Source organism: Malaclemys terrapin, chromosome 1 (assembly GCF_027887155.1).
Source record: "Malaclemys terrapin pileata isolate rMalTer1 chromosome 1, rMalTer1.hap1, whole genome shotgun sequence".
Lineage (NCBI taxonomy): Eukaryota > Metazoa > Chordata > Testudines > Emydidae > Malaclemys > Malaclemys terrapin.
In genome coordinates, this window is record NC_071505.1 from 30,888,960 (window position 1) to 31,143,817 (window position 254,858).

At 42.7% G+C, this 254,858-nt stretch overlaps 1 protein-coding gene, 1 long non-coding RNA gene and 1 pseudogene across 5 annotated transcripts; 1 reads left to right on the forward strand and 2 right to left on the reverse strand.

The window, feature by feature from the left end:
- Positions 1 to 2,066: 2,066 nt before the first annotated feature.
- On the reverse strand, positions 2,067 to 26,588 carry LOC128830413 (uncharacterized). 2 transcript variants are annotated; one of them, XR_008443577.1, is made up of 4 exons: positions 26,199 to 26,588; positions 11,093 to 11,997; positions 6,621 to 6,729; positions 2,067 to 2,217 (listed from the first exon to the last, which is right to left on the reverse strand). It is a non-coding gene; the product is annotated as an uncharacterized LOC128830413 (long non-coding RNA). The 2 variants fall into 2 exon arrangements; XR_008443576.1 differs by lacking the exon at positions 2,067 to 2,217 and adding an exon at positions 4,846 to 6,146.
- On the reverse strand, positions 20,253 to 20,410 carry LOC128830716 (U4 spliceosomal RNA; annotated as a pseudogene).
- A 240-nt stretch (positions 26,589 to 26,828) lies between the features above and the next one.
- Positions 26,829 to 137,814, forward strand: GRAMD4 (GRAM domain containing 4). Of its 3 annotated transcripts, none has more exons than XM_054019531.1 (19): positions 26,829 to 27,055; positions 64,853 to 65,063; positions 75,190 to 75,310; positions 103,553 to 103,673; positions 112,228 to 112,289; positions 114,862 to 114,994; positions 115,792 to 115,817; positions 117,267 to 117,358; positions 119,063 to 119,154; positions 121,481 to 121,529; positions 122,427 to 122,498; positions 124,577 to 124,620; positions 124,724 to 124,833; positions 127,453 to 127,607; positions 131,614 to 131,761; positions 132,275 to 132,368; positions 133,520 to 133,604; positions 135,322 to 135,390; positions 136,754 to 137,814. In XM_054019531.1, exons 1-19 carry the CDS (start codon positions 27,027 to 27,029, stop codon positions 136,853 to 136,855), a joined length of 1,815 nt encoding a protein of 604 aa, XP_053875506.1. In that variant the 5' UTR covers positions 26,829 to 27,026; the 3' UTR covers positions 136,856 to 137,814. The 3 variants fall into 3 exon arrangements, with proteins under 3 accessions (XP_053875506.1, XP_053875515.1, XP_053875523.1); XM_054019540.1 differs by lacking the exon at positions 26,829 to 27,055 and adding an exon at positions 27,301 to 27,320; XM_054019548.1 differs by lacking the exon at positions 26,829 to 27,055 and adding an exon at positions 27,335 to 27,463.
- The last annotated feature ends 117,044 nt before the right edge of the window (positions 137,815 to 254,858 follow it).

Sequence of the window (254,858 nt, forward strand, 5' to 3'; positions counted from 1 at the left end):
TGGGGCAGCGGGGGGAAGAAACCTAGAATCTTGCCAGAGCTCAAGAGCCAGATCTGCTGTGAAATAGCAAAAAGCTGGAAGAGCAGTGTGGGTACTGCTGTGCAAATTAGCAAGGCAAAAAGAAGGAAATGCTACAAGAACAAAAGAATCTGTTGGGAAGATTGTTATAAATTCAGATTACTAAATTGTAGGTTCTTAAAATGCTGCTTTCTCCCTTAATTACACTAGCCCTAGGAGCCCAGGAAATGTAATCATCACCCAGTTAGTGTACAAGATGATGTTCGCTCTCCCCTTAGCTATTATTTCTATTTTAAGTAGTGTTTGGATATTTGGAACTCTTTTCCACTATGTAGCAGCTGTTATAGAACTTGTCTCCCATTTTGTTGGATAAATCATCATGCTAATGTCAACAGACAAGCTATTCACATTGATGTAACTACCATTCACTTTTTAAAAAAAGCTTTCATATTAGGGAGTTTTCATGTACTGTAGTCAACAGTCACCATCTCCAGAACTTTCATAGTCCCATCTCTCCCATTTTCTAATTATCAAAGATATTGCTAATTGTAATGATTAATAATTACAATCAGTAATATGTGTGTGTACTGTAGTACTTTTCATACCAAAGAATTCCAAAGTGCTTCTATAGCTACAGTATACACAGTACCACCGAAATGTGCCACATCTGGGTTGGCGGGCTGCAGCCAGGCAGAAAGCAATGTGGGTGGAAGTTTGGGTCAAAGACAGTCAGGCAAATTAGTATTGTTAATACATATAAGGGCTTCGTCTCTGAGGACCCAAACTTGCACCATTGAGAGCAGGGTTGGGCCCTTTTCCCTGCCCCACTTAATCCTGTAATGAAAATATAGTGCTAAATTCTACCCCTCAGTTACACTAGGTGTTATGGGGCACGTTCACCGCTAGAGCACCCCTTCATGCTAGGGCACAGTATTGCAGGTGTTCCCTCACTCTAGCCCATCTTGTCCAGCCTCATTTCTCACCCCTCTGCAGCTTCCTTGGCCTATCGCTCTAGCCAGACCACCTCTTGGTCCAGTCCCCTTCCAGCGTTAATAGAAAAGTTAAAAAAAAAAAAAAAAAAAAAAAAAAAAAAAGGGGCTAATGGCCTCTATGCCAGCTCAGCTCCCATCTGGGACTCATTCCTGGTTTCTTAGCCTTATTACCCTTAAGGGGCAGCCTAACCCACCATAGTGGAGTAAATCATTGCTAAGGGTGCGTTTTTAGCTGAAATAATGTAGGCCAAAAGACCTAACTCCAAGTCACAGTTTATGCCCTCTCATTCTGTGCAAGTAAACAAGTGACCACAAGGGTACGGGTACACTGCAAGTTGGATGGGACTTGAAGGCGGGTATGCAATATTTTGTAACCTTGTTTATAGGCACTTAGACCACACTGTGATGTAGGAATTATTAAGAAATGAGTCAGGCAAATTGTTAATATTAATGATTGGAAGCTTAATTACGGACACCTGGAATGACACATATGGATAATGAGAAGGTATCAACCTTGTTATGGGTCATGGGAAATCTGCATTAAAGTAGATATCTAGTGATGATTTAAATGTTAATGTTAACTATTTCATTCCTCCTGTAAGAAAAGAGAGGGAAGATAATCCTAGATCTGAACATTTTACTTTGATTTACAACCCATTTTGTTACCAAGAGTGGGTGGCGCTGGGAGATTACACCACGTTCCCCCCTCCCCCTCCAAATCAAGAATGAGCCAAACCAAACCAAGCAGGGTATCTGAGCTCCACCAAGGGGAAGCCAAATCCAAGAAAACCCCAGAGCCATATTCAAGCTCCACCAATCTCAAGGAACTCAGTGGAGTTGAGGGTATGCATATTTATATTTTGAGTAACTGTACAATGTACTGCAAGTGATGTCACATTTTGTAATTTATGGGTGGAACTTATTTTGTGGACAGAGCTTGCTGGAATAGTCCCACTGTTTCCCCCTTAGTTCAAGCCTTGATGGAGACATTAGTAAAACAAAGACACATGGATTAACTCAGTGATTTAGTCACAGTGCAAAGCCCTACTACTCAACGATAGTAGTTCTTGTCCAGGGCAGCAGGAACTGGGACCAGAGGTAATATGATCAGCCCATAAGAAGGGGCTTCCAAACTCTCCAGCTAGCTCAAGGAAGGAACCATGTTCAGCTCTCCTCTGCTGGAAGGACTGGCAATGTGATCTGAAGACTTGAGAGAGAGGAGGAAACAAAAGGAGAGAAATAAAGAGAACCATGGGCCTTAGAGAACTCCGTGGGTGTGACAGAAACAAACACAGGGGAGTCCAATATCAACGATTGAAAATAAACTTTAAATCTTTTAATCTATAAATTAAAAAACAACAAAACATGTAAATATACGTCAGGAATAATGACATAAAAACATCATATATAACTAGAAAAATCCATCCCATAAGTAAGTCTACAAAACACCATACATGTAAGTGAAATATGAAAGATTAATTCCCATCTACAGTATTAGGAACAGTCCAAAATTCCAGCAGTAGGTGATTTTATGAGTTTTCTATCATTCCATTCTTCTATGAAACATTTATTCTTGAAATTAAAGACTGGTAATTTCCCATGTACTCCAGGCCAAGCTGAACCTCAATTCTGCAGCACAGCTTCATGTATTCTGAAGCACTCTGCAGAGACAGAGTGATAACTAATAGCACATTCATTTAAATTAACATTGAGTTTTTCTTTGTATTGCATGTGAGAATGAATAATTCAGTCAGTACTGCACCCCTGGGTTATTTTCATATTACCTTCATTTATTTTTATGCAGTCCTCACATTTTCAGGTTTCAATCTGGTGCAGATGTTTTACTGACAATGTACAAATGCCTCATAACTGGTATGGGGTGTGTGTGGGGGGAATGGTGGGGAGGCTTTGGCAGTTGGGTAGGTGCTGCCTGGGGCTTTTATAGTCAGTTCCCATTTTGAAGGCTATCTTCACAACTATGAGGGCTAGAAACACTGCATTTTAAACGAAAGCTTAGATCCTGGAACACAATTCTGCAGCACAGGTATATGCTTCAGAAAATCCCATGATCACAGAATTGTGGAATACATAGCGCAACTTTGAATACTAACTTTGCAAACCAACAATTCTGATTCTTTTTTTTGGATTATTTTCCATTGCCTCTGATTTTCCAATCCACTGGTCATTAGAGACAACAGAAAAACTTCCATTTACTTCAATAGGCATTGGAGAAGATCATTAGATGACTGGCTCCACAGAAAGCCCCCAAACAGTCCGAAGCACAAAAATATCTTTTACACTGTGTAGGATGCTAGAAATTGGGTGAGGAAGAAACCCAGTAGCAGGAAACCCAAAATGGTGGGTTACAGAAGGAGATTTTATTAGTGCTCATCTTACTTTGGATTTAAATGTGTAGCACCTTTCATCTCAAAGCATTTTTCAAATATGTGTGAAATAGGGACAGCTGCTGGATAACATGAGGAACTGAGTGACAAAATGAGTTGCCCATAGTCACTCAAACTCAGTGGCAGAGCTGTAAACAGAACCTAGGAATCCTGATTCCCAGTCTCCTGCTTTAACCAAAGGATAACAGCCTGCACTCCTGAACTGAAGGCTGGACACAGTATGCCCAATGAGTTTCCCGGTTGTTTCTTTTTGTGTTCTTCCCCATGCTTATATGCTGTTTCTGTCACATCACAAAGGTCTTTGCACAAATCTGCTCATTACTACCTATGATGGCTGACTAAATCTCATTCAGGGCCCTGCTCAGACCCATTTAATTGCAGGGAGACCACTCCCATAAAATTATTCAGTCTCCCTGAACCCATGATTACAATTAAAATTGTGGGAGGTAAGTAGGCAGCAACTAAGGGGTGCTGTGATAGTCTGTGAGGAGCAGCAGCAGCAACAGAACCTAGTACAAACAGCTGGGTCCTTGAAGACCGGGAAAGTGGCCACTCAATCCAAACATCCCATTTTTCCTGCCCTCATATCTCAGCAAGAAATGTGAACCAGGGGGGAGGGATAGCTCAGTGGTTTGAGCATTGGCCTGCTAAACCCAGGGTTGTGAGTTCAATCCTTGAGGGGGTCACTTAGGGATTTGGGGCAAAAATCAGTACTTGGTCCTGCTAGTGAAAGCAGGGGGCTGGACTCTATGACCTTTCAAGGTCCCTTCCAGTTCTAGGAGATAGGATATCTCCATTAATAAATAAATAAATAAAAAACAGCCGGCAATGCCAAAACATCCAGTTTGGGTCACAGGAGGGTCAGGCATAGGCACCGACTCCGTGGGTGCTCCAGGGCTGAAGCACCCACGGGGAAAAATTGGTGGGTGCTCTGCACCCACTGGCAGCTCCCCACCCCAGCTCACCTCCGTTCCGCCTCCTCCCCTGAACATGCCGCTGCATCCTGCTTCTCCCCCCTCCCTTCCAGCGCTTGGTGCCGTGAAACAGCTGTTTCGCACAGCAAGCCTGGGAGAGACAAGGGGGGGCCAGGGGAGGGATCCAATAGAGGCAGGGGGACGGAGTTGGGGTGGGGACGCAGGGGCAGGCCGGGAGTGGGAGGGGGCGTGAGCACCCACTAGTGCTGAAAAATTGGCACCTGTGGGGTCAAGGGTTGAGTTCTCCACTGAGGCAGAGCTTCTTCATTCACTCCTCACTGTTTGGATGTACAGCGAAGAGCAGGGCTTGAAATTTTCCTGTGCATCTACCTACTATTAGCCAGGGTGGATTGTTTAAATAGCTAGATTTTCTCTCTCTTTTTTTTTTTAACAAGCATAACACAATATTGTCAACATAGATTTTTAATCAACACTGATTTTATTCTGTACATATTCTACATGATATACTCCCTTTATATTATTTTAGCTATGTCTCATCCCTTCTGTTTGTAAGGTGGGCCAGTTGTATAGCTGAAGGACAGAGAGGCTACTGTCCTCACCATGAAATATTAACACTGCTTTCTCAGTGCCCTTGTGACCAGAGTCCTAGGGGGGCCACACTGAGTCTGCTCAGTTAGGGCAAACTGCAAAAAATGGGGCAGACAATCCCCCAAACTGGTGGCTATTCTAATACATAGATTCACCAAGCTAGCAGCAAAACAGCTTCTACAATACTTTACTGGTTACCCAGAAGCCAGAAATACAGTTCCCTTAAAGCAACCCAGCCTTGAGCTCCCACCCAGACAGCCAAGTCAAGTATGCTAAGGAATACTGAAAATATTATTCATCATATAAAAAGTTCTACCAATCCCAAAGGATTGGACATATTACCCACCAGGTTAATGAATATTTCAGATCTTACCCAAATACATACTTATTTCTTATAAACTAAATTCTTATTCAATTCTTATTAACTAAACTAACATTTCTTAAAAAAGAAAAGAGAGAGTATTGGTTAAAAGATCATTATACATACAGGTCTGAATAGAGTTCTTAGGTCAGTTTCATAGTAGAGAAAGTGAGCTTTAGAGTTGTAAAGAGTCCTTTCCAGAATTAGTTCACTAGCTTATAGTTCAATGTCCAATATCCGAGCGATCCAGAATGGAACTGGACATCTCAGTCTTGCAACTCAAACTTCCCCTGATGAAGCTTAAGCAGATCTGAGATGAAAGGATCATGGCCCAGGATTTCATGATATAGATCACTGGCAGGCCATGATAGTCTCTTGACAGTGTGCAGTCCTTGGGTGAACAATAGGCAATTATCCTAGCTTTGAAGTAACCTCCTGTTTCCTAAGCATCACCGGTAATTAGCTACATGGATTAACATAAGGCAATTGTCTATCTCCTGCCATTTACAGGTAGTTTATTACATACTTCAAAGAGAAATGAAGACCGTGATATCACTACATTCAAAGTTCATTTAAATGTGAACAGCCTTTTTGATCTCTGAATTAACAGAATACAGTGATAGAACAGGAACCGTTTGGTTACATTGTCAATCTCTAACAATTTATATGTAAACACACAAAACCACAAACATTATCTACTAATATGTCTCTAAAGGTTGAATCCGGGTCAATTAGTCTGCTAGTTGTGTAACCCTTTCTGGCCCTCTTCTCAGGGCTCTAAGAAAGTAATCAAACAGCTGAACTTCAATGACAAAGTTTACATCTCCATTGCTCATCTTCCCTGCCACTGTCAGACAAGTACAGAGTAGAATTTTAATATATTGAAATCAGTCCTTTAGACAAAATCTTAAATCAAAGTCCTCTTCTGTTAGTTTTAAATTGCAGACCCCTGGTACATTTTGAAAAGATTATGAAATAAACCAGTGTCCTGGTCAATATTTCCTCTCCCGATGAACAGGTTCTAATGCCTAACCCAAGGCTGTGAGCTGTAGTTGGGTAATAATGGCTGTGCTATTTGTCTAAACATTTGTTGACATTCTGCCATCTATTTCTCTGCTTTGTAGAACACTGCGAGATGCTTGAAAAGTATATTATAATATCAAACTCTATTCTATCTCTTCCTCTGATAACTGATCTTATTGAGAGTTACAAGACTTGCTGAAGTCTGAGGTAAGTTTCCCAAGGCCCATTGCAAACATTTCTAATCTAGAGATGAGAGCTGGAATTTTTTGCACAGATACTCAAACTCATGTGAACTTACCCTAGTTCCAAGGGTCATATGGCTGAACCACAATCCACAGAAGTCTCGTTGGCAAACATGGGCTGAAGCTGTTCACAAAACATCAGAAAAGAGTCACCAGCAGACACTCCTGCCAAAGAACATGATAGTTGTAATAGAACTTATTTCTCTGGTGGGCCTTGGGATCAGATCCCCTTTCTTCCACATTCCTGTGTTTTCTTTTCCCTTCTCTGACTGCTCTCGATGGTGTGATGTGCACACCACTACAAGGACCAATCTACGTGACAAAAACAAGTTTCAAAGTGACTCCAGTACAATACAGTTGTCCCCTGACCCAGATACAGCATTTTAATTTGTAGCATAGCCAAGACCTAACTGAATCATATAACTAGAATTCAGTTAAATCCCACATGTACATTACAAATCTTATGTTCTTTTACTGGGTCAAGGGACAAATATGTTGTAACCTAGTCTCCTGACTTCGATGTTTTTGTATTGTAAATGGATCCTTAAGAGACCTCCATTGCAGGCAAGCCTGCTCAAGCCCTTTGCTCCTGCTCTGTCTCCAGATTCATCCCCAACCTGCTGTTGTATAATCTCAACACTACTCCGTCTTTGCTGCAAAAATTCTTTCTCTACACCTACCTATTGCTGGGGCTCTTTAGTGAGGAGGCAGGCCTCCCTCTGAGATTGACAGGGAGGGACCACAACCCGCCACCTGCTCAACAGATCTAGGAAGGCCAAGCCCCACCTGCAGGAAGCAGAGGAGTGGTACAAGAAGAGGAAGTATAAAAAGTCAGCTGGCAGCTCAGATGGACTGGAGCTGCCAAGAGAGACAGATGCATCCTGCTGGATGCCTGAAGAGGACCCTGGCCTTACTGAGGACTGGTTAGCACTCCCAGGACCGCCAGAGACGCCAAGGAGCTGCTTCGACTGCCTCATGGCTGACTGAGACCCCGACAAGCTGCTGTGGCTGCTGTTGGCCACCGACCTTGGGGAGATGGAGGACAACAACGAAGAGGTACCGAACCCCAGGGATGTAGGAAGTAGTCCAGGGAAATTAGACGACAGTCTCGTTGAATGTTGGCCTGATACAAGATCAGTGTGTTGTGGGCAGATCCCCCACTGACCCAATGGCGGAACACTTGGCCACTGTTAAGGCTCTTGGCTGGGATGTGGTGGAGTCGGGTGGGCCTGCGGTGGCAGCCTCTCCACTTTAGGCCAAGAGGCCCATGTTAGTGTACCTTCCGCTGAGCCATGACACTAGACTGTGCTGGTGCTCACCCCTGCTTGAGCCCCATAGACTGTGTTGGTGCTCACACCCTGCCTGAGGGCCTGGGGCTTCCAGATGTTGTTGCTCTGCCCTGGTTACAGGCCAGAGCCCTGTAGACTATTTGCTACCCCGCCCTGACTGAGCTTTATTGCTCTGCCTGGCCTCAGGCCCTGAACACTAGGAGCAGCTAATTCCCCTTTTTAGATCACCCTCACAGGTGTGTGCCAGTGAGGAGGTGTGGCCTTCCTCAGAGATTGAAAGGGAGGGATGGCCATGCACTCTTACAGGCTCCAACCAGAACTTGGCTTGTGAGCTGAATTCTGCGGAGGGCAGAAGAGACTGATGAGAATGGGGCTGAAAGTGCATATTAAAGGGGACAGAGAGCAAACACAAGAGAGAAGAGGAACAAGAGGTATATGTACACACACACACAACTATAGTACAGAAAAACAAACCTCAAATCAGGTAAGTATTTGATTAGTAAGTTTTTGTTCACCCTCTGTCTTTGGGAGGGGAGGAGACATGGCCCTTCACTCCATGCCTGTCAGACTTTTTGGTCGTTGGGCCCGACTTGTCTCATTATGTACAAATTTATACAGAATGGCCAAGCTGTGCTTAGAAATACAACATGGTTGAAATGAACCACATTGCATCAAAGTATATCAAAAGTTGCCAGTATTTTCTGGTGGAGCAGACACCCGGCTGCACCATGTCGGGTTTGCTTGACCACTTTCAGATGGTAGCAGCCTCCAGCGCCCCATTTATATGAGAGATCCTAATGGCTACAATTCCTCATTACAGTAGATCCTAAGGGCCAAATCTTTTGACCAAAATAAGGGCCCTGGAAGAAACCAGTGTTAGTCCCCTATGCAGGGTTAGGGCAGAATGTGGGGAGCCAGCATAACGGTACCCAACCTGCCCTTGATGGAGCTATGCCACCTGGGGGTCCTTCCACTTTCGGATGCGTTGGAGCAGTATCAGGACCACAGGGACTAGCTTTCTTGCATGTAACATCTTGATGGGTGTAAGAGGACCGTCATTCCAGTCTTTGTATTGTGACCGACTCATAGACTCATAGACTTTAAGGTCAGAAGGGACCATTATGATCATCTAGTCTGACCTCCCGCATGATGCAGGCCACAAAAGCTGACCCACCCACTCCTGGAATAATTCTTTCCCTTGACTCAGCTGTTGAAGTCCCCAAATCATGATTTAAAGACTTCAAGTCGCAGAGAATCCTCCAGCAAGCGACCCCTGCCCAGCAAGCGACCCCTGCCCCATGCTGCGGAGGAAGGCGGAAAACCTCCAGGGCCTCTGCCTGTCTCACAATGGCCCAATTAGTTTTGATAGCCCTTCTTGATGGGTGGGTGGGGGAGACCACTCCTCCTGCCTGGATTCTGAAGTTCAGAGCAGCCATTTTTACAGTTATAAAGTAAAACTTTCATATTGCCTTATAGCATGGGATCCAGACATTACAATAAGATTAATGTATGCAGCAACTTAGAAGCGTTTTATAGAGACGAAACACTAAACACATCCTTACAAGTTTAATACTTATCTTGAACAATACTAATATACTGGTGAGCTGGTCTGGTTTCCAGCTATGAATATCAGTGCTCAGCTGACTCCTACAGCCTTGGCAAGAGCTGGCACCTGGTCTACAAGTGTCACACATGTTTGAAAAATTCATGTGGAACAGAGGAGTTTGATGTTTAAAATCCTGTGCTGGCCCTCAAAATGTTGGACATGCTTAGATCCTGTGAAACCTGGTTACTCAAACAGCTTATTTTTCACTTTTTGTGGTCCTCTTTCTCAGTAGTAGCTTGGGGGGGAAAAATCATCCACTTTTCTTTTTTGTTTGGAAACTCGGAGATATTTCTTCTCAAGGGGAAGGCATTTTTCCAAGAAAATAAATAACAGTGTGCCTTCCCCTGTTCTTGGATTGGCTTCTTGACATAAAATATCACAATCATGGTCCAGAAGAATGTTTCACATTTTTTAATGTGCTCTTTACATATTTATTAATCTTTATTCCCACCTCTGCCTCAGGTTCAAAGCTAACACAGTGCTCCTGAAAGATGCCAGATTGTCTACCACCCAGGTAGAGCATGGGAAACACACTGCCCCATTAACTTGTTTAACCCCTCTCCTGGATATTGTGGGTGGGATCTTACTCATTCCAGTCATAGCTCAGACATCAGTTTTTAAACTAAACTCTATTTGCTTAATTGTTACTTCACCTTTTCAATTCCTACCCTGTCCTTGTTTTTCTGATGTGTCCTCTCTAACACCCTAGATCATCATTTCTCTAGGACAGGGACTGTCTTCTTTGTAATTTGTCTGTACAGTGCCTAACACAATGGGACCCTAACCTTTGATGAGGATTCCTAGGTGTTAGCATTATTTATTTTATGCTTATAATGGCTGAAAGGGCTACCAGTGACACTATAAGCGTTTCCGGCAGCTGCCCAAGGCACACCAGAGACAGATGGAAGCCTATACTGGTATGATACAAAGTCAACAGCACCCGGACTAGCTGAAAATTTCCCATTGAAACAGTTTGACTGAAAATTGGGTTATAGATTAAATAAAATTGTTTGTTTATTTTTGCAAAAATTCTCTGGTTTCCATGTATGGCAGTGTATGCACACACCGACTCCTGTAGGGGTGGGTAGTAGGTGTGCTGACACCACAGTTACTGTCTACCGGACTGTCTTGGGCCTCAGCACGATGAGATCCAAGGGTCAGAGTCAAAGCAGCATCTCTTGGGTTCTGGGCTGCATGGCCTAATGCCCAGAGTCAAGACCACAGCCCTTGCATGCAGGGCAGCATCAATATGCAACTCTCAGGTACAGGGCAGTATGGCTAGTGGCCAGCATCACTATAGCAGCCCTCAGGTATGGGGCAGTGTGGCCTAGTGGCCACTGTCAATATAGCAGCCCTCAGGTATAGGGCAGTGTGGCCTAGTAGTCAGTCAATACATTAGCCCTCGAGTGCAGGACTGTGTAGCCTAGTGGCCAGATCCAGCGGACCAACAACAGAAGGGGTGATGGCTGGGGTAGGGGGACCCAGGTACACCTGATTCCACTGGGTCCCAACCTAGGGCTCTAACAGTATCAGAGTGATCTGCCAATGGGTCAGTGGGGAATCCAACTGCAACATGCTGACTTTAAAATGGTGGGAGATACCATTCACTCACTCTTTCTGGGTCACTGCCTACCGGACTTCCTGAAGCTGCAGTCCATAAGGCATCAGGGTCTCTGGGCTCCTCGGCACAGGTAACTCCCTGGGACTCCAATGGCAACAGATCTCCGGTCCAGGTCTCGGGATCTCTGGCTCCCGCAGGCAAGGGCTCTAACGGCTCCTGGGCTGGAGCCTCCATCAAGCATCCTTCCTCCTTGGTGTTCTGCCCAGACCGAGCTGGGCTGCTCTCCTTTATACTAGTGCAGCATCTGGAGCATGCTCAGTGTGGTCTGAGGGACAGAACTTCCTCTGTCCATAATGTGGGATTAACCCTTCCCTGCCCAGTGTGGGGTATGCACACCCCATCACACCATATTAAAAAATAAAACATCTGAAAACTTTTCAGTCTTTAGCTGCTGCCACAAGGTCTGTTGGGAATTGTAGTTTGGTTGACTTATGCCCTCATTCTCCTCTTTGGGCTGATATCCCCAGCCAGACTACATTTCCCATAACACACCATAGCCAGGGATTCCCATGGTGCATCGCAACGGCTCACCAAAAGAGGAAACCATGGTGCATCATAGAAGATGTAGTCCAGCTAGAGAGCCTTCTAGCCCATAGGAACGGGGACATGACGCATGCAAACTATAACTCCCATGAGGCACCAAGGCAGAATTTCTGAATAGAAATGTTTGGTTTTCAGCTGAAAAATTCTGGTTTGCAATTTTGTTGTTGATGAAAATGACTTTTTAAAGTTCTCATCAAAATCTTCTGCGGAGTAAAAACCATTTCCCAACCAGTTCTAAAGAGCAGGTTGGCTGCTACTGCCCTCCACATCTAGGACAACCAGCAGGTCGGTAAAAGGTGTCAGATGTGTCCAGCTCTGTGCCAATTGTCATTTGCTTCAAAGTGAAGAAAATCCTTCACGTGCTTTTGGCTCTCCTGGTAAGAGGGAAAGCAAAGTGGGGAAGGAAACAAGTTGAAGAAATCTGTCTCTTGTTTGTTTGTTTGTTTGTTTTAAATAAAACATAAATCACTATAATATCTAGGTACCAATGGGGTCTAAAATGGGATGAGGAGTCAACCCAGAAAAGCCTATTTCTATCTACATCTTCCCTAAGTCCCGTAAATCCTGGCTGCAGCTCTGTCTGGAGAGAGCTATCTTAAGGGCTGAGATGGTGTTTCAGTGTCTCTGCCCTTTCCATTCTTGGTCTCACTGATGTGATTAGAACAGTGGTTCCCAAACTTTAACAGCCCGTGAACCCCTTTCACTAAATTGTGAAATCTCGTGAACCCCCTCCTAAAAATGAATATTTTCCGGGATTTAAGTTTAAATTTCCTCAGTGTGATGGATGCCCCAACTGCCGGGCCCCGGAATCTATGAACCTCTGAAAAATATTTTTAATTGAAACTTTTTTTAACATACACAGAAAAACCAGAAACCAAAAATGTTTCTGTAAAATGTTTTTTTGGCTTTTGTTTTAAAAAAAAATGTTTTTTAATAAAAATAAATTCATTTTTGGTTTTCAAAAATCAGAAAATGTTTCATGAAAACATGAAAAATGGACCATTTTTCCGTTTCAGTTTTTTGTAAAATTTTCTTGAGGAATTTTAAAAAATGTGAAAAAAATTCAAAACTTTCTGTGAAAAATGCTTAGTATTTTTCACCCACCTCTAGTTTCGGGTGAGGTTGTGGCTGGTGGTAACAAGGAGAGCTGTGGTTCTGGATTTAGATGAGATTTGGCAAATTCCTGGGGCTCGGGCTGCCGGCTCCCCCGCTGACGGGGGCGGGGCTCGGGCTGCCAGCCCCAACTGCCCGGCCCCGCTCTCCCTGGGGCTCAGGCTGCTAGTCCCGCACGGAGCACTGGGGTTCAGGCTGCCGGCTCCCCCGCTGACCGCTGGGACTCAGGCTGCCGGCCCCAATTGCCTGGCCCTGCTCTCCCTGGGGCTTGGATTGCCAGTCCCGCACGGAGCACTGGGGTTCGGGCTGCCGGCTCCCCCGCTGACCGCTGGGACTCAGGCTGCCGGCCCCAACTGCCTGGTTCCGCTTTCCCTGGGGCTCGGGCTGACGGCTCCTCTATTGACGGGGGCAGGGCTCGGGCTGCCGGCCCCAACTGCCTGGCCCCACTCTCCCTGGGGCTCGGGCTGCCGGCTCCTCTGCTGACGGGGGCAGGACTTGGGCTGCTGGCCCCAACTGCCCAGCCCCGCTCTCCCTGGGGCTCGGGGTGTCTGCCCTGTAACCAGGTCCCACCTGCTGTCTCCAATGCCCGGGGTCCTCTGTCCGCCATTAGTGAAATTTTTCTGGCGAACCCCCTGTAACGTTCTGCGAACCCCAGTTTGGGAACCACTGGATTAGAACAAGGTGCCAGCTAGTACCAACTGTGATAGGAAGGGAGTTTATTGGTTCATTTGGACTATGAGCTCCAACACTTTTCACATATGGAGCCAAACAGTTGTCAGCTTTTCAATTCCTATCAGGCTGGACCAGATTCAAAGCAGTGACCTCGAGCTGTTCAGCTCCATAGCCCATTCTAAATCTACAGTTGATCTCCAATCGTAATATATTAATGAACCTAACAAGTTATATTGGCATAATTATTACTTTGTTTTTCTGAGTTTTTGATAAGAAAAAAAATGGGCACATTTGGGAAAAACATGAGATCTTAGCCTTCAAACTTTATTAGAGTTTGAATGCTCCTGATATTTGTTAAATTTTTGACAAGCTATTTTAGTCCTTGCTAGAGTAAATAAAAGCCATTTGGACACTGTCATTTACTCAGCTCTTTACATCCAAATTGTTTTGTTAGTTCTGTTCAATTAATTCTCCTTTCTTTAATTCCTCTTGCAGAATCAAATCAAGCAAATCTGGCTTTAATCCTACATGTCAAGGAACTTAAATTGAAATTTGCTGCTACTCTTTGTGTTACCATCTCCCAAGCACAAAGAAGGGCTGCAAATTACAGTATGTTCCCATGGAAAGAAAATAAAAGCTTGTCGTAATGGGCTCTTTCATCTGTTCAGAAAGATTTATAAAAGCACAGACAAAACGTTTGTAAAATGCAGTTTAGAAATGGTCAGACCGCCATCAAGTGACAAGGCTATGATTGGAATACTGTAGTACTGCAAACTTCAATCCATTCCTTCTTATGATACATGGTATTCTTTCTTAAAGGCACTCAATTTTTGGAATTCTCTAACCCCAACAGGTACCGTTAGGACTCACATTAAAGGAATTCCAGAAAAGAAATGGACACTTTGAGATTACTTGGATCTCAAGTGTATCTCAGGGTATAAATGTGTTCCAATACTGATGATTCATTGTGATGCACGAGGGGATGCTTGCTCACATGCAAAAACTGATTGCCACATTTCAAACCAGAAGGAATTATTTTCTCTGTCATATATTGTTAGAGACAGTAGTGGTGATGTTATATTTGCCTTCTTTTGGCACACTGAATAGGGACCATTTATTAGGACAAGATGAGCTTATCCCAAATGACTAATTTCCTGCAAAAGAGCATGGGGATTGGTAGATACCAATCCTTCTCATCTTCTCTTTCTAGGCCTCCTTTTTAACAGACCATAATTAAAAAAATAATAATCTAGTAGGGAGAATCCACTGTATTTGAAATATGGCATTTTTCACAAAGTGATCATTTAATCACTGATAGCTAAATTCTATGTTTGGGTAAATGAATGCAGTTCCTATTGATTCTAACCCTATGTATTTGACCGTGAGAAGATTAGAAAATTACCTGCCCTAGAGTTAAATATATGCGAGTGTTACATAGGCTGGCAACAACTAAGGATTTCTGAGTTGCTGCCAGCCTGTATAATACTTTCACAAATCCTATGTAACCTATAAGAAACCAATTTTATGACTTATTATAGCCAGAGGTGTTTGTCCCCTACCACATGATTGTGCTTATACTTGTGTACGTTTTCCTATCTCAGTATTTGTTTGCAGATATGTAAACATACATATCTTAAATACCAGAATAGTTATATTTGTGAGGCCCATAAAAACAATGTTTCATGTTCCTTCTGCCAGAGCTGCAAACTATTCTCAGGGCTATGGTGACATCCTAGCAAATGCACAAGCAAAGATATTTGAGTGTCATACGGTGCTGCATAGAGGATGTATAATTTGAATTTTTAAACAAGAGAAAGTAAAGTTCAGTCCCACTTATAACACATGGAGAAATAAATGTTTGGCTAATAGAAGAGCACACTATTGGTAGAAGAAAAGCTTTTCTCAGTAGGCTAAATACTGTTGTCTTTATGATGGCTATTGAAAATAATTAATGTTTAACTTAGACTGAGCCGCAGGGGTCTGATTTTTCAGAGATGGTGGACTCACCTTAAACTTCAGCTGGAGTTTGGAATGTCCAGCACCTTTGAAAACCGAGCTGTATTCTTTGAAAATTTTGTTATTATAAAGAAGAGCATTTAAAAAAAAGTCCTTTTAAAAATTATATTTAGCTGCACATTAATAAGAACACTATCAGTGTCGATTTTGGAAGCTCATTATCATGCACAGCTTGACTAAAGGCTAATACATGCTAAAAAGAAGAATTAATGTTTTCCACAGTGTGATGTTACACCCCATATTCTTCTTAGAAATACTGTTATGAATATGACATAACTAAGATATACTTTATGCAAGATGGCTCATGTAAGGTATCATTGGAAAGGTTATAATTTACTGAATGTGATTATCCAATTTATATTGCATGCATCATTTCTGTATCTAAAGTTAGGAATATTGACCATGTATCTGCATTTCAAATGTGCTACTTTGGGTGACACCCACAACTAGCCCTTCAGGTACAACAATGGAAAAGCCAGACAGGGCTGATGGTCCAGCAGTAAAGACAACGGACTGTGAAAGAGCTTCGTCTTCCTGTGGACCCTCCAAACAGCCTGCAAGTAATGGCTGCCACAGCCCTGCAGAGACATGTGACTGAGCCACCTGGTACTGGACCCCCGCCCCCCTTGAATGCCAGCGTTTTTTCCACTGGAAGACAAAGGTTTCCCACCATACACAAAAGCTATATAAGGCAGGGGAGTGACATCATTGTGGTTCTCCTCTGCCTTCCGACCCAAAGAGACACTGGGAAACACCTGGAAGCAAGATCTGAACTGGGGGAAGAAGAGTTGAGCCCAGTCTGGAAGGTTGTCTAGCTGGTGAATAATAATTCCTGAAGTTTCAAGCTGCAGGCCAATGCAGCTGGCTTTCAAGAATCTCTCTAATCTGCCTGAAACAACTTTTAGGGTGAGAAATTACTATTTGTAGCCAATTTCTTTAGTGAATCAAACTTAGTTTGCGTGGGATTTTTTGCTTAGTAATCTGCTTTGTTCTGTTTGCTAACCCTTTAACCATTTAAAGTCTGTCTTTTATAGTTAATAAATTTGTTTTGTTATTAAACCCATTTTGTGCAATTTCTAATGGGGAGGGCAAGAAGGAGTGCATATCTCTCGTCACGTTGAGGAAGACGGTAAATTTTTATGAGCTTGTGCTGTGCAGATTTTTCTATACAGAGCAAGACAATATACCTTTGGGTTTGTACTCCAAGGGAGGTAGGTGCCTGAGTGCTGGGGCAAGCCCCTTAAGCTGAGTCTTCCCAGAGTTGATCTTAGTGTCTGTGTCTTTCTGTAGCTGGGTGTGGCCCTGCCTGTATGTGCACTAGAGGAGGCTTAAGAGCTTGGTTTTGCAAGACATATTAAAGGAGGCCCATGCTGGCAGAACAGGTGGGCTTAGTGGTATCTCAACACATCAGGTGGCACCTTGAAGGGGGGCAACCTGTCACACACAGATCAATACACATAAAATGTTTTAAGAGTACTTCTAGTATGATACATAGCAGAAGCTTGAAATCAACACTCAGTTAGTTCTCCCCAAAGGAGATCCCAGGCTTCAAGATGTATGGTATTATATTACACTTGGAGAACCCTCACTACTCAGGCCAGTCCTGAAGCATTCAAAGCAAAGATGGATTTACATTAAGGGGAGTCCCTAACCCATACTTCACAAAGCACACAGACCCTGAGTTATGGTCCAAACTCACTCCAGTTTGGTGTTATTAGTAAATTAAATTATCACAACAGAACCTGCTACTCTACATTTCACCATTTCTGGGATTGCTCTCCTTTGTCCTAGATCCCTTTACCTATGGGGAGGCTCCTAACCCATTTATATCCTGGCAGGAGCTAACTAGATTCACCTGCTAACCTGTCAGTAGTAATTACCCTAAATCTTAATGCAGGGTTTAGCACCTGCCCATAAGGTGATTTAGCAGAGGAGTCCTGCATTCTCAGACAGGTCTTACAGTCTGCCAACCTCTTTTAGGGAGATGACCTCAAACAGAGCTGCAGCAATCTAGCTTTGTGAAAAAAAGAAAACAAAGCATCCCAGTAGCTCAGCAACCGTATAATAGTGCCCAAGCCTGTATAAATCTTCTTTAGCATTTACAAAACCTACAGAGATGCCAATCTGAAGGATGAAAATGGATGTGAATAGGTAACCAGCTTCTGGAATAATATCTACAACATCATACATATTAACAAGTTATTCTCTCACTTATTACATAATACCCAGTTCTACTGTTATTAAATATCAGAGAATTGAAAAATAGGCACGTTTCCTGCTAAAGTATCAACACCAAGGCTCTTATAAATCACACTATATTTTTAACTGTTTACAGTCATTGGGGAAAGTAAAAGAATATACTCCAACTCCCTTTCTTATGTTTGTTCAGCACCTCGTACAACCTGGTTTCTCGGTGCTACCAATAGTACAAATAAGTGGTATAGGTCCCCTAAGCTTATTATCATTATACCTTTTATATGAACTATTAATTATGTCTTTTCGTAATGGAAGGACGACTGAAGTCCAATGTTATATTTTACATTGGTGATGAAAAAATATATTGTCAGCCTTGTCCAAATATATAGGGGAAAAAAGGCACAACCCAGAACTTGCAACTCATGAGGCATAGGAGGGGAGATTAAGGCAGCTTTAAGTTACCTGGGGGCCTGATTCAGCCAGCTCTTCAGGCTCCCTTATAGGAATTTCCACAACACAGGAGTTGTGGTGCTATCCCTGACATGTCCCTTCTGGCCCCAGCCAAGGCTTGGTAGGGGGCCCTTGGAAGATATTCTTATGGCTGTCTTCCACAGTGCTTGTGCCAGGGCAATCTTCCTCCAGCCAAACTGAGGCTTTTAGTGCCCTTTTATGCTGCTCTGGCCTCATCCGAAATACTTACTGTGGTCACACCAGTTGGACTGGGTGAAATATGCATGGATCTAAAAACCTCCTGTAATAGAGCCTTCATAGCTAAAGCCCCATGACATTCTTTTTAATTTGTATAATTTTTCAGTTTTATTTTAATTAGGCTTTATTTTGTTTTATTGTTGGAGGCCCAAAGTGTCAGGTCCTGCCACAGGGTGTTCATGTGGGAGGCCCAGGGGGTGGGGTGTTTGATCCTGACTCCAGGGATGTGTGTGGGAGGCCTGGGGGCATTGCAGAGTGAGCTCAATGCACAGGGGTGGCTTCTGTCCCACGGGGCTGGTCTGGGCTCCCCACTCTGGGCATTGTGACCTGCCACATGGGGTTGCAGCACCACTCACGCAGATTTGGCCTGGAAGCCCTGTCATGATAGAGAAGCAGCCAGGCCAAAGCTAAGCAATGCTGCAATTCCGTGCACCAGGTCACAACACCCAGAGTGTGGAGCCGGGCCCAGACCCCATAGGACAGGAGCAGCCAATGTGGGGTAAGTTTTTTTGTTTTTGTTTTTAAGTTTATGGGTTGTTTTCATTTTATTTCACACTTGCGAAAAACTCAGGGCTCTATTTACAGCTATCTGTTACCAAACCAGATAGAAGAATAAGGGCAAAGATCACACCTATACTGCCACTAAGGCAGCCTAGAGAAGTTGCAATGATTGTAGTGCCCACAATAGAGCTAATGCATTGTTGTAATGGAGAGTTCAGTTCTCTGTAATCGTGGAAAGCATAGCATAGAAAGACTTTTACACTGTCTTAATGTCATGTGGGTACATGTGACACATGCACACACAATCAAATAAGATGCCAATTGGGCAATAAATACCATGAACCGCTTATTCTATGCAGGGAATTCTTATTGATATAAAAGGGTGTTCCCTTTGAAGATTGTACACCAGTAATAAACAGTAATAAATCATGAGAGAAATTTCTTTTAAATGAATAACTTTAAAATCAGGTTTTATTTTTCAGGTTACCTTACCCAAAACTATACAGCCCTCTCTACATTTCAGAAGACTCGGGAAAGATTAGCAGAGTGTGTGCTATTAACAAAAAGGTCTGGAATAAGTGAAGGCTTCTTTATCATTACTGTAAACTGTGGCTGCCTCAGAGCATAAAATTTAAACTCAGGCATTCTGGGCTGAAGTAGAAAAGAAGTAAATGGGTACAAACTCAAAATTATTACATACTCTGCCAGAAACTACGTGGAAGAGATTGGTAGAGATCATGAGATTTCATTCAGTATTACAACTGAGCTTTGAAAAAGTAATGATAATTTTAATGTATACGTTGTTAATAATACTTGGCACTTACATATCAACTTTCACGCAAATATCTCCAAGTACTTTAAAAAGGAGAATAAATATTATAACAACCCATTTTACAGATGGGGAAACTAAGAGACAGTGGACTTAAGTGGCCTTCCTCATGTCACACAGCATGTCAGTAATAACAGGAATAGAATGCAAGACTATTGACTCCCATAACCTGCTCTTACCACTAAATCACACTGCCCCCAGTTTGGGTGAAATATTGGTATTTAAGGTTATCTCAGAACTACAGTATTTAAAGGGATGTTGTCAATATGTTGAGTTCCCTCATGCTACTTCTTACTTTACTGTTCAGTTATTCTTATAATACCTATTATAAATGCTAACGTGTAATCAAAATCAAAGGAATCTTCATAATGCCAATGCTCAATGTTATTAAGTAGCTATATAGCCTTAGGTGAGGGGTCTGACCATTGGAACTACATCAGCTAAATTGATGAGCAAGAGTGTAGATTGCCAAATTAACATGCATGCATATTTTATTTATTTGTACTGCAGTAGTCCCTAGGAGCTCCAGTCATTGTCCAGGACTCCATTGTGATAGATGCCATACAGACACAAAACAAAAATTCCCTGTCCCAAACTGTTTACAGTCTAAGTTGGAATGCATGCCTGAGCTCTGAACCTGAGACAGTCTCCGTCACTGCAACCACTATGCTAGAGATCAAAGTTTTCAACTAGCAATAATCACGCCTCGGGTTAACCTCATTGGCTATGATACTGGTTATGAGCAGGTGGAAAAATATGTGATGCAAGAGGGGTGATGGTAGTTCCTGACTGACTTCTAATTGGTGGCTAGAAACTAGGAGCAGACTACCAATAACTGAGTTCACCTTGAAAATTACTGCAATTTAGGCTCAAACTAGGACTTTCTTAGTTCAAAAGCAGCAGCTCTAACATGTGAGTTAAGAGCAACCAACTGTCCTTGACTGAGCCAGTGAGAGCTCTATCATCTACAACTTGCTTTTGTGTATCTGACAGTACTATGTCTCATTTTAAACACAGTTAATCACTCCCACCTCTGCCACTTGTTCTCATGACTATGCTCTTCACATCGGCTCCTTCATCATATCCATTGGAGATTGCATTTCCCCCTTCATTCCCACGCTCTGTTGATGTATCCTAGTATTGTGTTCTTCATCCCCATCTCCTCTTTCTCTGTACTCACTCCTGGGTGAGCTCATTCATGCCATGGGTTCAGCTACCACCTCTACACTAATGACTCCTAAATCTATCTCCTCACGCTGACTTCTCTCCCTCATTGATTATGCTCATTTAATAATAAGAGTAATAGTCAGCAGAGGGCCTGAATATGCACATAATCTTTTTTTTTTAAGGAGCAGGGGGAGATAAGGTGGCTGCTGCATTTCTTCCTGTATTTTCAATATGCAGTAAAGACCTATTTTAATGCTTATAATATAGGGTTACCATATGTCCAAATTTTCCCGGACATGTCCGGCTTTTTGGGCCTCAAATCCCCGTCCGGGAGGAAATCCCAAAAAGCCGGACATGTCTGGGAAAATAGGGAGGGAGGGCCCAACGGTGCTCGGCCGGGGGCCAGAGCCGCTGGGGCCGGCGGTGCTTGGCTGGGGGCTGGGGCCGGCGGTGCTTGGCCGGGTGCCAGGGCCAGGCCGGCGGTGCTCAGCCGGGGCTGGGGCTGGGCCGGCGGTGCTCGGCCGGGGCTGGCGGTGCAGGGCTGGGGGCCGGCGGCTGGGCCGGGGCCAGCGGTGCTCGGCTGGGGCCAGCGGTGCAGGGCCGGGGGCCAGGGGCTGGGACCGGGGCCGGCAGTGCTGGGCCAGGGGCAGGGGCTGGCGGTGCGGGGCAGGTGGTGCTTGGCCGGGGCCGGCGGTGCTCAGCCAGGGGCCGGCGGTGCGGGGCTGGGGCTGGGGCTGGCGGTGCTCGGATCTTCCACTGCCTCTCCAGCATCTCCACTTAGATGTCCTATCACCCCTCAAACTCAACACGTTGGCAACTAACCTCGTCTTCTCCTCCTTTCTGTCTTTGTAGGTAACTCTCCATTCCCTTCAGCCAAGCTTGTAACATTATGTTGATATGAACTCCCCCACTCCACCTTCATGGATAGCCTTTTACTTGCCTAACTTTATTTCAGAGTAATAAACAACATTTATAAAATCTGTCTTCTCTATGGCTAAGCCTTTTTTTCAACTTCAAAATAGCTTCAGCTCCTGCAACTTCTTCCTCTATGGCCTCCCTGCATCTCATTTCACCCCATTCCAGTGACAAAATGCTGCTAAAGCCTTCCTCTTCCCTTCTCTGGCTTCCTCTCACCTTCCATGTCAAATACAATATTCTTGGGACTCAATATAACACCCTTCATTTCTGTACTCAGTTCCTCTTAATCTTCCTCCCAATGCCTACTGGATGTTCCTCCCAAGCCTCCACCTTACTGACATCTTTGTATCTTTTTCTCACTCTCATCTTTATATCTTCTTCCCTGCAAACCCTTATGCTTGAACCACCCTCTGCTAACTCCAAATGACCTCCTTCCTCAACATACATTTCTTTCACTAGGTCTTTTGGTGTGATCCTCTGCATCATTTTGAGACTGACCTTCCAACTTATGTATCATATTTCTGAAATGTCATGTCTCATTTCAATGTTAAGCTCTTTGTGATAGTTATATTGTAGCTTTTATGTTTGTACAAGGATAAGCAAACTGCCAATGCTCAATAAATAACAGCAGCATAATGTATTTATTACAAGGAACACTTGCAAATTTGTTATAGATTTAGATAAACTTTTTAACATGTAGTGCCAGAGGTATTTAGGAAGATAAAATATTCAACCCTGACAGATCATATCTTAAAGAGGGTCTGTGAAATGACATGATAAGGGTGATGATTAACACTCACCACAAAGGAAAATGTTGAGTTGCTGTAGGAGGCATATAAATTGTCCCACTCTCTTTCTGACTCAGGTAAGCTGCCAAAAAGTGGAGGTGGATACTGTGGGATGGAACTGTTTTGACTCCAGCCAATTGCTCGTGTTTTTTTGTTTGTTTGTTTGTTTTTTTAAAAGGAGAAGACAGTTAAATTGTTAATCAGATTTTTTATTATTAAAGATCCAAACCTAACACTTGGCTTTAGCCCTCAGTGCACACTGAGTTAAAGGACACTGTCTACTGTAGCTTTCCGGCAGCACACATCTGCCCCTCAGCACCCCCACCCCCAAATGATACATATGGTTCCACAATCACATCTTCCTATTTTTTTCCCTCACAAGCTGCTGTATGGAAACCAGGGAAACTGACTAGCTAAGGTCCCAGTCCTGCAATTACCTCCATAGAGGCAGACCTTGCACCCTCACGGAGTTCTTTACAGGATCTGAGCCTCAATGACTGAAGAGGGGAAACACTAACAATGACTACAAAACATGCTGCCTAATGTACAAAAAAAGCAAACCAGGGACGGGGGCAAGAGAAACATACTTCCCCCCTCTTACTTATTTCAGTCCCAGTACTCTTCGGTGTTACTTGTAACAATAGTAGCTCAAATAAATTTGTTAGTCTCTAAGGTGCCACAAGTACTCCTGTTCTTTTTGCGGATACAGACTAACATGGCTGCTACTCTGAAAATAGCAGCTAAAAGTGTTCGAACAGCAGTGTGATTTTTGTTAAGTTGACGGTATCCTGTTCATCTAAAGGGTTAAAGAATTCAACCCAAAAGAAACCAGTGACAAAAGAAAACAAACAATCAGAAGTTGCGAGACAATGCTCATAGTCATGGGTGTGGCGGGTCCAGAGTAGTCCTCTGGCACTTCTGAGGGATGCAGGATAGTCCCCTTTCTTCCCTACAGCATTCCCTACTGTAGGCTCAAAATACTACTTTCAGAAGTCCACGACTGAATCTTCAGAACGTTCAGTCTAGTCGGTGTTCTCTATTCCTCCCTCTACCTGATACTTACCTATACGAGAGTTTCTGACAGCGCAGGGAGCAGAGTGCTTGAGAATATGACGAAGTGTGGATCAGGAGATGCAATAGGACTGGATTAGCAATGTGAGTCAGCACCCATGCAAAAGCTGGGAAATGGAAGATCTGGAGTGGATTAATGTGGGTGTGTAAACCAGGGGAAAGGGTGGAGTGGGGTGAGGAAGGGCAAGAAAGCAAGGGATGAACAGAGTGGCAAATTGTGACATGGAATTAGGGAACAAAGAGGGAAAAACTGTGGCATGTGAAGTGGGATGAATGAGGGCAGAGAGCAAAGGGGAATGTAAAAGAGAGGGATAGATAGAGGGAGAAAAGAAGGAAGTGGGAGGACACAGTAAGGGGGCTAGAGAACGAGGGAGCAGGCACAAGAGGGCAAATGTGAAGAGAAGGGGGAGTTTGTGGTAACAGACCTACAATCAGGGCCGGCTCTAACTTTTTTGCTGCCCACCCCTGAGTCCCCCCGCTGAGCACCGCGCCACCCCCCTAGCGCCGAGCCCCGTGCCGCCCCCCCGCCGAGCGCCGCGCCGCCGGAGTGCCCCACCCCCACGGAATGCCGCGCCGCGCTCCCCCCGCCACCCCTTACCAGGTGCCGCCCTAAGCATGTGCTTGGGTGCCTGGTGCCTGCCCTGCCTACAATTAGGTGGGATGGAAGAAGAGAGAAACAATGGATGAGAAGCAAGAGAGAGGAGATGGGAGAAAAAGAAAGAAAGGTAAGAAGCTGAGGAAATGGAAGAGAGAATGGGCTGGAGTAAAAACATATCCTGCCAGAACAGCACTTTTGACAGTCACAGAGAGGAGGCACTGCTACTACAAGGAGGGCTGATTCCCGCACCAGGAAGTGCAGGAGATGAAAAAAAGAGATGGAGAATAATCTCCTGATCTCAAATAGGACATAAAAGAAGAGACCAAAGGGAAGAAGAACGATTAATGTCCCTGTTTTATTGGCTTCAAAATGCTTTCATGCTGCCTCCCTTTTTTCTTCCCCGTTACAGTCCAAACAGTGCCAATACATGTCAGGAAAGTGCCCCTGGACCTCATTATGGCTAAAGCAGCCTTTGTCCCAGTGCCCCCTTATGTTCCTAGGCGCTATTAAAATATTTCAACATCGGAGTTCCTGCTCCTCCAAAATTATCACAACACCATTGCAAAATAGTTCAGGAGAGGATTAAGAAACAAACAAGGATAGAATTTAGAGAAAAGTTAAATAACTAGAAAAACTTACCAGTATGTAAGGAAAAATTAAATTGCTGCTGGTAAATAAACTGTCATTCCCTTGCACGTCAAATACTATGAACAAAGAAGGGTGTAGGATGTGCATTCATGTTAATAAATTCTTACTGTAATTAGCATGCATTCAGTGAAATATTTAAATAAAAAAAAAAACAAGGAAAAGAACAGGCTGTAATAAAACGGATACTGAGGAATTGGAGTAAAACCCCAGGAAGACAAAACAAGGTTCCCAGACCAGTTTGAGAAACCAGAATTTTATTAGTAGTAACAGGAGCAGCATGTGAGGCTGAATGAAACCATATCTGTAAATGTGATATGTAATTGCACAAACTCCCTCCTTGGTTTGATTTTCCACCGGCTGACTCAGCCACTGCACAGATTGACTCCCCCACCTTTTGATTCATAAATTCTTGATAGTGTAAAAATAAAAAGTTAGAGTCAAAAGCATCATGTGAGCAAAAGGGCACAAGATGACGTGAAACACCATAACGTTGGAGGACAAGGAACATGCAATGAATCATCACCAAGTGAACAAAAATCCAAACCAAAACACCCAACAACAACAACAAGCACTACCCTCAAAGGAGATTGCAAAAATATAAGAGTCAAGATCATTCCCTGCAGGAGTCTGGAGGATACAACACATAAGAAGCTAAATCCTGTCTCCATTCTACCAGAGACACAGAATGAGGTATATCAATGCATCACAAAGAGTGTATGACATATGGTTTAAATTGCACAAGTGCCCAATTATGTATTCCTTGTGTACCCAAAGTCAAAAGAAGCTTTTGATGTACAAGGAATGTGGTATAATAGAGCCTTAAGTAGTATAACTGTCTATAGTCTACAGTCTACAAAAAAGATAATTAATATACAGCACAATATGCAGCAAATAATGCATGATAAAATGTAATGTATAAGAAAGGTATGTAATGTTTACTAAATAACTACTATACATAAATATGTAGATATAAAGTGTGTAAATTATATATAATGTATAAGAAAGGTATGTAATGTTTACTAAATAACTACAAAAAGCAACAGAGGGTCCTGTGGCACCTTTAAGACTAACAGAAGTATTGGGAGCATAAGCTTCGGTGGGTAAGAACCTCACTTCTTCAGACGTCTTGCAACCCTCTGTTGCTTTTTACAGATTCAGACTAACACGGCTACCCCTCTGATAAATAACTACAGTACATATATACCTATAATGTAGATATAACATGTGTATGATCTGAATGACTTTCCTCCCACCCTCTTTATGTCCTGGTCTTCTGAGAGCCAAACATTTATGTATGCGAGTAACTTCACTAACATGAATAGCACCATTGCTACCAATGGGACTACTCACCTGATCCATGCTTGCAGGATCAGAGCCTTAGATTGCGGGGCCCGTTGCAGGGACCTCCAACCTTACACAGCATGTCCTTAACTCTCAGGCTGTAGGCAGTCCTGCCCAGCTGATGGCAAGGGAGCTATTCACGCGCGCGAAGCACAATGCGGGGAAGGGGGATCCGCGGGACCCTGCGTGTTGGTAAAGCCCCGAGCACAACGGGACCCGCACTTCGCTGGCGGCTTTCCGGCTGCTATAATAAAAATGGCTCGTGAGACGGACATGGCGAGCCGCGGCCCAGAGCGGCTGGAGGGACCCCCGTGCCGAGGCACCTAGCAGATGGCAGCCCAGCCCGCCAGGCTGGACTCCCTCGCGGGCGATCCCCGGGCGCAGGCTCGGCGCAGCAGCAGGTGCACCGGGGAAGGGGGGAGGGTGACCGGTTTCTCTCAACAGCCCTAAAGGGCTAAACGCTGCCTGGCCCCCCAGCCCCCCTGAGACCCCGCCGGGCGGCTGCGCCCACACCTGCCGCCCCCCGGTGTAGCGTGAGCGAGCGGGCCGGGGGGGCTCCCCGGCGGTGCCCCCGCAGCACCGCCCCTCGCAGCGCTGACGCGAGAGGGCGGGGCGCGGCTGCGCAGGGCGCGGGGCAGGGCTGGCGGCGGCGGCGCGGGCCCGGCGGAGGCAGGGAACAGACGACGGGCAGCGCGTCTCCCCGCCAGCGGCTGGGTGTGGGGCTGAGTGGCCCGCCCGGCCCAGCAGCAGCAGCAGCGGCGGGATCCCTCCGCGTCGGGTGACCCCTGGGCTCGGCGGGGAGCCGGACAGAGCCGCGCCGCCCGCCCGCCCGCGTGAATGAGAGTGTGCACCGAGTGCCGGGCAGGGTGAGTCCGCAGCGCCCGGGAGAGGGATGGCGGAGACCGGCCTGTGGGAGACCCTTTTTCCTCCCCTTGAGGGAAACGCCCCCTTTTCGCCAGATCCAGGGGGCTGCCCCTTCCTCGCCAGTGCTGCGAGTTCCCTGCTCCCTCCTGGGCATAAGGAGACACCCACTCTCCGCCCCCAAAATCCAGTCCGAGGGGCAGAGAGCTGCTGCCTTCCCATCCGTGGGGCCATTGCCTCTCTGCAGCCCTTTGTCTGGCATATGGCGGGGTGAGGAGCAGCTTCCCAGCCCCAGAGAGACCTTGTGGAAGGGGCTGGCTCCTTTCTGTGTGACCCGCCTTGCTTTGGCCTGTGGGAGCAGCGCCCTGTGCAGATGCCCATGTCATTTGTGTAGTGCTTTCAGGCTGTGAAGGGTTAAGTATATTGTGTAGGGTTGTTGTGTCCTCTTGGATGTGAGTGGGGGAGGGAGCGGCTATGTTGTGCTTCACAATTTGCATGCAATTGTGTATTCGTGTATGTTTCACTATTGGGGCTATGTATGGGGGGGTAGGTTGTTCGCTACTGGGGGTTATGTGGAGGGGGATTGTTGTGTTTCACTGTTAGGTGTGACATCAGCATCCTGAGTATTGGTGGGTGTGTTGTGTCTTACCCCATGGAAGCAGAACCCTTTTTGTGTATTTGCTGGTGAAAGCAGCACTGTGTAAGTATGTATGTTGTTGCCCGTCTCAGGTGAGAGCAGGAAGGTGTCTGGTCAGTTTATTTGCAGTGTGGTTAGAAATGGGAGCCTTGGGGCTTGTTTTTGTTTCACTTGCTTGCTCTGTGACCTCTGGCAACTATGCTCTCTGGGCTTATGTTTCTCACTGTGTAAAATAGTGATTCTCTCAATCTACCTTTTGGGCCTGGTTGTTGCCTTTTTTTATGCTTCAGAGGGTCCTGTGGCACCTTTGAGACTAACAGAAGTACTGGGAGCATAAGCTTTCGTGGGTCAGAACCTCACTTCTTCAGATGCTTCTTTTTTATGCTTGTTTTTCATATTGCTTTGGAGGTTCGTCCCGCTCTTCCCAATGCAAGTTGTTATGAAAATTATTCCTGGCCCTTCTCATGTTGGAGTGTATTTGGCTTTAAATTCCTTTCAAGGAGTTAGGTAAATCAAGGTTTACAAAAACGGAAAAATCTAATGAACTAGTTTATTTTTGTTTCCCTTGATATTTCAATAGCTATGAAGTAAGACTTAATAGTGTTGTGTAAGTACACTATGCAGGACACTAATAATCTCCATAAAGATCAGATGCTGGGGGAGATGAAGATACTTCAGATGCTCCTTAAGCACATAGGGATACTCTTACACTAGGAACCTCCCCTGCAAGATGCATTCACTTTTGTAGTGAGGATTGGGGTTGATGGTAAAGTGACCCTGGCAGACCTACCCCTTTTTCTGATCCTGAGACTTTTCTCTGATATGCAAGTGGAAGCTGGTCCTTCGCACTGTAATGCATTCTTTGGGATGGCTGGTAGAGTCTCTCCTGAAGCAGAAGTGAAGGACAGGAGTGACCTGCACACTACTGCCCTGCATATATCACCAGTGTCTCGTATAAAGAACCTAATCAGGTCTCATACAAACTGACTAAATTTTCATTTGAAAATAAACACCTAATGGAGTAAGACCTACTGCAAGGCATTGTCTAGTTACTTCATTAGGTAGGGATTGAATGTCTGTCTTTAGTTTGAATAAGCATGCTTAAATGCAATATCAGCAATGTATTATCTGAAATGCATTGATCTTAGCAATAAGGCCTATCCACAAATTACTGACAATGTGGAGCAGGAGGCAGAGGAAGAATGAAGGAATGATCGCAGCAAATAATTGTCTAGGGTTTTCCTCTTTCAAAGAGACCGTAAAGGGAGGGGGATGGATTGAAGGCTACAGGCTCATCTCTAGTTCCATTGATAGACAAACGTCTGGTGTTATACAGGCTAAACTGTGTGCCAGTAAGCTTATTGAAGAAATGGTCTTCTGGTGGATAAGCCCATGAATATTTTGGTAGATTCCTCTCTCCAGCCTTTGCTGAGTCCTTTTGTAGGTAAGGAGTAAGTGATTTCTCTAAAAAATTTTGCGAAGTGTTATCAAGAGTCAATTGAATTACTGAAGCTGTAAACGCTTCTATACTAATCCATTTTAGATTGAGTAAACTTGAGTTTTAAGCATGTGTGTGGTGAGGGGGATGGATGGGAAAGATTGATTGCATTAGACCTTAGCTTTCATATCTGGGTGGGGGGTGGTGGAGATGAGCATGTTTACTAAACTAAAGAATCTAGTTACAGTACTTTAGAATATCAGATACTCTAGAGCTTCTGCAGACTCTGCCTTAGAGCTTTTATCTATGGATGTTAAACAAGTATTTAACTCCTCTCTTTAAAATGGTAGAGGTCTGTACAGCAAACCAGACTCTCTTGAGCACCTCCATGTGTCTGTCTGCAGTTACTAAAAACGCAGGAAAGTGATATCCTTGTGAAAGTGCATTGGCTCCCAGAAACACACTTCTATGGAAATCTTTTTAAAGCTTAAAGCAGTTTTAAACTTATGAGATTGAGTGTTTTAGAACTATGTTGTTAGTAACACAAGCAATTATGCAAACTAACTAAAAATCTGATTTACATTTCAGCACTTCCTTATGCTGCCTGTTTATGGAGGAGGGAGGGAAGTGTGTGCAATACATTTAATGTGGATAGGGAAGATGAACTAGAAAATCTAGTTCACTTTCAGGTTCTCATGCCCTAACACAGTGGCACATTAGGCCCTGCGCCATGCTGTCAGACCCTATGAACCTAGTTCCTTTCAGGATTCTGGCCATTGGTTGTAAAGTTGGCAAAAATATCCTTAAATCCAAACACATTTGTTTAAGTGGAAAACAGCTTTTGTTTTTCTTTCACCCTGGCTCCTGTAGGTACATCAGTGATCAGACCCCATAGTGACTGATGGGGCTTTTGGGGATGGAGTGGAAGGGGTCTCCTGCAGCGTTGTTCCTATCTGGCTCTACAGATATATCCTATAGAGCTAGTTGCCTCAGGTAGCACAGCAACCAGTTTCTGTGGAGTCCCATTCCCCTTTGTGCTCCTCCCCCTCCCCTGCCCGCCTGCAAGGTTTTTGGATTGTTATGGGGGAATCAGGTGAAGACAGCAGATTCCTACTGGAATTGTGCTGTCAGGGTAGAGGTAATTGGAGGAGCAGCAGGAAGAGATGCCTGGAGGTTACTTTGTTAGATTGTAGGATTAGTAGGCCGTGCCTTTTTCTTTCTTTCCCTGTGATCTCTTCTCAAACCTCCGCTAGGTGATGGTAGGAGGTCCTAGGCACTGAGTCCAGCTTCAGTTTTCCAGCTTCTCTGTCCTGCTTCACTTGCTTTTTTTCCCCACGGGAAAGGTTAAGCTAGCCCTTTATTAGGTATAAAATGGTCTCTGTCATTTCAAGCAGAACATTGATATTTAACACAAGGTATTCAAACATACTAAGGCAGAGACTAAAGTGTGCATAAAATAACTTGTAGCACATTTTTCAATATACAAATCTCACAGGATGACCTTGAAGCAATTACTTCATAGCTTAGCGTATGACGAATACTGCAAACATTTCAGACATTCTTATCTTAGGCAGTTCCCGTATTATTTCAAGAATGCTGGCAGTGTTGTTGTAGCGGTGTGGGTCCTAGGATGTGGAGACAAGGTGGGTGAGGTAATATCTTCTTTTGGACCAACTCTTGTTGGTGAACGTGACAAGCTTTTGAGCATACACAGAACTCTTCTCCAAGTAAGTTTGTGTTTACATACATATAAATATTTTTTAATCTCCATCTCTTCCCCCCCCCCTTTTTTTTTTTTTTTTTAATTTTTAAATGAATATACTGCCTTGAAAAGTTCTGGTCTACTTGACCTCTGGAGACTGAACTTCGTGCACAGAATACATACATTTCTTTGAGGTGCCAGGCCTAGTGGCTTCAAACTTGGCTAGGAGGAGCCACTTTTAGAAGGTGAGTTGTTCAGTCTCCAAACCTATTCAGCTGGCTTCCTCTGCTGGGACTGCAAAACCTGTGATTCCACTTCTGGTGGTGAACTATCAACCAGGAAATGGACTCAGACTCGCACTGCATTTCATGTAGGCTACCAAAAAGCCATCCGTTTGTAATGACTTTAGGTCACTATCAAACTACACTGAATTACACTTGGTGATTGAGATGAAAGGATCCATATTACATGACTGTGCAGTTCCAATAATCTCTTATTGGAATAACTTCTGTTGGTGAAAGAGAAAAGCTTTTGAACTAAACAGAGCCCTTCAGATCTGGGAAAGGTACTTGTCTACACTACCCAGTTTTGTCAGCAAAAGGCAGCTTTTGTTGATAAAACAGTGGATGTGTGCACGCTATAATGCTCCTCCCGCCGACAAAATAAAACCACCTTGATGAGAGACATAGAGCTTTTTGGGGCAAAGTTAGATTGACAAAGCATCACTGTAGATGCTGCGTTTGTTACATCGCTGTAACTGCTCCCCAGGAGTATCCCACGAGGCCCACCATGACCGCTCTGCTCACTCTTTTGAATCCGCTGCCTTGCATCCAGCTACACTGTCATGCGCCCCTCCGCTTTCAAAGCCCCAGAAAGTTTTGAAACTGCTCAGCATTGAGAGCTTACATAGCTACCACCCAGCTGAGCATGCTGCCTGGACTACAGGGGAGGGGGTGGATCGCCTTGGTCTGTGGGGAGAGGAGGCTGAGAGCGAGCTTGGAGGGAATCACAGAATCAAAACATTAACAAGTAATTCTGCTCTCCCTGCCACTAGGACCTCAGCGGCAGGCAGGCAGGGCAGGCGGCTGCTGCTGCTGTGGGGGGCAGAGGAGAGACTGCTGTGCTGTGCAGAGCTGGAGAGAGAGGCAGGGGCTGATGTCGGGGTGTCCCCCACCACCTGCTGGTGTACTGGTCTCTGCTGAGCTGGGGTGGGGAATGGGGGAGACCAGTTGTCTGAGTACCAGCTTCTGCCTCAGGATTGGTTGCTTCTGGCAGCTGTCTGAACTTAGAGACTGAGTGCTGACACACAGTTCCCCAACACACTCTCTCACATACACACTTCCCCCTCTCCCCCCAGTCTCTCTCACTCCCTCAACACACGCACACACACACACTCTCTCTCTCTCACACACCCCCGTCACACACATTTGCCTCCACACACGTACACACTTCTTTGGGCTTCTTGTGTTGGTGCTCAGCAATGTCAGTTTGGTCAGATTACCAAGTGCTACTTTAAAAAGTGATTTAAAATGTCTTACTTCTCGGCCACACACAGCAGTAATTACAAGGTTCAGAGCATGGTGCAAACAAACAGTGTCGGGCTCAGCACACAAACTGCCCCTGTGAGGCATTGCAAACCCTTCCCAAAGCACCCTGCAGTCAATTGCACAGTGGGATAGCTACCCACAGTGCACTGCTCTGTGTTGATGGAAGAGCTGCTATTGTGGATGGGCTTCACTGACAGAAGGAGCATAGTCTGGGCATGCAACAGCAGTTTAATTACAGCGGTGGCTGTATGTCGGTGTAACTTGCGTTGAAAAAAACTCTGTAGTGTAGGCAAGGCCAGAGTGTCACCGCTAAATGCAAGGTAGAACAGATTGTTTAGCATTAATAGGTAACATATATTATACGAGACCATTCAAGGTGAAGTGGCCAGCTAACACCAATTTAGTCGGTTACAGATTGTTGTAATAAACTACAAATCCAGTCTTTTTATTAAGACACTGATTTTTAGTGTTTAACAAAGTTATGAATATAACCTCCCAGGCTCATCTTTTGAAGATGTTGTGTAGCTTTCCTTTGAGGATGAGGACTGAGAGGTCAGATATGGATTGATCATTTTGTAAAAAGTGTTCACCCAGAGGTGATATGGTGTTTTTAGAGTGACAAGGTGGGTGAAGTAATATCCATTACCTCTCCCACCTTGTCTCTCTAACATCCTGGGACCAACACAGCTGTAACAACACTGCATACAGCAGTGGTGTTTTTGTCTTTTATTATTTTACTGTCTGAGTTCATTTGAGAATGTAGTGATTGTCTGGTTTCACCTATATAGTTGTTATTGGGGCAGTAGTCATATGTGTTAACTACTTAAGCTAAAGAATCCGTTCCACCTTGCATTTAGCTGTGACACTCTGAAAGCTCAAAAGCTTGTTTCTTTCACCAACAGCAGTTGGTCCAATAAAAGATATTACCTCATCTGCCTTTTCTCTTTAATATCCTGGGAACAACATGCTACAACAACACTGCAAACAGTTCCAATAACTAAATCGCTTTTTCAGTGAAATTACTCTGTTCAAGCAGATATAAATCATAGCTTCCAAGACTTTTCTCTGCTGCTGTTTTGTGTTTATGAATTTGGAACACCATTTAGGAATGTTGGACGACTTGCCAAGGTCACTCATGACTTGCTGAAATTTTCTTTAAAGCTAGTTTGCTGGTCAGGATCCCCCACGTTTATCAAGCCTAGCAATGATGCCAACAGTAACTGAACCTTCCTAAAGCAGTAGCTACAGCATAAGGACCTGATTCTGCATGCAGAAAGCTTGCAGGTCTCCCATATGGGCTTGGAGAATGTCTGAAAGTTAACAGGTTCAAATGGCTGTTCCAAAGCTTTCATGACTGTGTTCTGTGCCACTATCTTCTTTTCCTTCCATTGTAAACGACTATTTCACTCACTTCCAGTACCAGCCCATATTCTGTAAACAGTCTCTAAGATTGCATTCTGACTAGAGCTCATTGGAAATCCTTCAACAAAATGTTTTTTCATTAAAAATGCCAATTCATCAAAATCAAAACTTATTGCAAAAAAGTGTTGGTTTTGATGAATTTCACATTTCAGATTTTTTTTAAAAGCTTCAGAATTGGCAAAATGTTCCATTTTGACATTTTTGAAACAAAGTTCTGTGTTTTTGGTTCAAAATGATTATGCGTTTTGAAATTTAATGTATATATTAAAATAACCCACCAAAATCAAAACAGAACACTTTGACCTGAACTAATTATATTTTATTTTTGGTTGGTAGAAATTTTTGAGATTAACTTTTATGTGGATTGGGGGAAATAATTCAAAATCTAAAATTTTCCTGGGATGGAAAGATGGCTTCTTGTTCAGCTCTAGTTATGATTGTGTTGTTGGAAGTTACTTTCACTTTACTCCCCTAATGTTAACTGACAAGAGGTGTTAGATCCCTGATGTTACCACTGAATTATAGAATCATAGAACTGGACAGGACCTGGAGAGGTCATCTAGTTCATTCCCTGCACTCAAGACAGGACTAAGTATTATCTAGACCATCCCTGACAGGTTTGTCCAATCTGCTCTTAAAAATCCCCAATGATGAAGATTCCTCAAACTCCCTAGGCAATCTATTCTAGTGCTTAACTACTCTGACAGTTGGACATTAGGAAAAACTTTCTAACCTATACCTCCCTTGCTGCAATTTAAGCCCATTGCTTCTTGTCCTATCCTCAGAGGTTAAGAAAAACAATTTTTCTCCCTTCTCCTTGTAACAACCTTTTATGTACTTGAAAAATGTTATCATGTCCCTTCTCAGTCTTCTCTTCTCCAGACTAAACAAACCCAATTTTTTTTCAATCTTCCCTCATAGGTCATGTTTTCTAGACCTTTAGTCATTTTTGTTGCTCTTTTCTGGACTTTCTCCAATTTGTCCACATCTTTCCTGAAATGTGGTGCCCAGAACTGGACACAATACTCCAGTTGAGGCCTAATCAGCTTGGAGTAGAGCAGAAGAATTACTTCTCATGTCTTGCTCACAATACTCCTGATAGTACATCCCAGAATGATGTTTGCTTTTTTTGCAACAGCCTTACACTGTTGACTCACATTTAGTTTGTCGTGTCTCCCCCCCCCCCCCCGATCTCTTTCCGCAGTCCTCCTTCCTAGGCAGTCATTTCCCTTTTTGTATGTGTGCAACTGATTGTTCCTTCCTAAGTGGAGTACTTTGCATTTGTCCTTATTGAATTTCATCCTATTTACTTCAGACCATTTCTCCAGTTTGTCCAGATCATTTTGAATTTTAATCCTGTCCTCCAAAGCACTTGCAGCCCCTCCCAATGTATTCTCTATGCCATTATCTAAATCCTTGATGAAGATATTGAACAGAACTGGACCCAGAACCGATCCCTGCAGGACCCCACTCATTATGCCCTTCCAGCATGATTGTAAACCACTGATAACTACTGTATATACTCGTTCATAAGCCGAATATTTTTGGTAAAAAAGTGATGCATCAAAGAGCGGGGATCGGCTTATAAATGGGTCTACACCAAAATTTGATGATTTTAAACTCTATGGAATCATTGCACTGAATATCTAAAACATTGTTGTTTTGTTTACATGGAGTGTTTGCAGGTATGGAGCCCCTCAGCTCCCTGTGGCCGCGGTTGGCTGTTCCCAGCCAACGGAGCTGTGGGAAGTGGCGACCACTGGGAGCTGAGGGGCTCTGTGCCTGTGAATCCTCCAGGTAAACAAAATGTCCAGGCCCGCTAGCAGCTTACTCTAACGGGCCAGGAGCCAAAGTTTGCCAATCCCTGAAATATAGGGTCGGCTTATACAGTTTTTGCTATTTTTACCTATCCATCTTGGAGAGGTTGGCTTATAAATGAAGGGGCTAATGAATGAGTATATACGGTCTCTGGGAACGATTTTCCAACCAGTTATGCACCCACCTTATCTTAGCTCCATCTAGGTTGTATTTCCCTAGTTTGTTTGAGAAGGTCATATGAGACAGTATCAAAAGCTTTACTAAAGTCAAGATATACCACATGTACTGCTTTCTCCCCCCCCCCCCCCCCCCCCCCCCCCCCCAGGCTTGTTACACTGTCAAAGTAAGCTATCAGGTTGGTTTGACACAATTTGTTCTGTTGTTGCTGACTGTTATCACCTTATTATCTTCTAGGTGTTTGCAAATTGATTGCTTAATTATTTGCTCCATTATCTTTCTGGGTACAGAAGTTAAGCTGACTGGTTTGTAATTCCCCAGGTTGTCCTTATTTCTATTTTTATAGATGGGCACTATATTTGCCCTTTTCCAGTCTTCTGTCTTCCATGACTTTTCAAAGATAATTGCTAATGACTCAAATATCTTCTCAGTCAGCTCCTTGAGTATTTTAGGATGCATTTCATCAGGCCCTGGTGATTTGACTTGTTGTTTTCCTTTTAGACTCTGATCCTACCTCATTTTCACTGGCATTCACTATGTTAGACGTCCAAACTCCACCAACCTTTTTCGTGAAAACCGAAACAAATAAGTCATTAAGCACCTCTGCCATTTCCACATTTTCTGTTCTTTATAATAGTACTAGGCAAACTTGTTGAAACTGAAGTCTGGCGTACTGGCCTGTAATTGCCGTGATCACCTCTGGAGCCCTTTTTAAAAATTGGCATCACATTAGCTGTCGTCCAGTCATTTGGTACAGAAGCTGATTTAAATGACAGGTTACAGATTACAGTTAGTAGTTCTGCAATTTCATATTTGAGTTCCTTCAAAACTCTTGGGTGAATACCATCTGGTCCTGGTATAAAATTTACAGTTTAATTTATCCATTTGTTCCAAAACCTTCTCTAATGACACCTCAATCTGGGACAGTTCCTCAGATTTGTCACCTAAAAAAAAAAGGCTCAGGTTTGGGACTCGCCATCGCATCCTCATCTGTGAAGGCCGATGCAAAGAATTCATTAAGGGCTTGTCTACACTGGCAGTGCTGCGACTTTCTCGCTCAGGGGTGTGAAAAAACACCCGCCTGAGTGCTGCAAGTTACAGCGCTGTAAAGTGCCAGTGTAGACAGTGCATCAGTGCTGGTAGCTATTCCCCTCATGGAGGTAGTTTTGTGACTACACAAGCCATGTTAAGGACAGACATTTAAATAGTTTTATTTAACTAAAACAACGACGTTATGTATTCTGGATTTTTTCTTCAACAGCAAACATAATATTTTAACAAAACAAGCATATTTCAAGTTTTTTAAAATCAGGTTTGTTTTTGTTAAAATTGTTTTTTAAGTAAAATAGTTAAATGAAATATTAAAAAAAAATTAAATTGACTATGTCAGCCAGGTCAACATGAGAAACTTAAAATATTGGCTTCTGCAGCTAACTCAGTTGTCTTCACCTTTATTTTCCTGTTCATAATTTGGAAAAGAAAAACAAGTTTTCTGGCTTTTTCAGGTCCCAAACGATATCTCAATTTGGAATGAATTAGTCCAAAGGAAGAAAATAATCTTTCTACACCGGCAGAGAAGGAGCAAACAACACTTCTTTATTTACTTTCTCCATACCAGTCATGATTTTATAGACCTCTATCATATCCCCCCTTGGTCGTCTCTTTTCCAAGCTGAAAAGTCTTATTAATCTCTCCTTATATGGCAGCTGTTCCATACTCCTAATAATTGTTGTTGCCCTTTTCTGAACCTTTACCAATTCTAATTTTTTTTTTTTTTTTTTTGAGATGGGGTGACCACATCTGCACACAGTATTCAAGATGTGGGCTTACCATGGATTTATATAGAGGCAATATGATATTTTCTGTCATATTATCTATCACTTTCTTAATGATTCCCAATAGTCTATTAGCTTTTTGACTGCGGCTGCAAACTGAGTGGATGTTTTCAGAAAACTATCCATAATGATTCCAAAATCTTTCTTGACTGGTAACAGCTAATTTAGACCCCATCATTTTATATACATAGTTGGGATGTTTTCTAATGTGCATTGCTTTGCATTTATCAACATTGAATCTCATGTGCCATTTTGTTGCCCAGTGACCAGGGTGTATAAAAATCAATGATTAAAAAAAATAAATATTTAAATCTGTTTTTGATAAAATGCTTTTTGAGGAAAAAAAAACCTATCTAAAGATACTTTTAATTAAGATACATTATAGCTCAAAGATATCTCATCGTGGAATAGGGATTATAAATTTTAATTCTATAGTATGAGACAATATATTCATGTAATGTTTAAAGTTTTTTAAATGAATTCCAATAGTCCATGGATTAGGGACCCAATTTTATGGGATTCCAGGGGCTTCTGTATAGATTATTTAGGTTAATCTTTCTATCTACCCAGTGGGACTCAGTGCTCAGTCTAGAAGATACCATCAGAGATGCTTAGTTTTGCAGTTCTCAAAGTAAATTAATAGGCAGGAGGTTTAAAACAAATGAAAGCAAGTATTTCTTCACACAATGCACAGTCAACCTGTGGAACTCCTTGCCAGAGGATGTTGTGAAGGCCAAGACTATAACAGGATTCCAAAAAGAACTAGATAGGTCCATCAATGGCTCTTAGTCAGGATGGGCAGGGATGTTGTACCTAGCCTCCATTTTCCAGAATCTGGGAATGAGCAACAGGGGATGGATCACTTAAGGATTACCTGTTCTGTTCATTCCCTCTGATGCAACTTGGCATTGGCCACTGCCGGAAGACAGGATACTGGGCTAGATGGACCTTTGGTCTGACTCAGTATGGCCGTTCTTATGTTCTTGTATAATATAGCCTCCTGGTTAGCAAAAAGTGTCAAGTTTAATTTAAAGATATGTTTAGTAGCAAATCAACTGTTTTAGTGGTTGCCTATCAATGAGGATAATCCTTTCTTTAGGAAAATGTCTAAAGTATAAATGCAAAAGTAGTTTTAAAATCAATTATTTAAATCAAGGTTTCTGCTTGCTGATTTAAATCACTGATTTTAATGTTGATTAAATTCAGTGTAGGCCTTCCTAAGCCGAATGCAGATATAAGTGATATTTGTTAGATATAGCTGTAATGTAAGTCCACCTCTCTCTCTGGTAACTTAACCCTTATTTTGTAGAGGTGCTTAGTTTTTATTTTAACTCCATCTTGTTTTGTTAAATTCTTCACTACTTTTATTTTAACTCCATCTTGTTTTGTTAAATTCTTCACAAGTGTATCTTAGTACAGTTTTTGACGGTATGGTGAGAGAGATGCTATGTCTAGCTTCACTGGATAAGCACAGTAATGGATGTAATTGTCATGTTACTTGGTGGAGAAATAGTGAGTTGTATTAATTTGATCAGTGGAACAAGTGAACTGAAGTGCCCCTAGACTAAATAATCTATAATAGCTGTTTCCTTGGGCTATTGAAGTCTGTAATGACATGGCTAAAGACAGTAATGAGGTCAACACTGGGCTTCAAAATTGAGATAAATAGAGTGAAGTTCAAGTGCGGTTCCCCTCACTCTCTGCTTTTTATGTCTGTGGACTGTAGCGGAGCCTTCACAATATTATTTATACAGACAGATGAGCTAGTAATATTGGCATTGGTATAAAGAGTGCTAAATCCTTGTAGTGCAAATGCAGCTTCACTACTGGTAGAACTTTGTTCCCTTCTCTTTCCTCTCTTTCCACCCAAGTCTCATTAAACACTTGTTTCCCTAAGTTTTTTCTTTATAGGGCTGTTGCTAAGAATTTTTATGGGTGAGGGATTGAATGGTGAAGCATCACCTTATCCTCACAACTATCCTCAATCTCTATTCCTCCTCCTCTGTTATTCTACTCTCACATCTAGCTTTTTTTGTATGATCTCTTTCATGAATAACTCCAGACTCTGCTTCTGTTCCTGGTTTTTCCTGGCCAGCACCATGAAATTGTCATGATGGAAAGTTTCACTGATACCCACAAGCAGCAGCAGTGAACCTGACAGTCATGTAAACTTTCTTCTGCCTCTCTGTAGCAGTGCTATGATCCATAAAGGATGTGCTGGAGTTGTGGGCAGACTTGAGAACAGCAGTGGTTTATAACATTTGCTTCATGTTTAGGATGTTCTCTACTATGATAAGAGCTAGAAACTCAATTTAAAAAAATGAAAACTAAAATATATAGACATTTATGGGTAATGCCCTGGAGAAGCTTTCCACTCTCCTCTGACAGGTGGATTTTTCCAGTCATGTGAGAGAATATAGCTACAGCATGTGAAAAAAGCATTTCAGTGTTGGATATAAGCAGGCTACTTGCTAACTGTGTCAGAAATGAGAAGCCTTTTCAGTATATTAGGGTTTGCCATCAAAATACTAAAAATCCAAAAAACAAACCTGATTTTATCCAAATCTGCCAAAGTATTAACTTTTATTATTAAAAATTGCTGGATGTTGCAAGGTGTACTTTAAAGATTTAGAGAAGTTCCTTGCCCTGAAGAGCTTAAACTGAGGGTGGGAGTGGGGATGGGGAATACAAGAAAAACAAACACCACAGCAATTCAGATAAAGGCGATTGAGGTGAAATTATTAGTGAAAAGAAAAGAGGAAGGATTCCTGAAAGTTGGTTTTAAGGTGGCTTTTGGCAGAGGTCGTAGGGGCTTGGAAGTTCTTATATAGAGGTGGTAGTAAATAAGTTATGAAAGTGGCTTCTTATTTTTTTTTTTTTTTTTGGTGAGCGAGCAGTAAGGTATGAAGATCTATGTATGTGAAAGAGCAGAAAAGTAGATCAGAAATGTATGTGAACAAAGTTAGATAAAGTCTTCAAGGGAAGGGCAGACTTGTTTGACACTTACATCACTTCTGTTTGTTCTGCATCTTCATATGCATATGGTGTGCATAATTAGGGTGACCAAATAGCAACTGTGGAAAAAACGGGATGGGGTGGGGGGGTAATAGGCACCTATATAAGAAAAGGCTAAAAAAAACAAACAAATAAATACGGGACTGTCCCTTTAAAAATGGGACATCTGGTCACCCTATGCATAATACATATATACAAAAAATAGTTGCACAACATGAGAGAAAGGGCAATATTTATCTTAGAGAACACAGCCATGCACTCCATGCTAGTCTTATGCATACAATTAGTGACTAAGTGCCGGTAGTTTCCAGCTGCTAAGATTCTTATCAGCCCTGTAATATATGACTGTGTCAGACTTGTGTTAGGACCTCATATTATTACTTGCCATTTATACAGTGCCTGTAAAAATCATTCTCTCAATATCCCTTTCAGGTATGAGGTTATTTTTACTTATATTTTGAATTTATTATTTAAAAAACAAAATAAAAGCAAAACCAGGTTTTGAAGGCTGAAAGTTGGCATTTGAGTTTACAATGAGGGATACACAACCTGTGTATACAAGTCTTCAGCTAAGCCAAAGATCATTTGAAGCTTGAAGTATCTAGATTAGAACTTCTGTTTATGTGGCAGAAACAAATGCTAGAGTCTGTTTTCCTCCTAGAAGACGATGTGGTGGGTGAAAGAGCTTCCTTCCTCTATCTCCAGCCCTTGTCTTCTGGAGGGAGGCCCTCTGCCCCATACCACTGTTGCTGCTACAGGGACAGTTAGGTGACTACAGCTTTGTATGTCCTACTGCTAATTCTGTTAGGGTGGTTTTGGATACTGATCTTCAAATCCAAGGTCTGATTGGTCTGGAGCCTATTTTTATTATAGAGTCAAGCCATATACCAACTCTGACTGAATGTATAATTAGGACCCTACCATTGGGAGCGATAAGCATTAATGGAATTTGTTTAACTGCCTCCTTGCTTAATGTGACTCGTACAGCTGTATTTAAAAACTGTTTTTAGTCTTTATGCCAGTCTTCTTAACCGTAATTTATAACTCTGCATTTCTACAGTACCGTTCATTCAAGGACTTCAGAGTACTTTTTATACATTAATTTGCAATGCCTGTCCCCCTTGAGGGACATGTGGGATTGCTTCATACAACCACCTCTGGAGTGAAACATAGCAGCTTGACAGCAGTGCTACTCAACAGTTTGGGTCAGGAAATGAAGAATATCATATCCAACAAATTACAGATAGGCTGAATGAGTTGCCTCTTAGGAAAATTACAGACTTCTGTAGTTTCTTTCGTAATTACAGGTTGTCAGGACCTTGGTGTCTCATCCCAAGTGAGATTCAGGAGCACAGTGTTCCTTAACACCGTGTTGGGGTGCTGATTTATTAGTGACTTGGAGATAAAAGCGCCATTATCTAATCACCAACATCACCTCCAAGATATAGGTGACTTAGCACAGCCCCACTTTGCTTCTGAGACCTGAAAGGATCACAGCGCAGAGTTTTATGATTACAGCCACCCTATTTTACATAGATCTAGTAGGGACTTCCTGGGTCATGGAATCCGGCCACCTGCTATTTCAGGTAACACTATCATATAATATTGTTCATAAATTTATCAACCTCCATCTTAAAATTGGGTAGGTTGTTTTCCCACTACTCCTGTTGGGGAAGCTGTTCCAGAACTTCACTCCTCTGATGGTTAGAAAACTTCTAATTTCCATCCTAAATTTATTCATAGCCAGTTTATACCCATTTGTTCTTCTGCCCGCATTGTTTCTTTATCTTACATCAGTGAGGGAGAAGAGTTATTTATTTATAAAGAGCAATCATATGCTCTTGGCTTGTTTAGCCTAGCAAAATGAAGGCTAAGCTCTTTTAGGGCTTGTCTACATTACTTGCTGGATCGATAGATAGCGACCACCAAGCGCTCTCCCCTCTACTCCGATACTCCACTGGAGCAAGAAGCACAGGCGGAGTCGACGGGGAGCGTCAGCCGTCAACTTACCGCAGTGAAGACACTGCGGTAAGTAGATCTAAGTACGTCGACTTCAGCTACCTTATTCAGGTAGCTGAAGTTGTGTAACTTAGATCAATTTCCCCCCCAACCTCCCTGCCTCCTCCATGTAGACCAGGCCTTAGTCTCTTCTCCTAAGGTAGGCTGTGCATTCCCCGATAATTCTACTAGCTCATCTCTGCACGTGTTCCAGTTTGAATTAATCTTTTTTTGAACATGGGTGACCAGAATTGCATGTAATATTCTAGATGAGGCATTAATACTTCCCTATCTATACTGGAAATACCTGACATGATGCATCCTAGGATCACATTTGCTTTTTTTATGGCCGTATTACATTGGCGAGAAAAGAGGGCAACCTTTTTTAATGTTGTTTAAGTCCCCTTTTTACTTTATATATTGTATTTTTTATATACTGTACATTATTATTTTTGATTTTTTTTTTTTACTTTTTATGATCGGGAATTAATTTTATTGTCAAAACATTTAAAATATTATACATAGTTAAACTTACAAAGTTTTTGCTTTGTTTTTTTAAAATCTAGTACACATGCTGCTAATAGTGGCTGAAATATTTGCTTATGCAATAAATAGATGCAGTGCTTTTGTTGAAATGCTTGGCCTGGAAACCTCAAATTTAAACCTTTCCAATACCATTGCTAAACTGCTGGATTGCGATCTTTGACAATAAAGCTACATGTACAATAAACTATACATTCCTGCTCCAGATGAATGGATGTCACGGCACCACTAATGTTGGGATTCCCTTGGAGGCCTTTTCCACTCAGCTTATTCAGAACACCTTGTCCAGATCTGGGAGAACAGTTTATTCAGTTCTCTGGGATCCAAAAAACTCAGTTTGACTCCAGATTGTATCACTTAGGTATCTTTATTTGGAAAACAGCAAAGCTACGCTGAGTTGATCAGACTCAAGCGTAGGGAGTGGGTCGGTATAGGCATGCCACACATTCAAAGTTTCACTGAAAACCTCTTCCTTTATCAACATTTACACATTACATTGTGTTTACTGTATTACATCACACTTTTTTGGATCGGCTTGGTTACTTTTCAGGAACCAATCCCTGTGCAGCATGTTCTGTCCATGCTCAACCTCCTCTCTATATTCCTAACTGATTTTTGTCCATAGTTATCTTGTTTGTAGCAAGTAAATGGTTCCCTGGGTGTTGTCCCTCTTATCCTATCTGGCTCAGACTTTGTTTTTTTAGTCTACTGACCTATTTACTTATCTTATTTAGCATAGATTTGTTTTCAGCCTAGTGACCTGTTTACCTTCCTAATTCTATCATCGAAGAAATGAGGCCTCCCTCCATGTGTTAATTACTCACTACCGGCCAGGCCTCAGCTACAATAGTCATTGACTTGTCTACACTGGCACTTTACAGCGTTGCAACTTTCTTGTTCAGGGGTGTGAAAAAACACCCCCCAGAGCGCAGCAAATTTCAGTGTTGTAAAGCGCCAGTATAGGCAGTGCACTAGCGCTGGGAGCCACCCCTCTGCCGCGACTACACAAGCCACGTTAAAGTGCTGTTGCAGCAGTGCTTCAACGTTGCCAGTGTAGACTAGCCCTAATACACCTAGTGTTTTTTCCCTCTGTTTCCAATTGATGAAACCCCTGCTAATAGCAGTTTTTCTGTGGGAGTCACTGATAACCTGGGCATAAGCTTCCGTGGGTAAAAACCTCACTTCTTCGGATGAGAAGTGAGGTTTTTACCCACGAAAGCTTATGCCCAAATAAATCTGTTAATCTTTAAGGTGCCACCAGACTCCTTGTTGTTTTTGTAGATACAGACTAACACGGCTACCCCCGATACCGATAACCTGTTGAATTCCTGTTGCTGAAGAGCTTTTCTTCCTTCCATGCTGAAACCAGAAGCGTCAGATCCAAATTGGTGTCAGGAAAATTGAGCTATACTGTTTTTCTTTTGGTAAACGTCTTTACAATGGAAATGAGTCATTGCTTTAGAAAATCCAGCTTCCTTCTTGGGGTGGGGATATTCATTTCTGGCTGTTGCCTGTCTTTAATTTTTTTTGGTGAACTTTGTCCATCTAGCAATTTCTTAAAAAATCTACATTAGGATTTGCATCCCCTTGGAGGTACCCTATCTCTGCCTCTTGCCCATGTGAACATCTTTGTTCATGTCTGTTGTAATAGGGCAGTGCCCAGGAGCCCTGACCAATATTTGGGGCTCCATATTGCTTGGTGCTATGCAAACATGAAAAACGGTTTTCTGCTCCACAGAGTTTACTGTTAAAACTAGCAGCCTGCAGAGGGTGGGGGAGAAGGAAATTATTCAACATAGACTTGCTACTTTTGTAATTATATAAATATTGACTTCCTTAGCTGCTCTTCCCCCTCCCCCCCGCAGCTGTCACTCAGGATAGCCCTCCTACCTTAGTCAATGGCATAAATATCTTGCCTCTAAACCTCCTACATCACACATACTGTTATACACCAATGACCCAGGTTCATTTAAGGCATAAACCATTATCTGTGGCTTATTGCTTTAATAGTGGCTCTACTGTTTACATTCCCTCTTATGCCTGTTTTTCAGGATAACTGTGAATGCTTGAAGTAAAACAGATGTAATTTTTATCTTGCTGGTTAAGAAAAAAGCTGCACTGAGGGCTAAACTTTCATATGATGGCTGTGATTTAGTTGCGTTTTAATAGGAGTGTTGTAAGAATGGCCATATTGGATCAGACCAACGTCAATCTAGCCCAGTATCTTGTCTTCCGACAGTGTCTGGAGCCAGATGCTTCAGAGCGAATGAACAGACTAGGGCAATTATCAAGTGAGCCATCCCCTGTCATCCAGTCCCAACTTCTGGCAGTGAGAGGTTTAGGGACACCCAGAGCAACGGGGTTGTGTCCCTGACCATCTTGACTAATAGCCATTGATGGACCTATCCTCCATGAGCTTATCTAATTGTTTTTGGCCTTCACAACATTCCTTAGCAATGAGTATCACAGGTTGACTTTGCTTTATGTGAAGTACTTCCTTATGTGTGTTTTAAATGTGCTGCTTATTAATTTCATTGAGTGACCACTGGTTCTTGTGTAATGTGAAAGGAGAAATAACACTTCCTTATTTCCTTTCTCCACATCATTCATCATTTTATCTAGCTCTATCATATTCCCCTTTATCTCTTTTTTCTAAGATGGACAGTCCCCTTTTTTTTGTAGTCTCTCCTCATATGGAAGCTGTTCCATACCTGTAAACATTTTTCTTGCCCTTCTAAGCCCTTTTTTGTCATGGGGTGCCCAGAATTGCATGCCGTATTCAAGGTATGGGCACACCATGTATTTATATACTAACATTATGATACTTTCTATCTTATTATCTTTTCCTTTCCTAATGGTTCCTAACATTTTTATTTTTTTTGACTGCTGCTGCACTTGAGGGGATGTTTCAATGAACTGTCCAAATGACTCCAAGATCTTCCTTAAGCAGTAACAACTAATTTAGACCCCATGATTTTGTATGTGTAGTTGGGATTATATTGTCTATTTTGCATTACTTTGTATTTATCAATATTGAATTTCTTCTGCCATTTTGTTTCCCAGTCGCCCAGTTTTGTGAGATCCCTTTAACTCTTTGCAGTCAGCTCTGGGCTTAACAATCTTGAGTAATTTTGTATCATCTGTGAACTTTGCCACCTCAATGTTCACCCTCTTTTCCAGATCGGATGACAAGCTTTCTAATCATGTCAAAGCTACTCCAAATACTAACAGACATTTGTGCAGGTATAAATGTTCACAAAACAATTTTGTTTTTGTTTTTTGTTGTTTGGGGGAAGAAAAGGAAAAACACAGTAAAACTTGCAGTAACTTATTAATTAAAATGTCTTTCCTTACTGAAAGGGACACTGTCCTTCTGTTGGGATCCAAAACCCAATTCTCTTCAGCCTCCCTAGACTATTTTCTCTTTAATTGTTTGCATCCTCTATGTCCTAAATATAGCACAAGGAAGACAGTGACAGTAGCATGTGTGCCCTTGCGAGGCAGGTTAGCATTGCCATAGCCCCTTCACTTGTACATAGAGTTCGGTCCCTACCCCTTCCCAACCATAGTCAATGTTTATCTGGTTGGACTTTAAGATGTTTGGAGCAGGGACTGTGTCTTCCTATGATTCTGTTCTCTTTTGATTCTTTGTACTGGTACCAAGAACCCTCTGTTCAGAATGGGCTTTTGGACACTACCATAGTTTGCATATAAACAAAAATAACCTACCTTCTAGTACATGCAAATGTTCTTCAAAGCAGCACTTGCAGTAGTAAGTGAATCCTCATGAAATTCCTCCATTGTTACAGTGAGTTATTAGGAGATCTGACACATTGTTGGGCAGTGGAGCTGTAGCAAAAAAGCAAATCTGGACTATGAGGCACTCTCCTGCAATTTTGAAAATCCCACCGTTTATAGGCTGGCTACAGCTATTGGTTTAGTTGTATAGTGGTCAGTACACCTTTCTGTAATTAGAAAAACCAAAACCAACAACTTTAACCACTTTTAAGAGTAAAAGAGAGTGTATGTGAGCTTCCAGTAAGTGCATGGGTGTTGTCATGCTGAGGCATGTTAATTAGTGACTACTAAAATGAGTGTAAAATGCTTTGTTCTCAGGAATTTTAACTAAAACTCTGGCTACACTGGCCTTTACAGCGCTGCAACTTTCTCGTTCAGGGGTGTGAAAAAATACCCCCCTGAGTGCAGCAAGTTACAGCGCTGTAAAGCGCCAGTGTAAACAGTGCCCCATGCTCCCAGCGCTGTAAACTAATCCCCTCGGGGAGGTGGAGTACCTGCAGCGCTGGGAGAGCTCTCTCCCACTGCTGGTGCGTGACCACATTAGCACTTCAAAGCCGCGGCAGCGCTTTGGAGTTTTGAGTGTATCCATGCCCTAAATTGGAGAAACTCATTCAGTTTGAAAGTGAACTTCAGTCACAAGTTCGTAAACTGCTAATTACAATACAAAAGTGTTTATTAAAAAAGAAATCTTAAGGTTGTAACAAACACTACTGTAAGTGAAATATTGATACTAGGTAGAATGTAGCCACTGTTTGAAAAATGACTTTTCCCTCACGGTTAAAACCTCCATATAAATGTTGTTTTAAGTGCAACTTAATAAAACCGAAAAATCACATGGATACAAGGGAAAAATAATCCCAAAGGGTTCAGTAGGAACTCTGTCTCACTAGTGATCAGACAGAGGGATCAGAGATCTGTAAAAAAGGCAACTGATGAAGCTGAGGAAAAGGTTGTGTTTTCATCTTCAAGTGGAAAAATTGCTGTTCCTTAATTGCTTGTGTTATTGTAGTGTAGGTATTTTTCTCAAGTACTCAAGGGTCTTGTAATGTATTGGGTTCTAACCTCTGTATTTGCATGAACAAGGGGGGAAGTGTGTATCTGTCAATATGCTATTGAAAAATTGGTGTAATCCGATAAAGTGGAATGGCTAGCACTTCAGCTTGATATCTCGCCTGTTTAAAACCAAAGCTCAACTCTGACAGTTGATTAGGCTTTCAAATGCTTTTTAACAGATTGTCCCGTTAAATATTTCAAGATATCTGTGATATTTCAGGGGTTGAGTACATGAATGCAATGGACAAATAAATTACAATTTGGAAGAAGTTTCTTCATGTTTTGTTTTACTTAAGTAGGAGTTCTCAACCTTTTTCTTTCTGAGGCCCCCTCCCCCCAACATACTATAAAAACTCCACAGCCCACCTTTGTCGTCACAACTAGTTTTCTGCATATAAAAGCCAGAGGCCTTGTTAGAGGGTAGCAAGCAGGGCACTTGCCTGAGGCTCCATACCACAGGGGGTCCCCGCAAAGCGAAGTTCAGCTTCTGCCTCAAGTGGTGGGGCTCAGGGCCCCGGACTTCAGCCCCATGTGGTGGTGCTTTGGTTTTCTGCCCTGGGCCTCAGCAAGTCTAACACTGGCCCTGCTTGGTGGATCCCCTGAAACCTGCTCGTGCCCCCCCAGGGGGCCCCGGACTTCTGGTTAAGAACTACTGAGTTAAAGCAACAATAACAAAGAAACCAATAAAACCACTGCTTGTCTATTTCCACTGCTCTCTGGAGTGTGTGGATTTTTTTTTTTTTTTTAATGGAGATCTCCTATCTCCTAGAACTGGAAGGGACCTTGAAAGGTCATCAAGTCCAGCCCCCTGCCTTCACTAGCAGGACCAAGTACTGATTTTGCCCCAGATCCCTAAGTGGCCCCCTCAAGGATTGAACTCTCAACCCTGGGTTTAGCAGGCCAATGCTCAAACCACTGAGCTACTCCCTCCTCCGAATGTCAATTTCTGAATATACAAGATGTTAATATTTCCGCTCTTTGGGGAATTTCTTCTATAGGGAGTGCAAACACTGGGTTTTGATTTGTGAAGTTGCTCTTATGATCCTGCCATGGGGATGGAGTTGTCATCTTCTGTTCCTCTTTGCTGAAGTGGCACAAGATTTAGAACATCCCAATATCGGTGGTAGGAGAGTGATCTGTTGGCGGCAAGGGGCATCTATGCAGAGACACCTTATCCATCTACATATATTAAGCTCTCAGAATGGATATAGCTAAAATGTTTTTCTGTGGCTTCTGATTTGCCTGCATTGCATTATTTTCTTTCTTGACTGTTTAGGCAGATGAAGCATGTTTATAAATAAAAACTACTTTGACCTTTGGACCTTGTATGAACTGAAGTGTCAGCATAGCAAAAATACATCCTTTAATTCTGACTACTATAACTTTGGCCCTGCTCCCAGTTTTAGAGGCATATATATCAACCACCCTTTAGCGTGCTTGAAAACTGGTTGATCTGGTTATGGTTAGGCTCAAGAGTGGATTAATTGTTTTCTGTTGTGGTGTGGTTTATATATTTCTTAAACTTTTTGTATGAATTTAATAGACTTCTGAGGTAGGATTTATGTAGTCTCAAAAAATTGCCAGATTATTCACCAGCAATTGAATTCCCTTAATTTGTTGCAACATTTCAGATATCTGACAGTTTACATAACACTAATGATGCTTTTGTTTCCTTTTGTGGGGCAGGAAAACGTTTTATTTAAAATTGGGTTTGAAGGATTACATTTTTCAGTGTCAGTAAACGTCGATTTCACTGTACACACCAATGAACACTTTTTTTTTTTCAATTGACGATGATGATGGAAATATACAGATAGGCAAAGTAAGAAAATGCTTGACTTAAGATTTTACTTAAGGATACTTATCTGTATATTTTGATGTGGTGTTTTTCATAGATGCCAAGGCCAGAAGGGACCATTGTGATCACCTAGTCTGATCTCTTGTATAACACAGGCCATAGAACTCCCCCAAAATAGTTCCTAGAGCATATCTTTAGAAAAACATCCAATAATGATTTAAAAATTGTCAATGATGGAGAATCCACCATGACCCTTGCTAAACTGTCACACTGGTTAATTACTCTCATAATTAACACCTCATTTCCAGTCTGAATTTTTCTAGCTGCATTTTCCAGTGATTGGATTGTGTCATACCTTTCTCTGCTTGATTAAAGAGCCCATTATAAAATGTGTTCCCCATATGCATGCTTATACACTATAATCAAGTAACCCTTTAATCTTCTTTTTAAGCTGAATCAATAGAGCTCTTTGAGTCTATCACTGTAAGGCATGTTTTCTAATCTTTTAATCATTCTCATAACTCTTCTCTGAATCCTCTTCAACTTATCAACATCCTTCCTCAACTGTTTGCATAAAAACTGGACAGAGTATTCCAGCAGCAGTCACACTAGTGCCAAATATTAGAGGTAAAAAACCCCTCTCTGCTCCTGCTTGAGATTCTCCCGTTCATGCATCTTAGGATCACATTAGCTCTTTTGGCCACAATGGGAGCTCATGTTCAGCTGATTATGTACCATGATCTACCCAGATCTTTTGAGAGTCTCTGCTTCCCAGGATAAAGTCCCCCCCCCCCCCAATCTTGTAACTATGGCCTACATTCTTTGTTCCTAGATTTAGCCATATTAAAATGCATATTGCTCATGCACAGTTTGCCAAACAATCCTGATTGCTCTGAATCACTGACCTGTGTTCTTCATTGTTTACCACGCCCTTCAATTTTTGTCATCTGCAGACTTTCAGTGATGAATTTGTTTTCTTCCAGGTCACTGATAAAAATGTTAAATAACATAGGGACAAAGAACTGATCGCTGCAGATCGCCATTGGAAACAAACCTGCTTGATGATGATTCCCTGTTTACAATTAGATTTTGAGACCTATCTGTTAGCTAGTTCTTAATCTGTTTAATGTGTGCCATGTTCATGTTGACAATTGGTGTTTTAGTGGTTATAAAGCCTTAACTTTTTGAATCTCAGTGTCGGTCATTAATTAACTGGGAGGGGGAGGGGGTCCAGACAATATTTCCCACAACTGTGAAAATAAGTTGATAAAAATTGGAAAAAATACTTAACATCCATAATTTTGTTAACTGACTTTAAAATCTATTAGAAATATAAAAGACGCATGTAAAAATAAACATCAATATTATCCACTGGAATTATTTTTAAAAACTGAATTCTGCCACACCTACTTAAAATAGAGCATGTCAGAAGCAGAGTGGATCAAGGAGTATGAGATGGGTATAGTACTGTGTTCACTTATCATCTGAAGTGGTGCTCCTCAAATGGCAAATAGCCATATTTCTAAACTTGTTTAAAATTGAAAGCCCAACCTAAATAACCTATGAGACTTATCTCCAAACACCCCATCCCTCCAAAGCCAGTCTTGTACGTGTGTATTAAAGCACCACTGCTAGTGGCAATGTGTCCTGGAAAGAAATGATATCCAGGGAGATGGTGATGCCTGATGCTACACTCTATTATTGGGGGAAGGTTGCTTCCAGACATAGCTGCGTCAGAGTTCATTTCAGAGGGGTGTGAGTGAGAGAATGAATATAAAGGGGGAAGGGAGCTTGGATTTTTCCATCTGACCCTGTTTGCTTTAGAACTTGCTCTAGGATATGGAATATTTGAGCTTTCTAGTTGTTTCAATCTCAAAGGGAAAATACGTTCAGCTGATCCTGCAGCAATGTTTAGAAGTGTCTTTTAAAAACACATTAGCCCTATATATTTGTAATTTGGCCAGTTTTATTTTCATTTTCTTGAAACTTTGCACACAAATTGTCAAGCTAGATACAAACTTGTTTTCCTAAATAGAATTTAAATTAGGGCTGTCAATTAATTGCAGTTAAATCAAGCAATTAACTCAAAACAAATTAACTTGATTAAAAAAATCATGATTAATAACAGTTTTAATCACACTGTTAAACAATAATAGAATACCAGTTTAAATTTATTATAAATATTTTTGGATGTCTTCCAACATTTTCAAATATGTTGATTTCAGTTTTTTAAGCTCACAATACTTTAAACCTAGGGCCTATTATTGCACTATGCTGCCTCCTCTGCTATATTTGGTGACACTTGCCAAGGACCAATCTTCTGGACCAAAAAAAAACAATGCCCTGACTAACTCCAAACAAAATACTCTCTCTGCTGCTGCCCGCTCCTGTTAAAAAATATAAAAATTGAAGGGATTCTCTCTCTTGCTAAGATGGAAGTGAGGATTTTGATGGGGGGAAGGAAAGAGATGCATAAAATTTGGACAGCAAACTCAAATGAACTGAAAATTGCCTTCCTGAACAGCGAGGGCACGCTGCACAACTAGCAGAGGACTGTATGGCTTCAGACTCTGAGATCCCTTTGAGATTGAGATGGACTGCTTAAATAATCAGTGAGGTCCAGAAAAGTGTGTGCATCAGGTGGCCCTTCAGCGCACGATGACTCAAACTTGCTTCTGTGTTATGGGAAAACTTGTGCTAGAAGTGCTAAGCATACATACATGCATAAAAGAAAATCTTGCTGCATTCCTGGAGATGATGGGGATGATCCATCTCTCCCAGAGAGGCAGCACTTAGAATTACAAGAATATCTAATATGAGTGATTGAGACAAGATTTTTCTTACCACATATAAGTACAATGTAAAGGGGCAAAACTGTTTAATGCCCCCTCCCATATCCCTGACTAGCCACATGGGCTAGGAGAGAGGATTTTGCTATTTTGAAAAAGAAATTTTGTGCGCCGCCTTTGCAGCAAAACTCCATCATTTTGATGGGAAATGGTTATATTTTTGGGATCAAATATCAGCAGCTAGATGACACTACTATGACGCTGCTCACAGCGAGGACTGTGATACAGAAGGAACTAAAGAGGACTGAAATGGGACTTGCTGTGTATGATACTTAACTCCCTTGGCCTCCTTTGACTTGCTCACAACTGGGGAAATCCTTGTTCTGTGTATCTTGCAACACAGCATTCTTTGACACAAGGTGTCCTTGTTACAGGTTGCTGGTGTGAACCTGTCTAAATGCTCTGTAGGGCTTCACTTACCAATTGGTGTGGTAAGAAAGTAGAACACTACATCCCCTCCTATCCCTGCCCCCTCATTGCAGGAGCATCTTCAATAGTTACACAAGTATTATTTCAGAGTAGCAGCCATGTTAGTCTCTAAGGTGCCACAAGTACTCCTGTTCTTTTTACAAGTATTATTTTCTCCATCCAAATTTCCCCCTTCCCCCAAAATGGACACTGTTACATCATTGGCTCCTTGAAGAATGGATATACTGTCCACCCTTGTCCTCCTTGCACAATGCTCTTGATTTACTGAAAGTGTTGGTTAACTATGAAGTTATACAATAGAAATGTTTCTTTTCTTGGATTATACTGACCTAGACCATATGTTTGTAAGCCAATGATACTATTAGCCAGGATTATAGATGGTAATAGCCTGTATGATGATGATCTATGTTCTTGGAGGTCTCTTTGACCTGTGTACCAGAAATGTATGCATCTTCATTTTTTCTTTTCTCATTAAAAAGAAACTGAAAGAAAGTGGCTAGAAGTGATACATAAACTAGTTAAGGTACTTGCTGAGAAATTGAAACTGCAGCAGATAAAGTGCCCATCATAGGCATATCTAGGCAACAAATTCTGTCATACTTTAAGCTGTGCTTTTATTTAATTAAATATGATAAATAACATGTCTCTTCAATTACTGTTTGGATAACATTTTCATGTTTTTTATAGTTGAGCTTATTTTTGATGTTTAAAAGAATCTCATTCAAACTGCAGAACAATGCAGTTACAGGGTAACAGCAAATGTTCTGTTCATAGTTACTACTGTCCTTGAAATGTGTGATCTTCTTGTGAAAGATCGTCTCTGATGGCAAAAGATATTCATGCAACAAACATCTACTTAATAGAGCTGTTTGGGGAAAATTTCAATGGAAAATTGTGTGTGTGGTGGGGTAGGGAAAGAATCTTCCTAAAATATTTCCCCATTCAGTTAGTGTAGAAATGCTAGTTGTTAATGAATGCAGGGCTCTGTCTTCACTGCACGACACAGTGGATTTGATTTAAATCGTGATTTAAATCAGTAGTCAGGAAGACTCTATTTAATCATGGATTGGACATAAACATAAGAATGGCTCTACTGGGTCAGACCATAGGTCCGTCTAGCCCAGTATCCTGTCTTCCAACAGTGGCCAGTGCCAGGTGCCCCAGAGGGAATGAACAGAACAGGTAATCCTCAAGTGATCCATCCCCTGTTGCTCATTCCCAGTTTCTGGCAAAATTTCTACATAAAAGTGCATTCTTGTTGGTTGTTATAACCTTAATACATATTCGTCACAACTCAGAGATAGATGTACCTTCAAAAATTGAAACCTACACACCATACATTTTTAAAGTAATTTATTTTGAAAACTTTTCAGATTAGTTTTACAGCTATATCAGAAAATGAATGATTGTTTGGTTATTTCATTTACCAATGTTCACCTCCCAATGGTGTCATAAATATCTCTAATTCAACAGGTTAATCATTAATATTGGAGGATTTCCTTTCCATGCTGTATTAAGAGGAGAACATCACCACTCAGACATTTAAATTGCTTTTTAACTACAACAACAACGTTATGTAGTCTGGATTTTTTTCTTCAACAGCAAACATATAATATTTTAACAAAACAAACATATGAATAAACATTCAATTTTTTTAAAATCAGGTTTGTTTTTGTTAAAATTGTTAACTAAATAGTTAAATGAAATATATGTATTTTTTAAAACAAATTAAATAGACTATGTCCTCAAGGTGAACATGAGAAACTTAAAATATTGGCTTCTGCGGCTAACTCAGTTGTCTTAACCTTCAATTTCCTGTTTGTTCATAATCCGGAAAAGAAAAACAAGCTTTCCTGCTTTGTCAGGTCCCAAACACTTTCTCAATTCGGAATGAATTAGTCCAAAGGAAGAACATATTCTTTCTACACCGGCAGAAGAAGCTACTGCTGTTAAAAGTGAGATTGTCACTTCAACAGTCTCTGAATCCAAGTGCCTAAGTGACTTCCACCAGTTCACTGGTGTGAATTTCTTTAAAACATCATCCGCAAACGTATATTTCTTGAATGGTTCATCCTTAGCTCTGAAGTTTATTATAGTTGGCATTATAGAGGGATGATTGCTGGATGTCCTTGTCATAGCCAACTCCTCTTCTTCAGCAGTTAAGGTTTGAGCCTGGTACTCAGTATTGAGAATATTTGCAAGAAAATGAGCTGGAGATAGTGCTTGTCCCATTGGGTTTTTTTTAATGCTTGTAATTTAACTCTGTCCTTGCATAGTTCTCTTTTTAAGATCTCACTTAGTTCCTTCCAAATTTCAACAGCATCAGCAATAAAACAGCGATTTCCCTGCATATTGTTCAAGGCTACAGAAATAGGCTTCAAGGTACTCCGCATGTGTTCAACATTTCTCTTAAGCCCAATGTTAATTTTTAAAACAAATTAAATAGACTGTCAGCAAGATCAACATGAGAAACTTAAAATATTGGCTTCTGCAGCTAACTCAGTTGTCTTAACCGCTGTGACTGTGCCATCTATTTTTTCACTATTTTGTTCACAAACTGTCATCAGATTAGGCCAGTTCTTGATATAGTACTCAAAATAGTCCACTAGTGAGTTCCATTGCACGTCTTGTTGGAGAGTTAGCTTGGTTCCTCCCACTTTTTTCAGAGCAGCTACTGCAAAATGGTTTTTACGGAAGTACTTTGCAATTTCAACATTAGCCTTTATTTCTGGAACACTGAAGTCTTTGGCTAGGAGGTGCATCAAATGAGCACTGCAACTGTATGCTGTTAGCTTGGGACTCTCTCTTCTAAATAATTTCTTCTCATCTTGGATACATTTTGCAGCATTGTCTGTGACCAAGCTGCGTACTAAACATTTGAATTTTTTTTCAGTTTGTTATAGCTTTTCCTGCTGCTACTTGTAAGTATTCTGCTCTGTGTGCATTTCCTGATGTATCAATTGTTTCTGTGAGGAAGACATTCCCTTCTTTGGTTGTCTTTCTAGCTACCCAGTGGGACTCAGTGATCAGTCTAAGTTAAGTAAATGTTTGAATGAGACTCTTTTAAACATCAAAAATCCAATTTAAATAAAAAATCATTTTTTTTTAAATTAAAACACAATCGTTTTTTTTAATCCATCCTGCTGCACAAAAGCTAATTCTTGTGGCTGTACTACAGCTCTTCTGTTTTCACACCTCTTGATAAGTTGTCTGTAAAAATGTACTGCATGCTAAAATGTGACAATCCCATGTGTGGGTACTGGAGTATGTGACTCATTCAATCCTGCGAAGTCTTCCTATAAACATATGCATGCACAATTTGTGCTATGTCATATGCATTTCTTGGGAAGGGGGGGGGGTGAATGAGAACAGGAAGGTGAGAATGATCACTGCTGTAGCTAGACTCTGTGGTACCTTGGGGAGGCACAGAGATACTTGGCAAACCCATAACCAGCCTGCCTATCCTAGGTCGGGGGCGTGAGTGCATAGTCGGGGGCGTGAGTGCATGAGCCTCTTGATTTATGCCTTTTATTATGTTATCTCAAATTGTTAGTTTGGCCAAGAAAATGAACTGAGTTACGATGGTGAATTTTCACCCCTTGCTGACTTACATGCATGTGGTTCGCCAGACTTACCGGTATTTAGAGGTCTGTTTTGCTAATCCTGGATCCTGCCGGTTTTTCAAGATACCATTCAGTATTTAGATCCTCAGTTTGAGGTTTTAACACTTGGACTCTGAGAGGTTTTGCCTTCTAAACCAGGCCTGTTCCCAGAACCTAGTGAATTTCTCTTTTTATTCACTGCCACCACATGCACACTTTGTTAATATTAGCAGGGAACCAAAATTGTCTTGGTTGGAATCTAAATGGCAGTTTGCTAATGTGCCTCAATCCTCTTGGTCATTGTTGAGGCAGATGGATAGGGATAATTCCAATGCTTCTGCAAAAGGTGTAACTGTTCTGTGGATAATAAGACTTCAAAATTCTGCCTTGCAAAGAACTACCAAAATGGCTGTCTTAGTTTCTATATCAAATGTGCTGTCTTTAGAAATGCAGAAAAGATTATTCTGACACCACTGCAAGCTCAATCTGAAAGTAGAGCTTGGCTTTCTTGCATATCACCAGTAACAAAGATTTTACAGGCTAAGCTATGGAATGCAGTGGGTTTGAACAGATATAACTGACTTGGCCGTGGTAATTTAGAATTCTCACATGCAAAAAGGAATAAAAACCCATCTCACTCTTCTGTAGCTGTAGTAGCTCTTCAAGCAGAGATGACTAGTAACTGCTGCTAGTGGGCTCCCCACTTGAACTGGGCTGCCCCTGGGTCCCGATTTTCCCCCTTCGGAGCCTGGGTGCTGCTCTGAGGCTGCCTGTTTGGAGCCGGGCTGTGCTGCCCCACTCCCAGCTGGACAGTTGCCCAGATTCCCAGTTCCCCGTTCCCTGCTGGGAGCATGGCAGCCACAGGGTGTTGGGAGAGGGAGGGTGGGAAGCTGTGCTCCTGGCAGAGAGTGGGGAGCAAGAGCCCTGGCATCTTCTGTGCTCCGAGCGGGGAACCTCAGGGTAGGGGGGAATGAGAAATCGGGAGCCTTGGGGTCGTACCCCATGGGGTAGGGAGTGCGGAACATGGGGGAGCAACAGCCTGGCTCCAGGCATCCCCCAGGCTCCCAGTGGGGAGGCCAGGAGTCTCAGGGTAGCCTGGGGCAGCCTGGCTCCCGGGAGGGGAACTGTGCTTGGAGCTGAGGCTTTCAGTCACCCACACTGCTCCCCTTAGGTCGGTGGAAGCACTCCTGGTGAGGACGTGCACCACCTACTGAAGAAGGGCAGTGTGGACATGAATCACCACAGATAATTACTGCGGTGGCTGTAAGTCGACCTAACATAGGTTGACTAAGTTTTTAGCAGGGCTTTGGAGTGGAGCCCGGAGCTGGAGCACGGACCAGTACAGTACTATGGCTGTAGTTACTGATTTAAACTTGCAACATATTGAATCACCATTGCCCGCCCTCATCTCTGAGCAATTTGTCATAGGAAGTGGTCACTCTCTTCAAACAAACTCTTGTTAGTCATCCTGTGATAGGTTTAGTGAATCAAATCTGTTTAAAATATTTTTGCCAGAACTATTTCATGTTTAAGCTTCTTTTTCCCTAGAGCTCAGGTGTGTTTATAATCAGTGTCTCTAGAGGGTGAGTGGGGAGCAAGATTTTTTTTAAGTTTAGATTGTGGTTTTAGAAAAAAGTTCAGTACCTCAAAACCTTTGATATGCTTTTTGTGACCAAAAAATAAGATCATGAAAGAAGAATCGTTTGTGTTACATTTGTAATGACCCTGGAAATACCAATGTTATCTTATTGAAGGTCTGGGATAAAGTATAGAAATCTAGAAAACATGGTTAATGGAGTACCAGCTGCAGGGTTCAGCCCTAATACTCCCCTTTTGTCTTTGACTGAAGACCAATAACCAGCAATAACATTACTTGTTTGTTAAAATGTATAAAATCAATTTTTTTCAGGGGTTTCTTTGTCAGAGTGTTCCTTACCCATCTGGAGTCACACCATAATGGGAGGGTGTCTCTTGGGACTGAACCTGTTTTAAGTATTTTGGCCAATGTTTATAATTGTTGTTGCTAGGGTATAGAATATAGGTGTGTGTATGTGCTTATATTTGTATTTTGGATGTAACCAACATTAAGTGGCCTTCGGATTAGTAAAGGAATGCTTGGGTGGAAACTGAGTCATGGTAAAAGGAAAATTATTTTCAACACCTTTCATTCTGGGACGCCATCTCTACTTTATTTGGTCACAATGCACACAGTGAAATTCTAGTGCCCACACAGGCCCCAAACCCTTTTAATGTCCTTTAATGCTGGGTTTGAGAGGTATAGGAAGTACACTCTTTGCACAGGTGTGAAACTAACCAAGAATACTCTCCAGTTTTGGAGATCAATAAAAAAAAATAATGCTCACAATCTTCAGTTCCTGTATTTCCCCTTCCCTACTCAATTTTAAGGCTTGGGAAAACTGAGTTATGTTGCCTTGGGCAAGTCACTCGTATTGCCAGTGGCAGAGTTAGGCAGAGCTCTTGACCCTCAGTCTGATCCACTAGATCATGCTGTGCCTCTGATTTTAAGATTCCCCATGGCCAAAAAGCAATGGTAGCCAGAAAGGAGGTGCAAGGAAAAATAATGGAAATCTATAATCCCCCAGGGATTATACACATGGCTCTGCCTCCCTTCTGTGGCCCTCTCCCACCATATAGAGAAGTGGTGGGAGGAGGGAGGATGCCATTTTTCCACTTCAGGAGTGGCAGCAGGTGTTCCCTCTCCCTCAGGAATAGAAGATGTCTCTCTTTAATGGAAAGGCAGGGATGTCAGCAGAGGGTTCCCCAGTACATACTCCAATGTGTGGATTAAATCTGCCAGACTCGCTGTGTTCTTCTCTTGCTGCTGCATGCTGTGCTTGCTTTAGTAGTGATGGGTTCCCCGCAGCAGTGTGTCTTGCAATTAATACCTTATTAAGATGCCTGGTTCTCTTCTTTCTTGAGCCAGCCAACAGTTTCTTGCTGAAAAGTTCCTTTATAGAGAAGCAGGAAGAACCCTTACATAAACAACATTTTTTTTTTTTTAATGGAGACATTCAGGGAAATCTTAAGACCCCTTATTTAAAGGGTGCAGGATCAGAAGTTGGATTTTTTTAATTAGCTAATTCAAATTGCATCTCTTTAAAAGTTTCTTGCTATTCCCAAATGTCTCTTCTTGTTGAATGTTCTGAAAAATGAAGTGTCCTGCAGCTTGATTCTTACAATTCTGATGCCTTCAAAGATTTAACCTCTGTTTATCTTGCAATGGCAATTAAAAAAAAAAAAAAAAACGGAAAATCAGAATAGCTTGAAACTTTTAGTGGCAATGCTGTGATAATAAAGTAACTAGCCTACTGTATGATACAAAGCATCAGGAATGTTTGTCACTGCAGTGTAAGATAGAATTAAGGGCTAAAATTTTTAAAGCTGGGTGGTGAAATGTAGCTATGGAACCTAATTTTAATCACTTAAATATGAATGGCATGATTCGTCCCCCTTAACCAGCTGCCACCCCATCAAAGGTGCAGAGCTGTTGTAACTCCCATTGACTTCAGGCTTTGTGCATGCTCATTTATTCCTGAAAATCAAGCTATTGAATGTGACTTTAGATACCCAGTTTGGCTAATATTCTTATGATCTTTCCATAAGTAGTACAGTTTTGGGTATGGAAGTGTGCTGGGAATAGGCAAAGGAGAATGGGAGTGTAATTGACAAATATAGCAATTTTATAGTGTCTGCGTACCAAAATTAAAAACTTCTACAAAATTTTTTCTTCATATTTGTAGTCTCTTCTTTGTATTATGATAGAAAATTTCCACACCCCCCCCCCCCAGTTATACTGTAGAGGTGGTTTCATTAGTATCTCTGGGAGGGTGTTAATTCCAAATATGCCCATTAGCTGGTCCAAGCATGACAGAGCTGTACTGATACTACCATTGGAGCAGCTGCTGCTCGTGTGCTGTATTGTGCCCTAGGAGAATACTGAAATATGCAGTAACATAAGCTGATTATATATAAACAAAACAAAAACTCAAAACCCCATACTATGCTGAGTGTGATTCAGAAGTCTATTGCTCTCTATTAATTTCATCACTCTTGAGGACAGCTGAGATCTTCAAACTGAGTCATCTGCAGCACAGTATTGTGAACACTCTTTTAATGTAAATGACACAACCTGCCACTTTTATTTTTCAATGTGCTTTTTTCCCCTAGGGCTTATGTTCTAAGTCTAGTCTATTGAAATTGTAAGGAGGAATGTTTCACCACAGAGCCAGTGCTGAACTGGTTACCTGTTTCTGGAATTATAGGTACTTGGTAAGAAATTAGAAATGGGTTAAAATCAAAACCATTCATTACATAGTATTATAATTTAGTTGCTGGACCACGCGGATGTTCTTGACCATGAGAATGTAAATAAAAGAACATCTAATGGACACAATTTCAAAACAATGTGATACTTAAGCTCATAAATCTCATAAGCCACTAGAATTGTGAGTTTAACTCCTTTTGTCATGCTGTGGAAATGTGATGGGCAGTGTAATCTGTTTCCTGTTACCAGAATTAACTTCGCAAGAGGGAAGGGGTAGAGGGAGGGAAGCTATTTAAATGATTTTGTTGCAGGGAAAATATTGCTCTACATGTTTGGTTTTGAGGACTTTATTTTCCAAAATGTGTTTTTAGGAATGGCTTTTTTGGGTGTTAAAGGTAATAAATCTGAAACTCAATATTAGCAGATATTTCTGGCTTGCTACTGTGTGGTGGTGGTGCTTTTTTTTTGTTTTGTTGTTTTTTTGAGAAGGGGGTTATTTTCCTATAGTCATGCAGACACAATCCAGCTGTCAATTTTGACACTCCCTAGTGGGGGAAAAATGACTAGAAGCAGTATGAAATTGACAGTTGAGCTAGTGGAGATTGGGACATGCATGGCAAATCTTTTGGGGGCAGGGTGGGGGTTTATTGTGCATGTTTGCAATGTAGCTGTAATTTACCAGTAAATCTAATTCTAACCTTTGCTCCCATTTTTATAAATATTGCCGAAGTGTTAAGCAGAAGACTTGTTTTCAGTCTGAAGCTTACTTAATTTTGTAGCTTGTAATGTCCAAAGCTGTGAGAAACTAATTCATGATGATGATCTGGGGAGGCTACCTAAGTGTTGCCATGTTTGTTGGCCTTCACTTTTTTAGCAGCTAGTTGCAGAAATATGACACTAGGTTTGTTGTAATCAGAAAATGCACTTTTGTATAAAAATGGAGTTTACTTTTGTCCTAGTAGTGTTGCAAACATAGTTTTCTTAAAGGAATAAATTGTGAAGAAGGTTGTAGCCATAAGCAATATTACAGAACCAGAAGTTGGGAGTTCTCAATAGTTTTCAGACCTGTACTAGAAAAAAATGCTGCTTTAATTTTTACTACCCTTTTCAGTTTATAATTGAAGAAAACCATACTTCTGACCAGTAACCTCTTTTCTGGAAAATTGAGAGGAAGATGACTAAGAACTATTTCCTTTCCTTTTTAATGATCAGCCTGATGAGCTGTTTTGGTCCCTGCCAATGTTCGTATCTTGTAGTAACCTATTTTTGAGCTAAAATTTAAATTGAAGACTTATTTTGATCAGCAGAGCAAGTTTGTTAGTATTTTACTTTTAAAATGTCTTGCATTTTCAAAACTACAGGTGGTAATAACACAATTAAAGGTTGGCATATCAATTACAGTGGCAAATTAAGCAATCTGACCCTGTGGACCCTCAGAAATACAAACACCTCGGGAATGGAGGTTGTTCGTAACTCTGAAATGTTAGTAACGCTGAACAAAACATTGTGGTTGTTCTTTCAAAAGTTTACAACTGAGCATTGACTTAATAAAACTTTGAAACTTTACTATGAAGAAAAATGCTGCCTTTTAACCATATTAATTTAAATGAAACAAGTACAGAAATAGTTTCCTTACCTTGTCATGTCTTTTTTTAAACTTTTCCTTTATTTTTTTAATAGCTTACATTTAACACAGTACTGTACTGCATAGTATTTGCTTTTTTTTGTTTCTGCGGCTGCATGATTAGGTAATTCTGGTTCCAAATGAGGGGTGTGGTTCACTGGTCAGTTTGTAACTCTGGTGTTCATAACTCTGAGGTTCTATTGTATACCTAATGCAAAAATCTGCATGTAAATAACAGGAAGCTGTCGTCATGCGACTACCAGAGGCAAAGAAAATATTTTTGTCAAAAACTCAGTCTTTAAACTCACTGTGTGCCATGAATCAAAACATGTGCATGAAACTAGGGTAGCATAGGTTCTTGACCTGTAAGTCTTAACTTGGAAAAGACTTGTTTTTAATCACAGATGATGTTTTTAATGCACGTTACATGGGTTTCTTACACATCTCTTCTCTGCTGTGCCCTCTCGTCTCCTCCCCCCCCCCGTATTTGCTTAATAGGTAAATGTCCTATTAATGTCCACTTTCAAATTCACATCTCTAATGTGTCAGTAGTCTTGTGAACATACTAAAAGGATTTTTCCCATGATGTAAATTGTGTGCCTCCAAAGAGTTCACATCTACTTTGGAGAGACCAGTCTTTTAGATGAGATGCTATGCTGGGAAAGCACATGATGTTTTGGGTGGCTGGAACTTGAAGAGGGGCCTCTGCTGGACTCTTTTTCTCCCATCTGTATTCCCAACATTATCTCACGTGTTGGAATATGAGGCTGAAGAAGAATAGAACAAGCAGTGTATCATTGCTGAGGGTGACAGCAGGGGCAAGGCAGGTAAGGGAAAACTTGTTGTATAGCAAGGAAGGCTAACTTGTATTAGGCACTCTGCATGAGAAGTGTGTGTGGAGGGCTCTAGTCATGACAGGAGATTTTGAAGAGTGGAGGTTCATTTTCCTGAGGATAGGGAGGGAACATTCAGGCTTCTGTATGATATAAAGAGAAGTGAGCCAGCAAGTCTGCCCTGCTCCAGTCTTTCAATAAACAGCAAATATGCTTGCTTTCAGCTTTGTGAGTTAAGCTGCATCCTGTTCAAAAGAAGCGTTTGAAGTCAAATGCTTTTCTGCCTCAAATAATTTAATCTGTTTTAAGAATTAAACTGTGCTCCCTCAAAAATCAACCTCTCCCCCCCCCGAAAATATCTTGTGTGTAATGGGTGGATTTTCCCTGTTTAAGTTTAGCCTGGATACAAACTGGAAGGCAAAGCAGCTAAACCTTAGGCATTATATTTTAAAAGGCAGGTGGAAAAATTAACAGACATTAACTGTAGGGATGTTATGAATGGTAACTAACTTACTTTGTCTTTGATGAAAGACTGAGTTCACAAATTCTGCAAATATTAATATGGTGTCCAAACTATTCCATTTATAGAAAACTCTTAGCTATAAATCTTGCTCAGTTCCATTTTTTTCAGTGCTGTTCTTCATGAAATAAAGTGTTTTTTAAAAAATAATGGTTTGAGTAATTTACCCTCCCGGAGAAGCAAGAGAGAACGTCTCTTAGCAAGGCCTTGTTTCTCTAGAATTCTGTATGGATCAGCGAGCAGTGGTGGTTTTGGAGATGGATCTAATGAGTGCTTGCACAGATTGAATGTAGGTCACTGCTTCTGTTGAATGCTCTTAATTTCAGTTGGGCGTCTAGTAGCTTTCTTCAGTAAATTCTGTGCAGTATCTATGCAAGTCCTTGAGTAATACTTTGGCAATGTGTTCGCCTCTAAGCTACCAATTTCTTGCTATGATTTGTAAGTCCCTTGAAAAAATGTGATCTCAGCTATTCAGTGGAGTTGATTAGATGTTGCAGAAGTCCGGGAGTGTGTGTGTGTGTGTGTGTGTGTGTGTGTGAATTTACCCTCAGAATAGACTTTTAATAAAAAAGCAGAAAGTCCAAATGAAACAAACAAACAAAACCCTTTGCGGGTCACTTGAGTTAGCAGGTTGGTACCTGGTGGGAAAGGTCACCATCAATTATCAGCCATTAGAAACAGAATCTGCATATTGTCATACTTGAAAATAAGTGCTTCTTTGAACGCTAAGCTGTGTTAATTTTCCTTCTATAAATAACTGTTTAACCAGAAAGCACTTGAAAAATGATTAAAAGCACTCTTTGTAATTAGAATGTTTGTATTCAGGCATACTGCAAATGTTTTAATCTTCACCATATCGTTTTCTTTTGTTTCTTGCAGGGACTCCAACCGTCATGTTAAGGTAAAGCAGAAAAGTGCAGTGCTGAACATGCTAAAGAGGTTAGACAAAATAAGGTTCAGAGGTCACAAGAGAGATGAGTTCCTTGATTTAGCAGAGTCTCCAAATGCTTCAGATACTGAATGTGGAGATGAAATCCCAGTGAAAATACCTCGAACGTCACTCAGAGAGAATGACGAACTGAGAGACCCTGTAAGTATTCAATCTGGCTACATTTTTAAAGCTATTATCAGATTAAAAAAATAATGGAACATGGAAGCTGTTAATGCTATTCTCTTGATTTTATTTTTTTTGAAGTAATATTTCAGGATTAAGCAAGCAAATAAAAGGTGCACAGTTTTGAACATGCTCATATTTTTGTAACTTCACTTCAGTTCTTCCTTTTTGTTTGTGGACTTTAAGCCTATTTACTCTAACGGTCCACTGCTATCTATGTCATGGAAGTATAAAGTTGTATTCAAATGTGGTGTTTCTTTATTCATGCTGTCCACTCTTGCTTCCCCTGGCTTTTGTGGGCCCAGAGGTCTATGGATGTAGTTAGCACAGGAAAGGAAGGACAATGATACTTAGCAACACCTGCTCGGATTTTTAGGGGCAGTTAAGTGGTAGCAGAATGTTAACCAAGACTCCCTCAACAAACTAACATACTGTGGAGAATGTGGGAGATTATTGTATTTCTGTGAATACATTTGTCCCTTAATTTACTTGCTTGATATTCTTCTGTCTGACTGCATCGAGTTAAATCACAGGAGGTTGTTAGGGGAAAACAAATGAAACATTGACAAGGGAAGATACCTCTAGAGAGAACAACAGCAGAACAAGGGGGGAGCAATTAATTGGGAGATACCTATCTGCCTGGCTCCTGCTAGGTCAAAAGGTTTATTTGTCCTAGGCCAAAACCTAGCATCTAAACCATTAAAGATTGAGAAATTGGGGTGAGTAGGAAGCAGTGCTGGAGGTGAGATTGACAGACACTTAGAGATTGCTGCTGTGGCTGTCTGTTTCACTCCCAGCCCAGGAGTAGGGGTCTCTAGGCTGAGTGGAACTTAGCCAAAACTTGCATGAGGTTTAGGTAAGATGCATGTGTTAAGGCCGCCTAGTTATTTTAATCCATTTCTCTAACTACTGTATTCCTGTTGAGTAATACATAAACCTTTCGTTTTGAAAAAGCTGCACTGTGTTGCTGCATATGCTTTCTGGTTACAAAGCGCGCGCTCTCGCTCGCGCTCTCTCTCTCTCTCCCTTCCTCCTCTAAGACTCCTGCAGGGAGCCAAGCCAAATTGGCTCTGCTAAAGGAGCCATGGTGAATATGGGAGGAGGTCTAAGAGTAGCAGAGTTGCAGGACTCTTACTTGAGTGAAGTGGAGACCCACACCCAGGGCCGGCTCTGGCTTTTTTGCCACCCCAGGCAAAAAAGCCTCCCCCCGCCCCCTGGCGGGGAGCGTGGCCGGGAAGGGTGCCGAGCCCGGCCGGCCGGAGTGCCGCGGGGAGGGCGACGCCGCTCTTCCCGGCCGGCCGGAGCGCCCGGGGAAGGGCGACGAGCCCGGCCGCGGCCCCGCTCTCCCCGGGTGAGTGCTGCCCCGCTCCAGGTGCCGCCCCAAGCACATGCTTGGTAGGCTGGTGCCTGGAGCCGGCCCTGCCCACACCCTCTTACTAGGAAGGGTGTACTCACAAGAGACAGCAGAGGGGTATAAGGCATAAATCGCTATGTGAGCCATGATGCATCGACTTGAAACTGCTATACGCCTTTAAAGCTTTTTGAGTCTCTCAGTTTAAACAGCAGTGCCCAGATCTAAAAAGTGCCCTATTCCTGTTCAGAATAATAAGAGGTACTGAGCACTTGTGGAAAATCTGGCCATTAAAAATTGCAGTGACCTTGTGAGGGAGGTGGTGGTGGTGGTGGGGTGTCACTTTTTCATTCTCCACTGAAATGCAGCAGCCTTTGTTGTGAAACACAAGGCCTGTTTAACACTATGCAGCAGCTGAGGAAGGGAGGTGAAGGACACAGGTCAAGACTTTCAAAAGTTACTAGTGCTTTTGGACACCTCTGTTTACGGGTCCCCAGACTGAGACACCTTTTAAAAAAGAGTGACTTTTCAGAAAAAGATAAGCATCTGTCTTCTGAAAATCAACCCACTTTTAAGGTGTCTCAAATTGAATGTCCACAAATAGTCACCCAAAATCACAAGTTACTCTTAAAAATTTTGGCCACTGTGTATAATATAAATTGCAAGGGGAATTTTATGTAAAGACAAGTTTCCAGAATTGGAGTTGGGCCTGGACATCAGAACTCACCCCTTTTATTAAGAAATATGCTGTATTATCTTTATTAACCACTTGTGGTCTTTGTTCTTACATGTTATCTGAAATTTGAAATGATGCTCTCTGACTACTTACTGGGACACTAGTTCAGTGTTGGTGTTCTAGCTCATACACACCAATTCTTGCTGTATCTGTATGTCCAGTGGCTGTCTCTTCTCTATCCCATTTACTTAAAGGCTGCTGGCAACCTTACGTTAAACCAGGTTAGCTTGATCAGTGCAAGGCATGTATTTTTGTATTTTTCATGTAATGTTGCTGATGAAATATAATAGCTGTGAGTTTATCAACACATTATCTGGCTTTTAAGTAACGATATTATATCCGATGCCATGCTATTTCTTTAAAGCATGTCACATAATTTAGACAGGAATTTGGGTTGTGGATTTTCCCCCAAAGTTTTATGCAAGAGTTTTTAGTTCTGTGTCCTCTTTAAATTACATGGAAATCAATAGCTATGCATTGCTTTGGGCAGGAAAAGTACATCAGAAAGGGTGTCTTTTTTTTCTATACAGGGAATTGAGTCATTCTTCATATAAAGTTAAGAATATACCTCTTCCCATTAGACTTTCTAGGCTGTAAAGCACTCTGTGTTCTCAAAAATGGCACTTCGCTGTAATTGGTCTATGTAAGAGAGTGTTTCTTTCTATACCGACTATATAAATGCAAGAAAGCTACTCTGATTTTCCTTCTAGTGGTTCTCAAACTTTTGTACTGGTGTCCCATTTCACACAGCAAGCCTGAGTGCGATTTGCGCGCGCCCCCCACCCCCATTAATTAAAAACACTTTTCTATATATTTAGCATCATTATAAATGCTGGAGGCAATGTGGGGTTTGGGGTGGAGGCTGACCGCTCAGGACCCCCCATAATAACCTCAGAACCCCCTAAGAGGTCCCGACCCCCACTTTGAGATCCCCTGTTCTAGGGTTTAGTAGAGTTTCTAGTTAAAAATAAAAGCCTTTTGTTTTTGGCCCTGCTTATGACTAATATGGAACTCTGAACTGCACCTAAGGTGGCAGTGATATTGGAGCAAGATAAGAATGTCTGTAGTGTTTTGTCATTGGTGACAAATCAGATTTATCTGGGAGGAAAGAAATCCTTTTGTTTTTAAGGTACTGGACTGTTAAATGGGGATAAAATAATTCTCTACCTCATGGGGGTGTGGAGGGTAAGTACATTAATGGTTTGAGATTCCGATACTACAGTGATCGGGGCTGTATAACTGCTAATCAAAATGTAGGTCCTGCTGTCAAAACTCTTAACTGACAAGTGTGTGTGTGTGTGCGCACACGCATGTGAGAGAGAGTGGGTGATAGAGATAAATGGTGCCTGGTTTTAAGGACAGTGACTGTAAAATGAAGGGATTAGTTACCAATGTGAGTACAGTAGAACCTCAAGAATTAATGTCTTGGGAATGGAGGTTGGTTGTAAGTCTGAAATGTTTGTAACTCTGAACAAAATGTAATGGTTGTTCTTTCAAACGTTTATAACTGAACATTAACTTAATACAGCTTTGAAACTACTATGCAGAAGAAAAATGCTGCTTTTAACCATATTAATTTAAATGAAACAAGAACAGAAACAGTTTTATTAGTTTACGTTTAACACAGTACTGTACTGTATTTTTTTGGGGCCGGGGGAGGGACATGGACGACTCTGTTCCTGATTGCGTACCTCCGGTTCTAAATGGGGTGTGTGGTTGACTAATCAGTTCGTAACTCTGAGATTCTACTGTATCTGATGCCTGAAAACTTCTATTCCATTAATAGTGTTTTTTCTAAGGATATATGTTTGGAATCCGCATTAATGTGTTTAAATCAATACCCAAAACTCAAGTAAACATGAATTGCTGGGTTCAGTCCCAGTCTCACATGGAATTCCCTTTTTCTTCCCCCTCTCCCTCCCCCAGGAACTACTTACTAGGTAAAACAATGTAAGATCTACTCTCTTCATGGTACTTTCAGGAACGGAGATAGCATGGGAAGATCAAGTCTTGTGTTACTTCACTCTCATGAGTGACTCCCTGAGGTACTGAATAAGACTATGAAAAGTACACATGAACACTAGATCTTGCATGTGCCTGTTTACATGTTCAACTGCATAGTCCTAAATTGTATCTACACTAGATATGCTACAGCGGCAAGGGGTTCTTCCATTGCTGTAGTAAAATCCACCTCTCTGAGAGGCACTTGCTAGATTGACAGAATAATTCTTCAATGAAGGTGGTTGGGAACTTAGAAGGAAGTGATCATGGTCTGATAGAATTCAAGATCCTAAGGAAAGGAGGACATGAGAAGAGCAAAACAAGGACACAGGACTTCAGAAATGCAGATTTTAATCAACTGAGAAATAGGAAAAGCTGCATTGGAAGATCAATTAGAAAGAAAAGGAGTCAAAGGGAGCTGGCAGTTTTAAAGATGTAATACTAGAGGCTCAACATCAAGGTATTCTGATGCAGAGGAAAGATAAGAGCCACAAGAGGCCAGTGTGACTGCACTAGAAGTTTTCTAGCAATCTAAAAACCAAAAGGGATACCTACAGGAAATGGAAGGAGGGTGATGTCACCAAGGAAGTATACATGGGAATAGCAGAGTGTGGAGGGACAAAATCAGGAAAGCTAAGGCAAAGAATGTTAGTGACAACAAGAAGGGGTTCTACAAATATGTCGGACAAAAAAAAAAGATGGTGTGGGTTTGCTGCTCAATGGAGAAGGTGAGCTGGCAACAGAAGATGATAGGACGGCAGAGCTGTTCAATGCCTGTCTTGCCTCCGCCTTCTCACAAAAAACATGTGACCGGACGACTAGCAAAGTTACAGACAGTAAAGGGAAGGGATGCAGGGGAGGAGGCGGAGATGAGCTGGAGCCGGGAACGGTTCCTCTGCGCCCCTCGTTACTTGCTGCAGCCCTCTCTGCCCCAGCTCACCTCCATGGGAAATTTAGAGCAATGTATAAAACATTCAGTTTGCAAATACCTGAAGGATTAAGAGGTAATCACTAGCAACCAGCATGAATTTACTAAGAATAAATCATGCCAAACCAGCTTGATTTCCTTCTTTGATAGGGTAACTGGTTTGGTGGATAGGAGGAATGCAGGGGGACATTATATACCAGGACAAGAGAGTGAAGGCTCAGCAATGGAAGGTGGTAGGAGGAGGAAGATGGTGGCATACATGCCTCAAATCACCATCACTCTTCCAGGACCTCTCCTGTCATGCATGAGTTTGCAAATGTTATTGCACTACAAAATTTAATTGTTCGAATGTTTACTACTGTGATGCTTCCTACAACTCTGTATACAGGAACACTTTGTCATCCACATCATATCAACTAGTCCTAATTTTGTCCAGGCTAAAGAGGAACTGAACTGCTAATGTGAGAAATTAGCAGAAAACTATTCTGTGTGGGAATCTCTTTTCAGGCTTTCTCAACATATCACAAAGATGCAAGAAAGGGCATAAGCCTGATTTCTGCCTGCCTCCCTCCTCCACTTCCTTTTTAAAGTGAGCAGTTTTCCTGCATTTGGCCACACTGGCAAACCTTGCTAACTCCTTTGTATCCTGAATTACTGGTAGCTTTGCTCCTCCCCTCACTCCCAGGCCTTCAGGGATGTATTACATATTTGATATTAATCCAATTTTGAGATGTACTTCTTTTTAAACTAAGAAAAAATAATCCCGATGGTGGCTTCCAGAATCACGTGGAATTGACTTTGGTGGAGAGATTGAATAGTGGGCACTGGGTTGTAGCTCTTCGAAAGCAGTGTCCTTAGAGATTTCCTGATATGGTTCTGCCGGCCAGTGAATATTTCTGCTCGGTATGGCATCCTGTTCTGTGACATTATGCAGTTTGATGTGTGGCATGCTGTGGCACAGTTCCTTAAACAGCCCTGTATTATCTCTTTTACACTGGGAGTTGAGGATCTGTCACTTGAAGTGCTTGATGCCAACTGCATAATTTATAGCTGATGCTCAAGGGTGTGGCTTTTTCACACCCCTGAGCACTGTAGCTATGTTGACCTAAGTCTTAAGTGTAGAGTAGGCCTGAGTTTCTTCAAATGTATTACAAATAATAACAAATTAAGTTTTGTAACAGCTTTGTAAATGTACTAAATGATCCCTATTTACAGATGAGGAAACTCTGATACTGGTATACTAATTACTTGCTCACATTCACCTACAGGGTTAGCCAATAAAACCATTGTTGAAAACTAGCCTAAACAGGGTGGATTGATTTTTAAATTAGTGATTTAAATCACAAATTTTAATCATGATTTAAATCAGCAAGCAGGGAACATTGATTTGTAAATCATAGATTTTAATAATTTTCCTAAAGAGAGGTTGATTCTTATTGGTTAATAACAATTCAAATATGTTGCTTTGCAACTAAATATAGCCTTTACTCTAAATTTGGGGCTAGCCGGGAGGATACTATGATACTATCTACCCACATTTTTATAATATTGCTTAAATAACTTAACTTACATTTATTGAGATTTTTAATTTTTACGTTTTTATTAGAAAATGGTGATTCATTTCTTATTTACTAGATTAATATCTTACTTAAGACTTGTGTCAAGTTCTACTAGGATTGAAATGCAAATTCAGTTAATGATCAAAAACAGTTTATTTTTCTAATTAAATAAAGCTACCTTTAAAGTTGCTGGATACATAAGGGAAATTTTTTTTGGGGGGGGGGCATTAAAAACCGATTTACTAAACAAAGGAAGTATTATCTGTTGTTTAATGTATTGAAATGCTTGTTTCTGGTAATCATGTCCTTCTGCAGTTTAGAACTAGTAGATCTGATCCTCTACCCTTAGTTTTTATTCATAAATTGGAAGAGGAAAACAACCTTGCCTACTTAAGAAATCTCACCTGGAAGTGAGATTTAACTTTTGAACGAAGTAGTCATTGAACTGTCCAGTTGAATAAACTGAAATGAAGAAAATAGTCTTTCTGAACCTGCAGAAGAGGCTACTGCTATCAAAAGTTGGGTTAGCACTCCAGCAAACTCTGGTTCCTGGTGCTTAGCAAGTGATTTCCACCAGCTCAGTTGTCTGACTTTCTTTAAAACTTAGCAGACAAGGTACTGTTTTAATATTTTTTGTACTTCATTTAATGATTTTAATAGATTATAATAAATGTAGGCCTTAACATAGGTTATCAATTTCAAATTTAATTTTAGGTTTATTTTTTTTTTTAAAGTAACCTTTGTTTAATTGAAGTAAAAAAATCTGATTTTTTTTTTAAATCATCAATTTTTATCAATCCTGGTTTGAAGCCTTGTAAGAATAGAATCTGTTATATTACAGTTCATTAGTGTGAGATTCAAGTTCTGCATCTCTATAACTCCAATTAAGAAAACATGTACATTTAATAAAATGGTACTGTGGTGGTTTTTGAGGTACCCAGGACTGAGTCAGGTTTCATGAAAAACACCTGCTCAACAAGATCTCTCTTCAGTGAATGGATGCATAGAGGGTCTTTCTCTGCTTTCTCAAATACCGAATCAGTCTTTGGTTTCTGTTCACTAATGGCTGGTCTACATTACCCGCTGGATCGACGGGCAGCAATCGATCCAGCGGGGGGCGATTTATACATCTAGTCTATACATGATAAATCGACCACTGAGTGCTCTCCCGTCAACTCCAGTACTCCTCCTGGGCGAGAGACACAGGCGGAGTTGACAGGAGAGAGTCAGCCGTCGACTTACCACGGTGTCTTCACTGCGGTAAGTAGATGTAAGTATGTCAACTTCAGCTACGTTACTCCTGTAACTGAAGTTGCGTAACTTAAATCAATCCCCCCACACACAGCCTAGTGTAGACCAGGCCTAATAGGGTTTGCAAACTCCTTAGACTAGGAGCTGTGCATCTTCTGCTTCTGAGGATATTGACACCAATCAGTCATAAAGTTTCTTGTTATCTTCAAATGGCTTTGATTGTTTACAGTTGGTTTTCCATTGAGTGTTTGGGGATGGGGCAAGAGTAGGCAATTTAATCATATATTACAAAATTGGCCTGCCAGGGAGGGATAACAACTCTTGAAAGGGTCATCACCAAGACACATTCCCTGGATCACTCACCCAGTACCATAAGGGTATAATTTTGAACATTGTTACATTATTCCTTAAATATTATCCATATACACATCTTGTAACTTATCAATACCCATAATCATTACAAGCTTTCAGTAGAGACCTTATAAGCTACTCTTTTTGGGTAAATACCATGAAACACTGTATTAGGTGTAGTGAGTTTCAGATCTGATATAGGACTTGATCATAGAGAACAGTGAACCCTTTTGCCTGTGGGCACCAATGGGCCTCTGTGTTACAGGTACATTGACAGGGTACTTAAAAAGTGTAAATAATTCCTAACAGTGAAAATGTATATGCTGTGTATGTTATGAATAAATCACTGATCTGCTTTTAAAACCTTTGGATGGGATACACATTTGTTTTTAACTAAATACTTATTAGTTTTTAAACATTTAATTTATTTTAAAATTTAAAACAGTTCTATTAATGTGCTGAATTACTTGACTATATTTAGATCATCTTATACTAATTTAGTTACTGGATTTTATTTTTGTATAAAATATTTCATTTCTTTCAAAAGTACTTACGTTCTCATTTGAGTTCTGAATGTGTACAGATGACTCAATTGTGGGCTAAGAATAAAAATTCACCTTTGCTTTACTTATAAAATGAATACTATTGCATCTGGAAAGCATTTAATACCATGAGTAGCTCCAAGAGCTTACACCCAAAATCAATCTATAGGGTTTGTACATTGCTAGTTGTGATTGCACATGATGTTTTAATTAACCATCTTGCAAAACAGAAATCTGTCTTGTAATTTAACAGACTATTTCCAAAAACGTAGCATCCTCACCTGCCTCTTAGTATGAAAGTACATCTGTTCCTTTGTTGTTTCACTTCGTGCAAGCTGCTGCTTGTTAGAAGCCATGCATTTTTCTTTGATTTTCACATTCTGCAGTATTTCCAGTGCTTAGTTTAGATGTAGCCGCTGCTGGTAAAGATGATGATAAATCACCTCTAAAAGATGTAAGAGCCTAGAGGTTTTTGTCCTGCAGCATCGTCTTTTGGACACTACCCACATTGCTGTAAAAATGCAACAAAATAGCCCTGCTGATTTTTTGTTGTCTTTCGTGCATCAGGATTGTAGATTTTCTTCCTTCAGGATTATGTCTTGACGCTAAAGTATTCGCATGTATGCAGAGAGGATTTGTACAGAATGGTAGTCAGTGCTTAGAAAATCTGTTTTTTGTTGAGGCTTGTCTGTGTGCTACAGGGGGTTACAGCAGTATAGCTATGGAACTGCAGGTCTCCCTTTGTGACACCATAGTGTAGACATACACTACTGCAACGGAAGTAACTCCTCCTGTAATCACCGCACCTCCCTGAGCAACAGTAGCTAGGTCAGCAGAAGAATGCTTTCATCAACCTTACTGCATCTGCACTGGGTGTTGAGGTCGGCATAGCTGTGGCACTCAGGAATGTGGATTTTTCACAGCCCCGAGAGCTGTAGCTATATCAACCTAAGTTTTAAGTATAGACCAGGACATAGATTATTGCTTGTGTGCATATTGGATTTTTTTTGTTTTAATTGGCCATATGTCAAATTAAAGGGAAAAGGGCGTTATTTGAAATGCACCTTCAGCCAGCAGGAGGGAAGTGAAATTATCGTCATGTTGCAGCAAATCTAGAATCTTTCTAGGCAAGCGCACTGAGCAAACCTGTCAGAGGAAGATGCTGTATGTTTGATCAGCTGTTATTGATTTATTTCAGTAATTCTAATGCTGAATAAAAGCATTGCTGTGTTGGCTTCAAGTGCTTACACATTTTTTCACACAGCTCTTTGTTTACTGTTTTTGAGGTAAATTAAAGTATTTAAATGACACTTCAGGGAGAAGCTTCCTTCTGAGTTGTCAATGTATTTATTTATTTCCACCCCCCCCCTCCTTTTTTCATAGGCTGGTCCAGGGGCCATCAACATGGCATCAGGAGTCCAGGATTTTAACAGAACAGAGTCTGATAGATTAAATGAGATCAAAGGTCACCTGGAAATCGCCTTACTGGAAAAACACTTTTTACGTAAGTAATAAAGAATGCTCTTGAATAAGGAATGTCCAAGCTTATTGAAATATGGCTTGGTGTGCATGGAGGGTAGGAAAATATGGAAAACCTGTTTGGCAGTGGCTGAGGTTTTTTGATGTATGCCGTCTTTCTTTGGGTTCGATGCAAGATGTGTACCACATATGAGGTGATCTTAAGAAACGGGATAAGTTGTTGTTTTTTGTTTTTTAAAGCCTCATCAAAATAATTGAGTGGTGGTAGGTTTTTGAAAAAAATCTATTTATAGATTTGTAGGAAAAGGGAAAAAATAAGGGTTTCTTTCAAATATTTTATTTACTATATGCAGCTGGTGAATATTTCATACATATTGACATCCGAGAGTACATCTAAAATACCTATGTGCTAGTTCCCCCCCCTTATCTAGTAGCTTAATTACGAGAAGGGGGAAAGAAGATTTTTCCCTTTTTTTTTTTCTTTTTTTTTTAATAAGTCAAATTAAGCATTTCCTTAGCAAGTGCTCTACTTTGGCAGAAACATCTTAAAATATGTATGTTTTCCTCTTTTTAATTATATGGAAACTGTTACTAAATGTAAAATGTTGGTGGTCCGTAAAATAGCAACTAAATGAAATATAGGCATGAATGAATTCCCATTCATACCCAGAAGTTACAGTATTGTGGAATAGGAAAGCTGTAGGAATCTGACTGCACTTCTACATTAGTAACATTTGAGTTCAAATTTGCCAGGTGGGGGGGGAGGGATAGCTCAGTGGTTTGAACCTGCTAAACCCAGGATTGTGAGTTCAATCCTTGAGGGGGCCCCTTAGGGTTCTGGGGCAAAATCAGTACTTGGTCCTGCTAGTGAAGGCAGGGGGCTGGACTCGATGACCTTTTAAGGTCCCTTCCAGTTCTAGGCGATAGGATATCTCCATTAATTTCTATTTCTACATTAAGGCAAACATTAAGGATAGGAGTGAAAGGCAAACAATTCTCTTTTTAGTTGATATTAAGAAAATCTCCTTCTAATTGATCATAAAATTTAGCGCTGATGTATTGTTAAAGTTGGTGTTCTCGCTCAATTGCTTCCCTACAAGAGGCAATTTTAATGTACTTTTTAAAAACTTCAAAATATTAAGTTTCAAAGAAAAATTCACGAAAGCTCGTGACCTGTCCCTGACTTTTACTAAAAATATCCATGATAAAATGGGAAGGGGCTGCCCAGCCACCCCGCAGCTGCCAGCTCTGGGGCCCCCACCACCCATGGGGACTCGGCTCCAGGATCCCTCTCCCCAATGGCACAGGGGAGCTCCAGGGTCCCCCTGCCGCCACCACAGTGGGGAGCTGCAGGGGTCCCCCTGTCCCCCATGGTGGCGACTAGGGAGCTGCGGGGTACCCCCCTGCCTGCGGCGGCTGGGGAGCTTGGGGGCTCACTGCCTCGGGCAGTGGGGCTAAATTACAGCTCTCTGCCGCTGTGAGAGAAGGTGGGACCCTGCAGCTTCCAGCTGCTGGGGCTGAAGTCACAGAGGTCTTTGGAAGTCATTGATTCCGTGACTTCTGTTACCTCTGACAAAATCATTGCCTTATTCATGACATCCAGGTTGTGTAGATCAGTTTGCTTCCACCCTTGTAAGAAACCACTTGTCATATTGCCAAAGCAGCAGCCTTGCTTATGCTGAAGTGACAGAATCTTGTCCTGACTGAGGTTGAGTAGCAGCCAATTATGTATACAAAAGGGGACAGGATAGTAAACTGTAGTTGTAGTGAAGAAATCACCAACATTTTACATCTTAAAATACATTTCTGGCCTGATTAGAATAATATGGCTGCTGATCTATTGTACCAGACCAGAATTTATTTTTCTGATATGGTTCCTTTCTCCTTTCCATTCCCTGCCCCCTTGCTTATGCTCTCTAGAGTAAACAAATGCTAAGTGTTTTTTTTCTAGATTATGGTATCAGCCCAGATAATGGTGAGCATCCCATGGTACTAGCAGTGTTTGGTTGCCTCCAGGGGGAGAGACATGCTGAATAGAAGAACATGATTGAAATGTGAAGTCTATTTACTTTATCCTTGGAGGATAAGTTTCAAAATGGAGGACGAGAGTTGGGCTATCAAAAGTAAAATATAGGAAACAGTAAGGGGAGGCTTGTTATGCAGCTGTCTGCAAAATACATCTTGTATAAAGAGGGAATTTCCTATTTTGAAAAGTAACATAAATGGATGCTCTCTTCACCAATATTTCTTAAGAGTAATTTAGGTATAAACAAAAAGTGCTCTGCCATTACGTCTCATTCCCCTTTTCCCCAAGGAAGCCTACAAGAAACTAGTCAGCTAATAATGACAAGGAAGGAGGATGATTGGGGGATAGTTCATGAATAAACAAAAGGCAGCTCCGTGGAAGTACCAATATGTGTGCCAACTTTCAGCCTTTGAACCCTCTGTATCTTTTCCCCTCCTCCCCTTCCTTACCTTTCTCCTTCCAGATTGTAAACTAATGTATTCTGGGCACTACTGCAGGCTGAATAATCATTCTGTTTGAACGTAGGGAACTTATAGGTCAGTGTTCTCCCCTAAGCCGCATGGCCATCCAAGAGTCAATCAAGTGCTGAGCATTTGATTAGAAGAGCTGCGCACATCCAGCGACTGTGTTCAGGTGCCCCTCCCCCTGCTGCTCTGCAGCCACGTGCTCCTGTCCTCTTCCTTGGAGCCCCTGGCCAGCTGCTTCTGGTACCCTCCTGCTTGCTGAGCAGAGGGGGAGGGGATGCTGATGTCAGGGTGTCTCCCTCCCCCTGCCCAGGTACCCCATCTCCACAGAGGGAGGAGGGACAGGGCTTGGGAGTTAGATGTGGCTGCTAGTGCTGAGGTCTGAACGAGCCTTCAGACTGGTGAGTGCCTCACCGCTTAAAGAGAGAGCGCCCGGTCTCTCATACACTTCCCCTTCTCTCTGTCTCGCGCGCACACACACACACACACACACCCCTCTCTTGCACACTGTCTCTGTTTCACACACGTCTCTGTAATTTTATTCTTTCAAATTGCTGTTTTAGTTTTTGCCTGCTCTATGCATTTCATAATTTTATTTCTTTAATTCTTTGAGTAGTGAGTTCTAAAATACTTAACCTGTCTTGGCTGGAATGGTAACTTTTTAAAAATATATATTACATCTTGGTGTTTTGTTTCTACTGGTAGCGCAGATCCGCACATTACCCCGATATTGGTGCACATGGATGGAAAAAATTAGAGGGAACATTGTATGGGGCCATATTTTTTTGCGCATTTCCGTTCCATATAGTGTAATGAAGGATGCACATATGATGCAAGTGGAGCAGAATTTTGAGCTGTTGTGTTAAATTTTTGACTTTCACAATAATGTACATCTTCATGGCAATGAACCTGATGTCACAAACACAGGACTGACTTAGATAACAGACCAATCAGAAAGAAGCTGTATTGTGAAAGAGAAATATCTTAGAACATCTTTACAGTTGGCAAAGCCATGCTGATGTCCATTTTTTTGTTAAAATATGTACGTATGATTTTTTTTCTTCTAGCTAGCACTAGCAAAGGTCTCTTTCAAAAACAATTTTTGTTACCTGACTGATTGTAGGTGGAAAAAGCAGGTTTAATGGCAATTGCAATTTCTTGGTTTCCTTATGGGTATATTTTACTGGATTTTATTTGTGATCAAAGGCTAAGACTAACGCGGGACACTTTTTTTTTCTTTTCAAAATATTAAATGCAGAAAAGACAGGGTGTGTGGAAGGAATGAAGCAGTGGAGAGGATGGTGGAAGTCTAAGTTAGGCCATATGAGTGGCTTACGCTAGTACCAGGATGCGTCTGGGTTACCTTGATGCACTCGGCACGTGCTCCAGGCCAGTTTCTTGTTCACTTGTTCTTGAATAGTAATACATAATTGGGTGTCTTGTATAAATTAGTGCATTTATAATTGGTACACTTACTGTGGTTTGCTAATGCATCCTATTTTGATGCTGAGGCAGTTGTTTTTCTTTAAGGTTGTATGTTGTCCTAGATATTTGATACCTGTATCTGTTACATTTTAGCAAAGCACAAACTATGGCACTGCAACATGATACTAAACTAATGCTCCTATGCTGTTTATGTACTAGGAAAGAGTCCAAAGAAGCTTGGAGAATCATACTATGTTTTCTCTCTCATATGTTTAGTTAACACATTTCTGTCTTGTTAGCAGGGCCGGCTCCAGGCACCAGCTTCTCAAGCAGGTGCTTGGGGTGGCTGCTCCGGAGAGGGGCGGCACGTCCAAGTATTCGGCGGCAATTCGGCGGATGGTCCCTCACTCCGCCTGGGAGTGAAGGATCTCCCGCCAAATTGCCGCCGCAGATCGCGATCGTGGCTTTTTTGTTTTGTTTTGGCTGCTTGGGGCGGCCAAAACCCTGGAGCCGGCCCTGCTTGTTAGCAAGAAAACACAGGTCAGTTAACCTTTGAAATGTCTCATCCTCAGTTTTAATTAACTACTTCCTAAATGCAAAACAACAAACTTCAGGGCAAAAAATAATCTTGAGAATTTTTGAGTAATGGCAAGGAACAAGAAGTCTTCACTTTTTAGATCCCAAGTTAAGTTCATTGCACAAGGAAGAGGCAGTATCTATTTATTGATCAAAGTATCAGGTTTATAGAAAAGGTACACACAATAAAGCACAAAAATGTTCCTTTGGATAGTAAATGTTTTTATTTGTTGTCACTAGAACCGAGATGCTAAAATTGTGGATCTGATGAAATATGGCCTTCAGTGGCTCTGTTTTTAATAAATGTTTCAGAGTGGTAGCTGCGTTAGTATGTATCAGCAAAAACAATGAGGAGTCCCTGTGGCACCTTAGAGACTAACAAATTTTATTTGGGCGTAAGCTTATGACCAAATAAATTTGTTAGTCTCTAAGGTGTCACAAGGACTCCTCATTGAGTTTTTTTTTTTCCTGTTTTTAATGTTCAGTTCACCAAAGCTTGCAAGTTTGCATAACCACAAAGAGATGGAAGGCAAATGGTGTGTGCCCGCCTATAGTTGTTTTTGCTTAATTTAACAAATGTCCTGGAATTAAACTTGAAGCCTAAAGGGTTAAGAGATTTTGTAAAAGCTTTGAAAATGTCTTTAAATTATTAGTGTGGCCAAATAATATTTTGTTATAAGAACATGAGTCATGGAATCAGCTGGGCTAAGGGGAAAACTGTCTCCCTTTTAAATAGGAGATACAGTATATATTTATATATTACATTGCACAAGTATTCAGACAACCCTGAATTTCTCCTTTTGGTAGATGAAGGAAATGCAGTGGATGTAACATTTGATATTATGTCTTTCAAGTTCTTAGTTAAAAAATTAACTGTTGGCTTGAATAGGAATTCTGTGGAGTAAAAGGATAAAAACTCTGTCCTATGGCTGAAAAGACTAAACAAAGGTGAGCTGGCAATGTATGAAATTGGGTGGATAGTTCTAGAGGGGTACTGCAAGGATTGGTGAACAGACTGCTCTGAACGTATGAATATAATGACCTTAAAGGGTAAGTAAATGGCATGTTAATGAGATTTGCAGTTGATTCTAAAGTTGGAATTGTGAACACTCTTCAAGACAGAAGAAAATGATAAAGAAGGACCATATCAGAAACATGGACAATAAATAACACAAAGAGATGCTATTTGGAAAAATGGAAGCTAAATCATACGAGATGTTTCAGATCAGTGTATCTTGTGAGGAAGAAACTTGGGAAGCAGTAATAGCGAAAAGAGAACAGGGTATGGGCAAATTCACCACACATTAAACATGTTCAGCAAAACAGTCTTGGGTTGTATATGCAGATATATTACCTTCAACAAAAAACCTTCAAAAACAGACTCCAACGAGAAACTGCAGAACTGGAATTAATTTGCAAACTGGACACCATCAAATTAGGCCTGAATAAAGACTGGGAGTGGATCAGTCACTACAAAAAGTAATTTTCCCCTCTGCTGATACTCATACCTTCTTGTCAGCTGTTGAGAATAGGCCACTTCCACCTTGATTGCATTGGCCTCGTTAACACTGACTCCACACTTGATAAGGGAATTCCCATCTTTTCATGTGCTGTAATATTTATACTGCTTTCTATATTTTTTCACTCTATGCATCTGATGAGGTGGGTTTTAGCCCACGAAAGCTTATGCCCAAATAAATTAGTTTCTAAGGTGCCACAAGGACTCCTCATTGTTTTTGCTGATACAGACTAGCACTGCTACCACACTGAAATTTGTTTTTCCTGTGTGTTTGTACAGCACTTAACACAGTGATCCTGATTGTGGCCTCTGGGTGCTGCAGTAATATAGTTTTATGCTGGGTCTTGATATGAATGGGGAGCCAGTGGAATTCACTTGATAATGGTGCTGTAGTCTTGCTTCTTTGTATCTGTACCCAGGGCAGAGAGCAGGGGACAGTGCTTGCAAGTGAAAACCAGGGGAAAGCCTGGATGAATGGGGAGGGCTGAAAAGGGGGAGACCCCCCCCACAATTGTGTGCGTACATTAAAGGCTGAATTTTCGTCCTGAAATGCATACATGGAATTGGGGAAAGCGGAGTTGTTTTTCTCTGAGGCTTTAAAAAAATAATTGATCAGGTCTTCAGGGGTGTTTGTTTTGTGATTTCTGAAGTGTGAATATGTATTCTCCCTTGTATGCCTAACTATAGCTCTGATCATGCAAAGAGTTACTCACTTGACTACTTTACCTGTGGAAATAATCCCATTCAGTTAACTAGGTCTACTCACATGAATAAAGTCTATCACGTGGGTACTTTTGTGGAATTGGAGCTTGTGTGCAATATAAAATTGCTTGGCTGTCTAGGAAGTGAATGAAATCTTATCCCACTCCTTATATTTCTTTTTCATGCTTCCTTTCAGTTCCTATGATATGTCGCTATAGTACTGGCTGCATTGTGTGTGCTGGCTTTGAAGTGAAATTGTCTAAAATCCTATTGTCAGAAAATCTGCTTGCCAGCACTTCAGCGAGCAGCATTTTAGGGAGCACCACTTTGCTGCTAGCTCACTGAACACAACAAAAGTGCTGTGGTTTGTTAGAAATAGAACAATGAATCTTTAACAAGCTTGTGTCAACTAGAGAGTCAGGTGATAATTGTGTACAAAAGCAGAAGTCACTGTTTCTAGGCTTTAGGCTGTACTAGAAAAAGGCGACTGTTCTCTTGCCAGTGGACAGGGACATTGACAAAGTGAGTGGGCTTTTCAGACAGCCCTGGCTTGTAGTTGGAGAGCATTGCTCTCCCACTGCTAGGTCGTGCTGATTCGCACTTATCTTCTCTGTAGGGTCTTAGACTGAGCTAGTAGGCTGCCAATTTCAGGAGTGCTCCCAGCAATCCTTTAGGCATGGCAGGAAAGGCTGAGAAGTGGGTCCTCTTCTCTTCCCTCGCCCCAGTGCACCAGTGTAGGGAGCAGTCATGCACTGGCAGCAGGATGGGATCGGATTTTGTTCTCCGGCAAAACCAGGGAAGATATTGCTGATATTTCTAAGGTAAAAATCATCCCGAAACTAAAACAAAAAAACTACAGGGGGTAAGGTGCCCTTACACATCATAAAGAAGAAGAAAAGGGAGCAAACCAGTTTTCTTACCCCAAAAAAACCAGCCATTACCACTCTCACATAACACACGCCCTTTATTCACCTTTAATGTTTTTCATCTCTTTTGGTATGATTCATATAGTAAACCCACATTCTAGTTTTTATAGCTGTTCTATGATACTGAGCAGAGCACTGAAATCATTCTTGGATGAGTTAACAGTTCAGTTACAGTAAATGGATCCATTAAATAGAAAAAATAGTTCTGAAAAGCGAAAACACTATTTGTAATCCTAGTTTTTAAACATTCGCCTGGTCTTTTGTATCAGCTGTTGTCAGTTGGCGTGTTTGTGTGTGTTCTCGCCATGTGCTGTCCCGGCTCTGCACAGATAGCCAACCCAGCAGACCTCGATAGTATTATCCACAGACTTGGTTCAGTGGCAAAGGTGCTCGGCCAGGTTTATTGTCCTCAGGACACAGTACTGGCTTCCTGGATCAATGTCTACAACTACTAACACGAGTGCCAAGTGGCAAGGACTTGGCTCAGTCAGCAGCAGGAGTTTCCACTGCTCCCTATGCTGGACAAAGGGTTAAGGTGAGGTTCCCCAACATTTATAGGCTGAGACAACTTACATACCACCGTACGTGTTTCATGACATCTGCTTGTTACCTCCCCTTGTACCTTGCACCAGATGTCTCAGGCAAAATATCCCTATTCATCACTTCTGTCAAATCCTCTTATGTTAGGTCAGGATGTATGGGCCTAATCTTTTGGAGTGTATTCACATACATACCCAGTATCTGTTGCTTCTTAGGAGTGTCTGTATTTTAGTAACACTAGCAATACCTTTGCCAGGGTCATGTATTAGACAGTAAACTTGTAAGCATCTGCTTTAATACACAGCCTAAGGGTACATCTACACTACAGCGGGGAGTCGATTTAAGATACGCAAATTCAGCTATGTGAATAGCGTAGCTGTATTCGACATATTGCAGCCGACTTACCCCGTTGTGAGGACGGCGGCAAAATCGACTTCTGCCGCTTTTTGTCGGCGGCGCTTACTACCATCTCTGCTGGTGGAGTTAGAGCGCCGATTCGGGGATCGATTGTCGCGTCCCGATGGGACGCGATAAATCGATCCCCGAGAGGTCGATTTCTACCCGCCGATTCAGGCGGGTAGTATAGACCAGACCTAACTTCGCTGACTGTGGTTCAGGTCTCAGGTGCTACACCAGCCCTAAATTAACAAGTGAGCATTGAAGCAATGTATTCGGAATTGTTTGACTTCAGTTACCATTGTGATGTTTCACTCCATATTCTTTATGAAGATATGCTTCTTCAAATGCTTGTTCATGTCAATTCCAATCAGGGGTGTGTGCACGCATGTGCACAGTATCTGGAAGATTGTTCCCCTTGCAGCAACTGTAGGGTAGGCCTGGGCACCCCCTGGAGTGGCACCTTCATGGTGCCCAATATAGAGCCCTGCCAACCCACCACCCCCTCAATTCCTTCTTACCGCCAGTGACAGTAGCTAGAACTTCCCCTTGCTCTTCTCTTGCTTCAGCAAGTGGATTAGCAGTGCTTTAGCTGTACACTGTACATAGTTAATTTCCAGTAGTTAGTATACTTTAGTAGTTATTTATAAGTTTCAGGGGGTTCCCCCTCCCCCAGTCTCCTTCCCCTCATTTGTTACCAGGGCATGCCGCGATCCCCGGGCTTAAGACTTGCCAGATTTGTGCCAAGTGCAGGCCAAAAAGTGACCCCCACCCCACAGCACCTGCTTACAGTGCCTGGGTGAGGGTCATCAGAAAGACCACTGCAAGATCTGTCGGGAATTCCAACCACGAACCATTAATGAGAGGGAGCAGCATCTCAAAATTCTCCTTATGGAGGCAACTCTCCGATCTCCGTCGGACCCAGGCACCGGGGAGCCTGCTCCTAGCACGTTGTCGTCGATGCGAAGCGCTGCAGCACAGTCTTCGAAGGATCCAGGGCCGAAGGAAGATGCTAGCAAGGAAGCTTGGCACTGGCATGGAGCCTCTCGGGGACATTCCAGCCTTTGGCACCGGTCCCAATCGCCGGCACAGAAGAAAGAAAGGTCAGAGAGAGGCCGATCTCCCTTTGCAAGACCCAGGGAACAGTCACCAGTGGCACCTTAGTCGGGCCAGAGTGGGGCCACGTTGACTCCTGTCCAAGCGAGGCACTTAAGTCTGGGCCCATCTTGCTCACCGCTCCCATCGGAGCACCTACCTCTCTAGTCTATCCCAGAGGCTTTTGAGGCGGCGCAGGATCTACTGAGGCTCATAGCAGTCAATTCCACAAAAGTACCCACGTGATAGACTTTATTCATGTGAGGTAGACCTAGCTAACTGAATGGGATTATTTCCACAGGTAAAGTTTGCAGTCAAAGGGAAAGCCGGCAAGTCGCTTCACCTCACGGCATGGAAGGTCCACGGTTGAACCTGATGGAGCTTTCCTGTTCAGACCAGGTTAGACAGGTCCTCCTTGACAGCAGAAAAGCCTCTACGAGAGCCACATACCTTGCCAAGTGGAAGAGTTTTTCAATCTGGTTGGCGCAGTGCCATTTGTCCCTGACACTAGCATCAGTGCCGCTTATTCTGGACTGCCTCCTCCATCTGAAGCAGCAGGGGCTTTCGTTGTCATCAGCAAGGGTGCACTTACCTGCCATCTCGGTCTTTCACCTAGGCGAGGAGGGACGCTCTGTGTTTGCTAATCCTGTGGTAAGCCGGTTCTTAAAAGGGCTCGACAGGCTATACTGTAATGTCTGTCAGCCTGTCCCGGTCTGGGACCTCAACCTGGTCCTTTCTAGACTGATGGGACCACCTTTTGAGCCCTTGGCAATGTGCTCCCTCCTCTACCTCTCTTACAAGGTGGTCCTCGTGGCGATAACCTTGGCCAGGAGGGTGTCTGAACTCAAGGCCCTAACCTCAGAGCCCCCTTATACAGTGTTCTATAAGGACGAAGTTCAGCTCCAATCTCACCCTGCTTTCCTCCCAAAGGTTGTATCAGTTTCACATTAACCAGGATATCTTTCTCAATGTTCTACCCTAAGCCACATTCTAATGGCAGGGAGCAGAGACTCCATTCACTAGATGTTTGCAGGGCGGTAGCTTTCTACATTGACAGAACGAAGCCGTTCAGAAAATCGGTCCAGCTATTCGTGACGGACAGAATGAAAGGCCTACCTGTGTCATCACAACGCATTTCATCATAGATCACATTCTGCATCCGCCAGTGTTACAACCTGGCAGGGGTTCCCGCCCCCCTGATCACTGCGCACTCTACCAGGGCACAGGCTTCATCAACAGCATTCCTGGCGCAGATCCATACTCAGGAAATCTGCAGAGCAGCGACACGGTCCTCCATCCATACCTTTACCATACAATAGGCGGTTACTCAGCAGGCCAGAGACGATGCAGCTTTCAGGTGAGCAGTGCTCCAATCAGTGGAAGACTCCGACCCCGCCTCCTGCACTTGGGCTTGAGTCACCTGATTGAAATTGACGTGAACAAGCACTTGAAGAAAGAACAGTTATCACTTTCTTGTAAATGTTGTTCTTCAGGATGTGTTGTTCATATCCATTCCAATACCCACCCTCCTACCCCTCTGTTGGAGTAGCCAGTAAGAAGGAATTGAGGGGGTGGTGGGTTGGCAGGTTATGATCTACTGAATGTATTAATCCTATTTGCATGCGTGTATCATTTTTGTATTCGACGTTATGAATGTTGGCTGTGTACTGGGTTGATTTTTTTAAATAACCTTAGTAGAGCATTTGGTCAGTTCCTGGAGAAAGGAATGTTGAAATTAAGTACCTAATCAAGAAACACTTAAAGGACAATGGATCTTGGAATACTCCAATCCACATAGGAAGTCTACTTGAGAATGTTCAAGGTAGCATGTAAACAATGGATTCTACCTGTAAAAACTGAGTCATGCATGGACATGTGACTTGCCCAGGTGACTCCTAAGCTCCATCTTGGAGCTGGACTTTGCATAGGAGTGAGGAGGGGATCTCCACCCACAAGAGAGAGTCTATTTAAACCCCTGGAAGACCCCTCCATTTGGTCTTCAGCTGGCTAACGAGAGAGCCTCTCCACCCCCACAGGATACTTGGAAGAAACTGGAACAAAGGGCAGTGACTGCAAGAGGTGTGAGTGATTGCTGAACCCAGGCTAAAAGATTAGTCTGTAAAAGGGATCATTCTGGAACTGGTGAGGATCTTATCTGTATTCAGTTTGATTAGACCTAAATTTGCGCATTTTATTTTTTTGCTTGATAACTTACTTTGTTCTGTCTGTTACTACTTGGAACCACTTAAATCCTACTTTCTGTATTTATTAAAATCATGTTTTACTTAGTAATTGACCCAGAGTATGTATTAATACCTGGGGGAGCAAACAAATGTACATATCTCTCTCGGTGTTCTAGAGGGCGAACAATTTATGAGTTATCAGCTTTATACACGTTAAAACGGATTTATTTGGGTTTGGACCCCATTGGGAGTTGGGCATCTGAGTGTTAGACAGGAACACTTCTGTTAGTTGCTTTCAGGTAAACTTGCAGCCTTGGGGCAAGTAATTCAGACCCGGGGTCTGTGTTGAAGATGAGTGTCTGGCTCAGCAAGACAGGGTGCTGGAGTCCTGAGCTGGCAGGGAAAGCTGGGGTAGAAGTAGTCTTGGCACATTGGGGGACAGCTCCCAAGAGGGTTTCTGTGATCCAACCTGTCACACCCGCCTTGTGTAAATCCTATTTAAGGGTGGGGAGGAAGGCAAATGGAACTCCTCCTCTCCATGGCCTGTCTGCCCAAAAAGAGAGACTGCTAAAGTCACCTGAAGAGAAGGTAATGGGGGAGTCCAGACTGAGACAAGGGTCCAGTCTGAAAAGGAATATAACTGGAACTCGGAATCACAAACTTTGCAACCTGCCTAAAATAACATTTAGGGTGCAAATTTACATTTTGTAAAAGCAGCAAAGAGTCCTGTGGCAAAAGCTCATGCTCCAATACGTCTGTTGGTCTATAAGGTGCCACAGGACTCTTTGCTGCTTTTACAGATCCAGACTAACACGGCTACCCCTCTGATAATTTACATTTTGTAACCTGTTTTTTAAGTACACCTCTACCCCGATATAACACGAATTCGGATATAACGTGGTAAAGCAGTGCTCCAGGGCGGAGGGGCTGCACACTCTGGCAGATCAAAGCAAGTTCAATATAACGTGGTAAGATTTTTGTGGCTTCCGAGGACTGCGTTATATCTGGGTAGAGGTGTATATTGAGCTTAGCTTGCGTATTTTGCTTTATTTGGTCAGTAATATGCGTTGTTCTGTCATCTTATATTCACTCACCATTCATCTTTTGTAGTTAATAAACTTATTTCTTGTTTATAATATAACCCAGTTATGTCATTTCTAGTAATATGTAATTTCTAACTGGGGAAGGGCAAGAAGTTATGCATATTTCCCTCCACATTAAGGGAGGAGGTGAATTTCATAAAGCCTTTGGGTTTGTACCCCTTAAAGGGAGTGGACACCAATGTGTTGGGGCATGCCCCTAAGGCCAAATCTTTCCTCAGCAGATCTCTGTCTCTCTGTGCAGCTGGGTGTGGCCCTGCCGGTGTGCTTGGCTTGCTTGTGAGCCTATTCCAGCAAGGCCAGGTAAAGGGGACCCAGGCTGGCAGAACAGGCTGACTCAGTGGCATCCCAGCACATCAGTTGACACCCCAAAGGGCCCAAACCAGTCACAATCATTACAATTCAATTTAAAATTGAACATAGGAGGAAAGGTGTACAGAACCATTGTAGATTTATATATAGAAGCACAGTACCTTCGCTCATAAACCTTTAGTGTAATTATATATAATCATAATGACACCATTTTAATTCTTTAACTTACCTGCAAACTTTTTTACTTTTAAGAAAAAGAAACTAATGCAGGTGCAGTTCCAAAAGTTGATTGTAATAATATTCACTTCTCATACTAAAAGATTTAAATATTGTTATGCACATAAGCAAAACATAATGGCAATCCTGAATATTTCAATACTATGGACAGTATAACAGCTTGTTGGTAGGATTTTAGATGGATTTGGTAACTTCTTATATAGAGAAATTGAAAAATTATTTCCCTGGAAATCATATTTGTGGGTGATAGGCTCAGCATCAGTGCCTAGCTATCGGACTGTGGGGAGCAGGGAAACAAGATATTCGGAAGTTGCATGAACGACGAAGGAGGGGGCCAGATCAGTTTACCTAAGAGATGAATTTTTTAAGTAGATCTGACCCTATACAATTCCTTGTTTGACTCTGGATGAAGCTGTCTGAATTTTTTTTTAATTGTTGTATCGCTGTGGGCCAAAAACTGACCTGAAAGTGCCCCTTTGGAAACTCTGGAAAGCACAATAGCTTGTTTGTCAGTAGGGTTTTAGGATAGTGTTTGATCAGTGACTGTAGTTAGAAAAGGAGATGGAGAACTAGACACATAGTAAGACTGAAAATTTCTCAACAAACTGTTTCTTGCCAGTGACAGGCCTCTAGAAAAGCAAATTCAGGCATAGGGAAGTGGCAGAAATAAAAAGGGGGGCGTGGGTGAGAGGGAAGGAGGATTGCCTGACTGAGGATGTTGTGTGGTTTTTCGATAGATGGACATGACCATTATTTTTAAAGTAGCAGATCACTTCCTCCTTTTACCACTTCTGAAGTGAGTCCTGCATGCGAGTGAATCCTGCATCTGCTTGAGTTGGAAAATACCAATTAAGTCATAGAAGTCTTTTTTTTTCTCTCTCCAGAAATGACCTGAAGAAGAGCTCTGTGTAAGCTTGAAAGCTTCTCTCACCAACAGAAGTTGGTCCAATAAAAGATACTACCTCACCCACCTTGTCTGTCTCTAAAAATGTCAGATTCACCCATATTTTCCATAGTATGGAAATAGTTTAAACTGGTAGAAGAGGGGATTGGTAGGGAGGAGGAAATGCAGATATTAAAGAAGAAAAATGTTAAATGTATTTTAAAGGGGTACTTGAAATCTAATCAGTTAAAAAACAAAATCTAAATGTAGTTTCAGGTACAGCACCTGCCACTGAATTCCCCCTGCCAAAATTTATGGCTGTAACCAAATCATGTTTTTCTATTCTTAAAAATGCTTCTCTCACTAGTTACTGTGTAAAAGACCCATGCAGGCAAGAGGAAGACTGCCTGCCTGCACATGGGAATCCATTAAATTGACAATACACAAGTGCTGCCAAATGCATGAAGTAAATAAAACTAGCAGATAAATATTTTCTCTTTAATCTTTTGTGTATAGTGACTTTAGGTATTTTTGTTACTACCCATAAGGTTCTGTGCCCTATTCATGGCCCTTATCATTTTAGTTTCTGAATACCTTACCATTCCCATGCTTAAACTAGTGGGTGTCAAACTTCAGACAGAAAAGCTAATAATGTCCCTTTCCTATCATTCGCGATTGCATTTCAGAGGAAATCTGAATGAGGTGAAGAGCAATTCCTCTTTTCTCACTACAAACAAGTCTGACTTGCTGTGAGGACTAACTATGTATTTGAGAAAGTTAAATAGTTCACAATAACTAAGAATAAGATACACAGAGAGAGAGATTATTGCATGCAGAGGTGGCAAAAGAAGGAAGTGACCTTCAAAAAATAAGTCATGCCCATTTATTGAAAAACCACACTCAAGTTCTTCAGGCAGGCAATTCTCCTTCCCCTCACCCCTTTGTTTCTTCTTCTTCCTGTGCACAGGTAGCAAATTTTGACTGCAGTGGTAGGTCTGATTGTCATCTTTTCTAGGTAGGCATCTTTATTATGTCTAAGCACACATTGCTTGAGGTCTTTCACATTTGCCACCTATTTAACTTGCATTATGTATGGATTTCTTTCTTCTGTTGAGGTTTACACCGAATAAATGTCTCTAAGAAACCAATCATAATGACACAGGATATGCTGACCTACATTATCTTTTGACTCTGCAGTGCTTGGAGAGACAAGGTGGGTGACTTAATATCTTTTATTGGATCAACATCTGTTGGTGATAGAGACAAGCTTTCAAGCTGATACATAGCTCTTCTTCAGGTCTGGGTTTCTATTTCAGATCACAAAATCCTGTATTTTCCAACATTGCATATCTGCAGTGCTTGGCAGTTCACCAAACTGAGTCTTATTAAACACACACGATATTTGAAATTAAAGTATATTGGCACTAAGACATTATTCCTGTAAATTAATATGTACAATTAGGATTACATCTTGAGTGTAGGATGCTACTCATGACAGCTCAATAGAACAAACAAACAATGAGAATTTTCTGTTCTATCTTTATTATAAATTTTAAATGATTCTAGGACGTAGGAATGAATCTGACACTCATTACTTTGATTATATGTGCTCTGAAAACTGACTTTTGATTGAAAAATTAATACTAGTGCATTTTAAACAAACTACTGTGGTTTGACTTATTTGGATGATGAATGAGTTGAGGGGAGAGGCCCTTAGTGAAAAGAGACTTTATGTTCTTAATTCTGTTTTCATTGGGACTCTCACCCAAGTAAGAACGGGGAAGCTGTTGCAGATATCAGCACATTGGGAATTTCAACAGTTTTATATAGCATTCATCATACATGCAACACTGTAGTGTCCCCTTTGTTTTGTGATGTGTATAGGGATAGCTCAAGTGGCTCATAAGCAGGAAGAGAATGATACATGCAATATTTAGCCTGCTGTAAGTATGTAGGGCAAGATCCATGTTTACTCATCACTCATCTGGCTATCTAAATATAGATTTAAGAGTAACTGTATGCATTCTTCAAACAAACAACTCCTCCGTGCCCCTACCAACCCCAAAGCAACAAGTTTGGCCAAAGTCAGAAAGTTCCCATCCCAAGAGGTTTATAGTTTAACTCAAACACAGACACGAGGCAGCAATACAAAAGCAAAGTGGCATGGAGTGGGTACAAAAAGGTCAATTTAAGAAAACTTCCCCAAAGTAAGTTTTAAGGAAGGATTTGGAGGAGGAAGGATTTTTGGTGCCAGAATTGGTCTTCGTGCCCTGCAAAGTCCACAGTCATGGGCCTCTTTGATTTAAGGGAGCTGTAAATGTAAAGGAAAATCTGTGTGTGTGTGTGTGTGTGTGTGTGTGTGTATTCCTAGTCTACTTCCTTGTAAGGATAGCGTTGAAATTGTTAGACTCAAAAGAAAAGTGATTGTTAGGCTCAAAAGAAAATAAGTACCTTGTCTCCAATTTAGCAGCAGAGTAGGTAGAGTGTTGGGACCTAAAGTGTGTGTTCATGTGTAACCGTGCCTTAGTGGGTCACACTGAGGATGCCAAATTCAGTATGAACTGCTGAGAAATAGGGCAAATACAACGCAAAACCGGTAATTATTCTTTTATAAGATATATCAAACCAGCCACAAAAGTAAACTCCTGTTTCACTACGTTGGTTAACGAGAAAACATAAAGGCAGTTTCCTCAGCATTCCAGTTCTTATATGGCCACCAAAAACACTGGATTTAGAGATGAGTGGTTCTTTACAACCAGTCTCATCAAATAATAGGTGGTTCTGATCCCAAAGGACCAGCCACACATCCAGGTCAATATATAACTTAGATCTTACCCAAAAATCATGCTGATGCCAATCCCTTAGTAACTAAAATCTAAAGGTTTATTTATAAAAAGAAAGAAAGGCGAGAGTTAAAATTGGTTAAAGGAGTCAATTACATATAGTAATGGCAAAGTTCTTGGTTCGGGCTTGTAGCAGTGTTGGAATAAACTGCTGGCTTAGGTCAAGTCTCTGGAATACATCCACAGCTTGGATGGGTCATTCAGTTCTTTTGTTCAGAGCTTCACTTTGTAGCAAAGTTCCTCCAGAGGTAAGAAGCAGGATTTTTATGTGAAGTGAGCTAGATAAGTTTGGAGTGTCTCACAGCCTCATCTTGCTAGTACTTGTGCATGATGGTGGACAGGAATTGGTTACATTTTGAAGGCAAGGGAGGAGAGACGTGGAAATGGTTGTTCAGGCCTGCCATAAAATGCCAAGGCACATACGAATTGGGCGGAGTAGGAGAGGGGAGGGTCAGCTCTAAGCGTAGAGATCAAACATTGAAGAAGGCATGAAGCTGAGAGATGGTAAAGAAACCAAGGGAACAGGCAATAGAGAAAATGAGGATCCTAGAGTATTGGTTTGGGGAGACAGTTGCTATATGTAGCAGGAGCTAGGTAGGGGTAAAGGGAGCATTAGTCTAATACTACACATGCAAGTAGGAAACTGTAATTTGTGTGAGATCTTGCTGCAGGGGGTGCTGCCCCACTTACACTGGCTCTTGTTTGTAGTATGTTAAGAACGTAACGGCCATACTGAGTCAGACCAATGGTCCATCTAGCCCAGTATCCTGTCTTCGGACAGTGGCCAATGCCAGGTTGCATCAGAGGGAATGAACAGAACAGGTAATCATCAACTGATCCATCCCCTGTCACCCATTCCCAGTTTCTGGCAAACAGGGCTAGGGACACTCGCATGCTATTGCATCCCTTCCCATCGTCACTAATAGCCATTGATGGACCTATCCTCCATGGACCTATCTAGTTCTTTTTGGAACCCTATTATAGTCTTGGCCTTCACAACATCCTCTGGCAAAGAGTTCCACAGGTTGACTGTGCGTTGTGTGAAAAAATACTTCCTTTTGTTTGTTTTAAACCTGCTGCCTACTAATTTAATTTGGTGAGTCCTAGTTCTTGTGTTATGAGAAGGAGTAAATAACACACTCTTATTTACTTTCTCCACACTACTCAGTATTTTATATACCTCTATCATATCCCCCTTTAGTAGTCTCATTTCCAAACTGAAAAGTCCCAATCTTATTAATCTCTCCTCATAAGGAAGCTGTTCCATACTCCTAATCATTTTTGTTGCCCTTTTCTGTACCTTTTCCAATTCCAATATATATTTTTTTGAGATGGGGCTACCAGATCTGCGTGCAGTATTCAAGATGTGGACATACCATGGATTTATATAGAGGCAATATGATATTTTCTGTCTTATTAGGCCCCTATCAAATTTGCGGCCGTGAAAAATGCATCATCGACGATGAAATCTGGTGTTGTGTGTTTTTACCCTATACTATACAGATTTCATGGGGAAGACCAGTGTGTTTCAAATTGGGGGTCCTGACCCAAAAGGGTGTTTCAGGGGGGTTGCAAGGTTATTTTAGGGGGTTGCAGTATTGCCACCCTTATTTCTGCACTGCCTTCAGAGCTGGGCTGCTGGAGAGCGGTGGCTGTTGGCCGGGTGCCCAGCTCTGAAGGCAGTGCCGCCACCAGGAGCAGCACAGAAGTAAGGGGAGCAGTACCCCAACCCCTCCTACAATAACCTTGCGACTCCTACCCAACTCCTTTTTGGGTCAGTACCCCTATTATTACAAAACTGTGAAATTTCATATTTAAATAGCTGAAATCATGAAATTTACAATTTAAAAATTCCTATGACCATAAAATTAACCAAAATGGACCGTGAATTTGGTAGGGCCCTACTTATTTTCTGTCCATTCCTAATGATTCCCAACATTCTATTAGCTTTTTTGACTGCCACTGCACGTTGAGTGGATGTTTTCAGAGAACTATCCACAATGACTCCAAGATCTCTCTCTTGTCTAGTAACAGCAAATTTACACCCCCATCATTTTACATCTATAGTTGGTATTATGTTTTCCAGTGTGCATTACTCTGCATTTATCAGCATTGAATTTCATGTGCCATTTTGTTGTACAGTCACCCAGTTTTGTGAGATCCCTTTGTAGCTCTTCGCAGTCTGCTTGGGAGTTAACTATCTTGAGTAGTTTTGTATCATCTGCAAATTTGGCCACCTCACTGTTAACCCCCCTTTTCCCAATCATGTATAATGTATTGAACATTACTGGTCCCAGTACAAACCCTTGGGGGACACTGCTATTTATCTCTCTCCATTCTGAAAACTGACCATTTATTCCTACCCATTGCTTACGATCTTTTAACCAGTTTCTGATCCATGAGAGGACATTCCCTTTTATCCCATGACAGCTTACTTTGCTTAAGAGCCTTTGGTGAAGGACCTGGTCAAAGGCTTTCTGAAAATCCTAAGGACACTGGATCACCCTTGTCCATACCCTTGTCATCAGGTTTTGGTAGTATACTGTGGTTCCCAGGCAGATCACTGCTGGAAAACGTTTTGCCAGATTTTGCCATTCCCACGTTTAAGGAATTGTAAGCATTCCTGCTTTTAGCAGAGGAAACCCATGGTAGAATGGTGGTAGGAGACAAAAAAAAACTTTAGGATTTTTTTTTTTAATGGAATTTTTTTCTTTTGGAACATCTGGCTGCTAAATAGTGTGAATTAAAAAATGACAAGCAATGGCACTGATGCTTTAGGCTTTCATCTGTGTTTTCCCCTCAGGCAGAAAATGAGCTTTCCTCTGAATGTTTGAGCAATTGGATACATCACAGGAGGTAGGGGGAATGGGATATTGATCTAAAAATGTAAATATGTTGGTTTATAGTTTATTTTTATCACTGATATTGGGGATACTGGCTTTGACTGAAATATGTATCCAAAAAAAGGAACAAGCCTGGTAGTTAATATGTTGAGAGTCCTAGTCTGAACTCTGTCAGCCAGATGCTGACATTCTGCAAGCAGTACCATATGTCTGACCTCTTGAAAAATTTTAAATGTTAGCATTGGGGAAAAAACAAACCTGGCAACGGTAGTAAGTACTTGTTAAAATAATTTTACAGTGTCTGGCACTGCCGGTGTTGCTGACAGATCCAGTTTCCCAGTGTGTGACTGGGATTTAGTATGTACCAATTACACAACATGCTTGAACTGAAATAGTATTCAGGGAGTCATAGCGGATTTGCCATAATTAACACAGACACAGAGGAACTATTTCTGCCTTAAGCTTACACTGGGAAACACCAGTGTTTAACTGTCTATAACTAGAGGATATATTTAAACTTTCCATTGCCACGTTTATTCAACTCATTGTCCTCAAAGTCCGTATAATACAGTGCCTGATACTGTACTGCTTTGGTAAACATAAATCTTGTCTTATGGGCTGTACTCCAGCACTGCACTGAAATTTGAGGTACTGTCACATACAGAGGTACTGTCAGGCTGCCTGGAGTGGCTCATGAATGTGGGTGCCAACTTAGGGCAGACTGTGTCAAGAAGCATGGCACAAACCCCAAATTGGTTTTGTTCTATAATTTAGATTTCACCAGCTAAGTAACAAGTGTGAACTCCACAGGCACTACAACAGCCTTAACGTGTAATCACACGTTCCCTTGGGTATTCTGCCACCTCGGCAGTCTGCCTTTGTGATAGAGGTCCCTTACACCAAAAATCACAATAATATTCAGAAACAACAAGGAGTCTGGTGGCACCTTAAAGACTAACAGATTTATTTGGGCATAAGCTTTCGTGAGTAAAAACTTTTTACTCACGAAAGCTTATGCCCAAATAAATCTGTTAGTCTTTAAGGTGCCACCAGACTCCTTGTTGTTTTTGTAGATACAGACTAACACGGCTACCCCCTGATACTCAATAATATTCAGATTACTCTGAGGCCCAAAGGACTGGTCACTTACCCCCAGGTTAATTGCACTGCAGGTCTCTCTTTAAAGTCTTCACTTCATAGCCAATTCTATTTAAAAAAACAAACAAAAAACCCCTAAAGATTTATTAACTAAGAAAGAAATTAGTTATTTACAAAGTTAATGCAGGTAACCCTACACACACGCAAATGAGTTAGTCTTAGGTTTCAAAAGGTAATAGTAGCTGCTATAATATACAAGCCCACCTTTTATCTAACTGTAACAATCTGAGTACATTTCCTAGACCTGATGAAGAGCTCTGTGTAATCTTGAAAGCATACATCTCTCACCAACAAAGGTTGGTCTAGTAAAATATATTATTTCACCCACCTTGTCTCTTTTATCCTTGGACTGACGAGGCTACCACTGCATACAAGCTCTCTATCTGTTCTTTGTGGCTAACCCAAGTGAAGCAGCTTGGGGATCCCTTGCTTATGCTTAGAAATATGGCCCTCTTTGAATTCCAAGCAATGTAGTGATAACAATTTCTCCTTAGCAGGGATTTTTATTCCCTTCTCCCAGTGTTTAAACTGTGATGAGATGAGGGCTTATGCACATACCCTCTTCATGGGTGTGAGGGAAGCAATCAACAAAGTGTTTTATCCACTGATGTTCCACAATGGTTTGGCCTGGGTCTATAGGCCTTCTTTTGTTGTGGAGGAGATGACACATGTTGTGGTAAACTGGTAATGCTTCTCTCCTGACTTCACAGTTTATAGTCTTATCAAACATTTTTTAGTTACAGAGCAAACACTTAAATATTACCCAATAATGTGGGATACAGATAATATAAGATTACTACATGCAGCATCTGACAAGCATTTCATAATGTCTAAACACTAAACACAGTCTTACAACTCTATCTGTTTTAACAACACTAGGACACAAGCAAACCTGACTGGTTTCCAGCTATGCATTTGTCAGTGTTCAGTGAGGCCCAGTGACCTTGGAATGAGCTGGCACCTGGTCTGTGAATGTGTCACATATCTCTATTTAGCAAGCAATGCTGCTACATAGATTATCTGGTAAAAGGCACAATAGATACTACAGCAGTTTATGATGGGTATTAAGGGAAGACTATCCTCCTTCCTGTGCGCACGTTTGTGATGAGATTAGAAATCTAGTTTACTGCCATAATGAGTCTTCCCAATCTCTAATGTAGTATGTTACTATTTTACATACAGACATTGAATACTTTTGAAGTGCTGCACTTAATTTTTGGCAATCTAATGAAAAAGTGGTCTTACAGCTAACTGGTGCCATCAAAGGATATTTGATAAGGAAAACACTGAAATGTGCATTATCTGCACAGAGCTATAGATGTCTGACTGACCTAAATGCCTTTGGTGATATTACAACATCTAGAAATTTTCTTCTGGCATCAAGATGTTACCATGCAGACAAAAATTCCTTATGCAGACAAATTTCCTGCTGTCATATGAAGTTCTAGACGAAGGCATACAATCTGGCTATTGTATTTATGAGGAAGGCAGTGGTGGAGAGGGGGGATGCTTTGGAAAAACTGAAGACCCCACATTTATTTTGGAATCTCACCTTGCATCCAAAAGTTGTTTTGGAATCTCATCCTACTGCTGCTGATTTCTGCTATTAGGGTCTATTGTACTACATGCTTATCTAGCCTAAAGGTAATCATACTTAAATCTTATCATATAAACTTGTTCAAATGACTTCCCTTCATTGTTTTAATGACCTTTTAAAAAATAATTTTTATTTGTACAGTACCCAAGGCTCTGTAATAGAATGAGACATGACCCTGTTACTGAAAAAATTGCAAGGTGCTTTTCTAAAATCACCTTTGGTGCTAAAACTGTACATTGTAATTACTGAAGAATTATGCTGGTAGGTCAGTCCAGTATATAAAGTGTGTGGGAGTGTATCTTTGGGCCAGAGGGAAGTAAGGAGCTATAACACAGAAGGTCCTGGAGGGAAACTGTAGTAAAAGCCAACTTAGACTGAGGTTTACGGCATGTGTCTGTAATCTGTGAAGGAGAAGTGGGGGTCTTTAACTTAAGATCAAATCACAGGAAGCGGGGGGGTGCTTAGTTTCAGGTACTAATTCATATTTTTGTCATCTGTTGAGGGTGCAGTAAGATTCACCCATTTGTAATACTTTACAGACAAGTTGCTGATGTACCCTGAAGAATTTTCCCCTGTAAAAGATTCTTGTGGACTTTTTTTGAGTAGCTCTAACAACTCCATTGTCTGCAGCAGACCTTTGAAATTCTGCAGGGACAAAGTCCTGGAATTAGACATGTCTGTCTTTGTCCCATGAAATTCTGTTCAGATTTGGCTGAATTATAAACTATTGAAAACTGTCACTTATTCTTCAGTTACTTAGCAAGATTTGTAAGCATGCCAAACTAACTGCACATGACCGTTCTAAAGAGCCAGACCTACGCTGCTGTCAAAAGTAGCAGTAGCAGACATTGCATTAGGAGTGTCTGCTACCGCTCTCAAAGCAGCTGTATTGGTGGGAAATTGGGGGAAGGAGGCGTCTTCAACACCAACTTATCCTGGACCAATGCATGGTCCCTTTTGCTTCCCTTCTGGATAACTGTCTTCTGCTGATGCTACCTAATGTAGTTAGTTATATGTTCCAGTCCTGAATGTCCAGAGTTCAAACTACTCTCATATGGGGGCTGTTTTTACCATTGTTTTCCTTTATTTAAAAAAACCTTCCCCAAACTTAAGAAATCACATACTAAGTCTACATTAAAAGAACATTATTTGAGTTCCAAAATTATGAGCTTGAAAGTTAGGAAATGTCAGATTTATGGTTGTCCTTGCAATCTTAATTTTGCCATCTTGTGCATATGCTTTATTGTACAGTCTTAAATATGATGATCACATACTATTTTTTTCCCGTAGGACCCTTGCCTCATTCAATGTATAGGATGAATGCACAAGGGAGCAGAATTAAGGTTCCACATGAAACCTATATTCAGGAATTTGCTACCTGTCATACACAGCAGCGGTAAAGCCCCTCCTGGCTGGACACTCACCAGGAGGTTGTGTTTGGGGCCCAGCAAAGTGGGCTGTGTGCTTTAAACCTGCTGAGTCTGAACAAAGTCCAGGCACTGCCCCTGGTTGGCCTGTCTAGGCATGCTCTTGATCAGTCTGGCACGATCTTCTGAGAGATGAGACCCTGCAGTCCAACTGCTTAGCACCTGGGACAGTGCTGACTCCTCAGACTGCCCATAGCCTAAGCACATGCTCTCCCAGAACTCCAGCTGAGAGGGTGCTTGGGGTTTACAGGTTAATTCTTCAGGGCCATGTGACAGTGAAGGCCAACAGACACCCAGACATCTTTTGCGTAGGATTCTAAACACACTCTACTTAGATATTACAAGAAATACAAATCTAGACAAATTAACACACACCTATACACATTTCTCTGCCTCAGTTTTGTCACTGTTCTGAAGAGTCCTTTGGATTGAGGGCAGAGACCTCTGAGGGGTCCAGGATCCTTCTCTTCAGCAATATGGAGTCCTCCTCTCAAAGTCAACTAGCACTCTTCTTCCCTGGCTGGTCCTGCAGATAAGTAGGACCCTCTGCTATGAAAGCATTCCCTTCTCTCCTTTCCAAATTCCCTGTGCATCTGGCTCTCTCCAGTTTATATGTCCCAGCAACAATACCCGCTTTCTTTATTTTGCTGCTGAGGGTTTTTCACTCTCCACTTTTACTGCCCCCCTGCAAAGAAACTTCACTGAACTGATTTCCCTTGGCATCAGTCAACCCATTGTCCCAAGGTGCTTCTACTTGAATAGCTGACCAAAAATGATAGGTCCAACAATCCACCATTGCACCTGATCTGGGAGGGACATGCTACAGCCCTGACAGCAGATGGCAAACTCCATTATTCCTGACAGAGTTCTGCACCCCAGTCTGCATATTTCTGTGCCCCCCTGTGTAGAAAAATGCAAAAGAAATCTGCGAGAGGACACGTGCTTCTTCCCCAGCAGCCCAGGCAATGCGTCTGTTCCAGCGGGCCTGGAGCAGCCTCAGAGAGGCAAATCACAGCAGGTAGTGGGGGGGGGGGGCTGGATGTGCCTGCGGGGGAGATGTTAATGATCATCATGGGGCAGGGCTAATGCGGCTCGCCAGGAGTGGAGGGGGCTAGGTCTTTTTATTATGCAAGAGCAAGACTCTGTCCCCGAGACAGCCTGCCTGCTAGTTAATTGATCTCATTCGCTGAGACAGAAATGTAGCAGCCTGCCGGCCTAGTAATATGCCTGTAACTTCTTGGGAATCGAAAAAAACACTCCATCAAATAGTAGTATCATGTTACTGAAAATTGTTTGTTTTTAAATTAAATAGCTTTTGTAAGAAAAACCAAAAAAAGAGCCAACAACATGTTTTGTTAATGTTGCTGTTGATGCTTAATTGATCTCATTCCTTGAGGCAGAAGTGTAGCAGCCTGCCAGCGTAGTAGCATTGTTAATGTTCCTATTGTTAGTTAATTGTTCCCATTCTGTAAAATCTTTAAGGCCCCTACATTGTCATTTATAAGGTAAAGCCTTCTAAATGACAGTCAGGGAATCAGCTAGGCAGATCTAGGTGCTTTCTCACTTTTTTTCCTGTGCCAAAGTGGCACAGTGGGGTTAGATTACAGGTCAGGATTTATTTTACTTACCCATTTAAAAAAAAAAAAAAGACTTTGAGGGCAAATAAAACATTTCCCAACAGTCAATAAAATGTCAGGACAATCAGAACCAAGCACTTCCCAAAGTACACAGCCAAGTCCAGGATAATGATTAGTGAAATTGTATGACTTTCATGTGTGAAAGTCTGAGCAATTTAAAATGACATTCTATTTTTTTTCTTTGCTGTTTGGTGTTCTGTAATGTAATTTAAATGCAGGGTATTAGTTACCAAGTGTTTGTAACTTAACTTTCATGTATTTAGAAAATGCTGAATAGTTATTTGTGACTTTTTTCTGTATAGTAGTTTAAATAACTTGCCAAAACAATTGAAACTGGAGTGATTATAGTGTATTGTTTTGACAAATAAAATTTTCAGGATTTGTAATTTTTTGGCACAGAATCCCCCCCCCCCCCGAGTACATAGTACAATAGTTTCATAATAACTTTATAATATCAACAAGAACTCATAAGTTACATATAGTGTGATGATTCAGGCAACATGTGTAATTTTCAAATGCTTGACTTTTTTTCAAATTAATTTTATGTGACTGAATCAATGAAAACAAACTGTGGAAAGGGAATAGGGTCTAAGCAACAATCTTTCATGGTGATTAAGGTTTATATGCACCAGTTGGTTGGTCTGCTGTGTACATATATACTGTAAAATCATTTCCTCTTTAACATTAACATTACAATGAAGAATCTGTATATTCCATTCCCTCTGGCCCATTATATTCTTACCCAGCACTCAGACTTCACCTGATACTTCGTTGCAATATTTCACTAACTTTTAAGTACTGTGAATTGTCACCCCTGGCTCATTGACTGTTACACTGAAACTGTTTTGTTTATCCACAAAACGGATACAGTACATGCAATAGCTGTCAGAGCCTCCTCCCTCTTCTTTCCCTTATATGCTGCAACGCTATCATGGAGGAAACTCCTTTAGGGGTTTGAGGGTGGCTTTGTTTCCATGCTCATTCAATACTTGACCTTCTTTTTGCAGGGAGTCCTTACAAGACATCAGTGGTATGTTAATAACTTTCATTCCCTACAGACATGGGTGGAAATTGAACCAGTAACCTAGCAATAAATGGAGCTGTATCCTATTATCATACACTTGAGTCACTTATTTTACCCCAAATGTATTGTAAACATTTAGCCTGTATTCAGAGAGTTGAGGGAAATGGAGAGTGGACAGAACATCTCTCTATTGGCCACCACGTCACTTAAAATATATTAAAATGTTCTTGCAAATTGCACAACCCTCTGATTAGCACAGACTTACAAGAAGTGATATGAATAGGCACAGAACAGCTAGCCAGAGGACAGAACATATTATTATAAGCATGTGTTGTTAGTTTATATGAAATAACTTATAGCATAGATCTGTTTCTGTGGGGATAGCAGGATTAGCTAGTTTTTCCCTTGTCTGATTTGCTTTGAGTTTGAGACATTACAGCTGTTCTGCTGCTTATTGTCAAGGCAATTTTTTTAAAAAAGCAAAAAAATACTGAGCAGAGTAACTTTCATTTTTAAAAATTTAATGAGACTTCCTGTCTTGTTTTGTTTCGTGCCTTTGTGCATCTGTTCAGAGTGATGTGCTGGAAGTGACATTGAATCCTTTCCTTCATTGGAGACTAATGTGGAGTTGTGAAAAGGATACTATCAGTAAATTCTCTCACCCCCGAAACTGCAAGATTAATTAGTCATTAAGTAGGCTTTTCATTGGATGTACTGGTTGATTTAACACAACAGGCTTTTCTTAAAAACGTGTATCATAATACCCTATTGACCATAAAAATGTAACCTACATCTTGGGTAGGAATGGGCCTGAGTGGCAAAGTTTATATTAAAAACTTGCGAAAAAGTGCTCAGATCTAGGGTTTTGGTTTGGACTTATATCTAATGTAAAGGGAAAATAAAAAATTGCCTTGTATTTCCTGTGCTGTATCTTAATGTGAAGAACACTTCAATCACTTGAGAAACTTCCCTGTTCCTGGGATCCGATCTAGAAAACTGTATTGGGTGCTGATAGCTTATTCCTCAAGTTTATTTCAAGTTTCTTCTTTACTATTTTAACTGTTTTACAAGTGCATTGTAATTAACCCAGTCCTTTTAAAATAATTAACCAATGTTACCCTTCCATGGTGCACACGCTGAAAAATAGACTTCCTTTTTATGAAGAGGAGCATGTTCAACAGTAATAACAAAATACCATATAAAATGGTTTTTCTGTTCTTCTGGACAATATATTTGCATAGACCTGCATGTAAAGCAGTCCATTTGGTTACTTATTTGTTTTCATGGGTTGCTTTTTAAAAATTTTCTTAACACTTCAAGGTAATTAAACTTTTCTTCCTTCCTTTCTTAACAGAGGAAGAGCTCAGGAAGCTCAGAGAAGAAACAAACGCTGAAACCTTAAAACAAGAACTAGAAAAAGAACGGCAGAGGAGATTGGAACTAGAACAAAAGGTCAATGAAATACTTAAAACAAGGTAAGAGAAATCACTGCATAGAGTATACTCAAGTGTCAGCTAAACTATCTGGGTGGCCCAGAGTGAAGAGTTACAGAGAAACTTTAAAAAACTCATGCTTGTTTATTCACCCAGGATTTCACTAGGGAAAGCCGGGAAGTCAGAATTGATGGATTAAAAAGTCCAGAAGGGACCATTGTGATTATCTAATCTGACCTCATGCATAACACAGGCCGTAGAATTTCCTTGAATTAATTCCTTTGAACTAGAACATATGTTTTTATAGAAAAACATCTGGTCTTGATTTCAAAATTTCCAGTAATGAAGAATCCACTGCAACCATTGGAATAAGTTGGTAAACTGTTTCACTGGTTAATAACCCTTCCACCCAGTGAGCGCGCCCCCTCCCCTCCTTTTTTTTAAATGCCTTATTTCCGGTCTGAATTTGTCTAGCTTCAGCTTCTAGCCACTGGATCTTGTTATGCCTTTGTCTGTTAGATTAAAGAGCTCTCTATCACATTTCTATTCCCTATGTAGGTACTTGCAGACTGATTAAGTCGCTCCTTAAATGTCTTTTCAGGAATTCAATCTGTTTAGCTTGTCTTTCAGTATAACACACTTTTTCCAATCTTTTAATCGTTTTCATGGCTCTTCTCTGAACCCTCTCCAATTTTTCAATATTCTTCTTGAACTGTGGATACTGAAGATGGACTTCGTGCCAAATACAGATGTAATATAAGCTCCACTACTCTTACTCAAAATATGCTAGTGTATGCTAGGATTGCATTAGTTCTTTTGTCCACAGCGTTTCACTGGAAGCTTGTGTTCAGCTGATGATCTAACATGATCCCTGTCACAGCCCTGGTTGAGCTCCTGCTACTGGACGCTCACCAGGCTGCTCTAGTTGGACCCACATGCTGGGCTTATGTAATTTTTAAGCTTCCCTTGGTCTGGGTATGCTCCAGCACTGTCTCTGGTCCAGCCTCTCTGGCACACATTTTGTATGCCAAACTGTCTGATACCTCTTTTTTTACCCTAAGCTCCCAAGGCCAGTACTGATTCCCCCCCCCCCCCCCCCGCCCCCCCCCCGAAACTCCAGTAGCTCAAGTACACTCCTGCCCAGAGCTTTGTCGTGTTGACACTGATACGTAGTTTACTCCTTTGGGAATATGTGATAGTTAAAGTTTAGACACAGACTGTGCAAAAGGATTTCTGCAAACAATCGCTCTTCACTTTAGACCCCAAAAGAAGTGTGTATATATAGATCTAGATAAAAACAAATGCTTGAACACTATTCCCTGCCTCAGTTTCCTCACCACCATGTGTTCTTTGGGGTCAGGATTAGTGTCTTTTCAGGGTTCCAGGTCTTGCTTATGCCTTCTTTTCGGAACATGGAGTCAGCTCTCACTCCACTAGCCAGTTTCCTTCTCGTTCTCCCTCTGTAAAATGGCTGATGCCTTCCTTCCTTCCATGACTTCCAGACCCCTTTATCGGGTGATATGCTGTTCAGCCTCAAACCCCCAGTCAGGCGATCAGTTGTCTGGTTTCCAGCCCATCTTGGGTGGACTGTTTCTTCTTGATGCTAGCCAGCTCATTGAACTAGGGTGCCTCCATTTAAATAGAAGACCACTGTAATCCTTGTGTTACCACCTGTTGGAATTTCAGATCAAGATGGAGGTAAAAAGGCAGAGAAAGCACAGACCAGCCTTACAATCAAAATGGAGTTTGTAGTTTGATATAGATACATAGCCCTGGTCTACACTAGGGGGAGGGATCGATCTAAGTTATTCACATAACTGAAGTTGCATAACTTAGCTGAAGTCGACGTACTTAGATCGACTTACCGTGGTATCTTCACTGCAGTGAGTTGACTGCTGCCGCTCCCCCGTTGACTCTGTTTGTGAGGGAGAGGGCTTGGGGGGTCGATTTATCGCGTCTAGACTAGACGTGATAAATTGATCCCCGCTGGATCGATTCCTGCCCGCTGATCCGGCGGGTAGTGTAGACATACCCATAGAGTCCATAATATCAAACAGAATTCAAAAGTTGCACATAGATTCTCCAAATTGTCAGAACCCTCAGGTTTGTTTCTGTTTCACCAGTTCTGCCCTCTGTTCTGTTTGTGAGGCATGCAGATGTGTGCAAGACCAAAAAGACAACAGCACTGGGAAAGTTTCCATGTTTTATGCTCATGTCAGCTGGGTCTTTATTTTAAGGTGCCTTTTTTTCTAACCTGCCTTACATTTGAGTGAATTAAGTGTCTTTTTTTTTTTTATTCATTTTTGATCAGTTACACGTAACACCGTGTATTTTAAAACACCTTAAATGATTTTCACACACAGACACACAATGCAGCTCTCACGTACAAATGTGAACAACCAAACAAAACCAAAACTAATCAAGCTATAGAGTAGGAAGAAGGAGATTGTTGTTTCTATTTTTAAATAGTTGGGAGGTGCTCAGATACTACAATTTTGGAGGGTCCTGTAAGTTCCCCGAGACGAATACAGATGTTGCAACTAGAATTCAGTGAAGGCAAGAAAAGGGATGCTTAAGAGGACCGTCTTGTCAAAAACCTGGCTTCTTTCTTCTGTTTCTCTACTGTTCTTGATTTTGCAGCTGTGGTGCCCACACCAACATCCAGTATTTGGGAAGGAACTGTTTGAGAACATGGGGGCACCCAGATACAGGCTTTTCTGTAGGGATGTACTCGGTCTGGTACAGCAGCTGCAGCTTGCGGTACTTTGCCAGTGGAATGATGCATAAATGATCTGCCAGGTTAGCAAATGAGACTAGGACCCACATCACAGATTCTTATCTGGCTCTTTTGCATGACAGTGCAGAACTCTCATCTCCAAAACATCCAGTTGGCTGCACTTCTTGTTTTATTTATTTTTAATCTGCCCAAGTTAGTGGTACATTGCATGTACAGTAGCTACTCTTGAGAATGTTTGTATCTGTTGTGAAACCTTTTAACATCCCAGGAACATCTCTTCATACGTAAAAACACATGGACCAGCATTGTTTTGTTAATAGGATCTCCTGTGTGAGAATCCTTCCCTTTGTTTCTGTTGGCAAAGAACCTACAAGCATAGGATGTTAGCTACATAAAGTGTGCTATATGTTTACAAGTGTGGGAGTGTTTATTGGGCAGGGAGAAAGGGAAGTCGGTGTATTTTATGTAAATCTTAAATAATGCCTCTGAAGTAAATTTAACGTGCAAAAATAATGTTGGGTGTATTCAAACAAGAGGAGTGAAATCCAGAATATATGTAGCTGTTGTGTTAACTCACCTATTGCCGTACGTAAGTTCAGAAACCTTTACTTTGTATGGGCACAATTTGAATGACACTTTTCCTGCCCCAGTTTGAGAAAAAGTGTCATTGTCTGTCTACATCCTCCACGCTTATAGCCTAACCCTGAATGTGTTTGCAGTAAGAAATGCAGGGCTAGAATCTCTGCTTCTTTGAGCTTCTGTAGCAGTCATCAGGAGGCCAGTTATGTCACCAGTGAAATGCTGATGTTAGAATACTGGCATTTTGGAGACCATCTCTGTGTTCTGTCCACAACCTGATGCACTTTGTGGCAAAGTACACTTAATTTAATTCTGAAGTACATCAGTACTGTTGAAATGGGTATACAGTGGCTCCAAGCTTTACAATTTTTGGAGGAAAAAAAATTTTTTTTTTAATGATATTGTCATGCGGCTTCCAAAAAAAACCCCACTTGGGTTTGCGTAGCGCTTTGAGAGTGTTGGAGTAAATAACCAGCATGTCTGGTGTCAGGTTTCCTTTTTAATTTATGCATCATGCATGCAGCTATAAAATTCATGCTTACTAATATCTAGATATTGTTGCAGGGTGTTTCCATGGTTCAGAACTGAATGGAAGCATGTAACCCTGTACTTTGCCACTGTGTAATATTACATGTCATTTGCTGCTTGTGAACAGCTATAAATGACATTTCATGCTTTCTTAATTGCAATATGTTTAAGCACAAATGAGTCCATTTAAAAAAAAAAATCTGCATTTCTATTGGGTCAGTGGCCTTTTTATCAACTTAGTCAGTCCTTGTGTTCAAGTGCAAGTAATTTGAGGTTGAGTAGGCATATGACTTACTGTAATCTGAATGCTGGTACCCCTTAGAGTGGGTTAGCCCTTCCCCTCTCACCATTTTTCTGGGTGGGAGTTCCTAGTTGCGGTAGAACTGATGTGATTTTTTTAAAATTTGGATTTGGAGTGGATTTAGGAAGCTTGTACTATGCTTGTGCCATGCTGCCCAGCTCCATATGGCCTGGGAGTTGTGGGAACAATGATTAAACTAGTGCACCCCAGGATCTCCCTGGCTGAAGGAGGAGCTCAGGAGCTACAGAGAAGAGGATCTCTCCAATCCAGCCTGTTTACTCAATGTGTCCTAGTTCTAGTACTTGGTCCACTATTTTACAAGTGCACAAGCCTGAAACAAAGGAGTTCATGGCTTCTCCCTATGAATCTGTCTGAAGCAATTAATTACAATCTCTGTCCCACCCTACCCCCCAGATGCAACCAAAGCTGCCACGGACTGTCATCTCATAATCTGATTCTGAGCGGTCAGGCTGTGGGCAGGGGTGAGTGGCAAGCAGATGGTAGGTTAGTCATATCAAAAAATTACCACCCAAGGTTGCATTAATCTTATTCATATTGACATTCAGAACTAATTTTAAATCCTAAGTTAAAATCCTTTCTCCTTCCCACAGATGTGTGACGAAAAATGGCACTGTGCTGCTCATGGTGTCGTATTTCAAATAAGACTCAAAGGCAAGGGCCTGACTGCTTGTGGACATTGGTTCTTGTGGCACTTTTGTGTATGTCTTTATAAGACTGCAGGTGTGAACCCCAGTGTCCTGGAAGAATACTTGCTTGAATAATTACATCTTGCCTACCTAAACCTGATATTTCAGGGTCAGTAGGAGAAGTTGCTGGTGGCATTATTAATATTTATTGCTTTATAGATTAAAAAAGAAGTGCTACAGAGAGTTTACAGTCCAAGTGCCTGATTCTGCAAACACCATCATGTGTAGTGCAACATGACGGCTCTGTATCAGGAAGTAAAACAGAGTGGGGGTAGGGAAAGAGAGCTGAGGGAGAAAATAAGTTGCGTTGTATAGCAAGTGACTCTAAGGGTTAAACAGAAATAGGGCAAGATGAGAGAAGTAGATAATAATAGGCGCAGAAGGAATAAGTAAGCAATAAGACTAAATTCATGATTTTTCAGAAGGGGTTTGAAGGAGAGTTAAAATGCTTGATGCTGAAAGAGGAACGCCATGCAGCATGGAAAAGGCCCAGGGAGGAGTAGGAGGCACATCACATCACATTTTTTAAATGGTAATTTTAGCAGTCTGCATTTCAGAAACTGAGTTATTCCTCAATATTCAATCTATATGCTGTGGGAATTGTTCAGGATAGAGGAGGTTTGTAAAATATTAGAATATATAAAAATGGTTGGAACGGAGATCTAAATTACCTGCCCCTCCTTCAGTTGTTCTCTCTATTCAGTTCTGTTTCTGAATAGTGTTGTTGCCGAGTTCTTTGCTTTTCATATTCACAGAGAAATATTTTTTTTGTCTCTTTGCCCTTTCCTATGGTCAGGTAGGTAGTGACATAACTTGGCTGTCTGAAGATCAGTTATTTGGCAAGACCTAGAAACTTTCAAATCTATAGTATTGGATCTAATCCTGCTCAGTCCTTGTAAATCAACTTTACAATTTAATTAGGTTGTGCATAACAGAGGCTTGTGAAGCATTGCCTCACATCCTTTTTTATTTTAGTAATTTACCTCACTAAGACATTGAATTCAAATTGCATTCTGGACATCTTTGGCAAAGATGCTTAATCTCCACAGTGGCTCGCCCCTATTATATCCGGTGTTCCTCCCCTGGCTGTAGTGGGGTTTAGTCCAGTTTGGAGGATGTTATGATTTGCATAGGTTTATCTTGTGGTGCACCACTTGAGGATGGAAGGGAGCCTCCTCCCCATGCAACAATAGGGTCAGGGCCTTTGGGAGATCCGTTAACCCTTAATTGCTGCTAGCTGACTAGCAGGCCGACTGATGCATCATGTCCTTGACGGGCCATGTTCTGCCTGTTACAGGATCCTTTCTCTTCCCCAGTGCTGCATATGCTGCAGCCCACAGTGCTCAGCAGCTGGGGTGAACACTGATCCTGTGCAACTGAGTAGCATTGCATCGGGCTAGTTGCACTTCTGCGCCCCACAGCCTATCCTGTGAAATTCTGCCTTGTATGCAGGATTCCTGTAGTCAGAGGAAGGTTCATCTGCAGTTTGCTGACCTAGGCAGGATTTGGCTCTTGGTGTTTATGGGGAAAAATACACTTGAGATAGGGTTACCATACGTCCTCTTTTTCCCGGACATGTCCGGCTTTTCGGCACTCAAACCCCCGTCCGGGGGGAATTGCCAAAAAGCTGAACATGTCTGGGAAAATGGCAGCTCTGCTCCTCCCCTGACTCTTCGGCTCTGTTTAAGAGCCGGGCTGCCCCAGCGCTACCGGCTTTGGGCAGCCCCCGTGCCTCCGGACCCTGCGCCCCCAGCCGGGCACTTCCCCTCCCGGGCTCCGGCGGCGCAGGGACCGGAGGCATGGGGGCTGCCCGAAGCCGGTAGCGCTCGGGCAGCCCGGCTCTTAAACAGAGCTGAAGAGTCGGGGAGGAGCAGAGCCGCCGCGGCTGGAGGCTCTGCTCCTCTTCGGCTCTGTTTAAGAGCCGGTCTGCCCGAGCGCTACCGGCTTCGGGCAGCCCCCATGCCTCCGGACCCTGCGCCGCCGGAGCCCGGGAGGGGAAGTGCCCGGCTGGGGGTGCAGGGTCCGGAGGCAAAGGGGCTGCCCGAAGCCCAGGCGCTACCGGCTTCACGGTTTGCCGGGCAGCCTCCAGACCCTGCGCCCCCGGCTGGGCGCTTCCCCTCCCGGGCTCCAGCTGCGCTGGGGAAGCGCCGGCTGGGGGCGCAGGGTCTGGGGGCTGCCCGGCAAACCGTGAAGCCGGTAGCGCTCGGGCAGCCCTTTCCTCGTGGCTGGGAGTGGGAGGGAAGAAGGGGCGGAGTTAGGGCAGAGAAGGGGCGGAGTTGGGGCTGGGGGTGGGGAAATGAGCGGGGCCAGGGCCCGTGGAGGGTCCTCTTTTTTTATTTGTTAGATATGGTAACCCTAACTTGAGAGCACCTATATCATAAAAGTCTGAGAATGCATGTATGTGACTTATACTTTTGCTTCAAGCAGTAGGTTTGGCAATCATGTAAGTTCATGTTAAAGAAGCTCTTATTACAGACTATCCTATACTGTCAGAGTAACTTCTCCAGTGGAGCAGTGTAGTTGCATGGGGTCAGAGCCATGCTGTATGGATTGGAAGATCCCTGAAGGTCACAGTTTTACCTAAGAGCATCCTAGCAGCAGCTGGCTATGGATCGAAATAGAGTTGCTGAAAATTAGTGTAAAAATAGCAACAACACGGAAAACTAGGTATGGGAACAGAAGTGTATATACATCTAAATACATTGTGATCATTGCTATGTACAGTATTAAATTGTTTAAAACGTAGTATACTCTGTGTGTGTATGTGTGTATGTGTGTATGTGTGTATGTGTGTATGTATGTATGTATGTATGTATTAGTCTTTTGCCTGGTGAAGAAAAATTCCCTGGAACCCCCTCATTTACACTAATTCTTATGGGGAAATTGGATTAGCTTAACATCGTTTCCTTAAAGTCGCATTTTTCAGGAACATAACGAGAATGTTACTGTATGTTCAATACACAGAAAGTTGGGCTTTTGCAGATCTATATTTTCCCACTAGTGAAAGAATGATTAACTTCGCCTTAGCAAGTTTTAAAAGTAACTTCATCATAAGTTGATATCTGTGCACTCTGTTGTTGTTGTATAGGAATTTAAACAATACCATATTTAAAGAAAGTCTTTGTCTTATTCTTAATTTAATGAAAATGAGTAGCTGGTGTCTCCAGTAGTAATGATGGCATAATTAAACCTTTTAGAATATTGTTCTGGAACTGTGGTTCTCAATCCCCCACCCAGTCAGCAGTATTGGAAAGAAGTATGGTCAAGAAATCCTGATGCATGTTGGGAACCCCAGCTCTGAACCATTTTACTGCACATACGACACGTGTACAGAGATACCTAGGAATGAACTATAGAATGGCTGGCTGTAGAGCTAAAGGGAGGAGGAATTGAGCAGTCAGGGAAGAGGGGCATGCTTTAGCTTTTCACTGTAAACTTACTCTGTTTTCACGGATTCTAAAATATCTGTGAAAATCTACACTGAATATTTTACTTTCCCGGTGGCTACCAGCACAGCTTGTACTACAATGGAAATTAACCTAACTCCTCCTCCTCCTCCTCCTCCTCCCATGCTCTTGTGCTGCCTTTGCCATGGAAACAGACAGTGACAGCACTTCTCCCATTCCCCAGCAGAGGCAGTCCTGCAGCATGAAAATATGCATCTGGTTCATTCATGGGAAATTATAAGCATGAAATACTCTGATTCTACAGGAATTCATCTCTTGTTGCTTTTTTCCTTTATAGAACAGAAGAGCTGCCTACAACACAGCAACCCGCAAAACCACCGACACAAGTCAATGGAACAGGTAGTTTTGACTAAGTCAGTACTAGTCATTTGATTCACTTATCAGTTTTTATTCACATGAGCTCTTCTCTCAGAACTGATCTGCAAGATGATACTGGAACATTTGTGTACAAGCTGATCTTTATTCAGGCTTTTGGAGAGCTACATATGAGCGATTATGTGGATATACTCTTCTGTTCACGCAGCCATGATTCCACTTAACAAACTTAAGTTTACAGGATGAAAGGAAAGAGTGCTTTGCATCTCTCTTGATTTCCTTTGAAATTAAATGAGAATGCTGGTGTCAATATGTTCTTTAGTATTTGACATTAAGTAGAATTTTTGTCCTCTTCTAAAAGCAAAGATGAACATAAGTACATAAGAATGGCCATCTAGCCCAGTATCCTTTCTTCCAACAGTGGCAAATGCCAGGTGCTTCAGAGGGAATGAACAGAACAAGTAATTATCAAGTAATCCATCTTGTCGCCTATTCCCAGCTTCTGGCAAACAGAGACTAGGAACACTTCAGAACATGGTTTGGCATCCCTGCCCATCCTGGCTAATAGTCATTGATGGACCTATCCTCCATTAACTTATCTAGTTCTTTTTGGAACCCTGTTATACTCTTGGCCTTCACCACATCCTCTGGCAAAGAGTTCCACAGGTTGGCTGTGTGTTGTGTGAAGAAATACTTTCTCTTGTTTGTTTTAAACCTGCTGCCTACTAATCTAATTTGGTGACTCCTAGCTCTTGTGTTATGAGAAGGAGTAAATAACACATCCTTACTTACTTTTTCCACACTACTCAATATTTTATAGACCTCTATCATATCCCCCCCCCCCTTATTCGTCTCATTTCCAAACTGAAAAGTCCCAGTCTTATTAATCTCTCCTCATAAATAAGTTGCTCCATACCCCTAATTATTTTTGCCCTTTTCTGTACCTTTTCCAATTCCAATAAATATTTTTTGAGATGGGGTGACCATATCTGCATCAGTATTCAAGAGGTGGATCTACCATGGATTTATATAGAGGCAATATGGTATTTTCTGTCTTATCGATCCCTTTCCTAATGATTTCCAACATTCTGTTAGCTTTTTTGACTGCCGCTGCACATTGAGTGGATGCTTTCAGAGAACTATCCACAATGACTCCAAGATCTTTCTTGAGTGGTAACAGCTAATGTAGACCCCATCATATTCATATATATATGATCTCAATCATATATACACACACACCCACCTCTACCTCAATATAACGTTGTCCTCGGGAGCCAAAAAATCTTATTGCGTTAAAGGTGAAACCACGTTATTTTGAACTTGCTTTGATCCACCGGAGTGTGCAGCTCCCCCCCCCCCCCTCCCGAGCACTGCTTTACCGTGTTGTATCCGAATTCGTGTTATATCAGGTCGCGTTATATTGAGGTAGAGGTGTAGTGGGATTATGTTTTCCAATGTGCATTACTTTGCATTTGTCAACATTGAATTTCATGTGCCATTTTGTTGTCCAGTCACCCAGTTTTGTGAGATCCCTTTGTAACTCTTTGCAGTCTGCTTGGGAGTTAACTATCTTGAGTAGTTTTGTATCATCTGCAAATTTGGCCACCTCACTGTTTATCCCTTTTTCAGATCATTTATGAATATGTTGAACAGTACTAGTCCCAGTCCTTGGAGGACACCACCATTTACAGGTTTCAGAGTAACAGCCGTGTTAGTCTGTATCCGCAAAAAGAACAGGAGTACTTGTGGCTAACAAATTTGTTAGTCTCTAAGGTGCCACAAGTACTCCTGTTCTTTTTACCACCATTTACCTCTCTCCATTCTGAAAACTGACCATTTATTCCTACCCTTTGTTTCCTATCTTTTAAACAGTTACTGATCCATGAGAGGACCTTCCCTCTTATCCTATGACAGCTTACTTTGCTTAAGAGCATTTGGTGAGGGACCTTGTCAAAGGCTTTCTGAAAATCTAAGTATACTATATCCACTGGATAATCCTTATTCACATGCTCGTTGACCCCCTCAAAGAGTTCTAGTAGATTGGTGAGGCATGAGTTCCCTTTACAAAAACCATGTTGACTCTTCCCTGAACAAATTATGTTCATCTATGTGTCAGATTATTCTGTTCTTTACTATAGTTTCAATCAGTTTGCCCAGTACTGAAATTAGGTTTACTGGCCTGTATTTGCCTACTGTATATATTTGGCAGAGTATCTGAAAGAGAAGCAATCCAGAAGAAACATCCAAATTATATGAACTACTGCTACTTTTAATAAAACTTTATCTGGACACATCTACATATAACTGTAATATTTCTCCTTAAAGACCAGGAGAGAAATGCTAATTTAAAAAAGTGGATGGTTCTAGATTGTTTTTAATTTCCAGAGTTGGTGGAGAAGGAATCATTCAATCCCACTGGAATCTGCAGTGGGGTTCTCGAGAGAGGTGATAATTTACAAAGAAGGCCACTAAACTACAAAGAAACTAGATCTGGGACAGTACTAGTTGCATGTTACAACATGAGTTCTTTTCAACTGATTTTTTTCAAAAGTTGCTTTTTGTCCTAACGTTCAAAATATGCTGTTCGGATTTATAGATAAACGCAGTCAGATGATGTGTTCGAGAGTCCAGAAGTGGTTTTATGACAAATTTGGGGAGTATGTTGAAGACTTCAGATTTCAGCCAGAGGAAAACACAGTGGAAACTGAAGAGCCACTTAGTGCTAGAAGGTAAAAATACTTGTAAAACAATTTTTGTTGTTTGTTCTTTTTCTTTTTGGATAAACCAGCATAAAACTTGTCACAAATGATTCTACTGTAATGAAATACATGTAAGGAAATATAGTTGCATAAAAAGTAATAGAAGTTGAAGTAGCAGGGCTAATTTTGGCTCTCTATGTATGCTTCTAAATCAGTGTTAGCAGCAGAGAGTTCAAATCCCATATTTTCTGCATGTTTAGAATGAAATTAGACTTGGGGTATGTCTACACTACAGCTGGGAGTGTGCTTTTATCTCGGGTAAACAGACAGGCGCTAGCCCTGCTCAAGCTGGGCACTCCAAAAACAGCAGAGTAGCCAGGGATAGCACAGATGGCAATGTGGGCTGGCCACCCAAGTATGTACCTAGAGGGTCCAGGCAGTTTTGTACTCAGGTGGTTAGCCCAAGCTGTCACTTGCAGGGCTGGCGCATCTGTCTATTTGTGCTAGAAAGTGTACTTCAGCTACAGTGTAGACATACCCATAAACTAGTTACTGGGTCCACAGTGTGCTAGAAAAGTTTCCTTTAGCGCTGAGGCTAAGTACCTCAGGTTTTGGCTTCAATTTTGATCTGATATCAGGTACAGCTTAGTTGTAATTCATTTTGAATTGCATTTTTGGCAGCTGAGTAGCTTTACACCATTGATACGCTAGCTGTCTAATGTATGTGCTGTACATATTGTAGTAGAACAGAAGTACAGATCTGTTGAGTTGCACTGCAGTGCTCAATGTCTGCCTAACATCATGTTGAATTATCCATATTTTTCTAGGTTAACTGAAAATATGAGAAGATTAAGTAAGTAATAAGCAACATCATTATCTTGACATAAAATCCGATTTTTTTTATCCTGTAACTTAATATTTGTGCATGTAAAAATGCAGAAGTCCTGAGAAATACTTCTGCCAATTGATAGGTGGAAGCATTTCTAAAGCCTTGAAATAATCCTTGGTGTAGATAGTAACTTAAGTAAGCAGTATAACACCAGGGATGATACTGTCTGCCATAATATTAAATAGTGGCAGAAGATATTCACTTGTTAAACTCTAAGAAAACAGGACGCTTCCATAAAAACTGTAATACAGTATGCTAAATAAATACCCCATCTGGTGAAACGTAACTCTTCAGAGCTGGGTAACTGAAAGCTCATCTTACAAACCCTTGCTCCTACTTAGTTAATTGAACTATTAGCAGGGATAGAGGCCTGCTAGAGTCAATAAAAGTTTGCAGGTATGGACCCTAACTGACCAGGAGGAATACTTCATTGTTTCAGTCTCTCCTAATGCTCTGTACAGCCTAGTTTTTAAAGTAAAATTATCATAATATGTTGCTTCCATCATTTGCTTTGGGAGACTATTCTATGGCTTGTCCTCCTTATTAGGAAGTCAGGGGAGTCCTGTCTGAGTAAAAAATGTAAGATCGTGCCCTGGATATTTATGTGGGAGATCCAAATAGTTCCTAAATTCCCTCAGGTGAGCAGTGAGGGCTAGATTGACTGACTTAAGTTGGTGTAAGGGGTTGTAAAGATTTTCCTAAGCCATCCAGACTCCTTGTGCCTAGGTCCAAAGGAAGGCAAACAGTGCTAACCTCTTTTGAGGGTTCTGCAAGGGCTGGGCAGCAGTCTTAACTCAGTACAGCACTGTCGACAGGAGCTGCCGTAAAGAGCAATTAAACCAATGAGCTCCTCTGGTGATACGGCCCTCCCAGCTAGTTCCATACAATCCTTGGGGTGTGATGTTGGCCCTTAGCCAAATCTAGCCCTGGTTGTTTAACAACTTCCCATGGAAGGCGTAGCAGGGATAGTTGAATTTTGAGCAATAGAAATTAAGGGCCTCATCTTGTACTCCTGGAAGTTAACAGAAGTCTTGACTAAGGACTACAGGGGATAAGGTTGGGCCCATCAATAGGATACAGGGTTGGAAGGAGACGAGTATTTAAAAGATCTAAACCACAGTGCAAATCATATTTCTGCTTTGTGTTACACGTTGTTTAGTTTATGGGGGGGGTGATTCTCTTTAATGCTCAGTGATCTTGAAGTCTTGCTTTAGTTGTGTTTTTTTAACTAATTTGGGCACTGAGATTTTGGGCAAGCTCTTGCTTTTAAATAAAAAAATATGTAATCCAATCCCTAAATCTGTCTTTAACATTCAATAAAGATCCCAGATTATTCCCAATTTACTTGTTTGTTGTTTTACAAATGATTCAGTTGCTGTTAATTACAACATTTTGTTTTTTTCTTCTGCCTAGAGAGAGGTGCCAAACCTGTTACTAATTTTGTGAAGAATCTTTCTGCCTTATCAGATTGGTATTCTATCTACACTTCTGCTATTGCCTTTATTGTAAGTTATCCTCTTCCTCTAAGTGTAATAACTGTTGAAAACTGTATAGCCATTACCTAGTGGCATTCTTTGAAAGTCAAAGTCAAAACAATGTAGTATAATTTACATAATATTTTGTTCTCTATTAAATAAAACTATTTTTCTTATTTCAGAACTATTTTTAATATTCGGATTCTTTGCTCATCTTTTAACAATGTCAGATATTCAAACAAAAAAGTTTCCATATTTGCAAATGGTTTACAGCCTAGTGGATATCATCCTGGTTGTCCTGTTGCCTGTGCTTGCCACCACTCTTTCCCCGCCCTCCGGAAAATGCATCCAATCATCTGACTGATGTTCCTCTGTGAAATATCTTGTCAGTCTTGGTCCAGTTCCTATTGTGTACAGTTCCACATCAAATGCAAGTCTTCCCCATCAGCACCTCACCATAACATCACAGTTTGCATTAATTTGGTGCTCAAAGAGAGGCCCAGGGAATAGGCATACAGACTGAACTAGAATTGAGGTACACTGGTGGGAGTTTTGTGAAGAGGGCTTATACTGCTCGGTCTGTGCTGACACACCATATCCACACTACATCTAATTTTAAAATATGCTGGAAAAATCTAAATTCTATTTTAAAAATAAATTGCAGGTAACTGAATTGAAGGGTTCTAGCAACATCATAAAACATGCAAGTGAAGTTTAATTATTTTACGTAGTTACAGCTGGACTTTCATTGATTGTAGCCCAATAGGTCAACATGGGCTGCTGATTTAATACTGTTTTTAATACATTGATTAAGGAACATTTAAAAAAGAGCCACCTCCCTTCTGGGCTCCCTTACCCCACCTAACACTGCCTCTACACCCCTTTACCAAACCTCTATCCACCTCCTTTCATCTCTTCATCTCACCAATTCTTGTTTCTCATCTGAAAAGTGATTTATATAGAAGCAGCATGGTCTGGAGAAGAGCCTTATCTGGGAGCTGCTAGTCCTAATACTAGCTGGGCACTGTCTCGTTGTGTGGCTTCGCGTAGAACACCTTGCTATGTTTACTTGTCCATAAAATGGCCCTTTTAAAGATTGTGAGAGCAGTAATGTATGTATGTAAAGCACTTCTGAAGTGCAATCTGTTATGCAAGTGCTAAATAATTTTTTTCCCTTTCTTCTTAGACATCTTACTTTTCTTTTCCCCGAATGGTATTAAAGTTGGTGACGCATTGGGGTATTGCTTCTGTGAATAAAATACAATTCAATATCTTGGTGCTCATGCTGCTTCCTCTCCCTCAAGTGCCAAGTCGCTAGAACCACCCTGACTTCCACTCAGCACTCTGATTCACTGCTAGTGTGGCCTTGCTAGGTCAGAATAGATTATCATAATATGGCCTCTTCTGTCTTAAATTCCGTTAATCTAATGACTTTTGTTGTTGTGCTCAAGTGACTATGAGAGATTCACTGCCATGCATGCAGCTCAGGGCTGCTGAAGTAGTGGTTCCTTGAGACTGACTGAATCTCATAGTTAATGTTTGACACGGGGTGTGTGAATCTGGTACATTTTCATCAGTCACAGGGGTGCTTTCACACCCTTAAGTGTTATTGGCTTGGGGAGTTGTGTTTTAGCATGGGTTGCAGTGTACCTAGTAACACAGTTCAGGTATTGTTTCATGCAAATCATTGTAATTTAGCTTGTAATCTGCAACTCTTTCCTTTTTTATCTGCAGATTTACATGAATGCTGTATGGCATGGCTGGGCCATTCCTATGTTCTTATTTTTAGCAATTTTGAGGTTATCCCTAAATTACCTCATAGCCAGGTATTTACTTTGCTTAAATATTAAGGATTTAGCCATTCGTGTAACTTAATTTATATACAGGCTTTTATTTTGTTCTTACACTGAAATAATTGTAAACTGTTAACTTTGCTATCAGCAAGGGTTAAAATGTGGGTTTAAATAAATTTGTGGTTCTAAAGCTATGACAAATATCAAAAGGCATAGAATCCAAACTAGTTGTGTTGTGATAGATCTTTATGATCCTTGTAAGTAATACTCTTGGGTTTGCAATGACTCAGGTCGCCATAAGTGATGCTGCATATTCACTGACTTAATGTAGTGATTATTGTTATAGTACAGGGGTAGGCAAACTTTTTGGCCCAAGAGCCACATCTGGGTATGGAAATTGTATAGCGGACCATGAATGCTCATGAAATTGGGAGTTAGAGTGTGGGAGGGGGTGAGGGCACTGGGGATGAGAGATTGGGGGTGCAGGAAGGTGCTCTGGGCTGGGACCGTTTGGAGGGCAGGAGGAGGATCAGGTTGGGGCATGGGAGGGGTCAGGGGTACAGGCTCTTGGTGGCGCTTACCTCAAGCAGCTCCCAAAAGCAGCAGCGTGTCTCCCCTCCAGCTCTTAGGCTGAGGCATGGCCAGGCAGCTCTGTACGCTTCCCCATCTGCAGGCGCCGCCCCTACAGCTCCTTTTGGCTGCAATTCCTTGGCCAATGGGAGCTGCGGGCGCTGCGCTTGGGGTGGGGGCAGCATGCGGAGCCCCTTGGCTGCCCATACACGTAGGAACCGGAGGGGGAACATGCTGCTGCTTCCAGGAGCCGCATGGAGCAGGGCAAGCCCTTGATCCCGCTCCCCGGCTGGAGCGCCAGAGTGGAGCAAGCCCTGGATCCCATTCCCTGACGGAAGCTCGAGGGCCGGATTAAAATGTCTGGAGGGCCGGATGCGGCCCCCGGGCCATAGTTTGCCCACCCCTGTTATAGTAAAATCCCCAAAAGGAACCAGTTTCCATCTTCCAGTAGTACTGGAAGTGATTGGAGAGCATCACATTACAGGTTGAAGCCTGTTCACATTTTTATAGAACTTTTTCTTTCATCCAGGTATAACACAGGTTGAATTAATATTTTAACTTGGATACAAATATATTAATGAAAAGATATTTAATTTTTCAGAATTTTAAACCTAACTAGTTTTCATACTCTTAGATGTAGTGGCATTTTTGGTTGTAAATGTAAAACTCAGCAGCTATATAGAATCTGTTTGCCCAAGAAGTCTAAAAATACAGTATATGCTGACTGTTCTGAGAAACTGAGGTATTTGAAAATGTCCATTTCCTGAGAGTCATGAAGAATCCTTCCTACTAAAACATCAGTGTCAGGCTTAGGATTCCTAAGAGTGCAAAGTCTCATTTCCAGTACTGATCACTTACTGCAAGCTATAATATATATCAACAGTTCTGCAGAAGAAGGGGGAAAGCTCAGATCCTTGCGCTGAAACCTTTTCTAATTAGAACTTAACAGGTCAAATTTAGTTTGTGTGTGGGGATGTAACTCCAGTGACTTCATGGAAGCTTCATCTGTTTAAACCAGGGCCGATTTGGATCCAGAATGTATAATTATTCAGTTGCTAAGGAGAAAAATATAAGCTTTGATGGTTCAGTTGCAAATGGTCTATGCAGCATTGGTATAAATTTATGGAACAATACTGTAATTCCTTAATTACTGCTTATTGTCAGAAAGGGGTTGATGTGCTTATTTTTTTTTTTAAATAGAACTCCCAGTACAAATGATGATTTTGAACAGTTGATGTGTGATGTTTTGCTCTACAGCTTAGAACAAACTTCCAAATCAGTTACTCTAAACATACAAGTGGCTATCACTTCATTGCCATAAATCAGTGTAAAATGTCTGAAATATCAAGGCCATGTAACTGGTTATTGGAGAGAGAGAGAGAGTGTGTGTGTATATATGTAGTCAAGTATCAGAGAGGTAGCCGTGTTAGTCTGGATCTGTAAAAAGCGACAGAGTCCTGTGGCACCTTTATAGACTAACAGACATATTGGCACATAAGCTTTCATGGGTGAATACTCACTATGTCACATGCATCTGACGTAGTGAGTATTCACCCACGAAAGCTTATGCGCCAATACATCTGTTGGTCTATAAGGTGCCACAGGACTCTGTCGCTTTGTATATATGTAGATTTGAAAGGACGCTGTTAGCTATCCTCTCATAGATATTTAGAAATGTCATTATTTTGTTAAAGCCACATAAGTATTGGTTGCAGAAAAGCATTTTAAACCCTGTTTGGTAGACTTGTGGAGAAAAGATATCTACATAGTTTGTTCCTTTGACTTTTAGGGGTTGGAGAATACAGTGGAGCATTGTGCCTGAAGTTTCTGAGCCCATTGTAAGTTTTTAATCCTCATTTTGCACTGCATGTTGTAATGTTATTCCAAAACACACAAATGCCTATGTGAAAATTGTCCTTTCAAAGTCCCTTCTCATTTTTAATCATTCAATTTGGGAGGGTGTAAAAATACACAGCTATTGCTGCTCTTTTGTCTGTCTGTCTTGCAGTTTCAAAGCCAACATTGGTTGTGGGTTGTTTTTTGTTACTGGAAAACATTGGCGGTTTCGTCATAAACGAAAGTGTAAATTGAATTTCTGGTTTAAACTGAGATTTGAGATAGATCTCCTCGTTGAATCCAGTGGACTTTTCAGTTCAGGAAACTTTGCTTATACTGCTGTTGAAAGTCCACTGTAACAGTGTGAAGCTGTCAGTAGCTTTCAGCCTGTGAAAATTAATATTGATTTGATTTAAACAGCCCAGAAATTTACACTATCTGCAAGAGTTCTTGGAAACTATTGATAATAGATAAAGAGCTATTTGAATTACAAACCTTTTCAGTAAAATGTATTGAGGATTTTGGGGTTCCAGGGAAAATCTTGTGGTCTTAAATGACAAAAGATTTTTATTTTTATCATAAGTTTCTAGACATACAACTTTACTAAATAGTTTTTAAACAGAAATGTAAATGATTAGTATCTAGAGCATCAAATTTGCACAACATTTGTATAGGTCAGAGGAGAGCAATTTGTTAGCTACGACTAATACAAATCATGGCTAGCAGCAGAAGAACTAAAACCCGTAAGTGGAATGTAGTAAATTTAGGATGCACACTTGGTGGCTTTATTGTATATTAAATATTTTTATTTTTGTCATTCGCAGTTTTTTCTAAAATATAAAGAGCAGTGACAAAGCTGAAAATTAAATTTAATTGGAATTTTTTTTGTCTCGTCCAAGGAACCTCCAAAGGAAGACCTGACAGTGTCAGAAAAGTTTCAGCTTGTTCTAGATGTGGCACAAAAAGCACAGGTACTATACTCCATTCAGATTTTGTCTGTGTTTCCTGAGTAAAGAAAGGATACATCTTGAAAGAGCTCTGTGTACAGTGTTTGAAAATGGGTCAGAACAAACTAATTTACCTTGTAATTGCTTGTACCCTTATATATTTAAAAGAAATACCCTGTAATGGAGAGGTAGGAATCATGCTAAACTGCTTTAGATTTTATGAAAACAGCATGCTGAAGTAGATAAGAAAACTTCAAATAAAGTATAAAAAGAAATAAAATCCAGCATACGAACTGTCGTAAGTGAACTTCTGGGCTATCCAGACCAATAATATTAGCCTAGAATAGTAAAATAATAACCCCCTGTAAGTGCCCACCATCTTCAACCACGATCCCTTAAAAAAAAAAGGGGGGGGGGGCGGGGGCTGGAAATAGGTGGCCTCCGGGAAAGGTTAATACCTAAACCAATACTTTAAATGCCACCTAGTAGTTAATATGCATCCACGCTCTGTTCTGGGCTCCCTTAGTCCAGTATGCTCTTTACGAAAACTTGATTAAGGGAGCTGCTGCATTCTGCACTAGCTTTATTTAACTATGGCTAATGGTCCCAAGATGTAGACCCATGTTGCAGTATTGTAGTCTTGAGATGACACAGACGTGCAGCTTCATTTAGGCAGTCTGACATTTCCTCCTAAATGTCTTGCCATCATCTTGAACTGATCATACCTGAACTCCTTATCTTTCATCCCACACCCTCTCTGCTCACCCCATTCTCTGTGATTGTTGAACACACTATCGTCTGTAATGTAACTTAAGCCTGAAAGGAATCGTCAACTCCTCCCTCCTCCTCCTCAGCCAACACCTTCCAGGCAGTGTCCAAATTCTACTACCTCTTCATCCACACCACTGTGGTCTGACATCCTTTCTCACCCGACAGCTAAAATTCACATTCATGCCTCATCATCTCCAGCAACTTCCCCTGGCCTGCCTGACACTTACATCATCCCCTCTGTTCTGTACAAAACATGGCTGCTAAGATAACTTTTGTGGCTCATTGTTTTTTCTCACAATATCTTGAATCATAGAATATCGGGTTGGAAGGGACCTCAGGAGGTCATCTAGTCCAATCCCCTGCTCAAAACAGGACCAATTCCCAACTAAAACTAATGCCTCTGCCTTGTTCCCTACTTTCTCCCCTACTGCATCAAGTTGAAACTTCATGTCTTTCTTCCAGTTCCTGTGTAATTCTGCCCCTCCTTATGTATTCACATCTGTCTTTTTTTAATCATCTCTCCTCACCCCCAGACCCTCATCCTCCTCTATCATTGATGTTTATCTGTTTCTCCCATAACAGTCAGAGACCATGCCCTCAGTATGTTTAGTAGAGCATAATGTGGGATCTACTGAAAACAAATCATGTAATTTATGCTGCTTCAGTAGCAAGGGTCAAGGAAAAAAAATTTAGAAAATTCTACCAAGCTGTCAGTAGAGTGGTTAAGAATTGGATAAACCGTGTTCTTCATCAGAGCTGTCTGAATCTAACAGGCTCCTTCTGCTTCAAACGATGTACCATTCAAATAGATCCACCACCCTCATGGGAGAGGTGGGTTCTGACTCCAAACCAAAGAAGCCAGTGGTCAAACCATGACATGTACAATAACAACTTCCCAAAATTCCAGTCCCATCCAAAACCTATTAGTTCAGATCTGATGTGTTGTCTGCTTATGTAGTTTGTCTTTTGACTTCTCCATTAATTTAATACTACTACCAGGACACACACGGTTTCCAGCCATAACAATAAAGTCAAGCAATTCCTTTCACTTACTTTAAATAACCAGTGATAAATAGGTCAGAAATTGCAGAACAAGGAATACAACAAAATGGAAATCCCCTGAATGCTGATTAAATAAATTTTAAAGGGAAAACATGCACATTGTTAATAGTACATATTTCATAATTCTCTAGGCTTTTAACTAAAGCCAGGAGAAACTAAGTGGTTGGCTTTCAAGAATCACTTAACATAGAAAATAACTTCGCTTTCCACCAGTTTATCTGCATACAAAAAGTATATTGTAAATTAACTGTCTCTTGCCTTTAATGCAGAACCTATTTGGCAAAATGGCAGACATATTGGAAAAAATCAAGAAGTAGGTTTATATTTTTCTTTTTCTCCTAAATAAACCATTTGAACAACCTCTGACCAGCTGAAAACAAAATGCTGTAACAACTATTTCTGTTTTGTTTTTACAGCTTGTTCATGTGGGTCCAACCAGAAATAACACAGAAGCTATATATTGTTCTATGGGCAGCTTTTATTGCATCCTGCTTCTTTCCCTACAGGATTATAGGGCTTGCAATGGGTAAAAATTACATATATAATGTTTATATCATAGGGTAGACGTAGCTCTTCACATTTTAGAATTTGTTTCTTGAAAGACCTTTGTCATCCTTCCTTCAAAACTTAAGTCCATACATTAAAGCACCATATTTACTAAAGCATCAGCATTGTTCTTGGCACTGTGTAAGATGCACAGAATAAAGGCACACAGTCTAAAAAACAGAATAGACAATGTACCAGGAGACCTAGTGAATGGTAACTTTGGGGAGTGGGGGGGGGGGGGGGGGCGTTGTACAAAAAAGGCATGGTGATGATGTACCATTGACATGGGTTAGAGCAGTGGTTTTCAAACTTTTTTTGCTGGGGACCCAGTTGAAGAAAATTGTTGATGCCCGCGACCCAATGGAGCTGGGGATGAGGGGTTGGGGGGAGGGGGAGGGCCTCAGGGCTGGGGCAGAAGGTTGAGGTGTGGGAGGGGGTCTGGGCTGGAGGTGCGGTCTCTGGGGTGGGGCTGGGGATGGGGCGGTTGGGGTTCAGAAGGACTTCTGGGTTTGGGGGGGCATTGGGCTGGGGCAGGTGGTTGGGGTGCAGGAGGGGATCAGGGCTCTGAGCTGGGGGTGAAGGCTCTAGGGTGGGGCCAGGGATGAGGGGTTTGAGGTGCAGGAAAGGGCTCCGGGTTTGGGGGTTGAGGGCTGGGGCAGGGGATTGGGATGTGGAGCTGGGCGCGGACTTACCCCCGGCGGCTCCCAGTCAGTGGCGCAACCGGGGTGCCTGTCCTGGTACCGCGGACCATGCTGCGCCCCGGAAGCGGCCAGCAACAGGTCCAGCTTCTAGGCAGAGGCACGACTCTCGCCCGCAGGCACCGGTCTCTCCCAGCCGCTCCCATTGGCTGATTTCTGGCCAATGGGAGTGTGGAGGCAGTGCTCAGGGTGGGGGCAGCATGCGGAATCCCGTGGCCCCCTGCCTAGAAGCCGGATCCGCTGTTGGCCGCTTCCGAGGCGCAGCGCGGTGTCAGAAAAGGTAGGCACTAGCCTGCCTTATCTGGGCAGCACCGCCGATGGGACTTTTAACGTCCCGGTCGGTGGTGCTGACCAGAACAAGGCGACCCAGTGCCTTGCATGCCGCGACCCAGTACTGGGTCGCGACCCATCGTTTAAAAAACACTGGGTTAGAGTTTGAAGGCCTCTCAGATTTTCAGGAAGTGTGTAAAACAGTGGCAACCTGGGACGTAAGTATGAGGCATGGCGGGCAGCAGGGAAGAAGTCAAGAAGCTGAGAATGGTTGGGAAAAAAACGAAAGAGCAGTGACATCGTTGGTCGAACAAGGACAATAATGAACAATAACAGTAGGGGCAGAGTTGTCCCTTTACATTTGTCCCTTCTTATATTTGATTGGTTTGGCCAGGGGTAGCTAGTAGAGGGATTGAATGGGAAGGAAAGCTGTATGAGCAGTGGCCAAGGATGCTTTTTGGCTGCTGCTTTCAGTATGCTATGCTTCTGAAGTGTGTTTGGGGGGGGGCAGAGTGGGTGTGTTTTTGAAATGAGAAATCAGGAGAGAAAAGCCTCTTCTGTGTAACATGTGACCATGCCCTGCGAACTAGGAGTACCCACCATGCACAGGTGCTGGAATTAGGAGTGTTAGGGGTGCTGCCACACCCCCCGGCTTGAAGTGGTTTCCATTATATACAGGGTTTAGTTTGGTTCAATGGCTCTCAGCTCCCCCACTGTACAAATTGTTCCAGCACCCCTGCTACCACGTCTCTGTAATGAAGCTTGTGACTGTCCTGTGTGCAGTTCTTAAACTGTAGGTAATATTTTAAATGTGGTATTGACTTTAAACTGCTACACTAGATTAAGCACCTACTACACATATTGGATCACTTTGTATGGTGGTTGGAATTCTTTTCCCAATGACTTTTAGAATGAGATTTCATTCACTCTGAAGACTCCTTTTAAAATCATTAGTCCCTGTTAAGAGATTAGAGGTTTGAAATACGTTCAGTAACCTAGCATAAAGGAAGAGGATCTTTTGTGTAAGATAAGAGGACATAATCAACTGTCCAAGAGCTCTGTGTTACCATTTAGATTAGAGGGGATTACTGTTTTAATACAAAAATAGGCAAAAGGGCATCTCTCATGTTTCTCAGTTCTCCATCTGAAAACAGCAGATGGATGTTTGAATTTTTTCAATGCTTCTCCGCATTAAATACTAAACTTATGCAAAGAAACCAAAATTATAGCTGCAGAGATTGTGCAGTTGTAGCTCCCACGTTCTCCACTTGAATTACTTTTGTGAGACGAAAGCATGTATGTGAATGTGCTATATTTTTATACCGTATTGATTAGAAATATACACCTCTACCCCGATATAATGCGACCTGATATAACGCGACCTGATATAACGCGGTAAAGCAGTGCTCTGCGGGGGCGGGACTGCGCACTCCGGCGGATTAAAGCAAGTTCGATATAACACGGTTTCACCTATAACGCGGTAAGATTTTTTTGGCTCCCGAGGACAGCGTTCTATCGGGGTAGAGGTGTAATTGCAAAAATATGGTTTATTGATGGACTTTATGGAAAATCTGACAGTCTTAATGCCAGTTACTGTGTTTGCTAAAAACTGATTTTTTTCAATTGTTCAGGACTTTATGCTGGAATTAAGTTTTTCCTTATTGATTTTATCTTCAAACGATGCCCAAGACTTCGAGCTAAGTATGATACTCCTTATATCATCTGGACAAATTTGCCTACAGATCCTCAACTCAAAGAAAGGTCTAATGCTACAGTGTCAAGACGGGTAAGTAAAGTTTCATGTTTTTACATATCTGGCAAAGTCCACTTTTTTGTTTGTTTGTTTCCAGTGACTAGAGCACATTGAGGGAGGGGTAATTGTTAAACCTAATTTTAGTGTTCACACTTCAGTGGCAGTCTGATGTTTTTATTTTTAAATCCAGGGTCCCAATATTCATAAAGTGACTTGCTTTTTTGTGGACAAAGAATTTTCTTTTAGTTTAAAAAAAAAAGTGTTTGGGTGTTCTAATGTTTTTACAACCAGAAAAATTACTAAAAATAACATCTAGGTATCCATATTAGTCTGTATTTGCATAACAAATTTGCTTACATCACAAGTAAAAACAAAGTTTTTTTCCATATGCCAGAAGTGAATACTCAATGTGCTATCTGGGTTACCCATATAAAGAATCACTGTGACACGTAAAAGTACCCATAGGATAATAAATAGTTTACGTTTAATAGTTTAGTTTTAATAAATGATTAATAGATGGTTGTAAGAATGTTAGACATAAGTAGAATATCTTATAGAGATGGTTAGAGGTGCTTCAGTAAAAAACATGGTAATTGAGTATAAACCCATGGTCATAAAGAGCCTTCAACATTTTGGGCTTTAACAATTGATTAACCATTTATTAAAACATTATTAACTCTTTTTTTATAAATTATTTATACATGTACCATTAATATAAACTGCAATCTCATTCTGCTTTGTACATAATTACTAGCAGTACACGTTTTGGAATAAGAAACAGTAACTTTGCTTATGCATGAAGCAGGTTGGAATGCAATATGCTTTTCCACATCTTTGAGCTTGATAGTGTTCACAACAGTAAAACTTTGCGAAGATTAAGATGGTACTTACAAGGAATGCTTACATGCAATAGAGCTAGATAGACATAGAATTTTATCTTAGAATTTTCTATAGTGCCCCTTACCATAATATCTGAGTACTTTGACAATCATTTATAGCAGTGGTTCTCAACCTGTTTTCATTTGCAGACCCCTAAAATATTTCAAATGGAGGGAAGGCCCCTTTGGAAATGTTAGACATAATTTGCGAACCTCCGGCTCTGCGGACCACAGTTTTTTCTATCGTAATAACAACCTTTCACTGATCCCTTAGACATAGTCTGCGGACCCTCAGCGATCCATGGACCACAGATTGAGAACCACTGATTTATAGGACTGTAATCAACCTTTTAAAAGACAGTATGTCTCTTCTGTTACCTGGAAGATTTTTAAAATACTAGTTTTCTAAAAGTACAATATTTTCCAATAGATGTGATTCCTTCCCCCCCCAACCCCGCTTTCCCCACTTTGATAGTGTCTGGTTTTTAAATTAACCACTAGCACTCAGTAAAGAGAGGCATTGTCAGGTTTAACAAACCTGGCTGTGGATCCAGTCTGTAAAATTACTGAATGAAACCAAAAGTGGTAGCCAACTTTATCCCAAACCCATCTACTCTCCACACAATCCTTAACCATGGATAAGTGTTCATGATTCAAGACTTTTCTGAATCTCTGACAGGAGGGCTCATGCTCTGTTTTTAAAAGTAGTGCTAACATTAAACCAGCTACTTGCTCCTTAAGCAAGGGACTGAGAATGAGGATATAGTACAGTCCAAGTACTGGGAGCATAAGACTCGCACCGTACAGCTTTTTTATTCTTTCCTGACCTTTTCCACTGAGCCATCCTTGTACTACAGTAACCCTAAAGGCAAGATGATAAATAGCCCATGTCTGCTTAGCTCTTTTGTAAAACTTGATTCAGTTTCAGTGCACAGATCTCATTCGTTTTGAATTTTTTCATCTTGTAGGGCTAAATACTGAGAGTGCCACAAACTTACAGTGAAATCAGAAGCAGCAGAGGGTAGTCAACTCTTCCCAGGATTGTGTCTCTGTACAGATTAAGGGCTTGATCCTGCACCCACATGTCAGGCATGTGTGCATTACCCAGCTGGTGATGCATGTGTGTGATGAGAATGAGAATGGAGCCCTTCATATGTCATTTCTGTGAAAAACGCCAGCCTGTAGAACTGTGCGTTGTGCTACCAGTCAAGACACAAGAAAATAAAATGCAAGAAAGCTTTCCAAATTCAGCTGTGTGCTGCCTTGTCAAAATTCAAGCTTTGGGCTAGATCCACAAAGGGCCATAAGACTTATAATGCCTAACTCTTAGGTGTCCTGCTGGCAAACGAAGTCAGAGCCCTTACTTAGCTGCCCGAGCTCCCTTTACAATGCATGGGGAGAGTTAAGCACCTGAGAAAGGGATTCTCAGAAGTCAGAAAACTGAACAGGGAGCCACCTAAGTTAGCCAGTAGGAAATGCCAAGTCCCACACCTCAAAGGGAGTTAGGCACCTACCTCTGGGGCAGAGGGAGATAACTCCCTGCACTCAGGATTCCCAGCTATGAATCATCTCCTTGAGTTAGGTACCTAAGCCAGGTCAGCCCATTCTGGCAAAAAAACGAGAGAGAGATGTCCCCTATAATCAGTAGCCCAGTGGTTAGAGTTCTCCCCTGGCATGTGGGAGAGTCAGGTTCAATTTCTTACTCCAAATCTGGCGCTGTGTGGATTTGAACTTGTGTTCTGTATGCTGGGGGAGTACGCCAAACCATTGGGCTACTGGATATAATCATATACCCTGCAGCTAGCCACAAAAATTCCCAGTATCTGCACCCCCAGCTGTCTTTTGTGTATGGCCTGTGCTCTGAGCAGGCCCTCTACATTGGGTCCTGCAGGCGAACTAGGAGAGGGAATGCCTCATTTGAGAATCCCACCTGGACTAGGATGCAGAGCAGTTTGGTGGCATCAGGACTTAAGCAGTTTTGCAGATGCCTACTAGCCAAAACGTAGGCACCTAAATTCCCTTGGCTCCTATAGGGTTAGGTAACAGCTGAGTAGGAGTTTTAAGGATCAAAGGGGTACCTAAATGTTGGATTTAGGTGCCTAAAGTGGCAGTTAGGTGCCTAAGTCACTTTGTGGATCTCACCCTTTATTATGGGGCAGCATCCAATGACTTAGGAGGTTTGTTTGAAAGTTGATTTTGCTTTAGCACATGATGTTTGAGAAAACTCCACTCTTTTATCATCAGTGTGTAATAATAACCATGCCAGTTTTAAGAGTGTTAGCCTGGGAAATTCAGATCAGCTTCCGAAGTTGGGAGGCCAGCCCACCCTAAGATAAAATGAATCATTAAAATGGTGTGCTCTAACCACTGATAACTTGTTTTAAATTGCATTCATTGTGTGCAATTTCTTGGTATGTGAGTAAAATCTTGCAGCTTCATTCAATTCATGTTTTATTCTGTATATGATACTGTTAAATAGATTTCACTTTTTTTCTTTTGTCACTGTCACATTTGTGTTTGTTGTTTCTTTTCCTGCTAGCTGTCAGGGCATGAAAAGGTATGGATCTTAGCGTGGAAAACTCTCTTTCAATTTGAGCATCTGTGTTCATAATGAGCTGATGCTGTTTTGTGTGTGTTCTTTTAATGTTTGCTTTTTTTATTCTTTCTTTATACTGAGTGTTCTGGGTTTGTTTTTTATCTCTCGAAGACAAATCTTAAATGCTGCTACTGGTTATATATTAACTGGGCCTGGGGAAGTCCCTCCTAGCCAATTAATTTGGGTTGTGTGCAGTGACATATCCACATCTAATCTGATGTACTCCTTGGTGTGCAGAGACTGTATTTAAATACAGATGCCTCTTGCAGAATGTCTTTTGGAGGCATGAGACAACATCTGTCTAAAGAATAAAATTGCAGTGACCCAACACCCCTTAAAAATGATCTTCAGATGGGATATTAGTACATTATGGCATAGCAAGCATACTATGGTATTGTACCAAGTCCAATTTGTGCTGGAGATAGCTAAAAATAACCTTGAATAGCATTCTTGCTATCTTCTTTAATTTGATTTTAAATGAAAATGAAAATTAATAGTTAACTAATCATTTAAAGAGTACAATTAAATATTGCTGTTCAAATTAATCCAATTTATTTCCCGGCAGGTTCAAACAGCATCATCAAGAAGTTATGTGGGTTCAGGTGCCCCAACTGGAGTAAACAAAGATGAAGACAGTAGTCGTTTTCATACCACCAAAAGAGGCAATTTCCATGAAGTCTTTAACCTATCAGAAAATGAGCGTCCTTTGGCAGGTATTTGTACAGATATTACGGTTAGTCTTGGGAAAAATTTACTCCTTTGAACTAGTCAGACATGTAATTTGAAGTCTGGGCCCCTGTCTGCATATCCCAGCATTATTCCGAAATGAACTGTATTATAATATTATCTACTCTAACTTGATCTCCCATCTATACCAGTTTAAAGTAATCTTTTTATCTATAAGATGTTCTGAAAGGACCCAGTGCTCACACACTGGCTTGTCTCTTGTGGTAATACAAATTTGATAGGGGAGAAAAGATGCTTAGTCAACTCAGAGGAAGTAATGTAACTCATTCTTTGAAACAAATATTTTCACATTTGGCTATAGAGCAAAAGCTTTGCAACCACAACATACATGAAGATTATTTGCAGGCTATGCTGCTTTTTATAGGAGAACTGTCTAATTGATGGGGAGCCATCTGTCTGATTTTAAGACTTGCATCTTTCTTTCTTTTCCTAAAACTCTTTCCTTGACACATTTGATTGTGTGTTGTATTTTCTGGTAGTATGTGAAAATGGTTGGCGCTGCTGCTTGATTAACAGAGACAAGAAGATGCCCACGGACTACATTAGGAATGGGGTTCTTTATGTTACAGAAAAGTAAGTCATTGGCACTTGACAGTACACTGTTCCCTGTCCTCCCTCCCCAAACAAACTTATTGGGAACTCATTTTCTTTTGTAAATACAGTTAAACAAAGAAATGCAAATATAAATGTAGTCCTATAGGGAAAACTTTTAACTACCTAGTCTCCTGCCATTTGGATATACAATGTTTTTTTCATAATACTAAACCTATAGAGAAACTGTATAGGGTAACGACAGTTAAAAATTGGAGCATGGTAGGATTTAACAAATGTATTAGGTGTTTGAAATGTTTGTAGATGAGCAAACCATAGCATCAGTGTTTAGTATGTTAGCACTTGTTACAGTGAATTGGACAACTAAATTATGAAAATGTAAAGCACTAGCTACTTTTATTAAGTGTGGTACGAGCATTAGCTCATTATAATTTACCAAATGTTCTGTGTTTTGCTGTGTATTTTGAGTGCTGTGAAATCCCTGTTAAAAATGAATGTATGGCTTCTTTAAAAACAAAAAACACAGTTGACTAAGTTAAGCTTTGGTTTCAAAATCAAAGCTGTTTTCTCTGCACACACTGAATGGGTATTACTAATGCTGTTTGGGATCTTAAACTGAAATTCCTTCAGTGTATTAGAATCTAGTGGAACTAAACCTAGGTTATCTGTATACTGTACCCTCTAATGATGGTGATAATTCTTCTGTCTAGAATTTCAAGCTTTATTTTAGCATATCTTCAGGTTTGTCTGCATTACAGTAGTGTGCAGCTAAGTCCAACTGTTCATTAGTTTTCACTTGGGAGGGAAGGGGGTTATAAGGATGAGGTGGGGTTTTTTTAACTTTCAGTAGAGTGGCCTACTTTTGCTATCATTTAAGATTTGTATGTTTGGTCTTGTTACATAGACTTTCACTGTAAGGATATGAGTACGAAATGTTTGTGCATGCAGTAGATTACTGATCTTTTAGTGGAATTAGAAGTTCAACTGATGGAGTTTGAAAGTTTTTGTTTTAACATAAAATCATAATTGGAAGTGACATTTTCACACAATTTCTTGCAGGGCTGTTTTTAATGTAGAGAATTTCAAAACTCTTTGGAAGAAGGCAGAATTTTAAGAGTTTTGGTTTTCAGATTATTGTACCAAATAAGCACTTTTTCCCCCTTTGTTTTCAGTTACTTATGCTTTGAAAGCTCCAAATCTGGCTCTTCTAAGAGAAATAAAGTTATTAAACTAACGGAGATAACAGATATTCAGAAGGTATGTCTTTGTTTTGTTGAGTGTACAGTAATATGGGAAGATCACTTTTTTTGTTCCATTGCAAATTTTACTTTGTTTTCAAGGAGTGTATCTTTAAGAATCAGGTGGTGGGGCTTTTGATTTTTATAATGCAAGTAGATATGCAATCATCTGAGCAAAGGTGACAAATTTATAAAACTATTTAACTGAACATTAGGGTTTTCTTAATGCAAAATTGGGATGAATGCGAAATAATGCAAAGCAACTCAGTTGAATCTTCCAGCAGAAGATGTTTACAGAAGTGTATGGCATGCTTTGAACTCACAATAGCTCAAATGCAAACATTAGGGTTCTTTTCTGATGGTACCTTGAAAACCAGTCTTTTCCTATTGAAGACTGATTATAATATAAAACTAAGCTGGAAACTGTGACTGGGTTCTTCTAGTTCAGTTTCCTGAAATCCTCATTCTTCCCTATTTGATTTCATGGAATTGAAGGTCAGAAGTGACCATTAGATCAACTAGTCAGACCTTCTATATATCACAGACCATTAAATTCCATCCCTGTTTTGAGCCTAATAACTTGGGTTAAACTAAAGCATTTCAATCTTTGGGAAAGTAAATTTTTGTGCACCAGAGGCAGAGTACAGGAGAGACTGAGGTGTCCCCACGACAGGTCCGTGGCCCCTGAAATGGCAGGGAATTGATTAGGTGGGATATACCCAGGTGACATTTCACTTCCTTCTCAAACTGTCCCTCCAAAATTGAAATTCTTTCCTCCTGGTGCCTCTTTATCGCTACTGACAGGTGAACTGCCCTTCCGATCTCAAACTCTCAGCCTCGGTTATGTTTGACTCTCTTCTGTCTCTTAGTATGTCATCATAGTTACTTTGTCACCAAAATTTTACCCTTTTCCTGCTCTCTTAAAATCCTGATCCATTCCAAATCCCTGTCCTATGTATTACTGTATCCTGCTTCTTGCTTCACCCCCTCCAGTCCATCCAGAATGGGGCTCCGTACCCTCCTCCCCCTTGACTTCAAATTTTTGTCCAGCCTCTCATACACACAGCTATCTCCAGTATTGTGTCTAAGTATTCTTTTCCTCTACTTTAAATACTTCCTTAAATCCTGTTGTTTCTTTATCAGTAATCTCTCTTTCATGCTGACCCAACAGTGGCAAAGATGCTCTCCAGCTCTCGTCATTAGGAATGATGGTTTAATCTCTTGTGGGGCCTTTTAGGTTGTAGGAAATAGACTGAAAACTGAACAATCCCACAAAAGACATGCCCCAGCAGAAACTTACATTCTTGAATAGTATTTCTGGCACTTCCTTTTGCTTGCCTTTGGTTTCTATTCAAGTGGTCCACTCTTGCTACAGTACTTATGAGAGGCAGCGTACAGTACGTAGTTCATTGGATTTTCAGTGTACTGCTTTTGCATGATGAGGATTCTTTAGCCCAATAGGAAGCTGATTCCTGCCACTGTACCTCTGAATTGTCACTTATCTATATTTCACCTTCATAGTATCAGTTTGTGAATTCTATTTCATTTGGAAAATAATCTTTGCAGTTGTCTTTTTAAATGCCATGTCTGACACTTTAAACACTATAAGTAGGCAGCTTTTAGGAAAGCTTCAGGGGTGGGTGGGAGGATCCACAGTAGATGGGTTACATCACATTCTCTTTCATGCCCATTTGTAATTGTTCAGCCTGTAAAATATCTTTGTTTGTTTTTTGTAGTACAAAGTGCTCTCTGTTCTCCCAGGGTCAGGGATGGGTATTTCAGTATCAACACCATCTACACAAAAAGTAAGTAGCCAGCTCTATCTGTATTGCTGCACTGCACCCTCATGTGCTCAGGGTTCCTATTCTGTTTTAAAAGCAACATAAATGCCCTCCATTTCTTTATAGCTTGTGACAGGGGGCGGTGTGTGTGTGTGTGTGTGTGTGTGTGTATGTATGTATGTATGTATGTATGTATGTTTAAAATTTTTGCTCTCACTCTGTTTTATTTAGTTTAATATATTTTGGAGGCTGAGTGTATCTATTCTATAGTATCGTTGACCTTGTCTGACTTGGTTCATTCCACTTGAATGAAACAACTCTGTTTTAAAATGGATTTACTTCATCCCCTCACCTGTGGTACCCACAGCTCTCTTATGCCAAACTTAAATTGACCATTTTTTTTACCAACCTTCTTCATGGCAATCATAGGAGCTGTTAGTAACACTGCTGCAAACATGTTAGAACTGGAGGCCGCATTCTCTGTATGTAGTGCCTTGGGGTGATGGTGTCCACAATGCACTCAAAGAGTAATATAATTGGGGTATTTTGAAGGCCAATGTGAATTTTGACAGGTCCTCCAAAGTGTGGCTGAAATCTACCAAGTTTTCCAGCTTCAGTCATGTGACTTTTCCAAGAACCTATGAACTAAAAATTGAGGAGGGTTATGTTGTTTAATAAGCACTTAAGGTTTACAAAAAGCCATTCTAATAAGCCGGGAAATATTATTGAACCTTGATAACTAATCAAACTCATAGTTTGCAAAGAGGTTTCTTCTGATTCATATGCTAGTTAGTGTGCTGATCCTTCTACACCATGCCTGGGCATGCATTTGAAAATTATTTTTTTTAAAGATAATTTTAATAGACAACTAATTACTCAGGAAGTCTAAATTGGAAATCCACTGACCTGAAACTCGGTGCCACTGTGCCATTTTAGAAATCATAAGACTACTTTAAAAGAGCTCTGTCTCTGGTTATCAAGAAGGCTTTATAGGTCCCAAGTAGTTGGAAAGTGAAATAGGACAATTGGTATAGAACACCTATGAACATTCTCTGCAAATGATAGTTGTGATCCAGTGCACTGTCAGAGGAAAATGGTAAATGGAAATGAAATATCTGGGGGAGGTTTTCTTAGGAATTGAACACTGAACGGATTCTTAGACTTTTAGGAAAAAGCCCCTTCTAACTTCCATTCAGATCCTGTTCATGTTTCACTGGACCAAAAAAACCTAAAACTCTCTAATAAAGGCTCCTTAAAAAGGAAGGGGGGAGAAAGGTGTTAATTTGAAAGAACCTGGTCAGACTTGTCTAAAGACTTCAGGAAAATTTCTGATTTCCTTTAGCCTATAATTTGGTTTGATTTTTTTTTTTTTTTTTTTGTCCTGTAGCCATTAGTGTTTGGTGCCATGGTACACAGAGATGAAGCTTTTGAGACCATTTTCAACCAGTATGTGAAAATAACCTCTGCAGCATCGAACAGCGAAAGCTAGTATCTTATCTTCAGAAGATCTAGAGGAGACTTTATTTTACAACTTGGTAGTGAAAAATTGAACATCCTCATCTATTTTGCAATAATTTTTCTTGTCATATGGTTTATATTCTATCTGTTACATGAATCAAGTGTATTTTATATATGCCTTCATGTTTGTTTTTAAGGTTTTTTTAAAAAAACAGTGAAAGTGCTATCATCACTATTAGCCTTGCACATTAAGCACTTTCACTGTTTATTTACTGACATTAAAAGCTAGGAAGATACTTGGAGAACTGACTAGATATCAGACAGACGGGAACAGATTCATCCCTTGGGTATCTCCATTGATATCAGGGATTAATTTTGCCCACTGTCTGTTGTTTTTGCATGAGTTGAAACACATTACAATAATCTGGTGTATGTTTCTTGAGTACAACAAGCACTGAATTGGGTACTTTATGAAACCAGTATCAACACCTAGGAAATATCACTATTAGCTGGTAAGAATATTGATATTAAGGCAATTTTTCTTGCTGATTTCTGTACTCTAAAAGGGTTTATTTTTGAACAGTTTGACCGGATTCAATTTTTCCTGCATACATAGTTTCAAATTCCTTGTACAGTGAATTCAGCATTACAAAGCAGAAGGAAATGTTTGGAACGCTATCTTCCTTTTCTGATCAACCAAAGTACAAGAGGAAGAAAAGAACTATCTGTTTTTTGAGGGCAGCAAAACTTTGTTCTTAAAATGTTAGGCAACTTATATTTGTATTCCTATTGATATTTGTCATGGAAGGGCTCAATAATTGTACTTGTACATATAATGTAGCAAGATGCACGTACATTCATGCAAAAAGACTTACTGGGCATCTTTTTGTGATGCGGGGGGAGTTGGGAATAATTACGCCCAAGCAAAACTTGAGATCAGCTTCGTATGTTATCTATTCATTTATATTTGAGATTGTGGGGGCAGGGAGGGTTTGTCCCTTGTAACAGAAATGTCAGGATAGTGTAGCAAGTGAAAGCATTATTTCCAGAAGAAATTATTCTATTTTGATCTCCCCTTTCTTTATTAAATTTTTCCAACAATAGAACCTGACTTTGCCAAATGGAGCAGTGACACTGGGCCTACCTTCTCCATAGTTTTTTCTCTATTGACGGGCAATGCATATAATAACATTAGTCTTACTTGAAATTTTGAAAGTTTGCATAACTTTACTATTAAGCCCATCTGAGAGTTTAGAATTTCATCTGCATTCTCCTAAAGGCACAGCAGAATGTATACAAGCCCCCCAGTATATTTTCTCCCTACTGCATCTTTTGAGTTTAGTAGTATTTTTCTTCCCATAAAACCGATGAAGAAGATAATTCTGTTAGCCTATCTAAAAAATGTTGACTTTAAAGACAATACACTTCTTAGTTTCTAGTTAAACAAGTTTTATGGGACATCATTACCTGGAAGATCTTTAAACAAACTCCAGGGTTACATTCAGTTAAGTATAACAACAATACAAAGATCCAGGGGAAAATGGCACTCTGAAACTGTTGAAACCTATTTCAAAGTGGCAGTGAAGATAATTAATTTTAATATTAATATGAATATTTAATGACAGTATTTCTCCATGTTGTATTTAAAGTTCATGTGCATTGGGACTCACAATTGAATATTTAAGGCACAACGTTGTTCATGCTAAAGCTCTGTGCTGTAGACATAAGTATATAAATATGTAGCACAATCTATCTTAAAGAATTTAAAATTAATATCCATGCACTGAGTTCAGGAAATCACTTAATCATGTATTCAAATGTCCTGAATAGTTATGGACTTTAGGACATGCTTAAATACAGTACAAAGGGGGATGTTTTCCTGAACCAGGCCTTGAAAGTTGACAGTATAATTTAAATTGGTAGGAGATCCAATTACCCACTATATAACAAGGATGTTAACCAAATACCATTTTGAAGCTACTTTCATTTGGCAAATAGATATTCATTTGGCATATACAGGCTTATATTTAAGTAAAAATATTACTTTTAATTTTGCAAATTTTTATTTAAAAAAGCAGTTTGATTTAAAGAAGAAATTGTCATTTATCCTACAGCAATTTATTATATAGTTAAACTTTTATAAAGCCTCCTTTAAGAATCAAAGTGGCAGATGAATTACAGTAAGTGGCGAATAAATAAGCATTTATATAGCGTAATGTTATGTACAACTTAGTCATATTCATAGTTCATTCAGTTTGTCTTAAAATCCCTTGGGTGTTTGTGAGGTTGTCATTTTTTGAAGAAACAGAAGATTATATTTTTACTGAGCAAGTGGTTTTTCTTATTTTTGTATCATTTTCAAATGTAATTTTTACCTTCACTCTGGTCATAAGGCACTGGTTTCAGTGTAATTGCCGGTAACTGCACTTATTACCTCCTCCCCTCACTGACTGACTGACTAGTATGTAATATTGTCCTATATTCTGGTTCCTGAAAGACTAAAATATTGTTGGGTTGATGATGCCAGGACAGTTAACAAGACTCATTTTTAAAGTAGTAGTAAATCATTTGCCATCTTCCCAGACTTAGAATCCTCCTTCAGAAAATATACTCTTTTAAAACTTTAGTTTGGTCAACAAAGATAACCGTCCTACTAATGCTAATTTGTCATTCAAAATGAATCTGCACTTTAACAATATGTATTTAAAAAAAAAATTGTTAAAGCAGTAAACTTATTGCAAACTACAATGCAACATTGGTTCATTCTGATAAAAATAAAATGAACTGGATTTTTTAAAGAGTAAAATGTGTAATATAACTGATTAAACATTCATGTATATATTTTCAAAGTTCACTTTACATTAGGTTACTAGAATTACTGCAAATTAACTGCTCTCGTGTTACATAATTAAAGGCACTAAACAATAACTTCAGTGCTCTTACTTGTGAGTATTGCTACACTTTTGTTTCTCCCGAGTCCTGAAATGCTGGGAGGCAGTGGGCAATTACATAATTTACTTGTGTAATTACACTGAAGTTAATAATTTAAAATTTACCTTCCTACATACAATTTGCAGTATAGCCGCCTTTTTGATTCAAGGTTGAGTGGTGCCACTTAATGTAAAGTGTTACTTTTTGATAGCAAAAAGTGATGTTTTTGCCATACTATTGTTCATTTGCTGTCATTTGTTGTAATTCTGTTGATGTATATGGTTTATTGTTGGATCATTCACATTTAATTGGTTTAACTTCTTTCCTAGAAGTGTAGTGGTTAGTTTGAGTTCCTTTCAAGAAAAAAAAGGGAGATGAAAACTTACCACATTTATTATTCATCAGTGACCATTTAAATACAAATTCCTGATGAAAAGCTCAGATACAACATCATGTTTTTCTGTACTTAGTCATTCTTGTGAGGTCAGATTGAATATAAATGAGCTACTTATAAGTGGCAACATTGCACAAAAAAGCCAGCAGCAAAACCTTATTACTGTCCATGCAGACCAAGAGAGAAGATATTTTACGCGAGAGTGAAGAGGTGAATGTGTGTACTTTTTTTTTTTTTTTTTTTTTTTTTTTTTTTGGCAACTTAAACTCCTACAAAGAAAACTGGTAGTTTTTATTGAATTCTGTAAATTTTGGCAGATATTTAATTTCTGTTACTAATCATTGAAATAGAATGGATGTTAAAATAGTTTTTATGTCTGAAGTTTGTCTATTTTGAAGTTGTAAATAATTATGCATTGGCAGTGTAACTTTTGTTCAACAAAAGACTTATACTGTATGAAGAGTTGAAATAATGAAACAATTTGCCCTGTACATTTTTTAAGAATCTTGTTTGTTTAAAAAAAGTATTGTATAAATTATAATTTTTATTTAAATAAACCTAAAAATGCTTTGTGCTAACAGGTATGTTTTTAACAACTTTTCATCCTTCAGTGCAAGCATAGTCTTTCTTGATTTCCACAGACTGAGGTTAGTGTGTAAATTTTTTTTTGGTATGTTTTTATAACCCCATCAAGAAGATCAAATAGGTAACAGGTTTTTATAAGTAGCAATATTATAAAAATTCAAGCAACAGCTCATATCTACAAACCGTTATTGAATTCGTTCATATGGCTTTTTTGATATTAAGAAAAAGATAACATTTTTCTGTCTTCATGCTGTTCAGATTTTTTTATACATATTCTTTTTGCAGTGGTGGCCCTTAACATTTTCTGGTTTTATCTAAGAGAAATAAATATGCTTACCTGAGAATATGATGTATTCCCTTCTACATGCCTGTATTTACTGTAAGAAACACCATGAATGTTACATATACAATTGGCAAGAGTTCACAGCCCACCCACTGTAACTATCTATTAGTATGCACGTTTGGTTTTTAAAAAGTATGCTCATTCAGAATGTTTTATCAAACAAATAAGCATTGTTTAATAACTTTGCTAAACATTTGACGTGTCTACATTATATTGCATTTAACACAAATGAATGTGGATGAGGAAAGAATATTACCCATACATAATACAAATTTCCCTAGTTTCTGGAAAGACGCCCCCCCCTTACCACCACTCCTTTCCTCCTCTTCCTCACCCCCCCAAAAAAAAGTCTGTTCACAAAATAAGTGGGGAAGAGAGAAATTTTCCTGTTTTGATCCTTTATTAAGGGCTAAGTTCCAGTCCCTCACTATAATCATACTAGCTGGATTTTCCCCAAGAGAGTTCCACAGGGCCTAGGAGAGATAGGAGGAATTCCACTTCCAGATCAGGTTGTGCCATGGGCTATAGTTACCCTGCTACCTATGGACACACTGTGTAAGGGGTGGGGCGCACTAGGAAATCCCATAATCACTGATCCAGTGGCCACTCCTGCACCTGATTCACTCCTCTGCACTGATGTGGCTGAAGCCTCCAACAGAGCATGCTTGTAGTGTCCATGGTGTTGAGAGATTTTGCACAGGTCAGTACATCCTGAGCCTCTTGTGTAGCAGCACTGCACCAGTTCCATGGCCTGTTGGAGTACACATGCCTCTGCCGCCAGTTGATTGGTTTAGAAATACAAAACCAGCGGTTTGAGACTTCACAGATTAACTAGTCCAACCATGTTGCTGTGCCACAACCTTCCTCATGCATTTCATTCCATCGTGATTTTTCTTTTAAATTAATACGTGTTGCTTCTCTTATTCTGATACGTTCTTATTCTAATTCTAATTAAACAGCTGGCAATTTCCTGACTGAAATTTGTCAGTTCTAAAAAATTTTCTTTGACCATGCTCATGTCCCTTTTGTGTGTGTTTCCATGAATGTTTGTGCAAAATGAGTTTTATTTGTACCAGTGCTCAGAAAGTGAATTCTAATCTGCATGCCTGAGTCTGAGGCATGCAGGCTTAAATGCTTGAAGCAAACAAATGTTGATGAACATGTTCAGAATTTGGATTTCCAGTAGCAAGCTACTGAGTAAACGAAACTTGTGATTCTCAAACTTTCCTAAAATAAAATCATGAAAATTGTGATTGTTCTGACAGTCTGTGAAAGTGATTATATGAACTGTTTATTACAGGTTATTCACACAACTCTAACTGGCCTGGGAAGAAAGCAAGTGTGCCAGCTCTTACTTGTACAGCATCATAAATATATTCCGTTTTTTAAAATTAGGAAATAGGAAACGATGGTATCCTGTGGTGCAGCATCCTATAGGCTTCATGGCATTTACATTAGTTTACACCAGAGTTGAATTTGGCTCTGTTACTTTAAAATGACCTCTAGAGCCAGATGTGGCAGTCTGGTTGACAATAACAGCATCTTCACCAGGAATCTTTATGATGCATTATCTAAAATAGTTTGTCAGCAGGCCACTGGTTCCTTTAAGAGATTCAAATGTCTTTCACTACATTATAAACAAACTACTAAAGCTGTAAGTGATTCAGTCTGTTTTCTGAATCACAGAAGTAGGGCATTTTCCAGTGAACAATCCCCCATAGCAACAGTATCCACAACTCAGTTGCTGGCAGCCTTTTAAGTGCACGTGCACTTAATAAGATGTCTTAGGGAGACAGTTATTCTCAACATGTAGGTTTGAGAATATAAAGATTTCTTTAAAGCTGGATTTACTCTGTATTTGAATGATGTGTTGGACACTTCTCTGTCTTTGGACATTTATAGATATCTAAGCCCTTCTTATTTGGTTACATGTTCTTTACCTTTGTGGTATTGAGTTTACAATCAAGTCAGTGGTAAATGCCTCTATTTGGGATTTAAATAAAGGGTGCGATATTCCTTTTGCTTCTCCACTTTTCTTGCCAACTTCTAGGAGAAAACTGACTGTATATAGCATTACTTTATTTCTATACCCTTTCTTCTCTACCAGTTACTGATCCTGAGGTGTCTTGATTGCCACCTGGCCTCTGGGGTTCACCCACTTCTCTTTATTAACTTCTCTTGCATCAGCTCTTATTTCTCCCTGTCATCTGCTCCTTCTGGCTCCAGCCTTCAGTGTATACTGGAGTGCCCTTCATCCAAGCCCCTTGACCTCCCTTTTTCCCCCAGTTATCCCCTTTCTCTGTGATTTTCCCCCCCCCTCAACTATATTTTGGTTTTGGGTGACCTCATCTGTTTACATAATTCATGTGCTATCTGCATGTTTAAGTGAAAAAATTCTCTCTCCATCCTGCCCTGTCTTTTATCTGATATAGCTCCACTGTCATTGACGCATTGTCATGGATGGCCTGGTGCAAGCTCAAACTCAATGTGGCTAAAGATAAGTGGCTTTTTTGTCTTCCCATGTTCTCTTCACTACTCTTTCTCTATTGCTGTGGACACTACAACCATTGTCAAAGTCACCCCTGCTCATCGGTGGCTGCCTTTTTTCTCCCTTCACATCTGAATAAGTTTTGGTGCATCTTCACAACATCTAAACAATCCACATCTTCCTGCCCTGCCAGCTAAAATAAGTGTGTATACCCTAATCATTTCATGCTTCAGTTATTGCAACCTCCTCCTTTCCGTCCTCCGTCTCAGCCCCTCCAGACTGTACAAATCATAGCTGCTAAAATTATCTTCCTTGCCCTGTCAGCGTCATGCCCTCTATGGATCTTTCCACTGGATCATATTTGCTCATCATATCAAGTTTAAACTTTTCACTCTTGCCTTCAAGGTCCTGCACAATTTGGGTTTAACTGAGGTCAGAGTATGGTCCTTATTATTCTGTACACTCTTTCCAGCACAGACAGAGAAACTATTTTACAAGATCTTCCATATAAATGCAATCTCTAGCTTCATCCTACAGAACGTGTGCTTGTAGGAGGAGAAGAAACTAGAGCTCACTGGATACTGGAAGATGATGTTTGGGAACATTTGTTTGAATTCCAAATCACTGTCCAACTATCTTTATCCAACCCTCTGAACTCCTGTCCCATTTGTGAACATTCAGGATGGGACTGTTCAGTGCTGACCTAACTCTGCTTTGGGAGGGAAGTTAGGTGGATACTAAGTACTTTGGAAAAATCCCACCTTAGGTCTTAGTTCAGGTGAATGTAGCAAGAATGATTGTTATTTGCATAAATACCTGTGTTTGCATGGAAACAAGTATATACACTGGTTCCTACTCATCATTAATTACTCTCCTGTGTAAAAAGTCATCCAGTTTGCAAAAGATTTGTGAACAGAAAAAAAGGGCTAAATTTGCAATAAATATTTGCAAAGAATAATTCAACCAGGTCTAGGAAAAATGATTGATTTTAAGGAACACATGCTATTTTAATTGATATTCGCGAGTCTTCTGCTAGAAACTGGTTTTTGTCTTGTTGAAATGTGGACCAATGGCAAAATACTGAAAAATTTCTGGAGTAAATTTTCAATATAAATGGGATACATGGTAGTAGCTATAATTGTTGTGCACTTAAAGATGCATGGAATCACATGAGCTAATTTTCAACTGTACATTTTTCAATTTCTTGCTTGAAAAGCCAATTGCTCAAATACTTAGGGGCATTTTCTACTGCTCTATCTGTTTAAAAGCCCCTATCTTTTTAATTACAATATTGGGAGAGACGGTTGCAAATCACTGAGATTTTCTCTTTAGAGTTTCCTGTGTGTTTGTTCCAGCTCCAGCTAAAGTCTCTTGTATTGAGCAGAGCTGCAGGAACTGAGCAAATTTTACCCTTCTACCTGCAAGGGTTTGTTGGGGGCATCTACACCAAAGGCAGGGTAACGTTTCACCTGCTCCTCTCTCAAGACTCCCTCTAGTGATGCCCAGCAAATATGGAGCAAGGAGGCGGCACAGCAGCTAGTTACCTGTTCCTCAGCTGGGACTTGCAGGTCACTGGTGTGTCAGTTTAGAGCAGTCTTTCTACACCAGGAGAAGCTGTGTGCATAGAAACCAGCTCATCCCTCTTTGAACCCTGTCAAGGGAAAGACCACTCTAGTGTTATGTACGTTATGGTGTTTGCATGCAGATGGGGCAGGTATTTTATTAGCTCTGGGCAATATCACCACACCCAGGAGGAGTTAAAACTTGGGAGTCAGAACACCGAAGTCATGAGATTGAAAAACAAAACAGGGATTTGGGTAGTTCTTACACCTCCCCTTCCTGGCATCGGGGTGTGTGGGAGAGAGACAGACACACAATTACAGGTTGAAATCGCATTCAGAATGTGCATGCGCAGACATGTGATTGTGCGCTCCAACTCCCTCCCATTGCCCAATCCTCCCGACTTGCAACCTCTTGCAGCCCCTGCTCTTTTTCCCAGCATCTCCTGGCTTCCCCCACTCCTCCAGTTCCTTGCTCCATCAACACCTAATGCAGGCTCCAGCAGCCTCTCGCTCCCCCAGCTCCCACCTCACTGCAGGCTCCACACCTTTTCCCCTGGATTCCTACTTCCATTAGCCCACAGTGGTGGTGGTGGTGGTGGGGGGGGGGGGTTAGGCTGAGATCGCAGCAGAGTTTCCTGTTCCCCCTCAGAGCACACAGGGATGCCCTGATATTGGAGGCAGAGGCTATGGCTGCCTGAAGCACAAGCAGCATCCAGCAGCCAACAGGGGGAATCTGCAAGCAAAATTCCTGAGGTGACTGTTTTATCACTAGAGCCTCGACAGTCAATCCGATGCTGTGACCGTGCAAGTGCTGGCAATGCAGCTAGGATCCTAGCATTCCATTAAAGTGCATCTGTGTGAAATATGGGCTCTAGCACATGGGTAGGTGGCACCCGAGCGGCTGTGTTGATAAAAGTCAGGGCAGGATGGCTCCCCAGCCTTAGAAATGAGTTTGGTGAACGGAGTAACCTGGGCTTTCGCAGGTGCCCAGAGGAAACCCAAGCATATGAATGTTCTCCCGCCCTTAAATTATTTCCAGGGCTGCTGTGTTGCATGGTCTGTAAAATTCTTAAGCAAACTTCAAAGGATCAATCTTGGATTCGCGTGAGTTGTCAGCAGACGCAAATTCAGCGCTGCCAGCCTGCATCAGAAGAAAGTTAATGGAAGCCTTGCCTTCCTCAACCTTCCAGTCTTTCTGGTTCTGTTCTATTGGCTTTACAAAGTGGAGGAGGCTTGAGCTATGGAGAAGGGCACTAGCCTGAAAGAGACCGAAGCATGGAATATTTTGCTACAATGGGTGCAGTCTAAAAATGTTGTTTGTCCTTCTGAAGTGCAATTGCTTTGGAAGTCATGTAGGGATTTTGGACTTATGTCTGCTATTGAAATAGTGCCTTTAAAATATTTCTCCGTGTTTGAAATGTAATGACTGAATTTAAATGTGGTTTACAGGAAGAAAGTTTTACAGTAGGTGTGAAAGCTGGTTTCATATCAGTTGCTTTACATTAAGCTATTTATATTTTTCTGTAATTGGAATGCTTAGATGCATCTTACCAGCTGTATATTATAATTATTGGACACTGATAACATTTTCCTCACTGACAACCACACAAAACTATAATCATGTTTTGGCTGCCTGTATGTGTTCATAACTACTCAAGAGTTAAGGCAATTTTTTTTTATTGGTGACCAGGATTTACTCAGCTCGAATTGAACAAGAATCTTTTGCAACCTGTCAGCGTTTTTTATTGCAGTAATCTCATTACATTGTTCACAGACAGATCAGCTGCTGGGCAGACTATAATCCCTCAACTGAAATAATTTGAAGGTATGTAAGCAAAGTAACAGGACTCTGAAGTGTGGGAAACCATGTGATAAACAGCTCTGTCAGAGCTCCGTTTTGTCAGACATTGCTTAATTCAGGCACAGTGTTGCCAACTCGTGAGATTTTATTGAGGCTTGTGATTTGGTGTGTGTCTTCTATCCCCAGCTCCTGTAGTCATGGGAGTACATGACAATATTGTTTCACTTAAAATAAATGTTTCCAACCCTCAAGACAGCAGAGAAAAACTTGAAACTTAAGAGTTCCAACAGCAGAAGGCACATAAAATGAAACCTGGCCAATGTGTGCTTTTAAAAACCATTTTAAAGAGAAATGAACCTGATGGCTAATGTAATTGCAGAGCAATTGGCCATTATCTTTGAAAATGGGTGGTGATCGGGAGAGGTCCCGGATGATTGGAAAAAGGGAAATATAGTGCCCATCTTTAAAAAAGGGAAGAAGGAGAATCCAGGACTACAAACTAGTCAGCCATACCTCAGTCCCTGGAAAAATCATGGAGCAGGTCCTCAAGGAATCCATTTTGAAGCACTTGGAGGAGAGGAAGGTGATCAGGAACAGTCAACATGGATTCACCAAGGGCAAGTCATGCCTGACCAACCTAATTGCTTTCTATGATGAGATAACTGGCTCTGTGGATATGGGGAAAGCGGTGGACATGATATACCTTGACTTTAACAAAAGCTTTTGTTAGTCTCCCACAGTATTCTTGCCCGCAAGTTAAAGTAGTATGGATTGGATGAATGGACTATAATCATAGAATATCAGGGTTGGAAGGGACCTCAGGAGGTCATCTAGTCCAACCCCCTGCTTAAAGCAGGACTAATTCCCAACTAAATCATCCCAGCCAGGGCTTTGTCAAGCCGGGCCTTAAAAATCTCCAAGGAAGGAGACTCCACCACCTCCCTAGGTAACGCATTCCAGTGCTTCACCACCCTCCTAGTGAAATAGTGTTTCCTAATATCCAACCTAGACCTCCCCCACTGCAACTTGAGACCATTGCTCCTTGTTATGTCATCTGCCACCACTGAGAACAGCTGAGCTCCATCCTCTTTGGAACCCCCCTTCAGGTAGTTGAAGGCTGCTATCAAATCCCCCCCCCCTCATTCTTCTCTTCTGGAGACTAAACAATCCCAGTTCCCTCAGCCTCTCCTCATAAGTCATTTGCTCCAGACCCCTAATCATTTTTGTTGCCCTCTGCTGGACTCTTTCCAATTTTTCCACATCCTTCTTGTAGTGTGGGGCCCAAAACTGGACACACTACTCCAGATGAGGCCTCACCAATGTCGAATAAAGGGGAACGATCACATTCCTCGATCTGCTGGCAATGCCCCTACTTATACAGCCCAAAATGCCGTTAGCCTTCTTGGCAACAAGAGCACACTGTTGACTCATATCCAGCTTCTCGTCCACTGTGCCTCCTAGGTCCTTTTCTGCAGAACTGGTCCCTAGTCTGTAGCAGTGCATGGGATTCTTCCATCCTAAGTGCAGGACTCTGCACTTGTCCTTGTTGAACCTCATCAGGTTTTTTTGGCCTAATCCTCTAATTTGTCTAGGTCCCTCTGTATCCAATCCCTACCCTCTAGTGTATCTACCACGCCTCCTAGTTTAGTGTCATCTGCAAACTTGCTGAGAGTGCAGTCCACACCATCCTCCAGATCATTAATAAAGATATTAAACACAACCGGCCCCAGGACCGACCCTTGGGGCACTCCGCTTGAAACCGGCTGCCAACTAGACATGGAGCCATTGATCGCTACCCATTGAGCCCGACAATCTAGCCAGCTTTCTATCCACCTTACGGTCCATTCATCCAGCCCATACTACTTTAACTTGGCAGCAAGAATACTGTGGGAGACCGTATCAAAAGCTTTGCTAAAGTCAAGGAATAACACATCCACTGCTTTCCCCTCATCCACGGAGCCACTTATCTCATCATAGAAGGCAATTAAGTTAGTCAGGCACGACTTCCCCTTGGTAAATCCATGCTGACTGTTCCGGATCACTTTCCTCTAAGTGTTTCATAATTGATTCCTTGAGGGAGGACCTGCTCCATGATGTTTCCAGGGACTGAGGTGAAGCTGACTGGTCTGTAGTTCCCTGGATCCTCCTCCTTCCCTTTTTTAAAGATGGGCACTACATTAGCCTTTTTCCAGTCATCCAGGACCTCCCCCGATCGCCATGAGTTTTCAAAAATAATGGCTAATGGCTCTGCAATCTCATCCGCCAACTCCTTTAGCACCCTCGGATTCAGCGCATCCGGCCCCATGGACTTGTGCACGTCCAATTTTTCTAAATAGTCCCGAACCACTTCTTTCTCCACAGAGGGCTGGTCACCTTCTCCCCATATTGTGCTGCCCAGTGCAGCAGTCTGGGAGCTGACCTTGTTCGTGAAGACAGAGGCAAAAAAATCATTGAGTACGTTAGCTTTTTCCACATCCTCGGTCACTAGGTTGCCTCCCTCATTCAGTAAGGGGCCCACACTTTCCTTGACTTTCTTCTTGTTGCTAACATACCTGAACAAACCCCTTCTTGTTGCTCTTAACATCTCTTGCTAGCTGCAACTCCAAGTGTGATTTGGCCTTCCTGATTTCACTCCTGCATGCCTGAGCAATATTTTTATACTCCTCCCTGGTCATTTGTCCAATCTTCCACTTCTTGTAAGCTTCTTTTTTGCGTTTAAGATCAGCAAGGATTTCACTGTTTAGCCAAGCTGGTCGCCTGCCATATTTACTATTCTTTCTACACATCGGGATGGTTTGTTCCTTCAACCGCAATAAGGATTCTTTAAAATACAGCCAGCTCTCCTGGACCCCTTTGCCCTTCATGTTATTCTCCCAGGGGATCCTGCCCATTGTTCCCTGAGGGAGTCGAAGTCTGCTTTTCTGAAGTCCAGGGTCCGTATTCTGCTGCTCTCCTTCCTTCCTTGTGTCAGGAACCTGAACTCGACCGTCTCATGGTCACTGCCTCCCAGGTTCCCATCCACTTTTGCTTCCCCTACTAATGCTTCCCGGTTTGTGAGCAGCAGGTCAAGAAAAGCTCTGTCCCTAGTTGGTTCCTCCAGCACTTGCACCAGGAAATTGTCCCCTACACTTTCCAAAAACTTCCTGGATTGTCTGTGCACCGCTGTATTGCTCTCCCAGCAGAAATCAGGGTGATTAAAGTCTCCCATGAGAACCAGGGCCTGTGATCTAGCAACTTCTGCTAGTTGCCAGAAGAAAGCCTCGTCCATCTCATCCCCCTGGTCTGGTGGTCTATAGCAGACTCTGACCACGACATCACCCTTGTTGCTCACACTTCTCAACTTTATCCAGAGACTCTCAGGTTTTTCTGCTGTTTCATACCAGAGCTCTGAGCAGTCATACTCCTCTCTTACATACAACGCAACTCCCCCACCTTTTCTGCCCTGCCTGTCCTTCCTGAACAGTTTGTATCCATCCATGACAGTACTCCAGTCATGTGAGTTATCCCACCAAGTCTCTGTTATTCCAATCGCATCATAGTTCCCTGACTGTGCCAGGACTTCCAGTTCTCCCTGCTTGTTTCCCAGGCTTCTTGCATTTGTGTATAGGCACTTAAGATAACTCATCGATCATCCCTCTTTCTCAGTATGAAGCAGGAGTCCTCGCCTCTTGCGCTCTCCTGCTCGTGCTTCCTCCCAGGATCCCATTTCCCCACTTACCTCAGGGCTTTGGTCTTCCCCCGGTGAACCTAGTTTAAAGCCCTCCTCACTAGGTTAGCCAGCCTGCTGGCGAAGATGCTCTTCCTTCTCTTCGTTAGGTGGAGCCCATCTTTGCCTACCACTCCTCCTTCTTGGAACACCATCCCATGGTTGAAGAATCCAAAGCCTTCTCTCCGACACCACCTGCGTAGCCATTTGTTGACTTCCATGATTGGACGGTCTCTACCCAGGCCTTTGCCCTGCACTGGGAGGATGGACGAGAACACCACTCGCGCCTCAAACTCCTTTATCCTTCTTCCCAGAGCAGCGATCCACTCAAGGTAATTCTTGGCAGTATCATTGGTGCCCAAATGGAGAAGCAGGAAGGAGTAGCGATCCGAGGGCTTGATGAGACTCAGCAGTCTCTCCGTCACATCATGTATCCTAGCTCCTGGCAAGCAGCAGACCTCTCGGTTTTCCTGGTCGGGGCGGCAGATAGATGACTCAGTCCCCCTGAGGAGGGAGTCCCCGACCACCACCACCCTCCTCCTCCTCTTGGGAGTGGTGGTCGTGGAACCCCCATCCCTAGGACAGTGCATCTTTTGCCTTCCAATCGGTGGAGTCTCCTTCTGCTCCCTTCCCTCAGATGGGTCATCTAGTCCACTCTCTGCATTAGTACCTGTAGAGAGAACATGGAAACGATTGCTCACCTGTATTTCCATTGCTGGTACATGGACGCTCCTCTTTCTCCTTCTGGAGGTCACATGCTGCCAAACTTCTTCACCATCCTTCTGTCCCTGCTGCACCTGCTCTGAATCTTCAGAACATTGTGGCCGTAGAAGCATCTCCTGACGTCTGTCCAGGAAATCTTCATTTTCCCTTATGCAACGCAGAGTCGATACTCGTTTCTCCAGACCTTGAACCTTCTCTTCCAATATGGAGACCAGCTTGCACTTTGTACAAAGTTGCTTCTGTCCTGTGGAAGAAAGACAAACCTGGCATAGCCTGTGCAGGTTACAACAGCTGATTGCTCACCTTCCATATCACCTTCCTCTTAAGAGCTTCCTCAGCTGTTGCAGGAACTACTCAGGGAAACCTGCAGATGAAAGCATCAGTGAGCTCTCCCCAGGCAAACTCCCTCTGTTAGCCTCTGCTGTTCGCCCCTCAGCTGGTTCGCTGCTGACTGCCCTTATATACCAGTCAGGCCCACTCAAGGCCAACCTGGAACAAAGCACTCCCAATTCACACTTTTCAAACAAGCAAGCAAGCACACGGTCAAACTGGCAAACTGTCCCAGCAACAGACACTCCGATACTCACCAACACAGCCCCCCTAATGCAGCACTTAGCGTACCTCCTCTCAGACAGATCCCAGGCAAACTCCCTCTGTTAGCCTCTGCTGTTCGCCGCTAAGGTGGATAGAAAGCTGGCTAGATCGTCGGGCTCAATGGGCAGCTCAGGCAGCCCCTGGACCAGCCACATTGGCCACTGCTGGGGCAGTCATGGGCTACTGCGCCCCTGCCCCATAGCAACAGCAGTAGTTTGAGTGTGGGGAGAAGCTCAGGGCTGGGGCAGAGGGTTGGGGGAGGAGGGGCTCCCCGGAAGTGGCCATCATGTCCCTGCAGCTTCTAGCCGGAGGGGCCAGGGGACTCTGCACATTGCCCCAGCCTGCAGGCACTGCCCCTGCAGCTCCCATTGGCTGCAGTTTCTGGCCAATTGGAGCTGTGGAGCTGGCGCTCATGGTGGGGGCAGTGCATGGAGCCCCCTGGCCTTCCCTCCCCCTAGGAGCTGCAGGGACATGCTGCGGACTTCGGGGGAGCAGGGTAGGGAGCCTGCCAGCCCGCCTACCCTCCCCGCCGCAGCACGAGCGGGAGTTCAGGGCCATGTGCCTGTGCCACCACCAGTACCCGCAGCGCTCCCCCCTCTCTGGGCCACCTCTCCATAGCACCCATGGCCCCCTGGCCCAAATTTTAGTTAGGGGTATATAGTATAAGTCATGGACAGGTCACGGGCCATGAATTTTTGTTTACTGCCCGTGACCTGTCCATGACTTTTACTAAAAATACTTGTGACTACAATGTAGCCTTAGTCATGTCCCATCAAAGATAGTCTCTTCATTTCTTCCTTGTTTTTGTGTGGCTTTGCAAGTCCAGGTGTTAAGTCTTCATTAGTATGTGTAGCCCAGCTCTCAAAACTAAAAGGATTTGTGTTACAATGTTTTTGGATTAGCTCCAGTATTCCTTTTCTCCAGATGTCCAATCTTAGTTTCCTTCTCCTAATTTGCATTGGCAAAGATATAGCAACTAGATACTATGGTGACTATTGCTATAACTACAATTTAAATAGATTGCTTAGCCTCTTTGGAAGACAGCCGTGAGCTGGTCTGCAAGCAGATGGCATTTCAACCCTGTTCCTGACATAATACATATAAACTGCAGATGAGATGAGCCAAATCTATCCCCTTCCTCGGGTTTCCTTTGTTCTTAAACTGAGGTTTGTTTGTTTGTTTGTTGTAATTTAAGTTAAGGTTTTCCTTGAGTAGCACCAGAGCCTTAGACAGAACTCAGACCCTTTTTACTTGTGAATGTAGCCAGTGGTGCAAGTAGAAATTATTTCTTGCTGGTACTGCATTCATGGGAGGGACACAAGGGGGGGCATGTGACTCCTCCCCGCCTAGCCTGGGACCCCCACGCTCTCCCCGTCCCCTTCGACACCCCCCATACCTGCCTAAAATTTTACAACTGTTTGACAGATGCAGTTGTAAAATGATGATTTGGGCCCCTGGTGCCACCTGTACTTCCAGGTGTCACTGAGGATCCAGCAGCACCCCAAATTGAAAACTTCTTAAATTAAGGAATGTTAGGAAGGACAATCACCCCACTTTCCCTTAACACACTATCAGTGCCTCCCTTATGTCCAAACTAAGCTTCTGCCAGCTTGCCTTTATCTAAGTATTGCTCTCCGCCAGGCGCTAGGAAAGCAAAGATGCTGTGCCATCTGGGTTTGATGGAAAAGAGGCATAGAACTGTGTGTGCCATCTACATCTTGATAGAACTACAGCCCAAATTGTTTTATTATTTTCTTCAGCATGACATACAGAAGGGGCAATCAAAATTAGCCTGGCAGAACATGCATGAGAACTGCTTCTGGACAGATAAGCAATTGATCAAAATCACATTCTCTGATCTCTTGGGGCCAAATCCTGCTCCCATTGAAATCAAAAGGAGTTTTGCTGTTGAGTTCAATGAGAACACGCTTTGGCATTTGGTGAGGAAAGAACAAAACCACTCAAGCAAGGGCTGTGTTGCTTATACCCCAGGTATTATAGGCTGCTAACTCATGTGAGAAAGTCAGCAGACATCTGATCTTTGTCCATTGCAAGGGAGAAATCAGCTATTAATGAGGCTAGAACAGTCTCTGTACCATATCCAACTCATAAGTCCATCTGCAAAAGACCAAGGAAATATGAAGGCTCCAGATTACCTTAAAGTCCTCAGTCCCTTAGTTAGAATTCTCCCATTAGTGTATGTTCATAGTCTACAGGCTGGAGCAGGAAAGAGGCAAAATGGAGATGTTTCCAGGCCAGGGCCTTTTAGCTTCTTCCAAGTGCTAAGTAAAGGGAAATCTGTTCTCGCTGTAAAAGATGGTGTTTGAAGTTACATGGACAAGTTACATGTCCATTACCCTCACCCATATTCTAGTTAGAACATTCACAAAAAGTCCATTAAGTGTAGGCAGGCGTTTTCCAGGGTCCATTGTGAGCTAAGTGTTCCTTAATGGGCCATTCAACTTGACTTGTCCCTTCATGTGCTGGCTAAATACTTTGTGGGCGTTACCACAGGAGCAAATGTGTAGTAAACATAGATAATATTCATAACTTCAGATACCAAGATGAATATACATTCATAGAAATAGCATAATTAGAAGTACCAGCTATTTCACATACGTGTCTATTTCCAAAAGAGATTCTGAAAAATCACACCACATACCTGAGACGCAATGTGCCAGCACCATGCCCCACTGGAGTTTGATCTGTTACGTAACAACAGAGATGGAGCCAGTGACATGACTCTGTTTAGCTTAAAAGGGCAAGATTAATTTTTTACTGTTTAGGTGTGACTGCACCTTTAGTCAGTAAGGGCATACTGGCTGGCATACATTCAGGTTAATGGGCTTCAGTGTTCCTTTGCAGTTAACTTTTTAATGTTCATAAACCTGGTATGTGCTGAGGTGGTTTAAAGCATAACACAGGTTTTTAGATTTGCAAATCTGTGAACCTTTGCCTCTGAGATTTTATTATTATTATTATTATTTATTTATTTTTTGCTGGTCATAATGTGGGAGGGTATCCTCTCCGCCCTCTGCTCATGAGGTTATGTATGTGTGTTGTAGCACTCTTCTGAACATCAATTGGAAGGAATTTTTTTTTCAGTAAGTGTGGACTGATTCTTTCCTCTTAGAAGGCATGTAATTTTTTCAGGTACACACTGATTAACACAGAAAATGAGTGAGGCTGTTAAACTTTTTTTCAAATTCCATAAAAATTAATTTCAGCTATATTTTCCAGTACAGTGATGAAATGTGTGTTTGTATATACTACTCACTTCCCCCCAAATATGTAGTATTTCAGTCTGTTTATATGGAATATAGGAGTTGGGTGAGGAGCCATTTCAGCATATGTATGTCTTATTAAAAGACAAATGTTAAGTAGAACTGTATCCTAAACTGCTCTATGGTACTGTACCCAAACATTGCATTTCAATGGGAGAGTCAAGTTCCTTTATAGGAACAGAACAGATTCCTGAAACTTACCACAAAAGTAGTCCATATTCATGCAAATAGTCCATTGTCTTCAATGGAATTGATTAAATGATTAAGAGTTTACAGCAGGGGTAGGCAACCTATGGCACGCGTGCCGAAGGCAGCACACGAGCTGATTTTCAGTGGCACTCACACTGCCCGGGTCCTGGCCACCGGTCCGGGGGGGCTCTGCATTTTAATTTAATTTTTAAATGAAGCTTCTTAAACATTGAAAAAACCCTATTTACTTTACATACAACAATAGTTTAGTTATATGTTATAGATTTGTAGAAAGAGACCTTCTAAAAACGTTAAAATGTATTACTGGCATGCGAAACCTTAAATTAGAGTGAATAAATGAAGACTCGGCACACCGCTTCTAAAAGGTTGCCAACCCCTGATTTACAGGATTAGGTTCCAAGTTTGTAAATTGTTTTGGATGAAACTGACAGTGCCTGAGCTGTCAGATCAGAAGGAGCTTCATTCGAATGAAGGTGGGCAGATGTGTGATAAGTCTTAGCTCTGTTGCTAAGATGAGGAACATATTTTCAGCAAAGTTCTTGGCAGATTCCCGAGGCAGCTGGTTTAAGGCTATCAGTGTCTGGCATTATAATCTTCACTTATAGTTCTCTCACCCACAAAGCTATAAAATGAGTCATTTGTTTTCTTTGTTTTGCTGTTCCAGTTAACAAAATGCATGTTAGACTAGTTTGGTTGCAAAGAAGAATTCTGTGTACACTGGGGAGAACACGTGATTCCTATAAGGCTGCAGAACTGGGCTGACATCAGAATCCAAACATCTTCTGGTCAGTGCAAGCAGAGGCATTCCTTTAATGATTTGGACTTGATGTGATGCAGTATGAATGCCACGGATAATTCAGACCAATGGGGAGAAACAGAATCAAAAACACTGTTTAAACACCTTCCGTCCCACCCATCCCTCCCCTCTTGAGGACTCCTAACCAACTTAACAGCACAATACATATGCTAACAAACTTAAACAAAGCCTTTGTTTGCTTGTTAGCATAAGTATTGTGCTGTTAAAGCCATATAAAGAATTACTGCTCCCCCCCCCCCCAGCTGTGTTCTGCTCCTTTAAGGAGCAGAGCGCAGCACCCCTCATCCGGGGCACTAGCTCCAAGTCTTTCTGGTACCCTGTACCCGCTAAAAATCTCTTGCTGGTACTGTGTACTGGAGAGTACCGCGTACTTGCACTACTGAATGTAGCTAATAGGCTACATCTGATCTTACTGTCAGGTTGAATCAACATATGTCACTGCAGCTGCTGCTCTAGTGCCTGTTACAGTTGCTCTGAGTATCCTTAGTCCATCACTACCAAAGTTGTTGTATAGCTATAAGCAGTGTATCATAGAAATGACTGGCAAGGGGAGGGGGCATTTGCAATTAAATATTTTTGTAGGAAAAGCAAAAGATTTTTCTTCTGTGACAATTGCAGTTTCATTTTAAAAACCCAAGGTAAAACACCACCACTACAAAAATCTCAATAGCGACACACTTATTTTTCTAGTGCTTCAAATGAAAAATCTTCTGGATGCAAAATGCTTTAATTCCACAATAGATATTCTACAGTTTGCCTTGTAATATACATTTCCCTATAACCTTGGTTTTATGCATCTGTTCATGTCCGTTCTAAATTCATACTTATTAGAACACACTCCACCATATTGGCTCCAAATGCTCTAGAGTATTGGACTGTGACTAGCATTTTTATAAGGGATTTTCATTTTCAAAATATTTTATATAGTGTCTATCTGCAATGACATTGTACAATAAAACAAATACAGGTAAGGGATAGATTCTTGTCTCGCTTACAGTCTTGTAAGTCAAGGGAAAGATGCTGAAGTCACTCTGCCGTAAAGCTTGTGTAAAGTGAAAGGAGAATCAGGCCCTAACTCACTAAAAATAGCTAAGAATGAAATAAATGCAAACCCATTATTTAAATTGCTTAGTGCTGACCAGTATTTCGGAGCTGTATAATGCAATGTAATACAGTTCTTCTCCAGCAGAGTTTGTTTTAGAACAGCATTTCTCAAACTGGGGATCCTGACCCAAAAGGGGGTCACAAGACCATTGTAGGTGGGTCGTGGTATTGCCACCCTTACTTCTGCACTGCCTTCAGAGCTGGGCAGCTGGAGAGCGGTAGCAGCTGGCTGGGTGCCCAGCTCTAAAGGCATTGCCATCAGCAGCACAGAAGTATGGGGGCATCATCACAGCCTCAAATATTTTCAAAGGGGGTCCCAGCAAAAAAAAAGTTTGAGAACCCCTGTTCTAGAATGTAGACACACCGAAAACAGGATCCAATAGAAAATCCAGAGGTGGGGGGAATGGAGGGTTTTTTTGCCCTAATTTCCTCCAAAATAAACTCACCATGTATCAGATGAATGGATCATGTAAAAAAACTCCCAAATTAAAAAGGGCTTTAAATGGGTCTGATTCTTTGGTCATCCTCAGTGCAGAAGCAAGAGCATTCCCTAGCACTGTCCCAGCACCACAGAAGCAGAGATACTTACCCTGCAAGCCAAGCCCCATCCCCTGGGGGGCAAAGAGAGGTAGAAATCCGAACAGTATCTGGGACCATTCAAGCCTTAAAAGTTAAAACCAAGATCTAATATAATAATATATGGAGATATACCTATATCATAGAACTGGAAGGGACCTTGAAAGATCATTGAGTCCAGTCCCCTGCCTTCACTAGCAGGACCAATACTGTCCCTGACAGTTTTGTTTTGTTTTTTCCCCCTAGATCTCTAAATGGCCCCCTCAAGGATTGAACTCTCAATACTGGGTTTAGCAGGCCAAATGCTCAAACCACTGAGCTATCCCTCTCCCTATCTGCCCATGCAGACAGTAATTAAGGGAGCCCAACAGCAGGTAGGGGTGAGCAGAGCCTGTCTAACAAGAATGGAATTGCTACATTCTGTACAGACTGCAGGTGGTGGATCAACGCTGTGGCTAGTCAATGGAAGAGTGACAAAGGTGCAGATCACCATTGCTGGCTCAGCATAGGAGAGGCATAACCACAGTCTGGAGCATGTATCAGGCGACAGCAGGCTGATGTGGATGAGAGGTAAATTTGGATTTAAATTAATGGGTGTACTGCATAACTGCTTTCAGCTACTTTAAAATACCATTCTCTGTGCAGCCTGGAGTAATCGTCACTTGGCAAAGATCAAAGTAGCCTGTGATTTCACTCACAAAGGCAGAAGAAATGTAGGAATGTTTAAAATGTTTTTAATAGCCTCACCTGGCAGCTCTGAGATGCAGAGCAACTTTGTTTTGATTCAAAACCCATCAAACGTGATATCTTGTCCAACCATATGTGACTTCCAATGTGAATGGCAAAGTAGAAATTGCAGGGCTGAAATTAAATACAAAGCCACAATGCCTTTGAAATATCTGAAAATTCAACAGGAAATTCAACATCATAAAAGTGCCAGAGTTGGAAACGGACAGCTTGCCAGCGGAAGGAAAAGGTGCATGAAGAAGTGAAAAGTAAGGGACTCTGAAAGTTTGGATCAATATATTTGATAGTGCATCTAATTCTAGTGTTGTTCCATCTTCATGTTGATGTAGTGATTCAGCCCAGAACTGTGATTCTTCACACTTCAGTGCATCATGAGGCTTGCTCATCAGAGTGCTGTAGAAGAAACCTAGCTCCTCCAGAGCTTCAGTTCTCCTGGCATAATGAGCTTTCTAAATAAAAAATCCAAAATGGATTAAAGTTGGTAATAAATTTATTGGTAACACCTGGTTTAAGAAGGCCAAGAGGAGGTGGACATGGATTGCGCCCCATGCAAAGAACAAGAATGAGATTGACTATGTTCTGATCAATAAGCAGTGCATTGTACAAGACATCTCAGTAGTACCATCATTGAACACCAGTGACCATCGCTTGCTCAGAGCACGGCTCAACTTCAATGAAACAGTGGCGAAGAAAGCGCTACAGATGGCAAATCAGAGACAGTGGCCAAAAATATTTGATGAGGCAATCTTGAAAGCAAACATTTCCAAGGAAGACTGGAGTCTTATAGATAATTGCGATGAGGAATATAAAAACTTCACTGATAAATTGAGGCAATGCATGAAATTAGCTGAGAAAGAAAGACCGAAAAGAGTGAAGAGAAGAATCTCGGAGGAAATGTGGAACTTACTAGAGAGCGGAGGAATATGAAGCAAAATGATGGTGACAAACTTGTGTACTCTCTCCTCTGCAAGTTGATAAGACTAAAGGAGGACTTCAAGAAGTACCGAAATGAAAGGCTCTTAAAGACAGCTGAAGATTGCAGAATCCTCAAAAAATGCAAAAGGGAATTGACACTGTATAGGTCAACAATAATGGTGCTGAAGAACAGGGACAGAAAACCAGTAATTGACAGAACAGGGATAGAAGCAGTCTGCAAAGATTTCTACACCGAACTGTTTGCATCTCAGATAAATGTCCCAGTACCAACACTTCAACAGACCAACGAGCATGTGCTCACAGTTCTTGTCAGTGAAGTTCGACATGCAGTTCACCAAATGAAGGAAGGAAAAGCCCCAGATAAAGATGGACTGACAATCAAAATAAGAGCTGGAGGCTAAGACCTCTGTGAAACCCTTGCTCAGAGGTTTAGCTGTTACTTGGAAATGCAGAAGATACCATCTAGCTGGAAGGAGTCCAACACCATTCTGCTATACAAGAAGGCAAACGTGAAGATCTAAATAACTATCATCCAATATGCCTGCTCTCATGTGTCTACAAGCTGTTCAAAATAATAACAAACCGACTCTGTCAGAGTCTGGATGAGGAGCAGGCAGGCTTTCAAAGGAATTTCAGCACAATGGACCATATTTTCACTATAAACCAGCTATTGGAATGCTCAAGGGAATACCAATTCCCTATATGTATTGCCTTCGTCGACTATGAAAAAGTGTTCGACAGCGTAGAGATCAATGCAATGTTGAAAGCTCTTGCAGAGCAGGGCATCGACACAAACTATATCTAAGGAAGCAAATTCTGACTGCACTACAGATATAACTTTATTTGATACCCCCCTTCGCATCCCAGTTAAGAAAGGTGTGAAACAAGGAGATATGGTTTCACCAAAACTCTTCACAGCCTGCCTCAAAATGGTAATGAGCTGGATGAATTGGAAAGGTGGAATCAACATCAACGGGGAGCAGTTAAACCATCTCAGATTTGTGGATGATATTGTATTGATCACCGAAAATACTATCGAACTACAGAAAATGCTGCAAGAACTCAACACAAAAAGCAGCCAAGTCGCACTGAAAATTAACCGCTCCCAAACTAAATTTAAGCGGCCCGATACCTTGCCAAAAACCCAAATAACAATCAAGAGAGAACAAGAAGAAGTTGAGCAATATGTCTATTTGGGCTAAAAAATATTAACATGCGCCACGATTGGGAACGTGAACTCTTATGAAGAAAGAAAGCAGGTTGGTGCACATTCAATTCTAGCAAGGATGTCCTCCAAGGAAAAATCAACAAGGCAACACGCGCCAGCCTCTTCAACTCAACAGTACTACCAGCAATGCTGTATGGCAGCAAAATATGGGTGCTGACGAAGACAGAGGAGCAGCAACTGTCTGTCACGGAGAGGGCGATGGAAAGAAGAATTCTGGGAATTTCAATCCGCAATTGAGTCCCCAATGAAGTGATCAGGCAGCAGAGTGGAGTGCAGGACGTCCTTGTTGAAAGCAGGTAAAGTAAAATGTGATGGGCCGGGCATATAGCTGACAATCGATGGACTGCAGCTGTCGCCAAGTTGTACCCACAGGAACTGAAATGACCACTTGGCCAACCTCCAAAGAGATGGGAAGTTTTTATCATGAAAAGACATGGCCGCACATGGAGAAGGAAGGCCAAGATACGAGAAGAATGGAAGACTTGTTGTGATCAGCGCAATCTATATGAGGGCTGAAGGACCGATCGATCAAGGTGAATAAATTTTAAGTTTTATTTTATGTTATAACCCTTCTTCACAAGTGTCTTAATATGTTCACTTAACAGTAGATATGAGGGATATGGGTTTTTTTTTAAATATAACATCAGATCAGTTGTCTTTATTACAGACCTGGACTCATTGAGGGCGCAATCTTTAACTCATCACTGAAAGGGAGACGAATAATAACCAGATGTATCAGTGAAGGAAGCCTACACACTATCAAATTAACCAGCTTCCTCCTTTGTTTCTTTGATTAACAAATGAGCAGAGTGGCAAGACTGAAAGCATTTATTATTGGTATATATTACTTTCAGTAATTAATAAATATAGAATTGGGCTTCACTGCAAGTCTGTGAGGACCGCAGAAATGAGTGCTAAGTATGTTGGGGGAGGTCTGTTATTTGCATAAATATTAGTGTGAAATGTTGGATCATCTTCTCAAGGGGATATTTGACGTAGCAAAAATGAAGAGGTATTTTAAAATGTCACTCAAACTATTAGGCTACAGTTTGCCACAGACTTTGTTCTCTGTTTCCATGGGAGACCCTGGGTAGCAACAGTGGGGGGGAAAATGGTATCCGGTAAGAAGTGAAGAGCATTTTATTAACGGCTTCTCATCAAAACATACTTGCATCAATCTAATCTCATTTAACACTATGGAAAAGTTATTGAAAAATGACAGCTTTTCTATAGATTTGTGAACCATCCCATAGAATGTAATAGCAAATCATATCCCTTCTATAGGAAAACTTAACTTAAAACAACCATTTAAACCAAATTAATTGCTGTAGGTTGTTAGAATAATTTCTTTAGAATTCTATTAATTGAATCTGTATTGGATTTTCCATAAGGGTACAGTTTACATATTGTAATGCACTCTGATAAACCAATGAGCTATTATTACCTAATCCTTTTGTGTTCTGCTAGAGGTGTGGTGGGCAATCTTGTTTGGACAGTCTCTAAAGCAGAACATTGTGCACTCATTTTCTCTAGCCATAATCAGGGTCTACCCATGAGACCACACATCTCTATAGCATATAATCCACTGAGGTAATACTTTATACAGCATGCTTCGCACAATACGTGTGTAAGCAGGGTCTGAATGAGTTCTTCCCTGACAGCTAGCTGGTAGCAAACTGTATTTATATGAACACACCTACTCTGCATAGGTATCCAGCAGACAAGATCTGTGTTGGGTTACAAAACACTGTAGTACTAAGTGTAGGGGTAGTGAAATGTTATCTTTATTGCATGAGTAAAGGAGAGCAGAACTGAGCTGAGCCTGTCCTGACTGAGGGGTCACCCTCAGTTGAAAGGAACTCGCTAAGGCAGGTGTGCGAAAGCCAGACCCCTGTGAAAGCAGAGATCGGTGGGCAAAGGTGTCCCAGCCAGGAGATGTGGACTCTTCTTAAAGGTCCCCGGTCTGGTTTAACCTGTTCCTCCCCACTGTTCAAAGATAGGCTTCATTGGGAGCCTTTTGTTACTTTAAGTACTCAGTAGGAGCTGAAATCACTTGTGGTATGGCAGTGTTTCTGAGAGCTAAAAATCACTAAGACTGACCTACAGAGGTCACAGCAGAGAGGCAGGCGGCAGCAGAAGATGACTGATGGGCAGCTGTCGGGAGTGGCTAGTGAAAGTGGCGAGCAGTCCTGGCTGGTGGGAGCGGCCAGCAAAAGTGGCGAGCAGACAGCCAGCGGGAGCGGTTGGTAGGGCGGCCAGCCGGCCAGGAACAGCAACTGTCAGGGTGGCTACGTGGAGAGGAACAGTGTCTGCTCAGATGGTGGAGCAAGCTAGGTGCCTTCTTCCCCGGGTAGGAAGTGAACTCGCACAGATGCACCTCTGAACCCTGCATCCTCACTGACCAAAGACAACCACTTTGAGTGGGTATGGTGAAGGGGGCTTTCGGTGGTAGAACTCAAGAACATGAGGCAGAAGACTACCACACACACTCTGGGGTGGGTGTCCTGCTCACAGTTCTATGTTTATGAATCCTGCTTGCGGCATTTTCCTTAATTAATGTCATGTGACTTCTCTACTTTCATTAAAAGTTTCTTTTCTACACTCAGACTCTGTTCTGTGAGTGGGGAAGTATTGCCTCTCAGAGGCACCTAGGGGCGGTGTGTAATTTTCCCAGGTTACTGGGTGGGGGCTCGAGCTGGGTCTGTATTGTATTGTTGAAAAGGGGCCCCTAGATATTGAACCTAGATCTGGTTGCTGCTGGCTCCACCTGGCAGAATGGTTACACTTGCCTTAGACTTGTGAGTAGTATCAATAAAGTATGACCTCAGTATGTCAGCCTGGTATTCAAGGTACTTTTGTTACTTACTTTGAGTCAATAGATTTTTCCATGTTCTATAAACATTTGATTCCTCACACATACAGCAGAAGACATTATACAGTTAACATTTACCAGTTGTTACTACAGATATTTTCTGTTCTAAATTATGCCTCTAAGTTATTGCAGACGTATTCTTGCTAGAACTGCAAGAAAATTGGAATGTCTGTCCTACAGGAAATTCTGATATTTCAAAAATAGTTTGTCCCAAATCAGATTGAAAAGTTGAAATATCAGAGTTTTTTTTGTGGGATTAAAAATTCAGAAAAGTTTTTGATTCGGAAACATATAAATGTTTTGTTTCCAGTTAGTTCAACATTAAACTGTGCCTGCCTTTGATGCCGCAGTGCCTCATGGGAATTGTAATTCAGATACCTCTTGTCCTGGACTCCCAGGGAGGACTACATTTCCCATGATTCACCTGCAGCCACATGACTCCCATGATCCTCCACATGGCTCAGTCATAGAGGAGATAGTGGGGCAATCTCATGGGAGATGTAGTCAGTGAAGAACCCAGCCCACAGGGGAGAATATGGGATGAGACACCGCAGCAGCTTAGACAGATGCAATTTAATGTTGAACTGACAAATCTAAATGCTTCACTTTGGGTTGAATCAGCCCAGACCAAAAATATATAATTTTAGATTTTCCTGACATAAAATTGAAGTCCTTTGGAAAATTTTGATTTTGTGTAAGCTGTTTTCCATTAAAAAATCATTGAGAGAAAATTCCCAACCAGCTCTATAGTTTTCTAAGTACAGGAAAGCACTGTTTGGTAGCAGTTCCCAAATGTTGGCTTTAACATGGTGTTCAGTGTTTATCATTTCACTTTGTCACGTCTATTCAAATAGTTGCATTTGGAAACAGCGATTGCAATCTAATGTTGTTAAAGCCAGCCAATTGCCACTATAACAACTGTAGACTCCAGTTACAATAGAGCTGTTAGCCAGTAGCCAGATAGAACCTCTTTTTTTTAAATGTTTTATGATTGTTCAAATTATTTCTTCTTAGAATGAGTTTAAATGAAATTGAAGTGTAATAAATCTGATGTGGCATTATTGAAAGTGACTTATGCATTGGGGTCCTTTCCCCTCCCCCCCCCCACACTTACTAAGGATCTGATCCGGTGTTGTACTGAATGCTTCTGTGAGGTGGTGAGCACCCTCAGCTCTCATGTAAGCCCAGGAGAGGAAAGACACCCACTAACTAATAGGACTGAGCCTTAATTCAGTAGATTTATGTGTCTAGGTAACAAAACTACAGAACACCGGCCTGAGCTGTTTACTTGCTAAAAACACATTTCGGAGCAAAACAAAAAATTAAAAATGTGGAGAGAGAGAGAGAGAGAGCGCGTTCTTGGTGAAGTTTTAATAATATAGAAAAACTAAGAGTAAACTGCAAAGAAAAGGGGGGGAGGAACCAAAACACACACACCCCACCTCCCAAAAAAAAACAACCCCTGAAGAGTTGAGGACAAGACATGAGATTCTGAGAGTACTAAATTTATACAGTTTAGAAAAGGGAAAACTAAAGGGAACATAATCAGAGTCTCTAAATACCTTCAAGCTCGTAATATAAATGAGGTCTATGAAGACAACAGAACAAGGAGCTAAAGAAGGAAAATTTTAGGCTAGAAATTATGAACAAGTTCTTAGGAGTAATTGGGCAGGGGATCAATAGACTAGACTACCAAAGTACAGTTAGCAAACTCATGATTACTGCAGATGTTCATGAACAGGTGAGAGATACTTCATAGGAAATGATGTAGTGAGCAAGCCTATAAAAATGTAAGGGATCAGAATGGGCTAAGTAGTCTCTTCTGGTCCAATTATATGAGAGTCTGGGAAAGAACATTCTTTCCAATATTTGTGACCCTCACTACTTTCTGCGGTTAAACTGTGAACTCAGCTCTCATCATGTGAAACATTCTTATTTGGCCTTTTTAAGCTGCCAACATTACGAACTTGTCGTCTGGATCTGTTGAAGGAATACTGTCAAGTGTGGTTTGGCCACAAATTTAAGCCCTGGTCCTGCAATTTCGAGCAATTTGAAGCCTAAATTGGGGCCAAACTAGAACTGATAGTGTCCCTTGAATAGATATGGGGCTCCATCTAGGTGCAAGGGTTGCCTGTGTAGATCTGACTGTAGGATCAGTATTGTTCCGCATGTGACAGGTTGCCCCCCTTCAAGATGCTACCTGATGTGTTGAGATACCACTGAGACCGCCTGTTCTGCCAGCATGGGCCCCCTTTAACCTGTCTTGCTAAGCCAGGCTCTTGTGCCTCATCTAGTACACACACAGGCAGGGCCACCTCCCACTGCAGACACAGACTGAAGTCAGTTCTGTGTTAGTCATGTGTACACCTCTTTTGAGGAATAAACCCAAAATAATACTGTCTTGCGCTGTAGAGAAATCTATACAATGTAAGCTCATAAATTTGCCCCCTCCCTCAATGTGGAGGAGGAGATGTACAACTTCTTGCCACCCCCCCCCCAGTTAGAAATTGCACAAACTGGGTTTAATAATAAACCAAACAAATGTATAACTATAAAAAGCAGATTTAAAATGGTTAAAGTGATAACAAACAGAACAAAGCAGATTATTAAGCAAATAAAACAAAACAAGCAAACTAAGCTTGATTCACTAAAGAAATTGGCTACAAATAGTAATTTCTCATCCTAAATATTGTCACGGTCTGATTACAGAGAGTCTTGAAAGCCAACAACACTGGCCTGCAGCTTGAAATTTCAGGTATTTCCACTCTCAGCCTGTACGCCCTTCCAGCCTGGGATCAACTCTTCTCCCCCTAGTTCAGTTCTTGCTTCCAGGTGTTTTTTAGTGTCTCTAAGGCCTTGGCTACACTTGCGAGATACAGCGCTGTAAAGCCTCCCCCAGTGCTGTAACTCACTCCCTGTCCACACTGGCAGGGCACCTACAGCACTGAATATCCCTGGGTACACCACTGCAGGTACTCCGCCTCCCTGAGAAGCATAAGAGATGCAGCGGAGTGGCTACGACTCACGGGTGTGAGTGTAAACGCTTGCAGCACTGTACTAATCACCTTGTCAAGTGGCCAATCCTCTCCATTGTTGTGACCGGCTGCAGGAATGCGGAAGTGCCAGTTTCAAAGCTCATACAACAGAGAAAAAGCAAACATTTTGCTGTTTGCTTTGAGTGAGTGAATGAGGAGGGGGCCGGGAGTTCGGAACTTGCAAAATAGAGTGCTGACACGCTCCAAAAAGCACTCTCTCTCCCCCCACACTCCCTGTCACACTCCACCCACCCACCCACCCCCATTTTGAAAAGCACATTGCAGCCACATGAATGCTGGGATAGCTGCCCATAATGCACTGCTCCCAACACAGCTGCAAATGTTGCAAGTGTGGCTATGCCACTGCACTGGCAGCTGTCAATGTGGACAGACTGCAGCACTTTTCCCTACTCAGCTGTACGAAGACAGGTTTACCTCGCAGTGCTGTACAGCTGCAAGTGTAGCCAAGGCCTTAGTGGGGAGGCAGAGGAGAACCATGATGATGTCATTCCCCTGCCTTATATAGCTCTTGTGTATGGCGGGAACCCTTTGTCTCCCAGTGGAAGAACACTGGCATTCCAAGGGATGGGTCCAGTACCAGGTGGCTCAGTCACATGTCTCTACAGGACTGTGACAGCCATTACTCACAGGCTGTCTGGAGCGTCCACAGGAAGACTAAGCCCCTTTATAGTCCATTCTCTTTGCCAATGGGCCATCAGCCCTGTCTGGCTTTCCATTGTTGTACCTGAAGGGCTAGTTGTGGGTGACACCCAAAGTAGCACATTTGAAATACAGATACATGGTCAATATTTCTAACTTCAGATACAGAAATGATACAGGCATACAAATTGGATAATTACATTCAGTAAATCATAACCTTTCCAATGACATGTTACATGTGCTATCTTGCATAAAGTACATCTCAGTTATGCCATATCCATATCATAAGCATATTTTCATAAAGACAATGGAGTCTTTCAGTTTTTATTTGTATAAAAAAAAATCCTGGAATTTTTTTAGTGTTTATTTTCCAAGCATTAAAACCAGGATGAAATCTGGTTAAAATAATTTAAAAAATTGGGAAAAATCAGGGAGAAAAGAAAAGGGAAAAAAAAACCCTTTCACAATATACTAATTTTACTACAGTATAATGGAAACTTTTTTTTATGTACAAAGGTATTTTGTATCTCTGATATAGTAGTTTTTCCAGAAATCCCGGTGTGCATATGCTCGCATAATTTTCTCCAAAGTATTCTCACTCATGTTGAGCCTCTTGCTGTCTTGGAGGTAGTCCAACTTTGAATATAAGCACTCTGCGTCAATAGATCCAGGAGGTACACTCAAAGCTCACCGTGCCACTTTGCTGAAGTTGGAGAGTGTGTCTTGATGACTGTTCCAAAAAGCCAACACATCCAGTTTCACACGGTTAGGTTTTGGCATGTTCCTGTAAGTAGTAAATTCCTCTTTCAGATTTGAAATTTCATATTTAGTGGCAAATGGTTGAAACTCTGGCATAACAGTTGTTGTCTGCTGCAAAATTCACCTTGAGGAAGAATCTTCGGCACCAAACACTTTGGGGTTCAGATTATGGGTCACGGTTTTCTCCCATTTCTCAGAGCATTGTTTTGAATGCTTTTTTGGTTTTCTTGTGTTCCATGATCAGAAAGATTTCCAGAAACAGCTGGGTTTTCTCACCATATGTTTCTCCTGCAGCTTTTGTGCTCAATTCAGCTGAGATTTTGGTTGTCACGATCCGGTAAATATCTGTCCTGGCAAACATGTTGGCAGTAGTTGGAGAAAACTCCAGTGTTTGCTGTGTGTCACACAGTGATTCAGAGTTTTCTACATTGAACATAACTTTGGTGTGTAGATTCTGAGGGTCATTCTGGGTGTTTGCCAGTCTCTTCAGAGATTCTGCTTTAGAACCAACAAACTCAGGATGATCGAGGAGATGCATTAGCACAGTCCATGCATTATTTACATGACAGGCAGTGAAGTACAAGCTCATCCACCAATGTGGCACAATAGGGATAGGTCGTCAGCTCTACACTTGTCTCGTACTGTGTAAAATAAAGGCTTCAACTTATTCGCATGCTTGAAAATGGCCCTGAATCCAATGATACAAAATTTCACATCTTTAATTTCTTCCGTAGCAGTAGCGCCTGACAGTGCAACATTGATCGGATGAGCAGGACAGATAGTAAGTAGCACCTTCAGTTTCTGATTGAGTTTAATCTCACATGAAAACTTAGCCATGTAGGAAGCAGAATCTGCGTTAGTTGTGGCCACATTTTCCCAAGTTAGTTAGTTAGTACATCTCAAACATGTCAGTTTTTGCTGCATTGACAAAACAGGTGTCAGCATAGGGGATGAATGTCTCGTCAGCACAAAACAATGAATAAAAAAAAATGAAAACAAAAGGCCAAGAATTGGACAGTCCAAAGAATCAGGAGACTCGTCAAAAATCGGACTGGACACCACATTCCACTCACTCCATCAGTTTAGATACTAAAAGCATCGTCATTTTCTTTCAGATATTTGAGTGAGGCTGTCTGCATTAGGGAGGATTGATAAACTGGTGTAAATCAGTAAAAAAGGAACTTTTATTAAAAGAAACTGGTAATTTATCAGTGAAAATCAGTAAAAGTGAAAACGCAGAACACTAAGGATCCAGGCCTTAGGTTTTGTAGAAATAAGCTTTTGCATTTATGGTTTTATGCATTTTTTTTAATCCAGTGGGGAAAATATTTTAACTCCTTCCCCCAACCACCCTCCACTAATATTTCCCTACAGTGTTTGCAAACTATACATTGTAACTAGAGCTGTCTGACAATTTTTCATGTGATAATTTTTCCAGGGGAAAATGCTCTTTTCACAAAATTGAAATTTTCTACAGGAAAAATTCAATTTTGCCAGAACATTTTGATTTTTTTTCAATGGGGGGGAAAAAACCCAAAGAAGGCTCCCTGGCTGCTTGCCCCAAAAGTGAAATTGACAAGAGCCTTCGATCTACAGGGAAGACCAGGACCTTCCAGTGCAGCGTCTGTCCCAGTGATCATTCTATATCTGACTGTCGTGGAAAGAATCACCCACGCACTGATTTTAGTTCACAGACTCAGAGCCTGAGGCCTTTATTGCAATACGTACCAAATGCGTTTGGGGTGCAGTTCGAAAACTGTCACACCGAGGGCCGCTCGCAGGCGGGATTTTATTTCATTAAACCGCTAGCAAAGTACAAACAATACGTCATGAGTTAAGAAATGAGGGTTGGGGTCAGTCCCTCCCTTAAACCGAGAGTTAAGAAATTACGGTTGGGGTCAGTCCCCTCTCCCCCTCCCCCTCCCCCCCCCGCTACCTTCCTCATTAATTTCCAAGAAGTGGGTGTTTATTTGGGTAGAGGGACGCTTGGTGGTTTTCCCCAGGGGTGGTACTCGGCACCAGTTTGGGTACATTTCTCAAGACACATGTTATTTTCCAGGGTCTTTTGGTTAAAGATTGGGGGGGGGGGGGGTTTCCATGGGATGCCTAAAGAGGATCTATGATTGGCTATTTTTGCAGATAGCTGGAATCACGGAGTGGGTCACAGATCACCCAAAGGAGAAGCTGCATGAGTTAAGAAATTGCATTTAGCTAAAGTTACCTATTGCTTCACACAAGTGGTTATTATATTTCATTAGTCATGAACATATTTCGTTAGTGCTGCTGCTGGGGCTTTTTTTATTCTTTCCCTCCTTGCCCCCCCCCCCCTCCTCTGGTCATGACCCTTGACCGAGTTTGGCAGGGAATTGTGCAGTCTAGTCTAGTTCAGACCCTGGCCTGGGCCCTGGCCTGTACTGCTTTGTGTAAGGGTAGTTAGCATAACAGATCTCTGTTGGAGGGTTTATTTTGGGGCCTTCAGATTCACAGCTCTGGCTATTAAAAAGAAGGCCCCCCCTGCTCTATTTCCCCACAATTTCCCTCCTCTGATGCCCTGTAGGCATCACTACTATCATTAAACAAAGGGGCTATAGGACAGTATTTGGATTTAGAAATGACACTAAGGTGGTCGATTTCCGGATCTGAGGGACAATATAGTGTGGGGTGGGGAACATCTGTGAAAATAAAAAGGGCTTCTGGTGGTGGTCGGGGCTGAACTGGGAGCCGGGGCAAATGGCAAAATTTACATAGACAACAAGCAACAGCCAACATTAATCCGCAACAAATTGCTAGAACAATTCAAAATAGAATGTGAAGGGCAGAAGAGGTTAGCCAACTGGGTGCAACTTGGGTGATTTCCTTAGAGGAAAAGCACGCAATGTCGTGGGAGGAGCATAAGGTATGTACTTGATAAGCAGTTTGGAAGGCTTTGGCCTTTTTGTTGTATTCTATTTCTATTACGTGCATTTGGTCTTGCAGGTGAGATAAGTTGGAGAGCAGAGGGAGTAGAGAAGTGAGGTTTGGGAAGCGGTTAGAGATAGGGGAAGTCCAATCAAATGTAAAAGGAACACTTAGATGGAGGGTTACATAAACCTGAGGATTAGCAGGCCATACAATAAAGCGGCTTCCTTGTGCAGTGGTTAAGTTAAGGTGAAAGGGGATAGGGATGTGGGGGTCTGATGGCAGGGCACATCCATGGTTCCTACTAAATAGTAATTTTCCCTCTAGATTTTTACCTATCGCTTCTCCTTCCCAACATGCCAAATTAAAAACGTTAACCACTTTTCCAGGATATAATTTGCGGAGGCAAAATAGCTGTGGGGGTTCCAAGGGCCATAATGACCACAAGATTCCGATACCCACCCAGATATGTTGAGCAGCGAAATCATAGGGAGTGATGATGAAACAGCTAGGTTCATGGGGTGGTTTAACTTCCATACCTGCCGGTGGATAACCCAGTCCCATAGACAATTCGCCCAGGGTTTTGGCACTGGAGCCCAGGTGCCATTGATAGGTCCTGAAGCTTGGAAGGTACATGCAACAGAGTCACAGCTCCATTTTGACAATGTTCACGTATTTCTCCACTTCCACAGGTTGGGTGGCACTTCTACCACGGTGGTAAGGGTTTTAGGCCACCGCTGATTTAAAACATCGGTTCGCATTTTTGCCAAAAGGTTGTTAAAGAAATCTTGCATTTGGCTGCACGCTAAATCCCACCCAGTGTCTTCTCCTGTTAAAACGGGGGTATTTATTAACCTTGTTAAGAGGGTTTGGGTTGTTGTTCCCAACCCTGATAAGGTATGGAGAGTTTTTATATCTGATTGGGTGTTAGTGAGTCCTGCCTCAGTAATAAGGCCCGATGCCCTTTCTAAATTTCCCAGGCGTTCTTTATGGTCTTGGGCTTTGTTTATGCTCCAAATAGCAGCTGCTTTAGTTAGGCCATGTAAGGCCCCTTTCACCAAGCCTTCCTTTTCCCGATAAAAACTCTTCCACTGCACAAGGCCAGTTGAATGGCCGCTCCCTGAGAACAATTAGGGTACTGGGTAGTTATTTGGAAAGCAGAGAGGGAAATGAGAAAGTGGTGGTTCTCATAGTAGCATTTAGCACAATCCACCACTGGAAACAACAATTCCATGGGTAGGATGTGCTATACCACATTTGTTGTTCCGAGACTTGAATTTCCCTGAGGCCACGGCCAGACAGATTTGTATGGGAATTGGAGAAGACATGAGGGGGAGTAGCTGGGGAGCAGGGACTACAATGATGGGCAACCATCTGCAATATGACACAGGCCAAACCGGAGGCCACTGATTGGCCAAGATTTAGAAAAATATTACTTTTTCCCTCCCACCCCAAGTTCGTTAAGGAGGAGAGGCTGAGGAATATTAAAAGTTTTATCTTCAGGTAGTTTTGGCTAGTTTCCGCAAGCTATTCTTCAAGATTTCGTAGTCTTAGTTCACTTAGCTGTCCGGCAACCGTTCTTAGCTGATGGACCCCTATGCAGACCCAGTTTTCTGGTTTCAGTGAGTGGTAGGACTGCTGTATATAAAAAGACCTGACACATTTTGTTAGTGCCTGACTATTGTGTAATTTATTAAATGACTGTTTATTTGAGCTAGGGCCAGCAGGGCACTGTCGGTAGCTGCATTGGGTGCCCTGGTAAAAATTTTATGAGGGCTGAATCTGGTCTTTTGATTGGAAGTAGCCTTTAAAGGGCATTTGGCCATACTGGATTTGTGAAGCTGCACATAGCTCTTTTATAATCAGTTCAGATATGCCAGACTGTGATACAAAATTCTTAAGCAAAAGCCCTACAACAGCCCCCGCATGACACATTCTACCAATGCCAAAACTGTTGCAAAACCTCTGCCCAAGATCCTGCATTTGTCCTTTTTACAAGAAAATACATTACTAAAACTAACATATACTTACAATTATAACATTTAAACATTTGAATAAAATTAATTCAAATATTTAGAAAGAGTTCCCAAAGAGGGAAAAGTGCTGCCTGCCCAATTATTACGTCGCTGGCAGTAGTGCTGGGCCATAGAGGAAAAGTTTTACTTAACTGCAGCAATTAACAGTGCACAGTCATCCGGTGATGCACGGGAGCAAATAGGGTCAGAGCACCTGAGGCGCAACTGTCCAGGAAGCGTCAAAGGTGATCAGGGTATAAGGTGTACCCAGCAACACTTCAAGATTTCTATTTGTGGCTTTTTAGTTGATATTAGCTTTTACTAGCTATTTGTTACCAAAACAGATTTAAAATTTTCCATTCTCCTGGCTTTGACTACCCTGCTGCAGCCACAACTTTGGTCTTTATTTAAAACAATTTATATTTTATAAAGCATTAAGTCACCTTAAGGATTAAATGCTAAATACCCAAACTAAACAACACTAGTTTACTTTGTTTGGCACAAGTATTTTTCTTGGTTACATAACCCCAAAACAACATTTATTTATCTTAAACTTATAAAACAAAAATTATACACACCAGGAGTGTCTTTTAACAAATTTAACTAACTTTTTTTTATAGTTAAATAATTTACCTATATAACCTTTTGCCTGGATTATTTACAGACACTCCCAAAGGAATGGCTGCAAAGAAACCGAGAATTTTTTTTTCTTTTAACATTTATACATAGTTTCACTGCTTAATTCCCACCAGTAATTACAGAGTTAACTTTTTACTTTCTTTTAAATTCCTTAAACTGTGGTTGTCTGCCTGTTTGGGCCCAATCCTTCTTTTCATGGGCACAGGCATTGTTTTACTATCAATTCAGCAAGGAGGGTGGGCTTTTTGGCTAACCCCCCTTGTAGGAGAGGATTAATTATTTAACAAAGCAATTACTATTATACACAAAAGAGTGGTTAAACAACACAACAACACTAGAACACTGCAGTAAGCCTTGGTCTCCTTTCCAGGCGAGAGCAATTTTCCTAGCCTCTATTGCTCAGAGTGAGGCCAATCCCCCCAACATTCACGCCACTGGGGAGGATTTACATGGGAGGTCCTCGCACGTACCCTGTCCGGCAACGAGTTACCAATCCGCCTCTGAGAGGAGCGGGGTAGGATGCCCGATTGCCCCAGGTTTTGGCAAACGATTTCCAGGGACTGGAGCTCATTCCATACGTGAGTCCATGCTCCAGAGGAAGATTTGGGAGAGGGTTTCAGTCGTAGGCCAACCACACAGAAGGTTAGGAAAGGCTTGGTCCCCGTACACCCCTCCCCCAGTAGAGAGCATCGGCCTGTCTTCAAGAGAACGGGATGGGTTGCTTTACTGCCTAGGAGTACGTGGATGGTTTCCCGGGGCCTCCCCGCTCTCCGATCAAGGAGGTGGTCCCCGTACACCCCTCCCCCAGCAGAGAGCACTGGCCTGCCTTCAGGAGAATAGGATGGGTTGCTCTACTGCCTAGGAGTACGTGGACGGTTTCCCGGGGCCTCCCTGCTCTCCGAGCAAGGAGGGACACAATTGTCACTTAACGGGTAAAAAAGGGTGGGGACCTACTACTCACACAAAGCGGAGGTCTCCGCTATTCTCGGTCCCTTACCCCGCCCGTAGCAGGTCCCGGGTTCACCTTACGACCCACAATCACACCACACCTATTTTGGGATCTTGCTATGACAGTCCTCATCAGTTCACACAGCCTATTGCTGGTGGGAGTCCTGCCAATCCCCGGGCAGCGGATCTCACTGCTTCCACTCAGCCTATTGCTGGTGGTTGAGACTTGCCAAGCCTTTCGGCTGCTCCGAGATTCCCTGTACCTTGCCCTATGTGTGCAATGGGGGTCTCCGGTTTTCCTAGTCCCTTGCCCCACCCGCAGTAGGTTCCAGGGTGCCCTGTACCTTGCCCCACTCAGACAGCGGGGGTCTCTGCTATTCTCGGTCCCTTACCCCGCCCGTAGTGCGTTCCAGGGAGTGGATTCCATCCCCTACTCACTATGGGGTCCACTTTCCTGGGGTTCCTCAGCAGCCGGCCCTGCACCCTCTGGGGGAACCACTCCCCAAAGGGCGATTGCCACAAAGCTAAAACTAAGACACAATAAAAAATAATTATTGCATAATGCAAAAAATCTAGGATATCATCGGAGGTCACCACATGGTAAACAAACTTTCCTCTGCCATTGGGGCAGGGGTTGGGTCCCTTAAGGCGGGTCACTTGGCCTAGTGCCTACTCCAGTCCCCTGCTCCCAAGGAGGTCAGGGATCTTAATCCACTTTCACACACCCACTCCTTCTGTCCCTTTACAGCCCCCTCTCTCTCAAATAAAATGGGGAGCTTATATTCGGACGCAGGGAGAAGGCATTTATCAGAGACTTGTCAGTCTCCAACCCCCTTCCACCCTCGGGTCTTTTACCCGAGGTGACTACTTTTCTGATATCAGTGACGGTTTCCCTGGTTTTGATGGGAATACTCTATTCAGCCTCTTTTTCCTGCCTGTATAATCTCCTGTCATCCGAAACTTCTTTTTATTCTGGGCTGGCACTCTGAGTGTTTACTGGGACATCCGTCTGGCAGTTAATTTCACCGAGGCTGTTTTAAGGAAACCGTCGGGTTTAAGACCCTTACATACACACAAAACAAAACAGACGACTCCCGACGCTCCAGAAGAGAATAATAAGGATTGCAAAGCATAAAGCAAAAGATTAAACTGCAACCTGCGAAATAGGTCTGCCAATAGAGCGAGCATCAGTCAGCTGAGTCTGTTGCCTTAAGATTCAGATCACAGCGTACCCCCCCCCCCCCCCCCAGCTAGAGCCTACAGGCAGCTTTCCACTGAGACCCGAATAGAGACAATGGTCTCTTACCTGGCGCCTGGGTTCAGTGTGGAAGCGGTCTGCGGTCCTCCTGCCCGGTGGGATATCGAGTGATCCCGGACGAGCCCCCAAATTGTTGTGGTCAAAGACACCCACGCAATGATTTTAGTTCAAAGACTCAAGCCTGAGGCCAGTTTATTGACATACATACCAGTGCCCTCAGGGTGTCAGTGTTCAGACTGCACCCCAGTGCACTGGTATGTATGTCAATAAACTGGCCTCAGGCTTGAGTCTTTGAACTAAAATCATTGCGTGGGTGTCTTTGACCACAACATGACCTATCAGTCCTCATCCTCAAAGGAAACCTGCACAACTCTTTCAAAAGAAGAGCCTGGGATCTTAAATTCATAACTCTGCTAGAAACCCAGGATTTATGGCTTTTTACAACAATCTGTAACCCACTAACCCCCTCTTTTTGTCCTATGTCTGTGACTGCAGAGGTGTTAACAGGCCACTCTATTTTGAATGGTCCCTTAGAATATGTGCTAACTGCTTATGCTAAACAATCTGTTCCACATTGTATTTAGCTGTGACACTGGGAGTGCCTTTCCCAGATCTGAAGCAGAACTCGGTGTGGCTCAAAAGCTTGTCTCTCTCACCAACAGAAGTTGGTCCAATAAAAAAATATTACTGTACCCACCTTGCCGCTCAAAGAACCTTCCAGGTGGGCAGCTGGCAAGCTAAAAAGTTCTGTTTTAGTTCTGGAATTGCGCGTCTCTGGAAATCCCTTCCCACCAAAATATTTGTATTTTTGGCTTTTTTGTCCTTTGATATGGAAAAAAAAATTTAAATGCAAAATTTTTACAGGACTGGATTTACCAGCCAGCTCTCATTGTGGCATTATGCTAGTGCTCAAGCATCTGGAAATGGAATTTACTTAAAAACAAAAAGAAGAACAGGAGTACTTGTGGCACCTTAGAGACTAACAAATTTATTAGAGCATAAGCTTTCGTGGACTACAGCCCACTTCTTCTGAAACTTAAAAACAAAGTGAAACAGGCTCACCTTTGAATTTTCCAGGATGAGAGAAATGCAAAAGCAAGCAGCACAAATACAGAAAAGGTAAAGCTGTTTAAAATCCTTTCGGGATCAATTTTTTTTTTTTAAAATTCTCTAAGGTGATCTTAAAATAGTCAAGGAATTTTTAACCTTTAACAAGATCTCACCGTAGCACAAAATATACTGCTGAAGCACTGTACTAAACAGTTCTACATAGGCCCTGCTTGTGACTGATGGTGACCCAGTAAACATGGACGAGGGCATGGCTGATGCAGTGCTGTTACATCTGGTAGTAGTAATGTGGGTTTATAGTGACATGTCTATTATAAATCCATGGTATATCTGCACTGAATCATATCGGCAAAGAGAGCTTCTTTCTCAGAAGCTGTACAGGGGGCGAAAACAGGGAAGGAAGGAGTTTCTCCCACTGGGACTCTGAGGAGCTCTCTAGGAGCAGAAAGGAGGGAGGGAGGGAAGCCTCTTTTCTCTGATGCTCAGAAGTTCTGCAGAGAGAAAAGTGAGAACTGGGGAAGGAGACTCTCTCTCCCCTAGATAGGGTGACCAGATGTCCCAATTTTATAGGGACAGTCCCGACTTTAGGGGCTTTATCTTATATAGGTTCCTATTACCCCCCACCCCCTGTCCTGATTTTTCACACTTGCTATCTGGTCACCCTACCCCTAGAACACAGGAACTCTGTGAGGGAAGAAGATGAGGTTCCAACTACAATCCCTTTCCTCTATCTCTGGCTCTCTGCACAGTATGGATTAGCTTCTTAATATTTTATTTGCACCGTAAATGACAGCTTTTGCTCTGTGTAGCGATCTAAGGGTCTGTGCTGTTGTGGAAGATCTGGACCTGGGATAACAGGGCTGTACTTAGGCATATGCAGAATACCTGGCTGCATAGGGCACCTGCAAATTTGGGGCACCACTTTGGGTCTTAGTGTCCACCCTCCTGGCTCTTCCTATCCCTGATCTGACCCTTCCTGCAGGCTCCCACATCTGGCTGCTGCAGCCTGGTGACTCTTACTCTGGAGGTTTCAGAGTAGTAGCCGTGTTAGTCCGTGGCCTTGGCTACACTCGGCCGTGGCAGCGCTGTGAAGCACGAGTGCAGTTGCACTGCCAGCGCTGCGAGAGCTCTCTCGCAGCGCTGCATGTACTCCACCTCTCCGAGGGGAATAGCGTGCAGCGCTGTGAGCGAGTGTGCAGCGCTGCAGGCTCTGATTACACTGGCGCTTTACAGCCCTGTACTTGCTGCGCTCGGGGGGGTGTGTGTTTTTTCACACCCCTGAGCGCAGCAAGTTGCAGCGCTGTACACCGCCAGTGTAGCCAAGGCCTGTATCTGCAAAACGAATAGGAGTAGTTGTGGCACCTTAGAGACTAATAAATGAATTTGTGAGGCCTTGGCTACACTTGCGAGTTACAGCGCTGTAAAGCCGCCCCCAGCGCTGTAACTTACTCCCTGTCCACACTGGCAAGGCATTTGCAGCGCTGTATCTCTGTGGTTGCAGAGCTGCATGTACTCCACCTCTCCGAGAGGAATACCAAGTATTGCGCTGCCGCTGCAGTGCTGCAGCGCCAGTGTGGCCACCCAATGCGCTGTGAATGGCCTCCAGAATTATTCGGCAGTGTCCCACAATGCCTGTTCTAGCCACTCTGGTCATCAGTTCAAACTCTACTGCCCTGGCCTCAGGTAACCAACCATGTGACCCACTCTTTACATTCCCCGGGAATTTTAAAAATCCCCTTCCTGTTTGCTCAGCCCGGCGTGGTGTGGAGTGCTATCAGCGAATCTTTTCAGGTGACCATGCCTCCACGCGCCAAGCGAGCCCCAGCATGGAGCAATGGCGAGTTGCTGGACCTCATCAGTGTTTGGGGGGAGGAAACTGTACAGTCCGAGCTGCGCTCCAGCCGTAGGAATTACAATACCTTCAGGAAGGTATCAAAGGACATGATGGAAAGGGGCCATGACCGGGACGCTCTGCAGTGCAGGACTAAAGTGAAGGAGCTGCGGCGTGCCTACCGCAAAGCCCGTGACGCAAATAGCCGCTCGGGTGCTCCCCCCGCGACCTGCCAATTCTACGAAGAGCTGGATGCGATACTTGGGGTTAACCCCACCTCTACTCCGAGCATCACCATGGACACTTCAGAGCCGGGGGGTGGGGAGGAGGAAAACGGGAGTGATGGTGGTGGGCCGGATGGAGACACCCCGGAATCCCTGGAGCCATGCAGCCAGAAGCTCTTCTCCAGCCAGGAGGAAGGTAGCCAGTCGCAGCGGCTGGTACTTGGTGGAGGACAAACAGAAGAGCAGGTTCCTGGTAAGCGGTTTTTTTTTTCGGGAAAGAATTTTTTCGGTGTGGGCTCTTTGGGAGAGGAGGGTTAGGCATGCATGCCTAGATGCGGAATAGTGCACTGATGTGGTTTATCACATCGCGGTAATCGGCCTCAGTAATCTCCTCAAATGTCTCATCTAGAACGTGTGCAATGCGCTTGCGCAGGTTTATCGGGAGAGCCACCGTGGTCCTCGTCCCAGCCAGGCTAACGTGTCCGTGCCACTGTGCCATGAGGGGCGGGGGGACCATTGCTGCACACAGGCAAGCTGCATATGGGCCAGGGCGGAAGCCGCATTGCAGTAAAAGACCCTCCCTTGTTTCCCAGGTCACCCTCAGCAGCGAGATATCATCCAGGACGAACTCCTGTGGAAAATGTTGGGACAGTGTTAAGTGTAGGTGCCCCCTGAAGCTGTTGGCTCTCCCCAAGGCACAGAAACCCAGACAACAGTGCAGCCCTGAAACAATCAATCCCCCTTACTCACCATTTTGAGGCTCCCGTGAGATGTGTGCACTCTGTTTCGGATGGGAAAATTATGCTATTGTGTAGACCCTGTGTATTTTCTACTCCTTAAGTGCGGGGGGAATCATTACTCTGTCTGGTACAAACAATGCTGCCTCTGTTAAATGTTGCATTTTTCTTATACAGTTCCATCAACCTTGAGACCTCAGCCATCCCTCTTATCGCCTGCTCAGAGACTGCAAAGACTCAGGAAGAGACCGCGAAAAAGCAAAGAAGACATGCTGCAAGAAGTGATGCGGCAATCTATTAAAGAGAAAGAGAAAGCACAGAACTGGAGGGAGAGAGAAAGCAGGATCCGCCAGGAAAATGCAGCGCACCGGCAGCAAAGCACCACACACCTGCAGCAAAGCACTGATAGGCTCATAAGCATCCTGGAGCGCCAAGCAGACGCTATCCAGGAGCTGGTAGCCATGCAGAAAGAGGAGCAGTACCACAAACGCCACCCCCCCCCAGCCCTTGTCCCAAAACTCTTCCTGTTGTGCCCCACTGTCACCTCCAACCCACTTTCCCCAACTTCCGCGTTCTTCACGCCACCCGCTGCCTCCAACACCAGTATCTTCACCACCCAGCCCTGAAAACCATGACCCTTACCCTCTGCACTCAACTCCCGTCACCATGCAGTATAGCTGTCCTGAAGTGCAGCACTCACTGCACAGCACACCAGACAGGACATACGCGAATCTGTGATTGTACTGTTCTGCACTCCACCTCCTTGTTTCTTTGCAATAAATAATTTTTTTTCTTTTCAATAAATGGATCTTTTGGCTTTGAAAACATTCTTTATTATTGCATAAAGTAAAAGACTCCTTAGCCCAGGAAATAAACAGGCACTGCAAGTCTGCTTGTCTGCTTAGCAAACACTGATTCCTAAAGATTGGAACTACTGCACTTCACTCCCGTGCAGGGCACCAGATATCACTGCTGGTTTTCAGCCTCAAATTGCTCCCTCAAGGCATCCCTAATCCTTACAGACCCCCTGTAATAGCTCTGCTCTCTGGCTGTGCAAATTCAGCCTCCAGGTGTTGAACCTCAGAGGTCCATGCCTGAGTGAAGCTTTCACCCTTCCCTTCACAAATATTATGGAGGGCACAGCACGCGGATATAACCGCGGGGATGCTGTTTTTGGCCAAGTCCAGCTTCCCATACAGAGATCGCCAGCGGGCCTTTAAACGGCCAAAGGCACACTCCACAGTCATTCGGTACCAGCTCAGCCTGTAGTTGAACCGTTCCTTGCTGCTGTCAAGGCTCCCTGTGTAGGGTTTCATGAGCCACGGCATTAACGGGTAAGCAGGATCTCCAAGGATCACAATGGGCATTTCAACTTCCCCTACCGTGATCTTCCACTCTGGGGAAAAAACTCCCAGCCTGCATCTTCCTGAACAGCCAAGTGTTCTGAAAGATGCGTGCGTCATGCACCTTTCCAGGCCAGCCTGTGTTAATGTCAATGAAACACCCATGGTGATCCACAAGCGCCTGAAGAACCATAGAGAAATACCCCTTCCGATTAACGTACTCGGATCCTAGGTGAGGTGATGCCAGAATAGGAATGTGCGTCCCATCTATCGCCCCTCCACAGTTAGGGAACCCCATTTGTGCAAAGCCATCCACCATTTCCTGCACGTTACTCAGAGTTACGGTTCTTCTGAGTAGGATGCGATTAATGGCCTTGCAAACTTGCATCAACACAATTCCAACAGTCGACTTTCCCACTCCAAACTGGTTTGCGACCGACCGGTAGCTGTCTGGAGTTGCCAGCTTCCAGATTGCAATAGCCACCCACTTCTCCACTGGCAGGGCAGCTCTCAATCTTGAATCCTTGCGCCGCAGGGTGGGGGCAAGCTCCTCACACAGTCCCATGAAAAGTGGCTTTTCTCATCCAAAAGTTCTGCAGCCACTGCTCGTCATCCCAGACTTCCATGACGATATGATCCCACCACTCACTGCTTGTTTCCCGAGCCCAAAAGCGGCGTTCCACGGTGCTGAGCATGTCCGTGAATGCCACAAGCAATTCCGTGTCGTATGCGTTACGCGGCTCGATAGCATCGTTGGACTCCTTGCCCTCACTCTCACTGTCACTTTGGATCTTAAGGAATAGTTCGACAGCCAAACGTGACGTGCTGGCGAGACTCGTCAGCATACACCTCAGCAGTTCGGACTCCATTTCCCGCAGACAGATCGCGCTGCACAGAAACCGTTGAATGATGGCGCCAAAGGTGGATGGAAACAAAGGGATTTCTGGGATGCGAAGCGATGCATCACGGGGCATTGGGACAGGACCCAGAATCCCAGGCACCCACGCCCCCTTCCTACAACCCACGGCGCCAGAATGGGAAAAGGTGCTCTGTGGGATAGCTGCCCATAATGCATCGCTCCCAATAGCGCTGCAATTGCCGCAAATGTGGCCACGACAGTGCTCTGGGCAGCTGTCAGTGTGGATAGACTGCAGCGCTTTCCCTACTCAGCTGCACGAAGTCAGGTTTAACTCTCAGCGCTGTACATCTGCAAGTGTAGCCAAGGCCTCAGTCTCTAAGGTGCCACAAGTACTCCTGTTCTTTTTACTCTGGAGGGGATCTAGTAACTTAAAAGTGAAAAAGCCTTCCAGCCTGCCAGACCTATTAGCACAAAACTGAAACCGTTAAAGAGCCATTCAAGTGGTAATGAAGCCATTTTACAGGCATTTACCAAACCCCAGGTATATACTGTCAGTTTCTGAATTTACTGACAAAAACAGTTGTGCGTTCCTGTAATATTTATTCAGAACATGTTAGTCTACAGGACCTTAGTTTAAAATTTGCTTTAAAATATTTCATTAGTGAGTTGGTGAAGATTATAAAATCACATCTCTAAAAAATCCTTGCATAGATTTTTAGATGCGCAATCATCTTTAACCTTAAATGCTTGGATCTTCAGACATATAGTTTTTTAATAAATCCTTCAAAAGACCACCCTTATCTAAAATACACATTTTAATTTTAATTACTATAGTAAAAAAAAAACTTGCTTCCAAAGTCTTCCTGTTCTTTCTGTCCATCCCTTTCTCCCTCTCCCGCCTGCCATTGAAGAGAGCCCTTTTAAAGGGACAACACCCTTTTCCTTCCAGATAGCTGGACAAAGAGTTTCCTTTTCTTTACTTCTGACTATCTGATGAACTAGATTTAAGAGAACCCTCCAGCAAAATCAGTACTTAGTAAGATATAAAATCCTTTGTTATGCCTAAAATCTTTGGAAACATATTTTTTAAAGTTGGTGAAATTTCATAAACATGTCTATTGTTATGGAGATCACATAAAGTAAATTAGTTCTCTTTTTCTAAAAGCAATGAACATTGTTATGAACACACTAAACCTCTGTGACTGATTAATTTAAAATAATGTCTTTGGGTATGTCTATTCTACCCACCGCAGATGCGATAAATCGACCCCCGAGCACTCTCCCGTTGACTCCTGTACTCCAGCACCGCGAGAGGTGCAGGCAGAGTCGATGGGGGAGCAGCAGCAGTGGACTCACCGCAGTGAAGACACCACGGTGAGTAGGTCTAAGTACGTCGACTTCAGCTATGTTATTCACGTAGCTGAAGCTGCATAACTTAGATCGATCTCCCCCCGCTAGTGTAGACCGGGCCTTTGTTTCAGTGAGTTAAATATGTAGTAATCTGGAATGATTACTTTATGAAGGCTTAAGAGTACATTTAAAATATAAAATCAGCTTAGAAATACTGATTAAGAAAATGTAATACAGAGAAGAGCTGTATCATGTATTCCATACTATTTAATGTTGTATTCAGCAAGACAGCTGACTCGCCCTTACTTCAAAGTTTTTGCTAATAAATCTCTGACAAACTTCAGGGCATATCAAAAAACCCGTGACTGACATTTTTTATTCCCAAGTTTAGTGCTTTTAATTAGGTACCTTCTGCATGTCCAATCTTCACCATCTGGCATTCAGTGGAAAACATGCTCCATTTTCTTTAGAAAGAAATTGCAGAAGAATGGTTTTTTTCAAATGTCATTTGCTTCATTTGGGTTCAGGGATTTGGGTGGGAGGGAAGAGAGGAGTGGGACAGTGGGGAGAGGGCAGGGCCTGGGCAGAGTGTGATGGGGCCTGGGGCTGAGCAGGGGTGGAGTATGGGCAGGGCCACAGGCAGAAGAGGTGTGCTGGAGAGCTAACCTCCTCAAGCAGCAGCTTCATCCACTGCCCATGACAGCAGGTAAGAGCAGGTTGGCTCCAGCATGCACTGAGGTCTCCTTAGGCAGGGACCGTATTCACAGCCGAATGTGCCAGCTCCGTGCATTCTGCGTGAGAGAGAAGGTACAGGGGTCTCTGCGGGGAACTGTGACTCTCTGCCACTGTGAGGTGGGCTGGGTGTCTCGGTATCCTTTGCTGCCTCATCCCTCCCAATACCCCTCCCCACCCCAGGCTGCGAGCCTAGGCTGCCATGGGCATAGGGGCACCAGTTTAATAATACTGCGTAGGGCCCCATAAATCCTAAGGATGGCCCTGGATGGTAAGTACTGTGCAGGGGGCAGATGATGGGATGGCAGGGGCCAAAGAGAAGGAAGTTAATTCCAGAAGGTGCCTTCTAAGTGGAGGCCCCAAGTCCACTGTCCTTCCTCCACCCAGGCCACCCTCAGAAGCACAGAGAATTCAGTCCAAGCCCAAACTCAGAGATGTCTTGTGTAGCTAAATTGTGTGAGCCTAAAGCTTTTGGTATGGAGCTTAAAACTTGATTGGGAGGACAGGTTTTCCCCTCTCTGGGCCCTGTGTCCCCCAGTTCACTGCCTTCCCAACCTATCCACGCTGTCACCTGAACCAGTTTCTGCCACACACTCCGCTCTAATTTTGCCTTCTGTTGGCTGGTTCAGTAGTTTGGAGTATGTATGCATCATAGCGTATGTTTTAAAAGTAGCGGGGTCTAAGTATCCATTTAGGACCCTGTTCATCAAAGCTCTTATGCACTTACTTATCATTAAACATGGCTAAGGCTACATTTTAGTCAGGGGTATTTTTAGTAAATAAAAAAATTAATTAAAAAATGTAACCGTCATGGACAGGTCACGGGCCATAAACAAAAATTCACAAGCCCGTGACCTGTCCATGACTTTTACTAAAAATACTCACCCTGACTAAAACTTGAGTGGCGGGGCCCAAGTGCTCTGGGGAGGGAGCGGTCCAGGGGCACCATGGGTGTTGGGGGAGGTACCCTGGGACCCCTGTTGGTACTGGGAGGGGGGGATTGGTGGGGCTGGCAGGGGCTTCCTACCTGGCTCCACCTCCCTGTAGCTCCTAGGTGGTGGAGGCAGGGGCTCCGCTGCTCCTGCCAGAAGCGCTGGCTGTCGCAGCTCCCATTGGCTGGGAACCACAGCCAATAGGAGTTGTGGGGGTGGGGCCTGTGGGGGCGTGCAGTTCGTGGCATGGAGACCTCCCTCTACCCCTCCGCCGCCTAGGAGCGGCAGGGGGTCATGCCAGTGGGAACCAAGGACCCCCCAATCCCAAAGTAAGCACCCACCCTGCACTCCCCAACCCCCCCCACCCCTAGCCCTGAGCCCTCTCCGACACACCCAAACTGCTGCTGCTGCTGCCGTGACCTCCGTGACAGATTTGCATCCTTAAACATGAGTAGCCTTATTGATTCCAATGGGGCTACTCGTGCTTAAAGTTAAGCAGATGCTTAAATACTTTGGTGAATCGCCTAAGATATGTAATATTTGAATTTTATTGTGAAGTGCTGTGCAACTGGAGGACACCTAACTACTTGATAGATAAGAGAAAAATATTAGCATGAACATAATTGGAATGTTTGGTTATGATTATTTTGTAATAATGTGTTGGTTACATGATGGTGATGGACAGTATGCTATACTGAAGTTGGAAGTCTGAACCTGTATAGTAAATATATATTGTCAGTGGATAAATCTGTGTAGTGTGCTATTGATATGTTCCATTGAAATTTTGGAGAAAATATGTCACTGTTTTGATACTCATGGCTATGTATGTTAACTTTTGAAGCTTTAAAAAGCATAGGGATTGTCATCAAAATGTTTTTTTCCAAAGGAAAACAGTTTCTGAAAACATTTTTGATTTAAAATCAAAACAAAATATTTTAAGTTGTTAACCCAAATCAAAACATTGCAGTTTGTTGAGCTGCACTGAAACATTTTGGGTCAATTCAACATTAATCTGTCCCCCGAACTGCCCTGGTGCCTTGTGGGAATTTGGGTTCCTTGTGGCACCCTTCTGTATGGGGTTGGATGCATTGCAGGCTCTTCTCTGGTTTAACTGCCGTGACTGTGGTGGATCATGGGAGATATAGTCGAGCCACGGACCGTAGCCCATAGCAGAGAATGATGGCATGAAGCAACTGAAGTGCAGCTTCAAGGAAGCACTGCTGTGGCTCAGGCTGTCACAGTTCAGTGTTGAATCGCTAGAATGAAACATTTAGTCATTTCTAGGTTGTTCTTTTTTAACTTTCTGTTCTGTGAAAGATATCCAGAGTTCAACTTTCCATCCCCGTAACCTGATGGGTTCCCTCAGTAGCTCAGTTAGAATTCAGAGCCATTCCCAAGTTTCTTTTCAGGTCCTTCATTTGGGGAACATTTAAATCCCTCATTCAAAGTTGCAACACTGACAGACCCTTGTGCTAGACAGGGGCAGCTAGTGTGATGTGGCTTTGGTATTTAGCATTTAACCCTTTGGATACTTCCATGTTTTTTATAAAGCAGGGGTAGGCAACCTATGGCACGTGAGCTGATTTTCAGTGGCACTCACACTGCCTGGGTCTTGGCCACCGGTCCGGGGGGCTCTGCATTTTAATTTAATTTTTAAATGAAGCTTCTTAAATATTTAAAAAACCCTATTTACTTTACATACAACAATAGTTTAGTTATATGTTATAGACATGTAGAAAGACCTTCTAAAAACGTTAAAATGTATTACTGGCATGCGAAACCTTAAATTAGAGTGAATAAATGAAGACTCGGCACACCACTTCTGAAAGGTTGCCAACCCCTGTTATAAAGTTTAATATCTTTTTAAATAAGGACCAGAAAATGTGTTCCTTGCTGGGGCAGCCAAAACTGGAAGAATGGGGAAAGATTCTGAACCTTTTTTTTTGTAATAAATAGCAGCTAAGAACTGCAGGAGGGGAACAAAAAAAGTTTTTTAAAAGTGCCCCTCTGGAGCAATAGCGGGGTGAAATGCACAACACTGAGCCTTAAGGCGCCTCTAAGTAATCTAACTGTCACGGGATTACTTACTAGCATTTATTCCAAGGTTTAACACTGTGACAATGTATAATGTGTGTGATTTTTTGGGGGGAAATTTTTAAGCACGCTAAAAACGGTAATTGAAAGCAAATTCAGAGGTCTCATGGTAATACTGCCTCTTAGCTATTACCTGTGAATAAACGTAAAGCTTTGCACAGCAGAGAAACCATTACAAACCTGGTCTGTTGTACAAGAGGGGAAACTGAAGTACACAACCTCAAGAATTTCACAAATGAACAGTGGAATAATTCACCCTTTCCCTTTTAAAGGTAAAAACCTAGCCTGCCTATAAAAACAAGAAAAGTATGAAGGTAATTTTTCTGTTTCCTGCAGTTAGCAAAAAGATTTATAAAAGAAAGGAGTATTTTTAAGCAATAATCTGTCCCTACCAAGGAGCTGGGAAATGTTTATTTTGTTTTTCAGACACAATATGGGCAAGCTGGCACCATGGGTCTACTGTCGCAACAAAAATTGTGTTGTGTGTTTTGTGGTGTTTGTCTTGTTGTTACCATTATTTTGCCAGATATTGTACAAGAAGGGTTAACACATCTAGCAGCAAACACCATCCATTCCCAGTTCCTAAATGGAGGGTTCCTTACCTAGTCTTTGACCAGTTAGGGCCCAGTCTGCTGCTATTAAAAACAAGAAATAAAGAACAAAAATGGGTTTGTTTACACACAAATAAAAAGGCACAAAAGGGGAATTAAAAATGAAAATAAATAAATTCTGTTGCATGCATCTTACAGGTAAACCTACAAAGGAAAACAAGGATGCCCTGACCTGGAATAAAACAATCAGTGCTGCTATTCTTGCTAGTGTAAACCCTACCACCATTTGGTACACATGTTTCCTTCCTTTCTTTACATTGCTGGATTTGGGTCTGGTATAGCAAGCCAACCCCAGCAAAGAAAAGAGGTCCCAAGTGTGGCCTGGAGAGCGAGCCCACCCCACACTCTATCTGCAGTGGCAGATTTTGTCCCAGGCTGTTATAACTATAAAGGGAAGGGTAACAGCTGTCCTGTGTACAGTACTATAAAACCCCTCCTGGCCAGAGACTCCAAAATCCTTTTCCCTGTAAAGGGTTAAGAAGCTCAGGTAACCTGGCTGGCATCTAACCTAAAGGACCAATAAGGGGACAAGATACTTTCAAATCTTGGGGGGGGGAAGGCTTTTGTTTGTGTTCTTTGTTTGGGAATGTGTTCGTTCTCGGGACTGAGAGGGACCAGACATCAATCCAGATTCTCCACATCTTTCTAAACAAGTCTCTCCTATTTCAAACTTTTAAGTAAATAGCCAGGCAAGGCGTGTTAGTTTCCTTTGTTTTCTCAACTTGTAAATGTACCTTTTACCAGAGTGTTTATCTTTGTTTGCTGTACTTTAAACCTGAGACTAGAGGGGAGTCCTCTGAGCTCTTTAAGTTTGATTACCCTGTAAGGTTAATTTCCATACTGATTTTACAGAGATGATTTTTACCTTTTTCTTTAATTAAAAGCCTTCTTTTTAAGAACCTGATTGATTTTTCCTTGTTTTAAGATCCAAGGGGTTTGGATCTTGATTCACCAGGAGTTGGTGGGAGGAAGGAGGGGAATGGTTAATTTCCCCTTGTTTTAAGATCCAAGGGGTTTGGATCTGTTTTCACCAGGGATTTGGTGAAGGTTTTTCAAGGTTTCCCAGGAATGGAATCCATTAAAATGGTGGCAGCCGAACCAGAGCTAAGCTGGTAGTTAAGCTTAGAAGTTTTCATGCAGGCCCCTACATTTGTACTCTAAAGTTCAAAGTGGGGATCCAGCCTTGACACAGGCTACCTGCTCTAAGCATTGCAACCCCATGGATTAGGTCACAGCACCACTCAGGGCTGCATGTCTGCCCCGTCTATGAAAAGGACGATGTGCCAAACCTGAAGCAGGGAGCTGGGCCCATAGAGATTATTAAAATTCACAATTACTGTGAACACTGTGACCTGCACACCAAAATCATAGCCTTGACCAGCAATAGTCCCACTGACCACTCAGTCTTAACTCTGCTTCTTTGAGACTTCTGCCCTAAGGGAAATTCTGATATTTCTGCAGCTGGGTTTGGCCCGAGTGAGGACTGGCAGCGTGGAACAGCCAGGAAATGGTTAAGGTGGGCCTGTCACATGATTCATCGGCGCTTTAAAGGAAGGGGTATGTCCATTTCCAGGACAGAGAGATGCAGCAGGAAAGCCCTGTTGTCATTGGCAACTGGGAGTCACTTTTGTGTTATCTTGTGAGGTTTTATGTTTATTCATAAATCATGCCCTGAGGAAGGACTCTGAAAAAGCGACTTGGATGTGGCACTGAATTCTTCCTGGGCTAGTGAGGGAGCCCATGAGTTTACACATGGTGGAGAACACAGGCAAACTGCCACAGCCTGAAACTAGATCCTGAAGCCCTACAAGAATAACAGCAGCTGAGGCAGCTTTTGGCACAGTGACAGCAACAGCAGTACCAACAATAGCAATAACAGCTACAAGTGCAGCAACCGCAGATTAAACAGCAACAGGAAAGCCAGCAGCAGTTACTGCTCCAACTACTGGCTCAGAGTGGCCAGGATTCACAGGTTGATGTAATGCTGTGGCTACCTGTCGGTAGGGGAGGATTTCTCATTAAGATGGGGCCAAAGGGTGATTCCAAAGCCTTCCTAGAGACCTTTGAACATTTGGCAGATGCCCAGGAGGTATGGGCCCTCAAGATAGCTCCTTGATTGACAAGAGAGTCCCAGGCTGTTTATTGTGCTATGGCTGGGGCCTTGGCAAAGAACAATGGGCTGCTGAAAGCAGCCATCTTGGATTGCTTGGGTCTCCGTGAGGAGGAATATCATGACTCTTTCAGACAAAACTTGTCGCAAACTCTGAGCCTCAAGCAAAGGCTCAGTGGTTATGGGATTTCTGCTGTCACTAGTTATGGCCAGAGATCCTGTCCCCTGAAATTGTGGCGGTGGTGGCCTGGAGAAATTTTGTCAGATCCTACTAATAGGGCCCAAGAAGTGGATTTGTCACCACCAGGAGAACTTTCTGGAGGTACTACTGAGGCTTTTGAAACCAGCCCCTCTATGAAAGCGAGGCCAGTAGTGGCTGGGACTATGAAGGGGTAGCCAGGGTTACAAGGCCTACACTGGGAAGGATTCCACTAGGCTATGGGGAGGTCGAGACCTGGGCTAGACCCCAGTATCAGGCCTATGACTGGGAACAAGGAACATGCAGTGATGGGATCCCTGGCTAAAGAGACCAGGGGGTCCATAGTGGGATTGGAGTGGCCCCTTTTGCTTCTGTTTTGGGCAAGAAGTCCTCAGGTATTGGGATTGTCCCAGTGTGGAGTCTGATTATGCCTAAACCTGAGCCTTTGAAACCCAAGAGGAACCCCCTGATTCAAAAGCCTATGTAGTTCTAGTCATAGTAAATGGGACAATGGTGTTAGGCCTGGTGGATTCAGGCTCAGGGCAGACATATGTGCCTGGACAGCTAATTACCTCAGAGATTCTGCACAATGGAAAGTGATTAAATATAGGCTGTGTCCATGGAGACAGCCAGCCCTACCTATGACTATAGCTGTCCCTGGGAGGCCTTAATATGTATGACAGTAGCTGTAGCTAAACAGCTGCCTTTCCCAGTTGGGGCTGGGATTTGGGCTCTTTAGCCAATCTTTTACCGGAGGCAGCTGGGGCAGGCTCAGACTCAGGCATCAACATGCAGCAGGTGAGTGCGCCAGAACAGGTCTTTATCTTCTCTGATCCCAAACTCTTCAGTACCCAACCCAGGCCTTGAAGGGAATGTTGTCATACCAGGAAGGAGACTCTTGGAGTCCAAGGGGCCTAGGGAAAAGAGAAAAGGCACAGTACAATGTAATCTGGACCCCACAGAGGGGCCCCTGTGAGGACCAGATCCCTCTGTGGTAGATGCCCAGACCACAGCTAGCAGATTTGGTTTTCTTCAAAGCCAGTGGGATGATGCAGTGTTCAGTAGCTCCAGGGCTGGCTGGCTAGGGTATATGAAGTACTTTTATTGACTCTGTCCAGGATTGTTTGTACCCCTAATTCAAGATCAAGAGAGACATCCCAGTAAGAGTCATCCAGACACAGACAGGAACACTCCCAGGTTAGTCTTTTCAAAATGTTGGGCTGGCTTCCTTTGAGGACGCAGTAACAACCACGTGAGTGAAACGAGACAGTCACTACGCTCTCGAACAAACTCACGCAGAAAAATGATAGAAGTCAAAAACACCCTATCACTCATGGGTGAACACTTTTCACAAAACGATCACTCCATATCTGACGTCTCAGGTCTCATCCTCAAAGGAAACCCTCCCAACACTTTCAAAAGAGAAGCCTGGGAGCGTAACTTCATAACTTTGCTAGACATACATACACACACACACACACACACACACACACACACACACACACACACACACACACACACACACACACACGGTCTGAATAAAGACACTGGATTTGTGGCTTATTACAACAATCTGTAACCCACTAACCCTCCCCCCTTTTGTTCTATGATTGCAGAGGTATTAACGGGCCACTTGGTCCCTTAGAATATGTGTTCACCCCTGGCACAAGCCATTGGGTTTGCTCCTTCATGGCCATTGGGGAGGGGCACATTTAAATATTTTCTTTGGCCAATCAATTACTTAACTGAATTATTGTTTATTTTACACCATTTCATTCTCCCTATCTATCCCCCAGTGGTTCCCAGTGAGCTTCTCCCTTTCTTATTATTCCCATAGGGCTCATGGGGACCACCTTAGTTGCCATCTCATTCCAAGGTACTACTGCCACTATTACCTAGGTGCTAGCCCCCTAGTTGAGCATTTTGTATTTCCATACACACCTTCTTCCCCCAAGTTAGCCTTTTGAAGCTATCCCCTCCCCCCACATATCATAAGGTTCCCTGTTCATTGAGTTAACCGCAGGTTCACTTTTGCCACCCTTTCATTCCATTGCAATTGTAGATAGTTGTTGTGCCAGTAGTTCATTGATTTGTTGTTGAAGTTTTACATTTTAGCTTATTAATTACTTAGTTATCCAACAGTCCCCCAGATTCCATACACCCAACCCTGTGGTTCCAACTTCCCATAGATCCCTTCTATGTATGTGCTGCAGTTGGGCTGTACCCGGTCCACCCCCCTTTCTCTGGGGTGTACCACCCATCCATATAATGGACTGAAAGGACACACTGATGAGCTCTGGTTGCACCCGCTCCCACAGTGGCTCCCACACATTTGCCCATAAATATTTCCAGCTCCAGGCTGCAGCCAGCTTAAATCAGAATCCTTCCAGCTTGGCATCCATAGTGCCTGTAGGGTTACATTCTTCAAAGCAGTTAAATTGTTATATTCCCAGCATTTTAGGGGAGACTTCATGCCCAGGCTGGAAGGTTAAGGATTGTCCTTTATGGAGGTACTATTATGATTACACATGGTAATACCACACTTCAATTGTGGAACCCCATAACCCAAACACCCCAGGAGGCCGGAGAATGATATTTTTCGCCCCTTTGTGATAAACCACCTATCTGGATGACTGTTTCCCACTGTCATTTATTATGGCATATTTTAAGGAATACCATGCAATATTTCCTGATAAATTTGATATTTTTATACCAGGTTAGGATTTTCCCTTCCAATTCATACACCACATACCAACACTGCCAAATTCCCATGGGGGGCTAATAGTACAGTTTTTCACCGGTAAATCCTTAAAGTCCTTATTTGTCTCATTACTACCATTTGGATGGTTGTGAACTTTCCCTGACTGAGGGTTTTTTCTCAGCACCTCTGCCATGAAATTGACTAAAAATGTGCATGACAAAATCATTTCCTTATTGATGAATGATCCGCTATTACAGGGGTTCTCAAACTTTTTTTTGCTGGGCCCCCCTTTGAAAATATTAAAATATTTCAGGCTGTGACAACCCCCCACAAAAGTGATAGCAAATTACTGTACGTACTCATAAGAGCGCACACATGGTATTGCCACCCTTCCTTCTGTGTTGCTGCTGGTGGCAGTGCTGCCTTCAGAGCTAGGTGGCCAGAGAGCGGCAGCTGCTGTTCCCCTCTCCCTTTGAGCTCCCCCTGCCCCTGGCTATATCTTTTGTGATCTAGTGACCCCCTTTTGGGTTGGGACCCCCAGTTTGAGAAATGCTGAGCTATTACATAGAAGAGGAATTGACTGCATTCCTTAGCTGGGCATTTTGAGACTGTCATATACTGCTAACACCAAAAATGTTAGTGGCTTGTGAACATTTTGTGAATCAATGCAATGGCTAGGTGTAGGGTAGGGCTTATTATCTGTACTTTCCACAATGGACAAATCCTGCTGCTGAACATACTTACCTAAGGGCCTTAGGAATCTGAGGAAGTTATATGGCCTTCATTACTGTAGAATTCTGGTGCCTCAAGTCTTAAATGTATTTATCCTCACAACACCCCCAGAGGTAAGGAAGTGTTAATTACAGGTGGGAAATTGAGAGACAGAGTTCGTAAGTGACTTGCCCAAGGTTGCACAAGAAGTCTGTGGCGGAGCTGGGTCTCCCAAGTCCTATCTCTAATCACTGGACCACCCTGCCTCAATCGCTAGGTGGGATTTAGAGTAGCTTTTGAAGCAAAAATAGCTGCTAAGTACTTCATTTATATTCCCAGGATCACAGGTAAGTACTTGATCCCTACCCTCTGACCTCCACCCACTGAAATGCCAACTTTGAGTGCTGCACAGTAATGAGCAATACCACCCCTCGCTCATTCTGCTCAGCCAGCGCCAGCTCCAGGCACCAGCTAAGGAAGCAGGTGCTTGGGTTGGCCAATACAAAGGGGCGGCAGTCCGTCCACTATTAGGGCGGCACCTCCGGGTGTTTGGTGGGAATTCGGCGGCGGGTCCCTCAGTCCCTCTCTTCCTCTTTGAGCTGCCGGCGAAGTGCCTCTGAAGAGGAAGAGAGGGAGTGAAGGAGCTGCCGCCGAACTGCCACTGAAGAGTGGAGTGGCGCGATTGAGCTGCCACCACCGTGTCACCGATCGGCTTTTTTTTTTTTTTTTTTTTTTTTTCCCACCGCTTGGAGTGGCAGAAAACTTGGAGCTACCCTGCACTCAGCCATTGATGGTATTGAGCAGCTAGTTCAGCACCTCTGCAGTCTTAAGCACCTCCCTGCTTAGTTCCTTGCTGGTCTGGTCTGAGTGCATATCAGGATGTCATCCACATAAAAAAATCATATTGTCTCTTTCAGGCATCCCATCCCACATCTTGATTACAGGGGGACCCTGGCAAAACACAACTGCTTCCCTTGAAAGGGAAAAGCAAATTTGTAATAGCTGTCCCAATGTCAAAGGATAGCAAAGAAAGCATTGGCCAAATACAAAACTAAAACCACTGCATTCCGCCCCCCCGCCCTGTCCAATGGAGACCATCACCTCCTAATACTTAGCCACTATGAAGGCTATCAGGGGTGTTACCTGATCAAGTGGGCAAAAATTAACTACCAGCCATCACTTTCAAGGACTGCCTTTGGGGCTTGACTATTTCACTAAAATCCCTTGGCTTTAAAAGTCCATCAGTTGTTTCTTTCAGGCTGGCTTCTGCCTCCGTTGGATACCTGTACTGCTTCTGGGGTGGGGGACGGGGGCCTGTAACTAGGATTCAGTTTTGCCACATTCTATTTTATTCTTAGCCCACACCTCCCAGTGTTTCTCTGCAATTGCCAACATTTCTGGAGTCCACGTGGGCCACTCCAATTCTTCAGATGCCTTAAAGGCTGCTATCTAGTAGCTTGCTAAAATCGCCACTTGTTCCTAGAATATACCAGGAGTTATTTTCCATAGAACCCTGTTAGCAAAATCAGCTAACACTCTTCATTCTCTTCAAACATCAATTCCCAAAATGCCGCCTTCTCCCAAATTCATTAAGCCAAATTGCTATTTATTTCTCCTCTTTCATACCTAATACAAAATATTTCCGCAAAAGGGAACAACATTCTTTGTCTCATTAAAGCCCTGTAAGGTCTTAACTCCAGCTGACGGGCAAACAGGTTCTCATTCTGGGTATTCATCCAGGAGTAAGTGGCACCTGTATCTAACAACAAATTCTGTCCGACCTTCGCTCCTTCAAACTCCACACAAACCATGAACCACCCCACCCATCAGTGTCCAAATGTGTCACTGCTGGGGGAGTTGGGGGCACTGGCCTTCCTACAGGGAGGCAACTGGCTGCGGCAGCAGTGCACTCAGGGTTTTTTCTGCATGCTCAGCCAGCCTCACCAAAAATTCCAGAGTGGACAAGGCTTAAAAGCTGTCTCCAAATTTCCACCTGCCAGGGATCAAAAGCTTTGACTGGACCCTTGAAGGGGCCATTCTTCATTCACTTTCCCTTTTTCCTTTTTGCCCTCCTTTAAAATCTTATTTAGGAGGGACCATGGCTTTAAACAAGATTGCTTCATGCAGACACATACTTTTCAATCTTTGGGCCCGATCCTTCTTTTGCTAATTTACTGCTTTTCTCAAAACTGCTTCCCAGGCCCTAATCAGTATTGCCTGGCAACCATGTCTTCAAAGACAGTTAATACTTTCAGTGGAGAGAGGGGGGGAAAGAGCAGGGGAGGGGGAGGAGAGAAAGAGAAAAAGCAGAGGGGGGAGGGGGGAAGAAGTGGAGACAAGAAAAGCGGAGAGAGGGGGAGAAGAAGCGGAGACAGGGGGAGTGAAAAAAGAACAACATAGGGAGAAAGGACAACCTAAGCTGAGGAAAATACAGACAGCAATAACAAATCTAGAAGTAGGGCTCTGCAGACCAAAGCATCTGGGAACCTGGACCCCTATCCTGGCTCTGAGAGGAAAGTGGGAGTTGTTGTAATGAAAAAGGTGCTGGGGCTCAGTCCTCACAAACCCTGGCACAAATTAAGCACTAGCTGGGTGGCTGGAGAGCGGCGGCTGCTGGCCGGCTGCTCAGCTCTGAAGGCAGCGCTACTGCCAGCAGCAGCACAGAAGAAGGGTGGCATGGTGTGGTGTATCGCTACCCTTACTTCTGTGCTGCTGCTGGCGGCAGCTCTGCCTTCAGAGCTGGGTGCCCAGAGAGCAGCTGCTGCTGCCTGGGAGCCCAGAGGTACTGCGGCTGTGACCTGGCACAAATTAAGCTCAGCTGTTAAAGTGTCTGAAGCTGGGCACTTAAGAACTGAGGCACCTGAAATGAGGATGACCATATGAGCACTCAGCCCTTATTACAACAATATCATACAATATATCTCAAGGTACTCCAGCTTTGCAGGGTTATGGCAACACTTTGGCCTGTACCTAGAACACCTGTAGCAGTTCTTTTATAAAGGAGGTCAACCTATTTGTTAAGGAGCCAAATCACCTTGCATTGGGTTAGCTCTTCACATGAAAGTGTAAGTGCAATATCCCACATAAACACTGGATGGCAGTAAATGCACAATAAAAACTCGCTGGACAAACAAAGACAGTGTTGACTTCAACGGGTTCAATGACCAGTTCTTTACAAATGGTTATTATATACTATAATATGCAATTGTAGTTGGCCTGATTCATTAGAAAGCTCTGTGCGCGAATACAATCCATCTGCTTTAAATGGCTAAAGAAAGAAGTTAGCTGTCTCAGATGTTATGGGAGTAACCAAATAGCCGGCAGAAGTGAAGGCCTTTTGTTTGCAGGACAATTGCAAGAGGATGACCTTAATCTAGTTCTTTGAGTATTTGAACAATTTAATACATTTTGTTACTTGCTGAAGTTTTGCAGGATTGGTTGCTTTTGATGTATATGCAGGCAAATGAGTGTGTAGTAGTTCTCTGCCAAACCCGATATCATTTGTTGATGACATTACAAATCAGGTTGATAAAGATAACTGTTAACATAATATGCTTGGAGTGCTGTAAGGCATCTGACTTTAATACTGCATGACATTCCGATTTAAAAATTAGCACTATACAAAATCAATTCAGCCCATATTAAATGGATTAAAATTGGCTAACTGACAGATCTAATAAAATAATAGTAAATGAGCAATCATAATCCAATGGGAGTGTTTCTTCTGGGGCCCCGGGGATCTTTTCTTTGCCCATTCTAGTCTATATCTATCAGGGATCTGGAAGAAAACAAATTCAATGCTGGTGAAGTTTGCAGATGACACAAAACTAGTGGAGTAATAAATAATGATAAAGAAAGGTCAGGACTACAAAGTGATCTGAATTACATGGGAAGATGGGCTCCCTTGAACAACATGTGTTTTAATGCAGCAAAGCACAAGGTCATGTATCTTGGACCAAAGAAACTAGGTCGTACTTACAGGAGAGGAGAAGGTATTTTGGAAAGCAGTGACTCAGAAAAGGACTTAGGGGGCATGGTGGATAACCACCTGAACATGAGCTCCCAGTTTAATACGGTGACTAAAAGAACTACCACAAGGCTTCCATGTACAAGCGGGGGAATATCCAGCAAAAGTAGGGAGGTGGTATTATCATTATATGGACAGCATTGGTATAGGATTGCCAACTTTCTAACTGCACAAAACCGAACACCCCTGCCGCATCCCTTCCCTGAGGTCCCGTCCCTTCTCCAAGGACTTGCCTCCACTCATTCCATCCCTCCTCCCGCTGTTGCTCATTCTCCCCCCCCTCACTTTCACCGGGCTGGGGCAGGGAGTTGGGGTGTGGCAGGGGGTGAAGGCTCTGGGGTGGGGATGCAGGCTCTGGGTGGGGCCAGAAATAAAGGGTTCATGGTGCAGGAGAGGGCTCCGGGCTGGGGCAGGGGGTTGGGATAAGGGAGGGAGGTGAGGGTGCCAGCTGGGGGTGAAGGCTCTTGCGTGGGGCCGGGGATGCGGGGTTTGGGGTGCAGGAGGGAATCCTGGGCTGGGGCAGGGGATGATGGGTTTGGGATAGAGGAGGGGGCTCAGGGCTGGAGGTTTGGGGAGTGAAGGATGCAGGCTCTGGGAGGGAGTTTGAGTATTGGAGGGGACTCCAGGCTGGGGCAGGGGGTTGGGGTGTGGGAGAGGTTTCAGGGTGTGGGGTCCCAGCGGCACTTACCCCTAGGCGTATGGGTGGCCAAGGAGGCTCCGCACGCTGCTCTTGTGCTTGCAGGCACCTCTCCCGCAGCTCCCATTGGTCACGGTTCCCTGCCAATGGGAGCTGCGGAGCAAGCACTCAGGCTGGGGGCAGTGCATGGAGCCTTCCTGGCTGCCCATGTGCCCAGGGGCCCAAGGACCTGGCAGCCACTTAAGGGATCCTGCCTTAGCCTGGAGCCCACACTGTGCCGCCAACCAGACTTTTAATGGTCCAGTTGGCAGTGCCTTTTCGACCGGGCGTTCTAGTTGAAAACCAGATGCCTGGCAATCCTACATTGGTGAGACCATTACTGAAATACCATGACCAGTTCTGGTATCCACACTTTAAAAAGGATGTTGATAAATTGGAAAGGGTTCAGGAAAGAGCAATGAGAATGATTTGAATCTGGAAAACCTGCCTTACAGGGAGACAAGAGAAGTTCAATCTATTTAGTTTCTCCAAAAGAAGATTAAATGATTTGTTCATCGCTATAAGGGCCTATGCAGGGAGAAGATTTCAGAATGCAGATATATCTTTAATCTAGCAGACAAAGGCAAAACAGGATCCAGGTGAAGCTAGACTAGAAATAGACTGAAGATTCAGATAGAAGGGCAGGGACATTTGATTCGTGTTTGTATAGTGTCTTCCGCTATGCAGTATTGAGCTCTGATTGCGGCAGGGGCGGCTCCAGCTTTTTTGCCGCCCCAAGCGGCGAAGGTGAAAAAAAAAAGATAAAGCCGCGATCGGCGGCAATTTGGCGGCAGCTCTACCACGCTGCTTCATTCTTCGGCGGCAATTTGGCAGCTGGTCCTTCCCTCCGAGAGGGACTGAGGGACCCGCCGCCGAATTGCTGCCGAAGACCCGGACGTGCCGCCCCTTTCCATTGGCCGCCCCAAGCACCTGCTTCCTGCGCTGGTGCCTGGAGCCAGCCCTGGATTGCGGCCCTTAAAGACTAGCAAAATACAAAGATATAAAACTGTTTGGGGCCAATTCTGCTCTCACTTACACCCATGGATATCTAGAGTAACTATGGAAGTCACCAGTTATTTTAGATGTATACGTGTGTACATCAGAGCAGAATTTTGTCCTGTATTAACTATGCATACCTAAATGTTAATAGTTTTGCATACCATGTATATGTATAAAGCATAAAAAACTATGTTGCCATGAAATATGAATCTATTTGAAGTATAATATTCACACAATATACTGTAGTCAATATGGTCTATATTACAGATGATGAATATATACACTCTATTTGCAATAAAAGTATAACAATGAATCTTTGTGTGTATAGAAAAGCTAAAGGACATCAGATACATATTTCAGTACATAGCTAAATAAGAGGGGGAAACCGTCCATATTCAATATGTTTTCTAAACACCTTGTTCTGTCTGTCAGATCTGATGATGGCTGGTGACTAGATACTTCAAAGAAATGCTGCTTTGCTATTTATTTCTTATTTGTACTCCTGAGAAATCTCAAAACATTTTAAATTTGATTTAGAGAAGTTTCATGACATAAATTGAACATGCTACGGAGAGCAGTTTACTTTCATGGTCAATATGCGGACAATAAAGTATAATAAAGGTAAAGTGATTTCATTTTGTGACACTTGCCGTGTATGTTTATGCTTTAGCTGTATTTTAATACCCCTGGCACTTGCTTTGAAGCTCCTAGATACTTTCTTTATGTTGAATCCTTTTGTCAAATCTAAATCTTCATTGTGTCAAGAATGTAAAGCAGATGTGCATAAACTTTGCCCAACTGAAGGCCACGCTAGTTAATTGCCTGAGAGCCACACCTAATCTACATAAAATAGAACAGACAGAGAGGGAGCACTGCATGCTAGGATTTGTAGTTGCAGATAGCAGCAATTCCATTTTAATGAAGATGACAGCCATACTAAAGAACTCCATAGGCTGCTTTTCCCCATTTCCATGTAAGACATAGCATCAAATCAAGTGGCATGGAAACCATCAACATGGAATGTAAGTATTACTGGAAAACAGAATGGGGGGAGGGGGGAATGCACTCATTACCCTTAACATTAAAATCCTATAACTCTCACTTGGAGTTTGCCAGCTTCTGGAGTGCCAGACTGAGCCTCTAGGGGTTCTAACCAAGGGACTCTGACTGGGTCTTCACCCGGGTGAAGACACTGTAAAGGACCCTTTTTTTGGTGTAAGCTGGCCAACGTTCCCAGTGCTGCAACACAGGTCTCATCCCCAATATGCCATCTGCCTGGGAGAAGGGAAATTCATTGGTGTTGGTACTTATTAGTTAACGCTAAACTTTTCCCTCCCCAGATCTTATTTTCCTGCTCCCCCTTGGTTATATTGTTATTTTGGGATGTCATTCCCGTGATGGGGTTTCTGTTGATGCACTTTATTGTTTCTTGTGTACTGAATTTATTACTCCTTGCAGCTGTAGTAGTAGTAGTCATTTTCACAAGGGACAACACTCCTTGTCTCGGGACCAGTGAGGAGGCATCAGGCATCACAAAATATAACCTAGGACCCAACCCCTGTGAAGAGAGGCACGTCTCAGGGGCCAGGCTACAATTCTAAAAGCCCATAAAAGTGACAACGTGTAACAATCATAGGAGTGTAGGGCGGGCAGCGACCTCACTATGGAAAAATGAAATAATTGTCTCATCTAACTCAAAGCTACTTTGTTTTCGTACTTGTTATTGTTCTTATAGCTGAAATATAGGCAACACTATGCTACCAATGTTATCATTCCCAGGCGAAAACTTGGCTAACCTGGAGGTAAGGGTGACAGTACATATCAGTAATATAAAAGAAAAGGCCTTACAAGAACATTGTAATTATCAACAAAACATTAGAAATCTGGGAAATTTAGAGGTAAAGTTGAACTTAAAAAGAAACGGAAACACTTGAAAGTGTCAACATGCACAGCTAAGTTACCCAAACAATGTTACCTACGGCCCTTTAGTGGTACCCCCAGCCTCCCACTTTGCTATCGTAGTATCTTTCATACAGGGGGTATGATGAGTTGGTTTGGATCAAGGACATTTTACTAAGGGTTTTAAGAGGTCTGCAGCTATGGGTGCAATGCAGTGACCATGCTCTGAACATGCCTTCTTCATGTTTATTCACAAAGGCTTTAAGAAGTCTGCAGTCTGTGGCATTTGGTATACGGATTAGAGGTGGAGTCTCAAAAACGTGCATCACAAAGTATTAGTTTTGCAATTGGTTTCATGCAGACAGTATGTCTCTGATGTTTTGTTGTCCCGCTGTGTTTTTGTCCTGAGCATAATTAAGTGTTACAATTTCATGATCTGATATTGGGACATTTGGACATGTGGGCTATGTGTTTAAGGATACTTGTGTACATAGAATTTTAATGAAGACTGGCTTCAATAAGCAATTGTCTAATCAGGAATTTGTGAAGTGTTTCATTTTCTGTGGATTCTGTGTGGCCATAAAAAAAGACTGTAGCTAGCATTAATGGTGCACAATTAAGAGTAAGGCATTTTAGTTTTTTTGTCTACCAATAAGATGAAACTCTTAGGGATGAATAAATTGGACTCAGCGTTTCTGATTTTTCTCAGGGCTTCTCCACAGGGACAGAGTTTATTGGTGACTTTAGCTATGAATGTCCATCCTTTGGAACGTTTTAGTTAGAGGGAACCCTGCGTCTAGTGGAGTTGGTCCATAGCAGCTCCTGTGGATGTTAAGAATTCTATAGGAAGTCAAATCTGGAAGTGAGAAAAGTAAGTAAGGTATGAGCCCTGTGGGAGCAAGGCAGGCAGGAAGCAGATGACTTGAGGACGGTGCTGAACTCTAGGCTCAGAGGAAGCCATGGGATATTTAGGGTCTGAGTTGGGGCCAAATGAAGTGGGAGTCCCCGTATCTTCTGCTGCTGGTGACTGTTGCCTCCCTACTTTTCACTTGTACAGATGCACATTGGGCACCTTGCAACTCCCCAAAGCAGGGCCAGCTCTAGGTTTTTTGCCGCCCCAAGCAAAAAAAATTTCGGCTGCCCCCCGTCCCAGCCCTGGGCTCCTTGCTGCACCCCCCTGCTGCCCCAGCCCTGGGTTCTCCCCCCCGAACCCGCACCCCCTGCCGCCCCAGCCCCTCACCCCCCCCACCTGCACCCTACTGCCGCCCCAGCCCTGGGCTCTCCCCCCCCACACACACACCCTGCTGCCCCAGCTCTGGGCTCCCTCCTACCCTCCCATTGCCCCACACACACACCTCCTGCCACCCCAGCCCTGGGCTCTCCCTCCCCCCTTCCCTCCCACCTGCACCCTCCTTCCGCCGCAGCCCTGGGTCACTGGTAACTCGCTCCCAGGGCGGGTCATTCAGCAGGAATTTTGGGTGTGCACAGAACACAGACAGGATTGGTTCCCATATGGTTAAAGAACTGCAGTAAAATGGAACAATTTTCAGCTTGTGTGACTGGAGGATGTCTGGATGCATATTATAAGACTGTCCTACATAAATGAGGAAAAGTTGAGGTGCCTTTATTATTCTTTTGTTCCACTCTTTCTTTCTATGGGAATTTGCCAATGCAATATCACTGTCTTCGTTTTAAACAAACAAACAAAAAGGCAATGGCTGTTGAAAATAGCAATTCCAGTCCTAATAACCACTGGGAAGCATTTCTTGCTCAATTTTATCCTACTTTTTCTACAGCAAGTTACAGTGGTTATATTTGATTTGGGAGAAATGAAATAACAGCTGCCGAAACTGAGCTTGAGCACTCCTGAATTTTGAGGTGTTCAAATCTGGAAGGCAGGTGCTGGGGAGGGAGTGGGGGGAGCTGTGGCTCCGCAAGGGAGCACGCAGCATGTATGCAGCAGTGTGTCTGGCGCTGCGCGAAGCCAGACATGCTGGTCTGAGTGGCACGGTAAGGGGGTTGGGGGGTTGGAGAAGGCGTAGTGGGTTCGGGGGGGGGGCAGTCAAGGAACAGGGAGCAGGGGGGGTTGGATGAGGCGGAGGTTCGGGGGGACAGTCAGGGGCAGGGAGAAGGGGGGGTTAGATGGGTCAGGGGTTTGGGGAGGCAGTCAGGGGACAGGCAGCAGTTGGATAGGCATGGGAGTCCCAAGTGTTTGTCAGGGGACAGGAAGGGGGTGGTCCTAGGGGGGAAGTTGGGGGCATCTCATGAGGGGGCAGCTGGGGACAAGGAGAAGGGAGGCTTAGATAGGGGGTGGGGTCCCAGGAGGGGACAATCAGGGGACAAGGACCAGTGGGGCTTAGATAGGGGATAGGGTCCTGGGGGGCAGTTGGGGCAAGGGTCGGATGGGTTGGGGTTTCTGTGGGGGGCAGTTGGAGGGAGTGGATGGTGGCAGGGTGGGGCTACCCTCCCTCTCCGTGGAGTGTCCTATTTTTTGAATGTTAAAATATGCTATCCCTACTCACAGTGCAGCTCTCCATTCACAGCAGGCTGCAGCATGAAGTCTCAGCTTCCTCACTCCCTTCCCCTCTTTCCTGTTGCTAGTGGCCAAGGGAATGCTGGGAAATGTAGTTCTGTCCCTGCTCCAGGGCTGGCTCTATAGGCAGGGAGCTAACCAAGGAACTACAGCTCCCAGGGCCCCCTGTTGGCTCTCAGCTCCCAGGCTGCCGCCCCTGCAAATGGGCTGCCCCAAGCACGTGCTTGCTTTGCTGGTGCCTAGAGCCACCCCTGCCCCGAAGGACTCTAGTAGTACATGAAGAGTAAGAAAGTAATTTTTTCATGGTGGTCATAGAAGCCTAGGATTCCTCATGCTAGGAGGAAAGAAGCCTCCTTGCCCCTGTCCCTCCTATGCCTGTTGAGACGAGGCAGCTGCTGCTGAGAGGAGAGCAGAGACTGGTGCCTTAAGCCCCGGGGGAATGGAGGTGGTGGGAGGTGAGTTACCTAGGAAGAATGAAAGGTAGGGATGAGGTGTTTCCTCCTCTCCCAAATGTAGCCTACAGACTTCTGAGCACCCAAGAAATGGCTCTATAGGCAGGGAGCTAACCAAGGAACTACAGCTCCCAGGGCCTCCTTTTTCCAGAAAGGAATGGCTCAGGGATGAGGGGAAACGTACTGACATTTTCCTGGTGGCCCTTCTGGCTCAGCCATGGAGGAGAAAAGTAGAAATCAGAAGGAAATGGGGAATGAAAATTCCTTGGTGCCTCACTCCATGGGTGGTGTGGGATGAAAAGCAAGTTATGCCAGAAGCAAGCATTGAATTAGGAGCTCTCACTGCCAGTGGCTGAGTAGAGCTGAATAGGCCAAATAACTTACTGGGTGAGTATTGCCTCTTTTTACTCATGAGGTCTCTGCCTGTAGCAAGCTGTGATCCCCCCAGATTCCTTATCTGCAATTGGAAGAACTGGTTTTGCCTGTTGTTGTCATCCCTGGATGATCATGGACAGTTCTCTCTGCTGAGGATTTGTTGTTCAGACTGTATTGGTCTGCACCACTGATGACAGGGCTAGTCCCTCACACCCTGCTGCAGGAAGGACAGCAGGACTTTCCCTCCCATCCCTCTTCTCTAGGGCATGACAGAGACTAATTTCCTTTCATCTGCTTTTGGGGGTGGGATGGAAGGGGTGACCATTTCCCTCCTGCTCTATGTGGTGAGGGGTGGGGACCGAGAGAGCCATTGTCTCCCCTGTGTTCCAGAAGGAAGTCTGGGGATGGGGAGGAAGGGCAGAAAGAGGGCCACTCTTCCCCATCATTTTCTTCCCTCCAGGGGGAACAGAGAGCCCTTGAGCCAACCTGGCCACTCCATCCTAGGCACAGTTTCTCTGACTCTGCATCACTGAATGTAATGCTGTGTGTTTGTGTAATGCGACAGACCCTGGTTGTCGGCAGGTGGAATTGAACCTGGGGCCTCTGGAGCTTAGTGCATGAGCCTCTACTGCATGAGCTAAAAGCCAACTGGCTGTTAGCTAAGGCTGTAGAGCATCTCGCTGTAGAGCATCTCTCTCTTCCCCCCCCCCATTTTAATTATTACATACACAAACTATAATACTGCAAATAAACAAAGTCCTGTGTCCTTTTCATTTTAATGTAAAAAAATTGTAATGATAGAAATCTCTAGCAATATGCACTCAAAAAATGCTGCAAGATCTTTGAAACTAAATAGTTTTAGTAAAACTACACTTTAAAAAAAAGTTGAGAGCAAAATATAGTATTCAAATAGGGAAAACACAGTTTTGTGAGCAATAAGCAACACAACATTAACAAAATTGTTAAAAAAACACATTGTGTTATTTGTTGGATTTTAAAACAAAATAGTTGTCCAACTTTGAACACTATATTGAGTTTTCAATATTTGTGTGCATAAAATCTGAATTCTGTGCTGTATAAATAAAGACCCAACTCTACACTCTACTAATTATAAAATAATCAAATATTGTAAATAAAAATATAAAATAACATTTATATTATAACACACTGAGGCAACGGATACTCATCCGATCCAGTAAAGGAGAATGCAAACTTCAAGTATATGTCATCATATTTTCTTACCACTTTCTTTCTTTTTTTTTTTGGCTGGCTCATTTTATGTAGCTGTAGATGGCCCAGAACTTTCATTATCTTCTCCACTAGTGCACCCTTCTCGTTTTTGACAAATATATCGATCCATGTCAGATTGAAATACTGCTTGCCATTTTTTACAGTTGTAAATGACAGACTGTGTGGACATTGCTAGGTTACCTTGCAGTGAAACGCACTGTTGTACTCGTGAAAATTAAACTTGACATATTGCATCTTGTTTGTTTTTTAAATAAATAATTTTTTTCTATACACTGTCCAACATATACAGCTCAAAACATTACATTTATATCGCTTTTACTTAGATTATACAAGTCACATGGAGTTAAAGATTTACTAAGAGCTTGACTGGAGAATGCAGTTGCGCTGACAGACCACCTGGGACTGTGTTGTGTCCCACCTTTAGGCCGCAGCCCACAGTTTGGGAACCCCTGTCCAACCCCCATGCTAAAGCAGGATTTAGTATACCTAGATCATCCCTGAGAGGTGTTTGTTTAACCTGTTCTTAAAAACTTCTGATGACAGGGATTCCACAACCTCCTGAATAACCTACTCCAGTACTTAAGTATCCTTAGAGTTATAGAGTATTTCTTAATATATAATCTAAATCTCTCTTGCTGCAGATAAAGTCAATTACTTCTTGTACCTGCCTTCAGTGGACATGGAAAACAATTGATCATCATCTTCTTTATAACAGCCATTAATATATTTCAAGACTATCAGGTCCACCTTCAGTCTTCTTTTCTCAAGACTAAACATGCCCAGTTTTTTTAACCTTACCTCATAGGTCAGGTTTCTAAACTTTTGATAATTTTTGTTGCTCTCCTCTGGACTCTCTCCAATTTGTCTATGTATTTCCTAAAGTGTAGCGCCCAGAACTGGACACAACACTCCACAGGAGGTCTCACCAGTGTGAAGTAGAGTGGAATAGTTAACTCCAGTGTCTTACATATGACAGTCCTGCTAATACATCTCAGAGTAATATTTGCTTTTTCACAACTCATCACATTGTTGACTCTCATTCAATTTGTCATCTTCCATACCCCACAGATCCTTTTCAGCAGTGCTACTGCCTACCCAGTTATTCCCCATTTTGTATTTGTGCATTTGATTTTTCCTTCCTAAGTGTAGTATTTTTCACTTGTCTTTATTGAATTTTATCTTGTTGATTTCAGACCAATTCTCCTATTTATCAAGGTCAGTTTGAATTCTAATCTTAAAGTGCTTTCAACCAATCCCATCTTGGTATTGTCCAATAATTTTATAAGCACTCCATTATCCTAATCACTAATGAAAATATTGACTAGTGGCAGACACCTATGGGACTCCCTCCCTGAAGATGCGTCCTTGCAGTTTGACAGTGAACCACTGAATATGTTTTTTTTCAACCAGTTGTGTACCCACCTTATAGTAATTTCATCTAGACCACATTTCCTTAGTTTGCTTATGAGAATGACACATAGAACTGTGTCAAAGGGGTTACTAAAAAAAATCCAAGATATCCCATCTACTGCTTCCCTTCTGTCCATTAAGCCAGTAACCCTGTTAAAGAAGAAAGTTGGGTTAATCTGGCATGATTTGTTCTTGACAAATTAATGTTGGCTATTACTTATCACCTTATTATCCTTTAAGTGCTTACAAATTGATTGTTGAATAATTTGTTCCAGTATCTTTCTTGGTATTGAAGGCTATAATTCACTGGGTTCTCTTTGTTCTTCTTTTCAAACATACTATGTTTGCCCTTCTCCAGTCCTCTGGGATCTCACCCCTCCTCCAGGAGTTCTTAAAAATAATCACTAATTGTTTTGAGATTGATTCCTAGTCAATATACAGCAGTGAGTTTTCAAGTTGGCAAGGCCTGATGACATTCATCCTAGGATACTTCAGGAACTAGCTGAAGCAAACTGGGTCAACTGCTTGAAAGACAGCTCGGCTCACCACTATACTACCTAGGAAACAACTAACAGAGGTAGTTGAAACTACTTATTACTTCTATGCACAGTAACTTCAAGTATCTGAGAATCTGGACAGTGCCTCCTCCTGCTCTTTCAAGTTCAGTTTAAATAGAATTGGTAGTAGGACTCTCAGGGTAGGGGAAATGCACAGAAAGAAAATATTGACACAAACAGCTTTTTGGCACTAACACTCCGCTTTCCTTGCTTTTGCTGACAGTTATTGAAAAGCTGAGTTTTAAATGCTTCCTACTTTTTCCTCATCATCCTGTCATCTTCTGCTTAATTCTGCAGTGAATTCAAAATCCTAAAGGCCTGATCCTACAAGGTGCTGAGCATCTCTTTGGAGTTAATGAGAGTCCTCAACTACCACTCCAATAGGAGTTGAGGCTTCCTACTATCTTCCCATTTCAGGCATTTAATGACAGGGTGACCTGTTAGCATGGAAATAAGCATTATCTCTTTAAATTTCCTATGAGTGTTCAAAAAAAGCTGAATAGCATTGGTATTGATCACCAGACATTTTTGCAGGTTATTCTAGGTTACTCATTCTCAGAATGCACATCAAGTTCAGTCAACAAGGGGTTATTGATGGCAAAAGTGCATCAGTATTGACAGAGATAGAAAACCTGTACTTTTCAGCATAACTGTGCCGCACTCCAATGAGCAGCATTTTAAGATCAAACATATTTCTATTTTGAATTCAGATCTTTACCTCAACAGTATGCTTATATCTCCAGGGAAATCCTTATGTACTATAGAATTTACAACATATAAGCAAGAAACACGGAGAAAGGATATTTTTCTGTAAAGAACAGGGCCAAATTCTCAAATAGCTGTAAATAGTGCAGTGGGGGAAACAATTCATTTGTTCTCTTGAACATTAGGGATTTTTGAATCCATCTGACTTGTCAGTCAGCTGTCATTTTTGCTTTAACAAGCATTTGCAGGGTGTTGCACATGATCCAGGAAGGTCCAATCATGTTGCAGTATATGTGTGTTTCCTATCTTTCTGCAGAGCTCCATTTCTGACACATAGTCCAAAATCAACCCCCTGAATCTGTTGCACTTAGCTGCTTGTATTTCAAGTCAGCAGAAGGCTGTAAAGGTCTATAGTTCCTGGGTGTTTAAAATATCTTAAACTGAGTGGCCTTCACTGAATGAGTAACTGGCAACAGTGAGGTCTTGTGCCATGTCTATAAGCAACACATTTATAAAACTATCACTGTGGAACTGGCCTGTTAGGTCAATGCTAACTCATCATTTCCTCTTTTTAAAGCCTGGGATGCATAGCAAGCTATGTAGGGGGACACATTGCCAGGGGTTGTTCTAGCTCTAGGAAGATTCCCTCTCCCAGAAGGATCCACTGTCCTGGAAGACTATGCTGTGGAAGCAAATCTGTACAAGGAGGCTTCTTCTAGCCACTTAAGACAACTTCCCTGTCCAGCAGAAAAGAGATGGGGCGCAACCCAGAAAGAGGGGAAGAGAAGGCAATGGGGGTCATGATTCAGTGACTAAGAGGAAGCACGAGAAACATTATTTACTTAATACACAATATAATGAGGGCCAGCCCTGCTAATGTAGTAGGATGATGGTACCAAAAGAACCTGAGCAGCATGGTCCCATGGACAGGCACTGAATGGAGACTCAGGAGAGTGGAGTTCTATTCCTGGCTCTGCTACTGCATGCTGGGTAACCTTTGGCAAGTCACTTCACCTCTCTGGGCCTCTGTTTCCTCACATATATAATGTACATAACAGGGTAGCAGGCCCATTCAATGAAACTGGGCTGAGCTCTCCTGTTCTAGTCCAGGTGCTTCCAGTTGAGCCAATTAAGAGGGTAGTGGGTAGCACATAGGAGCTATAAAATGTCTGTCAGGAGGCAGACCAGGCCAGGTCAGTCAAGAAATGAGAGCACTCAGAGACGGAAGGTGGTTCCTGGAAGAAGGATGAAGGCAGGAGAGCAGAAAGGGGGGTTTGCTGGCTGGTGTCTCTGAGCCGGGGCAGAGGGCTGAAGGCAGGAGGAGGAGAAGCAGCAGCAGCAGTGGGACATGGCCGTTGGCTTGAAGCTAGGTTCCCAAAAAATAAACAGGAGAAATCTTCTACCCAGCCTTAAACTGGGCATAGCCACTCCTCCATGAGGTACTCTCTCTTCCCTGGGGACCACTGCAGGAGGCGCTCTGTCTCTGTAGCTTCGCTCTGCAGTTCCCTTCTAGCTCTGCTCTCCCTTTACTTTCACTCATAGACTTTATTGGGCAATGGCTTTGCAGGAGCCAAACTTTCTCCTTGTAGCGGCTCATACCAGCGCCACACAGTCTCCTGTGACCTGAGCTTCCCTAGGTCACCGTTACGCTTCCTGTCTCTTACAGCTCTCAACTCCTGTCCAATGCTGGACTGACCCGCTATAGCCCTCGTCATGGAGAGATAATAGAGTCGAAAAGCTCAGACCTTTTTTGGATGGGAAGTGTTCACCCTCCTAAGCTGAGCATAGACGGATGGCAGCATCCGCAGGAGTTCCTGATCCATAGCCCCCAGGAGCTTTCCCTCCACACTTTAGCTGGCCCAACTAGGAGCCTCTGGACTAGAACAGGAGAGTTGAGCCCAGTTTTATTTAATGGGCCTGCTGTCCTGTTACATTTGGATAATGGTACTTACATTCCTTTGTAAAAGGCTTTGACTCTATGGATGAAAAAGTTTGTATACAGTGTATTATTATTACCATTTCTATTCATGTACCCCATGAGAGGACTGCTCTTTTTCTTTGCACAAAGAGGAAAAACTAACTCCAACCTGAGAAATGGCCTACTGGAAATACCTCGCATAGACTTAGGGGTGTATGAGTGTAGAAGCAATGTTCTTCTAAGGCCTACAAAATAAATAAATAAAGATATCCCATCTCCTAGAACTGGAAGGGACCTTGAAGGGTCATGGAGTCTAGCCCCCTGCCTTCACTAGCAGGACCAAGTATTGATTTTGCCCTAGATCCCTAAGTGGCCCCCTCAAGGATTGAGCTCACAACCCTGGCTTTAGCAGGCCAATGCTCAAACCACCGAACTATCCCTCTCCCCACCCTTGAAAAAGCAAGAGCAGGTATGGGTAGTGAAATGTGATCTAGGTAGTGTGACGGGTTGGATCACAGAAACCCCCTTGGGAGCTGCCACCCGATGTGCAAAGACTACCCCTGCTTCTGTTTTCCCTGCCAGCTCAGGACTCCAGCACCTTGTCTTGCTGAGCCAGACACTCCCGTCTGGCTCCAGACACAGATCCAGGGTCTGAATCTCCTGTCCCAAAGCTGCAAGTTACCTGAAAACAGCTTACAGAAGTGCGCTTGTCTTTAGCACTCAGATGCTCAACTCCCAATGGGGTCTAAACCCAAATAAATCCGTTTTACCCTGCATAAAGCTTATGCAGGGCAAACTCATAAATTGTTCGCCCTCTATAACACTGATAGAGAGATATGCACAGTTGTTTGCTCCCCCAGATATTAATACATACGCTGAGTAAATTACTAATAGAAAGTGATTTTATTAAATACAGACAGTAGGATTTAAGTGGTTCCAAGCAGTAACAGACAGAACAAAGTAAGTCACCAAGCTAAATAAAATAAAATGCGCAAATCTATGCCTAATCAAACTGAATACAGATAATCTCACCCTGAGAGATGCTTCAGTAAGTTTTTTCTCAGACTGGACACCTTCCAGGCCTGGGCACAATTCTTTCCCCTGGTACAGCTCTTGTTGCAGCTCAGGTGGTAGCTAGGGGATTCTTCATGATGGCTCCTCCCTCTCCTTCTTCTCTTCCACCCCTTTATATATCTTTTGCATAAGGCGGGAACCCTTTGTCCCTCGGGGTTTCCATCCCCCCTCACTGGAAAAGCACCAGGTTAAAGATGGATTCCAGTTCAGGTGACATGATCACATGTCACTGCAAGACTTCATTACTCACTTGCCAGCACACACATATACAGGAAGACTCACAGGTAAGTACGGCCATCTGCAGACAATGGGAGTCATCAAGATTCCAAACCATCCTTAATGGCCCACACTTTACATAATTACAATAGGCCCTCAGAGTTATGTTTTATATTTCTAGTTTTAGATACTAGAATGGTACATTTCTACAAATAGGATGATCACACTCAGTAGATTATGAGCTTTGTAACGATACCTTACAAGAGACCTTTTGTACGAAGCATATCCCAGTTACATTACATTCACTTATATTTTTATCTTATATTTTTATAAAACCATATAGACTGCACAACGTCACAGGTAGAATATCCATCTTTTGTCTTGATTCTTTTGTTGAGATGGAGAGACATAATTACTCTTTACCCTTACGAATGCACATTAAGTTATCATTTTTGAAAGGGAAGCCATTTTAAACTGGCTTTGTGACTGAATAAGACACTGGAACAGAGTCAGACCTTAGTTACACTAATGTAAATCCAGAGCAACAACTCTGAGATTAATGGAGTTACTTTGCATTTATGCTGGTGTTATTGAAATGCGATGCCAGCGAAGTAAGACTCCATTGTTGCAATAGTGCTTCGGTTGTTAGGCTGCTGACAGACAGGTGCATCAACCATAGACTTGTTCTGCTGTAATTTTGTATTTCTTGATAAAGAGCTTGGATTGCAAATTTGTGGCAGACCCAGGGGCTGCAGCTTTAAGCCACTGGGTCAGTGCAATGTACCATTAGCAGGATTCTTATGTCAGTCCTTTTTCTTTCTGAAAGGATGTGATTTAATTAGCTTCACTGCCAGATACTTTAGAGCGGAATGAGGAGATGCAGTTCACAATAAATCTCTAAGCTTTGTTAGGGTTGGGAATGATGGCATTGCCTAAAAAGGAAGGACCCGCAGAACAAACGGGAGAAAAGTGGACCAGAGTTGGATAATCAGTAATAATGAGATGTGAGGATGTTTGCCTTGCATTTACCTGCTTCCCTGGCAAATACTACAGGGAAAAGAGCTGGCAAGGCTCTTAGACCATGAGAACAGAGCCCAGACTTTTTAAAATTGATAGTCAAATTCAAGATAATATTTACTGAAGGCTGCTGGTTTCAGTTCTAATGTGGTGCTACCATAAATTATTGATTCCCTTTTAAGCCAGTTGCATATAGTAAATTTCTGTCCTTTGTGTGATCATATGAAAACCTACCACATTATTCTACAGTAATAGTCCAGGACTGGGATTTTTAATGGAGCCTAAGAAAGTTGGGTGCCTAAATCCCACTGACTTTCCATAGGAGTTGGGCACCTAACTCCCATAGGCTCCTTTAACAAACCCAGCCCAAACTACTGTTTACAGAAATGTTATAGTGTTTAGCCCCTTACTGTAGAATATTTAAATCCTTTAAATTGTAATCCCACTGCAATAATGGGAAGCATTATTATCCCCATTTAGCAGGTAGGGGGCTCAGGCTCAGAGGTGAAGTGTCTTGCTCATGGTCACACATCAGGTCACAGGCAGAAAGAGAACGCAAGTTACCTAACTCCCAAGTACTGATCTTAATTCACAACTGCCCCTTGAAAAAAGTATTTATTCCACAGGGCTCCCTCATTAATAAATAATTGTAAGTGGATGGCAGTGTTTGGTGGAAATACCTCCACCCGGTTAACAGTGTTGATTCTATTGGGAAATAGTGAGATGGGCTCTGCTAACTCATTGGAGCAGGTACGTGCTTAGAGGATCTAGGGTGCAGGCTGACCAATTGTCCAATAGAACCCAAGGAGCAGCCAAGCCTGAGAAGAAGATCTGAGCTGAACTTTATTAATTTCTTTGATAGCCAATCCTTCAGGCAAAGGCTGACTGTTGGACTCTGCCATCTGTGGACTTTAGAGAAGGCTGGAAAAGACATCTCATCACAGTTACATTGTCTCAAGTTATTTTTCAATGTCATGAAATGTGAAACTCCGAACTTCACTTTTTTTGAACTGATATTGTACTGCAAAACACAAAAATTGCCTCTGAAGCCTATAAACTATATAAAGAGCTTTAAAAATTAGCACCAGTGGAACCTCAGCAAGGTATTGCCTCCCATGACTTCTACTTGCCTAAACTCCAAGGCTATTATCTATGCAAAAAAGTAACACCTCTGATGTTATAGCTAGTGAAAAATCTGATGGCGTTATTTTTTAAACAAATTACGGATTTTACAAGCTTAACCTTTTGTCCTGGAACGTCTCATAACTTGTTTTAATAACACCCAAGAGATCCGATACTCTGATTTCTTGGGTTAAATAAAGTACAAAATTTAAATTATAGTTAGGTCTTGGCTTATTCCCATGATCCACAGCTGCAGTTTGGTGTGGGTGGTTCACATTGACTACGTAAGCTAACACCGACTGTTTGGGAAAACATAGATTTCTACCTAAGGAGATTTCATAACAGGATGATAAATCCTTAACTTGAACATTCAAAGGGGACTGCTATGCTTTCTCACTACTCCTCAATATATGCTGATATTTTGAAAGATTATACTGCTTGCAGTAGGCCCATTATCTCTATCTACTGGGGCTTTTTCTTACACAGTGGGGCAGATTCTGCTCACATTTACGCTGATGTAAATAAGGAGTGACTCACCCAAGACAATGGAATTACACCACTCCATAATTGATCAGAATGAGGTCCATTGTTTCCTACTTACAGCTTTAAAACCTTCCCAGTTCTGCTCCCATTGAAGTCAATAGCAAAACCCCTTTTGGTTTCAAGGTCAGCCTGATCAGAAAGTGGAAATGATAACCTCCTTTTGTTGGGTTCTCCTATATACAAGTAACAAGTAGATACTTCAGTCAGAGAGAGCTTTCTTTTATATCAAGAGAACAATAAAGAAAACCAGAAAGCACATACTGGCTGCATCTACATTGCCAAAATTAGGACCCATAATTTACCACAAGTGCAGGCTATAGAGTAGAAAAAAGACTCAGGTGTTTTTACCACCATGTCATCTAGACATCAACAAGTGGCAATTTACAGGCCCTAATTTTCCTAGTGTAGAAAAAGATGTATTTCAGCCCTGTAACAGGTTGCATTTCAGTACAAAAGACAAGCTGTCTCTGCAGGCGAGGGGGAAATGTATCTCCATTTAAAAGGTGCTGCACAAAGGAAACAAGTTAGAATTAACACAAGCCACAGCCACCACAGTCTGGTTTGCTAGTTAATTTAAAGGCAATCTGAACTCCTAGGTATTCAGCTGGTGCTTTGTGTACATGTCAGACAGAGAATTATTGGAAATTACAAAAAAATCTGAAGTTTGATCATCCCAAGAGGCATATAAATAAGCGCACATTCAACAGGCTTTTTTGACACAGTCCCACATGACATTCTAATAGGTAAGCTGAAGAAATGTGGGCTTGGCGGAACTACCATTAAATGGACACCTATTGATTAAACAACTGCAAACAAAGAGTAACTATTAATGGAATGGTGTCAGATTGGAGAGAGGTCTCAAGTGGGGTTCCACAGGCACCTGTTCTGGGTCTGGTGGTGTTTAACATCTTCATTAATGTCCTGGATGTAGGAATAGAGAGCATACAGATCAAATTTGCAGCTGACACAAAACTGGGGCAGGGGGCTGCCAACACTTTAAAGGATAGCGCTAAAATTCAGACAGATCTTGATAAATTGATGAACTGGACTACAGACAGCACAATGAAATTCAACACAGATAAATGCAAGGTGCTACACTTAGGGAAGAAAAATCAAATGCACAAATGCAAAACGGGGGATAACTGGCATGGCAGCAGCAATGCTGAGAAGGCTCTGGGAGTTGTGATGAATTACAACCTCAACATGAGTCAGCAATGCGATGCTGTTGCAAAAAAAAAAAAAAGCAAATGCAATTTTGGGTTGCATTAACAGAGTCATAACATGCAAGATACAGGAAATGATAGTACCACTCCATTTGGCGCTGGTTAGGCCTCAGATGGAGTACTGTGTCCAGTTTTGGACACCAACATATGAAAAAGATGTAGAGAAACTGGAAAGGATCCAGAGGCGAGCGACAAAGCTGATCAAAGGGAAGGAATGCAAGTCATATGAGCAAAGGCTGAAGGAACTAGGTACGTCTAGTTTGGAAAAGTTGAGATTAAGGGGGGGACAGGATAACGGTCTTCAAATACTTGAAAGGCTGCCATAAAAAAGATGGAGAAAAGTTGTTTTCTCTTGCCATAGAGGGCAGGACATGAGGCAATGGGTTCAAACTACAGCATAGCAGATTTAGATTAAATCTCAGGAAACATTTCCTAACTGTAAGAACAGTAGGCCAATAGAACAGACTGCCTAAGGAGGTTATGGAAGCTCCTTTGCTGGAGGTTTTCAAAAGGAGGCTGGATCCATCTGTCTTGGGTGGTTTAGACACAACAAATCCTGCATCTTGACAGCGGTTAGACTAGAAGACCTTTGCGATACCTTCTAACCTTATGATTCTAACAGCACATGCAGTGTGCGTGCAATTTTTCCTCCAGGGACATGCAGGCAGCACAAGGAATGGTCAAGAGGGACACAGGACTTTCAGAAATGGAGATCATGCAACAGTTGTAAATAGTGCAGGCCAAATGGCAGCACCCAGCAACCGCTCATTCATCTGTAAATAATAGTTAGCAGGCCCAGAGAAGACCAGATGGGGATGGAATGGGCCCAGTAGGGGAGCATGAAGGGAGCCAGTCTAGGAGAAAAATGATGTTGTATGTCACAGGTACATATAGGTGAGGCTTTCAGTAGATGAGAGAGAACAACTGACAGCTCAAAAGCGAAGACAGAATCTATCCTCCTTCCTTTATAGGGGCCTTTGGGCACCATTCTCCCTGCTGGTTAGTGATATCATTGACCCCCTCCCGTACCATGAATCTAATGTAATTATCTATTGCATTTGTAGGGCACCTTTACTCTCGTAAGCACCAGTCAGGGTTTGGTGAATGCTGTAGTGCTTGGCATGGTCATCCATGTCTCTAAATGCTGCTGTCCCTGCCTGTTGGTGGGAACACGCCCAGCTGGCTTGTTTTACAGTATGCTCATTCGGCAGCTTCAGCAGAGTGCACTGGCCCTGTCACCATTGGCCACACCTACTGTCCTGAAAACCAATCCCTTTGCAGTGCATGCCCCCAGGGAGTGCAACAGCTATCCACTCTAGCCTGTACCCCACATAACTGGGAGGGGAGGGTACTAATTGTACACATTCTGGGATATGTTCAGGTCCCAATTATAGTCTGTAGCAAAATTCCCACTAACTACAGTGGAAGCAGGATAATCCTTTGGGGATGTTATTGTCTTGCAGACTCAAAGGTCTCCCTCCACATATTTTTCCTAGGTTGCAGAGAACATGCTTATAGGGATTGATCAAGACCGTGCTGTTTAAAGTTCAGTGGACTGCTCCTGTTGTTTTCAGGTTCTAAGCTTTTCAGGGCAGCCACCATAATTAGTTTTGTGTTTGCAGAGTGACTAGCACATCATTGGTGCTACTGAAATACAATCAGTAAATAATACTGTTATCGCCTCACCTTCTTATTTGCATTTCCCAGTTCAAGTGAAATTGGTCATTTCCATGAAGGGGGCAAAATCTCTCTGTACGGTGGGAGAATACTTCTGTCTTTCTTGTGCAACTGTTTGTATACAACAGTGATCAGAGCATGGAAAGAAAGCCTTCAAATGGCTCCAAATATAATTATTCCCGACCTCAGAGTGCAATGTTTAATACTTGTGCTTTGGATGTAGTAAAAGGTAAAAAATGAACCAATGGCATGATTGGAAGCTGCCTTCCTTAAGAAGAAAGAGGAAGCTTAAAAGTTTTATGCATCTGTACATCAAAGTATTATTACTAGCTGAGGTTTCTTTTTTATAATTTCAGCTCGTACATGAATTGAATTTCAATGGGTTGGTGGTGCAATGTATTCCTATCTCCAGATCAGTCAAATTTTATGAACACCCCAAAGCTCAGTGGCTGTGAAAGAGTGAGGGGAAAAAAGCACATTTAGGAACATCAAATGGGAATGCAGGACTGATATCTTTTGTCAGTAGAAAGATTGTTTTAATACCCTGTCGGTCACAGTAATAACCTTAAACAAATAGATCACTTGTATTTACTTTGTAATATCAATGCTTTTACAAGATTGACTACCTAGTGGGATTGTCTGTACAAATTTCACAGTTGTCCCCAGGCAGCTCTGTGAAGAGGACACTTTCACTCCGTATGTCATAGAAAGATGCCTTCAGTGACGCTCTATGAATTAATCATATCCCCAGGGGCTGGAGGAGGATAATCATAGAAAAACCGTGTAGAAGTGACTCGGAGAGCTTCAATAAGCTGTAACAGCACCTGGCCACTTCGTACAATGAGGAGTAGTTATAGCAAATAGGCTGCTGCCTCCGAGAGGAGATAGCTCTGAACCTCATGGAGTTGCCTGGGTTAGTCAGATTGAAATGAGATGAATCCACATGATTTACATTACAGTTTTGTGCATGCTCCCCACCACCTGAGGTCAAGAGGTTTAGAAGAGAGAAAAGGCACTAAACATTTATCTAGCCGATGACTCATTTTTTGAAATCCCCCCACTGCTCCAGTATTAGAGAGGCACAGCAAGGACAGGCTGTACTTTATTCAATGTTAAAATACAAGTGCTAGATGGCAAACTGAAGGTTTGGTGAAATGGTGATATGTATCTTCATCAGTTACGAGACTTTCGTGCACATTTTTTCCTTTCACAGAGATACACTCACCCTCCTGCCAGGTCATCTTTCCCTGAAACCATCTATTATACACCGCCTTTTCTAGGTGAGAGCCCCCCTCCTCCCAGCACATAGATTCAAGGGAGTTTACATTAGTCACTTGGCATCCCTCAGAAAATAAAAAGTCATGTCACACACCAAGGAAAGTTAAATGTATCATTAAAATTGTGTTTGATTTTCTGTTCTGGGCCCTCTAAAATATTACAACCAGACTTGGTTAAGTTTTATTGCATCTCTACAGGACAATAAGAGGTTTCTTCATGTGTAAAAGTAAACACACAGATTAGAGAATAAAGATGTTTGTGTGCAGAGTGTGCTAACCTGCATAGGTATGCAGCTGGTTTATGTTCTGAGAACGGTGGATGCAGAGTGGTGATTTTTCCTCTGTGTGAGACCCATTTTGTTTTATTTTTTCTTGAGCTGTGTGCAAGTTCATTACTCTCAGACGTTTAAAAGCTATCAGGAGAAGTGAATGATTCATTTTTCAGAATATTTTTCTGCTGGTCTATTTAGATTATATTTTAAGGCTTCCCCTCCACCCCCAGACAAGTTCTGACCTGGTCTAAGTAGGTGCAATTCTGCAAACCTCAGTAGTTTTGCATCTACTTGTATTGTGCCAGTGTTTTTACAACATTCTGAGAGTTTCTAGAAGCAGTGGCCTGATTGTCTTCTGATTTACACCAGTATAATTCCATGGACTTCAGCAGAGTTACTCCTGTCATAAGGAAGAGGCGAATGGGGGCCACTGGTAAAACATTCACCCCCCCCCCCAAATAGTTCATATTAATCAAATGTTCAGTAAATCTGTTCTTTTTAAAAAACAATCTTGAGCTCTCAGAGCTGAAAACTCAGCTGAAGCTTAAAGCCTGTCACATCTAAACACTTAGCTCTGAATTTGGAAAACTTTTTATAAATGGCTGCTAATTGGCACCCTTGTTGGGAGTTTCAGCAGACAGATCAACAATTGAATGGATATAAAACCTGAACTCCCCCCTTGTCCTAGAGGTCAGAGTTGAGGCATTCTGCCTCAGCAGCATAAGACATGTGCTTCCATTGTCCTTACCTGTTCTGTGGCTAAAGAGAAGACTTGGGTCACCAAAGCTGCCAAGTAGGCATCTCTATCAATCCATTTTATACAGCTGCCCATCACCCTGGAATCTGGGCATCTTCCATTTAAAATTGATAGCAGTAATGAAGTCCTTAGCGAACTCAATGGAGTTTCTGGCTCTTCCCTTTTTGGTGTAAAAACTCTGCTTGGGATAGGGGTTTTTTTTGTGGGAGGGCAAGTGGGTTGGTTGATTTGTTGTTGCTTTTTCAGAGTGTTTTTCTGAATCCAGTGCTTGGTTCACACACTTTTTATATCTAAAATCTGTACAATTCTAAAATGTTTAGCCAAAAATTTCATTTCTAGCAAAGTACATGATATTCCCTGATTGTTTTGATATGAAGCCTCCTTCCTCATTATAGCAGTGAAATCTCCTGGGAGAGCACATCAGTTCTGATTACCTGACTGCTATAGGAAATGGAACAGAAGTATGGCTGTTTCTTGTAGATCAAAGTGTTGATTGCAGGTAAAGGCTGCACACAGGTCTTTTGAAATTTCCATTAGTTCTTTTGTTTATCAGGAGGAGGATTGTGATACCCTGCCTGTTTGCCTCAGCAATCCTTGTCAGTTCAGCACTGCTCTCTCTTGTCCAGATACAGTAACAAAATAACCATGAGTCACCATGACTGAGAAACGTTATTGCGGAGCCACACACAAGTGCTTGTGAAGGGGAATGCTCGCCGCCAGTGCCACCTAGGGTGAGTCCACACTGTAAAGTAAATCTGTATTTGAGCCCCGGCTCAAGCCTAGCCCCTCTTGCATCTACACTGCCATTGTGCTAACCCAGGGCTCAGACCCTGCAGGGCTGGAAGATCCAAGCTTGATTTAAGTTAGGATGCAGGGTCCAAGCCCTAATGCTTTGCAGTGTGGATGCAGCTCCACGTGACTCGGGTCCCAGGAGTCAGTTGGAAGTATCCCACAATTTCATGGGACAACTTCCTTAGTCCTCTCTATCCCAGCAATGAGGGGGAGGGGAATAGCTCAGTGATTTGAGTATTGGCCTGCTAAACCCAGTGTTGTGAGTTCAATCCTTGAAGGGCCACCAACTTAGGTATCTAGGGCAAAATTAGTACTTGGTCCTACTAGTGAAGGCAGGGGACTAGACTTGATGACCTTTCAGGATCCCTTCCAGTTCTATGAGATAGGTATATCTCCATATTTTAACAATCTGCAGCCCACTCTATTGAAAATGGAAGCCACTCAAGTCAGTATTAACCCATTCTCTTCTGATCATCAACCTGCAAGCACACCATCAGAGAGCCTCCCGGATTCACAACACATACTGAAATGATCAAGCCTTTTGCACAGCAAGCTGCTTCCTGGTATCGTGCAGGGCAGGTAAAGTTTTCCCACAGTGCACCACAGTCATAGAGCTAGAATGTCCACATTTTGGGGGTGGGCGCTAGGAACTCTGTGATGCGGTTACTTTGACTCTGATCTGCACACTTCAGTGTGAACACCACAACCCTAGGTTTGAACACAGGTTAGAAAAGTCTTAACATAGGGTTAAAATACAATATAGACACTCAAGCCCAGGGTACACTAACACATGACTTGAGTCCCAGTAACTCTGGGTTTATCTTGCAGTGTAGACATACTCCTAGGGGTCAGATGAGGTGCAGCAGGTTGACTTCCTCCCTGGTGTTCCCATTTCTTACCACTATTCTGCCCTGTGGTGCTCTGTCCTTTCTGTGACTCAGTCCTCCAGCCAGGGCATGTTTTCAAGTCCATCCCCTTCGGGGTATATGAAGAGTCAAATATCATCAGGATTAAGTGAGGGATTTAGGGCTTCCCCCTTGGGTCAGGATCTCATGGCCCAGACCATTATATCTTCAGGTTCTTCCTCTAATTAGATTCCCCACTGAGGGATAGATTTTCTTCATTGCCTTCTTCAGAGGTTAGTAGAGGAGCCCAGATCCAGCATCTCCACCAGGCTCTAATCCAGGGCCCAATGGTAGGCAACTAAGCCTTGCACTCTGGGGTGCTATGCAGCTGCCTCCCTGTATCACATCCTACCAGCCCCCTCTCTTCTCACAGGGTAAAGTAAAGAACCAAACACAGAGATATAAAGCCTCTGACCTCCATAGAGTCACCAGCCCCATCTTCACAGGCTTGGCTGGGTCACTATCGCCAGGCCTCAGGCTGCAAGAGCTTCTGCAATGCTCCTTCCCAGGAGCTTACAGTGCAGGTCAGTTGACCTCCACTGTCTGCCTACTGACTACTGCCTGAGCTACTCTGCTCGCCTCTCTACACCCCTCCTCCAGCCTGCTCGGGCTTTGCAGGTGCAATGGGGTGAGGCCGCCTGGGCACAGAGCAGCTCCTTAACCCTTTTCTCTCCAGAGTGGGGTTTGTATATCCTATATCTATATCTAAACCAGTAAAACCGAGATGGCCCTGCCAGCTGACTTAGGCTTGCAAGGCTTGGGCTGCACTGCTGTTTAATTGCTGTGTAGACTTCTGGAGCCTGGAGTTTAGGACCCTGTGGGGTGGGATGATCCCAGAGCTTGGGCACCGTGAGCTTGAGTCGGCTGGCACAGGCTAGCTGCATGTTTTTCTTTGCTGTGTAGACATACCCTAAGGTCCAGACAGCTCCTCATAAACCACTCCCTAAATAATAGCTAAACATTCAGTTTTTCAGAGTATCAGAGAATTCCATTTCCCAGGATCACTGATAGACTTTGTGGAGTTCCAATTTAGAGTTGCTCCATACAGTCCAAACTCAGATTATTTAAGTGTGTTTGTAATATCTGTGCAGTGTAAACAGAAGTGTAACTGTTCTAATGCTATTGCTGTTTAGAAGCCTAGTGCTTTTCCCTGAAAGAAATCTGTGTGCCTTCAATGGGTGTTTTGTCTGGGAAAAGCCTGCAGGGAGAGGCATAGGGGCAAAAATACAAATCAGGTGTTTCAGAGTGGCATACCTTTAAAGGGACAGAATATACAGAAGCAACTTTACTCTAGAGGTGCATAGACTTGCCAGAGCAGGGCTGAGCAGAAATTGAGCACATAATCCAGAATTTTGGTTTATTTGGGGAAGATTATTTTTTAAATTAATATCAAGGCTGGCAGGCATATCAGTCATGCAATGAAATATTAATTAATATTAACCATAACAGATCTCAGTTTAAAACAATAATAATAATAATCAGAGTACAGAACCTCTGCGTCATCTTTCATTGAATGGTTCCTTTCTCTCTTTACCTCTCTCTCCTATAGACAACCTAATCCTAAGGCCACCCAAGCAGTTTGGGTGTTCCACACCATCATCCTCTATAGTCGTAACCAGGAGCCTCTTAAAGATGGTGAAATTGTATTATAAAGCTAAACCCATGGCACTGAATTGATCAGGATCTCCCTGGGACATTGAATAAGCTTTCTTGCCTGATTGAGGTGGTAACTGAGATCAATGGGAGCAAACCACTAGTGCTGGCACATAGGACTATTAGCAGTGCTAGTTAGCTGGCCATTCCCCCCTGGCCTGTCAGTCTCCACCACACTTGCATTGGTCTTAATATTAAACTTTCAGCACAGCCTCTCTGCTGAGCTCCAGAGTGATCAGTTCTGGATTCTCTTACCCACAACAGGGCTTTCACATAGCTGTTGTAAACCCATCTTATGTGAATCTAGCAGACTAGACTTTCGAGTGTCCTGAGAAACATGTGTGACTGAATAGGGAGCAAACTGTGGCACTGCTCAGGGGCACCATACAGGCTGCATCCTGAATTCATCAAAAAAAGCAGGGCTAGGAAGAGGTCACCGGCAATAGATGGAAAGTGTAGGGTTGACACGTATCCTGCGACTTCTTGGAAGTAACTTTGACACCCACAAACCTGAAGCACACAATAACATCGTATCACAACATGATGACATCTCTGCAGCAACTGTGTTACCATATGAAGTCGATATAATGACATTATTATGCAGCATAATGGTGTCAAATAGGAACATTATCACATGTGTATTATGTTTGTCGCACTATGCCCCAACATGGCAGCCTAAATGGCATGAAACTTCGATGCATGTACTTGTCCCAAGGTACAGTTTTGAAAAAGAAATAATTCTCTAAAGTGGCTGAAGAGGTTGCTCACCTTAGGGAGCTGGAATTTGCTTCTGGTGCAGCGGCCGTCTTACACAGGTAAACTGATACGGTGGCTCAAAGGGACTGTTGGTTGCTGAGATGGATAATGGGCGTTAGCTGTGTGCTTTTGCCTTTGGATAGTTAAAACACCACAGGTTTTTATTCATGTTTAAGAAAGGGCTGAATCTGACACATGGAGTTACAGGACCCGTGCTTGGTGCTTGAGTACCAGGGGTCTTGGGGAGCGGCAGGCTCCCTTACTACTTTTAGGGGGCTACCTCACTTCTCTCTTATTAAAGACACCTGGGAGGGGGCCGGATTTTGGCCCCCTTACTTTTCAAGTTACCTTCCTGCTCAGCTGCACAATGTGCTTCAGCTTGGGTTTGTCCTGCAGCAAGTCCCAAAGCTGCATGGTGCTGAAGACACCAAATTAGGCCGGGGAGCTGGGCTCCACCCCCCCCACATACTCCGGCCCCGGTACATGCTACCTGTTCTGGCCCCACCCACTCAGCAGGGATCCAGGCAGCTGCCAAAGGGTGCCACGTGGGCTCTTAAAGGGGCCGTGCTCCTGAGCTTGCACTCCCTGGGGGTGAGTATAGCAGCTTGTGGCCTCTGTGGGCAGACTCCGGCATGTGCTCCCAGTATGGGGATGGCCTCCCAGCAAGGGGTACTGGAGTTAGGGTGACCAGACAGCAAGTGTGAAAAATCGGGACAGGGGGTGGGGGGTAATAGGAGCCTATATAAGAAAAAGACCCAAAAATCGGGACTGTCCCTATAAAATTGGGACATGTTGTCACCCTAACTGGTGGCCAGACAGAGCAATTAACTCCACCCAGTGCACCTGGAGGAGGAGCCAGGGAGCATTGGAGATGGTAGCCAGACAGTGAGTCTGGAAGGACTTTGAATTTCCCAGAAGAGGAAGATTTTAGTGGCCAACCCACAAAGAGGAGACTGCAGATCTGAGAGTGCGGGACAGGACAGGGGAAGACACCACCGGGGGGAGAGCACAAGGTTGGTGGAGCTAATCCCCAGGACAGCGAGGAGGAGGTACCACAAGTGGTGAGTGAAACCCATGACAGAGACTTAGAACCAGTTCAGGGATTGATGAACTTCAGCAAGTATTGGCAGTGACTGGATGCTCATGGAACAATGGGATTGGGAAACCTGCATCATGTGAAGCTGAACCTGCCCCCATGAGGCATTGCAAACCCTTCCCAAAGCACCCTATGGGCCAGTTGCATAGTGGCATAGCTACCCACAGTGCACTGCTCTCTGTGTCGATGCAAGAGCTGCTAGTGTGGATGCACTCTGCTGACACAAGGAGCATAGTGTGGGCATGTAACAGTGGTTTAATTACAGCGGTGGCTGCATATTGGCATCACTTGCCTCAACAAAACTCAGTAGTGTAGACAAGGCCTAAGTCAGCGTTCAGACTGGCCAACACTAGGGATGCCCTGAGCCATGCTGCTGTAGGAACCATCTTTGCTGCTTCTTTCTGTTCCTTTGTCTTAGTTGCAGGCAAGAGCTCTGTGTTTCTGCAAACCCAGCTCTTATCTTTGCCTCTTGTCACCTCTGCCTATTATCCTCCTGCTGCAAAGCCCTGCTGAGTTTACCTGTTTAGCCAGCTGGGAGCCTTCTGTTGATAAGTGTAAATTGTTCAGGAGCTGAGCTTTCCATTGTCTCTATAGGATCTTCCAATATGGATTGGCTCCAGGCAGCTACTTGCCACAAACACCTCATGTCTCCTGCTTTGCTCTGAGAGCCACAGTTTAACCCTTCTGAACCCACCAGATACCAAGGTGTTAGGTACAGAGTCATACTGATCGTTCATACAAATATTACAGATAAGCCTCACAATCGTCACAACAGGCACATTACTTTTGAAGCAATGGAAAAGACTTCAAAACTCCTGAACTGTAAGAGTTGGCAAATTGCGCACACTGTCTGAAATAGAACTCTTATGTTTCGTACAAATTAAAGAACAACAGTTGTTGCTGCATGTCAGTGTTCTGGGAGGCTAATCTGAAGATAGAGCAGAGGAATAAGAGACCTCCTCATACACACAGGGCTGAAAGGAAGCCAATGCAGCTGAACAGTTTGTTAAAAATTAAACAAGTGAGAGGGAACTTGGCGGTGGTTTTCATGGTAAGATAAAAGCCCTTAATCCTTATTGAATCCTTGCAGGGTTATTTATAATATTGAAAATAATGGGTCTCAGAAAGGATTTAGAGTTTTTACAGAGCGTTAAACTGTAAGCTGTGGACTTGTATTTTTAGCTCTGCTCTGGACACATCTGTAGCAATGAGGTCTGTGCGACTCTTTCTTCATACAGAGTTGGTTTTAAACAGCGTTGGCAAAAATCATGAACCACATTTCTTTTCTCCTCGGTGTTTATTTCACTGAAATACAGAACATAAACTCATCCTTCTCCCCACTTCCCCCCTCACTGACTCTGAGGGGTCTCATCAGTTCTTTACTTCTAATCTCCTCACCTGACCCTTGATCCATCCTCTCCTGGTGACGGACTCCCTTTGCTCCCTCTTTCTTGTCCTTATACTTTGAGAAGGAGCCAGAGAGGTAGTCGAAGAAGCCAGGGAGTTAAATGTCAGCCTCTCCAAATACTACCCCGCTTCCTTCTACCCGTCTTCCTACTTTCAACTCACTGAACGAGCCATCTACAGCCATTGCCCCGAGTTTCTCTCCTTTAACTCCATCCTAGCTCTCCTCCAACCCGTTCTGCCCTCTGCAACTGCTGGCACCAAGGTTTCTAATGACCTTTGAAGAGGAGACTCAGTCCACTTGTCTGGCTTCACTTCTTCTTCATGCTGACAAATCTCAAATCTATCTCTCTACTACTGTCCTTGAGCCAATCTCACATTTCAGCCTGTCTGTGTAATTTAACCACCGATTGAGCTATAGGCAAACCTAAGCTGCAAAGCCCTGTCTTATTGCTGTAACCCTTGTCCTTCGTCACCTCTCCTTCACCATTCTCCTGTTATTTCCAGTTGTCATGTCACATCCAAGACTACATTATAAGTTCTTTGGGGCAGGGACTGGGCCTTTCTATCTGACCCATAATGCACTTACAACACTTTTGGATGCTGTAAAAATAATAATACAGATGTAGTAATGGAATCAAATTCTGTCATTTCTAAGGCTCCAGTCCATACCATAGCAAAGGATGGAGTATTGTTTCCCATCTAGTGGTTATCTGTAATTACTTAGGAATATTTCTTTAAAAAATGCACGTGGCTTACATTTAAAAAAATTGACTATAGGTACAAACTAATAGCTGCTGTCTTCTGGAGTAAAATCAATCCCTTTTCAGCCTCTTGTGTTATGCCCTCAGCTACACAAAGGAATGCAGCCTAAGCAGACTCAGCTTTCAGGTCTGTCTTCTGCTTTTTTTCCTCACGTGCGGAGGTTTGACTAGGGTTTCGGCTAGTTTTTCAGGAGCTGTTAGGAGAGCCACCTTTGCGGGTTGAGGCAGGTGAAACCCCTTGCTTTCTCCATTGCTGTGTTTAGTTTGACAAAAGAAATTCCCCTGGCAGGGCCAATTTGGACTCTGCTGGATTTTATTTTTCATGCTCTATATGTGTTATCACTTAGTCAATGTGGCAGGTGTTTCTTCATAAAGGGAGAAAGATATTACTTTTCTCTTCATTTAGTGTTCGACAACTTCTAAGTGGATATGTTCAAACTTTGTCAACTTCAATAGCAGCAGAGTTTGAGATGCTCCCCTGGAATATCAGAGGAACAGACATTATAGAAGGACTAGTACTATTAGGCACTTCACTTTTCCAGTGCAAGATTGTCCCCTACCATGTTTTGTCAGTCTAGGGATTCCAGTTTTCAGTTTACACCCAAAAAACTGGTTAAACTGCAAGAAATGTATTTATGCAAGTTCTGGTTTAAAAAAAATAAACTCTGGAAAAGATGAGAAAACATCAAGAATTCACGACTGTTGTGAGTTACAGCTGCTATAGTCACCTGTTCATGTTCTCCATGGTTCCATTCATGATCATGCAGTACAGCATCAGGGTAAGCGGGTTATTATTATGGGGTTATTGTGACACAGAGGCCCACTGACTATTCACTACTCTCTGTCAGCTGCTCTTGTCAGGCCTGACATACTCAATACACCTAACACACTGTTGTCATGATATAACTAAAAGGTAGCATGTAATATCATCACAAAACTAATAACTCACTGGTCATTAATATTCTTGAATGATGTGTCTATGAGGTGTGTACAAAGAGTTTTGGATATGTGCTAGAATTATGTTTTTAAAATGTGCTTGGCAAGCAATGCATAAGGCCAGTCTGCCCTAGACAATAGAATGTGTATTTGCTTGGCTCACCAGTCTTGCCATCAGGCAGAGACAATGAAGGTATATTTATATAAAAGGTAAACAGAGCTAGTGAGTGGGGAAGATAGCCTCTGGTGGCTATTCTTCCAGGAGTGGGTGGGTCAGCTTTTGTGGCCCGCATCATGCGGGAGATCAGACTAGATGATCATAATGGTCCCTTCTGACCTTAGAGTCTATGAGTCTATGGGGAGGGCTGAACCTCAAATGATATGCAATTGAATCAGCTGATTGTATACAATATTTATAAAAGTGTATCAAATGAGGTCTTTTATAAAAGCTAGTGACACACTGGTGATTAATTTTATTGTGAAATGTATCTATTAATACTGTAAAAAAAACACGGATACTCAATGATAGTATGCTTTAAAGTCTGTGACCAAATATAGGGAGAAACAGGTTTTCACCCAGACAGGAGTGAAGGCAGCTATTTACCTGTTGCCAATGAAATTAAAAGCAAAATGTGATACAAATAATGGAAGCCCAATTTACATACAAATCAGCAGGGGGATGGGAAGTCCACAGGAAAGCAAGAACAGCATGAGGTGATCCTGAGTCTGGGGACAAAACAGTGAGTATGGGAAGCTATAAGGAAAGAAAGAAATCATCTTGACACCCATCACTGGACAGACACAAGAGGCTAGAGCTCTGACAAGCTGAGAAAGACAGGTTCTTCAGCCCAGGGGGTTGAAGTCTCTGGAAACTGAGCATAAGTGAGACACCTGCCTAGGCAAAGATCTTTCACCTAAGAGGAAACAGGAAACTAGCAGCTTGTACTTTTGTGGAAGGTCCTGACTGAGAGAAAGTCAGTCATGGCTGGAAAGAAAGATTGGAAAGAAATCTACCTTGAACCAAGACTGTAGCTTATTGAGTTGTCTTAGCCACTAGAAAATGTATTTTACTTTTATATGCTTGTGACCATTTTTATATTTTATCCCTTGTACATGAACTCTTAAAACCTCTTTTGTTTTATTTTCAATCTATGCTGTGTTTGAATTGAAATGATCGTTAAAAGCACAATTTATCACTTTAACTGGAGTTGTTTCTTTAAAGGAGCAACAGACCTTATTAATTATCTCAGTGTTCCAGGAGAGGCTTGGGCATTTCAGGGCAGAGGGTCTATTGTACCTAGTATTTCAAAATTGTTCTCTTCAGTTTCCCGAACTTCTGGGTGATTAGGGATTGTGTCTTGCTACTTGTTTGGGCAGTGCCTAGCACAGCATGGACACAACTAGGCTAATAATAATGATGAAGATAAATGATAGAGGGCAGTGGGATAATCACACACTTGTCAGCTCATTACAGTAATTCTAGTGTTTTTTTGTCCAGACTCCAGTGATTTGATTTCCGTCAACTTAAGTTCTTTGCAAAATTATAGCTCAGTCCTATAGAGTTCATGGTCAGAACGTTTACACTTATGAAATATGTGACAAACCCAAAATATCAATGTTTTCATTACAAGTATACAAATAAGGACAGAAAAGGTATTTATCCAAAAACAAAAGGGGAAATGTTGCTTTCAATAAAAGGCCTAGCAGCTCTTAAATTTTCAGAAAGTTGGTGTGTATCTAGATTCCTGGCTTTTGTTTTAGCTGTTCGCTTACTCCAGGGCTGTGGTAGGCTGCAACTTGGTTTCCTTCTTTCCCTTGTAGTCTGAGACTGGAAATGTGTTTGTTCTTTCCCCTCAATACTCCTTTTTTCTTACTCAGCTTAAAGGGCTGTATTTCAAACTAAGGAGAAACACCACTATGGTTTTCAGTACTAAAATATCATTGTGCATTGTGAGTATCAAGCTACTGGCAGGGAGAGAAATGACTAAGCAGGACGTGCACTTTTTTCCCCAACTTACTTCAGAATTAACCTGACAGTTTTCAGCTACTTCCTTAGCGACTGATTTCAACTACTTCAAATAAATAATTTTCAGTACTTGGATTTCTCCTTGGCACTGAAGCTCAATCCCCCACCTCCCAATACTTAGCAATGTCAAAGGCTGTCAAACAGCTCAGAGCCCTGCCTGTAAAACATATTACTACTAACAATAAAAAATAAACAAATGTTACAAGACTGTGTTTTGGCAATAGGCTTAAATCTTATGCAAACATTCCAGCACCCAGATTAATTAAAGACAGCCCAAGTGTTACTTTAGCCTGCAGCAGTTTAAGTTAGTGCATCATAAAGCATCCTAATTAATACTAGGACACACTGAAACAGGAGAGGTATTTTGGATTTTTAGTTACTAAGGGAAACCTAAGTGCGGTGCTAAATGCTTTGGCCTCCTTTTACTTGTAGAAAATATGCTTTGCAACTCCACCATATGCACCCGCTGTTCTCTTCCTGATGGATGTTGCTATGGAAGCAAACTGGGGAAAAAATCAAATAGCTAATGTTTCTGCAAATGATTGCACAGGTGGTGTTGGAAATTACAATGACACAAGATAGTTAGGGCAGTGTCACACAGTCTCTTCTGCCCACTTTCACACGCCAGCCCTCAGAAGGCAATCAATCAATGCCATTTCGACTCACCAAACTATTTCTTTTATTAATTAGTGCATTATAGATGCTACAAGGATGAGCACAATAGAAAACCCTAAAACAGTTTCATTGCTTCACTGCAGCTTAAGAGTAGGCCCTAAACATCAACAGATTGAAGGAAAATTCTAACATAAAACTGGAACCAGGAACTGAATCTGCTTAGCATGCGTCTGTTAAAATGTGACTTGTTTGTGACCCCTCAGGACAGAATATCTTCCTCAAACAGAGCTCAGTCTGCTAGAAATGGAAGCTGAGCCTGTGAGTACCTTATGGTTCTGTCATGTTCTATATCAGTGTAACAGCAAGTGCAGCCTGAAGCGTGTGTCTTGCTGGGCTGTGTTTGAACCCATTGGGGGCTGAGTAAGGCTGACCTTTCTGACAAGATGTGTTGGCAGTTACCTGTGAGAATATCTCCAAGTGAAGTTTAACCAACGACTTAGGATGATACATGGAAAAACTGGCTGAATTCTGCTCTCAGTGTCAGCCGTGCAAACCCACTGACTCCAGTGGGGAAGTCCAGGTTTGGCTCACTGGGCAGTATTTGGCTCAACATGCAGAATCATTGATGAGGTGGGATAGTAAGGAACTCCTGTCTCTTCTGATGTACTAGAGGATAAGGAAAACAATTTTTAAAGGCGTTCTTATTGTTGGATGTGATGTAGGAGAACTGGATGGGATGAAATGAGGTTCTCCTGAACCTTTGTCCAAACTCAAACCAAACCTGGACCCATGTGGCTCTTTGAAAAAGTTCATTTAACTGTCATTTTTATCTTTCACATCTGTGCACTTGTCAGTTCTGGTTGGGCCTAGATGCTGAAGGGTCAAGAATACATATCCTTTGCACTATCACATCATGCAATTGATCCTTCAAGTACAGTGACCTGTCTCCAGCAGCAGTCAGTAAGGCTTTGATCCTGCGATAAAATATGTGTAGGCCAGAGGTCGGCAACCTTCGGCACGCGGCCCATCAGGGTAATCCGCTGGCAGGCCATGAGGCATTTTGTTTACGCTGACTGTCTGCAGGCACGGCCCCCCACAGCTTCCAGTGGCTGCAGTTCGCCGTTCCCAGCCAATGGAAGCTGCGGGAAGTGGCGCGGGCCACAGGGATGTGCTGGCCACCACTTCCCACAGCTCCCATTGGCCGGGAACGGTGAACTGTGGCCATGCCTCTGGACGGTCAACATAAACAAAATGTCTCGTGGCCCGCCAGCAGATTACCCTGATGGGCTGCGTGCCGAAGTTTGCTGACCTCTGGTGTAGGCAAAGCCCTCTTTAAAAGAGAGGGTCAGTGCCTGGGCAAATGCATTTTTCATGGTAGAATTGGGGCCTAAGCAATACAGATAATTTGTACAGGATAATTTACCTGACTCCCTTTTCAACTGGTGAATTGTCTACCATCAAGTCACAAATTATTTGCCACATAATTTTGGGGCGTATACTTGGGATGCTGCTCATTCACAAGCAGTTTGTTGCAAGTTATTTTGAGCTTGTTTTGATTGGACACAAGGGTCACATAGTATGTTTAGTGCCTTGGATGGATGACCATAATTTCTAGAATCAGGTTTCTAGTGTGACTACTTGGGGATACACATTCAGAACTTGTTTTCCAAGGAGATGCTGCCACAGTTATTTAAATTTGATCTCTTTGTGAAGATTCCTGCCAGTAATCTCCTTGGCTTGGCTATTTTCATGAAGTGAACACCAGCGAGGAGTGTATACAAAGTAAATTAACTCAAAAGAAATTTGAATAATTGCGGAAAACTTTGTGGCACATCCACCCAACCATTCTGCACCTGGCCAATTGTACAATGCAGTTCATGTGAAGTTGTGAGGGGGAGAAAAACAATAATAGAAAATGTGGAAATCGCAGAGGTACTTAATGACTTCTTCGTTTTGGTTTTCACCAAGAAGGTTGGTGGTGATTGGATGTCTAACATAGTGAATGCCAGTGAAAATGAGGTAGGATCAGAGGCTAAAATAGGGAAAGAACAAGTTAAAAATTACTTAGACAAATTAGATGTCTTCAAGTCAGCAGGGTCTGATGAAATGCATCCTAGAATACTCAAGGAGCTGACTAAGGAAATACCTGAGCCATTAGTGATTATCTTTGAAAAGTATGGAAGATGGGAAAGATTCCAGAAGACTGGAAAAGGGCAAATATAGTGCCAATCTATAAAAATGGAAATAAGGACAACCCGGGGAATTACAGACCAGTCATCTTAACTTCGGTACCTAGAAAGATAATGGAGCAAATAATTAAGCAATCAATTTGCAAACATCTAGAAGATAATAAGGTGATAAGTAACAGTCAGCATGGATTTGTCAAGAATAAATCATGTCAAACTAACTTGATAGCTTTCTTTGATAGGGTAACAAGCCTTGTGGATAGTGGGGAAGCAGTAGACATGGTATATCTTGACTTTTTAGTAAAGCTTTTGATACTGTCTTGCATGTCCATCTCATAAACAAACTAGGGAAATGCAACCTAAATGGAGCTACTATAAGGTGGGTGCAAAACTGGTTGGAAAACCGTTCCCAGAGAGTAGTTATCAGTGGTTCACAATCATGTTGGAAGAGCATAACGAGTGGTGTCCTGCAGGGATCAGTTCTGGGTCTGGTTATGTTCAATATCTTCATCAAAGATTTAGATAACGGCATAGAGAATACACTTATAAAGTTTGTGGACGATACCAACCTGGGAGGGGTTGCAAGTGCTTTGGAGGATAGGATTAAAATTCAAAATGATCTGGACAAACTGAAGAAATGGTCCAAAGTAAATAGAATGAAATTCAATAAGGACAAATGCAAAGTACTCCACTTAGCCTGGGTCTACACTACGAGTTTAGGTTGAATTTAGCAGTGTTAGACCGATTTAACCCTGCACCCGTCCACACGGCAAAGCCATTTTTGTCAACTTAAAGGGCTCTTAAAATCGATTCCTGTACTCCTCCCTGACGAGGGGATTAGCGCTGAAATCTACATCACCAGGTCGAATTTGGGGTAGTGTGGATGCAATTTGACGGTATTAGCCTCCGGGAGCTATCCATTGAGACCACTCTGGACAGCACTCTCAACTCAGATGCACTGGCCAGGTAGACAGGAAAAGCCCCGCGAACTTTTGAATTTCATTTCCTGTTTGGCCAGCGTGGCAAGCTGATCAGCACAGGTGTCCGTGCAGAGCTCATCAGCACAGGTGACCGTGGAGTCCCAGAATCGCAAAAGAGCTCCAGCATGGACCGAACGGGAGGTACTGGATCTGATCGCTGTATGGGGAGACGAATCCGTGCTATCAGAACTCCGTTCCAAAAGATGAAATGCCAAAATATTTGAAAAAAATCTCCAAGGGCATGAAGGACAGAGGCTATAACAGGGACCAGCAGCAGTGCCGCGTGAAACTTAAGGAGCAGGCAAGCCTACCAAAAAAATCAAAGGGGCAAACGGCCGCTCCGGGTCAGACCCCCCAGACATGCCGCTTCTATGATGAACTGTACGGAATTCTAGGGGGTGCCCCAACCACTACCTCACCCCGTTCGTTGACTCCTGCAAGGGGGGAGTCTCACACAACAGGGATGAGGATTTTGGTGATGAGGATGATGATGAGGAGGAGGATAGCGCACAGCAGGCAAGCGGAGAAACCGTTCTCCCCGACAGCCAGGAACTTTTTATCACCCTGGAGACAATATCCTCCCAACCATCCCAAGGCAGGCTCCCAGACCTTGAAGGCGGAGAAGGCACTTCTGGTGAGTGTACCTTTGTAAATATAATACATGGTTTAAAAGCAAGTGTGTTTAAAGATTTGCCCTGAAGACTTGGGATGCATTCGCGGCCAGTACAGGTACTGGAATGCATTCAAGCAACATCTGTTCTTTATCTCTCTGTGTTATCTTCAGGAGAGTGATATCATTCATGGTCACCTGGTTGAAATAGGGGAATTTTATTAAGGGGACATTCATTCCCACATGTTATGAAGGTTAAAGAAGCCAAAAGACTGTGGCTTACCATGACTGCCTGCAAGCCGAATTCTGTTGCCTGGCCCTGTGTGTGTGTGATCTCTCACACCAAACTGGCAGGCCCTCAATATAAGAGGCAAAATATGACCTTGTACCGAAAGCACATGTGCTACGTAATGTTAACAGCTTGGTTCACCATGAAAGAGTCTGTCTTTTTAAATACTACTCTCCCTTTTTTTCCTTCCGCAGCTGCAAATGTTTCAACGCTCCCCCTATCATCTCCATCCCAGAGGCTAGCTCAAATAAGAAGGCGGAAAAAAAACACACTCACGATGAAATGTTCTCTGAGCTCATGCAGTCCTCCTGCACTGAAAGAGTTCAGCAAAATGTGTGGAGGCAAACCATGTCAGAGTCCAGGAAAGCACAAAATGAATGTGAGGACAGGAGGAACGCACAAGAGGACAGGTGGTGGGAGCAAGATGATAGGTGGTGGCAGCGTGATGAGAGGAGGCAGGATGCAATGCCGAGGCTACTGGAGGATCAAACTGATATGCTCCGGTGTATGGTTGAGCTGCAGGAAAAGCAGCAGGAGCACAGACCACCTCTGCAGCCGCTGTGTAACTGACCACCCTCCTCCCCAAGTTCCATAGCCTCGTTACCCAGACACCCAAGAACGCGGGGGCGGGGGGAGGAGGAGGCTCCAGGCACCCAACCACTCCACCCCAGAGGACTGCCCAAGCAACAGAAGGCTGGCATTCAATAAGTTTTGAAGTGCAGTGTGGTCTTGTCCTTCCCTCCTCCCCTCCTCCCCAACTCCTCCTGGGATACCTTGGCAGTTATCCCCCTATTTGTGTGACGAATTAATAAAGAATGCATGAATTTGAAACAACAATGACTTTATTGCCTCTGCAAGCAGTGATTGAAGGGGGGAGGTCAGTTGGGTTACAGGGAAGTAGAGTGAACCAAGAGGGCGGGTTTTCATCAAGGAGAAACAAACAGAACTTTCACACCGTAGCCTGGCCAGTCATGAAACTGGTTTTTAAAGCTTCTCTGATGCGCAGCATGCCTTGCTGTGCTCTTCTAATTGCCCTGGTGACTGGCTGCGTGTAATCAGCGGCCAGGCAATTTGCCTAAACCTCCCAGCCTGCCATAAGTGTCTCCCCCTTACTATCACAGATATTGTGGAGCACACAGCTCCGCTCTCCCCGGCGGCCGGGGGGAGGGCGCCGGGGGGGAGGGCAGCCGGAGCCCTGGGAGGAGGGCAGAGTGCCCGGCCGGGGCTCCGCTCTCCCTGGCGGCCAGAGCACCGGGGGGAGGGTGGCGAGCCCTGGCCGGGGCTCCGCTCTCCCCGGTGGCCAGAGCGCCGGGGGGAGGGCAGCGAGCCCCGGCCGTAGCCCTGCACTCCCCGGCGGCCGGAGCCGGAGCGCCGCACCGCGCCACCCCCCTCCAGGTGCGGCCCCAAGCACAAGCTTGGTGGGCTGGTGCCTGGAGCCGGCCCTGCGCCTCCTCACCTGCTTGTGCAGGTTCTGCTTCTGAACATACTGCAGGATAATGCGTGAAGTGTTTACAATGCTCATAACTGCCACGGTGATCTGAGCAGTCTCCATGCTTGCCGTGGTATGGCATCTGCAGGAGATCAGAGTTGCAGCGGAAGTGGTGGCTGATGACGGATACCACGAGAATAGATATTTATAGAGAGATGCCACAATAATAGATATTTATAGAGAATGACGAAAGGACCTGCGAGGTGGATTCATGAGAGCAGGAGAGCAGAGTTGCAACAGAAACGGGAGCTCATGACAGCCAACATGGAGAAATTCGCTATCGATCGAGACAAGAACAGGAGAGCAGAGTGGTAACGGAAGCGGTGGTTGGAAGACTAGTTTTGCAGACCTATTGCACCATCTGCTGCCAGCAGCACCGGGACACAACAGCGGCGGTGTCCATTAGTTGAGCTGAGTGGGCTGCACGCTTGCCGTGGTATGGCACCACAAGAGCAGGAGAGCAGAGTTGCAGTGGAAGCGGTGGATGATGATTGTCATATAGAGGACCTGCGAGGTGGATTCATGGCACCAGGAGAGCAGAGTTGCAGCGGAAGAAGTTGTTTGATGACAACGGTTAGCAGTCCTACTGCACCGTCTGCTGACAGCAGTATGGCATCCACATGGAAAAAAGGCACTAAACGATTGTCTGCCGTTGCTTTCACGGAGGGAGGGGCAACTGACAACATGTACCCAAAACCACGCGTGACAATCTTTTTGCCCCATCAGGCATTGGGAGCTTAACCCAGAATTCCAATGGGCAGCGGAGACTGCGGGAACTGTGGGATAGCTACTCACAGTGCAATGCTCCAAAAGTCGACGCTAGCCACGATACTGTGGACGCACTCTGCCGACTTAATGCGCTTATTGGGGACACACACACAATCGACTGTATAAAATTGCTTCCTAAATAATTGATTTCTATAAATTCAACCTAATTCCATAGTGTAGACATACCCTTGGTAAGGAACAATCAGTTGCGCGCATACAAAATGGGAAATGACTGCATAGGAAAGAGTACTGCGGAAAGGGATCTGGGGGTCACAGTGGACCACAAGATAAATAGGAGTCAACAGTGTAACACTGTTGCAAAAAAAGTGAACATCATTCGGGAATGTATTACCCATACTGTTGTAAGCAAGACACGAGAAGTAATTCTTCTTCTCTACTCCACACTGATTAGTCCTCAACTGGAGTATTGTGTCCAATTCTGGGCACCACATTTCAGGAAAGATGTGAACAAATTGGAGAAAGTCCAGAGAAGAGCAACTAAAATTATTAAAAGTCTAGAAAACATGACTTATGAGGGAAGATTGAAAAAATTGGTTTGTTTAGTCTGGAAAAGAGAAGACTGAGTGGGGACATAAGTTTTCAAGTATATAAAGGATTGTTACAAGGAGGAGGGAGAAGAATTGTTCTTATTAACCTTTGACGATAGGACAAGAAGCAATGCATTCAAATTGTAGCAGAGGAGTTTTAGGTTGGACATTAGGAAAAACTTTCTGTCAGGGTGGTTAAGCACTGGAATAAATTGCGTAGGGAGGTTGTGGAATCTCCATCATTGTAAAACTGCTCTTAAAAATCTCCAAACACCTGTCAGGGATGGTCTACTTAACACAGTCACAAACACAAACTGATTGACTGGCCTGAAACAAGAGATTTATTATTTGTATTTTTGCATGCTAAAATACAAATATTATTATTGGTCATAAAACTATCTTGAGAGACAGCGTAAGTGAGGTAATATTTTTTTATTGGACCAAGTTCTGTTGGAAGGGACAAACTTTCGAGCTTCACAGAGGTCCGGGGAAGGTAACCAGAGTGTCTTAGCTAAATATAAGTTGAAACATTGTTAAGCATAAGGCAGTGGTACTCAAACTTTTTACCTTGTGCCCCCCCCCCCTGTCCACATCCCCCTCCTCCCAAGTCACAGTTGTGAGAGGGGGCCGGGAGTAGGGCCATGGTCAGGGCTGGAGCCTTGGCTGGACTGGGAACCAGAGGCTGCAGCTCATGCCAGGGGCAAAGGCTGTGGCCTTGATCAGAGCTGTGGGCAGAGCAGGGCCGGGTAGTGTTCCCTCCCTGCCCCCAGTGGGGCTGGTCCAGGTCCCACCAAGCCCCCCAAACAGTTCTCCGTGCCTCTTGGGGACCACTGGCATAAGGGGTTCACACATGCTGTAGGATACCACTTAAAATGAAATGGACAATTAAGGGATAGCAGGCAGCAAGGTGTGTGACAAATTGTAATTAATGAGCCAGAGGTGCCAACTTTCTAATTTCCCAGGGGTTCTTGACCCCTATTCTGCCCCAGACCCCACCCCCACCTCTTGCTGCCCCCGTTCCGCTCCCTTCATCGAGTGTGCCCAGCCCTTGCTCTGCCCCTTCCCCGCAGCGCCTCCTGCATGCCACTAAACAGTTGATCATGGTGGGAGGCACTGGAAGGGAGGGAGAGAGAGCTGATCAGCAAGGCTGCTGGTGGGTGTGAGCACCCACTATTTTTGCTCACACCCAAGCTGAGGCTTGCTGCTTTTCCTAGTAGCAGCCCTCTGGCAGCCTTAGCCCTGTCCCAGGGCTGATTTCAAGCCCATCAGGGCAGGAGCGGGTGACCACCCTGCTACAGATACATACATACAAATAGGATGAACACACTCAGTAGATCATAACCTGGGTAATGATACTTTACAAGAGACCTTTTGCATGAAGCATATTCCAATTACATTATATTCACTCTCATTTGCATATTTCCATAAAACATATAGAGTGCAACGTCATACATGTTGTGAATATTCTTTCCCCATGGGTGAAATGATTTTTTGTCTGTTATCATTTTCCTGTGTGAGTTCATTTGGAAGCATAGTGATTTTTCTAGTTCCACCCAGTTGTTGAGGCCTTTGATGCACAGGATGAGGTACACTATATGATGAGATAGGCATGTGTTGGACCCATGGATTTTAAAGGTGTTTTGTGGGGCTATTGATCATCGTAGCTTGGAGATATGTCTGCAGGTTTCGCATCTGTTCTGGCAGGGTCTGGTGCTGCTTTGAGTTGGTGGGTCTGGGTCTATATGGAGCTTGCTTCTGATGATAAATTTAATAAGGTTGGGGAGGGGTTGTTTGAAGGCCAGAAGAAGGGGTTCAGGAAAGATTTCTTTCAGGATGTGGTCAAGCATGGATTGTAATTGTTTACTACCCTGTACAGGTTCCAGTGTGGGGTTTTAGGTGACAACTAGGAGCTTCAGAGTAACAGCCGTGTTAGTCTGTATCCGCAAAAAGAAGAACAGGAGTACTTGTGGCACCTTAGAGACTAACAAATTTATTAGAGCATAAGCTTTCGTGGACTACAGCCCACTTCTTCGGATGCAGAAGTGAGGTTCTTACCCACGAAAGCTTATGCTCCCAGTACTTCTGTTAGTCTCAAAGGTGCCACAGGACCCTCTGTTGCTTATTACTTGATAAAATATCATTATAAAGTATTGTGGAAAATATATCCCAATAGGGTTCTGCATTTGTGTTTCAAAGGAATGCATTGGCTGCAGAGAGTGTAATCACATGATAAAGGGCTGCAGGACTGGACCCATAGTGGGAAATTTTATTGTACCACGTCAGTTGGAGCAGTCGTTTTTCACCTTTATTATTTAGGGTTATTAGTGGGGAAATTCATGGTGCAGCCATTTTTACTTCCTGTAGATTTTTCTTTTTTTGGCTTGATAGCAGATCAGAAGCTGAGTTCCTGTTTGACCACGGTTGGGATGACAAAATAAGGGCTTCATTTAAATCAGATATTTATTGGTATCACTGTAGTTGGACAAAACAATCCTGTTGAAAGGAATGAAATATATTTATGCCATAGCAGTTAAATCCAATGTCCTAGAACTAATTAATTCATTATCTTATCCTAATTACCCAGATGACTGTACTAATAGCAGCTTGATATATTCTTGATGCCTGGGACTTCTATATATTCCTGAAATATATGAATGCCAAAAATGTTTGTATTAAGGTACCTGTCCCCTGAATATCCCCAGAAGAAGGTAGCATTCAACTGTGGAAAAACAATTAAGCACTTTCACAGTACAAAAATGTGAACATTTTTCAAGGTAAGTGATGACCTAATCCTTTGGCTCCAGTTTCTTTCAGCTTTTGAGAAGTTAAAATGAGTTCCGCATATGCAGCATTTGTATAACATTTCCTGCTGAACAAATGTGCTCTCATATATTTTATACAAGTTTCCTGGCTCTCCACAAAGCTTTCTGTAAAAATCAGGATATGTTCAGCCCTATGTGCAAACCCTGCCTTGCAAACTTCATATATGGCTGCCAGTGCAGTGCTGCTTACTTGGTGGCCTACATACCTGGGAATGGAGGGCTTATAATCTCTTTGGCCTTGTGGTGTAACTTCTGGTGCCAGGGGTTCAACCCATTGTTTTCTCCCTACTTTACTTGGTATATAGCAATGAATTTGGGATCCTAGTTGTGCTGATTTTCTCTTAAGATGAGTGTAGGAAGAATAATTTCAAAGATTTTCTTTAGGAAACCCAAAGTAGAAAGAGCTAAGGAGAAATAACTAAATTTTGGAGTTAAACAGCCTGCACCACGGGTGCTGGAACTAGGGGCGTGGGGGTTGCTGCAGCACCCCCTGGCTTGGAGTGCTTTCCATTAGACACAGGGTTTATAGTTTGGTTCAATGGCTCTCAGCACTCCCACTATACAAATTGTTCCAGCACCCCTACACAGCACAAAATCAGTCCTTATATTACCTGCAGATTGTACTTCCAGTGATATGAACTTTGGCTTATCAAAAATAGATTTAAGCTGGATGTAAATATTTATTGTAGGCCTCCAGTTCAGCCTATTTGTAAATGCACATGCACACATACAAAACCCACTTTGGGCCTCAATCAGGGTTTGATGAAAGATTCACTTATTTTCATAAAAGAAAAGAGGCTCTGGTCAAACCTTTCTATTTTGTGTATTGTCTAAGGAAGGACTTTAATCCTTTAAAAACCACCAACCACAACTGAACATTGTGTTAAAAACACACCTGTATAGTCACTAAAGTCCCTGTGGTAGGGCTGGGAGAAACCCATACAAACCGAGAGCACATTTGCTAATGCGGATTATGAGGGCCTTAATTTTCAAAGGGTTTCACAAAACGTAGTGACATGACTCTCAATGAGACATATTTCACTGCATGACACCAGCACATTCCTCCTGACTTCAACATGTGGTGTTGATGAGCCTGATATAAATGTTCATATAGATGTATTGCAAAATGGATGAAGAAGTGTAACTAGTTCTTATTTTAGGTGTAATAAGAACTTGGTATTTGCAATGTGGTAGATACTAGATAAGAAAGGCACAATTCCCCAGCATAGTTGCTGCTTTCATTGTTGATGTTAACCCAGTACTTTGATTTGGTTCCCCCTTTTTCTTTCTTAGATGTCACTGTTGTGTGGACTTAAATAAGCTCCCAGTTCCAAGAGGCTCATTTATATGGTATTTATACCACAGTGACATCTTTCTCCTTCTTGTGTGTGTGCTTGTTTTGATTTAGTATATCAGGTCCCTTTAGTACCAAGAAAACACGGTGCTTCTCTCTGGCTGATAAATTCTGATGATTGCTCTCATTCTGTTTTCTTATGTGAGGAGACATTTTAATATTGCCTTCTCATCCATCAAATCTCTTCTTCATCTCTGAGACTCAAGCAACTATCCTATTGGGAAGTGATTTCTTGTGTTATTTTCTAAAGGTGAACTCTGCCTGGCCACTGCTTTTAATCATATTTTAAAGGCAAAGTGTTTGCTGAGACATTATGTTATCAAAGGGATCTTTTAGCACATCTCCCAGGGACATTTCCAAACTTGGACTCAGTCTTTCGCCCACCCTTTCTATTGTCTAGAAATTGCAGAGAAGTAAGGAATCAGTGGCGTTAGTGTCAACCTGTATCTTTTTCCATTAACAGCTTAGAATTGGCTACTCCCCCAAAATACCAAGTTAGATACTATTTCTGGAACACACTGTGAGCTGCATCTCTCCTAAAAAGAGACATTTCATATTTATATTCATAACTAGCAAAAGGATTTTAATTTCTTATGCTGAGGCTGCAGATTGCAGCAAATAGAGATTTGTCCTTGTCTCCAAGGGATGATAAGATTTCATTTGTTTTCTGCTGGCAAGGATCAAAGATCCTGTTTTTGTCACTAGGTCTTTGATATGCAGGAACAGCCACCTAGGAAGTCAAAATGGCATTATGCTGATTCTTTGCACCTGGATGGTATTATAGGTGAACAATTAGCAGACTCTTGCTTGAGAATCTCAAGAGACCATGACTCTAGACATTGTTGGACTTCACAAACAAATGAAGAATAATGAAGCTGGGCACGACAGGAAGTATATGTTGGTGCAATCAGCTTCTGGGTTGCATCGATTGATCTTTTGTCAGACTCCACGTTAGGTATTTGGAGTGAAATGTCTTTTGTAAAATCTCATTATTTTCAAAGGAACAGTTTAAGTGTTCTGCATAGCAGGCTGAGTTGCACCTGGCTACCGGCCAGCCACAATAGAAAACAAACTTAGTTGCAAGATGATCATTCCTTACTACTGGAAAGAAACTAGTATAATTTCTCAGTCTTAGAGCTTGGAGGGGCATCTTATGGGTGGTTGAAGGGCACTGCACCTATCATACTCCAGCTTGTTGCAGAAATTATCATTTTAAATCACAGCAGGAGATGTGATTTGGGGCATTTTACAGCTGCAATTTATCCACTTAGTGTACCCAGAGTCACTACTGTGTATTAATGTAACAGACATATATGAAACATTCTATTATTGGTGAACTTGGAGAGTTCTTGTCTGATCTCAGCTAGGGTGGCAGTGAGCAGTAGCAGAGATCTTCCATCTGTTCCCGACTGGCATTCCCAGTCCCCCAAACCCCAAAGGCAAACATTTTTTCAAGACGGTTTATTGAGGCCAATACAGTCCTGCCAATTCTTTTGCTTTCCTGGCAGGCTACTGGTTTTTAGCACTTCCTATTGGGAAATTTAAGAACTCTGGGATAAACAGATGATTATTTCATATCAGATTGGAGTGATGTATATCTGTAAAATAATAGAACAGGCAGGTAAAAGTTTCCATCAAAAATAATAATCTATTTCCTTGTATCAGGGGGTAGCCGTGTTTTGCTTGTAATTTAGAGTATCCAGATCCAGATTTGCCAGACTCTGTGACAAGATATCATTCTAAGTATATTTCTTGATTTCCCCCTCCCATGTCCTTATTTCTCAGGTTTCCCATTTCATCCCTTTTAAGTTTGAAATTTGCTAATTTGCTATGAGAGCTTCTTGGCTCCCTTGTAATATTTCAGGTTGTCCCTGGGGTAAAAGATCAAGCTGTTTTGCAGTAAAAGAAATGGGAATGAATTGTTTATTTGGATCCTGGACTTTCCACAGGTGGAACTTCAAGAAGCCCTTCATTACTAGATCTTCTAATCTGCACCAGTACAGAGTGTTTGAAATGGCGTAATCTTTCTGAATTTCCCTTTGACAATCCCTCTGGAGTTGGCTGATATGCATAGTAGGGATGGTCCTTGTTTCCCTGTCTCACCTTTTTAGGATATGTCACCATGAAAATTAACAGTGTGAGACATCTGATATGGATATTAATGTGTGATTATTTGCACTCTTTTGGTTCTCTTCTAAACCATCTATACACTGTTGTTATCATTTGTTCTTTTACAGCCCCAAATACATATGGTCAGGGCCGGCTCTAGGCACCAGCGTTCCAAGCATGTGCTTGGGGTGGCCCTTTTCAAGGAGTGGCACTCCGGCTTTTTGTTTTGCTTGGGGAGGCAGAAAACCTGGAGCCGGCCCTGCATGTGATACCACGCAGGCACATAAAACAGACACAGTCCATGCTCTGGAGAACTTGGAATCTAGGCTCCTGATCCTGCACCATGATCTGTGTGGGATGTGCCCTCCATTCACTAGGAACTCCATTGATTTTAAGAAGATCCCACTCCGGCATAAGGGACCACCTCCTGAGCCCTGCAAATCTGTGGATATCTGTGAACCATGTTTGCAGATCATGGATCAGATGCAAGGATCAGATTAAAGGATTGGTACTGAAGTGCAGAGGAGACAGAACAGAAAGAAGAGATAGGGGATATAAGCAACACAGGTCACACAAGAACAGGATCCTAGGTTAGCTTAGTGGCGTGGCTCATGTCTAGTTGCTGTTTGTTTTTTATAGGTTTATTGATTTATATATATATTGGGGTAATTCAAAACGGAATCTGATATTTGTTTTTAGTGGTGTATGTTACAGTAGGAATAGGTGAGCATGAAATTGCTGGAGAGAGAAGGCAGGTGGGAGGGGGATATGGTGGGGTATGGCAAAGGCCAGTAGTATGCAATCACGAGTAGGACAAGGAGACAACACTGCAAAGGCTCATATTGGAGAGGTGCTCTGTGCAGAACTGAGTGTAGCTTCAGGAAGGGAAGGCTGGGAAGGAAGCCTGATGCAGGCTGTGGAGTTTGGGCAAAGGCAGAGGGAGGGACAGTGGCCCACACTCACCCCCTTAGTGCCTTATCTCCTGATGCTGCAGAGGCAGCCGTTAGTGGTTGAAATGCAATGGTAGTTGGTAATGTCACTATCCTGGGGCACTGAATGGTGAAAGTGGGCCCTAGTCCCCCAGCTCCTAGCAGGGACTAAGTCTCCCCCTCCCTAGGGCTCCACTAGAACCAGTGATGGGACCACTACTTTGTGTAGTCATTTGTGATGGGAGGGAAGGGTACAGGACACCTATCACCCTGGTTGACTCCCCATTGACTGCTGCTCCGGTGGACAGAGGGAACTGGCTGGCTCCCTCCCTCTGTCACTGGTCTGGGTCCAAAGAGGGACCAAATCCTCCCCTTACTAAGGGGTAGCTCTAACCCTAATACATAGGGGTGGAGCCATGTGATCTGCTTGGGATGGTTGTTGGGATACTAGGAGCTTAATGCCCTGAGTGCCCCCACTTCCACAGTGTCCTCCTACACTAAGGTTTTGATACAGTGCAAATATATGAAAATGTGCACACCTGTACAATCCACGGCATGTATGCTCATGGGCAATGACTTTACTGACTTGTAGTGTTTCACACTACAACATGGTCCTGTGCAGACCACTGGCTGGAAAGACACTGGGATCTCAGCTAGTCCAGGAGGGAATCAAGAGTTTCCAAAAGGGAAAGTTAGAAGGCCCGGGTGGAAAAATGCCAGCCAGTGGGCACAAAATGCATTGAAGCTTGGCTTTCAAGGCCTAGACTTTGCATAGTTTTATTACCATTCATGAGATTCTTAAGGAGCAAAAAGGGCACACTTTACACAAAAGAAAGCTATTTTGGTGATGAAAATGGACAAAGGTTCTTTTGGGCCAAATTTTTGCAAAAATCAGTGTCAAACCTCATAGTCCTACTCAAAGATTGAGATGCCTCTGACGTAAGGTAATGAGCAATATGCTTCCCTAGTGTAACTCAATTGTCAGTGAGAATGGAGGTATCTCTTCTAGTATAGAAGTCTTCTCTTGGGAATGGCTTAAATGGGAAAACGGCAAATTGAGCATGAAGATTCAACCACTCATGTTGTGTCAGCCCTCTCACACCAGGGAGGCGCATCAAAAGGCATGGAGTTATTCATTGTTGAATCATTCACAAGTTAATGGGATATATTTTCCTTTTTCTCCCTTCTGCTCGGATGCCTTTCGGTCTACAGAATGCCCCGGCTACCTTCCAGAGGCTGATGATGCATGTCTTCGGGGATTAAAACTTCTCAGCAGTACTGATTTACCTTGAGGATGCCATGGTGTTTGCCCGTATTTTTGAGGAGCATCTACAGCGCATCTGCAGCACCTGGAGATGGTTTTTGATAGACTCCATTAACACGGTCTCAAGCTGAAGCCCAGGAAGTGTCACTTGCTACGAGAAGAGGTAGGATACCTTGGGCACGTAGTGTCTGCCCAAGGCATTGCAACAGATCCAAATTAGATAGGGGAGGTGAGGGATTGGAAGACCCCTTCTAACAGGAAGAAAGTGTTACAGTTTCTTGGATTCACTGGCTATTATAGGAGATATATCAAAGGCTACTCCAAACTGGCAGCCCCATTATTCAGATTAACTGCAGGTGAAGCCCAGACCAGAAGGAGAAATCAGAGGGGTCCCACTAAGATATCCAGTTTTGTTTGGACGGAGGAATGTGACCAAGCTTTCACAGAGCTGAAGACAAAGCTGACTACTACACCAATACTGAGATCTGCTGACTACAGCTTACCATTCATACTCCAGACAGATGCATCCGCAGAGGGGCTAGGAGCTGTACTGGCTCAGGTTCAGTCAGGGAAGGCGAGGGTCATAGCTTATGCCAGCAGGGGCTTAACTCCTTCAGAAAAAAAGTACCCCGCCCATAAATTGGAGTTCTTGGCATTAAAATGGGTGGTGGCAGATAAATTTAGAGACTATCTACTAGGACACCAATTTACAGTTCTGACTGACAACAATCCACTGACCTATGTTACTACTACTGCTAAATTGGATGCAACCAGTCACAGGTGGATGGAAAAGCTGGCAGAGTTCAACTTCGACATAAAGTACCAGTCTGGGAGAAGTAATGCCAATGCTGATGGCCTGTCTCAGTTACCCCAGGAAGAGGTGGCTACAGTTCTGAATGCTGGATGCAATGTGTCCTCCGTAGCAACCCACTGTAAATGTTTCTGCCATACCCTCAGGCAAATCACACTCTATTCAGCTAATGTTGAACACTGGCTCGGCAGTATCTATACTACCTGATTCCATCTATTTGCATTACTTTAAAGATGTGCCTCTTACTGAACCCAAATTTCACTTGGTATGCTATTTGAAAAACCATATTCCAGTACATGGCTGCTTGCCAGCAATGGTTACTTTTGGTGCTCGCTGTGTAACTGCAGAAGTCTACATTGTTCACAAAGGCACTCCTATCCTTGGCAGAGATTTATTAGCTGCTTTAAATCTCAGGGTAGTTAATGGACGAATTGATCTTCCTCAGCAAAGCACTCTTGCGGTACACACACCAGTTTCAGCTGGGACCTAACTCCAGGTTGAGGAGAAACTCGGCTGTGCTTATGGGTTTCTGCATAAAGTTAAAATGCGGAATAATGTGTTGCCTGTACGACAGAAATTACGGCGCTTACCATTTTCAGTCAGGGAAGCTGTTTCAGAGGAACTTAGAAAACTTGTTCAAAAGGACATTATTGAAGAGATTAACTCCTCAGAATGGGTTTCACCTATAGTAGTGACGCAGAAGAAGGGTGGAGATATTCACCTTTGTGTGGACTTAAGGGAGCCAAATAAAGCTATTGTGATTGACAGCCATCCTCTTCCTCACATAGAGGAAGTATTTGCAGAACTCCATGGAGCAAAGATGTTTTCTACTCTTGATTTGCAGAGCTCATACCACCAGATTATGTTGCATGAAGATAGCAGAGACCTCACAGCATTTATTACACATGAGGGACTTTTTGTTTTAAACGTGTTCCATACGGTCTCGCATCAGCCCTAAGTGCCTTTCAAAAAATGATGTCATTGATGCTGAAGAATCAACATGGAGTTCAGTGCTATTTGGATGATATTATTGTGTTTACAAATACCACTGAGGAGCATGACAATAACCTGCAGTCTCTACTAAACTGCATCAGCAAAGCAGGCCTCAAGCTCAATAGGTCCAAATGCAAATTTAGACAAACTGAACTCTCCTTTCTGGGGCATACAATTTCACAGGCTGGACTAAAACCTGATCCACATCATATCCTGGCAATTTCAAATGCTCCTCCTCCAACAGATTTGCAAACCTTACGTTCCTTCTTGGGTCTTACCTCCTGGTATGCAAAATTCATTCCCAATTATGCTTCTGTCACTGAACCATTACGAGAATTACTACAGAGAAGTTCAACCTTAGTGTGGACAACGGATATACAAGTTAGTTTCGAAAGGGTGAAAGACTTGATTGTACATAGTCCAGTACTTGCATTATTCAGTCCCTCATTACCCACAATTATAACTACTTATGCTTCTGATTATGGACTTGGGGCTGTCCTCACACAAATTCATGAGGACAACACAGAGAGGACTGTTGCATTTGCTTCAAGGACACTAAGTAATGCTGAGAGAAAATATTCTACAGTTGAAAAAGAAGCACTTGCTTGTGTCTGGGCTACTGAAAAATAGAGAACTTACCTGTGGGGCCACACGTTCAAGTTGCGCACAGACCACAGCCCTTTGACAACGTTGCTCACCACGAAAGGACTGGGAAGAGCAGGATATCGTATTGCTAGATGGTCTGCAAGACTACTCTCTTTCAATTATGAACTGGAATATAAGCCTGGAAACAAAAATGTGGTAGCTGATTGCCTTTCTCGCCTGCCTTTGCCTTCACCAGATGGTCCACCGGAGGATGAGGATGTAGTAGTTGCGCTTATTACAAGCACTCGTACTGCAGTTACAAGAGAACAATTTCAAGCTGCTTGTTCAGTGTGCTCAATTCAACAAAAATTACGGGAATTTCTGACAAAGAGATGGCCCAGTAACCCTAAAAACCTTGACCCAGTTTTGCTGCCTTATTTTAGAGTTCGGGATGAACTTTCTTTGCTCGATGGCTGTGTGCTATGAGGTACACACTGGCTACTTGTGCCAGAAGAATTACAGTCAAAACTCATACACCTGGCACACAATACTCATCAAGGAATTGTCAGAACCAAACAACGACTACAGGATCTGTATTGGTGGCCAGGGATGGACTCTCAAACTGAAGCACTCATAAAATCCTGTGTCACTTGCCAAATGCATGATAAGACAGCAGTGACATGTACCCCTCCATTACAGCCTGTTCCTCTTCCTGAATCTGCATGGGAAAAAGTGGCGATTGACATTGTAGGACCCTTTGATACTGCTCCACTTGACTGTCGTTATGCCATTACTTTAATAGACTATTTCAGCAAATGGCCTGAGGTTGCGTTTACATCGCAAATTTCTTCTGCTACAGTAATTAAGTTCCTCTCTTCAGTTTTTAGCCAGGAAGGTAACCGCAAAGAACTGGTTTCAGATAATGGTAGTCAATTTACTTCCCTGGAGTTTGAAACTTTTCTAGCAGAGTGGAACATTTTACACAGGACGTCATCCCTATATTACCCTCAAGCCAATGGGGAAATCGAACGGTTTAACAGAAGTTTGAAAGAGAGTTTGCAAACAACTAAACTGGAAGGGCGATTGTGGATACCCTTCACTACTGATTTCTTGCAAGCATACCAGGCTACACGACATGCCACAACGCAAAGATCACCCACAGAGTTACTTCATGGGAAACAGATGACTACTAAACTGAACATTGCTGGATTGTTAAAGACACGACCTGATTCCCCACACAAGGATGATGTGAGAAAGACAGTTGAACAGAACCAAGCAAAGTCTAAGGCTTTCACAGACAAACGGCGGGGTGCTAAGGAACCAAAGTTTGAGTGTGGTTCCTTTGTTAGAATACGAAAACCTGGAATCTTACGCAAAGGGGACCATAAATTCACAGCTCCTCTTAAAATCATAGAGAAGAAGGGACCTTACACCTATCGACTTTCTGATGGGCGGCTATGGAATGCTTCTTATCTTGCACCTACCTATGCACCAAGAGGAGATTATGCCAACACCCAATCTGCATTGGATTATTTCACTGTAGAACCAACACAACAAGACATTGCACCGGAACCGGGGCTTGAGAGACGGCCTGTCAGACTTAGACGACCACCTGCCTGGACTAAAGGCTATGTTATGTAGTATCTACAGTGTTTTCAGTGTAATATTCCTGCCAACAGTATAGTGTCTTGTTTCATATTTGTTCCTGTGGTTAGAACAGCAATGTTTATTTTAATTTGGAAAGTTTCTTAAGAGAGGAGGGAATGTGGTGTTTAGATGCTGCATGTGATTATTAGAACTGGGAGCACTGGCTGTTGGGAGTCTGAAAGGACAGGAAACATGAAGGAGGGGGGAGGAGTTGAGGAGGCTGGGAGAGTTACAGTGTGTGCAGCTACAGCTTGGAAAAGAGACTTCCACTGTAAATAAAGTTCTGTTGAAGTTGTTAATACTTTGCTTGATGGATACAACGCTAAGGGAATGCCTAGAGAAAGCATATCATCAGTCTGCACAAGCATCTGAAGCCACCAAACTTCACCAGAAACAGTACTATGACAGTCCTGGGAACTACAAGTTGTGGACTACAAACTGCTGCATGTTGGGAGAACTTCCTGGTTCCTGCCAGGATGTACCCTCTGCCCCCCTCCACCCTCACCCTCAGCAGGACATCTCAGCATTGACTGAGCTGGGAGCATGTAGCTTGTTCCTGGTGGTTTGTCTGAGTGGGTCTGGTCTGAGGTGAACACACACTGACACACAACACAGAGCACACAAAAGAGCCTCAAGCCCAGTTTCCCAAAGTTGCGTAAAAAGTCACAAGGCAGGCTTGCCCTATCTTGAACAACCTCACACTGGGACAGTGAACAGGGGGTTACATAAGAAGCAAGAGTGATACAAGTGAAAGCAAAGTCAGAGTAAGTGCATCTACTCTAGGACTCTGGTGGTCTAGCAAAACATGGCAGATGGGAAGGTGTCAACCTTGTTACTTTTATTATTGCTCTGTTGATTCCGACAGTGCCTTTATTGTGCATGATGCTTCAAAACAGGCTGTGATTTAAAGGCCCATGACAGTTAATGAACAGTGCATCATGTAGACTCTTGCAATTTGCAGCTTTTCAGATCTGGTGGGTTTCCAGAAGGGATTTGAAAAAGATCAGGTGGGGACTTGGGGAAGCAGAGAGTCATGGACACAGCAACAAAGACATTACAGATCGAGAAGAAATTAGGACAGTAAGGACAACAATGCTAAGGTATAGGTTCACTCACAGGCGTCAACTTTCTGATTTTCCTGGGGGTGCTTGACCCCCGCTCCATCCCAGACCCTGCCCCCACTCCATCCTTTCTCCCAAGACCCCACCTCCACCCAGCTCCCCTGCTTCCTGCCTGTTCCTTCCCCTCCCCTGCTCCTCCCCCTCTCCCCCAGTGTCTCCTGCCTCCAGCTCAGTCCAGGTGCCTCCCCAGGCCAAACTGCCCCGCTCCCGGGCCCAGCGTGTGGGGCTTGGACACATGGAGAGCTTTGTGCCTGGGGGTGGGGGCCCGACCCAGATTTGGGATCAGCCAGCCCCAGTGGGTCCGGCTCCTCAGCTGCCTTGGCCTTAGCCTGGCCCACGGCGGCCCCCTCAGTGCGCTGAGCTGTTTCCTCCCCACGCTGCCCCACGGATGCAGGCTGGTCCCCATCTGCACTGTCCCTGGACGCCAGCTCCTCCCAGTCGCTGCTCTGCAGGCCAGCAGCTGCCTGAGAGAACCAGGCTGGGGAGGTGGCTTCCGCTCCCTGCCAGAGCTCGGCTGCTGGAGACCTCAGCTGAACGAGCTGAAAACGTGCTGGTGGAGAGGGGAGGATCTGGCTTGCTTGCCCCCGGCACCCTTGCCCGGGGGTGGAGGTGGGGAATGGAAGCCACGTCCCCAGGTAGGCTCTCTCAGGCAGCCGCCAGCCTGCCACGCCGCAGAGCAGTGTCCCAGCAGCCGGAAGAGGCTGGTCCTGCCCCTTCCACTCCTCGCTAGTGAGTGAGCACCCACGGGTTTTTTTCTGTGGGTGCTCCAGCCCTGGAGTACCCACGGAGTCAGTGCCTATGTGTTCCCTGGGACTGTCAGGCATCCCAGGGGAGCAACGGAGAATGTATAACTTAGTTCAATATATTAGGTTATGCTGGTCATACCTATTCCCCAGCCTACAGCACAAACTTCTGGGACGGCTCAGGAGTTAACTGTCCCCTGGTGGAGTGGGGAATTGTGGGCACTTTTTCTGCAACCCGCTTGTGGGCAGACTTCCAGACACTGGCTCCCTGAACCCTGTGGTCAGTGTGGCCAGCATGTCCAACATCTGAATTAGGACTTACATGTAGAAAATATTAAATTACCCTTGACTGGTCTCAAAATAGATACAAAATATTGAAAAGGAAAATATTCACGCCCTTGGAAGCATCCCTTCCAGGCTTTCCACCTGTTTTAAATACGCTGCAGTGTTGTAACAAAACAGTTTTACTATCATTTATTTGAAAAAAAATGCAGGAAATGTCCCCTCATTCTTCAAATCCTTGATCACCCAGGTTCCATTCCGAGCACAATGACATGTTACAGCTGTAACGACGACAGGCTGCTTGATCTCATATTAAACAGCAATTTTACTTTAATTGTTGTTTTTCATTGCTTAAACCATGGCAGCCCAGTACTCTGTTGCTTCTGGCAATTCATGCTGACCATGCAGCACACAAACAGCTCCTTTACTAGTTCTCTGTTTCCTTACTCATTCCCCTATTATTAAAGGCCTTATTACTGTGTCATCTCTTAACAAGCATGCAGACATGGCATATGTACGAATCCAGTTTTTATTTCCTATGCACTGCATGCTTACATTTCTAAGACCTCTCCTGATGTGCAGAGATCAGCCATCCCTTTGTTTGTAGTGGTTGTTTGCCTGTAACAGAGGAGGCACATACAAAACAGTCTTCAACAATATTATCTGATCTCTTCACCTTCTATCTTTTGAGGCAGTTCCAAAACACAGGTGGCATTGTGCTCGCCTTTAAAAATGCAAGTAAGAAGGATGGATTTTCATTTGCTGCTTCAAGAGAAAATAAAAGTTTGAACATTGATTCCTCCGAAGAACCTATGGGGACTTATTTGCTGGAGTTTGCATTTCCATTGAAAAGATCACTGTGGCCCCAGAGTATTTCTTTCTGTTCTAATGGTCTAGTCATGTGCATACATTTGGGGCATAGCTTGTTATAACTGAATTTGAAAGTAATGTGCCAAGCCAGAGCATGGCATAATGGAATCATTTATTTTTCCTGACCTCCTTACTTCTGCTGGTACCTTTTTGATTATGTAAAGTGATGAATCAACCGACAGCAACTTCAGAGACTTCCTGGCTTGCACAAAATCCCACTCTTACTGTAACCAAGGTGCAAGCGATGCACCCACTAATGAATCCATCTGAAGGCTGCATCCATTGTTTGGAAGGAACCAAGCTAGAATCACACTAAACTTTTATGTCTAATGCCTAATTTGGGAGACTAGGTAACTATCTAGTTATTTTCTTGTTTTTAAAGAAGTCAATACATATTTGCAATGTGACCCCATTAAAAGCTATAGTGACATCAAGTTTCACATAAGAATGTTCATGCTATCACTTCTTTTGGCTTTCCTACTTTACTTTCAGTGTATCATGTCTCTTCATATACAGCGTATGCTGAGGGACTGCTGGAATTCAATTATCACCCATCACTGTTATTTATACTGATTTGTAGATCATCCGTTGTGACAAGTTCATTGTGCAGCCTTAATAGGCCTTAATGGTGTTATTGTTTATTAATAGTAATGCACCGGTCAACTTCAAGTCTTACATTAAATGTAAGCTATTTAATTGTCTGAAAGCTCAGTGGTGCCGATGTATGGTAGGTAGGGGTGACAATAAGATTGTCACTAATGTGCTACAACCTTGCCCTTTATGCTAAGCCCCTGCCTTACAAACATAACAAGGAACAATTCCTCTAATTAATGAGCTCCCACAGATTATTTTTCTTGCACAGATTTTTGAGCATAAAAAGCAGACAATTAAGTAATAAAGAGGTTTAAGTAATCGAACATTTGTCATACAAATAATCGCCTGTTAATGTTCTTAATGTGCTAACAATGCTTTCTTGTTCCATTCCTTTACGGTGTTCTTTGCTGCTGTGTGTCTTGCTGGCCTGTGCAATTCCGCCCTGCCCGGCTTTTGTGCTGCTTCTGCAGTTACTCACTGTGTTCAGTAGATAGCACTACAGCATACAGAATCTTCTGAGCCGGTTTAGCACATCATGTCTGGTGACAAACAATAAAAAGGATGAAGATTAACATTCCAAATGGTTAGCGTATCAGAACAGAATACTAAAACCAAGAATATTACAGAGAATATAGAGGTGAAAAATAATCTGCATCACGGGGCTCTTTTATGGCAAGCTATGTAGAGTTTTATAATGAGGGCAGAGTTCACTGGCGATTATTGTTGGGAAGAGTTTTCATGGAAGGTTATTTTTCTTTCATTTCTGAATCCCTGCTCTATTAAAGATCCAAAGGAAAAGTGTGTTATATTTCTGTTGAACAGCACTGGGCCAGCTGTACCATGAGGCAGAAATGTTTAGGAACAGGACAACATAATGGATAAACAAATGTCCTGAATTGCTATATGATGGATTATGTTTCATAGTTTACACTGTATACTGTAGCACACCCGCAATATTAGCGGGATAAACAGCTGCACAGTTCATACAAACCAGTATACTGGCTGTCTACAACCTTTAGAGGCCTAATTTCCAAAATGAAGCTAAGTGTGTTTGCCTGTATGTAGATTTGTATATTTCCCCTCTGTGCTGTGATCTTGGCCATGTGACAGCTAACAGGTTGGGTTATTTTTTTTTATGGGTTGCAACATGTACTGATAATTCCAGGAGGAGGTTGCCTTGAAAAAGCCATAAAATTTAATCAAGGCATGGAGCCAAGCTGTTACACGAGCCTGGGAGGGAGTAGGTGCAAATTCTTTTTCAAGATGCAGATATCAGCACTTCAGACTCATCTGTAGCAGCACAGCTCTGTTATGTGAGTTATTTACTATGACAGCAGAGTCCAGTATCATTTACAAGCTCCTTCCAGAACGTTTGCTGCTTCCTGATATCTTGTTCAGTGGCATTGAGCACCTTCAGAGGAATACATTTATGTGCTCGGTTTGCCTTTTCCCTAGTCTGTTATGTTTCCTCACATCATCAGTCCATACATTCGTTCCC

Bases quoted from the DNA above. Each gene is read 5' to 3' on its own strand.
- GRAMD4 (XM_054019531.1), top strand. From the start codon at position 27,027: ATGAGAGTGTGCACCGAGTGCCGGGCAGG. The intron at 75,311-103,552 runs GTAAGTAATAAA...CTTTCTTAACAG, and splicing joins ACTGGAAAAACACTTTTTAC to AGGAAGAGCTCAGGAAGCTC. The intron at 127,608-131,613 runs GTAAGTAAAGTT...ATTTCCCGGCAG, and splicing joins ATGCTACAGTGTCAAGACGG to GTTCAAACAGCATCATCAAG.